The sequence below is a fragment of the Bradysia coprophila genome, unplaced genomic scaffold, assembly GCF_014529535.1.
Source record: "Bradysia coprophila strain Holo2 unplaced genomic scaffold, BU_Bcop_v1 contig_732, whole genome shotgun sequence".
NCBI lineage: Eukaryota > Metazoa > Arthropoda > Insecta > Diptera > Sciaridae > Bradysia > Bradysia coprophila.
The window spans coordinates 2,134,030-2,355,636 of record NW_023503972.1 but is presented as its reverse complement, the minus strand read 5'-3'; the positions used below and the strand labels follow the sequence as shown (position 1 = coordinate 2,355,636).

The 221,607-nt window shown below is 34.8% G+C and overlaps 10 protein-coding genes across 11 annotated transcripts; 4 read left to right on the top strand and 6 right to left on the bottom strand.

Annotated features, from left to right (window-relative positions):
• The first annotated feature begins 27,079 nt into the window (after positions 1-27,079).
• Positions 27,080-31,394, top strand: LOC119084009. Its single transcript, XM_037193822.1, has 8 exons — positions 27,080-27,239; positions 27,306-27,403; positions 27,601-27,733; positions 27,810-28,012; positions 28,080-28,178; positions 28,244-28,361; positions 29,125-29,215; positions 29,282-31,394. Exons 1-8 carry the CDS (start codon positions 27,203-27,205, stop codon positions 29,322-29,324), a joined length of 822 nt encoding a protein of 273 aa, XP_037049717.1. The 5' UTR covers positions 27,080-27,202; the 3' UTR covers positions 29,325-31,394.
• Positions 31,395-34,752: 3,358 nt separating this feature from the next.
• LOC119084008 (lysosomal aspartic protease) lies at positions 34,753-38,766 on the bottom strand. Its single transcript, XM_037193821.1, has 7 exons — positions 38,573-38,766; positions 36,167-36,293; positions 35,847-36,089; positions 35,455-35,776; positions 35,323-35,396; positions 35,089-35,256; positions 34,753-35,021 (listed from the first exon to the last, which is right to left on the bottom strand). The coding sequence occupies exons 1-7, from the start codon at positions 38,635-38,637 to the stop codon at positions 34,860-34,862; spliced, it is 1,161 nt and encodes a 386-aa protein (XP_037049716.1). The 5' UTR covers positions 38,638-38,766; the 3' UTR covers positions 34,753-34,859.
• A 1,815-nt stretch (positions 38,767-40,581) lies between these two features.
• On the bottom strand, positions 40,582-47,141 carry LOC119084007. The gene is made up of 13 exons (XM_037193819.1): positions 46,873-47,141; positions 46,751-46,820; positions 46,478-46,687; positions 44,647-44,760; positions 44,432-44,588; positions 44,267-44,364; positions 44,000-44,207; positions 41,742-41,857; positions 41,580-41,639; positions 41,408-41,511; positions 41,099-41,228; positions 40,893-41,043; positions 40,582-40,836 (listed from the first exon to the last, which is right to left on the bottom strand). The coding sequence occupies exons 1-13, from the start codon at positions 47,071-47,073 to the stop codon at positions 40,641-40,643; spliced, it is 1,815 nt and encodes a 604-aa protein (XP_037049714.1). The 5' UTR covers positions 47,074-47,141; the 3' UTR covers positions 40,582-40,640.
• Positions 47,142-48,105: 964 nt separating this feature from the next.
• Positions 48,106-52,646, top strand: LOC119084000. The gene is made up of 8 exons (XM_037193812.1): positions 48,106-48,245; positions 49,080-49,328; positions 49,386-49,529; positions 50,653-50,741; positions 50,803-50,917; positions 50,974-51,165; positions 51,230-51,373; positions 51,798-52,646. The coding sequence occupies exons 1-8, from the start codon at positions 48,149-48,151 to the stop codon at positions 52,616-52,618; spliced, it is 1,851 nt and encodes a 616-aa protein (XP_037049707.1). The 5' UTR covers positions 48,106-48,148; the 3' UTR covers positions 52,619-52,646.
• A 27-nt stretch (positions 52,647-52,673) lies between these two features.
• Positions 52,674-55,296, bottom strand: LOC119084001. Its single transcript, XM_037193813.1, has 6 exons — positions 54,876-55,296; positions 54,154-54,291; positions 53,904-54,089; positions 53,652-53,846; positions 53,463-53,594; positions 52,674-53,373 (listed from the first exon to the last, which is right to left on the bottom strand). Exons 1-6 carry the CDS (start codon positions 55,237-55,239, stop codon positions 52,691-52,693), a joined length of 1,698 nt encoding a protein of 565 aa, XP_037049708.1. The 5' UTR covers positions 55,240-55,296; the 3' UTR covers positions 52,674-52,690.
• Positions 55,297-57,487: 2,191 nt separating this feature from the next.
• Positions 57,488-60,884, top strand: LOC119084004 (odorant receptor 33b-like). Of its 2 annotated transcripts, XM_037193817.1 has the most exons (4): positions 57,488-58,337; positions 60,010-60,109; positions 60,258-60,521; positions 60,571-60,884. In XM_037193817.1, the coding sequence occupies exons 1-4, from the start codon at positions 57,586-57,588 to the stop codon at positions 60,622-60,624; spliced, it is 1,170 nt and encodes a 389-aa protein (XP_037049712.1). In that variant the 5' UTR covers positions 57,488-57,585; the 3' UTR covers positions 60,625-60,884. The 2 variants fall into 2 exon arrangements, with proteins under 2 accessions (XP_037049712.1, XP_037049711.1); XM_037193816.1 differs by having other exon boundaries at positions 60,258-60,884.
• Positions 60,885-62,321: 1,437 nt separating this feature from the next.
• Positions 62,322-64,051, top strand: LOC119084003 (probable ATP-dependent RNA helicase DDX47). The gene is made up of 3 exons (XM_037193815.1): positions 62,322-62,588; positions 62,652-62,910; positions 62,969-64,051. Exons 1-3 carry the CDS (start codon positions 62,454-62,456, stop codon positions 64,027-64,029), a joined length of 1,455 nt encoding a protein of 484 aa, XP_037049710.1. The 5' UTR covers positions 62,322-62,453; the 3' UTR covers positions 64,030-64,051.
• A 6,483-nt stretch (positions 64,052-70,534) lies between these two features.
• Positions 70,535-74,908, bottom strand: LOC119083999 (methylcrotonoyl-CoA carboxylase subunit alpha, mitochondrial). The gene is made up of 9 exons (XM_037193811.1): positions 74,612-74,908; positions 72,846-73,198; positions 72,599-72,786; positions 72,213-72,537; positions 71,871-72,084; positions 71,609-71,810; positions 71,242-71,542; positions 70,988-71,175; positions 70,535-70,920 (listed from the first exon to the last, which is right to left on the bottom strand). The coding sequence occupies exons 1-9, from the start codon at positions 74,638-74,640 to the stop codon at positions 70,624-70,626; spliced, it is 2,097 nt and encodes a 698-aa protein (XP_037049706.1). The 5' UTR covers positions 74,641-74,908; the 3' UTR covers positions 70,535-70,623.
• A 245-nt stretch (positions 74,909-75,153) lies between these two features.
• On the bottom strand, positions 75,154-76,016 carry LOC119084006 (NPC intracellular cholesterol transporter 2-like). Its single transcript, XM_037193818.1, has 5 exons — positions 75,862-76,016; positions 75,674-75,787; positions 75,560-75,608; positions 75,372-75,498; positions 75,154-75,299 (listed from the first exon to the last, which is right to left on the bottom strand). The coding sequence occupies exons 1-5, from the start codon at positions 75,959-75,961 to the stop codon at positions 75,213-75,215; spliced, it is 477 nt and encodes a 158-aa protein (XP_037049713.1). The 5' UTR covers positions 75,962-76,016; the 3' UTR covers positions 75,154-75,212.
• A 4,411-nt stretch (positions 76,017-80,427) lies between these two features.
• On the bottom strand, positions 80,428-221,178 carry LOC119084002 (probable WRKY transcription factor protein 1). Its single transcript, XM_037193814.1, has 8 exons — positions 220,719-221,178; positions 208,185-208,242; positions 95,705-95,922; positions 86,866-86,994; positions 86,287-86,592; positions 86,079-86,216; positions 85,511-86,012; positions 80,428-85,280 (listed from the first exon to the last, which is right to left on the bottom strand). Exons 3-8 carry the CDS (start codon positions 95,867-95,869, stop codon positions 85,027-85,029), a joined length of 1,494 nt encoding a protein of 497 aa, XP_037049709.1. The 5' UTR covers positions 95,870-95,922; positions 208,185-208,242; positions 220,719-221,178; the 3' UTR covers positions 80,428-85,026.
• Between the last annotated feature and the right edge of the window lie 429 nt (positions 221,179-221,607).

Sequence of the window (221,607 nt, the reverse complement as noted above, 5' to 3'; positions counted from 1 at the left end):
TTTTCGAGCCTCGGTTCGAGCGAACCCACAATCCATTCGGGTTTCGATTTATATGTTGTTGATTGTACCGGTTAAGATTGACTTCTGTTGAAAGGAGTCTTTCGCTTTGAGTTGCGATCGAGAAGGTTGATGGATCGATAATTTCTGACAATTCGGCTGAAAGTTTATTTCAAATGGTCACGTAGAAAGGTGAAATTGATTTCAAGTCAACTTGAGAGTTTGATTCGTGTTTGTGGATTAGATGAAGATGTTTAACAGGTGAAGAAGTAGATCTTTATAGATTAGGGGGCATAGTATAGGAAAGTAAAGATGAGGACAACGGCCGTTTTCATGTCGTTTGTTTGATAAGGAAATAGTACATTACTATAACAGTGAAGTAATTTGATATCTCGTATCCAGATATCGGGCTGAAGCCCTCGGATACTTTTACTCATCGTGATACGAGATATCAAATTATTTCACGTGTAAAGTATGGTGTTTTACTTTACGAGCGAGGGAAAGGGTCTTCACTAGTGAGGGAAAGGCCACATTACCTCACTAGTAAAATAATAGTATGTTGTGTTACAAGTATTGTAATGTTGATTTTTTCAGCACTAGACCCAAGTTTTCCTTACGAGCGGAGCGAGTAAGGAAAATTGGGTCGTGTGCTGAAAAAATCTCATTACAATACGTGTAACACATCATGCTTTGTGCCAACCGAGAATTGAAATAGACAAATGCACAAAAATTCAGAATTTTCATTGTAAACAATCACTCTTCGAATTTGATCGATCACGTTGCTTTGCATTTTTTTAAAACGAATGCTGTAATCACTCATACGAATTTCATTTCAACACTGGTTTGAGTGTTGTAATAAGCCATGAAAACGGGTGTTGTAATTTTGGACATTTCAATCTAGTTATCGATATTGAAATCCGTCGTATTTCAATTCTCGGTGGCACAAATACATTTTACCAAAGGGCTAGATAATCTTGTATTTCAAGAGCGGTAGAAGATAAAGTCATCAAAAGATATTCACTTTTACACGATTTTTGTTGATTTTCATGGTCTTCCTTTGGTTTTTAAGAATTTTCTTGAAGTTTAAAGACATTTTTGGGGATTTTCAACGAGTTTAAGAATTTTACTTATTTTCTATGTTCATATCAGCCCCTCACATTCTACTAATGTGTCATCGAATCAACGTTTCGTATCATATTTCTTGCAAGATATATTTGTAATTTCGTTCCTTGCCTACGCTCAGGCTTTGGCGTGACGACCTTTCAGAAACGATTAACTTTGGCTGGTCTCATGGCAAATTGTATTTTTAAACAAACGAAGTGAGAGATTTTACATCGAACAAAAGAAAACACAGATTCAATCATTATCGTGATACACTTGGCCCTTTCAGAAAGATTAGGAATCCTACAGCCCCCAACGTGAAACAATAATTTGGATTGGGTTTTCGAAGAAAACAATCGCTAAACCGAACTGGTGTGCATACGTTATTTTGCACCAGCTGGTCCCATTTGGAATTGTGTGTGACCAGCTGGTGCAAAATAACGTATGCACACCAGTTCGGTTTAGCGATTGTAGTGGAAAATTCCACAGAATGAAATCGGCGTAGAAAAATCATTGGCCTTACCCTATCATTTTTAGCTGTCGTCGGAGGTTTTACCAAGTATTCTCTAGTTTGGAAGAAAGCGTAAAGGCGAAAACATCTTAGCGGCTACACCCTCTGATTTTTGCTTGGTTTTACCATGGAAAATTTGGTTCTTCTTTCGATCATGTTTTATGTCGATTGAAAATAACTTGTCAAAGGTACACCATGGGAAAGGTATCATTTTGACCTGTTATTTTATCACATTTACTAAAATAACTCCTCACTCTCAATGGTGATTATCTATCCCCCTGGTTAATTGAATCTGTGTGTCGTTTTCTTCTTAGCAAACTTGAGGTAAATTCACTCAATTAAACCCTTTTTCACTTCATGCACAATCCGACCATAAAGTGCTTGGGCTATTTGTCCGTGTAAATAAGTGAAACGAGCTATTCACCATTCACGTTAATTTCAACAAAAGTATGCCTTACTTTGAACAAACCCTTACGCTTGCAGGCCTCATTAAACACTTTGTGCATTACACAATTACCGTGTGTGTTGTATGTGAACAAAATCCGACGCCACACACACAATACCTGATTATATTCAAATTTAACCATCGCATCCCATAATAGCATCCGAAACAATCACACACAACCAATTCCATCAGGTTTTTCACATTGGCTGTGGAAAAGAGTGTATATGGTAAATTCTATGCAGAAATTAGAGAGAAATAAATGCTTTGATCATCAACACATCGATGCTAATCATGAATGAATGAGCACGTCCTCCTTTTTAGATGAATAGCTGATACCAAAACGGTGAACGAAATTAGAATTTAAGTGTGCGATGTATAAAAAAGGGGAAAAAGGTCGAGTCTTTTCAGTGTAATGTTTTATTGGTTATTTTAAAACGAAAGGGTCACTTAATGGATCTAATTGACCGTGGACAATATTTTGCAGCTCACTGAACTGATTTAGCATTAGTTCGGTTGAAATGAGTTTTTTTTTTATTTTAAATACTTTTCATTAAACAAGGGAACTTACCCTCCGTGTGAAGCCACAACTGATGGTCCGCATGTTATAACACATATAACTGAAAACAGGTTAGTTTGTAGAAAAAAGTGGATTGAAGTGGCTACCATTACTGTGTCATTACTGTCTAGAGATGAGCGGGTTGAGGTTTGTTTTCAAAACCCGCTCGAACCCGACCCTAATGCTTAGTTCCCTCTTACCAAAAAAATACTCCCGGTGAGAGTCAAATTTGAATTTTTTCAATTTTTGCTTTGTTTATTTGACAGTTCGCTATCTCACTGAGTACTTTTTGTTGAGTGGAATGTGAACTTAAACCGTTGCATGTTATAGAAACCCGACAAACGGAAACCTGACAGATTTTTAACCAGCCCGAACTCGGTAAAACTCGTTACTTGTGTACTGGTCAAAAACAGCCTGCCTGGTAAAATGTTCCGAAAACAAAAATAAATTTCACAAATTGAATTGATAAGCGTGAAGGCTTACAGTACATAAGATGGCTACAGTGTCTGAATCATAACATACGCTGCCCGGGCTATAGTGTTCAAGTGTACTAATGATTTTATGTTAATGGAATGAAAGTTTGACAGAAAATGAATGGAACCGTTTACGGGTCAGCCCAAACAATCGGGCATCCCGTTCATCTCTAGTTGTGTTGGAAAAATAAGTACTTAAAACGCAACGTGCGGTAAAATTGAATTTACTTTACAGCTGACAACGTTTTCCTTTTACAATTTTTTTAGTAAATCTTAAAGTCACCTGTCGGTTAACGGTGATGTATATGAACTATCCGAAGGCATGTTAAGCAACGGATATTCGTTTGTGAACTAAAAAAAATCAAATATCTCTTAGGTGAAAATTGTCAACTGCAAAATACGTTACTGTTTGGAATACCTATTGGCAAATAGACGTTGTGATTTGTATAGCGATTTTGTTGCTGTCTGTACAAGAGAAATACATATTCCAAGGAAAAATTAGATTTTATATGATAATTCAAAGTAAATTTTATAACATTCAACTACAGATGCGAACAGCATATCTCATATAATACTGTCACTATTCGCAGGCAGGAAGAATAAAGTGGTAATGAATAGAAATCATTGAGGATTTTTGAAAACGTTTAAAAACGGCAAGCGTATAGCAACATCCACGGAATTTTTTTTTGAGAGTGTTAACTGTGCAGAACTATTTTACAAGACAGCTGAACATTACGTTCCGCATATATGTACATTCTATATACTGACCACACTAAGTGCAGATGTACTACTATGTTAACAATTGTACTTGTCCCGAATTTGTACAGTATGGCAGTACATTTTTCGTGGTAGTTGAAAAGTACTATTGTCTATTGAGCTATACTATGTACAAGATAGATGAGAATGATGCCCTGCTCAGCTGAATATTAATGCATTTTAGTTGTAAGTCTATTCTGCTACGTTACACATTTTACTTGTCCTGCTTCAAAAAAAATGTTCAGCTGTGCTGAATATAATTTTTTTGGTTGTTGAATCTGCTTGACTGTAAGTCAGGATATGCCGGAAAATACCCTAAAATGTTTGTCCCAAAGGTTGTATGAAATGTTATGAAAAACGGAATTGTTTGTCTAAATTTTTTGCTTTTAAACACGATAACTTGAGTAGTTATCAACCTGAGGTTAAGTTCGAAGATTGGCTATGTGGCATTAAGGATCTGGAAGTTATTTCAGAAAGACAGTATTTTAAACTGCTGTAAATTCAATCAATCAAAACGATTACTTTGATGAAATTTGATTTTGTCGGTTAGTTTTATCCAGCTATCACATATGATAGTCAGTCATCACTACGCATGATAGTCAACTATCACGGTAGCAGATAAGTAGCAGATTTGGCGCCATATCATATAAATGTACAAAATTTTATGAAAAACCAATTTCTGAATCGTTATTCAAATGTATGGAAGGACATTAAAGAACAATCAAACAGAAAACTTTAAGACTCGCTCGAAGGAAAAGTTTGCGAAGCGATGGCCGTAATTCCCACGAGTCGTAATATTTTATTCATGATTGGAGGTTTTGTGAATTTAGTAAGTATCGAGGGACTTCCTTTTGGTACATAAGTGTACTTTTTTATTTTGTACCAAATTGAAAGAGTCCTCTAGTCGTCCTACATTCGCATCACTTACTTCTGATTAACGTTAACAATGAGATGATGAAACAGAATAATAGATTAATAGACAACTCATACGAGTGGGAAGTTTGCGGCCAGAGCGGAGCGAGAGCCGTAATTCACACGAGTCGTTGTATTTAATTTATGATTTATGGTTAATTGAAATTGAGAATACAAAAAGTACTTTTCCAAAGAATCTGGACTCAGACGAAGGTTTTTGTGATGCTTCAGGGAATCAGGCACACAGTGCAAAAAGAACGCACTCTTGAACTCTTAAACTGACACGCGTAAGTTTAATGCGTTGTTTTTAGCACCGTGTGCCAGATTACGCCACGCCGTGAGAATACAAAAAGTACTTTTCCAAAGAATTTGGATTTCGGTGATTTGTGATGCTTCGGAAGTTTAACAACGAAAAATAAAATGAAATTGATTTAAAATATAATCATAAAATTGTCAGTCAAGGGACCTGACCCGCCCAAAAGGTGGGACCTAATATTGTTGAATGAAAGCGTTGGATATAATAGTACATTTCGTACCTAGGACGAAAAGTCTTTTTTAGAGTGTTATGGGTTTCCAGATAGAGCCGAAGGATGTCAAAATTACATAACTAGAAGAATAATTAAAAAAATACACTTAAGGTCTCTGTTGTTGTCTCGTTTTCGCTTATGTAATAAAATAGAGTACACACTTGTCACTATTAGTCTCGGCAAGTCTCGACTTCTTCGTGACAAGTGTGTAATAATATTACACTGTAATATCTATTACTTTATTTGTTTCGATCGGTATAAGAAAACTAAAGCCAGATGACTATCCCCAAGAAACAGAGAGAGGATATGGGGTTTTCGATAATGATGCTTAACCGCCATATCATCACTCTACCAAGAAATATTGATTTGAACGACATTATTCCAACTCTACGTGTGGTTCAACTGAACAAAATTGAAATGCTGTTTTCCTCATTTATTTTCGATCAGTTTAATGTTTTCCATGCCGGTAAATACTAAAATTTTAATGAGAGAGTCTTCGTTTGTTTGCTTGGAGCATAATCTTATTACAAATAATTGAATAAAACATTGAACATGCAGTGAGAAGTATATTTTAAACAAAATAATTGAATATAATAATTCCACCAAATAGCCTGGGAGGATGCTCATCGATTTAATGTTTTTATTCGTAGAGTTGTCGTTTACTATTTTCGTAAGACTTTTCTACCTATTTTTTTCATGCCTTGGCCATAAAATTCGGTTTCTCGCAATATAGGCCCTCAGCATAAAAAGTTGCATGTCTGTTGTAGACGGTTTATTTTAGTCACTTTCACTTCGTTCGGGCTACAACTCGCCTAAAAAATTGCCGGTAACTCCCTAAAATATACCGTCCAATACAGATACGTAAATAACTGATGGTATGAGTGTTGTGAATAGTATTCACTGAATACTGATTGCTTGTGAGCTGTAGATGGCAAGCGTATTGCCACATCACATTACTATCTGTTCAAAGTATCTCCTGGTGTTTAATACAAACACATGTTCCTAATACTAGGTAAAATATCGCGATTTAGTCGCATATTTTCGACGTCGTTTAGGAAAACTTATTCTGGAAGGCTTTTTTAGCGAATTCGATTCCAGAACACGCCTCCGGCTCGTGCTGGAAACCTCTAATTCGCTAAAACAGACTTTCAGTGTGCGTTCGGAAAATAACTGTTATTGCCTGCTTCAAGAGAAACATGATCATTACACCCCTTGTAAAAATGATTTCGTTCAACGCACTTCAAGCAAAAGTCTAAATATGGTAATGAAACTTGACAGTGCTCCATACAAAATCTTACACTGTAAAAAGAGTGGGGATAAAATTTCATACAAAATAGTACTCTATTTGGCAGCTGTCATTAATAGCACTTTTGCTTGAAGTGCGTTGTTTCGTTACATGTTTGGAATACTTTCAGTTTCAGTGAATTTCTTTGTGATTTTCTGATTTTCAACTTTCGTATTAATATCAATTTCAATTTCATTTATTTCCAAGAAAAAACTTCTAACATTAAACACACAGCGTAGCTCCAGTATGCGTTACAATTCTAAGGAGCTACAACAGTTTAACATAAAATCAAATTAATAAAGTTGATATAAATCTAGACAACAAGGACAGCTAGCAAGGCGAAAAGTACCATGAGGTGATGGTTGTATCTTAAATCTTCATATTAAATTCTTAAACAGATAGAAGTGATATTTGCTCTTTATTCGATCGTGATTTTCGTTTACAGCTGATTTAATTTAATTAGAATCGAGTCGCGTCAGTAAATACGCTTTCAACGAACGACAAAATTGATTGAGGGTAAGTGAATTTCTGATCGTTGGCGGAAGGCCATTAAATAGCGTCGGACCAGAATAAAGCAGGCAACGTTTACCATAGTTCGACGAAATCTTAGGTTTCTTCAGCAAGTATGAATACCTTGTTTGGTACCAATTAAGATTGTCCGAGAACTGCAGCGAGTGATGTTTCAGATCATTGATGCAACAAAAAACGAATTTGCAGACCGCATATTCGTACATTCGCTGTACCGTTAATACATTCGGAAATTGCTCGCTAAAAAGACGCTCAGTTGGGTACCTCAATGGCAATCGGTGGGTGGCTTTTAGCGCTCTCTTGTGCAAACCGTGAAGCCTTTCAATCAATGACTTTTTGGCAGAACCCCACACGCCAACACAATACGTCAAATGGCAATGAACAGTAGAAAAGTATATCAGGCGAAGGATCTTTTTAGGCAAGACGCGAAGACGCTTAAGTACTCCAATTCGCTTGGACACAATCGAACACAAATTGGAAATGTGATCGTCCCAACTCACAAACTGATCAAGAGTCAAGCCGAGACATTTGACCGAGGAAAAAACATTAATCTCAACGCCGTTAAAGGTTAAAACTGGCTGACCGTCAACCTTCACATGAGGCTTGCGAAAGTGAACCAGCTTCGTCTTATTCAGGTTGAGAGTAAGCTTGTTCAAACGGAAATACTCAGCAACAACCCGCAAGTCTTCGGATAGATCGAAAACGTTTTGAGCGACGACTGCAGAAGAGACGAACATATTCGTATCGTCGGCAAATCCGAAGGGAGTGGAATGGATCGGCAGCTTGAAAAAATCGTTAATGAACACTACAAAAAGCAAAGGTGACAGGACAGAACACCGATCGTCACATCAACCAACGGACTAGTGACTCCATTACACACCGTGCACTGCTTTCTATCGGTCAGATAGCTTCTGATCAAATCGTGTGCAACACCCCTCACCCCAGCACGCTCTAACTTGATGAGAAGCAGCTTGTGGACAACTGTGTCAAACGCTTTGGACAGGTCTATAAACAGTCCAGAGACCACCTTCTTATCATCAATGTCCTTATTAATCACATTGATCAGCTCAAACAAAGCAGTGTGCGTACCGCTCCCATCCCTAAATCCATACTGGCGTACATTGAAAAAGTTGCAACTCTTGAGGAAGCGAGTAAGAGCGCGTTGAATGACAATTTCTAAAAACTTATTAACCGCTGGTAGCAGCGAAATTGGTCGATAGTTTCCTACTTCATCTTCCAAACCCCTTTTATAAGCAGGCACGACCAAGGCAACCTTAAGCCCGTCAGGATACTTGCCATAGAATAAACAGAGATTGAATATATCGCACAAAAATGGTGCAATCGCGGACGAACAACACTTTAAGGAACCAACCGATATCCCATCGTGTCCTGGAGCCTTGTCTACTTCCATCTTGGCAATAATCGCCACGATTTCATCGTCAGTCACCGTCTCTATTTTGAAACCATCTGCTTAAGTTCCAATTTAACTGTCTGAAAGGGTTTCGTTGCATTTGGGTGTGTGATATAATAAAACTTCTCACAGAAATTGATTCGCGAAATAATTGATAAGAAAAACTTTGTTTATCGATTGAATATGTTTTCCAGCAAGGCCCTGAAATGTCTTTATGTTAATCTGTCACTACAAGAATTATATGGAAATATAGAAACTGTCTGTTTCATACCGATTAGTTTTTGGACGTTTTCCCACTTCCTGTGGCATTATCTCCGAATCTGAACGTCTGATTTTACCTTTTCTTTATCCGACTGTATGGTCGAACGTTTTTTTTAATGAATAATTTGAATGTAATTGGGTTCATTTAAAAGCTAAGTAGTTATGCCGGATACCGAATACTGGTTCTGGATCTTTAAATATACGCTCTTTTTACAGTACCTAAATGCTGGATCGATTTTACAATTATTGTTTTAATGAGAAAAGCGCGAAGTGTTCCATGACCGACTTTCTAAAATTAAATTACTGAAATCCTCATATAATATGAATGCAATTGGCAATTGTAGTGTCAATCTCATTTCAGCATACTTCGCCTGATTGTGATATACCTCGATGGTATGAAAGGATGATATTTGTGAAGTATTTGAAATTTTTATGAATTATTTTACTTCAAAATATATTACACAAAAACAAAAAATATCAAAAAATTTCTATTTCAGAATTAATTGGAATTTTCCTTGCGAGTAGAATGAGTTTGGGCAGCACGTGCAGAGCAAAGAAAAATCACTTCAAGGTTATATGAGGTATTGTTGAATAGCTGAGTTCAACCTCTTTCAGGCCAACCCATTTCTGAAACAAAAGCATTCACCTAGTGCGAAGGTAAGCTTTCGAAATTATATAAAGAGATTCGGATTTACGTTGCACTAGCTAGAGAGCTGCTTTAATAAAATGCATATTTTCTTGATATTCTCCCACCAAATTTCTTATGAAATTGTGACGTAAATAACGATTAATTTGACCCAGGTCATGATGCATCTTCTGTCTGAGATTTCACTTCAAAGTTGTGGAATTTCTAATTAAACAAATAACCTATTCCACACTGTAAATGTTTGATAAATTCATTATATATTAATAATGCTCTACTCAAAAATTGCTCGGGCGGTAAAACAAATTTAAATCGATCCACCCTTGTACTTCGGCGTGACCGCATTGTAAATATTTTTGTTAAAATTTCTGAAACTTTGACAATATTTGCGAAACTTTAAGCCTAGCGTACGTGAAGTGAGTCGAAATACAAAAGTTACCGTAAAAATCTTCAAACAATTTAGCTTCTTGTCAATTTTAATCAGATGCATAGAGTTATACCTGAGAGTTGGCAAGATGGCGCTTTTCTATGGAAATGCTAATTCTAAGAGGAAACCAGCATTTGGGTGCCGATGCTCCTTAAAACAGCATTCTGTGCGGTCAGTCGCCATTTTTCTTAGCAAATTTGTGTTGTCAGCTGATTTAATATTGTGTTTTGAGCATTCCTTAATTTTGTTTCTTATTTTGTGGCTTTTGTATTAGTGAAACTATCAGTGCTAATTGAAATCTGTACAAAGTGATAAAATTATGCAAAATAAGTGCGTATTGAGATCAAATTCGTGCCGAAAAATTGTTTGTTCTTAGTGGAATTTTGTCATTGAATTTCGCATACAGTGAACGACATCTCAATAAAAATTTGACAGTGAGACATTTGAGATGCCGTTCACTGTAAGAAGATTTGGAAATTTTTAAAGAAAATCTGATTTTATCAATGAATGCAACTTTTATTATGTTTATAAATGATCATTTTCACATTAATACGGTTGACCGGCGAGGACAAATTAATCAAAATTGATCCAACAGTTTACGGAAGTAATGTTCTAAATTTTTCCATTTTAAACGAATTTTAAGTTTTTCACTTGATTATTTTCACTTCTTTTGTTTACTCTCTTGTGTTTTACTTTGTTTTGTTTTAACATCTAAAAAATACGCTGCAATTTTTTCATTAAAAACATTTTTGTTGTGTGCCTCACATCAAAACAAAATATTTTCCATGACGTGTCAGGTATGACAATTTGACATACGAGTCAGTGTTACTAAATATTTCAAGAATAGGGTTGTCCATGTACATGCCACAAGGGTAGATGATAAAACGACAAACGCCATCTCGCCAACTCTCGAGCATAACTCTATGGATGGATGTTAAAATTCTATATTGGAATTCATGTGTCTTTGGCGCTCACTGACTGAATCATCAAAAACTCCATAAAACCATTCACTTAACCAATATTTAACAGCGACTGTATGATCAAATTGTTCAAGACTACCCATTATGACATAGTTCCATATGGTTTGAGGAGAAATGCCAGTACATAATGACAATGAGCTTTTGAAGTCATTATACAATCCTTCGAAAGTATTTTGTGAAATCTGTGAAACTTCGACAATTTGTGAAATGTTTGACAAATATTAGACTCTGGACGTGAGAGAAGGTTCTTGCATCCAATTCTGATGTAGTGATTCAATGCAAAAAACGTTTAAATGCCATTAATTAACTAACAATGAGGGATGTGACCCACCCCTAACTAAAGGTGTTATCGTAAAGTTCCTCAAAAGTGATTGCTTTCGCACTAATTTATATCACCGGAAACGTAAACACATTTAAACTATTTATTTTTTTCTACTGGGTCATCTCTTCTGCAGCTCACATCACACAAAGCGACAATATTGTTGGTTGTTTAAATTTTTCATAGTTTTGGTGGATTTGACGAATATTTTAAGTAAACCACAGAAGCACATTTGCACACAACACAAAATCTGAATTAAGTCACATCGAAATCTCCGAAATTATTACATTTATAATGGCAACTAACACTAAATTTTTGTTTTGGCATAGAATCTGAACCAAGCAGTAGAACAGATTTTCCGCGTATGCAACCCTACTATGTTGTCATTATAAAAGATCAGAGTTGCCGGTGTACTATATTTTGGACACACATGCTCTAGTTGTTGACAGTATTTTGGTTTCGATAAATAAATGTTTTATCTAATTGTTTATTTACAAATTTTCATGAAATATTTGACAATTATTTGTGCGAATTTCTTTAAAATTGCGGGAAATTACAAAAAGATGTCCGAAATTTTACGATGAACTCGTTAATACCAATTTTTTTTTTCATGCTCTTTCAGAATATACCAACCCCAAAATTTTCACTTTCGAAATAGGTTCACAAATCGTGCGTATGTCGTGGCAAGTTTTGTAACAAAAAACGTCACAAGATTACATGTGTAATGTCACAAGATAAAAAAATGCATCTTCGATTTGTGAAGCCATTAGGAAAGTGACAACTTTTTAATTGGTGAACTTTGAAAGAGCATAAAAAGTTCACTAAAGTTCATCTTTGAACTCGATAAAAAGTTGGTCCAAGGTCCTAGATTCGCTCCATGAACCTTGCGTTTTCGACATAATATTACGTTTTTCGCAAGGTTCAGTGAGCGAATCTAAGACCTTGGACTTACTTTTTTTCTGGTTCAAAGGTGAACTTTAGTGAAATTTTTATTTCGTTCAAAGTTCGCCAATTAAAAAGTTGTCACTTTCCTAATGGCTTCACAAATCGAACCCGCATTTTTGGTGTAGTGGAATTTTGTAACGTATTTGTAATTTTGTAATGTTTGCATAACAAAAATCACCAAAACGCACGCTCGATTTCTGAAGCCATTTCAAAACTTAAAATTTTGCGGCTGAAAGAGCTCCAAAAAGTGCATCAAAGTCCACCGATAAACCTGACAAAAAGTAGGGCCAAAGCATTAGGCACCCCCTATGAACTTGGGTATGCATGATGGTTTTTTCACAAATTTTGAAAAGTTGGTTAAGCGACTGGAACGAAATTTTTTGTCGGGTTTAAAGGTGTACTTTGGTGAACTTTTTAAGCTTTCGAATGACACCACTTTCAGCTATATAGCTTATCTAATGGCCTTAAAAACTGAAGACTTACTGTCAGTACAAAAGTATCATTGTGGCCATATTACACCTTTACGTGAAATTTTTGATTTTTGTTGAATTTTTCGATGTTTTTCAACGAAAATACTTTTTGTTTTCATTTGGTCTCCATAATTTGGAAATTCGTTGTTATTCTAGCTCCGTAATGATTACACAGCATTGATCGGCTCGTTCGTGTGGAGTACAAAATATAACGTATGTTACGATTCTAAATTCGACGATGGAAACGTTAGAGCTGGAAATGTTGGAATTTTTAATAATTTGAAAGTTCATCATAAAACGAAAAGGAAAAGGAATAATTTTATCTTAAAAATATTTGTTTAGAGTCATGACATCTTATTACAATTTCCCGCAACTTCCTGTTTGAAATGACCTACATGTCTACGTTTTAAAGTGAACTAATAGTATTTTTCATGTGTCGGGGCCGAAAATGAGGGAGTTTCGAGATTTTTCTCGGGTTTTCGACCCCTTACATGAAAATTTTTTTGAGTATCTGTTTTGGACAGATACACAAATAACTATTGCATAACAAGGGGCGAAAGTAAAAAAATTCAAACGTGTGAAGTTTGCAGCCCGCGCCGCAGGCAAGGGCGGCAATCACACGATTTGAATTTTTTTTTAACTTTTGCCCCGAGTGATGCATACTATTTTTTATGCCAAATACTGCGGAAGATTTGTATTTTCGGTCCGAAACAAAACATAATTTTAATTAAACTGTTGAGTTATCAGCAAAATTTGCTGTAGAAACACCAAAATGCCGAAAAGCGCGGGGGTCCAGGGGGCGGCAGCCCCCTGGTATAAAAATAAAAACAATTTAACAAATGAAATTACTGTAAACATACATTCACTTGCTCACAAAACATTTGGCTATCGTCAACACAACACTACACTCAATGCGTACTTTCAATCAAGTGAACATGTGTTTTCGAGACATATGAGGACCGAAAGTAAAATGATGACAGTGACATTTACTTTCGGCCCGCAAATACGCAAGCCCACGGGGCGAAAGTAAAATGATGACAGTGACATTTACTTTCGGCCCAAGGCCTGAATTTTTTTACTTTCGGTCACCATTTGAGGACCGAAAATACAAACTTTCGCAGTATTTGTCATAAAAATTTTTTAAATTTGTGCCACTTTAGAGGCTCTCATTAAATTTATACTTGTGGCGGTTCAAAAATGTTGTTTGTCACATACGCGCGGTGTTCGGATGTCAAAATTACTTAACTAGAAGAATAATTCAAAAATTACACTTCAGGTCTATGTTGTTGTCTCGCTTATGTGATAAAATAGAGTACACACTCGGCAAGCCTCGACTTCTTCGTGACAAGTGTGTAATATATATTATTTTGTAGCATATCATATTAGAGAGGCTAAATTTCCGTTGAAAAATCGGTTCTAGGGCTTGGTTCAGTGCTATGGTTCTGGCGATTTGACGCTTCAAAAACAATGCTGATGTCAGGATTAACGACTTTGACGACGATTTTCTTTGATAAACCATATTCGACTAAGTTCAAGGTGGATGTGATTTAAGTGGGATGTACGAGTTTCTTATTTTTCCTATTTCTACTGATATTTGAGAAACATCCGAGAAAAAAACCGATTAGTCCCTCCCTTGTTCATCGACACTTACGCAGATAGAAAGGCATACGTATGGAATAAATTATTATTTTTGGCATCCAGGCACGCTTTATAATTCATACTGGTCTAAAACGTTACTGTAAATTCAGCAGTAATTTAAAATAAACTGCCCGCTCTACGTGACGGTAAAATGTTGAGTATCACGGAAATAACTCTTGCAAAATTACAGGATATTCCTTTATAAGGTATAATAATGTTACCTACTGACATTTTTATGAAATTACGACAGTTTTTTTTATGCGAGGATTTGAATATAAACAATAAAAAGGCGGGTTATAAACCGGATCAAAGGGAGAAAAATTCAATCCCAACATCACATTATCGTTCCTAACGCCACATACACAGCACACGCTGCTAATGGTACACATATTTAGATATTTGCTACCGTTTTGTTTCTGCGATACTATGCTAATACACTCACTTTTATGTGTTTATTAGCACTTTATATCTTTATTCATGTGTGTTTTTCCACCCCGTTGGGTTTTCTATACCCAATTTTACAGGACATTTCTTTCCAATGAAAGCACAGTCGATAATTATTCAATACACCGGATAGATTTTAATTAGATTGCACAAACAAAATGAATCCGTCGAACGTATTTGATCATCGAAGGATACACACACGGTGATTAATATCCTTTTGATACAATGATGTGCTTCACATGGTTTCTATTCGAAAAGAACGAAAACTGTGCTATCAGCTCAATCAGTGACGATGAAGCTTTTGTGGTTCATATTTGTGGATTATTTATAGAGCTTTGCTCTTTTGTTCGATTAGCACTCGTGAAATACGAGTACACGAATCTTCCTGTTCAAATCAGTACCATTCTCAAATCGGAAACTAATCTTCTTTCACTTATCTGCAAGCGTAGAATGAGAATGCACCCAATGACAGAAAAGTGTCATCATCGGACCAAAAATTTTTTTTCAAAAAGTTTGATTGTTCACTCTAAACCCAAACCTTACGAGGGTAAATTTTTTATTGCCTGCCCCATGCGAAAATTGACTATTACACGGCTGTTTACCCCCTGCGAAAGTGATCCATTACAGTAGGGTTATTGGGGGTTTATTTCAAGTTGACAGTTCTTTCAAGTAAAATTTGCCTTGCTTTCATTTTATCTTTTTTTTGAATAAAAATATTGATCGATGAACACATTTATTTCAGAAAAACTTGTTACGCAAGTAATCTGGTTACAACATACTTTTAGAAGAATTCGCAACACAGAATTGTCGGCCATATTTATTGTAACAACAATTTTGATGTTCCGAAGTAACACTTTATGGCCACACATTTCGTTGTATTTTCCACTTGTAACACTAATTGCTTTTGCTTATAGTACAAACATTACACTTTGTTGCACATTTTTTTGAAAACATTAAAAAGGACTAACAAAATTGCACAAACAATGCGTCTTCATCGATAATAACTACGAAAAACTATTCAATGTCAACATGTCACCAACGCAATTGTAACTACTGTTGCGACAATACTAATGTAACATGAGTGCTGTTTTCGGGATCAATTTTTTAGGAGACGTGTAGCGTGTGAGCCGAATTCGTCAGTACACTAGATTTGTTTGTAAACGTTTTAAATATCGGAAGAACAGATTTATTTGTGTTTTGTTGGTGTTGGTTTATTGAGATACTGAATTTATGTGGAATTTCTGCAGAACAGCCGTGTAATAGTCAATTCTCGCATGAGCAGGCAATAAACCAGAATACGTTGGATGCTGCGACGTAATTCATTGCTCTCGGACACAATTTTGTAGAACTTGCAAACTCACTCGTGTTTTCAAGCAACAAGCTTCGGTAACTGTTTTCTCGACAAGTGTAGTTGCATACCTCGCCTTCGGCTCAGATATGCAAACCCTACACTTGCCTCGAAAACAGTTACCGAAGCTTGTTGCTCAAAAACTTACTCGTGAGTTTGCTCGTATCACAAAATTGTGTCCTTGTGTAATGAATTACTTTCGCAACATCCAACGTAATATACTATTCATTTTTTTTTTGCTTACTGCAAACTTTCTTGGGAGATCGAGAACTCGGGGCCGTAAAGATTGAGAAAAAATTTTAAAAAAAATTGTTAGAGAGTGAAATTACCGCAAGAATTTGCTTGAGCTATTTTTCAGCTTGTCAAATATTCCAAACTATTTATGTGTCTTTAAACGTGCGTGTAACACATTCAACTGTTTTGGTTGTATGTGAATCATCTGAAGAAAACAGCTGATTGATGCTGAAATTTCATTGCCTCCGACCATTTTTGCGGCGTAAAACATTTGGTATTTTTTTAAAAGTTGGAAAATAAAATGTCTTTTGAGGGCAATAAAGGTCAGTCTATACAATCTTAGACGAATTATACCTAGACTGGAAATTATGAATAAAATAACATAAAATATTGGGAGAAATTCTTGCCATAGGTGCGCTTCAGAATTTGAATTTTCAACGCATTCTTCTATGAAAATGAAGCGAGTTGACCAAATACAAGGCTGCCTTTGACTTCGTTGTTGTGCGTTTCATTTTGACTTATGAATACGAAATATTTGATAGTGCGAGAATTGATGGACAAATGAAATCCGAAATCGTTCCAACATTTGATTTTCACTTTGTACAATAACGAATTCCGTAATAAAATTGACACAGCTGGGAACGAAAAGTGACATCAATGCACAAAACTGACGTAACTGTGAACGAAAAAAAAAGAGTGAGAGAAAAAATTGTTGTTTTGGGTCTCTATCTGGTGAGAGAATGTGACGTTTTTGGTTAACATGATTAAAAAAAAAGACTTGAAAATTGAGATTTTTCCCATTCTGTTAATGCACCCACAAATAAAACGCGTCGGAATTCTATATTTTTACTCAATTGTCATTAAATCCCCGGGAAATGAGTTATTACATCATTTACATGTCTATGGACAGTCCCGTATAGTGGCAATTTGTCAAAGGCTAATAAATTCAAGGTAGATATAGTGTGGAGGTAAAGCCACTCAGACGCTCGATGTAGCACAGCAGATTTCTTTTAAAATTGTTGACTACGATTTACTAGTGTTTCATAAAATATTTTCACTATCTGCCAACAGATGGCCCGACTTTCTATTCCATTTTTTGTCATTAACAAAGGAATAGATGGCGTTTGTATCGAACTTTTGTGCCACCGCACATCTGATATTCGGCTTTATATGACGTTACCTCCACACGTATATTTAACTTGACTAAATTCAATACAATAAAATCAAACAACTTCCTTACAAAATTTGTAAAGGGATGAATTTAGTGGGATCTAACCAAATACCTTCTAAAGTTTGTATAAGGACTGGTGTTTGAGAGTTACATGAATATTTCCACATTTTCGTTGCTCTATAAATTTTCTGTATTTGAATTTTGATTTACGCCTTTGTTTATTAAGGGACAATTAGACATTATCAGTATGTTCTCTTGCACCGATTGCGAATGAAACTCTTAGAGTTCACAAGAAATTTATTCTAAATATATCTCACTAGCGACAATCAGTAGGTTGTACAGAACAGAGTCTAGTCTCTACTGCTTAACTAACTGACTAAATGCAATTTCCAACTTCTTTTTACTCTTTTATGACTTGAGCCCACTACATAATGTCATATGCAGTGAAAATACGACAGTTTCGATGGTAACGTACATTTATGTTATCAGGATTTTATTGTCATTATTTCTTAAACACCCACTAAATACCGTATACTTCCTGTTTATCGATGTGTTTATTTAATGTTAAATCATCTCTAATACTAAAATGTTCAACAAAATAAAAACAATTCCTAGAAAGTTTATTTCCGTAAATTGAAACAATGAAAACATTTCTCGAATAACTTGCAATTTATACACTCACAAATAATGTTAAATAAATAAAAAGTTAAGAATATCTCAGGAAATCTGCCGTACGTTTCATACATCCGGATAAAATAGCAATTTTATTTAAAAACAAAAATCCAAAGATTTAAAGTCGCCTAGAATTATGTTGTCGAGGTAAAGACTCGACTGACTGAATGAATTTAAATTACTTCAGGACACAGAGATGTAAATTTGAAGCTATAAACATATTTGATTTCGCTATGTTAAGGATTGGTATATAATATTCGAATAATGTATAGTACATTGAAAATCCTAAGTATAGTTGAGCTATGGGTATGTTAACGATGGGAATATAAAATTCGAATGTAAAAATCTACAGATCTACTTCAGGCTTGGATAATATTTCGAAATAAAATATGAAAGAAAAAAAAAACATAAAAGTTGACAAAAATGTAAAGGATTTCTACCTTATGCTATGGGTTTCCATGAACCGTTACAACTTTTAAGAATTTGACCGATTTAGTGACATGAAAGTCTTCCTCATGATGATGAGACTAATAAGTATTATATAAGGGTGTGTCTGAAACACGGAACTCGAAATTTGTTGCCTATTTTGGTGTACGTCTAGCGGTTCCTTTGCATCCGAAAAATAATGGATTTTTGATCAGAATTAGACAAATAGTGATGTAAGCAAATTTATGCTAATTTTAAACAGAAATAGTACTAAACTGATATACCCTGGTATTTCTGGTATTTCGAAACAGTGAATAGCTGTAATTTGCTGCATTAAAAATATTTTTTCATCAAATCTTTCCAGCGCATCATGTTTAGTTTCCTTTTATTTCCTCTTAAGTGCAAAATATTATCAACAAGACTTAATCGAAGTACACTCACGGAATTTTGAAAACCGACACATTTTCTGTTTCTGTGTTTTACTTGAGTTTCTGATTTCTCCATATAAAAAAACATGCAAAATTCACAAAAAACCAGTAAACCACGAAACAGAAAATGTGTCGGTTTTCAAAATTCCGTGAGTGTACAAGCTCTTCTTACATGAATCCATCATTAGTATTTTTCGTTACGGGTGATGAAAAGTTGAAGCCGAGTAGGACAAGCTTACTACGTGTCCTGAAAAATTGTGCTTTCATCCCGAGTTACGAACTACGTTTTTGTGCCTTAAGGATCATTATGAGACGAAACAAAGATATCACTCTACAAACTCTACACCACTTTGTATTTGCAATTTACATTGCGTCGGAAAAGGATAAATGAAATTCCATTATCGGCCGGAGAGAGCCTCCGATAAAGTTGCTCACTTTTGCTTGAAGTGCGTTGCTAAGGTACAAAAAATATGTGTGAACATATTGTATGAATTGGTATTAGGTATATGGCCATCAGCCATTGGCCATACCTACACTACATGAAGTTGTTGGAATATGCACTTGATGTAATTCTATCTAGTGATCCAATGAAGTCTAAATGAAATAGTAAGAACTTAGTGACCTTAGTTAAGTGTAAAATTGTGTTAACTCACTCTCCAATAAACAGCCGAAAGGTAAAGTCGCGTTTCATTGGAAGTCCGGATAAAGGACTTATCCGTAATATCCTGAAGCCAGTCCACACACTCCAACAGGTTATGGTGCCCAGGCTATACTGTTTGTTACAAATGAATTTTGTGAACAAAGTATAAATCGCTCGTAGTGGCTCAGGAGATGGAAATTCGTGGTAACGACGGTAACAGTTACGTCAGACATTGGTTTGTGCAAAGTGTAGATGCTGTTGGCACACAATGCTGCAGAGTGGTGACGGTAAACTTCGGGATAAAGGTGCAATCTGTCTGCGGAGGTAGTCACATCAGGATTCACTCTGAAGAATCAGCGATCTCTTTACTCACAAATCATTTGGTGAAGGTCAAGCCGAGAGTCGGTAGACGCATTGTGTGAATAGTCAAACCGAAAGTCGGTAGACAGAAGGATGCAATGGCCAAGCCAAAAGTCGGTAGGCAACAGTTCCAAAACTCAAGTCGGATGCCAAAATAGATTGGGAAAATGAACATGACGGAGAAGTCAATCGGCGATGTGGTCGATCGTTCATACAAGATCAATTGGGTTGGTGCAACGGTTGAATTGGTGCAAAAATTTCATTTAATTTGCGAATCTGGACGTGACGGTAAAGGCAATCGGCAATGTGTTCGATGGTTCATTTAAGTCAATTGGAATAGAAATGGAAACTGAGTGAGCAGTATATCTCACAGTGGCGGTAAATTCCGAGCATGGCGTGAATTTCGTCTGAGGAGCTAGTCACAATGGAAACTGGGTGAGCAGTTCAATCTCACAAATGGTTTATCATCTCGGCATAATCAGTGGTAAATGACAATGGTCGAGAGTAATGGCAGATGGCAAATAGTCATGTCGATGGTGCATAATGACAAATGGTCGATCAGCGTTAACCGGCGATGGTCATGGTCGAAGATGTTTTTGTATGCTTCAATTGAGTGGGAGAACGTCACATACAATTGAAGCGTCGGTCAAAATGGTTAGATGGCTCTGCTACATTCAGTCAAAGTTCAGTCGAAAAATGCATACGGACTGTAAACATCAAGGCAATAATTAAATTGGATCGATGTTAGCAACTTATCGATTGAGTGGGAGTGTTGCAGACGTTGTGGAGTATTGTGGGCTAAGAGGAAGTTTCGATAGATTTATATCAATTGAGTGGGAGTGTTGGAATATGCACTTGATGTAATTCTATCTAGTGATCCAATGAAGTCTAAATGAAATAGTAAGAACTTAGTGACCTTAGTTAAGTGTAAAATTGTGTTAAGTCACTCTCCAATAAACAGCCGAAAGGTAAAGTCGCGTTTCATTGGAAGTCCGGATAAAGGACTTATCCGTAATATCCTGAAGCCAGTCCACACACTCCAACAGAAGTAAAGGCCAAATTTATTTTATTTCGGTTGTAAATATCGTCAGCGACGACATAAATAAGCGACGAGCTCTGACAATTCAAGATTTTAAAATGTACACTTGCATTCTGACTGAATCGGTAAATTATGCTATTGGTTAACCGATTTCGTATTGATTGTATTGATGGCAATATTTCCTTTATTGACCACAGTCCTGTAAGACTATAAAATATTTTTGTTTTTGTAGTATCATGCATGAAAATTGTAGAAACAAAACAGAGGATCCAAAAATACCCACTTCACCCTTGTTCGAAAACAATGTGCATTCGTGCATTATTAATTCCACAAACTTTCTACTCAATTAGCCACTTTGGTGACCCAAAAACCAGAACCCGAAAACATTGGCATTCACATCCAACGCAACATTTTTATTAAAAAAAATATTTTTATCTCAATGAAATCGAAATTAGATTTTTATTTTTCCCATCACCTGAAGGTACATTTTGGGTAGCAAAAAAAACAACCTAATTTGAAGAGTTATCACTGGTGTGAAACAGCAACGAACTATACGTATTAAAATCATCTAATCGGGTTGTTTATTTACGAACGTGGATTTTACATCATTCCGCATGATTTAGTAAATTTTTAAATATTTGCGATGCATAACAAATTAACCTAAATCAGCTCGAAAAAAACAAACAAACTTTTTTAATAGTCGTGGTGGTGTAATATTTAGACCTAGTACTGAATCAATCCACATCAGAGGACATAATATAGGAATTTTCCGTTTCACAGATGGATGGGTTAAAAATACCGATTATATTTGGATGTTTTCCGACTTCCTGCGGTATTATCTATAGGAAACCTCTGTTGGCTTTTAGAGGCGCCACATTTTTTTTCAGTACTTCATTCTTCACGCTCAATTTTCTGGTGAAATAACTTCAGTCTGGTAAGAAAATTGAGCGCTGATCAAAATTCACTGAATGAATGAAATTTTCAAAAATCTATTACATTTGAGCTTTTCTATAGAAACCTCCACTTGCCTATAGAGAATTAACTTCACAAAAATTCTCTTAAGTTCTAGAAGATTCCTAATTTCTGCGGTTTTTCTTAAATCTTTTTAAATATCATCTAAATGTAATCGATTTAGCTCAAAAACATAACAAACAATTAAAAGGTACATCGAAAGGATCTATTGCTATTGTAGAGAAACAGATAAAACTTGACAGAAAAATTAGGGAATATAATTCCTTTGAAATAGGCCCTGCTGTACAGGCGCCACATTTTTTTTGTTTGACTGAAAGTCAGAGTCTTACGTCTACGAATCAATCACAAATGTTTGTCTCAAAATATATGAAATATATGATAATGTCTGTCTCATTTAGTCGATACCTTGATAACACGATAATCACCAAAGGATATGGAATTTCAAATTTTAATCTTTTAGGCTATATAAGTTTTGACATTTGACGTTCCTACTTTTCTGTGAATCTGAAATGAGTTGTTCATGTTAAACAGAAAATATTTTTCATACCTAGGACCCGAAAAGAGCGACTTCGTCGCACTTTTTCTCCGTCCAATATGAAAAATACTATTCGTACCACGGACTAAAAGTCTTTTTTAGCGTATTCGATTCCAGACTTCGCCTTCGGCTCTGCCTGGAAACTTCTCACACGCTAAAAAAAGAATTTTAGTCCTAGGTAGGAAATGTACTATTTTACCTGATTTGAAGCCGGGTCCTCTTTCGCCCAAGTCGACGATCTCACCACTGCTACAATTTGTTTTTAATCCCAAGGTAGCTTATTTTGAACCGTTCTTACCAAGAAAGTATTGCCTCGTGGGATTAAAAATAGGGTTATTCAAATTAATGCAAGGGCCACTGAAAACCCTGTGTCCAAAGTGAGGCCCGGAGCATGTTAAAGCGTTTTTCGTTAGAGTTTAGTACCCTGATGAAGAAAAGTTAGGGTGCCAGGCTGAGATCCTGGGCAATAACTTTTGACGGTGGCTCAAATCCGAAAATTCTTGTTTTTCACGCTTTTCAGTGAATATCACGAGAACACGCAAAGATAAAAAGTTAGTTTCTTTGGGAAAAATGTCGAGTTTTAAATTTTGAACAACATTTCCGAATACAAAAAGTTTTTGGAAAATACAGGATGGGCCGAAAAAATCATCAAAATCGAAATTTTTGAGTTATTGAAGAAACTGCTTAATTTTGGGCCAATTCCTTCTCATTTGAAGTGGTTTACGAATATATATTATTAATTGATTATTATGTGAATCTCTAAATTCTGAACATGAATGAAGAAAACAAAATGTTTTTGGAAAGTATAGGGTGGTCCGAAAAAATATCTTTTCGGGTTTTCCTGATATTCAATGAAAAGTGTGAAAAACACGGATTTTTGGGTTTGAGCCGCCGTTAAAAGTTATTGCCCAGGATCTCAGCCTGGCAACCTAACTTTTCTTCATCAGGGTACTAAACTCTACCGAAAAACGCTTTAACATACTCCGGACCTCACTTTGGACACAGGGTTTTCAGTGGCCCCTAGACTATTGTAAATCGCCAGATGGTAAGATCATCGTCAGTTGAAATCTCACTATTTTTTATGATTTTCATTTTTATGTTTTTCTCTAGTTTCCTTACTTTTTTTATTATAAAGTTTTAACCATTTAAATTCAAAAAATTTTGTTTTCTTTTAGTAATGTGGATAAGTTGACTGTTAAAATTGGTGTTCTTTCCAAATTTCAACCGTACAACGGAATAATAGTATGTTACATACCAAGGATCAAAAAGGTGTGTTTTAGACCCACCCGCTTCGCGTCGCTCCATCCCTGGACGTTTTCACCACCGTGGTCTAAAACACACCTTTTTGATCCGTGGTTTGTATACTATTTTTCTTCCTGGAGTACCAAAGTCACATTCCGAACAAAACATAACAACAAAACTGAACAACATACCGGTGCAAAAGCATTCCATATTATGCCGAAAGTAATCCGTATGAATGCCTAAAGAAGTCCGTTCAGTGTGCATGTATTCTCACAAATGTCGAAAAATAAGCAATCTGTAGGAATGCCGAAAGACATCCGAATGAATGCCGAAAGCAGTCCGTATGAATGCTGAAAGCAATCCTTATGAATGCATTGTCACAAAACACTAAAAACATTACATTCGCGTACATACAACAACTTGACACATTTGGGAAAGAATAAAGATAGGATCGAAAATGACATAAGCGGGAATGAAAATTGAGAGAAAATAGTAGGGGAGAATGTTGCTCTTTCGGTACTAAATTTGGTGAGTGAATGTGACGGTTTTGGTACTACAGGAAGAAAAAGTCTTTTTTATAGTCTTCTACGCCCTCACACGCTAAAAAAAAAGACTTTAAGTCTTAGGTCACAACCCTGCTACAGTGCTGTGCTTACGTACTATTGTAGTGAAATAATAAAAAAAAATATTTCTTGCCGTTCCCAAAAGGTCGTTAAACTTGCGTTCTAAAACTCTAAATCTACACTTGGGTTCACCTAAAGCTTCACTTTGACTGGCCTAGCTACACTTACGTTCACGTAGCTTCACTTAGAATACAAATTCCGATTCCTAAGGAATTCTGATTCCCCAGGAAATATGATTCACTCGGAATTACGATTCCGGAGGAATTACTTAAATCAAATAAAAGAGGTAAATCATGGTGTCAGTGTCAATGACATAATAGTCTTTGGTCTATTACCACTATTATGTCATTGGTCAGTGTGGTTAGATTACTAAGCTGTTAGTTACTAAGCTAATACAACAATTATAAATTAAGTGTGGTTAGAAGTGTGAAGTGTCAACATGATTATAATTCGTGGATATCCTAGGCAATTTAATCTGTGAAAGAACTGATGAAGGAAGGTCTAAGACCTATTTGAAGCAAAGAATAGGTATTGCTTTACAGCGCTCAAATGCAGCTTGTGTTATGGGAACGTTTAGGGAAAAAGAATTCGAACGGTTGGACGAGATTTTTTATATACTGTGATTGATTTGTTGATTAATTTGTTAGCCAGTTTCTCTTAGCTAAGTTTCTACTTAAGCCTTTCTCCTGTTTCTCCTGAATCAGGCCAGTTTCCATGGTTCTGGATAAATAGAATAGGGAGATTTTTTGTTAAGTATAGAAGCCAGCCACTCTATGGGTGGAATTTGTTTCATAATTTGATACAAATTTAGGATGTTGAAAAAAACAATAAAAAATGTTGATAACATCGTCAATATAATTTCTAATTTAGAAATGTCAGTGTGGTTGGATGTGTCAGTGGGGTTAGAAGGGTCATTTGAGTTTAATCAACGCACTTCAAGCAAACGCGCTTCGAGTGACAGCTGCCAAATAGAGTACCATTTTCCATTTAAAAAAATTACAGATTTTTTACAGTGCCAAAATTTGTACACTGTCCAGTTTAAGTACTCTATTTAGAGTACCACTCATGATTGAAGTGTGTTGGTTTAATGTGTCAATGTATCCCGGGTGACAGTGCTAGTGCATTATTATTTCCACAAAATTTCTACTCGATTAGCCACTGTGGTAACCCAAAAACCTGAAATCCGGAAACATTGGAATTCACATCCAACACAACATTTTTATAAAAAAATATTTTTATCTCAATGAAATCGAAATTAGATTTTTATTTTTTCCATCACCTGAAGGTACATTTTGGATATCAAAAAAAACAACCTTATTTGAAGAGTTATCACTGGTGTAAAACAGCAACATCATTTCGCATGCTTTAGTAAATTATTAAATATTTGCGTTGCATAACAAACTAACCTAAATCAGCTCGAATAAAAAACAAACTTTTTTAATAGTCGTGGTGGTGTAATATTTACGCTTCCTAATGAAACATTTTGTATTCATCGGTGAATGAAATTCCTGAGGTTAGGTTCGACAATAGGCTATAACGGACCTGTGATATCTTAAAGATATTCCCTAAAAAAAATTTGTCTCGTCGCTTGATAACACAATAATTCGAGTTATTTTTAACGAATGGATCCAGAGAAGGTTTCCTGACATGGGCGATTCAAATTTAATTTAAAAATGCTGTCACCGTTGTTTTGGATAAATCGATTTTTTTCAAACACAAAAATTATAAAAATTAATCTGCTAGTTTCCTCTACCACGTAAATCAGACGTTTTTGTCAAGTTATTTTTAATTGGTGTAAGCATGCACACATTTCTTATCGGTTTCTCTGAGCTTCGAATCGCTCATAAGAAAACTGCGAATACAACTTTACTTCTTATCCTACACCATTCTAAGATTATTTTTCTACCAATGCGAAAGTATGAGCATAACAAAGCTATTTGTCCCCTGCGAAAATGATCCATTACATGTAGAAAACAAATTCCGCATGAGGCAAGCGGTAAACCAGAATTTGTATGCTGAAGTACCACTTCGGAAACAACTTTGTGCTACTAACGAACTAACTAGTGTGGTTTTGAACAACTTTTGCTCCAACAACTGTTTTTCCACTAGTGTAGTTGTATACCTGCGGCTCGGATACAAACTATACACATGTCGAAAAGCTTGTTATGCAACAACACGATTGTGAGTTTCCTTTTATCACAAAATTGTTGACTCATGTAATGACTTACTTTCGCAACAACCGATGTAATCTATTGTGTACGACAATTTTTCTGCTCACTACCACCGATAACAGCCTTTTTAATATTTGTTTGAAATGTTTCTATAACGGTTGTCGGCGGTAGTGAACAGAAAAGTGAAAAACATATACTTTATCGCAGTTTTGCAACCGGTCCAGACAAATTTTAGGCGGCTTATTCAGGTCGTTCTTTGTACACACAATTACGTTCAGTAAAACATTTGTGCAGTTCAGGGGCATACCTTACAACAATCTTGTGCTTAGAATTGTGTGGTACACCGAAATCGTTTAGATACCGATGGTCTATCAAACTGTGCTAATAGGCCACTTTTGAAGTTGATTTATCATATGCGAAAACCCATTACACCCAAAAATTGGAAAAGCTTTTTTTGTCCCAAAAGTCGCAAAACTATGTGGAAAGCTCTTGTGACATAATATACCAGTGTTCATGTTCATCATCTAACAGTGTAAAAGAGAAACTGATATTGTAACAAATCCTTATTTGTCGTACATGCGCACCGCACATTTCTAACAGTATGATAATTGGTATCAGAACGTAATCATAGGAAAAATTTAGTTTTCTTGAACAATTTGAAAAGAAACCAAAATCTTACATTTTTTGACTGGAATTTGTGAATAGTTTTGCGATGACGAAAGCAATGCTAGCACACATCCTAATATTCAGTGAGTAGAACTGCAGTTGCAGTGAAACAAAAAAAAAGTTCGAATACTGAAAGAATTTCGTTTCAGCTGCGATAATAGGTGTAGCATTGACATTGCAACTTGAAGGATTGTCGACGAAAAAGCCCAGACTGACCAAATACACTATGAAACCAACGTTGGATTCGGTAAGAAACCGTATTCGGTCCATATTTTGGGCAATTTAAAAATATTGAAAACTCATAAAATTGAAATTGCGCAAAATTGGTTCGATGATTGACAAATCAATAAAGTCCCCTTGCATTTACGCAATACGTGTAAAAGTCCAGTGGGTACATAATGTACTGGAGCAACAATTTATGTAGTTTCCTTTTCACTTTTCAAGGGAACGTCCTTACCATCCACAGTATCAATGTATCGTATAAACAACACTAATGGTGCCACTTGTATATTGATTCGTACTGATGCCCTTCTCAGTGTATCTTATCGTGACAAATTAGGCGAAGACAAAGAGTTAGGTGGGCCTATGTTCCAAGAAAAAAAAATCTTTTTCTATTCAATGTGTCGACTGATGCAAATCATCTGAATTTTCAGATATTTATCTGCCCGACTATCCCGAACTATGGGGCACGTGTGAAGACGACCAGAGTAGTATCTCTTTGAAGACAAAGGACTTTGTTCTGGAAATAGATTTTAAGAAAACACCTGGCGGTGAACGATGGTATGTAAGCTACGTCGAAGTATCGTATTCATCGTCGAATCCGAAATTCGAGCATATCGATCGACCAGGCTTGAAGGTAAAGTCGAACTCGAGCGAGCAACAGTTTCTCCTCTGGTGAACTAAAGAAATCGAATTTTTTTTAGGTAAAATTGTCCACACCGCCGAATACGTTACTATTCGGAACACCTGTCGGTAAGTCGTATACGTGCGACCAGGAGAAAATTATCACAATGTTTTCGCAGGTTTGGTTTTCTTTTCTGTCCATCGAATCGTGAACGGATTTCTGAAGAGGAATTTTTCTTTGCAGGATGAAAACGACAAATCCGGTCATTTAGCTAAGTTATACCTAAGGGAGTTGAGAATGCAGAGCTTCATGTTCAAGGCAGCAAACACTTGGGGACCAACGTTTCAATGCAGTGCCACAGGTAAAATGCCTATTGATGACTAATATCGCTTTCCTAAATTTGCAGAAAACTTCCACAAGCTTTAGTTACTTTGACAAAATTAATGATCTACTTATATGCGTGCAAACGTATGTGTGGAGCGAGTATCAACCTATAAATGCAGATCGTTTTGACAGTGCTGCTGAAGGAAAATCATCTGTTGCTAGGATTGCCTATGTAGAATTCTAAAATCTCTATTTTCCTTCGGTGAAATGTTATTTTCATTTCATTTATGATTCGCCAGATGATCGCATGTAACACACATATAACTACCTTTAGAGATATATGGTGCCTTTGTTACTACGGGATGATTTTTGTCGTTTTTTTTAATGATTTTTCAAATTGCATTGTTGTCTCTTCTTCAGAAACAATGACAGAAACTGTTTGCAATGAAATACGGCTTGTTGATGTAGAAGTCCAAAAATCTCGTCCCCTTTCTAACCAAATTTATGGCCTTACATCACTCTCCTCCTCGTACTGCAGCCCACAAAAAACCAATAGATCCATTCAAATTGCGAAAATTCAATTTTACAAACCAAAGTTATTCGTTCAATGTGTGAAAAAAGATTGGAAATTGCTTTTTGAGGGGTACAAGTCCTTCCTTTCCAACAAAAGTTGAACAACGTTATTCACAACAAATTTTCAGCGGAGGGAAGAAAATCGCTATTTTCTCACCTGCGTTGTAAAAAGGATCCTGATGGCCCACAAAAACTAATTCTCATATTTTGTTTTAAAATTTTGTTAGGAACATATCGAGACGAGACTGCTCCCATTGCGGTCGGTTCCGCATTGGCCATTGTCACTTTATGTTCCGTTACAGCATATGGTATTTGGAGGTAATTTTAATTTAAAATCTTTTTCCTGATGACCACAAACAAACAAAAAATAAACTTTCACTTCAGGTACATGAAAATCAAAAATGTTCAGTATGGAGCAATGGAGTAAAGGATTGCTTGTGTGGCGTGGTAGCCAAACAAAAAACAACATTTCTTATTGTTAAGAATTTACTGTTGTCTATATCAGTATACATACCAGACATTTAATTAGTCGAAGTAAGGTAAAAATTTGTTGAAATTTTTTATTTTTAAACATATTGGCACGGATGTGTACTTTAAATCTGTCGGCTACGTTATTTGCATTTATTCTCAAATTTTATTCACAAATATTTTCCGTATAGAAATTATAAGAGTTATAAGGTGAATGATGGGTGAAGCTAAATTGTTGTAAATATATTAAAAGTCAACGATGATCGTGGGGAAAAACAACTGGATCAAATCGACTCCCAAACATAATCCAAACTCCTTTCATTTATCCGAAAGTCAATTGAATCGTAAAGTTGAATGCCAATTACCTTGCCCTTATTTACCTTCCGATTTTGTCAACTTAACTGAAGATTTGATCGAAGAGGAGAACTAAGCCTTCTATTTGAGGAAATGGGATCAAAATCTGATCCACTAGTTCCCCTAGTTGTTATCCCCTCGATGATGATGATGGGGTGAAACACTCCATCCACAATTTTGAAGGTACATATCACTGTAACGAACGTTTAGTGCTGTGCTTGTATCTCCAATTAACTTAAAGATTTGGTGATATTTCAATGTTACCGGTTAACAGCATCGTCATGCTCTGAATACAATACTCATAAGGCTTCCTATAACTTGAGAAAGTTGGTTTCGCCAGATTCGATAGTCAGAATCCACTGATTTTCACCCATTTTACGATTGAATTGAAGATAAACTGCATCAGGACGAAAATGGAAAAGATGTTGCTTGAGACTTCCGTTGTCATAAAATTTATATGATGAGAAGATGCGGTATAACATGCTAAACTTTGTTTTATATAATAAAGTGTCAGCTACGCTAATCTCTGTTGATATGATACAGCAGGACGAAACCAGTAATCGCCTAGAAATAAACTACCCTTGAAGAATGGTGTGGCATATTTAAATGAACTTAAATTCTTAAAATTCGGTAACTCTAGTTGCTCATTGGATCGCCAAAGAAAACTACTTCAAATTTGTCAAAAGTTAAACCGTACAAAAAAATGGAAAATTTGAAAAATGTCTCATTCGTGTTGCTATACGTGTACCTAGAGCAAAAACAGCTGACGAATCCACAGGTGTTTGTCGTATTAAAGATTCCGATTCCGAGAAGTGTTCTTTAATTACAGCAATTTCCACGAGTTTAAGTTCATTCAAATAGGTCTCAATGGTACCGAGCACTGCAGTAAATATTTGCGTACCTTCAATTTTGAATAAATTAATAAATTGGTAAAGCGACTAGGGTCTAAAAGTTCTAAAGCTCAATTGCTTATACATATCGCCTCGTGTGGTCTTTAAACCAAAATGATTTGGAGATCACATCCGGCAAATTAAAGAGCAAATTGAGCAAACATTTTAGTGTTAAGAGAGAAAATTTGAAATTTAATTATAGTTGAAAACTGATCCAAACCGAAAATCTAACAAAACAATTTAGACATATCAATGGACATCCTAATTTAAAATTAATTCCGAAAGAGAATATTGATAGAGAACGTATAGAGTAAAAGCATTCAACAAAATCGATCCATATCCTAAAATAGAGAGAGTTATGTGTATGAAGAAAAGAAATATTTAAAATTTAAAAAATTGATTGTTGTAATCAAAGAGATATTTTATAAAATATGAATTCAAGTCTTCCATTTTCATTTAAATGAACAATAGTCTATAAGGTAGCCAGAAATGATGAGTGTATAAATGTTGATTTACGTAGAGAAATGTGAAGAAAATGTAAACTCAAGATAATGTTTTTAATAATAATATGGTGGCCACTCTTGATTGATGGCCATCATTAAATTTTGCCGTATTAAGCTAAAACACCGTATCGCAATTGTGTCTTTGCTTTTAAAAAGCTTTCGAGAGCTTTAAGCTTTTTTATTTATTCCACCTAAATATTCAACTTTTTCGATTGAATCCAAAATGAGCTCAAAGCGTTTGAAAGCTCTTCAAAGCACACAAGCATAGCGATACTGTGTTTCAGCGTAACACGGCACCATTGAAGATATTTTATTGAAATTATGTAAAATTTGTTGAAAACTTTGCGATTGATTTTTGATTTGAAATATTTTGATTTCGTTGGACTAGAGAATATATTGCTATCTGTGTACCTCTGAATAACTTAAACTAAAATTCAAATAAAATATTAGTTCCAAGTCGCTGGTTTTGTTATCGAACAGATATTGACAGTGATGGGTCAAATGCATCCCCTCAAATTGGGGCAAGCTCAAACACTGGTCGCGAATGGAGATCCTTCTATATTTTTCTAGGTAGGACCCTTTTCATTGACATTGACGATGACAGAGACATTAAAATTGGTGATACTGTCATTGAACGAGTCGACAGTTATGTGTACCTAGGTCACAAATTGAATCTGGGTCAACCAAACTGCAGAAACAAAACGTAGAATTGGTCTTGCATGGGCAGCGTTTGGAAAACTCAGGCTAATTTTCAAAAACAAAATGAACAATAGTCTGAAACATAAAGTGTTCCATTTCCATACATGTGTCCTTCCTGTGCTCACATATGGAGCGGAAACGTTAACGTAAACAAAAGCTTCCGAAAATAAACTAAGAGTGGCACAAAGAGCCATGGAACGGAGTATGGTTGGAATTACGCTCAGAGATCGAATGACAAATCAATGCATTCGACAACAAACAAAAGTCGTTGATGCCATGGAAAGAATAGCATCTTTAAAGTGGAGCTGGGCGGGACATATTGCAAGAAGGACGGACGGACGTTGGACCAAAAAGATCATGAACCGGAGACCATCTAAAACAAGACCTAGAGGTAGACCACCAGAGAGATTGAATAATAGTATAAAGCGAATTACAGGCGCAAATTGGAAACAAGTGGCAACGGATCGTTCGGAATGGAAGAGAATTGGGGAGGCCTACGTCCAGCAGTAGATAGAAACAGGCTGAAAAAGAAGAGAAGAAGAAGGACCCTTTTCATAACGAGGGTAGGAAATGCAAATGACTCGAATGAAAATTTAAAATAGAATTTTAGTGGAAATGCCTGTTATGTCAGACGAGTTAAAAATCTGGTCTGGCCATGCCTGTCAATAAAATTTTTGTTCTTACATTTCATTTGTCATGTGGAACCATGATCAATGGTTTTCCTTTTACCACAATTCGGATAATGAGTGACAGCTGAGATATGCGCACCATACAGTATACGACAATAGTTACCGAAGGAAAAACTTTGGAAATTGCTTTTCGAGAGCGAAGCGAGAGCCACAAGTCATCTGAGAAAAAATAATTTCCAATTTTTTCCGCTACGCAACAAAGACTTTCAGCGGAGGGAGAAAGAGACTATTTTCTCGACTGCGTTGTGGCTTAGTAAGTAAAAAAATGTCCTCTTTGGAACTATGTATTTTGCGTTGTTCGAACTGCAAACGCCACTCTTGGCCCAATACAAGTGTTGGCTACTAGGATGTAATCTACTGTAGATTGTAGAATTTGCTCAATACTTTGCATTTTAGCCGCATTTTAGTACGTTTTAGTACAGCGACACCCTGCAACGCAAAGGGGCCTCACAAACCGTTTTTTTTTTTTTGGTGACAACCGGTTTGTAAGGTTTTTATGAGTTGTAGAGTAGATCGCTGCCGTCCACAGGTAATAAAAAAACTGGAGAAATTTCAGAGAATGGCATGTAAAGCGATAACAGGTTCGTGGAAATCGACACCAACAGCCGCTATGGAAGCTCCACTAAATCTCCCACCACTTCACATCTTTATTAAAACTGAAGCTATTAACGCATTACATAGAATAACGGGTCAAGCGGATCACAATCTCAGAGAAACAGACCACTCCAAAGTTTGGTTCAAGACAATCAAAGATATACCGGCCTTAGGAATGCCTTCAGACAAGATTTTACCCAAGTACAAATTTGACAGGAAATTCAATGTTCATATACCACCGAGAGAAGACTGGGTGACCGGCAAACTTCCACCAACGGGTCAGGTAGTCTACACGGACGGATCACTGATAGAAAATCTGGCTGGTGCGGGTGTTTATTGTTCCAACACAGAGATTGAAGTATTTCTCTCCCTAGGGGAGTGCTCTTCGATTTTCCTAGCAGAGATTAGAGCTATCATGGAGGGCTGCCGCCTTGATTGGGAGGGAATCGCTATGGATTATACTTTATCAATATGCACTGACAGCCAAGCAGCTTTAAAGGCCCTATCGTCATTCAAAATCAGCTCGAAACTTACTTTGGAATGCTGGGAAGAGCTAAACAAAGTAGCATATAACAGACAGGCTAACTTAATCTGGGTCCCAGGTCACAGTGGGATTAGCGGTAACGAAAGAGCGGACAAACTAGCCAGGACCGGCGCTAGTAGCAGACCGATTGGGCCGGAGCCAATCATGGGGAGTCCTCACTCGGCTACTAAACAGATAGTATATAAACTGAGAGACTATGCTTTCAAGAACTATTGGCACAAACTACCTAGTTGTCGTCAAGCAAAGTGCTGCGTTAGTATCAGCAAGAAAAATTCAAAATTCCTACTAAACATCAGCCGCACAAGACTGAAGATTTTCACTGGTGTTACTACAGGACACTACGGCTTTAATAAACACTTAACTACCATCGGAAAAAGAACGGATCCAGGCTGTGACTTTTGTGGATCTGACATTGACACAGCTGAACATTACCTCTGCACCTGCCCAGCTTTTATCAACAGCAGGCGAACACACTTGGGCGGATACACTGTCAGGTATGACCTGATAAGAAATTTGCATCCTAGGGACATCCTGAACTATATCTCTAGTACAGGTAGATTCCAATAAAATAAGATAAAGCGTTTCAAGCTAGCACAATGGGCCCACCGGAGGCCCCCGTGCGTGTTTCCTACTAAGGTAGAAACGGCTAACCATTAAAAAAAAAAAAAAAAAAAAAGATCGCTGCCGACAAGTCGGTCTGTATGAACACAAAATTTTATGTGAGTGTTTGTTACTCGGTCCGTAAATGTATGACTTATGTTGGTGCATATATCTACACAATCCACTCACTATTCATCAGTGCGACGTGAATGACCTTATTTTCTCTACTCAAATGCGGTGAGAAGATTGCGGATTGTTGACGATCCGTCTGATGACATTTCAGGTGAGAAAATCTCTATTTTCTCACCGCTCTCTTCTCATCTGTAAACCCAATAAATACTAACGTCGTATCGGGTTGTGGAATTATGTTATAATTGTGGCCTTATGAGACTACCTGTTGGTAACTATATAGAAGCAGTTCCCTTCTTTTGGATACAATCAATAATCGGATCAACATATTATGTTCTCACAGAGACGTGGTTCGTCATCGTCCTATTCAAATTCAAACTCAATGTTTATTTAACACAGAATCTCTATAATTTCCGTCATAAAAATTGAGAACATGAATCGAAACGACTAATTTATTTCTACAAAGTTCTTAGCGTAACTCTTCCTCATAACTTACACAGCCTGAGCAAAGCCAACACGGTTGTTGCCCATGTCGAATTCGGTGTAATATTTTCCAATGAAAACGTCACCCAGAATCCACAGCGGTCCATTCGGTGGTGGGATGTCGATTCCCATGAATCCAGACATGCAAATCGTTTTTCCCATTTGAGCGATCTACAATCGAAGAACAAACCAGAATTGAAACGTAATCATCAACACAACACACACGCATCGTACGCACCCTTAGAATGTAATCGACTCCCTCCAATTCAAAAACTTTTCCGCCTAAGGTGAACGATATTTTCGGCAGCTGAGGTATCAATTCACAGGACACCATGTACTGACCGTTCATAATCGGTGTGCCACCAATGGCTTGATTGATTTTAGTTGTTTCACTCAATGGTCCAGCCTAACAAAAGTTCATCAAAATTTGAAAACCAAAAGTTTAAATCGAATAATTCAATTATCAACTTACAATCAAACTAGTTCCAGTGTCAGCGATTGCCTCGCAACCATTCTCACAGAATTTTTGTCCATTGACATCAACACCTGCAAAGACTCCAATTAGTCCAATCTAATCAAACCTCTCCCATCATCATCATCATACCGTCCATTTTAAATTGCCAATAAGCCTTACGATCCACTGGCAAATACGTAAAATCGCCAGTGTAATGCTTCGAATCCGATCCACCGAAAATAATTTCACCGCCGTCCGAAGCGCTTGGGTCACGATTCAAATAAAATGAGAAAATTGGTTCCGATACCAGTCCCTGGTTGAACATATTGTAAAATGGAGGCACCACTCCATCGACGGAAATCGAACTGTAGCCCAATCCCAAAATTCCGTCAAATTTAGCAGCGACGAACACTAGACCCGGTTCGCTGATGGCTTCGGCAAAAGTTTGCTTGGGAATGTCCAAGCCACCGATCTGTTGTTGAGAGAATGCGATTGTTATCGAGACAGTTGAAACATTTACAAGAAACCATTCGATTACGTACATTCACCGTGTCAGTGGATAAGTAACCAGATAAGCTTCCCGAGCCATACTGTATAGCGAATGCAGTGCCATTCTTTTGGAACGTTGACGACTTCTTGGCATCGTATTTGTTGTGCATGAGACACGCAATGTTGGTGTACTTGCATTGCTTCGACGGTATCCATAGATTTGAGGATCCTGTGTCAAAAACCACCTTAAAGCTTTGTGGCGGCGTACCAATGGAAATAGCACCGAAATATTGAGCCTGACCGAAAGGAAACATATTTTGTTTGGTTAGAAGGAGGAATTCCACACCTCCCTCCATAAGTCAAATGTACTCACGTCCAAATAGTTTGATAATGGTTCCGGTGTCGGTCCGCCAACAGAGTACTTCAAACGGAGTTGTTTAATATCGGTTCCAACACTGTGGAAGTGGGCCCGAGCCGATTGTTCTTTGTAAATTGGAACTCTGAAAGTAATTGTGCTTATCATACCTTGCGCATCAAAGATACCGTCGATTTCATGTTGACCTTGGAGGAAAAGTTCATATTGCACCAGGCAAGATCAACACCACCCATGGAACAATTGAAGCACCCACAACTAAGATCACAAAATAACGGATGAATATGGAAAAGACGTAAGCCACAGTAGACAGTAGCTAGTATAAGTTGTACAACCCTTATGCTTAGTTTCCTCTTACCAAAAAAGTACGCCGTGTGATAGACAAAATTGATTTTTTTCAATTTTTTCTTTGTTTATTTGACAGTTTGCTCTCTCACGGAGTACTTTTTGTTGAGTGGAGTGGGCAGTTTACAGTGAAGACCGAATTGCGTGTTATAGAAATCAAAGGAGTCACGAGAAGATGATATGCGTTTTCGAGTTTGAGATATATTTAGAACCAACACATTGCACCCGTTTTTGCATTCACTCAATGAGACACTTTACCCTGCTGGCTTTTCTGTATTGAAACGAGCATTCCGCATCGGAGTAAACAAAATACGCTTTGTGCAAGTAAAAAAGCAAAGGCGGTGATTCATTGGGTCTGGTCGTAGACATTGATTGACTGGGTGCGAAATGGAGTCATTCAAATTATGGTAAACTGCGTGTGTACGTTCATTGAACGTTTTGTGACTCAAGTGGTGATTTTCATATGGAATGCCAGCTGTGTCAACTTCTTTTGAAAAAATTTTCAAATTTCTCGTTACTCATGAGGCATTTATCTGTAATTGCATATTGCACCATTTGGAAGCGGGAAACTTTTTTCTTGAAAAACAAAGTTAGGGCCGATTCGCAGTTACTCCGTGTTCGTCAAAATAACAGTAAAAGCTGTCCTCTCTTTCCGTTCTTTTAGCTTAAACCCTTAAACGATGAGTAAACGGAGTGTAGTGCGTACAGTGCTTCGAAATTGTAGCAATGAATGTGGGAAATATGTTGTTTTGTTGTTTTTGGCGGATTGAGAAATGATAAAATTCTCGAGCAATACTCCATGAAGCAAACAATCTCTCTGCCGTTTCCATTATTAATTTAGCCTCGGTGAATATCCGATTACAATGGAAAATGCAGCATAATTGTCGATCCACGCGTTTAGTGGTATGGTTTGTAGCGCTGCATAAAAAAGCGTTCGAATCTGATATTTTGAATTTTTTATAGGAATTCGCATTCAAACGTTGATATCTCCGTTGTTTTTAAAGAATAAGAGCCAGATTTTGCTAGGTTTGCATCTTTTATGGAGTTTTATCGATTGGTATGCAGCGCTACAAACCATACCACTAAACGCGTGGATTGCAATTCAAATTCTACAGATATTCAGAGTGGTAATTTTATATTAACTTCATACCAGATGATAAGTTTCGGTCGCATGCATTTCTCGTAACGTTGCAACCGGTGTTACCATGCATTACACCCATTACATGTCAGACTCTAACATTTGTTTATTATCAAGCGATTAACTATCTCGTTTATAAATCATTTCGACCTGATAGACTCTAGATTACCGCACGCCCTGTTTTTGTTGATTAATTTGTTTTTACATTTCAGCAAAATGCCAATGTTCCTAGAAGTAAAAGGATCTCCCATCTTTTTAGCTATTGTGCTTTAACACCTTGACTTGTTTATCATAATTTTGGCTTGAGTCCAATCGCACGTAACCCGTAACCGTGGCTTTTAAATCTGATGCCAATTCGAACAGTTAGTCCGATTACAAAGTACCTATCGCATACCAACAACCTCTTAAATTACCACTTGTGTGGATTGGTTGGATTTTTTTTGTGAGTTATAGAAGCCATAAAAGTTCAACAGACATCGGACGCCCATTTGTTTTTTCAATCTAGTGATAATGGTCAACTAAACAAAACGGATAGGTACCATGAGAACGCCGACAAGAGCGTAATGAAATACATTATAGTCACCGGTACCTTACCAAACAAAAACCATAGTGACTCTGACTCATATCCTCTTGTTATTATGCATAATGTTTTGAGGCTCAAGCTCGAATTCAACAGATAATTGCAACAAAATTATTTCTTTTTTTCTTTGTTCATAAATGTCTATTTTTGTAGCATCACAAAACAAATGTAGTGATAACAAGCCAACAACGACAACAGAATGACTCATATCATGGTGGGATATTGTGATTTATCAACCACTTCATAAAATGACCGATGCATAAGAAAAAAATTACATTGGACGTTAGGTTCAATTAACTGATTGAGTAAAATAAATAACACAAGAATGAAATAGTTAATTTACCGTACGAGTTTACTTCCATGAGCAATGGCACAGAAGGCCAGCAATACGAGGATAATTCCCTTCATATTGTACGCACTACAAAAATTACTTTTTCACTTTATGTTTTACTACTAAAGGCACAAATCTAACTGATGATTGCTTGCCAAAAAGTTTTCAAAATAAATGCGATGTCATTTCATTTTTCATCATACTGTTTATATGTCAAAGCCGGTACAAGAATGTACTAGATGAAATCGTATTTACATCATGAAAAATTATAGAATCAAGCTGGAAACTGTTCACTTACATTTTTTGTAGGTAAAATTTAAAATTTGTTTTCTCACTCTCCATCATAAGACCAAGGTTCTGAAAGAACAGGTTAAGACACTCACGAAGGCGGGAGACACAGAAATTTCGACAAATAGATACATTTTGTTGAACACACTCATTACAGATTGTTTGAAATGTCAACTTGAAGAAAAAAATAGTTCTTATCAAGTTGACATTTCAAACAATCTGCAATGAGTATGTGGCTTAAGAGAAGTGTCTTAACACATTGAAATTAATTGCGGCTTGCCAACTTTCGGCACCCTGGACTTTACTTAAATAGTCGAGGAATGCCTCCAAATAAATTTCTAAAAATGCAAAACTGAATTCTAGATTTTTAGAAATTTATTTTGAAGTATTCCACGACTATTTAAGTAAAGTCCAGGGTACAGAAAGTTGACAAGCCGCAATTATTTTGAATGTGTTAATCTGTTCTTTCATAAGACCACTTTCTGAAAAAAGTGAAAGTGTTTTTTCTCATACTTCATTTGGGTGACGTTTTAGGGTCTTTTCTTCATCGGTTAAGTGGTGGCTTTACTTTTCGTCACTAGTTGTGAAGATTAAACTACTTTTCATCACTAGTGACTAAAAGTACTGGTGCTAACGAGATGATTAATAGATTTATAAAATTTGGAATAAATTGGCCATTGAAGTTGTCAGTCAAGTCATGAAACAAGTGGAAAAATCACAAAATATGCAGCCATGCAGAATGTCTGCTAGAAAACTGACTACATATCTCACTACAGATGGCCCGAGTTTCTATTCCATTTTTTATTTTTAACGAAGGGAGTAGATGGCGTTTGTATCGAACTTTCGTAAAAAACAACTAATTTTTAACGAAATTCAGTGAATTACTACAGAATATTTCTATAATATTATTGAACCTTCCCAGTGCCCAAGGCTATTTTACTTGAGCGCCCTTTCAGGGTACATGCCAAACATTTTAATTTATTCAGAAATAGTCACTATCCCATTAGGGACAAAGTGACCTAAATAAATTAATCATTTAGATCACTTTATAGTACTGACTATTGAAGTAATGAGACTTTTCTGTCACAGGTGAAACTCCTCTACCTCGCTCGTAAAGTAAAATAGCATACGATATCAGTGAAGTAACTTGATAGCTCGTATCACGATGATTAAAAGAATCTCGGGCTGAAGCCCTTGGATACATTTGACAAGTAGCATGGGAATGGGAAACTCTGAGAAAATAAAAAAATAGCTCTAGTTTTACTTTCAACTATTATGTTTAGGCATCCCGCATAACCTAGATTTCATTTTCATTTTTAAAACACATTACGTTCCCATTCCACTTTTTCACATTTTATATGGAATTGCCCCATTGATACGAAATTTCTCATTACTTCACTGATATTGACTGATATTCACTGTTACTGTAAATCCGGTTTCATGATCCCCTGCCACTTCCACTTTGACTACATTCGATGACTGCCAATTTGTGAGACTAACACATATACTCATCTTAACCTAAACCAATTACATTTAATGGTGATGAACGACGAAGCAAGTAATTAGCCTCAGAAATGAAAGTGTCAGTGAGTAGGCTATAATGGACCGTACTCTTACATTAAAAGTTACTCAATTTCAATAGTATTTCGAATACTTTCTAAGAAATCAGAACGTAACAACTAACCAAACAACAAAGATTAAGAAAAGGAACTTGTTCATTTAGTCGAGGAACCTTCGCTGTGACCACATTTTTATTAAACAAAAATCTTCTTTCGTAAATGAGTTTGCCAGTTCACAAATCTGTTGAGTGTTCGTCCTCTTTCGACGCTGCTGGAGATAGCTGTTCCTTGTCGGTCCCATTTTTAATTTCAAAATTAACCGGTTGAATAAAACTCCATGGATTTCTTGTAATGTCTTCTGTAGTCTTCTTTGTGGGCAGGTGCTCTGATGCAAATTTTGCATAATTTTTACCGATTTTGTATAGAACCCTAAAATGTAAATTGAAACTATAAATGAAACCAACATTTTTATGAGTCATGTTTACCCCAAACCAATAAACTGTAGCACTGGCATTCCAAAAATCATCCACATCTCAATAATAAAATCAATATATCTTGGATTATTTTGATAATATACAAACTGAAACCCAACTTTCGCTAAATATGCAGTTGCTTGAACAATAAGGAAAATTCGAGCTGCAAAGTAAATTGCGTTGAGTTAAAAAATTCTCTAAAACATCGATTCAAGTACTTTCGTTTTTGTCGACATACGCAAGCAACAGCGAACAAGAAGCGATTCGTTTGAATGGAGTGTAAAAGTCGGTACCAGACGTATCCGATACATCTATATCAATGCTATCGAACATCATGTTCAAAATTACCTAAAAACAATTTATTGAGTGAATGTACAGTGAACGACATCTCAAATGTCTCACTGTCAAATTTTTCTGAGAATTTTATTGTGTCATTGCAAATTCACAATGACATTCTCTGAAAAAAATGACAGTGAGACATTTGAGATGTCGTTCACTGTAGAAGAATTTTTCATTTTAATGCTTACCATAAGTAGTCTCGCGAGTGTCGGAATTCCTATTACGAGTATAGCAATGGTAACGTCCGATATTTTGGATAGCAACATATTTAAGGAAATAATTAAGAAAATAACTGAAAATAATGAACCGATTGCATTAAAGTTTTTTTTTTTTTGCTGCATAAAGGTAAGCATAACATACCACCATCGACGTCGATAACATCAAATGAAAACCAAGGAATAGTCAACTTAAACCGTTCATCTTAAAAATCAAAACGTTAGAGAAGAATGCTGACACAACAATTCAACAATTGATTTTAAACATTTCATCAAATAATGCTTCTGTGATTATAGCAATACGCACCATATATGGATGTATTGCCTATGAATACGATTCCAAGGAAAAGGATGATTATAAGTCGACCAGTGTGAAAACGTTTCTTGAACACTATCAAAATGTAATCCCATATAACATCTAAGCTAAAATGAAAAATGCGCTAAAAGTTGTGATAATGCACGTGAAAATGAGTAGTAATAATTTGCATAACTACGATCGACTAAGGGTAAATGATAGGTAAATAAGTGTGTTGTCATCAATTCATAATTATAAGTGAAAATTACGATAACCATAATAGGGTAAGCGTACCAATCCTCGGACAAGAATGATTCCTCTGACACCTTTTCTTCTTTCCTTCATAAACTTTTTTTTATAAATGAGAGAACAGTAGGTGTCCGACGACACACTCTTGGATATTGATAAAATGAAATTTAAATAACGTTCATCTAGACAATTGCTCGTTAATCCGTATTTTATTGCAGTAGACAAACGTATCTAGTGTGTGCAATTTTCCTTGCATATCCGTTTTACATACTTGTACGGTAAGGTACACTGTACTTCACTGTTTGTGACAGTGACAGTGCACTTACCGTGCACAAGCATGTAGAATATCTTACTTAATTGCTTGTAAATTATTGTTTTGGCTTGTATGATTACCGCACTCGCCTTCGGCTCGTTCCGCAGAGGTAACACTTGTCCGAACAACAAACTTACAAACTCATACAACTGATTTTCAAAAACGAAAAAGAGTATCGGTGCTAAAGAGAGCATTGACGACACCGAAACTTACTGCACTCATAAATTACTAAGTCCACGGTGCGGTTGAACAACTTTTTTTCGAAAAGTTCGTAAACATGCGGTTTTCTTGTTAAAAATGATTGAAGTGATCCTAACGATTATTTTTCTCCTAAATTTAAAATGTTTTGACGAGGCCTTCTCGAGAAAAGTTGATTTATCTTAAAAAAATGAGTCAAAAATGGCCCTTTGTGAAATGTTTTCTACTAGGAAAGCTAGTTAATGTATTTTTTTTGGTTTTATAAGCATAATTTTACGAAGAAGAGACTCAAACCTTTACAACGGTACCTTACACACCCTATTCGAACCTTTGATATATGATTGGAATCCCGTTATTGACGAACTTTAAGGAAATTTCGATGGTTATGTGGGTTTTCCCGGTATTTTTTTTAGCTAATAGGTCCGAGCTATTTTTTTTTTCAATGGTTTCATAAAGATAACATCCATACCTTTCGATTGATACCAAACAAGACATATAAAGACTCGACTAAGGGAGCCGGAACTGATTTCCTCTCGAGAAATAACGATTGTTTATGAAATAATGGAACTCGGTAAAGTGTTTTACAGCAGGAAATCTCATTAATTCAATTTTTTAGGTTTCTTATTACTTTTGCAAGAGAACGAGACTCTAACCTTCACAACAGTACCCTACACACGCTATTTAAACTTTTGGACCAAATGGACTTTTGAACTTTTGGACTTTTGATACTAAATTTGTGTATAAAACCAACTTTTTTTTTATGCAACATGTTTGTAACTCCCTTAAAACTGCTCGAAGAAAGTGATCCTACTCCTGGTCCAAAAGTTTAAATAGCGTGTGTAGGGTACTGTTGTGAAGGTTAGAGTCTCTTTCTCTTGCAAAAGAAATAAGAAACCTAAAAAATTGAATAAATGAGATTTCCTGCTGTAAAACACTTTACCGAGTTCCATTATTTCATAAACAATCGTTATTTCTCTAGAGGAAATCAGTTCCGGCTCCCTTAGTCGAGTCTTTATATGTCTTGTTTGGTATCAATCGAAAGGTATGGATGTCATCTTTATAAAAAAAAATAGCTCGGACCTATTAGCTAAAAAAGTACCGGGAAAACCCACATAACCATCGAAATTTCTTTAAAGTTCGTCCAAAACGGGATTCCAATCATATATCAAAGGTTCGAATATGGTGTGTAAGGTACCGTTGTAAACGTTTAAGTCTCTACTTCATGAAATTATGCTTATAAAACCAAAAAAATACATTAACTAGCTTTCCTAGTAGAAAACATTTCACAAAGGGCCATTTTTGACTCACTTTTTTAAGATAAATCAACTTTTCTCGAGAAGGCCCCGGCAAAACATTTTAAATTTAGGAGAAAAATAATCGTTAGGATCACCCCAATCATTTTTAACAAGAAAACCCCATGTTTACGAACTTTTCGAAAAAAAAGTTGTTCAACCGCACCGTGAGTCACTTTCAAGTCCTTACATCTATTGTAGAGTTACAATTAACTTACGAAAAAGCTTTCGCCAATTTTTTTCTTTTAGTTTTTCGAGTTGTACTGCCTTTACCATTACTGATGCTGGGTGCAGGGTCATTATTTACTGATGCCAAAATTGATTCGTTGTCCGATTCGTTCATAACCTTATCCTTGGATTCATTTAGAATAACTTTCACATAAAATAAGCACACGATGTTGAGCGTTAAATTTAATGAAATGAGAACTGTGCATAAAATTGAAATGTTTAAAAATAACGAAATAAATAAAATATCAAAGCCATACTTATGTAGGAATCCTGATTATGATAGTATTGGTACACGGTGTCGTATACATAGGGGATGTAACGGTAGACTGTCAGAACACTACTTATAATTCCAAATCTGCAAGAAATAAGTTGTGCCAATCAATGTCGGTCGATCAAGAAAACTGAAATGTAGATCGTGTTACCTAAACAACAACTTTTGTCGAATCGCATCGTTAGTCATGTAACTAAAACAGCCGAATAAAAACAAAGACAATCCGCCCGACAGCGATTCAATATATCTTGTGGCATTATTGATCAGTTCAAAAGATAATGCATTACTTAGGGCACCATGCAAATTAACTGGAAGAACAGGTTATAGTCTGACAATAATCAATAATTAAAATTAAAAAGTCTTTACGGATGCTAATTATAAGTTGGCCGAGAATTGGCAGTATGAGGCAAATCTTTCGCTTGCTGTATTTGTCGCTCCATATTGATACAATCATAACGACGAGGAACTGCATTACGTAAGCTGAAAACATTATTTCAATAACTCTACTAGACACTTATTTACTGTGTCGTGATTTAAGTTTAAGCATAGCACAAAGCCAAGAACAAGAACAGATATTTTGCCAGAGGGACCGACGTACACAACCATACTATGCTGTCATTATAAAATATGAGCGCGAAGTTGACCTGTTTAGATATTTCTCTTTGAAGACGTCACGGAATGTGTAACAGAAAGCCAGAAGCTTCCTCTACAAATTATGCTACATTTGGATTCCATTCGATCTTTCTGCAAGGCTATAGTGCTTAGTTTGTCTGATCTGAAGTAGACTCGATCCGAGCCTAAGTCTATTAAGGTATTTCAGTCTAAAGATTTTGCGATTGCATAAAGAAAAGCCGTTTTAAATTAATTCAGGTCATCAGGTCAGGTTCAGTAGAGGTGGTCGATTTTGTGGGATAGGAAATGGACCCATCCAGAAACAATTGTAGTGGCTTATAGGTTCCAAAAAGCCACATACAAACGTTTCTCTTGATCATCTCCAGGTGGCGAAAAATCAAAACAACCACCAAGACCAGGTTGTAAATTTTTTTACATGCTACATGCATCGAAAACCGTACTTTTCATGTTTCAAGCACTACTTTCGACGCTCTCAGCATGTAAAATCCATTACGTAACTCGGGATAAAAATGAAGTCTCGTTTTCGTGTGTTTTCACACGAAAACTCTACTTTTCAGCTTTTTATCCCTAGTCATGTAATAGTACATTTTGTACCTAGGACTAAAGGTCTTTTTTAGCGTGTGAGAGGTTTCCAGACAGAGCCGAAGGCGAGGTCTGGAATCGAATACGCTAAAAAAGACGTTTAGTCCGTGGTACGAATAGTATTTTTCATATTGGAAGGAGAAAAATACTTTTCATGTTTCAAGAACTACTTTCGAAGCCCTCAGCATGTAAAATCCATTAAACCTTAAATAAGCATTTTATCGTTTTATGAGGTCTACTCTAACATATATAAAAGAAAGAAAAAGTTTGCTGGCCGAGTTTTTGTGAGTCATCAATTTTCGCCGAGGTCCGATTTTCCCGGATTTTCCATAATTTTCAATATGAAAAAATTGATCTTTTTGGCCGAAAATTTTCAAATTCTGATTTTTCGCCACCTGGAGATGATCAAGAATAACGTCTGTATGTGGCTTTTTGGTACCTATATAACAAATGAAATTTAGGGGATAATGCTCGAGCAGGCAGTTTAGGCACACCGGAAAGTGCTAAGGGGGTCGAGGAATACCTCCAAATAAATTTCTAAAAATCAAAAGTAAAATTTTTGATTTTTAGAAATTTATCTGGAGGTATTCCTCGACTCCCTTAGCACTTTCCGGTGTGCCTAAAGTTGACAGGTCACAATAACCGGCAACGTGTTATTTCGTATCTCAAAAGACCGACTCGAAGGCAGTGACGATAACAATTTCCACAATCTATTGTTTGTGCGAATTTCTAAAAATCTGTTCGAAATGAACTACGTGTCCACATCAGAGAGATGATAATTTGGCGCCTGCGACATCGCTTCGACAGAGAGACGAAAATTATATCACATATAAGTAAAATTTTTGCCAGTTTAGATGCTCTAATTAAATTTATACTTGCGGATGTTTATTTTGTGGCATATTGATCATGTTAGAGAGGCCAAATGTTCGTCAAAAAAAAAACTGATCTCGTCTTTGGTTCAGTGCTATGGTTTAAGCAATACCTGATGTACCAACCAGCGACTCAATACCAGTGTATGCATTGGTTGTAGTGTTTCCGATAATTTGACAAAACCTGTAATCTTCCGGTTTCACAAATACTGCTGTTGCGTTGTCCTCATACATGTCGATGATATCTTCACAGTCTACTTCTGCCGTATCGTTACCGAACCCTTTGCAATAAACTTTAAGGCGATAGAAGGATGCACATGGCTTTAAAACAATAAAATCGAATTAAATTCAATCAATTTCATTCTCTGAGCATATAAAAACCTTGTCAAACTCATTTTGACTGATGGTGATCACATCGCAAAAGTATGCATTCTCATCAGGAAGACTAAGGCACGCCTGTAAAGCGATATATTGTCAAATTGTATTATAACCTTTGTAGCACTTTAACCTTATGGAAAAGATACGGTTCAATTAATGATAGCAGAAATATTTGAAACATGTAGAAACAAATGAGCGGCTCCACGGTTACATATTGCGTTAAGTTATTTTTCACTTTAAAAGTCCATCGCTTTGCCTTCAATCTTTCAATTAGGGTTGGTTTCGCTGGCTCTGCCTCAACGTCGGTTTTAGGTTCTTCCGAATTTTCCATAGTCAACAGACACGACAATACGGTTCAGTTAAGTATCCGTTCATCACAGAATTTAGGAATAGACTGAAACATTTATGATATTAAGTATTAGCCTCTGCGTATATCAAACAAGTTCTTCATGGTTGTAAAAAGTGTAGGAGAAAGGAAGAAAAAATCAACAAGAAGCTCGTACGCCTGTCTCGATGTTAAAATGTTTGTTAATTTGACATTGTTACATGAATGAGAGTACAAAGAACGGCCACTCCTAAGCATGTTAACTGATAGTTACTCATAAAGATCATCTTTAAGCCCTTTGTAATGCCATCCACGTTAAGTACTACCATCTACGTTAAAATTATTTTTATTTGAACGAGAGATTCTGAACCGCCGCCTTTAGTACTCAAATGGCGGCTCTTTTTTGGCATAAAAATTTGTGTTAAATAAAACACAACGAAACTAATCTGAGGATAGGTTTGAAAGTACCGTAACTTGAAGATGATCTATATAAGTACGTGACAACTCCTTATTCGAGTATCAAAATAAAAAAGATCCTCGAATCGGTTCCTATTTGTTGGATCGATTTCATCGGCTCACAGTACTTTATTCGCTGTAGCTTATTTTCATGTGAAGCAACTTCACTTTGGTAAAACTTTTAAGTAAATGTAGTACACACAAGCCGCGCAACATTTGCAGTTTCATGGCGAAATATACTAAAATAACAATAGCAGAACTCTGTCACACCAGACATTGGTGAAGCCACGAATTGGTCCTCGTTCTGCTGTGTGTATTGAACATAACGTTTTTCAGTTAGCTTCCAAACATCTATTTCCTATTTACGTTTAAAATTTTAATACTGATCGTACGAGTCTACAAATTTGCCTTGCCTGGAAACTGGTCTTGAAATCATTTATGCATTTTTTTGTAGCCGATTTTATGTTGAATACGGAAAGACAGCAGACTATCAAAATGTTATTGTCTGCACGAGAGTCAAAATTATAATCTCGCATAAAAACCTGGTAAATGAGTCTCAGCATCTGTTTAGCATACCAGTCGTTCGGACACCGCTCTACTGTCTACAGATAATCTTGCGAAAAATATGAATCGTCGATTAGTTTTTGCTTTTATTTTTTTCGGAACGTTCGAGGCTGTATTTTCGGTTGAAAAGAAATCTGAGTGTGTGATAAGAAAATCAGGTTGGTTTCTTTTTACTTTCAAGGACGTTCAAAAATGAACGCCAAATAAATTGATCGAGTCTGCTTTTTGACAATTGAAATTCAATTGTCAAAAGCCAGACTCGATCATTTTATTTTGCTTTTACCTTATACTATGACAATTATTAATATTAAATTTTAAAAATGCGAAATAACGGAAATTGCCCGACCTTTGTGTTACCAATAAAAATTTTGTTTTAAAATTTATAAAATGTGTGCACTAAACCATGCATTATAACAGTTTTTTTTAACCGTAAATCAACTCCTGCTCTCATTTATTATATATTACACACTTGTCACGAAGAAGTCGAGGCTTGCCGAGACTGATAGTGAGAAGTGTGTACTCTATTTTATCACATAAGCGAAAACGAGACAACAACATAGACCTGAAGTGTAATTTTTGAATTATTCTTCTAGGTAAGTTATTTTGACATCCGAACACCGCGCGTATGTGATAAAAAAAAGTTTACTAATATGGTGTAATATGGTGTCTACCGAGGGGGAAACCACTATTTTGTGATTAACATAGTTAATCAGTTAATCTGTTGATGAGAAACATAAGTTTTGTGAATCCAAACGGTTATTTGTAGTTTTGCGACGGTTCCACCGGACAAATACTGGCTAATCACCAATTCGTCATAATGTTAATCACTGGTTAATCATGTTAATCACATCAATAAAAAAGAGTGGTATCTAATTACATTACATACCGATCGTTTCCCGCAGCTCCAAGACTGAGTAAACGTTTACACTTCTTCAGCCAATTATGTCGCTTCTCGCTCTTCGCAACTAAATTTTTCCTCATTATCATTTTAGGAGCCTGTAGAGTATTAAACATCACAGAAGATTTTGATGAATTCATTCCCTTGGACGATTTTAAGGATAAATCCTATACCAAGAAATTAATACGCATGTCCACAATTATCGAAATTGATTACTACAGAAACAAACTCAACTACAACCATAACCAAACTGAGAAGCAAAAGGAATTGGATATTGCCGACAATCCGGTGGTCGAGATACTCTTTTCAGAAGATGATAATCCGAGATACAGCTATCGTTTGGGTAATCTCGTAAGAGGCGTGTGTGTCTGCGGGATTAAAAATATTTTCGTTTAAACAGTACTTGGCGCAAAATTGAATCGTTTGGCCTACATAGAAACAGTTGAAGTAAAACGTGTCATAAAATATAACAACTACTCGCCCGATTTACCATCCTGGCCATTCGCCATTAATGTCACGGTAGATATGCGCACCTCCAATACATGTAAGTAATGATAGTAACTAAATACATAAAGCTACTGTAGTTAACATTTCGACGACGTTTGGTAACCTGTGCGATTTGAAAAGCATTGAAGGGTACGCCAACGTAGCCTTCATTTCAGAGGGCTTGAATTTCCTATTTGCACACTTTGAAAGTGCTTGGAAAAGGTCACCAAAGTACGCTATTGAACCCAAAAAAACAATAGTTCCAAGCATAGCACTGACAAGCACCGAAACTGACCGGTGCTAGTTTCGGTGCTATAGACAGTGCGTTGTTCCAAGTATACTACCGCTTGTTTCACGATTATAGCTAGATTAAGTGAATCAAATTTTTTTGCGCTCAATAGCGTACTTTGATGAACTTTCCAAGCTTTTTCAAAATACTCAAATCACAAAGTTGTTTCTTGCCTAACACAATAGCAAGGTAAACAGCCTTAGGTTCGCTCACTGAACCTGGCGAGATTCATGAATTTGTAATGACATCAAGGTTTGATGCGAGGGGTGACTCACTTCTAGATTAAATGGATTTAATGGATTAAATGGAAAAAAAAATGGATTAAATGGATTAAATTGGAAAAAAGTTCATTTTACCAAATACTGTAAAAGTCTTAAAAATTGTTGATTTTGATCGAACCACGTACTACAACTCATACTACAATGTTAAAAAGCGAAAAAATTCACTTTTAGGAGTTTTTGGTGTAAAGTGGATTAAATGGATTAAATAAATTTAATACCATTTTTAACAAAAAAAAATCCTATACCTCACGAGTACTTAAACGAGCTGGGGATCGTGCAAATCTATTTTTCGCAATTACTTTACAAATTTTTCAGGTGGGTAGCCTAATTATTTCTGTAAAACTAAAAATTTTTTTGGATTAAATGGATTTAATGGATTAAATGGAAGTGCGTCACCCCTCGGTTTGATGACTTACTCTTCTGACTCAAAACTTTTTTGGGTTTTGGATTTTTTGAACTTTTTTAAAGCATACAAATCTTAGTCTTATAGCACATGAACGGATAGTTCTCATACTCAACAATTAGCTCATTGTGTCCATACAAGCCAATAATCTTCTATAAAACCTTAAATACTCTTTCTCTCTCTCTCTCTCTCTCTCTCTCTTATTTAGATACATCCGATTTGAAAGTGTACACAAGAAATGGTGATGGATTTGATCGGAAGGAACCGTTCCTGAACGGAAGCTCTCATTGGATTGAGGTATACGATACGAATCGTTGTCTTCATTTCAACTGTACGGTTTTTATTTCTCTGGAAGTAGGTCAACTATATGTCTATCAGAAACCGCAACAAAAATTTTAAGCTCGTTGGTTTCTATGGCTGTTCAACGAAATACGGTCCGAAGTGCGGAACTGAAGTGACACAGACTATTAAGGGTAATGAATAAGAAACGAACTGAAATTGATATTCCAACGAAATGGTTCACTTTCAGATTGCAGGGCAAAATTTTCCCCAGTTGGCAATGGATTTTTCCAGAATTTTGTGAATATGTCCAAATTTAATGTATTAGAGAAAAAGGAAAACAATTATGACCAAATATTCGGTGTATACAGACGACGCAACGACAACATGCACCTACTTTTCACGAGTAGAAAATTTGAAACGGGAGCGTATATTCGAATAAGTACGAGCCAAGCGAATTCAAGCACACGAAGAGGTTGATTGTCCAACATACTTTTCTTTTATAGCAATAGGCGATGATGAAATCTCTATGCGCATACGAATGTACAATCCGACTAGTGGGAGATATCATGACAAAAAAGTAGTTAGAAAAGGCTGGACTCGACGGGAACCGTCCGAGCCTAATTTTATCAGAGTCATATTGAGTTCAGGTAAAGTAATGAAAATTCAATCGATTTCAAACTGCTAAGGGATGATGAAAATACACTTTTGGAATCTACCATAAAACCACAATAAGGAGCTTAACTCATCTTCACCTAGCTTCGGGAACTCCCGACAAAAAATGTGCTTCCACTAAATACTAGATTGTTGATTTTGTCTCGCACTCTGTGCTATTACTGAAACTTTTGCACACTAAGTTTACCAAGAATGGCTGCTTAGTCGAAAGACGTGCATTATTTCGTTGTATGTAAACGGATTCATATGACGGTCTTTTTAAGCGGAGTTTCAACTTTAATTCCCTTCAAATACATCCCTATCGTTGTCATATCATTTTACTTGAATTTTCTCGACACATCTTGTACTACGCGCTCCACTTTAATAAAAATCATAAATTAAACGACAAACTTTTTCCAGTGACAAAGAATATATCAATTCACGACCACTCGGACACCAGCATCGGTCCTCTAATCCTGACAATGAAGTTATGCAACTATTTCGACTTTGGAGAGTCCATCAAATTCATGTCAGTCACATCTGATGGTTTTAAAACCGTTGATCTATACTACGACTGTTGTGTGCCGTCTGAATCAGAATATTGTCATGTGTATGAGAAAGACAATAATCGAACTAACAGTAGTTCTGCTGCAAAAACGGACAGCCATGAAAACATACCAGATTCGTCGACCAAACGATTAGATGAAGAATACACCACATTCGAACCGACTCAAACAGACGCAACTACGGTGCTGATCGAAAATAATTCATCCTCAAAAATGGAATCAGCCACCAGGAGCCTTGAAAACATATCAGATTCAACGACTATACGACTAGACGAGGAAACAGAGGCAACAACGATGCTGAACGAAAATATTTCATCAACAACCGAAGCGGACAATTTTTTCGATTCTTTTTTTAATTTTCTATCTGGAAGGAGGGGACACGACGAAGTTGAACTGAATGAAATGGAAACTTTCGAAACAGGCAAAACAAAGACAAACACATTTTTAGATACGAGCCAATTCGAAGGGACCGGAAGTACACAGTACGAATATGAAGATGGAACAAGCCCCGAGGATTATTGTCCACATGAATTGTCAGATGTCACATTAATGCGAGTCACAACAGAGGCAATGGACGAAGTTGACGACGATGAAGATGATGTAAAACCTCTCAGTTACACAGGTAATAACCGTGGTGGATTGAATTCTGCGTTGTTGGCCAGATTAATCGGTTGAAGGGATATTTTACTCTGTCTTGATGCCTATTTTCAAATATTAAAAGATGAGTTTTTAGCGGTAGAACGTATTTTAATCATCGTCTTCAATGCCCAGTGTATTGACAAGATTTTTGTGAACAACATTGCTGACATTTTTTCTTAATTCCTTTGCTCGATCATCGTCCACATCCACATCTTTCATCAAATTTTTAACGCAATCCATTTGGAAAACTACTTTTAAAATTCCAATAAACAAACACGATCCGACACCAGCCGCCGCCTTTTTAATCATATCCGAAAAATTTGAACCGTCCCCTTTCGATGATGAATTGGTTCCGGCTTTATCTGAACTCCGTTTCGTTGAGTTTTCCGATGATTTTTTTTCCTTGTAATCGCTGTTGTCCTCAATTTGTACATCACTCCACTTATCATAGATAAGGAATGAGTCTTGGAATACATGCAGCACATCATGTTTTGTCGTGTTGAACCGTTTCGAGACGTATGACCATATCATCGGATATTTATCGGTACCATTGTCGTCCTTACTTGTCTCAGGTACATTATACATATTGGGTATTGTTAGCTCCTGCTTCCTAGCGAAGAATAGCAGGTCCGTACAATCGTGATAAAAGTCGTATCTGACGAAGTCTTCGTACGCTTTAACCATGATCATATATTTGACGTTCACTGCTTCCAAAGTTGGCTGGTCCCTTTGGTTAATATACTCAAGAAACGGATATTGTTCGTATGGTTGCCTTAGACTAACAATACCATCTTGATGGGTGATAAAATAATAAATTTTCCTGAATGGTCTCAACTGGTGATGGCATTCGAAGGTTAAAGAACAATTATTTTGAACTTACCCCTGGTAATTGTTATGTTAACAATGAATGGTGAAGTGTATTCTCGTTTCAAGGTCGCTCCAGCTGGCAATGTCTTAAGGAATTGTGCTTGTTTGTTGGAATAATGTAAGATTGTCGGGCTTTCGGACAGGCCTGCAGAAAATAGTTTTCCAAATCGAGCTGTAAAATTGTGTAGCACATTTTGCTTACCGATTTCGTAGCGATTCTTTTTGGATACGTCACTTTGTGAGAATATAATTTTTGCCCTGAAAGTTGGGTTGCCGTCGTGATGAACTAAGATAATTTGATTAAATACAAAATCATCCGTTCGATTCGTCGAGCTGTCATAGTTTATCAAGTGAGCCGTTTCCTTACTAGCTGTTCTAGCAGAGTATTTGGAGCATCCTGTTCATCCATTTCTGTTATGATCAAAGGTAACTGAATAAATTCCGTAAAACTCACCGCTGATACGGGTGTATATCCACGGAGTACATGCCTCACAACACTCGTAATGAGCATAAATGGGTGACGAATGCCTAAATTTAACGAAATATTCGTAATTTGATAAATTCCAATTTGAGCTCGAACTGAAACTGAACGACATGAATGGGTATGAGGCGCCGGTTCGCGCTTCATACACCGATATGTCTGTATTTGAATGGAAATTAGTTAGTTTTGAAATCAGATTTTCAAAAGAACAAATTTTTCTTACTGCCTCCTGTTATGGAAATGTTCACGTAGTAAGGGATCGTGGGCAATATTGGAATCGAGTGTTGGGTAGCGTTACCGATTTTGGTTTCATTTTCAAACACCTCCAGCTGAGCCATTGTATTTTTGTTAATGCCCAAGGCTATCAAATAGTTTTGAAAAATGGAATTAATTAATTTTCACTTCATCACAAAGGCCTATTCGATGATTGTGGGTCGTTGGAGTGCAATGAATTAAAATTAGGTGAATCAATTTTAAAAACTTAATCCAAAAGACAAGTATAGTGTCCAATAACCGGAGTTGCCTGATCATTGTTCCGGAAAAAAAGATTTTTTTATTTTATGGTTATGGTTTATGGTTATGGTTACGGTTTATGGTTACGGTTTATGGTTACGGTTTATGGTTACGATTATTTTTGGATAAGAATTAAAATTTTAAAAATCTGTTTAGTTCATTACAATTCATTACAGTTCAATCGAACAATACAGTCAATTGGTCTAAGCAAAGCACCTAGCAGGGTAATAGAAAAAAATAAAGTAGTACTTTAATCGAAGCATGCGAATATTTCCATACCTTTTTTTCATAATGTCATTGCCAAATTACCATTAAGGCTGCTAATGGCATTATTGGTATCAAAAAACTACTCTATATTTGACGTGTAAAAACCTCTATTACCCTGCTAGGTGCTTTGGTCTAAGCCAATCGATCGTTGAGTTAGACACTCACTGATATTAAATAACAAATCAGGCACATCTTCATCATCATCATCACTTTCTCCCCATTTGTCCTTTTCGGCTTTCATGTTCGGATTCGTATTCGAAATAATAAGCGAAACTTGGTCCAATGTGAAAATGGCAAATAAATAATCTTTAGATTTTGATAGTTTGAAAAAATCAGATTCATTTCTCGCAGTTTCATTCAGTTCAGTGTAATCAGCACCGCATCCATTAAGAAATAATTTCGCATGTGGTGACGCGTGAAGACGTTTTATTATTCGATTGTCATCTGCTTGGTATTTTTTTGTAAATTCATCTCGGCATGAAACAACAAATACCACCGACAACAAAATAGTGCACTGATTTAGCAACATTGTTTATACTTTGCAAAAACAATATAGTGGACACACAAGATCCGAGTTACGACTAACATCGATTAACTCGATACGCGACGGTGATAATATAAAGGAGAATCGTTGGAAATGTTAAAATACAAGTTTGGGAGGTTCAAGGTCGAATTGCGAATATCGGAAATTAAAATTATGGACGACTATCGTCTCTTCGAGATTTAGATACATAAGTGTTGTTTGCGAGCGAATGCATACACAGGTGTTTAAGTTTATATACATATATTGTTGGCTGTTTATGTTTTACGTAATGAATCTTTTCTGCTTTCATCAAATAATACCAACGGTTCTGTCCTTCAACTTCAATGTAATCTGCACGCAATTCAATTATTTGTAAATAAGTTATTACTGATACAGTTAAACGGAATTTTGACGAGCGCAAGAATATAACCACAGGAAGAGATTGTTATAAAAACCACACTCGTAGCCTGGGAGCTAGAAAATCTGTCTATTTTGGATAAGTTCTGGTTCACTAAAATTAGACAGATTTTGGATAAATTTTGGTGTGCCAAATTTAGTTCACTAAAAATGGACAGTTTTTCGAAAATCTCTATCTATTTGTTGTACGTAACCGAATCAACAGCAGCACGAAGGCTTCAGACAAAAGTTATCCTTTCTTTCCATAACTGATGCGTTTATGGGACAAAATCAACTGGTTCAATGCTATGAATAAATCCATGAGTTTGTGTGGCATAAATGAACATAAGGGAAATCACAGACAGCAAATTAAATCGGGGAACACTTTCACGGTGTTCTATCGTAACGTATGCACCTCTGTTAACAATGTGCTCCATTGGAAAACCGACTCGCAATAGAATTGAGTGTTAATCATTATATAGGTATTAGCAAGGCAGCTGACTTGGTATTAACCACGAAAATCATCAAAACGAACAGTTTTCTGCTTACCTGACTAAGCTATTGGAGGTAATAATTTGCAGGTTGCAAATGAAATTAACAATTTCCTTGCTCAGAAAATTGATTTCGTCAATGCAAATGTGCTTGCAGGAAAAACTATAAATAATGTCCAAGAAAGTTGATCAAAAATTAACGGTAATTTTCGAATACCTCGACTTAACCAATATGAACATTTTCTGTATTCAAATTGATCAATTTTCCAATTAAACTTTTGCAAGAATTATATTTGTTAGTGGGGTGGAGATATGTAATTTACCGAGTAAATAATTGAATGACGTCCGCCAGTATACACTAATAAAAGTTCAGGCTTGAATGATTCGAAAAATTGAATGAATTGAAGTGGGTGAGGTGAGGAATGCTAATAGTATTTTACATGACTGGGGATAAAACGATGAAAAGTAGAGTTTTCGTGAGAATATTGTTGATCCGAGGCGAAGCCTAGGTCAATAAACACACGAAAACGAGACTTTTCATTTTTATCCCGAGTTATGTAATGGATTTTACATGCTGAGAGCGTCGAAAGAAGTGCTTAAAACGGTGTTAAGGAATCTCGCGCCGCTTCATTCACAATAATTCACAAAGTGACATCTTCCTTATACAAAATATGTCAAAATGTGAATTATTTTGAATGACGCGGCGCGAGATTCCTAGCAACCGCTTAAAACATGAAAAGTACGGTTTTCGACGCATGTAGCATGTAAATGATTTTGGTGGGTCTTGTTTTTAAAGAGCTTTTGGGGGCTTTCAGCTTATTTTGTATTCCATTTTTCCAATGAAATCCAAAAGAATATCAAAACTGTCGAAAGCTCTCCAAAGCACACAAACGGTGCGATACGGTATTTCGGCTCAACATGACAGTTCCCTCACCTTCTACTAGCACGTTATAATTTCTTTGCTATTAACCATCACAATACAGAATAAACAATACAGCCATGCAGATCGTCAAACCCGTAAACTCAACTAAGAGCAGAGGTCTATTTTCTAGAAAAAGTTTCCTAAAATTTTATAAAACTTCTTCGGTTTGCTCCGAAAATGTTTCTCCTCTAGAGGTGTAAATTCATAGAAATCTAGAAATTGAGAAGGTAACAATAATTGAAGTGCGTTGTAGATGACGTTTTTTGTACCAAAGTGGAAAAATAGTAGATTTCCCAGCTCTTTTCGTACATATGTTTCTAATCCGAGCGGAGTGCTATCGCTAATTAAATAATCTTTCTACAAAAGCAAACTGCCTTCTTGATAAGATTAATCTGATAAAGATTCAAATTTAACCTAAGATTTCCATCTGTGTACATAAACAACTGACGTTCTCTCTTCAACACCATTAACTCTAAGACAAAACACGTATAAAAGTTGGAAGAATGCATTTGCATTCCATTAGTATTCACACCAGCTGCCAGAATGCACTCGGTTAATATTCACAAAGTCATAAGTCGATTGATTTCCGTCCTTTATCGGATTGGATTTTGGCACCATGGTGACAAGATTACTCGTACTAAGCTCGGGATGCAGACATTCTATTCCGTCTATTATTCTTTTTTCACTTACACATTGGCCCTTGGTGCATTTAAAAGTGAAAATGTAAGCGAATCCATATTCGCAGCAGAAGTATCAATTGCAGTGGGAGTTTTGGTCGTGAAATTGTGGGTTTTGATGAGGAACCAGAAGCAAATTTTGAATTTGCTAGATCGGATCTGTGTCTTTTCGATTCAATATGGCGATGACTTCAGATTTTTCAATCAAAAATTGGGAAAATTTATGACCTTTGCGACTGCATTTTTATGTGCTTCTACCATGGCATGTGTCATAGAAGTTATCGTTTTTCCGATTATTTATAGAAATGAGAGAACTCTAATTTACGACATTGAATTTCCACTGTTCGATTGGAGAAAAAACAAAATCGTGTACTGGATTGCCTATATTTTCCTTGGTACTGAACTTTTCATCACATTGATTGTTCTCGTATTTTCCGTTATGGTGTGGTACATTATACTTGTATGTTCGTTAAGATATCAAGTTCTAGCAAGAGAGATCAGAAAAATGGGCTCGACAATGGAAGAAAATGGAAGTTTAAAATTCTCGAAAATGGAAAAGTGCGACCATTTTGTCCTGGAGTTGGAAAAATCGATCCATGATCACATAAACTTGAGGAGGTATCAATCATTATGTTAATTATAGATCGAACAAAATGCTGTAAAATTGCATTGCACGAAATCAAATTCATGTTATTTCGCGAAAAACTTTTCACAAAATAATCACTTTTCCACCTCAGCTGAAACTTGGGGGTATTTGCTGTGAAAAAGGTTATGTTGACATCGGGAAAAAAGTAGGAAATTTATTTTTCTCGGGTTACTCGCTACACTCTGGTTACAAAAAACACCATCGAAATAAATTTCCAACTTTTTCCCAACGGTGAACAGATAACTAATTTCATGCGTGCGGTGTGATTAACCATATTTTCTTGTGGCGTGAAGGACATGAGAAAAATACTTTTGGTTGAAAATTGGTGTTTCACAACGCCCCGGGAAAAATTGGTTGAAATTTAATTTTCTCGGGTTAACTAGGTCACTAGGTTAACAAGCTTCTGTTTTATATAATGTATGTGGCGTGTGAATTACTGAACTAAACCAGGTATGGGCGCTTCATTTGACTAGCGACCTGAACAATCTAGTAGTTTTTGTGTTTTGCGAATACAATGGGTTGTGATTTTCGCCATTTTAAGAAGAAGGAGAATGACGTTTCAGGTCTATGACGCTCAGTAAATACACAATTTGTGAAACTATTTATGTTTCAGACATGTAGTATCCGTTGAACAAATTGGTCTATTGAGTCTATATCTCAATTTCAATAGATCATTGAAGTGAAAAATCAAAAAGAAAATGTTGACATTGGCGCTGGTTTTGACGGTCAAACCATGAACTTTTATCACAACCCATTTTTATTAGTGCATTAGGTCCCTTATTTGATGTTTAAAAAATGAACCGCTACTGCCTGGTTTATTTTACTCTGCCGTGACAAAATGGAATTATTGATAGTTATTATGTCTGATTTCTACTTTATCAGCATTTTCTCTTCCGTCCGTGGAGGGAAAATACTTTTTCCTAACTAATGTTGAAATATCGCGACTTTATCGCTCAGTTCCCACGTCATTGAGGAAAAACGTTGTTCTTAACTTATGCTGAAAGCACGACAGTCGACAGTGTAAAGTTAACCAGGCAGGAGCGCTAGTTTGACTAGGGACCTGAATAATCTAGTAGCCCTTGATATTTTGCGAATAAAATTTTTCACTTTATGTCAGTGTTCATTTGAGTTCATTTTCATCCCATGTATTAGGTCCCTTATTTGACGTTTCGAAAATGAGCCGCTCCTGCCTGGTTTATTTTACTCTGCCGTGCTGAAAGGCTTTTTTTTAGCAAATTAGGTTCCAGCTCTAGCCGGAGACGAGCATTTTAGCATGCGTTAGAAAAATAACTATTTCAGGCACACGATGTACATCAGGGACTACTTTTTGGAAACTAATTTCTTAGTTTCTTGAAATTTCTTGAATTTCTCGAAGTTTCTCGAATTTCTTGGATTTTCGGGAATTTCTTGAAATTTCTCGAACTCGAGAAATTCAAGAAACTTTGAGAAATTCAAGAAATATTTCTCGAAATTTCTTGAATTTCTCAAAGTTTCTTGAATTTCTCAAAGTTTCTTGAATTTCTCGATTTTCTCTAACAGTTTCTAAAAAGTAGGCCCTGATGTACATTGTCACAGTAGACCTAGTATTATGCAAATAACTATAACATAAATACATCATTTTCAAATAAAATTTCTATTTTGAAGACTCATCGAAAAACTGGCATCACTGACATCGAATTTATTTCTTATTCAATTTGCGACCAGTGGCCTCTGCATCTGTGGCTCAATTTATGGCTTGGCATTTGTATAAATCAATTCCGTTGCATGAGCCTATTTTTGAGACTGCACTAAAACAAATTCGACACAGTTGACGAATTTTCTTAAATGCAGACCCAAAAATAGACCAATGTTTTTTTTTGTGCCGGGCTTAGTATGTTCCATTCCATTTTCAGGATACAACCAACAATTTTGCGAAAACTATGGTCCATGTCTACACAATGTTTTACCACATTTCCGAATTGTTCATGATTACGTACTTGGGTAACGAGATTTTGGTATCTAGCGACCGTCTCACTTACAGCTTGTTTGAATCCAATTGGGTCGAGCAGCCGCAATCGACCAAGACGTGCATGCTTATTTTTGCCGAATATTCGAAGGAACCGCATCAATTGCTGGTCGCTAAATTGTATCCACTAACCTTGGAAACGTTTAGAAGGGTAAGCGGGGCGTTCGATCCGTCGGTTTCATCTAACATTTCCATTACAGATTTTAAAGTCAGCTTACAGCCTATTCAACATTTTGAAAAGCACTAACAATTAATATTTGGAGCAAGAAAAGAGGTTTTGAGCCAACTTCGTACTCCACTCAAGATAATTTACTTTTTGTGCTCACTATACTCGTGAAATACGACAGTCTTGGAACAATATTTTTATACATTAGGAATCCTTACTTTCTCTTCTTTTCATCCTTTATACTCTCAAATTGAATGTCCAAATTAATTCCCCTTGACATACAGTCAAAGGCAGTCAATTTTCAGCATAAATTAGCTTCAGCTGTTTTTCAGCTGATCCATATAAACAATCACAACCGTTTATACGTCTTTATAAGGTTTTATCACTATCATGCGCGTGCGTGTAGCAACTTCAACCGTATGAACAATGAAAACCAGTTTTGATTGTATGCGTGGATCAGCTGAAAAACAGCTGAAGCAAATTTATCCTGAAAATTGACTGCCTTTGACTGTAAGAACTATTACGAAAAAATACGAATCTTACTGTGGATTTACATAGCAACGTAAAAGTGACAGACGCAAAAATTTTCTCATACGGCAACTCGAAATTTCATTCATAATTTTAATTTTATGAATGAAATTTCGGGTTGCAGTATTTAAAAAACATTGCATCTGTCACTTTTACGTTGCTATGTAAATCCACGGTTACACCATCTAATTAAATACAATCTATATCTATAGAATTAAATACAATACAAAAATTTCACCAAATATGAATTAGTTTATAGTGATTTTGTGGTATGTGTCACCTGCGTAACCTAACGGTATGGTTTCCACTCACCAAAAAGTACTCCATGAGAGAGCTGTCAAGTAAACAAAGCAAAAATTGTGTCTCAAACTGAGTACTTTTTTGCTAAGTGGAAATCAAGCCTAATTCTGAATTTACAGTTGAATTGACACGCAGTAGTAGTTTTTGGCAAAATATGTCAAAATGTAATAGATCGTATTCTACTTTCCATAGTTCCGTTCAGTATAGGTTTGTTTAAATGGTTTCAATGTCATTACGAAAAGTCAAATTTCATACACAGAAGGCAACCTAACCTCAACTTTCAGGCTGACGAAAATTTTAACGAAAAATTTACAAAGAAATTTGTTGACGTTTAGGTTATGTTCATATATGTGGATGAAATCGTCGTCCTTCGTGCTGTCAAAATTCGGGTTTAGTTATTTGGAACAATTTATTTTGAATAAAGAATGATTAGGAACACTCCTAGAGAACAATGCCTTTCGGGTGATCGTTGGTCTACAGTTAGGTTTGGACATATGCACGCCACACGTTTGCAAATGCGGATCAATGGTGGACAGGAAGGCCCGTCATGGTCTTAAGTGTCGTAAGAGTGCAGGAAGGCATGCAAGACATTCGGAGCTCAACACAATTATCAAAAGGGCGTTAGTGTCAGCCGATGTATGTACCAGCAAAATTAGAACCAGTTGGCCTGTCTCGATCCGATGGCAAACGAGTAGACCCCCTGATACCATGGTCATGAGTGTACTAATTTAATTCAAATTGTTCGTGTAAATTCACCCAAAATTTGTAAAATTAGATGATATTAAGGCTGATTGTAACACAAGAAACTCACCAATCGTGATGTAGTGAAGGAATAATAAAGTATTTAACACACCTCTTTTAAATTTGATGCGCCCTTCACTTCAATCAACATTTTGGTGGAGCTGTTCAATTTTTTACTGTATCCAGTAAAACAATGATCTAGTACTACCTGCAAATAAAATTCATTTTTGACAGCGGTTGTCATGAAACTGTGCATGTCATAGGGTTATGTGTGACAAAACGTGTGTTCGAAAGTCAAAACATTTTTTTTGGACTGCTTCCCGGACATCGTGTATACAAAAGTAAATAATGTCTGAATCGGAAAGTGAAAACAATTCAGATCAAAACGAAATTGAATCATCCGGCGAAGACGAGGCATCAGACGTCGATGACACATTAAATCCCGTCAAAACCGAAGAGGAATCGGTTTCGTGGAAAGATTTGGTAAGAATGGGCGCTTGATTTGATGTCCGAACGAATCTCATCTGTTTTTCATTCCACATGCAGGGTCTAATAGACACGCTGTGCGAAGCATGCCTTGAATTGAAATGGAAAGTTCCCAGCAAAATCCAACGTGAAGCGATACCAGTTGCACTCAAAGGGAATGATATCATCGGTTTGGCTGAAACGGGATCTGGAAAAACGGGCGCATTCGCTCTGCCTATTCTACAAGCTCTGCTCGAAAGTCCGCAACGTTATTTTGCATTGATCTTGACACCAACACGAGAACTTGCCTTCCAAATTTCCGAACAGTTCGAGGCTCTGGGTACGTTTTTTGTCCAAAGGAAGATGCGGCACTGTGAACCTAACGTTTCTCTTTGTAGGAATATCGATTGGTGTAAAATGTACGGTCATTGTTGGTGGAATGGATATGGTGTCTCAAGCTCTGCAGCTCGCCAAAAAACCGCATATTTTGATCGCCACTCCCGGCCGCTTAGTTGATCATTTAGAGAATACCAAAGGCTTCAATCTCAAAGCCATCAAATATCTCGTTATGGACGAAGCGGATCGAATTTTGAACATGGACTTCGAAGTTGAATTGGACAAGATATTGCGAGTGATACCACGTGACCGTCGTACGTTTCTGTTCAGTGCCACAATGACGAAAAAAGTACGAAAACTTCAACGGGCCTCGCTCAAAGAACCGGTGAAAGTGGAAGTGTCGAATCGCTTCCAAACTGTCGACAAACTGCAGCAGTACTACGTCTTCATACCGGTCAAATTCAAGGACGTTTATCTGGTGCACATTCTGAACGAATTGGCCGGCAACAGTTTTATGATTTTCTGCAGTACGTGCAACAACACCGTTCGAACAGCATTGATGCTGCGAGCTCTGGGAATGGCTGCTGTTCCGCTGCACGGTCAGATGTCGCAGAATAAACGTTTGGCTGCACTGAATAAATTCAAATCGAAAACTCGATCCATTCTCATATCAACGGATGTGGCGTCACGTGGTCTCGACATTCCACACGTTGATGTTGTGCTAAATTTCGACATTCCCATGCACAGCAAAGACTACATCCATCGTGTCGGTCGAACAGCCCGTGCAGGTCGATCCGGTAAGGCTGTCACATTTGTCACTCAGTACGATGTCGAATTGTATCAGCGCATTGAACATTTGCTGGGTAAACAGTTGCCGAAATTCGAGTGCGAAGAGGACGAGGTGATGGCATTGCAGGAGCGTGTGAACGAAGCACAACGAACGGCCAAGTTGGAGCAGAAAGACATTGAAGATCGCAAGGGAATGAAGAGGAAGGGTGGTGGTGGAGATGAATTCGATGACACCGAACAATTTACAGGAGCACGAAAACGTATGAAGGGACCGCAAAAGGGCGGTGGTAATTTTAAGAAAGGTGGCAAGAAGGGTGGATTCAAGAAACGTTAATAAAGTTCTGTTTGTTTACAAGCTCGGTCGTCTTTGTTGAAGAAAACGATGTTGGAGGTTGGAGTTGATTGAATCGACGTAGGTGTTCGCGCGAGTCGTCTGAAATTTGGATTGTTGTATGGAAAGATGTTTCAGCCTGTTTGTATCGCAATCGGATAACCGAAATGGATGTAAATAATTATCCGATGCAAAAACGGGCGAGGGCTTCGATTTGTCCTCGAAAAAAGGTGCTCTAAGGTAAGATAAAACACGTCCTCACTAGTCTCATCGGTCCAACAATTGCGTGCAGTCGCTGATACAGTGCCAAATAACTGAGATTGAGTACTTACCGATCAATCTTCAATTGACTAAAGAGCTGTGCCAACTCTGTCGTTCATATTTTCTTGAGGTATTTTGACACCGTTCAATACACATTCGCTTATAAGTCTTTTCACTTCTTTATTTGTTCGTCCACCAACAACATTTTATCATTTTATGATTGAATAGTGGGAGTTTCACCTTCTCCCCCACTCATCATACACTGAATGGATTTTAATGAACCTTTTTTTCCTTACTTGTATTGTAATTGCAGACATTTTCCGTTTTATTATGCGGTAGGAGAGGATCTTCCGCAGATATTTACAAAAACACCTTCCAAAATGATCCGATCTCCGCAACCATTTGACCGATTATTCACACATTTGACATTAGGTTTACCATTTAGTGTACCCTTAAAAGAAAGTCGGACTGTATCATGTATCGGAATATTATCAGAATTTGTTCAAGTTAACCCATTCACAAATAAAATAACGAATTTAGTGCCTGAGCTCAAAAGAAACGATTGAATGAAACGAATCTTGAAACAAAATTTAGACTTCGAAATGTTCTGTTCCGTCGTAACAGCAAACTATAAGCCATTGGAAGAAGGGAAAACCTAATGATTCCATGTGAGAATGAATCTCTTATGAAAAGAAGTAAAATCTGATTCCCTATAACTGCTTCCGTATGGACGATTGCCAATCAAATGATACGTTCTGAATCGAAAACCATTCAAGTTGAATCATATTATGAATGAATTTAAAAAAATGTTCAATGGAGCAAAAGGTAGTCAAAACCTGCTTCGAAGCGATTTTTGAAATTATTTCTGATCCGTATTTAGATCTTAGTAAGTTTCATATTTTAGCATTTTTATTTTGAGTTACATATTCATTTTTGATAAATCAAATATAAGTTTTGTTTGACGATATTATGGGACGTCGCACCATTAAATCTTCGAAGCAACAGACCACCCGTCTAACAACCAATTGGATTCGGTTTATAAACAAATTCCAGTAAAATTGGGTCTAGCGAATTATAAGGGTAGGGCCGATTATTGTCAATAGATGGTGCTTGATGTAACTGAAAGCTCAAATCGAAGAGATTTCCACCAAGGAATAAATGTGAAGTGGACCTATTATACCGGATCCATACAATGTGAGGTGAATGTACGAAGTGAATTTTTTCATTTAATTTTTGTTTTATTAGCTTGACAAAATCTGACGATTTTTGTTAGAGAATCAACTCCATTTTGTTTTAAAAATGTTTGTTGCAAAAAGCGTTAGCGAAATTATAACGTAACAAACCCTAACTCTCACGAAACAACAACAAGAAAACAATTTTTTATACATACTACATGCGTCGAAAACCGTACTTTTCATGTTTCAAGCACTCCTTTCGACGCCCTCAGCATGTAAAATGCATTACATAACACTGGTTAAAAATGAAAAGTCTCGTTTTCGTGTGTTTATCATAAAATATCTAACAAACAAAAACTCTAACAACAAGTTATAAGACACGTTCGAAACGTCTATCGAGTTAAATGTCTATGGGATATTAGACAAATCCAAGGGCCCTCACTCCCATCAAGGGACTCTTTATGTCAAAAGTAAAGGGATCCACAACGTCAATAGAAGCATAGTTGACGTTTTCGGGTTAGTGGTGTGTGTGTGGACAAATCCGACGAGTGAGACGTTTCACACGAGTCTCGAAACTTTATTGAAATATTAGACAAGTGTGAAGTTTGCGGCCCAAGCAAAACGAGGGCCTCACTTCACATGAGTCGCGATATCTTATTAGAATATTAGATAACTCTGACGAGTAATAAAATTTCCAAAAGTATGTACGTGAATTGAGAATGAAAACTTCAAAAAACATAAAACGAAATTTGTTGAATGTTATACGTGTTATTCAAGAAATTATTTAAGCCAAATTATTGTCACGAAAAAAGGGATAGAAAATAAAGCTGTCAGTCGGATCTGACCCAACCAAAAGTTGGGACCTAGTCTCAATATTTGTCAGCCTGACTTCAGGGCGTGTTGATGACATTATAAGCTATCGATAGAGCCCTCACGCGTGACGATGAGTTCAGTTAATTTTTTATACTTATACTTGACTAACATTACCATAATGCGCATAACAAAGATTCTGTCGTTACGATAAACTTTAACATTTTTTTAAAACAAATTTGATTAGAATTTCTAATTATAAAATTGCCTACGATTAACTAATAGAATCATTTCTTATTTCAATTAGAACCAGAACACTGGTTTCGTGAATAATGTTAAAAGTTTTGGTTATCGCTGCTGTTTTTGGTAACACCCAATACCCTCTCTAGCAAACAAACTTCGTTTTGACGCTGTCAAAATACCACCTTATTCCTCTTGTTTGTGAATCATACACTAATTTCTAATTTTACTTGTAAAATGCTCGGTTCCATTTTTCGGTTAGGTTGCTAAAGAGGGTATTATAACAAGATAACGACACAGGGTTGTTTTTCTAAATTTTAATTGATTTTAATTTTAGCCGTTCCGATATTTAGTCATAGTCACAAAGATACAAAAAAGAGTATAATTGAAGCAGGAAGAGATTTTAGTGAAAAGTGTAGAACTGTTTCCGGTGCCGTTGGTGTAGACGTGGACTTTGAAAGTCTCTACGATGCATACAATGAATGTGCCAGAGGAGTTGGTGATTATGAACAGTTCGGAAATGACTTGTTGGAAGTGGTGATGAACATTTTGATGGTTCGTTCAGGTTCTACGCTGTATCTCTCAGATAATCAAAAAACAGGAATAATTGTTTTTTTTCAAAAGTTAGTAAACCAACAATATTTGTACCAGTAACCCGTAACTTTTTGTCGTTTGGTAGATATTGTCCCAAAGTGATTGCTTATATGAAGTGTGACGATGTAGTGTCACCTATTTATGAAAAATGTTATACTATTGCTGAAAGGACTAAAACTACAGTTGGAAAAGCATCTTGGTTGCATTTGATCGGAAACATATGTGAAAATAATGTTAATCGTTTGGTAAACATAGTCAACGCCAAAGGTTCAGAATGTGCTTTATCAAAGGGATACTCATGTTTTCGCAATTATGGCATTCCCTATGACCCATTTTCAAATCCAACACTAAGGGGTTTTTGCCGGTAAGTGTGAAACTGATAGGTCGTTTACTGAATATTGAAGGTCATAATTCAATTACAGCTTTCGTAATATGACCACTGATTGTTTGTATCCAGTTGTTAAAGAATGTGAATTGTCACAAACACCTGACACATTTATGGAATCATTCTTCACTAATATCAAAAGTGAAACGCTATGTGAAAATGTATTTCTAAACGAAGAGCAAGACGAAAAAGTCGAAAATTGTCCCAAATAAAAGCGTTCAATAAATCATCATTTTTTGAATTTAATTTTTGATGTTGAACTGTGGAAAACCAACGTGTAATTATCAACTGTTCGAAGTAAGACTTTGCATTCTCGTCCATCCACTGCGCTACTGTTTTAATCGTGACGCACCTTTGTAGGTCATTTACGAATTCATCAGTGGCTGCTTCCATGTTCGGAATGTTTTAACAACAACCCGAAATTTCTACGTTGAGGAGCGTCGTGCTAAGCCTCTTTCCTATTGAAAAAGTAAAAGAGCAATTCCGGAAACATCAAACGACAATTGACAGCGATGGGAAAAAGGCTTAGCACGTCGCTTCTCAACATAGAAATTTCGGGTTGTTGCCAAAACATTTCGAACGTCGAAGCAGCCACTGATGAATTAGAAAACGAGTAATTGACTGAAAAATTAAGAGTCTGATTCAAGAGCTAAGAAGATGTTATAACATTCAGTTACAGGATTTTAGTGTCGCTACCACACCGTTTGTATGCGTCTTGAGAACTGATTTCTCTCTTTAGGCTATATTTTAGTGTACTAGGCCCCATCTTTTGGATGGGTCAGATCCCTTGACTGACTGACTACTTTTCTCAAGAAGATTTTTGTAATCCGAGCAAAAAAAAAAATCACTCTAAAAGTACATAAAAGTATACCAGGGTATGCGTACCCTACTTTCGATACAAAATACGTATATGAGAAATTCCAGCTACTGGCTCATACGTATTTTCAGTACTTAAGAGACATCGATGATTTGCTGAAAAGTATACATTTGGGTGATTTTTAAATACTGTCTTTTGGTGATATATTTCCACCAGAATCATTTTTCAATTATGTAGGACCGCAATAACGACCACGAATGTGTTAGCTTTCAACATAAAATAGATTTGGTTGTAGCAGTTTGACCAACCCTGAGAAAACCAGAAAACTGAGCAGTTTATGAAAATTTCGGTACACTGGTCACTTTTTTCAGAACTGGTCAAGTGACTACAACCAAATCTACTTTCTGTTGAAAGCTAATTGCGGTCGTGTGTTTTGAAAAAAGGATTCTGATGAAAAGATACCATCAAAAAGGCAGCACGAGATACGCAAATGTAGGCTACAATTTTAGCTAAGCACCGATGTCTCTTAAGTTTTATTGTCTTCTAGCAGACCCTGGAAAGAGGCGAATTTCTTGCTTACATATTGAATAAAAATGAAACTCGTGTGATTACGGCCCTCGCTTCGCTCTGGCCGCAAAGTTCACACTCGTCCAAACTTTAATTTTTTTCTTATCATCGATATAAAGATATTACACACACAAAATTTTAGAATGAATCCTATTTTTCCAGTATATTCCATTAACGAGCTTAACCCAAAAATGTCTTTTTTAGTGGGATAATTGTCTTTTGTGGACCATTAAGAATTACTCAACTAATAACACGATAATATCACGGGACGATACAAAAATTCTTTTAGGAATATCTCTGAGATCCCCCGACCGTCATAGCTTAACTTTGAACTTATCATCGGGAATGGAATTCCCCGTCGAATAAAAAAAGTTTTTGAAATCCGTTGAGGATTACGTCAAGTTATCGTGTTATTAAGGAACGAGACAAAAATTCTTTTGGGAATATCTCTAAGATCACCAGCCCGTTACGACCCATCTTCAAACTTAGCCTCAGCAATTCAATTCCCCGTCGATTAAAAAAAAGTTTTTGGAAATCCGTCGAAAACTACTCGAGTTATCGTGGAATCAAGCGACCAGACAAAAATTCTCTTGAGAATATCTCTAAGATCACCCGTCTGTTATAGTCCATCTTCGAACTTAACCTGAGGAATTTAATTCCCCGTCAAATAAAGAAAAGTTTTTGGAAATCCACGCAGAATTACTCGAGTTATCTTGTCATCAAGAGACAAGACAAAAATTCTTTTGGGAATATCTCTAAGAACACCCCACCGTAATAGCCCATCTTCGAACTTAACCTCATTAATTTAATTCCCCGTCGATCAAAAAAAAGTTTTTGAAAATCCGTTGAAAATTACTCAAGTTATCGTGTTATCAACGAATCATCAAAGTGTGACAAACATTTTCTGTATTTAAGGTTTTTGGTCATACATTCATGCATTTTCAATCATAGTAGTGATCATTGTGTGACAAACATTTTAGGGTGTTTATCATCCGTAAGACCCATGACTTTCAGTCAAAGGAATTAGTAGGCACTTTGTCGCTGCAGATACACCTTCGGAAGTTAATAGCGAAAATGTTGTAAGTATTCCGGACGGCCACATAAATTTTCTGTCGTCGGGCGTCGGACCTTGCCCACCATCGAGCCATGTAAATAACTCATTTTACCAGAACTATTTTGTTAAAAGCGTTAAAACCGACTCATTTTGAAATTCTGTGCTTTCGAGAACAAAGTTCAAGAATCTGAGAGACGAATCCAATGAGGTATTTAATCGACGAACTGTAGTTTCGTATCAGTTTCTTATACCTACTTCCTTGAAAGTTTAATGTAACGTAAAATAACGTTTAATGTAAAATTTGACGGTTAAATTGAGCTCTTCGGTCAACTCAAAGGACACTTGACCCAAAAAATTACAATTCCTGAACCCACTAAACATATGGTTGGGCCTCAGTTCATTTATAACTACCATCGACTCATTCTATGTTTCCGTGTCGTGTAACTACTTCCTTAGCAGAGAATAATGAATTTTCGACTTGAAAAATTTACTGTCGGCTCCCTAACGAAGAACTTGATTCTCTCAAAAAAAATCAATTGATTTTAACGGTCTGTTTAAAAGTAAACTCGACTTTATTGTCGTCATTGTCTTGGACATCACCTGTATAATGGAAGACTTTTACGGAAATTTTCCTTACAAACTAATAAATGCATTCCTCTGGATAAACAAACCAAACCCAACGATAAAACAAAAATCATTTCTCCTCGACTTCAAACGTAACCACAGCAGCTCCTTTGGCCAGATTATCGCCCACTTTGCCACCAACCGATTTCACAACACCATTCCGTGGTGCCTTCAGCACATGTTCCATTTTCATTGCAATTATAACCGCAACCGGATCTCCTGCCTGTACTGTATCTCCCGGTTTGACATGAATTTTGTCCAAAACACCGGGCATTGGTGACACAACCCTCGAACCACCGACACCATCGTCACCACTTTGTTGGCTTAGGAATTTCGGTGGCACGATGGAAAGTTCAGTTTTACCATTCTGCAGAAGGAAATGAGAAATTTGGTTGTTTAAAGGTCATAAAATAAAGGGAGTGCTTTCGTCAAACCTCAGTGAAAATGGCAACTTGTTCTGGTGATATAACGGCACTGAATGAAGTAAATATGCCGTCGATGTTCGTTTTTATCGAAAATCGTTGTGGGTGATCCAATAATGACGGCTTCACCACCTTCCAATCGCCATTGTCGATTTTTACTTCAAAAGAATCGCCCAGATTTTTCACCGAGACAACGTATTCTGAAACGGTTTTATTGACAAAATTAGCTTGCTTAGGAAGGCGCTCCGTTGTATTGTCACAGTCACCTTTATCGTTAAATTTCAAGCTGACTTTCCGAACCGCCACATGATTCATGCGAAAACCACTTTCTACAACGAAAGGATCCCCGGAACGTCCCGATGAAGTGGCGCCGTATCGATTGAATTTCAATTCGTTGAGAACGATTGCAATGCCGGCCTGACACAGCACTGTTTCGGAAACGCTGAGCGGAGGAAATAGAGTATCGAAATGCTGTGGAATGAATCCGGTGTGAACATCTGCCGCTTTGAAAGACGGATGTCGCGCGAGGTCAATCAAGAAATTTACGTTCGTCTCCAGTCCTGTGATCTGAAGGATGAACAATTGATCTAAGGTAAGAATTCGTTGTTTGAAGGTCGAATATTTCACACTCACATGATAGTCATTGAGGCGAGCAATCAAGCTATCCAACGCTTGAGTACGATTTTTACCCCAAACGACGAGTTTTGCAATCATCGGATCGTAATGAATTGAAACTTCATCGCCTTGTCGAACTCCAGTTTCAACGCGAACATTTTCATTAGGAGTTGGAGTTGACAAGTGATGCAATGGTCCAGCGCCCGGCAGAAATCCACCTCTGGGAACAAAATTAATATTTTGGGTTACTCTGTCCCTATGGGAAAACCAGCAAAATTACCGTGGATCTTCCGCATAAATTCGAGCTTCGAATGCATGACCGTTTCGAATAATGTCCGACTGTTTGATCGGCAACGGTTCGCCAGAAGCAACTCGAATTTGCCATTCAACTAAATCCGTTCCAGTTATCATTTCCGTTATCGGATGTTCCACCTGCAGTCGTGTGTTCATTTCCATGAAATGGAAGGATAGGTCCTCTTTGTCCAAAATAAATTCTAAAGACGATTGAAGAGCGGTTGAATTAGAAACGTGACTATCCTGTCTCGGTACTGGTTCACGAATTCTTCGTGAGCAGTTTTCTGTGAAACTGCGGTCTCTTGTGCAAGTAAAATATTCATCTCACCTACTGTCCCTGCTCCAACATATCCAACTGCTTTCGCAGCACGAACAGCTGCCATGCCTAACTCCTTGCGCAGTTCTTCCGAAAGACCGGGTGCAGGTGCTTCTTCGATTACCTTCTGATGTCTACGTTGAACTGAACAATCTCTTTCGAACAGATAAACGGCGTCACCATAATGATCAGCGAATATCTGCACTTCGACATGACGCGGTGATCGTACATATCGTTCAAGTAACACCGAACTGTCTCCGAAAGCCTTTTCCGATTCGGTACGAGCCGATTCCAGGGCACTCAAAAAATCCTCTGGTTTTTCAGCTATCCTCATGCCCTAAAACATTCAATTGTTCGGTTCGTTTCTAAATTTCTGTTTTACAATTCAACGTAAATACCTTTCCTCCTCCGCCTCTAACGGCTTTTATCATTAAAGGGAATCCAATTTTCTGAGCTTCCCGTACCAGAGTCTCATTGGTTTGATCGTCTCCATGGTATCCATTTATGATTGGGACACCAGCAGCTGCCATAATTGCCTTACTCGTACTCTTTATGCCCATGTCTCGGATCGCAGATGCTGGCGGACCTGTTCCAATTGAAAAATTAATCGACCTGCCTTTCACTCTAAAGACTTTGAAATTTTACCCATGAAAATTACTCCTTCCTTCTGACATAATTCGGCGAATTCAACACTCTCCGATAGAAATCCATAGCCCGGATGGATGGCCTGACAGCCTGAATCTTTAGCTACCTGAATAATTTTATCGCCCCGTAAATAAGACAACTGTGATGAAGGCGGTCCGATGTGATATGCTTCATCGGCGGCAGCAACGTGTAACGACTTTGCATCAGCATCCGAGTAAACCGCGACCGTTCGTACACCGAGTCGCTGAGCTGTTTTAACCACACGACACGCAATTTCACCTCGATTTGCGATAAGCAATTTGTCGATGGGTTTCACCGACCGGTTCGGTTTCAGTTGATGCGAAGACAACCATCTGAAAGCATCGTTAACATGTATATTAAATGCAACAAAAATATCACCATCAGAACCAGCAAAATGGTAGTCGAACACACTTTAACGTATTTATTGAAACGATGCGAACTTTTGTGCGTGATTGCCTCTGTACGATATCGAACCGAGTCTAACCACTGAGTTCATTTTGCATTACTGCTTGACTTTGCATGACTGCATTAGACACAAGTACCTCAACGGGTATATTGTTATCCACTTGCCGGTACACGCACACACACACGCACGGCTAGGTCGTGTGTGTGTGTGTAATACGGCCGTGTATGCCCGCACTGTTGCGGGATACAGTGCTTTTTCCGAGATTCACCCGGCTTTTCTTCAGACGTAACAACGTCTTTACGGCATACGTAACTTGCGTTACGTATGCATTTTTCGTTGATAAATTTTCGGCTTTATCACACCGTCTATACGTCAAAGTAACAGACCACCGACGGTACATGTTCTGTGAAGACATATATACAAAACGTTGGTATTTATGGGACTAGTGAATTATAAGGAAAATGACGAAGTGGCGCCATCTACTAAATTGTGATATAAACTGGTAAGCTTTGTTGATTTACATGAAAAAATGAATATGTGTGCGGATGTGCTTATATATATGTGTGAATGAACACTGATGTGATGTGAATGTGTGGTAACTATAAGTCGCATATTATGACGGACAAAGAAAATGTTGATGTTTTGGTAATGAGTGGCCTTATCATTCGGTATCAATGTCGTATTCAAAAAACAGAGAAGAGACGCTGCTTCGTTCTAACAAATATCGAAATCATTTTAGAAGTAATGTTTGATTTACTAACACTTTTCGACTTATATCAGAAGTTTCTACAGTTCAATTCATATTGGTGCAATAGGGATTCCCCCGCTTTTTTTATCCAATCTCGTGGCAAAAGAGAGCAAAAGCAGCCTTGCAAAAAATCACATCGAAATAAATAAATAAAAAAAAAATTCACAGGCAAGATTCGAACTCGGGAAACCCAGGTCATAAAATGCCATCGAATTGCAGAGAAAAACGTACCATTGTTTGTACTTCAAAAGTTTCCAAAAGGTGGCGGTAGTAATTCATTTTTGAATAAAATTCACTAATCCAAGTAATACCTTGCAAAGTACTCAAACTTATATGACGAGCTCGGTTAGACGACCTGACGAACATAATTTAATTTATTTCCATTTTTTTTTTTCTTAAAATTTGGAATCCGCTTGCAGCTACTTCTAATAACATTTTCGGTTAGTTCAATTGGATTACATTTTATTACGTACGCCTCGACACTGACGATAGTACTATCAAAATCAGCGTATAGATTACATAAATATTTCGTTTTAATCACTTCGCTAGATATCAATGGAACATACGAAAAATAGTTGCTACCGTACATACCTTCTGATAAAACTCCTAGTGGTGTACATGATTTTGTAGTGAAGGCAATACACACTTCTTATTCAATAAGTTTTGAAAAAATGTGCGCTCAACATACGAACACTCGAGACACCTGTTGTACCCGAATTTCTCTTACCACCAACACAAAATCACTTTGTTTCTATGATTCAACAAACACTGAAGAGGTCGCAGAATCGCTTTTCACTATTGGAAAAACCACGACTGAAAGAGGGAACGATGTGTGAAAACACCGGACCATATGATGATGTTGACGATATGATTTCGATAAGAAAAGTCAAAATTGTTCCGATGTAACATTGTACGAACGTGAGGAATAAACTTTTTTTAGGTATATTCGGTCATCACAGATGGCGCCGCGGTGAAAGCTAACGAAGCTAAAACACACAAACACAAATGAAGCCGTTCTTATAATAGTGGTTAGTGATGGAAAACAGCTTCGTAGAGATTTTTCTTTCCCTCTAGGACATTTTCAACGTTTTTGGACGGTCAATATCTTAACATCTGAAGTAAAAATCGATATATTTCGGTGTTACGCTTTATTCTTTTAATCTAACTTTTTCGACATGTTTTTTTGGTCCTATCAGGCAGCAATAATAGCGAAAAATTGAGCGCAGATAATGACACTGTTGGATGCATCCTTCACGGAGATTTCAATGACAGAGTACCCCTGTAAAAGATATAAAAAATGTCGTGCAGGAAGCAGAAGATGAACGCTATCTATGCTATAATTATGTCATACTGTTGGTGTGTTTGATAAAACGTCGTAGGTGAGATCAGCGAGGTAGAGATTTCCATTGTTTATTGGACACGTTCCAAGAAGCAGAACGTCACAACCATCACCCTCAATAAACTTGTAACTACCCAATCTGCAATATCAATGCAAATCAATCCAAATGTTCAAAAATATTCACTTAAAAGATTGTTTACCCTGGGAATGCAGCCGTTACCGCGTAGGGAACTGAATTGGTGTTTACACCTAATGTTATTTGAGGAAAATTAGTAGAATTCAAATTGAGTTCCTTGAAGTCCTGTTCAATTTACCTGATCTGGCATATACTGTAAATGTGTACGATTGCCCTAAAAAGAATGTACATGGTGCTGTCGTACAATTAGTGACACCGATAGAAACACCAGTTGCAGGATTTGGTCCTGTTGCTGTACGTGCAAAATCGATTTTTAAGTAAGCAACGTCCTATGTTCCTTCGGATAAGTTAAAATATGGTACTTGCCACAACTGCTCCAACCAGGTAACGGCGATATCTGAGCACAGGAAAATCCAATGGACAGGAGCAACACAAAGGTTTGAGCTAATGATTTAATATTCAACATCTCAGCAATTCCTTTTCAGCAATTCTCAACTAGTGAATCAATTCAACATGTGCTAACCGTTAAGTACAATTTTCTTTATGGCTTTCTATTGTCATCAGATGGGTAATAATGATAATAGTTATCAGATTCTTTGAATCAAATTTCCGTTGAAATAAACTTCTTCGTCGCGATAATAACGCTTTATTGCAAAACTTTGTTATTCATTTACGCCGTAAGTGTGTTGCCAATAAAAATGCTTTTATGAGAGATAGATTAGTTAGATAACGTCCAACCATTTTCCTTTTAGTTGGTTTGCTAACAATTTATTGAAAATTTCCGAGAATTATATTTTCAAATGTTACTTCAATGTTAGTATTGATTCTACAAATCACCGCTTGTAGCTTTGATAGGAAAAAAATCATAGCACTGTTCCTAGCATTAGCATAGAAAATATTCGGAGGTTGCGATGGCGAAACCACAGTATTCTTTATTCTTCTTTTGTAAAGATAGACGACTTCTTTTCGTTGTATGAGTTAAAACATACAATCCTAAGCGGTAGCTCTTGTCGCTAAAGCTGTGTTTGACACTTGTCAATTCAGTGTTAATTCTAGGAGCAATGTTGTGGCTGCATACAAGCAATTTAAGCGGTTGCTCTCATAACGTAAGTCTCCAAATTTGACATTTGTTAATCCAGTGTAAATGTTGGGAGCATAAAAATGAATAAAATGATATGAACAGCTGTTGGCAGACGATTTAGTCTATTTTAGTTTCGGTTCACTTAGATCTGTGTCACACGATATAAGTAAAGTTCCACATAAAGCGTAGGTTCGTTTGAACCGCATAAGAACCGGTCATGGAAACTGCGCACATTTCCTGTTTCGATAGAATTTAGCTGAATCAATGGCATGTGACTGTGGCGCACCGGACCAAACTATGGATCATATAGTGAACGACTGTCCGATCAGAAAGTTTTTAGGTCTACAGGGGCTAAACCGTTTGGATGAGGGAGCTGTTGAATCTTGACCTTAATGTTTGAACATTTGACGATTCTTTTTGATGATTCAGTTTATTACAACATGTGATATGTTGATTGTAAACGCCATACGATAAATAAAATAAGAGTAGTGTATGATATGACAGATAAAATGTCAAGCACATACTATCTCGCTTGAGTACAAATTCTTTGGAAAAGTACTTTTTCTGTTCTCTATTTTCTTGTAAATTTGCGGCCAGATTTTTAATAAACAATAAATCATAAATAGACAAGGACTCGTGTGAATTACGGCCCTCGCTCCGCTCTGCCCGCAAACTTCCCACTCGTGTAAGTTGTCTATTCTTCAGTTTCATAGTCTTATTGCTAACGCTAATCAAAAGTAGAAGATGCGAATGTGGAACGATTAGAGGACTCTTTCACTTTGGTATAATATAAAATAGTAGACGTTCTTCCCTTACACTTATGTACAAAAAGGAATCCCCCCTGTTACTTACTACATTCACAAAACCTTGAATCATGAATAAAATAGCACAACTCGTGCGAATTAGGGCCCTCGCTTCGCTCTGGTCGCAAACTTCACACTCGTGGGAGTTTTAAAGTTTTCTGTTTGATTGTTTTTAGTGTCATTCAGAAAATGATTTTTCATAAATTTTTTAAAATATTTTATGTCATACCGTGAAATCTGCTACCTTTGCCCGTGATACCTGACTATCACCGTTATAGAAAACTATCATGGGTGATAACTGACTTTCACGTGACTATCCCTGACCATAGCCAACTATCACCGTGATAGCTGACTTTCACCTGACTATCACTGACTATAGTCAACTATCATGCGTGATAGCTGACTATCATTCGTGATAGCTGGATATAACTAATCGACAAAATCAAATTCCATCAAAGTAATCTTTTTCGATTGGTTGAATTTCCAACAGTGGAAAATACTGTTTTTCTGGAATAACTTCCAGATCCTTAATTCCACATAGCCCACCTTCGAACTTAACCTCAGGAATTCAATTCTGCGTCGATTTAAAAAAAAAAAATTAGTAATTAGTTGATAATTACTCAAGTTATTGTATTTACAAGAGACAAACAATCCCATTTTTCATAACATATCATAAAGCCTTTGGGACAATCATTTTAGGGTATTTTCCGGCATAAGACGCTGACTTACAGTCAAGGGAACAAACAAAAAATGATCTACGGTATGCCTCGCTTCGCCTTATCGCAGCTACAAGTGACACAAATCTTTCATACTTTCTGTCATGTCACTGCTTTCTATCTGTATCGTTGAAAGGTATATAAGACACATATTCTTTTTAATAAAAAATTTAATTTTCTTAGCAAATAAAAATGTTTGCATTCTCAATGCATTACAAAAAAAAACAATTTATATAAAAAATGTTACCCCACAATTGGAGCGAATAAATAATAGAAAATAAAATAAAAAATGTTTATCAGAACAAAAAATAAAATAAAAAAAAATAAAAATTGGCAACTCTTCGTGTTTTATAGTTATTTTATGTAATTAAAATTATTATTCACTAAAGAAAGGATATTTTGTTGTAAAATTAAAAACAAAAAATTAACGGAAAGAAAATGTCGTTTATGTATTATGTATAATATGCATGTATTCACACCACAAATGCGCCTGCCAATTCACATCGCTTTTGGCCATTGTGATATCATGTCATTGCGTTAAATATATTCTGAGAAATGATAGACAGAGCCTCACTGTTGTAGTAGAATGGGCATCTCGATGATACATACTTAACCAAAATTACATGAAAAATCTTAAGCTCGAAGTCGGTCCAATTTAAATCAAACAAGCTTCATCACTCTTCAATACTGAAGGCAAAAATATCCACATTAATCGTTCAGTCGTCTCTAGGCTCAGTAACTAAGTGACATTCGAGACTGATGAAATATTATCAGGTAGTAGGTTGCTTTTGAAATGTGACCTGAATAGTCTTCAGTTATGTGTGCTACCTGTAGTGGTCCGTGTAAAAATAATCAAAACGTAGCTAATGATACTAGGTGACGACTGTAATACTTTTATGTACCTTTTACTGTCACAAAAAAAAACCAAAAGCGTTTCCTTTTGACCCAAAAAAAAACCAATTGTAAGCTCTACTAAAATCTATGGAATCAGTGCGACATCGGCTTATGTCAAACTATAATAAAACTCATGGAATAAGATGTATACAGACTAAGAGACGGTCAATCAAACGTCACAATCGCCTTGACATATTATGCATTTCATAATGAGATTCACTATATTTTAACATTGACGTAAGCCGACGGCGCACTAGGAGCGTGGATTGAAAGAATTTTCTACAATAAAAAACATCTTCGCTCCGATGCGCATTCTAGTCGAGTGAGGTGCCGCATTAGAATATACTAGTTTACTGTAGGTTAAGCATTGTTGGATTTTTCGTTGCACTTACGGTGAGAATATGGAAGGCAACGTTCTAGAATCTATTTATAATTAAACTACGTTTTTGAGAGTACGAGTATTGTCTTGAATTGTTTTTTTTTTTAAATGAAGGAAGAAATTTCTCTTAAATGTCTAACTAAAAATTAAATCAATTTTATGTACACAAAATAGGGGGTCTGTTTTCTTTATTTAATTACTTTAAATCGAAATTAATTTTCATTTAAATAACAACAACACATCTCTTCAAACTTACAATTGTATATAATACTTACTTAGTATTGCATTTGATGCACAGTTAAATTTTAATCAGATTAAAGTTTGATAAGAAATTTACACACAAAAAAAAATCTTGAAAGCATTCGAAGACCATTGTCGATGTCTCAGAATTTTACCACACTGACTCGTTGACTTGTCTACTAGATGAAGCAAAGCGAAAAATCGTCTGAATTCCCTGCATTTCTATAGTTCTAGGATAGGATAGGACCATGAAAATGTCACTTATTTAAAGGAACTGATCTCTGGTGATTTCCAACTTGTTAAAAGTTAAAACAAGTTAACAAAGAAGTAGTAGGATTGTCAGGATTCGACATTAATTTGGATGATTTACTCCATTAATAGTCACAGACTTCATCGAGGAACAAGAAATCGAGGAATAAAATAGTTGTGCCAGACGATAAAGCTTTCGTAAAATTAATTGTAATTTTCATAGGAAAAATCGTCACTTTCCATAATCCTTGAACCGAAGTGAAGAAGAGGTTAGTAGTGACGAAATGTCTTTCCGAGAAACAATAGAACTCGCATTCCAAGTTATAGCTATGCATCGTTTATTGATCCAGAAAGAAACTTAAAAGATCTATGGACACGGTCGAATGACACCTCATTTATTAAAAATTGATTAAGAATGGCCAGGGAAAACGGTAGATAAATTTTCCGGGACACCTTTGTGGAAATCCTAATACCCACTCCTCCGAAAAAATTCTCCCGTGAACTATCGGTAATGAGTAATGCTTTCCAGAACAGAAGAAGTTGTTTAAAATGATATTTTATTTTCAGTGATATGGCGCATTCGCTCTAAAATTGGAGTGCGACATTAATTACGTCATAAGAAATATATGGCGCAATAATATTTGCGTAATTTTATTCGAGCGCAATTACTATATTTGACTTTAAAAGTTTTCAAATAGATGGCTTTTCTGGTTCGAAAAACAATTTTACATTTTCCGGAATTTTTTTTCGTTCCACATCTAATCGACATTAGGACCTGGACTGTAATATTGTAGCTAGACCTATAAGTGCATGCCTGAATTTTCTTTTAGTCATAAAAATCCCATTTCCTCAGTGATAGAATCGATTCGGTTGAATGTTTGCTAGATCTGCATTTTTCTAGAAAATTCAGTGCCAAAAATTTGACGGATTGTTTCAAAGACCGTGCTGACATCTAATCTCACAACCAAGTCATGTCAAAATTAATCAAAGACAAAGATGCAAAATTCATTGCTGGTTTCCTTGTGGAATGGATAAATTTACAATTAATATCGACAAAACTGTAATATGTGCCGATGCCTAGTCATTTAATTGGCAAGTTGTCGGCTGGTCATTTTAATTTTTATCTTTTAAAAATAATTTGTTTAAAAAAAATATCCTTCTGTGGTGTAGCGTAACGATTGGAATACAATTAATTAACGAGAGAAAAAGTAAGAAAAATATAAATGGCAAGAATGGACGGATTATAATTTCACACACGGCAGTGTAAAATACTTTACTCTGCCGTGATTTCACATCTTTGACGCCGCTGAGTGTGGCATCTTTTTGATATATTTTTAAGTCTTATTCTAAACTTCAACAATTTTCTCACATTTTTTTTTACATTAACTCTGCTTACATACCTAGGGAAATAATTATATTTATACTCGAAACAAAATATAGAAATAATTAAAAAAAAATAAAAAAAAAATTTACGTTACACGTCTAAAAATACATACAGTTTAAGTGTATAAATTCAATAAATAAATTTGTGTTAAGTGATCACAGCACTTTTTATTTTTCGTTAAAATAATCGAGTTTCTCCTTTTAAATGTCTTCTCTTTTCACATAAAACTTTTGTCTTATAAATATAAAAAAATATTCTAATTTTGATTCGCTAAGCGGCTAAAATTCGTTTCGATCGGGGAAGCATTACAATCACAGTTTCATTTACTACAGGACAATATATTGACAGGAGTATCTCTCCATTTTGCTCCGTATTTATATCGCATTCCTTCCGCCAATATATTACGAATATGGTACAAAAATCATAATTTCATTTTTCCAGTATCTATTTAATTGAGTACTGTTAATTAACGGTCCCAGATGGGTGCAAAAAGCATCAGAAGCCGTTTTGATTGCATCTATCTGATGAATGAGAAATCGTCTACCACCTAATATTTGCGTACAAGAACTTTCCATGAAAGAGAAACGAAAAGACCACAAAATCACACGTACAAATCAGTCCAAAGTCACCTATGGAAGCGAATGTTTTAAACCTATGCCACAGAATCTGTGGCACAGATTGTTACATTACCCAAATGAAAAAAGTTGCCTGAGGCTTGAGTTGCATGTCCTATTAGTGTATATCTCAGACGATGAGTCAAAATGAAGTTATTGTTGTCACACGAATTTTAAAAATTTCTTTTTTGTTGAAAGGTCTGTCGTTTTAAACAAGACAGGGTAAGATTAGCTGGTTTCGTAAAAAAATCACAAAAAAACCTGCTGATCGGTGACAACTCGCTTATGGAACGTTTAATGCGAGAACAATAGCTGGTTACATTGGATACATTATATACAACCAAACTTGTCGAAAAACAGTCACCGAAGCAAGTTGCTCAAAAATACACAAACAATGAACCGAAAAGAAATCGTATTGTAATGGATCACTTTTGCAAGGGGCAAATTGGTATGTAATGTTCAACTTTCGCATGGGGCGGGCAGTAAAATTTTCCTTACTTTTTTTTCGAAATTTTGAAACAAACTCGGTTTATTTATGACGTAACCAATTGGTTGTCGAGCCATGACCGCAATATTATGCTTGAGCGATGTTACAGTTTTAGCAGCTCAAACACAAAAGTTCCAGAAAAAACCCTTTGTCATCTTAGGTATCACAACATCGCGACATAGGAGACTAGTAGGCGCTGTGAAAATGGCTGGACGTGAAAATTTTTGCTCGTCGAATTTTTCTAAATTTTTTAAGTTATTTCTTGGTTTTTGTGGTTTGTTTTATTTCAAAGTTGTTTACGGTTGTTTACGGTTGTGTCCGATTGTTTTCGCGAGCGATTGCTGTTTCCCGAATGAAATTTACGACGGACGGAGACGTAGGCTCATGGGCGGTGAAACGGGACGGTTACCAGCATTTTCTGCTCAACAAGCTGTTCAATGGAATTCATGAATTTGAGGGAAATGGCAAGAAATAGGGGCCGAATACCAATGCGGAAACTAACACGAGGGATATCGAAATGAACTGTATCCAGGTGAAACAGTAAAACTCAATGATGAACGCAGGCTCTGATTCTGGTATCAATATGTTGCAAATACGGTTTGTACCGCATATATGATACTGAACTGATACGATCGGGACCCAGTGCAGCACGGTTCGGAGAAAACTCTGACTCCAGTTGAAGCAGATACGGTTTGTATATGGTAACGGTTTCGGTACGTATGCGATGTAACTTGATGTGTGAGTTGTTGATGCTTTCCAATTGCCATTCTTTGAATGCATCGTTTCTCACAATTTTTCTTTGTCATTTCTTATAAGCATTTACGCTTTTAGTTTGGATGTGCTGTTTTGCCAGCTTTGTCAATCAGATCCTTCACGGATAATCCGGTACGATTAGGAGCCTTAGTCTTTTTTATGCTGTGCATTCGTGAGCAAGTGCAAACAGTTTGCAATTATTTGTGATTATTTGTCTAGAGTTTTTTCTTTCCGTAATGTTGCGCGCTTCGAGTTTCAGTCTGTTTTGTTTTAGTTGTTGTCGACGTCTGTCAAGTCAACGAAAGTTGAAAAAACTTGCTAACCGCTGACTCGTTGTGTGACCCTGATCAGTGGAATGTGCAGACTGATGCACTGAAAGTTACGCAAAAGAGTGGAAGTGTTACGTAAAAGGGTGAATCTTCTGTTGAGTCCACGTGTGCCTTGGAAGTGGCAAATAGCGAAGAATTTTGCTTCGAAATTTTTAATGATTGTTTTAGCGGGCCTTAGTCGACCACTTGGTTGAAATCCCTGTGTCGTTTCTTGTGTGAGATTTTTGCTTTGGGTTGCCTTTCCTGAGGTATCTAGTTCGCTAGGACTAAGTAGAAATTCTCTAGGGTCGGGCCTTTGCGTTATGTTTCTTAAAAGAAGGAAATCTCTAGAGCCGATTTCTCTAGGACCGAAAGCGTCTTTGCGTTACCTTTCGTAGAAGGAGAAATTCTCTGGGACCGAAAAGAACGCCGGTTGACAGTAACCGACTTTCGTCCGCTTTTCTATACAGGATTACGTTAGTTGTCTTAGTCTTCGCTTTCATCCTTCAACTCTTGACTCGTCAACCGCTTTCTAAACCTTCGTTCACTCAGTGGAAGATATGAAGGTATATGCATCTAATTTAATATTATCTCCATCGTATGTACCTTGACCTAATGACTTCCTGGTGGACTCTGTTTCGATGGGCGCGAAGAACAAAAGAGTGATTATGAAATGTGGAATTAGGCCACTTAATGAAACAATATTATCTAAAGACTGAACGGAACAAACGGAATGGACAATGGTGAGATTAGTGAGAGTCTCCATAAGACAGGTAATTGTAAAGTTATAACAGGTGAGATTCGAACAACTAATTCGTTATCAGGTAATTGATTTCTCCTTGTGGCATTATATTGTGTCACATTGTATTGTATTATACCTCAATATTTTTCGAGCAATGAAAGAGCTCAGGTAGTCGGTTCATCTCCCCACTGCCGTGTAGTTAGTCCGAGTTAGTCCGTCGAGCGACGGTGATTGTTGTTAGATTAAGTTTCAACATACCTCGAGTAGCGATCCAGCGCTGTTCACGGTAAACGTGATTTGTTTAATATACAATGCACGCTTACTATGAACCGGAGAGTAAAAAGGGGGATCCAAGTGGATAAGTCCCACTATCAGCGGTTCAACGTTCAAACTCTACTGGTTATGTGCACAGGCACCAGCTCTTGATATGTCACGGTCACGGTCACGGTCACGGTCACAACATCGCGACATAGGTCGAGTATTTTCGCCTACAAAAAGCCGTACGCATGTAACAGTAAAAACATGATTTAAGGTGGAAAGGTGAAGGAATTTAATGTTTAGTCTCGTACGAAGTGGTAATGTTCCTCTATTAGAAACTCTCTTCAGGTTTTAGTGGCTACCGCTACAGCCGATAATAGGACGAATAGCACATTGATTGAGTATTAATTCAGAATCACGACCGAAGAGGTCTCTGATTGTCTAACGCAGTATAAACGCATAAATGCGAATGAATTTATTGCTTTTACTTTAACCGGTTTATTGTCATCTCTGGCAGTATGTGCATGAGTGGGATGATCTCAGATGCCAAGTTAAATGTATATTTGCTAATAGAATAAGTTTTTCGTTGGACAAGTGCAACTACCGCAACGATAGCACTTCTTTTATCTATTCGCCACAATTTGTCCGTTCGATGAAATCGATGTGATTTGTGGCAGTGGTGATAATTGTACTTGTTGAATAGATGGTAATGGCTGCGTAGGTGGTTGAGATTGCTGCTGTTGTTGCTGCTGCTGTTTATTTCCCTTCGTCACCGCTCCAGCATTCTTTTGAGCCAAATGTGTCTGGTAGTGCTTTGCTAGGTGAGCTTTTTGCCGAAAACTTTTGCCACACAGCGAGCAAGCGAATGGTTTTTCACCTGTTGTGAGAGAAGATATATGTGAGAGCATGTCAAACCAAGCAGGGTAAAAGAACACTGAAATAAATTTTTAGGGAGGATACAGCAACGTCGTGACAAGTGGTGAACTTTTGTGCAGCAGTTAAAAGCCATAGAATGAACTTTTGCATGCGACACGACGTTCCCATTTCCTCCTAAAGTGGTTTCTCCCGCATCTTTGAAAAAACAAATTTTCTAGCGAAAAGCCATACCTGTATGCGTCCGTATGTGTACGTTGACCGAGTATTTGTCCTTAAAGCCTTTGGAACATATCGAACAATAATGGAGAGATCGCTCTTTCCTCTGGCCGTTGCAGTGCGTCGGACTGTTATTGTTGTTGTTCAGATTGTTGTTGCTGCTATTGTTATTGTTGTTATTATTGTTAATATTGTTCGCCGCCGATTTCTTGTACTTTTTCCCCGGCTTCGTCGATGGCGTCGGATTCGTTGTTGTCACCTCAGAGGAAGCTGATTGTAGTGCTACGTCTGAAACGATTTCTTGATAGGAGTCCGTTGATATACAGAATTGTTGAACGTCGGATGCTATTCGCTTGATTTTGTCAAAATCATCGGTAAAGGCACTTGCATCGAGCGTTAGGAACATATCATCGACAACAACACCCGTTGTATGTACAGGTAGTGAATTTGGCGATTCGGCTAAATTATCATCGTATAACGGTGCGTTCAGCGTTGAATCGGCATATGATAGTGAGTCCTTTTGGGAATTCCCAAACAGAAAATTGAATTACATTTTCCCAGCGAAGCGAATTTATTTACTCACTTGGTCGGTGACGAATAAAGCCCTCCTCAGTTCGTCATCGTTTTTGGCAGGGATTACGGTGATACCATTCTGCAATTGCATCCCTTTCGAGTATCCCTTTCCCTGTAAGGCACTTCTTAGTAACGATTCGGGTGTTTCCTACAAAGCGAAACAATTCGTACAACGGACGTCAATCATTTCCCATTACGACAAATGTCTCGATACTCACCTCTTCAATATTGGCATTGTGATCTGCCATTTGCCAGTCGTTGTTGTTATTTTGAAAGGACATGTTTGTACTGTTGATACTATTGTTGGTAACTGTAATGGACTGTTGGTGTTGTGACTGGGCAATGAGTTCATCTTTGTTGTCGGTACCGAAACCGCTGTCATCGTAGGTGTATTCTGTTTTTACATAGCCTGGAAAATTATTTCCCAGCATGCTATCGAAATCCAGGGCAGGTGTCGGTTGATCGGGTGTATTGTCTATCCGTAGCCATGGTTCTGTGCCATTTAGTACGGTTAGGGTGTAAATCTGGCGAATTGGAGAATAATGCTTTTAAGAAAATTTTCTAAACGGCTAGTCATCTGTGTTGTCAACGAGGACGAGACGAGATATGGGTTAACAGGTTAGGACTGGACTTATTTTTAAAATTCTTAAAATTGTCAAAAAATAGGCGCTGGGTTCGGCCAGTGTTCTTTTATAAAATGTTAAACCTAACGAAGTAAAAGATTTTGACTAGCCGAGACTTTAAACGAAAGATGTAACAGACTTCACAATGAGCACGCAGTGCGATTCTTTACTTACCTGACCGTCAGTGTTGTTGGTCTGATTAGATATGCCATTGGAATTATTTTGCTGACTCCAACAGTATCGATTCAAATCTTCGAATATTGCTGACTCTAATCGGCTGGTATCTTTCTCGGCTCCCCAAAACTAGAACGAGAAAAAGAACGATTGTCATTGTTTCTGTCTTCGAAAGTTGGTTTAAGTGTTTTTAATGGTGGAACGGGCTAAAACGATTTAAAGCGAATTTACAGCTGAGAATCTTCATCATCATCTTCAAAAACATAAAATTTAATTGGCCTCCTTTTTGCCTGAAAAACCGTTCGGTTTTACACGATCAAAACGATCTGGCATCTCCTCTAATGAGGCAAATTTCATCGGTTGTAATGTAATGGAAACGTAATTCGATATGCAGCTTGTTCCAACGGAATCTTATACATCCATTTCATTGTACTTTAGCACAATATCGGAACATCGATAGGAACATCATCAATTTACTACTTTAAAGAAAAACAAAAATTCTCGCGATGTACCATCAATGCACAACTAATTATCTCACAAAATAACCAATCAAATTGACGCTGACGATATTGGCATATGGCATATATTATTCGATTAAAATTGAAATGCTAATAAAACAAACAATTTATTGAATTGATTACAATCTTAATGCTGTACGAACGTTTATTTAGGTATTCCAAACACATTACAATATTTATGTGCAGTTGGATTGATATGCTGTGTACTTGTAAATGGATATTATGCACTGCACATACTTACAAGTTTCTCTCTATTTAATTATTGAAGAAAGTGCAACTTAACAGCAGTGGTTCCACATGTACTACGTTTCAGCATATGAGTTGCCTACTTGACACCTGTTTCAGTGCCCTTAGTGAGTTTTAAAGTAAGAGGGGATCCAGAGAGAATTGTAAGCACCACAGATCTTTAACGATTTATCCGATGTAAAGAGTTCATTTTTCCATTTAGAAACGGCTAATCTGTTATCGGCATCAATGACAAAAGTAAGCGATGACCTTCGGGTAATGTGGTCTTATATAATGAAATTTATGTTAAATCAAATGAAGTAATAGATTTTGCAACAAACACTGTGATAATGTTTTGAACAACTGAAGTAACAGATTTAATGATTTAATTGCGAAACGCGTGTTATTTTAAAAATTTGAGTTGGAAATACTAGACGTAGACGCACCTGTAGTCAATTATATTAAGAAATTAATTGAATTTTCCACTCTCATTAAATATAGTCCTGCAGACCGTGAAAATCCTAAGAAACATAAATATCTCGACATCGCTTTTTTACAAGTACAAATTTTATCGATTTTGATTGCTTCCAATTGTATCTTCTATCCTAAGTTAAATCTGTGATAAAGGTCCTATGTATTCGATCGTTGTAGAACAAAATTTTGTTTAAGTGGAACCCCTGAAGCTGAAAATTAATAATTTTGTATTGCGATGCGGAGGTTCGTCATTTAGATAAACCATAGATAGAATAACAGGGCAAAGATCATGGTCTACCGGTGGCATGCATCCGAATAGCTGGATAAACGAGAAATACCAATGGGTATGAGGATATTTCATTGAAGAAACCGAGGAATGTAGTGGTATCAAACATTGTTCTTCTGAGGACGTTAATTCAGATTACGTTCTCATTTTCCATTCAGATTTTCCCAATCAGTTGTTCCATAATTTAATCCGCGTCTTTCAATCATGAATTACCGATTTTGTAATTGGAAAGCTACGAACTTTATTGATTCCACACAAACAATTTTTTCTCTCTGTCCGAATAAGGAAGCAATCGCTGAACTGAATCAGCTAATTTATCTGGGCAGTTATGATTGCCTCAACGTGATATCATATTAATCAGCTAATTGTGACGAATAAATCGATCCAACGTCACGTAGATCAACAACATATACTTAATGTAACTAGATCATAGATTCATAATTCTTTTTTTATTTGTGAAATTTATTATTTCAAAAAAGAAATCCATTCAGTCAAGTCTCAGCCGCGGATAAAAACAACCAGCCAACAACATAATAATAATTTCGCTTCGAAATGAATCTAATTTTATCTAAATTAAATAAAATCAATTAAGGTTGCTTGTTTGCGTGCTGGGCGTGATGTAGCGTGCCAGCATCTTTTAAATCAATCACAAAAATACCATCTCAGCTAAAATGGTACGGTACAGAGTGCAGAAAAACCAATTTCTTTCACCAAACATAATTTTGTTTTGCGATGGTTTTTTCTCTCTCTCTCTGCTTCGCATTATTTTGTTGCAAAATCCATTATTGTAATCCAATAGGTGAAGTCTGACCTTAGGAACAAATAAATTTAATAAATGATCAAAAAAAGCCCCAGCCAGATCATTATGAACAACGAAAAAAATCTCTCAATTTTCTTGGCTCGTAACACATTTAACGAATACCAATTCCGTGCCGAATTTTCACAAGCCGCTTTCTTCATTTTTGATTCATTTAGTACCATATTACAATGAATATTACAATGAGTTACAACGAGTTCATGCCTATGCACGTTTCACAACTAACTAACAGAAAATGCAGCTGATGGAACCATCCATCGACACAAACTTGGCATTCCTTAAGTGTAATAATTTCAAATTCAATTTGTCAATATTGCACATCGTGCGTTTTTATTATTGCTCGTAATCAATGCTAATCGCATGGGTTTTCGTGTTTTTTTTTCCCGACCACATCGATCATTTATATGGTGTGTGTGTTTTGTTGTTGGTATGCCATTATCAGAATTTGCAGTGACGATATTCGAATACCTCTATTGTGTGTGGCGAAGATCTTTTGTTGGGGACAACGGCAACGTGAGATTCCATAAGAAATTTTCTCGACTAATGCATTCGTTAGACCGTTAGCACAAACTGATATTGTTGTGTGTAAATTGCAGACATTTACTTAATTTCACATCATTTTCAACAGTGGAAATACAAACGCAAAAGTTTAATGGCTATGCAAGAGTGGTTGAGGGACTGGGATAAAAATGTAAATTCCTAGCCCTGGGCAAAACGACGTGAAGTTGGACAAATTGTAGATTACGGGATCAAGCGGTTTGGGAGTGATAGTTTTCAGATTTATCAATTTCGGACAATCGGGGTCATCTCGATACTATTGGTACATGATTCTTGTTGCAGACGAACATTCCTGCTTTAAGATCCGTGATGAATGTCAAATATGATTTGGGTGATATGACTAGATATCTGAAGGATCTTATAGTTTTCAATCTCCCATCATTTGGTGTAGTAACTCAACTATTCCCTTCACTATATTTTGCCTTGCAGACACGCAGAAACTTTCCCATATTTTCCTAAATCTACACTAAATTTTACAGTTAGATACAGTAAAATTTCAGTATGCATTTGCTTCAGCTGTTTTCAGTTGATCCACACTTACAATCAAAACTTTTTATCCGTCTTTATACGATTTTAGTTACCAAGCGCGTGCGTGTTGCAGCTTCAGCCGTATAAACAAGTACAAACCGTTTTCATTGCATGTGTGGATCAGCTGAATCGAATTCATGCCAAAATTTCACTGCCTCTGACTGTACATGAATTTTGCAGAAATTTTCCACATGATCCTGAAGTTAGCTCAAGATTTTCATCTCAAGATTCAAAAAACATTTTCCTTGTAAAAAATGTGACGAACGAGCATGAAAGAAATCACACCTAAAAAGATTATATTCAGCACTGCTGAACATTTTCTTTGAAGCGGGACAAGTACAAATGTGTAACGTAGCAGTATAGACTTACAACTAAAATGCATTAATATTCAGCTGAGCAGGGCAATAGTACTGTTCAACAAATTCGGAACAATTACAATTGTTAACATAGCAGTACAATGTACATCATAGCTGCACTTAGTGTGGTCAGTACGTAAAATGTGCATATATGCGGAACGTAATATTCATATTCAGCTGTCTTGTAAAATAGTTCTGCACAGTTAACACCAACAAAATTTTTTTTTCCGTGCATCGACAATAACCCGTCACATACGGCTATTCATCTGTTATCGTTAACAAAAATAATAACAAGCTCTGGGTGATATGGAACTTATAGTAAAATGCATGTTACGATCAATGAAAGTAATAGACCCGATAAATTGTTACAAGGAAGATTTGCTCGAGTAGCATTTTGTACGATGAAAATGTATTTTGAAATAATCTTGCGATGGAAATCTTGAGCTAATATCAGGGACATCCACAAATTCCCAAAAATATATTTTTTTTTAAATTAGTGAAAATATTGACAGAGCAGCATGATATTACAGTAAAATGTCGCGTTAAAACTAACTAAGTACCAGATTTTCTAATATATTATATAATCTTTTGAAAACTCTTACATCAAAAGAAGTAACCGACTCGATAATGATGTTTCAAGATGTGCTTGTCGCGTGGGACTTTAACACATTGAAATTAATTGCGGCTTGCCAACTTCCGGCACCCTGGACTTTACTTAAATAGTCGAGGAATACTTCCAAATAAATTTATAAAAATCCAAAACTGAATTCTAGATTTTTAGAAATTTGTTTGGAGGCATTCCACGACTATTTAAGTAAAGTCCAGGGTGCCGAAAGTTGACAAGACGCAATTAATTTCAATGTGTTAATGTTAACTTTAATTCAGTGTCCTTGACAATTATTTTCTCTTTCTAAATTGTGAATCTTCCCCAATCTCCAATTGTGAATCTTCTACGCCCAAGTCGATTTATTTAAATTCAAATCGCATTGCAATTGATCACTTAAGAGTGATATCGCCAAAACTTGAACAAATTTTGGTGAAACTGAATACCATGGTTCGGCGATCCGGGCAAGCTTTAGCTCGTTTGAATCGTCTTTCAATTCTGAGAAATAGGGATCTTTTACTTTTTCTGTTAGTTTCCCATTTTCGGAGTGAACTCGTGAAAGTAATAGCATGTCAATGGGTCGTGAAAACAGTTTTTCGGTGATAGCTCGAGATAGAAATCTTTCTAAAATGTGAAATGTTGTAGGAATATAGGCCTCTGGCAGACCTTCAAAACGAGTATAATCATCGGTAAGGATAGCCACCCGTTCTGGACTTATGACTCAAAAAATGGTGAATGTTTGGACAGTGCTGCTGGCTTGCAACAGAACTTTTCCGCTGAACTGACTATAGGGTGTTGTAGCTGGACTTACCCTCTTTCGTTCCACGTATAATACACCCCAGAAAAATTGTGTTGCAAGCCACAAAGTTAGTCGAAGTAAAATGTCGCTCCAGTAGACCCATATTTTTCAGTGTTTTCAACTTGTTTTTGGTCTTCAAACAGACTGGAGCGATGGGAATGAAATAAACTAAATCAAAATTACATGTTCAGCTCGAAATTGTCCTGAACCGAGTGATCATTGGCCTTGAAAATGTTGCTTTCCTCCTACTTCGTAGTAAGTGGAAAACCTCATTTCTTTGACTTCACAAAATGAACAGAAACTCAATTGTTTGCACCGAATATGGGCTTATTGTAAAGCAGAGATGCGCATCGTTCATTTACAGTCAATAAATGGTCACCCAAGATGTAATTTGTACTTCACAAGAGGTCACGACCGTTCCCAGCTATGGAAAATGTGTCAAAAATCCAGTTTTTTGACACAAAAAATTGTTTTAAGAATACATAGCTTAAGACCTTAACTAAAAGCAGTTAAAATCTCCACAGAAAAAAGTATGTTTGTGAAAAAACTGGATTTTTTACACATTTTCCATAGCTGGGAACGGTCGTGACCTCTTGTGAAGTACAAATTACATCTTGGGTGACCATTTATTGACTGTAAATGAACGATGCGCATCTCTGCTTTACAAAAAGCCCATATTCGGTGAAAGCAATTGAGTTCCTGATATTTTTATGAAGTCAAATAAATGATGTTTTCCACCTACTACGCAGTAGGAGGAAAGCAACATTTTCAAGGACAATGATCGCACGGTTCAGCACAATTTCGAGCTGAACATGTAATTTTGATTTAGTTTATTTCATTCCCATCGCTCCAGTCTGTTTGAAGACCAAAAACAAGTTGAAAACACTGAAAAATATGGGTCTACTGGAGCGACATTTTACTTCGACTAACTTTGTGGCTTGCAACACAATTTTTCTGGGGTGTATTATACGTGGAACGAAAGAGGGTAAGTCCAGCTACAACACCCTATAGTCAGTTCAGCGGAAAAGTTCTGTTGCAAGCCAGCAGCACTGTCCAAACATTCACCATTTTTTGAGTCATAAGTCCAGAACGGGTGGCTATCCTTACCGATGATTATACTCGTTTTGAAGGTCTGCCAGAGGCCTATATTCCTACAACATTTCACATTTTAGAAAGATTTCTATCTCGAGCTATCACCGAAAAACTGTTTTCACGACCCATTGACATGCTATTACTTTCACGAGTTCACTCCGAAAATGGGAAACTAACAGAAAAAGTAAAAGATCCCTATTTCTCAGAATTGAAAGACGATTCAAACGAGCTATAGCTTGCCCGGATCGCTGAGCCGTTGTTTTGAAATTGGTTCAAGTTTTGGCGATATCACTCTTAAGCACTCTCATTAAATCATTGCTTTTTTGTTCACAATTGAGCTAAGCATTTGCGCATCAAAACTGTTCGAAATCATACAAAACGAGAAACGGAAAAATTAAATCGTTTTGTAATTTCTATTTTCACTATTAATAAAATTAATGATTTTTCAATCATTTTTTTATGGGTATGTAATGTGAATCTCCCGCTTAGTCATTAAAATCGAATTGTTGGGCACGTTTTTGTTTAAAACCGAATGGACTGGTCAGTATCATGGACTTTATTATACAATTTTTTTTACTTCTTCTTAATGATTCACATCTAAAGAAATATATGATTGTTGCTCACTGAAGTGGCATTTTGCTTGCATCGCATTTTGTATCAAGATTTGATGAGACTGGCATTGGTAGCCGCCATCAAGAGACATGGAGTTGAACGAAAAAGAACGTGAAAAAAAAAAACGATTTGAAATCGCCGACAGAGGTGTCGATTATGCTAATAATAGAGTAATTCAACGGAATGTCAATCAGAAAACGTATACACAGTTCCATTAAATGCGAATATTGCGAACTGTTTTGTTGTGTTTTAATAAATGAAACATTGATGAGATGAACAGGTTATTACTTAGTGGCAATCATTTTGTACAAATGAAGAATCGAATTACATTCTCTAAATATGATTTTGAATCAAAACGGATGGCACAATGTTGCATTTATATAAGCAATCGAATTCGAAGAATGTTTGGTTGGTATGTGTGCTCTGTTGAATGTAATGTTATTTGGCAATTGGTTATTGTATAGTAAATCCAACGACACTAAATTTAAGTAATGTCCTTTGCCTTTACTGCCCCATTGACTTATTATCCACACTAAACAGAATCGTTGCTAGTGTAGCCTAGCCACAGAACAAAAGGAGAATAGAAGCGAATTTTCCAATCTGCGAGAGCCGAGAGGTGCGATCCACCACAACATCTGTGTGACTCTTTTTATTATACCGATGTCACAAAAAATCGTCCTCTGAACCCTCTAGATAAAAAAAATCGATAAAAAGAACGCAGCCAAGATATTTAACGGTTAGATGTTGAGCGTAGAAGTGCATTTTGAAAATTAGTGAATGAAATCTAGGATTAGGATTTGTTGAAAATGATAAGCTAGGAGGTATAATCCATTAAATAGATGAAGAAGAACAACAAATTAATTGGAGCAGGGCATAAAATTAGAAAACGTTTTTGCGGAATTATTAGGATTTAATGAAATGAACTTAGCGAAACTTAGAGAAATTTAGCAAAATTCAGTGAAATTCAGCGAAATTTAGTATAAAGAAAATTTTGTGAAATTGTTAAAAAATATGAGGAGCTGCATCGAGTAAAGAAATTTCACTTCTGTCCTAGCATAAATCGGTAAAAGTCGAACAATAACCAACAATACATCCAGTACACAGCCACAAATTTCCTTGCATTTACAAAACTAATTGATGTCTCTGCTTGCTGCAGAAGATATAAACAACAGAAACGAAATTCTTATTAGATTTGCGTCTCGCTGATGATGATTTGGATATATTGGTCATGATGATATTCAACCGAACAATCACTGATTCTCGATGAAAAGTGTTGAACAAAATAATTTTATTTTCTAAATAAACAAATTGTTGATTGCGCACTGTTCTCGGATTGATGTTCATTTAAATACCAAAATAACGAACGCAACAAAAAAAAAGCCCCAACAATAATATTTATTGCAAGCGCGTTCTTCTACATAAATTCAAAACAAAATATTATTTTTTCCATCTGATCGTTTGGTTTATAATCTTGGGTTTTGATTGATTAAATACAAAGTAATAACATTCGCTACCTATCTACGTTCAGCCAAACCAATCAATCATTGACTCGAGTATTATAAGTGTATAGAATTGGTAGAATATAAAATTCAATGATTTTTCTGTGTGAATAGCATAATGGACAGTAGATCTGTAGACACGTATTTCTCTATTGATTTATAATGAACATTAACATCAATACATTTATAACAACAACGTGTACAATTCTTTTACACGGCTCGTTCATTTATTAAATTGAAAAGAATGTCGACGAGATAAAAATGGAGAGAGAGAAGAAGAAAAAAAGTTTAAAGAACGTGGATAGGAATATATATAACCCAATTTCGAGAAATAAAATATTTCAACTATTTCAAACCAAAGACATTTGCAATAAATTTTCATCGGATGCTGAAATTGTTGAAATTCAATTTTTTCCTCCTCTCTCTCCTAATGTTTAATTCTTTTATTTGCTTGATCATCTAGTCGTTTACCTGATCATAACCCTGTAGCGGTTGATCGTTTGTGCCATTTACATCTGTTCCGGGTCGATCCACTCCGATACCGAGATCCGGTGCGGTAACGAAATCAAAAAAGTCCGTTTTCGATAGATCTTCCGGTCGGAATGTTTCCGTTATGTCCATGCTGGTCGAAGACATTTCATCCGATGTTAGAATTAAAATGTTTATTTGAGCATGCTTCGGATGATCATCTGGAATGAAAAGAAAAACGGTTTTTTTTAACAAGATTTTGGCACGTATAACGGGGAGTAAATGGCATGATCATAGATAAATCTGTCTCAGGGTTTCTATTCGATTATTGAATGACTCTTATCCTTCTAAAAACGTCACTAATATCGCGATGTAATCATCAAATCTGTTGCTTCTTTTATTTAAAGTATCCCTAGATGTTTGGTATTAACACATTCAAAATAATTGCGGCTTGTCAACTTTCGGCCCTCTGTCCTTTACTTAAATAGTCGTGGAATGCCTCCAAATAAATTTCTAAAAATCTAGAATTCAGTTTTGGATTTTTAGAAATTTATTTGGAGGCATTCCTCGACTATTTAAGTAAAGTCCACGGTGCCGAAAGTTGGCAAGCCGCAATTAATTTCAATGTGTTAATGAAACATCTTTTACTTCATTTGTTTGTCACATACATTTTCCGATATATAAGACCACATTGGTCAGTTTATCGCTTATTTTTGATGCCGTTGCTATCGATAGCAGATGATTAGCCGTATTAGAAAGTACTCCTTACGAATTTTCAAATTTAAGAGATGTAATGGTTTTCTATGCATGACTTGTACCATTTGGTTAAATATGCTTTTTTGTTCCACTAAAAATATATTGGACAATTCGGAAAATAATTTGCCAAAAATAGTCTCTGGACTATTCAGGCCCTGAACTCAGTCTTTATTTTAAAAGTGTGAACGGACAGAAATTGAGTGCTTTTTTCGTAAGTGGAAATCAAGACTACCTGCAATAGGATGGGATGGCTCCCAATACTCCCAATATTATTAATTTGAAAAATGGATGAGGTTTGTGTTAGGCTTCAGAATTCCGCAGAGAATTCTTTTTCGAGATTCCAAGAGTTTCCGATCTACGAAAAACTGTTTGAAAAGTGTTTCTTGACTTGTGGACTTGTTGTGGAACACTCTAAACTTGGTAGAAAAATATAGTTTCGAACTGGGCACACCTGCTAGTTTTATACCATGACAAACTCTAAAAGTAATCAACTAAAAATGTGGCTACTCGAACCTACTATACAAAACAGGGAGGGTAAAAGAAAAATCATTTTCGATTAAGTTGTGTGTCCGCCTTGCAATAATAACAACAAAGTGTCGTAACGTAGTTTAGCAATTTCTTTAAACTAATGGACCGTAAGTGTCTTTCGGATCAACCGCACGTCTGACTCATTTAAATTAATTAAATCGACATTTCGCAATTAGTCATCACAATTTTACGAAGAAATAAAAAAGCCGGCGCAATTTAATCGACGACTAGTTTCGTTCACATTATTTTATCGAGATTTGTGTTCCACACCTCGAAGCACGAATTGTGGCATATTATTGTGTGTGTGTACACCGCGTCAAATAAAACTTCAATTAAATATATACAAAAGCTAAACGCTTTTTAACGAAACAATATTTAGTACCACTTGAGAGTGCACCACCTGATAATAAAACGAAATCTAATTATCGAGCAAAATAATTATTGCAATTTGAAATTACAAAGAATTTTATTTGTTAAGACTTCAATTTCCAGGCCAATTGAATACGAACACATAAATTTTAACAATATCCATAAAACAAACTTGAGGTATTTACGAGAATGCATGTCCATAAAATCCTCCATAAATGGCAAGTTCTATAAATAAAATATTTATGCCATTTTTTCCCCACCGATTTTTCATGAATGTTATGATCATTGACTTGTTGTTGTTAAATGTGTATACGACGAGGAAACAAATCGACATTTTTGATGGACAGATTGCAAGGAGGGAATGGCTATTGTTTTTCAAAAACTTTTTTATGAAATGGATAAAGCGATGGAGTCAGACGAAAAAAAGAGTTTTTCCACAACTTTTTAACACAAAAGAAAATAAATTAGTACGTGAAAGTCGTAAACTGTTCATATTTCTTTTGGCTGTGTGTGCATGCAGCCGATTTTTTTTTTCTATCCGATCGCCTATCCGTGGACGTAAAAACCATTTAAACATTCGAGAAATCAGTCTTAGGTCCATAAATTTAACGTGGAAAAAATTATAATTTTAAAACGTTAACTCTTCATCATTAGTTATACCTGTCTTGAAAACTATCACTCATAATATGCTCGCCAACAATCGTAATTTTATTAGATGAATTCAATATCATGACATGAAAGACCATCATTACCTCCGATAATCTGATTTTAATTTTTTTTAATTTTTCTTACATCGACAGTACATTTGGTTTACTCAATTTATGATCCTAACCCTTTGCCATATTAATTTCACAGAGTGCATACCGTTATGAGTGCACTGAATCCACCCACTTTCCAAAAACATTTATCATAAAATGCAATTTTACTTCAAAACCGATCCGACTTTTTAGCAAAACACACACCCATGGAACACACAGTCGATATCGGTCGTCGTCGGCGTGATATACCATTATTTATTACATTTAAAATGTAAGTTCCAATTTCAAGTGCTTTACTCAATCAATCATGTTTAATAAGCGTATACACACGTATAAAATGTGTGTACACGGCTGATAACTTAATTATAATGAACAGCTGGACTCAAACTGTTTGGAAGTAATTTATGGTAACAATAACAAAAGGAACAAAAAAGCATTTTGGTTTTTGATAAATGAAATTAATTGGTTTCGAAACGAAATTTGATTTTTTTTTTCTTTTTAAATTCAATGTTCATTTTCAATCGCTTTCAATATTAACTAATTTTCCAATGTCGAACAAATTATTTGTTTGTTTCGGTTCGGCGCTACGGAAAGATTTAGCGATAACTAAAGCATGCAAGTACACACTATGCTAATACAGACAGACTGATGGAAAATGTAAACAAATTTCTTGTAGCAGTACGGAAATTAAGCCTTTAACGTTAATTAATTGAGCTACACATTCTAAGGATCTAGGATCATGTAATGGCACTGCCATAAATCATCAATCAATGATTGCTTTAACTTTATCAAAGCAATGTATCCCACATAACCTTCACTTTAACTCGCAACATGATTTGAGCGTTACCTTCTCGATTACCTTCTTGAGGCAGTACCTTCAGGCAGTACATCGTTAGGCGACAGACATTAATGTTTCTATCATTGGAAACGTAGGAGTTTACATATTGCTGTGCGACCAGACCAATGAGTCGGTCATTCATGAAATTTATTGAAAATTAAGAATAATTTCGCTGAAAATTCGCTGAGTATAGCGAGTTATAAAGAATTTTTGTCAATTTATTTTAGAAGACTGTAGATACCCACGGTCATATAGAAGCACTCCACGCAGGCCGTAATTCTTTCGTTCGAACAGTAACGCAAAATTCGTGTTTGCCAAATTGCACAAAACTTGTGTCTGTAATGTTACTCACATGACATTAATCAACATATAATACAGTTAATTACAGTAACAGTTTGGTGAAATTGGTGCCAGGAAAATGATAAGTTGGTAGCTACGCCGCGCCGTAGCTAAAATTGCGAAATGGAAGGAACCGAGTTAACTGATTAACATGATTAACCACTTGTAAATCAAGTGATTAACAACTCAATAGGCAAGTCAGTCGTCTGAAGTTAGTTTCTGATCATAATAAATCAACGTGAAATATCGATTTATCAAGTGTAATCAACAAAATTTCACTGATTAGACGAGATCCAATTTTTGCTTAATCCTTGTTGGACACAGTTTTTTGATTTGATTTTTTGATGACATTGAATCCAATGAAAGTGTAAAACAGGTATGGTCTATTGTCCGCCCGGAGGACATACAAAATTTTCGTACTTAAACGCACTCATTTTCATATTATTTTGACATATTATGTCAGTGCGTTTAAGACGAATTCGCCGATCGACCATACCTGTTCTAAACTTTCATTGATGGAATCAGGAAAACTTTCTTGTGATCTTTGGCCAAAGACACAAGCACATAACATGACAAAAGACACAAATAAATTGATAGCCAACACTGCACAAGACATATTTTTCAAGTTTTCACTATTTATTTACCTTTGAAATTAAATAAAACACAAAAAAATAAATTAAAACGAAAAAAAAAAACACAAAAATAAACGACCGAAAATACTTGACATGTGTGGTTATGTTTTTTGTTGTACCTACAGCTGGTGAGTGCGTTTCCTTCTATCTTCAGGTCACACAGGCGTACCAACTAACCAATTCTCTGCCTAACCCACATAAACGCTATTTCCAAACCAAATTCCTCCAGAAAAAACCCGTCACTTTTGTGTACAAAAGAAACTTCACTTTCCCGAGGGAAATTCACAGGCGCGGATCCACCTATGCGCGGTAATCGCGATCGCCCGGGTCAGAGGGTGATTTTTATATGGAATTTTTTCTAAAAAACAAAAACCGCCCGGGTCAGAAAATTGTTGTCTTCTAACCGCCCGAGTCAGAACAAAAGCTGGATCCGCCCCTGGAAATTCATGTCTATCGTGTATTATAATGTTCCCCGGTCAATTATTATTAACGTAAGATCCGATTTTGAAATAAACGTTCTCAGCATGGAAAGCCTTGCCTGAAGGGGTGAGCTAGTCTAGTCGGTTAGCATGGTAACGCATCTAGACTGTACATTCAATTATTTAAGATAATTAAAGTTAGATAACCAACAAATGTTAGAAAGAAACATTTCATTAACATTAATTGTTCATCAATAATGTGCATCGATTATTCATCAAATTGTGCATATGCATGAAATTCTTCGTTTTTTTCACTGAAAAAATTGCGAATGCATCAAACCGCATCAAAGAAAACCCATCATCAATAATAGTAGGTTACATTGGATGCTGCGAAAGAAAATCATTACATGAGGCAACCATTTTGTGATAAAAGCAAAATCAAAAGTGCGATTTTGAGCAACAAGCTTCGGTAGCAGTATTTTCGGCAAGTGCAGAGTCGAAGGCGACGTATACAACTACACTTGTCGAAAAACAGTTGCCGACGAAAATTGATCAGAAACACACGAGTGAGTTTGCGAGTATCACAAAATTGTTTCTGAAGTAATAAATTACGTAGCAGCATCCGATGTATTCTGCTTTACTGTCCTCCTCATTCCAAAGTTGATTTCCATATAGGGTTAAGGCTCGGAACGGGTCGGGTTCGGTCAGACCGGAACCCGAACTTGATTTAACCCGAACCTGAAAAATTATTTCGGGTTCAACCCGAACTTGACTCGAACATGAATTTTCGATTTCGGGTTTAACCCGAACCTGACCTGAACCCGAAATTGTTCAACCCGAATTTTACCTGAACCTGAATTTTCAATTTCGAGTTCGACCCGAACCTGAACTGAACCCGAAATTTTAAATTTAATCAGGTCGGGTTCGGGTAACCCGAAATTTTTGACTTTTTTTAGTGTAATAAACGCTCAAAATTTCGGGCTACCCGAACCCGACCTGATTAAATTTAAAATTTCGGGTTCAGTTCAGGTTCGGGTCGAACTCGAAATTGAAAATTCAGGTTCAGGTAAAATTCGGGTTGAACAATTTCGGGTTCAGGTCAGGTTCGGGTTAAACCCGAAATCGAAAATTCATGTTCGAGTCAAGTTCGGGTTGAGCCCGAAATAATTTTTCAGGTTCGGGTCATGAATCCGGTTCAGGTCAACCTGAACTAAAACATGTCAACCCGAACCCGTTCCGAGCCTTATATAGGGTTATGGAAAAATGAGCCAAAAAAAGTCCACATGTAATGGATCAGTTTCGCAGGGGGTGAATTGCTATGTAATGGTTATCTTTCGCATGGGGCAGGTAGTAAAACATTTATATTTGTGATGATGAGAATGGTTTTCCAGTTATTTACAAACAATTATTACTCTTTTATCAACCCATAAATCAATCAATTTAATGAAAATGTTTTCATGTCTCGAATCGTTTGAGAGAGAAAAAAAAAACAACAAAACCAACTACATGCAAGGTAATAGAAATTTCCTGTTGAATGGTTGCCTTTTTTGTGGTGAATATTTTGTTGTTTTTTTTCACTTCAAGTAACTTAACAACAACGATTGAAAAGCTATCATGACAGATAAGAATGGAACGAAGAAAAAAAAATGGAATTTTTGTACATATTAGTTAGGTTCGGTTACCCAATTCCTGCATATCAACCTAAATTGTTGGAATGGTAAAACATTAACAAGAAATTTTTAAACAGAGAGAGAGAAAATGAGTATTGTAAAAAAAAATTACATCTAAATTGCTGTTATTAAAAATTATCTCAGACCTCATATGACTGCCGATTTGTTTAATCTAATTTATTTTTACAAAACTGACAGCTCATGTCGTGCCGAAACTTCTTAAATATTAAATTACAATGGGTTTTATCCACAGGAGCACCGAAGAAAAAAAAAATCAAAATTTTTTTTATCTCATTTCGTAGAGCGCACTCAATTATGCCATTTCTTTCAGCAATTGTAATTTACTTTAATTTACATCTGATTTGGTTTTATGGTATGAATATGTTATTAATGTGCGATGGAAAAAAAGAGCTGAGACCGTGTTTTTATTGTGCACACAGCGTTCCATCATCATGGGTTTTTATGTTGAAATTTATGAGACACAAGAAAGTTTCGGTAGAGCTGACTGCGGAAATAATTCGTCTTATACTATCTCTGGTCAATGAACCACATATATTTTTACAATTAACCATTTTTAGAACAATGGAACATTCATTGATCGGTCTGTCATCTAAATTAGAACGCGAGAAACCCATCAGTTCAAGAAGAAAAACGATTTTTTATCTTCATCATGTCAACGCCAATGGATGATGGATTTCGAAAAGCTTACAATCATTTTGATTTCAAATTGGATTCGGTTGTCGGTTTCTGTGGTGAGACCTTCAATAGAGAAGTAGCACAAAACAGAACCTTTGTATGGTTATCTGGTACGAACTGGAGATTCAGCTTCTTCTATTTTAAACCTCGTTTCTATTTCTATAGGTAACATGCGACCTACAGGACTTATATCAAGACTGAAAGATTGAATAGCCCGAGCCAGTCATCTGTTACCCACAGCGATAAGGAAACAACACAATGAGCCCAAGATAGTGCTCTCTTATAAAGTTAAACGAGTTGTAAAACTGAAGAAGTAATAGATTTAGTCATCGAGCTTAGGACAATACTTGGAACAAAATTGGGGGTAGGGTAATCTCGCACACCACACAAATTCATGGTGTGCGAGATTCACCTCTAAGTGGTGAATCTCGCACAGTCATGACTTTTCGTTACATGTCGTAAAAGGACGCATACTATGATCGCGTGTGCGAGATTCCCCGACACCCAAAATTGGTAGCAGATTAACTTGTTACGTGACGATACGCTTGTCGTTCATAAAAGTAATGTTCGCAAGAATGAGTTCTCAGACATTTGTGCTGTCAGAAATCTAGGAACGTTCATATTTTACTTCTTTAATGATTATTACACTTAAATAGAGCCCACATCAAATCGAAAGTTTTCAAAGATTCGGGACAGTAAACTTTGTGTAGCAAAGGTGAAAGTCCATGGCAATTAATGAAAGCAACAAATATTTAACAATATGTCACTCGAGCATTCTCTAAGATTACCTTCTTAGAAATTGAAGACGAGATCAATAACATTTCACAGACTGCAAGCATTTTCCAGCATTGACTTTTTAAAATCTATTACTTCATTTGATCTAAGTATTTTCAAGAGATGGATTTCAAATCTATTACTTCATTTTTTTAACATGGTTTTTCGCCGTATAAGACCGCATTAGTCAAAGCTTGTCGTTTATTCATAAAGCCGTTTTTGATAACAGATGATAGCAATCATAAGTTTGGATTCTTAACAACCTAGAATTGCGCCAATAATCATTTCTTCATAAAAAATTCCTGATCCATCTCCCTATTCTAATTTTCAATTCTAAACTGCGCGCGGTGAAATTTGAACCATCATCTTAACATTCAAAGAGCATATACTTACTCAAATAAAGAAACGAAAATAAAAACAAAATTTCTGGTTTAAATGCACGTGGTATACACACAGCGCGCACACACATAGTTGATAGACCAAAAAGTAAAAATGGTTGTACATATATATACATATAGTTGCTGTAGGGGGTCCACAAGACCCACAAGGAGACCCGGAGGGCGTCACGTAGAGTCGAATCACGATTTCTGCTTCAAATGAACACCATGAACAAACGTCAACATCCATCGACCAGATAAATACTTACAATTCCAACAACAAAAATTTTATAATAAAATTTTATTCAAATTTTTCCGAACCGCATGTTCAACATAAAAGAGTACCTACCTATTTATAAAGTTATATAAATTGACCTAGATATTTGAATCAGCTCAGTGCATACCAGAGAATATTGTAATGTTTAATACATTTTGTGTTGAATATATTTATATATGTGAGATGAAATGTGTTTCATAGAGAAAACTTGATTTTTTCTTCTCCATTGGGACATACGATATTTTTACATGCAACAAGCATGCTAAGCTATGCATATATAGATAGCTGTATGATGTGTATATAACTTCGCGCATATTTAGAGGAGATTTGTTTTCTTTTTATATTTTATATTTTGATGTTATTATTATTCATTCAATGCTGTTTTTTGAATGCAAAGTTATTTTTGTGTTCGTGTGAAGTAGAAGAATGCTGAATGCTTATTATTTCTCATCATTGTTCGATATCGGAGATCCTGTCATATCTTGTAATATAACTGAAATGCATCCTCTCTTTTTGTTTGTTTGTTGGTATAATGGAATTCGAATGCAAAACCAAACTATTCAAACTCCTCTGCCTCTGAATTTTAAATGTTTAAATGTGGTTCACAACCGGCAAAGTTATCACCGGTATTTGCGGGGCTTTATTGTTCTTCATCGCGTATGGAGATTAGTGTAATATGGTTTGATTCTACAAAGTGAAAAACATTTGAGCAGTTATGTGCAGAAGTGGACGTGTCTGATTAGCGAATTATAAAAAAAGAAAATTTAATTCACTTAGCGAATTAGCGAAAGACATTTCATTTTTCTTATAACTCGCTAATGTCGCATGTCCCCTTTGATCATTTACTTTAATTTTAGGCACCGTGACGACCTTAACGAGTCTAGCCCTGGTGTATATGCCAACCGTTGCACACATCGTATAAATCCATATTGTTATCAAAATAAAGGTATTTGAGGGCAACACAGAATTTAGTTGAAAAATAAAACTTTTGTTGGAAGGTCTGGGTGTGCCTGACAAGACCAATTATCGAATTTTTAATTCCCAACAAAATTTTATTTTTCAATTACATTCATCGATTAGCTCCAATACTTTCATTTCGACATCAATTTGTATTTTCTACGATGTTCTCCGGCTGAGATATACACTACGACCACTATCGTTAGAGTCCTTCCAGCGCTTAAAATCTAAAGTCGCATAGAACCAATGTTTTTCACCAAACAAGATGTAACATTCTTACTCCAACCTCTAAGATTATGCATATATGGAGTCGGTTACTTCTTTTGATGGAAGCAATTTCATCAGACTAGTGGAATAGTTTCCTGTCGAGGTACGAACAACATTTTGTGCACAGGACAACTGAAATAGACAAAACACATCAATTTACTTGAAAAAATTCAATCATAGAAAAATGCATTTAAAACCGTTCTCACACGATAAATCGTTTATAACAAAAAATCACGGCAAAACATGTCGTATTTTAGTTGTCCGATGCATAAAACGTTGTTCGTAACTCGCTTCGCTCGTAAGGAAAACTTAGGACTGGTGCTGGAAAAATCGTCATTTCCTGGCTTGGTACGAAAAATACAATTTTGTAATTATAGTCGTCGTTTGGCTCCAATACCTTCATTTCTATTTGCTACAATATTCTACTGCTGAAATGTTCACATTGCATTATAGCGTACGAAAGTTAAAGTCGCAGAAAAAACGTTTTTCACCAAAGAAGATCTAAAACGCTTACTCGAATTTCTGGCTTTATATATGGAGTCTATTACTTCTTTTGATGTAAGCATCTTCAACAGACTGGTGCAAAATCTTGTACTTCAAAAGTTTCAACACACATTTCGATATAAAATTTGGCAGTACTCAGAAGTCATGGCTTATAAGTCGTCGCTGTTGATAACAAATGAACAATTTCTAATAGATTGTCAAAAATTGAAGCGCTTGTAGTTTTGTATTGAGTTTTTTTTTTCAACTGTCAGATTAGAGATTATTTTCCATGACAAACCAGTTCTAAGTTCACAGGAACTAAAAACACTATCAACAGCCTCCTCCAAAATATCGATGGTGTCGCTACATTTTTCTCCCCATTATCCATCACATATTTTCAATTATAAATCCGCTCCGCCAAAAAGAACTGAAAATTTCATCACTAATTCGATTTATCATATTATTTTGTTTTTTAATTGATTGCTCAAAACATCTGTAACAGAAGCGCAAACAAGTATCCTGCATAGTATGCGGTTCATTAGTAAGCGTAGCACGCAACGTGTACACGACACACACAAGAAATGATCAACGAAGAGAAGAAGGCAGAAAAAACACTCCAAAAATGGGGTACTCACATATTTTTGTTCATTTTAATTTTAATGATGTTTCCGAGGCCAAATAAATCGTTATAAAAATGCAAAAAAACATCGAAACGAAGAAGTACACAAAGAAAAAAAAAATCGAAAACCCAAAAAAAGAGTGAAAAAGCCGACAAAATAATGTACACGAAAATTTGCAATAATTGAGCTCGAAATGGTAGAAACACTCATTTGTTATAAATTCTCATTGGGATCACGTTTATGCTGTTGGTTTTTTTTGGGTATATAATACATACAGTCAGTGGTGGTTGTGGTACCACGTAACAAGATTAACCATATATACAACAGCAAGACAATGCATTTTAAATTCACCAACTTTTGGCTTAAACGAGCTCGTTAAAATGATCTTTATTTGGCACTAAAATTTAAAAAGACATATCGATGTGCAATCATATCAACGAAAACAATTTTTGTTTTTTGTTTCGAATTCTTTTTTCAATTTTTATTTTGATTACGGGTTATACATTTCATGTAATGTAATCCAGAAAAAATTTATGTTTATGGCTTTTAAATCAGAGGAACAACAACAAAATTATTATAAATTCAATCACATTGTCGTGAGATAACATCTATTTTTAAATGCTGACATAAAAATCATATGCAGAAACGATCGCAAAGATTAAATTCTTGTGAGTTGTGTGTAGTACAGATATATGTTTGATTTTGTAACGCTGGCTGTTTAAAATGAACCATAAAAAAAAGGTTCCTTGCTTTGTTTATGTCTTTTTTATTCAAATTTCGAAATCCGATAGAAAACGAAAACATATCGAACCAACGATACTGTTTAATGTGAGCGCAATTCGGTTATTTTGCCTCGGGTCATGTAACACGAATTTATTCAAATAAATTCGATAAAAATTTTATTTCCGGTAGAATATCTGCGATTAAAAAGGCAGATGGTCCTGCATGTAAAGAGTTTACTTAATGGATTCAATTTAGGGCATTATATGAAACGGTTGTTTAAAAAAGTTAATAAATTTTCTGCGTGAAGCAAAGGGCCTTGTACCAATATAAATGCTCTTTTACTTTACTCTTGCGGTGACAGTTAACCATTAAGACTCTTCTCACTATAAAAACCACATTGACTGCATTTTGCGGAATCTCAAAGATCGAGGTGACGTATAAATAAAGGACGCCTGCGGTTCAGTATTGCCAGACAGAGCTGCTCCTCAAAAAGTGTGCACTTTGGGAAGTTCATTTTATGCTCTGACCCTCAATAAGGGGTATGACCGCCACATACACTTCACACCTCAGAACTGCATATTTATGAAGTTATCAAGGATTTTAACCTTGTATGACAACACTGATTCGCGGAAGTTGCCATTAGCCATAAGCGTTTCCATTAGCTTTTTAAAAAGTAGAGTTTTCTGGAGCTGAGCCTCGCTCAACCTCGTGATATGAAGTCTGAGATATTATCAATATTTTCTTCCATTATCCGCTTCCGTAACAGCACGAGTTGCATGTGTTTTGTTTAATGCGAGTCTTAGAAATTGTTGTCGGGGTTATCCATACGTCTATGTGATTAAAGAAAAGGATATCTTGTATGGGATGGACAGTTTGGTGGACTTAAAACACGGGAAGAAAAAAAGAGGTTTATAGACTTGTGGACCTAGCTAGAGAGTGACTGATTAGAAATTATAATAGACCTAACACCAAATGAATCAAGAGAAAGGTAAGTTCGTTCCACTCACTTTGTAATCTAATAACTGCAATTTAGAATCAAAGCCTCGATCAACGTCAATCAAAGTGGATGAGATCGAATAATGAAAATGTTACCCGTATGTAATATCACTTAATCGGCCTTCTATCTACCATATGCAAACTTCTAAATCTTATTTATCTCTCATGATAACTATCATAATTTCCCCACCAGATGTACACCATACGACGTGCATCGATTTAGCCGACAAACTTAATGTACACACCACCTGCAATTGCAATAAACACATCATTTAAATGGGGAACAAAAAGAAACGGATGATTCAACGCTAGCGACTTACATTACATATATATACGTCGATAATTAGCTTTTGCACCTTTTACACCTATTTATTGTATACGATCTCGATCGGTATGATCAGAGCGAGCGGTATAATATCATAAAGATGACTTCGACAAAATTATACTTAAATTGAAGTTAAACGACGATTTGAAATTATTGGTTTGCTTTTTATTTTCGTATATTACAAGAAATTCGTTTGCGCAATCATTTCGGTTCATTATAATTTTTCGTTATTTCGCCACACATTAGTTCGTAGTTATTATGATTATTATTATGGATTAGATGCCTTTAAATTCAGCGCACAACTTGCACATACATTACATACGATCTAACATCACTTGATTGAATTATATTTCGAGTGAACCGAAACTTAGATGTATACCTAGGTAGAGAACACACCATACTCAATTTATAACCGTCGTATAGCGAGAGAGATATATGTATACGGCGGGAACCATATTATTATTACAACACTTTTTACATCTTAATGCTTTTGAAATGTCATAATACGAGTGAGAATATTGAATATAAGACGAGATTTTTGTGTGTATGCTTGAATGACTGGTAATATTGGCTTGAGGGGTAATAGTTAAGACGATCATGATCATTATCATGTAATAAAGAAATTTTTCGACAACACCTAAAAGTAAAACCTGGAAAGAGTATGTATTTAAGCGATGGCAAATTAGATTTGAATTGTCAAGCATTATGTGATTGCCATCGGCAATTTTTGCGTTACAATGGAAATATGGAAATTTTTGCGATGAAATGGCAAAAGCCAGAGTATATTCAGGGGATTGTCAAACAGTCGCAATACACTAAATTCGATGCGTTTCAACATACGAATGTATGAAAAGAATTGGTCTAAAGCTCGATAACGTCAAGCAATCTACAAACGACAAGCGTATCGCAATATAATCTGGTACTTCTGTTGTTGAAAATATTTTCAATAATTTAATTTAAAATCTTCTACTTCATTTGTTTTACCATACATTTTCAATATAAAATCACATTACCGATAGGACATCGGTTATCTATGTCTGTCTTACTAGTAACAGATGACTGAAATAGAATAGGGAAGGTTTTTCCAATGATTTCCTCACAAAAAGTATAAAATGACAACAAATCTATGAGTCTAATCGGTGACCCGCAAAATCGACCCGTCCAATATCGTACACATTGTACAATTTAGTCCCAGTCCAATTTCGTTCTGTATATTTTCGTCCAGACCAATATCGTTAACTGCTACAGTCCAATATCTTTTTGTCCAATATCGTCAACCGTCCAATATTGTTCTATCCAATATCTTTCTCTCCAATATCTTTCTGCACAACATCGTCAACCGTCCAATTTCATTCTGTCCATTATCTTTCTTTACAATATCTTTCTGTCCAATATCGCTCGCGGTCCAATTTCATTTTGTCCAATATCGTTCTGTCCAATATCGTACAGTCCAATATCGTCAACCGTCCAATTTCATTCTGTCCAATATCGTTCTGTCCAATATCTTCCAGTCCAATATCATTCTGTCCAATATCATTCTGTCCAATATCATTCTGTCCAATTTCATTCTGTCCAATATCATTCTGTCCAATATCTTTCTGTCCAATGTAATCGCTGTGTTCACTATTGAACAGAATGATATTGGACAGAAAGATATTGGACAAAATGAAATTGGACAGATATGCCGCACTGTAGTAAGGGGCCGTGACGCAAGTCCAGTACTACTGTCGTGAATTACAAAAGAACTGGAAAATTTTAACTCCAAAAATGTCATCCAAAAAATTTCATCACAGATGACAGATGTTGGGGAGAACATAAAATTGGATAGATTCTGTAATTCACTAATAGAGATATCTTCAGACAGAATCATCTGTTATCTGTGGTGCACTTTTTTGGATGACATTTTTGGAGTTAAAATTTTCCATTCCACGAAATTGTTTTGGGCCTAGATGATACAAAGAGCATATGAATAATAAATGACCGTTCTTAATTGATTCACCACTTGCATTTGCATTTGCATTTGCAACTGACTTACAATTTTTAAATTGGTTAATTACTGGTTGATAAGGTGACGGGAAAAATCTCCGAGTGTATTATCGTTGCAGCGGCGATAATATCGTTTCATGGACGATAATATCGTTGCTAGGACGATATTATTGTTTCAGAAAACGATATTATTGTCCGGAAAACGATATTATTGTCGTCTGATACGATAATATCGTATCAAAAACAATAATATCGTTTCACGGGTGATATTATCACTGCAGAAACGATAATATCGTTGCATAAAACGATATTATCGTCGCAAAAACAATAATATCGTTTCAATCGACGATAATATCGTTTCATAAGCGATAATATCGTTGCACGGACGATATTTTTGCCGATTAGCCTCGTCGATCAAACGTTCTAAAACTTAGGTGTTAATTTTTTTTCTCGTATTGTCTAATAATTAGTCTGTGTAATTCATTGCACATAAAAAGCGTTTTAACACGCCGAGCGATCCGGCCCATTGCCCCGGAGCGAAGCGGAGGGCCGCAATGCGAGCCGGGCGTCGGAACGGTGTTGGTAACTTAGGTGTTAATTTTTTTTCTCTCGCATCGTCTAATAATTAGTCTGTGTAATTCATTGCACATAAAAAGCGTTTTCACACGCCGAGCGATCCGGCCCATTGCCCCGGATTTATTTAAATTTACAGAAGCAAATTATAGACGGCAACTGAATTCACCCTTCAATTAGAAAGGTGTTTGGTTTGCCATAGAAAGATAAAAGATGGGTTCTGGAGATATTATAACTAGAAATGGAAATAACAAATCAATGAAATTTTCAATAATTTTTAGTGAATAATTTAACTGGACTACTGGACTACGTATAACGATAATATCGTTTCATGGGCGATAATTTCGTTGCAGGGACGATAATATTGTTACAGAAAACGATATTATTGTCTTCTAATATGATATTATCGTCGCCCGGACGATAATATTGTTTCACGGGTGATAATATAATATCAGAAATGATAATATTGTTTCTTGTACGATAATATCGCTTCCACACAAATAGCCAAAAGTATGTACAGACTTACTAACCTTAAGTCCAATATCTTCCTGTCCAATGTCTTTCTGTCCAATATCATTCTGTCCAATTTCATTCTCTCCAATATCTTACTGTCCAATATCTTTCAGTCCAATATCTTTTCGTTCAATATCATTCAGTCCAATATTATTCAGTCCAACAAAATGCGACTTGACGATGTTGGACTGAAAGAAATTGGACAGAACGAACTTGGACAGAAAGCTATTCGACAGAACGATATTGGACTGAATGAAATTGGACCGTGAACGATATTGGACAGAAAGATATTGGAAAGAAAGATAATGGACAGAATGAAATTGGATCGTGAACAATATTGGATAGAACGATGTTGGACAGAAAGATATTGGACAGAATGAAATTGGACGGTTGACGATATTGGACAGAAAGATATTGGACATAAAGATAATGGACAGAATGAAATTAGACCGTGAACAATATTGGACAGAACGATATTGGAAAGAACGATATTGGAAGAAATGATATTGGATTGGACGATTTTGTAACAGATGAAATTGTACGGGTCGATTTTTCATAGTGCCGACTAGATTAGACTATTCCACATCTAACGGTAAATCGCATTGGTCCGGCCGTAAACTTCACGCAAACTTCAAATTTGGATAATTGCAGTGTGTTTGGTGACAACAACGATGTACACACTTTCTGACTTTCCACAGAGAGTGTTTGTATACCCCCCAAGGCGTCGTTTAGAAATCATGTTAAGCCGTGCGGTGGTCCAGACAGAACTTATTGGCTGTAAAGGGCTGTTTTGTGAGACAAACAATCAAACAGTATAACTTTCAAGTCTTGCGTTAGAGAATAATTGCAGTATCTCTAGCATCTCCACATGATTACGGATCAAATAAAATTGTCAATTAATTTTGCAACATTATCTTCGGCTAAAATTAATTTACTGTTCAATTAATCGTTTAATGCGTGACTGTATCTGCAAAACTCTTGAACAGCAAATCCGATAAAGACTTCTTGACACTACAAAAATGTCGATAGTTCAATAAAAATTAATCAATTTGTGTAGAAATCCGAAACAATGGTCAAAAAGGCAATAAAAATATTTTGTTTGACCAGAATACCAGCAACTTTTTGCCAGCAAAATATTTTTTTCTTCTCTACACATAAATTATGTTCATTTTGCGTAAATATTTATTGGCCATTGTTGTTGTGTAAAATGATTTTCTCTCGCAAATATGTGGTCAGTGCTGTTTAGATTAGATATACTTAAATACTAAGACACCTTCTATCCATATTACTATACGATCTGTACGATTTTCAATGTAGAATTCCACTGTATTACATGAGCTTTACATATGAGTGAAGTACATAGAGACCATATAATGCAACTCTGTAGAATTATTATCTCCCACTGCATCTTGATTATTATCTACGGGTTCTTTGATTTCACAGATTATGATACAGCCGTACGGTCGTACATTAAACTGAATGCATATTGTGTACGTAATATATTTGTGCAACAATGATAAATCCGAAGAAACTTAAATGCCTGTTGATGGCTTGTATGCATTTCTTTTCGGTGGACCCAAAAAAGACCAGTCACATAAATAATTTTTAATTAACGTATTCCCATTTATCTGCACTTAATAAATTGTTTTTTATTCGAATTTATACCATTTGCATATAATGAAGATGTGTGACGATATAACCGCATGGGTTTCGAAAAAATAAATTATTGGTTTCCTCACGTTGTGCATACTACACACCAGCCACTCGTCGAATCGTAATAAATTTAAAGAGGAAAATTTTCGGAATTTTTTAAAAATTCATTATACATATCGGATCCGTCGACAGTCGATCGTGTGCTTTTGAAGAAAAATGGAATTTATGGGGTAAGCTTTTCTTTTTTTCGGTTGTGTGGCCAATGAAATTCCGATTATTTGATTAACAATTTCCCAACTTCATCAATAAAAGACTTCGTCTCATCACGCCATGGACCCAAACTTTCGAAATCTAATCCAACAAATAAGAAGTTTGACATTGATTCTTGTATAATGATCGTGTTTTAGTTTACAAGCGAGCGCAATATCCTAACAATCACTCGATATGGCAACTTTTCTCCCTATATTCCAAGTTACCCCTAAGGTTTCATATTGGAGGACGAAACAGTTATAACAACATCACAAAAAAGACGACCTGTTATCTGTTATCGATTGTGGCGGCTAAAATAAACTATGACATCGGGTTAACATTCTGTTTATATTGTGAAATGTATGTTAAAACAAATGAAGTAAAAGATTTTGTCTCAAATACTAGGCGACACTTTGCACAAAGGAAGTAACAGATTAAATAACTACGTCGTGATACCGCTTGCCGTTTCGAAGAGTTTAATCTTTTCTTGATACATGAACAGTCTGTACACGTATACACAGCCAAGTTTGAAGTTTGTCGTGAATAGTAACTCTACAATTATACTCTTACTATCTAGTGAAAGTGAGGATTTACTACACTGAAATCAATAAAAATCGTTTACAGAAATTGAGTTCACTACAATCAGTTTGGAATACGGTGAATACGGCCACACGTAAAACGTCTTCTTATATATGAATTGTTAAATGCAGAAATGGTACATGTCTCGCATTAGCGACTTATAAGAAAAATTGTAATTTCGTTCATTGACGATGTGAATAGCAAGTCTATTTGAAATTTTATTTTTCTTATAATTCGCTAATCGACACGTCAGCCTTTCTGCAGTTATAACTACTCATATATTCTTGGAAAAACGTCATATGAAGTGCAGAACGGTTCAATCAAAAAAAATATTTTCGTCGACTTTCGGTATTTTGCATTATTTGCCACGAGTTTGAAGGAATTTGATCACCACATTAAGTTATGCCAGCCACATCGAATTCGCATAATCGTTTTCACTATACAGTAAAGGTAGATGAAAAATATTAATTTCAGAGAACCGCATACCCGACCATTAATCAATAAATTAATTAAATCTTATATAGCAAACACAACAAATTTCGATGTAATTGATCGATAACGATTGTACGATTAATAACTTCATTTCAGGATATGTAGAGGGTATATGTACCACCGAAGCGAAGCATTTTACAATAGAAATAAATTGTAATTGCCGTCGATATAAATTTCAAACAACACGCGAACTTTCCTTACGTGTGATAAACTTGTGTGCATTTAATAATATCAAGAAAATTGGGCTAAAAGGTTGTGTCAAAGTGATTATTATTATTCTACGTGAGATTATCGTAAACAAAACTCATGTGCCAGAGAGCGAACTGTTTGTACAATTTTGATGGCAAAGAGATCTTTTTTCCCTTCTGCTTCGTTTTATAAAATTTAATTTTGTTAACACAAAATAAAATTTATGACTCGGCATGTCCTAATGTTTTATTATTGAGCAAAAATGTTATACATTTTGTAATATATCTCCCAATGAGGTTCTCCGCATGTGACAGACAATTGCACGATTTTGAAACTTTTTATAAAATCCGTGACTAGTTGCATGCTCACGCAATCTAAATATATGAGAAATTTTAATTTTTATTCCACATTTTGTGTATACCGTATAAAATACACAATGCCGTACGGTGGAGTCTTCAATTTTTATTCGAAAATCTAAAAATGCTTAAACGAAAAAAAAAGTTTTAAACAGTGCAAGAAGTGTGAGCCGGCGGTGAAAACGAAGCCGTGGCTGCTAAATCGTTCAGAGAACAAGCGTCAAAAGTATCACTTTCGAACAATTGAGATATCCCCTTCTGGACGACAATGCGACAATGTAAAATAATTTATCGCATACGCGGTGTGATTCCCCGAAAAAATTATTCACCTAGGATATATAAACAAACATTATACTTCTGTAAATTGTCAAAGTCTCATTCGCATATCTTGTTGTCTCGTTTTCGCTTATGCGATAAAAAAGAATATGCACGTATGACAAGCCGTCTCGGCAAGCCTCGACCGCTTCGTCATACGTGCATAATATTTATAATTGTTATTTAGTAGATCAGAGATGATACCGTAAGAAATTTCGTTGAGCTTTAAACATTAAAATCGAAATCTGTGCAACAGCGTTCACATGGCGTACCAAATTCACCTACAAATCTAGTACTTCGAAGCAAATTTTTTCAAAAGAAAATTCTGTTAACCATTTTTCGGCTACCATGGACTTTGCGAACTGACTGCATTTGTTTCAGACAATGATCACATAGACTCAACATGTAGGTCTACAACTAGCAATTTAATATAATGCAAATTTATACAAAATGAAATTGTCGATAAAAAGACTCCTCTATGTTGAATAAACGTAGTAGCAACTTCCAATCACAATTTAATTTATTTAGCGCGGACTCAGACTTAACAAGTCGAATTCGGTTTTCTAGCATCGAACTTCTTGATCCATTTCCAGTTAAAGGGCTTTTTGAAGGATACGAAAAGCGCACTTATCTCCGTCAACTTTTCGTGTTCCATAAAAAAATACTGAAACTGAGACACGTATATCACTGCGGCTAGTGACTGTGCCTAAAAATTTTGGTTGACGCACCATTCTATACATCGCGAACTGAACAGACCACATCGGTATTCTTCATAGAAAAATGAAGAAGACGAAGAAATCAAGAGAAGAAGAAAAAAGCGAAGTTAAATAAATAAACGATTAACAATTTCCTATTTACAAAATGGTTTGTTTTTTCGTTTTTATTTGTTTTTCTGTTTATTTTTTAATAAGCTTTTGTGTACCATAAACTAAACAGTATAACACACTCTTTTGCCACAGAGATATGGAAGCGTTTATTCTCTTCCACGATTTCCTTTTTGAACAAACACTTGTTAAATGCACTTTTCGCTACCGATGGTGTTGCAAGATAATTATATGTGTTGCCAAAGAACTTTTCAGATCATGAATTTCTTTTCGCATAGTCATAATATGCATAATATAATCATGCGCGCATGCATTTTCTGTGTTGTATGTTACAAACATTTTAACTATCGAAACAGTCCATAAATCTTCAACTTTAAGCGTTTTCTAATACAGATTTCCGATGATCTTTGCGATTAATTCAAACAGCATATAGGTATCTATTCATTAACGGTTCAATGCGATTAAGATTGAGCAGAGAAATGAGCAAAAAAAAACCAACAACGAACCAGAAGATAAACAACCTACAAACCGAACGAATATTTATACATTTTTCGTCTAAATTTATTACAATGCCCGCATTGATTATCATTGAAAAGAATTATAAATAAAAACACTCGGCTCTCGTAACACAGTGTTGGCATTTATGGTTTTATTATGTTTACGACCTTTTCATTTAGAACACATTCAATCAACCAGAATTTATACAAACTCAATATGCAAATTTGCAAATCTGCAAATCTTTTTGTCGTAAGAATTCTTTCAAAAAGTTTTAAAATTCTCCGTGATTGTATATCAATGTGGTAAGACTGTCCTTGAAATTATACATGAGGAGTAAGAATATTCTCGATATTTTGTTAACCTTTCACAGGCAGAGAGTATAATTTTATCGGGTGACCCGATTCGGGTCTACTACTTCTTTTGAGCAAACAATTTTCAACACAATAATCATTGATTTCATTTCTTTTAAAAGTTCGGTAAATTTTTGTAAGGGTGGGCTCCGGATGTGTACTAGCATTCCGACACCTATTGTTTTTTCATTGATAAACGTTTTTATGACTGGTACATGTCCGGAGACCGTTGACGCCACCATAAAATTCAGTAAATTTTGATTGATTTCAGTGTATTTATGAATAAAATTCCCGTAATAGACTCACAATTCGATTCCAATATGAGCCAGATGTGTCACCTGACAGAAAGACCGGGTGACGAAATTAAATCCATCAAAAATTCCGACCTATATCCGATGTTATGCCATTTCTTTTTCAATTATTCGCCATTCAGTCACTATGCAAAAGCTTCTGAAGATTCTGAAGAAATCAAAGGTGTGACAAATAAACAAAATTTAATTTCTGTATGTCTCTAACGAAACGTAACATTTGTATTTGTTGGATCGTGGATGGTCATTCACACGTTTTATTGAGCCCAGAATCGGAAAACAGTTTAGCAAATCTTGTACAAGACTCAACGAAACATTTTTTTCATTTGAATTTCTGAAAAATTGTCCTCGTTCCACCATCATTAAAGCAATATGTTAGCCTTTGAGAAATGGAAGGCCTGTGTATGTTTAGGTCGGCAAAGCGAATTTGAACACTAAGCACTTTTTACACGATGCAAAAAGAAAACGTTTTTAGCCCCGTACGAAGTACGAAGGGGCTTATAGGATTACGATGCCGTGTGTAATTGATGGAATTCGAAGCAGACGGTAAGGGCAAAGTGTTTGCCTATGTTTATAGATGACGAATCCGCAATAAAAATTTGGGCCGTCTGTCCGTCTGTCCGTCTGTCCGTCTGTCCGTCTGTCCGTCTGTCCGTCTGTCCGTCTGTCCGTCTGTCCGTCTGTCCGTCTGTCCGTCACGTCGATATCTTGAGTAAATCAAATCCGATTTCAAAAATTTTTTTTTTCCCTGAAAGATAGTCAAAATAGTGAGGCTAAGTTCGAAGATGGGCATATTCGGGTCGGCCCTTCGTGAGTTAGGGCCACCTAAGTGATTTAAGGTCTTTTGGTGATATTTATGGCAAAATAAACGATGGAAATGTAAATGACACGGCAAATGATAGGTATTGTCAATACCAATCCAGGAAAAAAAAGTTTTTTAAAATCGGGTGAGTGGACCGTGAGTTAGGGCCTTAGAAGTGAAAAGCTACTAGGGCCCTATGTGTATTTTACATAGAACTCAAGTAAATTTCATCCGTTTTTCGTAATTTTTGTTTCATTTGGAAGGTAATCAAAGGCCGAATAGAATGTTGTTGAAAAAAAATTAAATTTGGGTCCTTGGACTAAGGCCGCTACTAGGGCCCTATGAGTATTTTACATATAACTCGAGCAAATTTCATCCGTTTTTCGTAATTTTTGTTTCATTTGGAAGGTAATCAAAGGCCGAATAGAATGTTGTTGAAAAAAAATTAAATTTGGGTCCTCGGACTAAGGCCGCTACTAGGGCCCTATGTGTATTTTACATATAACTCGAGCAAATTTCATCCGTTTTTCGTAATTTTTGTTTCATTTGAAAGGTAATCAAAGGCCGAATAGAATGTTGTTGAAAAAAAATTAAATTTGGGTCCTCGGACTAAGGCCGCTACTAGGGCCCTATGTGTATTTTACATATAACTCGAGCAAATTTCATCCGTTTTTCGTAATTTTTGTTTCATTTGGAAGGTAATCAAAGGCCGAATAGAATGTTGTTGAAAAAAAATTAAATTTGGGTCCTCGGACTAAGGCCGCTACTAGGGCCCTATGCGTATTTTACATACAACTCGAGTAAATTTCATCCGTTTTTCGTAATTTTTGTTTCATTTGAAAGATAATCGAACACCGAATAGAATGTTGTTGAAAAAAAAAATTGGGTCCTTGGACTAAGGCCGCTACTAGGGCCCTATGTGTATTTTACATATAACTCGAGCAAATTTCATCCGTTTTTCGTATTTTTTGTTTCATTTGGAAGGTAATCAAAGGCCGAATAGAATGTTGTTGAAAAAAAATTAAATTTGGGTCCTCGGACTAAGGCCGCTACTAGGGCCCTATGTGTATTTTACATATAACTCGAGCAAATTTCATCCGTTTTTCGTAATTTTTGTTTCATTTGGAAGGTAATCAAAGGCCGAATAGAATGTTGTTGAAAAAAATTAAATTTGGGTCCTCGGACTAAGGCCGCTACTAGGGCCCTATGCGTATTTTACATACAACTCGAGTAAATTTCATCCGTTTTTCGTAATTTTTGTTTCATTTGAAAGATAATCGAACACCGAATAGAATGTTGTTGAAAAAAAAAATTGGGTCCTTGGACTAAGGCCGCTACTAGGGCCCTATGTGTATTTTACATATAACTCGAGCAAATTTCATCCGTTTTTCGTAATTTTTGTTTCATTTGGAAGGTAATCAAAGGCCGAATAGAATGTTGTTGAAAAAAAATTAAATTTGGGTCCTCGGACTAAGGCCGCTACTAGGGCCCTATGTGTATTTTACATATAACTCGAGCAAATTTCATCCGTTTTTCGTATTTTTTGTTTCATTTGGAAGGTAATCAAAGGCCGAATAGAATGTAGTTCAAAAAAAAAATTGGATCCTCGGTCTGAGGCCGATACTAGGCCCTATGTGTATTTATACTCAATAGGGATGGGAGGCGTTCAAAATTATCGATAATATCAATCGAAAGAAATTATCGATAATCGATTAATCATATCGTTATCGATAATTTAATAATTATCGATAATTATCAAAATATCGAAATTCGATAATTATCAAAATGTCGATATTTTGATATTTATCCGAAAATTCATGATAATATACCGATATATCGGAATATATCGATAAATATCGGATTTTTGGACCGAAATATCGATATATCGAATTATCGATATCTTGATAATTATCAAAATATCAATAATTATCGATTATCGATATTTTTTTGATAATTTTCGATAAAAAAAGTCGATAATTATCGATTATCGATAATTGACAATTATCGATAATCATTATCATTATCGCCCATGCCTAATACTCAATAAATTAAAATTTTAGGGCTATTTGAAATTTTTGTTTTATTTGAAAGGAACGTCGTACGGGGCTTCGTAATTGCGCTATGCGCAATTTCTAATATGTACACATTACATAATAATTTTACTTTAACTACTTTAACCGGCGCATAGGCTTACGGTCAAAGTAGGGTGACAGACGCACTAGGGTCACGTACGCAATAGATATACGGGTTTGTACGGGGCTCAGTCGCAGCAAACGCTCCGACTGTTCTGATGGCTCGTTTTTGTTTTGTCGCGACAAAAACACAGAAAATATTTCGACACAACTGAGACACTCCGCTATTATAAGTACTAGAATGAATGTTTGCTGTGTTCATTTCGGCGGTAATCGTACATTTCGTACCTAGGACTAAAAGTCTTTTTTAGCGTGTGAGAAGTTTCCAGACAGAGCCGAAGGCGAAGGAGGGTGACAAAGTCGCACTTTTCGGGTCCTAGGTATGAAAAATATCTTTATTCAAAAAAGTGCCCGACATTTCAACGAGGTAGACATTTAATAAAATTGTAGCCTCTCCCGCTTCTTTAGTAAGCTAAACAGACTTCGCTGAGTCTAATTATGCCACCTTTTTGAATAAAAATATCGGCTGAGGTCGAATAATTCTCCGCTGAGCTTTAACAAACCTCCGCTGAGCTTTAATAATTCTCCGCTAGGCTTCAGGAAGAGTCCGTCAGGCGTTATCACGTAGTAAGGGAATGAAGCTAAGCGAACACTCAATTAGCATCAGTGGATACCTAATACGTGTTCGCTATGATTTAATAAAACTCCACATGTGTTACAATTGTAATAAATGCTCTCAAATCGTTGAAAGAATGTCCGCTGAGCTCTCGTAACGCTTTGGAAAACTGTCGGTGAACATTATTAAATGTATACGCTACCTTTTGTCAACTGTTTGATGATTTTTATAAAATGTCCGACACTTTTTTGAATGAAGATATTTTACCGCCAAAGTGAACACAGCAATTATTCATTCTAGTACTTATAATAGCGGAGTTTCACAGTTGTGTCGAAATATTTTCTATGTTTTTGTCGCGACAATACAAAAGTTTTTGCATCGAGTAAAAAATGTCTTTTTGTTCAAATATGCCCGACCTATAAAGAGACTATGCCCGAATACAATGGAAAGCATACGAGGTGAGTTTCTTTGAATTTTTTCGGTGAATTTTTGATATAAAATTTGTCAGACATTTTCGGGAAACTGTCTTGTCATTTCCATATGACGGGCCTTAAGTGAGACCCAATTTAATTTTACACCAATTTTGGGCGCGTTACTTATATATGATGATTCGGAAATAAGTTTACAAGCAAAATCAATGGTTTTATAGGCAAATTATTGATAATAATAATTGCTTTCACGTTTTAGAAACGGGTCTAACGAAAGTCGAAAAAAAAAGAAATGAAGTAATAGATTTAATGAGAATGATGATGTGAAAAGAATACATCCTGACTCACGCCAAAAATACATCTTTTGTTAACAATAATTCTCCTCCCTTACTCTTACTAGTTTTCATCATTCTATAATCCCATTCCTATTTCCTTACAACCAATGGAACCAATTACTACTCGTCTTCTATGCACTAAAACCTTACGCATTTCAGTGATGACTTCTGACACACAAAAGCAATAAAAATATTAACTCATAACAACATTATTTTCCATTCACAAAGCCATAAAACACGGTCATATTTATGTTACGTACTCGGCATTTACTATACTTGTATACAAGTTGAACACACAACAAACCGAAAAAAGAGACATTTTTCCTCGGCAAAGGTTGCCCGCTTTGTTTTTGTCTTTCGTTGTTGCTTTTTTATTCGAATTTAATATGAACATTTTACATATTGTGCTTTGAATAAATAAATAGCTTTAAGGTAGCAACACTGTACAGTTCAGAGCAATATGGATATTACTATATAGTAAAGCGACATGATTAATGAGGACGTATTTTATAAGTTGGAGATTTATATCAATTCCATTGAATGAATTCTGCTCTAATTGTATACCTAAGCTATATAAAGCACAAAACCACAACAAACTCGATTTCTTAATGAGACTTTTCGTAATCATAAATGGATCTTTTTCAACTGTCTAAATAGTCAAAGTCTTCGAGACTCCTCACATATTTTCCACATAATAATTTAATGTGCGTCAACGGAATGAAACAGCAAAACCGTGAATCGTTTCGTTCAGTTTCAGAAACTAGATGAATCTCGTTGTGGATGCGATTTACTTTTGATTTTTTATTTTAATTTTAATTTATAAAACTTTAAAGCTGAAAATTGTGACTTTCATAACCGTTCGTCGTTTTATTTCATTTTATATTAGAATTTTGCAATATGCGTAGTGTATTTAACATGCACGACTTATGGCTCAATGTTGAACCATTCTGAACTCAATTTTATTTTATTCTCAAAATTGCATTTTATTGTACAAATCAGATGTGTCGCCTATTAACTAAAAGTTACGCTTGAACAGAATCACCGCACAATCGGCGATAGAAAATGGTATTGTACACAATGGAACGACTGCACCATATTTGTTTTTAAAATATAATTTGAAATTTGAATGTGCAGAGTCAGCGAATTTTTTCCATCCAAGGGACAGAAAAATTTGCACCGTGACTACGTGACAATTGGAAAAAAAATTATTTATTTCATGTCTTTTGACAAATTATTGTTCGACATACCCACTCCTTGAAGTGTTGAAGTGTATTATAAATTTTAAGTGATTAAGTACTTAGGCATTCATCATATATATGCTAAAAGCGAAAATTTATTTCGAAATCTTGAAATTGGAATAGCAAATGCTTACGAGTCTTTCAAGATCGAATTCGAAACAGCGCTATTGTGGAAATCGTTGATTTAAGGAAACAAATGCACTCTATAATATGCATTCAACGCAACAGATCGTTAATTATTCAGTTTCGCTTCCCATCATCTATTAACGACAGTATGACAGTATATTAATGTACCGTAAATGGACATTTAAATTGCACTAACAGTCTCTCCGATAAAATCGAAAGTAATTGAGCCATAAATTAATTAAAAATCCAATGCAAATACTTGTTGAAATGTCTATCACACTGATGAAAAAATACCGTCGTGAAGAACATTTACAACGGAATATTGTATTTGATGGTACACGGTGCTCGATTTACGTTCACTGCTTTACTGATGTTCTTACTAATGATGGACTTGAATCGGTAATTCTTGTATCGAATCTGTTACTTCAAATGTTAAATATGTTGGTTTATTGTTTACAGAAAAATCTGTTACTTTATATGATTTAGCTGTATAAGACTTCATTAGTCATAACTATTAATTTATTATTTTCGTCGTTGTCGATAACAGATGATTGATGATGTGTCAAGGCTTAGAATTTTCGTTTATAACGTTGCTCATTCTATAAGCGAAAACGTTAATTTCAAATTGACAATATCCTGCTTCGTCGAGACTATAGATAATAGTACATTTCATAGTCATAGATAACTAAATAACGTTTTAGCGTGTGAGAGGTTTCCAGACAGAGCCGAAAACTTTTAGTCCGTGGTACGAATAATATTTTTCATATTCGAGGAAGGGTTCTTGGTATGAAAACGTTTTTGCAGGCCAGCATTGGCAGCCTGGTGTTGAAATAGTTATTTTCCTAAATGCTTTTTTAGCGAATAAGAGGTTTCCAGCTCGAGCCTGATGCGAGTGCTGGAACCAAATTCCATAAACGATGGGGGAAGTGAGCGACGAAGGCGCAATATTTCAACACTAGTTAGGAGAATTAGTCTTCGTTAGGTTCCAGATGGACTCATTTTCTCCAATTTTCCTTGTTTACCCTAATATTCCAATTTTCCAATTTTGGGAAAATATGGAAAATTTACGAGAACAAAGCAAAAAAAAATCTAAAAAGTGTTTCCTCTGCTTTGACGAAATCATTTTTTGACATCAAGCTGTCTCTAAATTTCCAAACAACAAATATCAGGCACAACTTTACACAAACAAATCTTGTCTGATCCACTGTTTTTTGCCAGATTCTAGCTAAAATTGAGAAATCATGGAATCATAGAATTGACTCATCTACGCAGTCAACTTGTCTTTACCAAGGGAAACCTGAGAAAACGCGTGAGCTTACACTACCCACGGTGGGGTTTAACAAAACTTAAATAGTGTCGCGACACCACCTCTGATTTTTTTTCATGTTCATGTTTCATGTTTATTGATGGACTCGAGTACTATAAGGAACCACATTCAGTTCGCGGATCCATCCAGCCGTTTTGGAGAACCGGCACTCATGGCCGTGCGGGACCGACGAGTCAATTTGAATACAGATTGTTATAGCAACGCCTCTATCCGTTCAATCCGTTCGAACAATTCTAAGCTAATTCGAATATTGTACAATTCAGACAAATTTTGTAAAATTCATTCTCGGCGTTTAATAGAACAATTATGCTCTGTTTGTTTGTTCTGGTGTATTCGTTTGAGCTTGATTTTTTCTGCGTATTAGATAACATCACCCCTGGAATTAGTGTGTTTTCCAGGTAAAATAAAGTTTTGTGCCTTCGGAATATTGAATGGAATCCTCTACCAATACCGCCATTCAAAGAGTTACAAACTCTCTTCATCTTGGACACCATTTATAAATGTCGAAGTTTCGACTTTAGCTGGCTGTAGCTACGTGGTCAGGTTGTCGAGGGAAGCCATTTTAACACGAATTAGCTTAGAATTGGTCCCTCAAACCGTTGCTATAACAATCTATATTCAAATTGACTCGCACGGCGGTCTCGCACGGCCATGAGTGCCGGTTCTCCAAAACGGCTGGATGGATCCCCGAACTGAATGTGGTTCCTTATAGTACTCGAGTCCCTCAATAAGAACATGAAAAAAAATCAGAGGTGGTGTCGCGACTCTATTTAAGTTTTGTTCAACCCCACCGTGTACCCAGACCAAAATTTGTGTGATTACTTTTTGATTTCAGGTAAAAATGACGAAACATCTGAGAAAATGTAATTTTACTAGTTCGATAAATGAAAGCATTTCCTGAGCGATTAAATTTTTATTCGAAAGACAGATTCGGTTTCGTACTGTTAATCTCAAATAAATTTGAATGTAAGTCCAAATTTCTATCTAAAACAGAATTACCGAGAAAATTATGATTGGTTGATCACAGTCGTGTTTTCATTTTATGTAATCCATGCCTTACAATTTAGGATAAGTTACGTTCAAACGTGCCTTTTTCTGTCATTTAAACTAAATGTTAATTTACATCAAACTTACGAAATATCTGCTTAAGCTACAGTTGTATACGTTTCATTTCATTTGGTGAATTCATACCTGGAAACAAAAAAAACAAAAGAAATTAAGTAAACTAAACGAGCTAAGACTGTGACTAATTTAGACAGTCAAAAAATATGCAAATTTAATTGCCGACTTAATAGAAAAGGTGTAACGACCATATAATCCGTTTAAGAGTCATAGACTTTAGCGAAGACGATCTAGACGTGAAATAAATCAAACCAAATACTAAATGATTGACGTAATAGATGGGTTAACTGGAAGCTAAATCTACATTTTCATCTCGTTATGCGTTAATTGTTGACGGTACTGCTAAACGAAGTAGTTCATTCAGCTCATCTCAATAAATCATCGCAAATTTTCCGCAGCACCATCAATCTTCTCCGATAAAATGCAAGACATTGCAGTGTGTAACATAACCCGAATGATGAAATGGAAACAACATTAACTGAAACTCCGTTCAATTGCCGTCACTAATTTACGAATCCATTTAGCCTAACCATTTACAGAAAATCCATATATAAGTGAAACGACAAAATGCACACCACATCGCTTGTCTGACAATAAAACGTCCCATCAATAATGAAGTAATTAACCGAAGAAAATTAAACGAATACCTTCAGTCTAATTACTATTATCTAAAATCGTGCAATTTATTTATGATGCAATGCAAGGCCCATAAATGCGCTGGAAAAAACAAACATTTCAAACAGAGAGCCAACCTTCTCAAGTCAAATCCATATGAAATCCATTTATCTTATGCCATCAATTATTGTTTCGCACATATCAATTCTATTGTTTGACTAAAAATTATTTTATATACAATCTGAACCCATACAATATATGTACTGGAACGTTTGTCATGTCGAGAGGAATTAACTATTACATTCGTAGAGCTATATCGGCACTCTCGTAGATATCTAGATGGATGGGGTTTTTTTTCGTTCACCGAAAACAAAATAAAATTAAATTGCTTTTGTAGATCTAGCGTTGAACTAACAAAAAGTAATATACACTGAACCAGCAAACAAATACTTATAACACGAAATTACCTTTTAAACATGCCCACCATCCTCTATATATTCATCTCAAAATAATATTTATGGTATGTAGAGCTTGAGAACATTGTTTGTCTTTTTTTGTATAAATTGCTATGTTGAGACATATTTAGGTCTAAAACGCCCACACTCAATTAATTAGTGTACGTTTCTACAACGTATTTACTCGGTCATTTCTCGACATATCATTATGCCAGCACCATAATAACTATTATATTCACAGAATAGCAAAGCAAAAAAATAAGAAAATAAATAGCAGAGCTGCGAAGAGAGAAAATGGAGATAAAACAACAAACAATTTGGAATTTAGTTTCTTGGATTATTTCTTCGTTCATTTTATCTTATATATTGCGGCAAACGTTTAACAATTAACGTGAATTCAACAGAACATACTACACAGTGAGAAGACAATGAACGGAATTAAAATTTTCATTGCAACTGTACAATGAAAAAACACTGCTGGTCCAAGTACTTGTCGATTTCATACCAGATCAATTGCAAATGAAGAGACGAATTAGCTATAGTGCATAATTCGGTTTGCTCGTTTAGACACCTCACTAACAGACCTTTTACTGTAAATAACAAGTGCAGTCGGAACCACCACGCGACTTCTAAAGCACGCCTTGAATAATGCAAATACTCTATGGGGAAAGTTAGGCGCATAGCTGAAATCTCGTCTTTAAGTAGGCTAGCTATGCAAACAAATCAACAGCATTTGGCTTACTTCTTCATACAAATATGTACATCGTTGCAGCCACCAAACACACTATAACTAGCCAAATTACGAAGATTGAGTGAACTTTAGGACGTTACAATTGCAATAAATTCCGTAGAAAAATTCCATGTGGAATTGTCTGACACAGGAATCGAACCTGCATTATTTTGGTGGTAGGACAGTACGTAATCACTGAGCTATTCCGTCCGTAATCAACCAAATTAAAGTTACAAAAGCTTTCGTTTAACCTGGACATTATGATTAATCCACATGTGCACTCTAATTTTAGGATAGAATAGAACAATCGTCAAGTATCTGACAGAGCTTTTTCTCTTCCTTCTTCGTTTTTTACTTTGTTTTACGTTAAAAGTTAACCTGTCCCAGACGGCAAGCATATTAACAGTTTTACTATTTAAACCTTTACTTCATTTGATCGAAGATTTTCAGAAATTGATTTCACAAATCTTTTACTTCATTTGTTTTAAACATGTTATTTGCTATATAAGAACTCATTACTCAGAGCTTATCGTTTATTATTGCAGTCGCTGTCGATAACAAATGACATCCGTCTGTAACAGGTTAATTATGATAGATAAACTATCGAAATAGAGTAAATAGAGCCAATAAGTAGTAGCATATGAGGAAGCAGTGATAAACGTAAATTCATTTGCGAGTTCAATTTTTTATTGTAATGTAAGCAGAGTGCCAAGTTGGAGCAGTGTGGAATTGTTCATGCTCATGCACTCGTAAGTCTGCAGACATAATTATTGAGTGTTGGTAGCGCTAAAGAATAGGTCACTTCTGAACGATCGTAAGCCTTCAGGAAGTACTGTCAAAGACTAGAAGCTGTCGAGGATATTTAACCACTCTTTTTGGTTGCTGGAAGTCTTCGGTTCCGTAAGTGGAATAGTAGAGACAGATTCTTATAAAATTTCTTTATCTACGACTGACTTTACAAGAATGAAGTCATATTTTCTGAAAAGCCAACAACTCTGAAAAAATCGTCAGTCTAGAACAAGAACAGTGATAACTTTCGACAGGTTGTAGCTCCCAAGGAAAAGGGTTTTGGGGTAGCTTGGTATGAAAACTATGTCCATGACACCCGTATTAACTGTTGCAACTGTTCTTCGTAATACAAAATACCATCTGTGACAGGTAAATCAGATTACCTGGAGACTAAGTTACCTGCTACAGGAGAAATTTTCAAATCTTTTTTGTCAGTGCATCACTTGTTAAATTTTAACCAATGCGTCAAGAAGTTGTTAAGAGAACACTTCAAGATGCCATACTAATAATGAAACTAAATGCTTTAAAAGTTGCACCCAACATTTAGCATTGACGGTAATCAGATTTCATTGAACAGATCAAAGTCAGATCAATTTTAATCCCATCCGGTTTCATCGAAATAACTATTGCATGCCATCGTACAATTTATTTAAACATTTTTTTTTTGAAGTGATAAAAAAATTGTTTTAAATCTTCTTTTATGTTCACTTTGCATGCTTCATAATCAATCGATCATTGCTGCACAGCGAAATTACGTATATCGATACAAAAATGCACCGGTATTTAACATAGGAACGTTAAAAAAAACAGTGCCAGCCATAAAAACCGTTTCACATATGAAACACGGTCCATGGGAAAACAGAAAGATTATTTCCCATTTTTTATCACTTTAAAGGTATTAATGCATCTGCACACATTTTATATGCATTGCATACCTATGACCGATGCACTTCGTACGAACAACGTCAATACGAAACCATTGACCATTTCTATTTGAATTTATTTCCGACAATTTTTCGATATTTATATGAATAATAACATAATTCTGCATTTATTATAAAAAAAAAAACGTTCTCTCGCTTGTACACACCATTTTCCAAACAAACGAAAAATATCTCTCATCAAAGATTATGCATATAATTTAATGCAATGGACCGGTAACTGTATGTGTCTATACTTCGATAATTAATTGTTATTACCTAGTTGCGTATGCTGTGTATCTAGACGTTATATATGCTCAAATGCAAACAACAGAAGAGAGAGAGAGAGAGAGAAGAAAGAAAAAAAAATGGAAAAATTCTTGAGACCCATTCAACAGATTTCCTGTTGGAGGTAAAGTAGAAATAATTGTGGTTCGTAATATAAACAGGCAAAGTTTATGATTACAGCTTTGCAGCAAGTGAACTTAATTGGATAATAAGCAGTTTGTCTGATTTGTATTGATTACCATTTTCAATTATTAAATGAAAAATTTTATTTATGATTTTCGTCCATATATTTTCAGTGTTTTCAGTTTAATAAATAATTTATGTCAAATGTAACCGATTTCATACATATATATATATATGCATTGCGCGCCATCACATGGGAATATTGTTAGACCTGTTCGTTTAGTGTGTGTCCTCAATTGCATTTATATTTCCACTTAAATATGCGGTGTACGTCTATTTTTTTAGACAAATAATTCAAAAAAAATGATTATTTATTATCCTCAACCGATATTCCTTGTACGGAGCGAGAAGATGTTGCCGATAGTTTTCGAGTGCAAAAAAAGTGGTAAATTTGCGTAAATACAAATCTATCTCCACAGATTATCTAGCAATGATTTCACAATCAAAATGTATGGCAGAATGTAAATCATAATTGACCGGATGCATTAAATGCGGTATGCTAGTAATTTATAGCGTATGTGTACACGTTTTCTAAATGAGTATTTCGGAACGTGTTGTTAATGGCGGGAGAATGACAACGATCTACGGTGAATTTTAGATGTTTAAAAATGCACTTTTATTGGACGTTATTTCGTGTTGCTTAGGTCCTGAGGCATCACAGTTGGTTAGATTCCTATTTGACTTCTAAATATAAATATTGAAAACATCATTCTAAGGAGCTGAAGTGAATATCAACCTTTCGCGACCTATACAGCACAACACCAATGCAACGCTAGGCAACACAACTTGTGTTGCACAAGGTTTTTTTTCCAATTATGGTGCCATTGTGGGCTAGATAGGTCTGGGTTCCCTGAGTATGAATCACTATACTCCGTTTGTCACAATCACCCCTGGATTCCAATAAAGCCAAACGGTTTGTTTGTTTTAAGAGTAAATCATATCTGCTATCGACCACGACGAAAAAATGAGCAATGGTACATAGCTAGAGTGTTATCTTATAATAGCAAAATGAATGTTTCGACTAATCAAGTAACAGATTTCTTTGCATTTTTGTATACTTTAAACAATAGAAATAGTAGATTCTATGCTCAAACATGGCCACGCGCTTACGTATTCAAAAAGATTATTACAATTTATGCAAAGATTTGTTTCTAACTGACAAAATGAAAAGATAAATTCCATTGAAACTTCGTATCTCTCATCTAAAAAATCTATCGGTTTGCAACAAATGATGATTAATGGTTTCACCAACGGCACAGCATTTTCGGATACAATGCAAACATCAATTTTCGTTCTGAATTTAATTTCCTTGCAGCGTATATTGCTATAACGAACGCTTTGATGCATCTACACCACCACCATATAACTAAATCGGAAGATAAAACAAGAACAAATTGCTGATTGTCGAACTTGAAATACTGTAAGAAAAAGCGCTTGGCATAAAACGTTGCTTTGTACCGCGATTTTATTATTATTTGAATATGAAGTGATGTATGCACCGCATAAAATTATATTTTTTTTCTTCTTCCTTATAATAAACATTCGGTTGATCAAGCATTTTTTATTGTCGATATAGCATTATAATTATCCAATTTTCATGTCTGAAAGCATTAAAGGATATCCAACGAAATGAGTACATTAAAATCGTCTTCGGGTGCATCATCAAAACGAAAATGCATTTCTGACAACTTCATTTTTCTGATGGTTTTTTTATGCACGACACAAAGCAAAGAATGAACTCCTCTTTAATTAGCAATGTCTTTAATGGTTGGGTGATTTTTTTTTAAATTTTGTTGTTGTTGTGTGTTGTGTTTAAAAACCACTTTAGGGACCCGTTAAAACTTAAAGAAAATGTTTAATTAATCGTTTTATATTTTTCTTCTGTCAAAATAACCTTCGGCACATTGATTCTGTCCATACACAGCCACAGACAATATCACAGTAATCTAAAATATATTTCATTCAATTCATTCATACCGTGGAGTTCTTGTGGATGTGGATAGCTTGATTATGTTATTAAAAAATGATAAATTTTTGATTCGACATTTGGAATGATTATTTTGTTATTAAAGTGAAAAAGAAGAACAAAAGTACTCAGACTCACAACCAGAGCGAATGAATCCGTTGAATCTGTTACTACTGTTACTAATAGTGAAAGTATTATTTTTTTTAAATCTTTCACTTCGTTAGATGAAACGTCATAAGTTTTGCTATAAAACAGAAACTACTTAGCTGTGAGCATCGACCTATCAAGTGGTTTCTGTTTTATAACAAAATGTATGTTTCACCTAACGAAGTAAAAGATTAAAAAAAATACTTTCAACAACAGAAGTAGCAGATTCAATTATTATTCCTTAGCCATTGGTAGTAAAGAATATTCCATTATTTTCTCATATCTTCCCATGTTTTCTATATTTTGTCAAAATTTTCCAAAAATAATTGATTTGTTTTTTTTTTGAAAGTTTAGGAAAATTTGAGAAAATATTTTCCTAAAAATAGTCTGTGCAAGTTTCTGCTCGCTATTGTGGAATTATGGACTTTATTGTTTGTTGGCGTGTGATATCCTGAATTTGAAACACAATGACACTGAAGTCTGTCCTCTGAATTTCATTGCATATTTTACTGCCGTCTGATTTAGAAAATTTTTAAATTCAACGAGCGCATTCAGTAGTACTGATGGAGTTTAATACGCGGGATAATATATAAAAATTTTCATCGAAACTGCAAAACAAGGTACTTCTGAAAATAAAATTAAAAATAACAAGCCGACAGACCTCAAGACTCTTTTTAATTTTAGGTCTATTCAACCGTTAAAGTAGTTGACCATTATTACGTTTGCCTTAAATAAATTTTTGTGATTTTGTTTGTTGTTTATTTTTTGTTGTGCTTTGATTTAATTCTTTTTTTGTTTGTGTGGTGTGGCTTTGTGTTCGGTATTATTATTTATAGAAAAGAAATTCGTTTTTTTTTATTTAAACATCATTCATGATTCAAGATGGTTTCACGGTTCGATAAATTATTATACTTTTAGAAATCAAATTTTGTTTTTATTTTCGAACAAAAATATTATTTACGCGATCAAATATGAATTCATCCGATTTGGATGTTTTTCGTTTAATTAAAAAATGATTTTGTGAATTTTTCGTTTTTTCGTCGTCTTCATTCTTTCGACGGGGAATTTTTCGTTCATTTTTCTACGAAAATAAAACAAATTATATTTCGCATTGTGTTGATTATTTGCGAGATATTACTGAATGAATGGAATCGAGATTAGACATGTAATCCAAATTTTAACAAATTTTTTTCCGGGTCAATTGATATTTGATTGTATCTCGGGTCTGAAAATATGAAATTCGTTTAAGAGTCATGAAGTAGAAATTTTGAAGTGAATAAAAAAGATGGTAATTTCCTATAGGAGTCAGTGACCGTTGTCATGTCGAAAAGAGATGAGTTTAATATCATAACAGAGACAATGCCGACAAGAAAAATGCTGGTAGACTAAAATATATTCACCAATTCGCTAATGATGCAGATATACTGATAAATGTGCCAATCAAACCATTAACGGTTATCAAATTACCGCCTCGAAAAAATTGACTTCGTTTTCCAGTTGGGGAATGAGATCCAGTTTTTCGCCTGTGAGATTAATCAAGGATAGACATTTTGACAAGTTATTTTTAATCAGCGTAAAGAATTATTCTGAGAAAAGAATTGTTCTACCGTTTAACTCTAAAATGTACTGACTTTTTTAAAAACCTAATAGAAAAATTCAATTGGCCTCGGTGTCCTTTTTCTTGTAAATTCAATTGTAATTTGTAAGAGAAAACTCTTGAATAAAATCAATCAATCATTGTTACAACCGGCATCTTGCCCCGAAATATTGGCAACTGAATGCTATAATAATAGAATGACAAGTTAACGGAAAAAGCCAAATTTTTGATGTCGACATAAGTCTTTCCTTCGATTCAAAATTCGAACTCCAATCGACTTCTTATCCAAAATTTTCTTTCGTCAAAAACATGATTACCTGGTAAAACCTAGGTGGCATAGTTAAAGATCGCCTATGAAATCCGGAAAGTATTAACTTCCAACTTCCACCGATCAGCCATAGACCGGTCTTAGGAATAAAGTTTGTGGTGTGGTGTTTTTGGTTACGACAAGATCAACATTTTGCGATAAAATTCCATTTCACGTACCAACGTACACATTTGCATATTTATTCCAACTGAAATATATGCCACGATTTTTGCATTATTCCAAATACCTAATTCGATTTTCACGTGCATTTAAGCTTTAAAGTGAAAATAAAATTGGAGAAAGAAACAAAAAAATTCGTATTGATCACACATCACAACCGATAAAATAATATTTGTCTGAAGTTCAGCCTCTGAGCCGAGTGTGTGGTAAGCGTTGTTGTTGGAAGAGAGAAAAAAAATCTCTTTTTTTTTTCATTACATAAGAGGAGATATAATGCATTAGGCGAGTACTTTGTATGGATATAACGGTCAAGATATAAATTTAATTGCCTAAAAAAAATCAGTTCAACCAACAACAACAACAACAAAAATTGATCTCATTTACACAAAAAAGCATTGAACCAAATAAAGTTAAGTTAATGGACACAGCATATACGTACGGACGTAAATACATGAGATGATACACATACATATACTTTTCCGTGGATTTGATGTTCAACATCCGCCATGTGATATGCTAAAAACGAATTATAAATAAATTGCGTATGCAAAAAAAAGAATGAAAACCGAAACGGTGGTATCTTATTGTGTGCGGTGTTATGTATATGCTCTGGAAAAAAAAAAGATTTAAACTACAATGCACGGCTAATAAAAAAAACACTAAAAACCCGAGTCGTCAGACCAAACACTTATTTCCACAGCTTAAGTTGTATTGTGTTCTGTTCAGTTGTAATAATAAATGATAATATTGCCTTTGGCTTAAAAACTTTCTCTTGTAGTCTTGCCGCCTCTGGGCGAAAAACAATGAATACAAAAAATAAAGAAGTTCATCGCGGTGTACAACGTACACAACCAATAGTTTTGAATTGAATGTTTATGTTACCATTCAAATGGTGTTTTAGACCAGTTAGATGCGCATGATTTCCACAAAGGACGAATGGTATTTTGGGAGAGCTGTCTCCCAAGTTTTAAGAATATTGACTCTGTGTTTCACAAACGAAGATTATGGCACCTTTTCTACTGAATACGATATAGATAGACACTTAATTAAGTCTTTTCAATCAAGGTCTTTTCAATCACAAAAAAAAAATACTTTTCACAGATGCCAATTATATATCTTGGAATATGGAATCTGTTGCTGCTCTAGATCTGATTGTACTTTCAACAGACTGATGCACAAATCTATTACGCCTTTTGTTTACATTTTCCTTTGCTTATTTGTTTATTTTTTGTCGATTACCTTGTATTTTGTATCTTCAGTAGCTGTTTCTTCTACAGAGCCGAAGGCGAGGCGAGGACTCATGTCAAAAACAGTTACCAAAGTAAGTTGGTTGAATATTACAAAGGAATTATGTAATGCATCATTTTCGCTGGGGGTAAACTACAAGGTAATAGTCAACTTTCGCTTGGGGCAGGTAGTAATAGTAGATTGCATACTTATTTGAAATTTGTGAAATTTAGGAAATTTTTGGAAATTAAATTCCTTAAAATAGGCCCTGCTGGGAGGTGCATTAAAATGAAAATTTATTGTGATACAAAGTAGACAATTAGTGCAACATACAACATTATAACAAGTTAATGAGGTCCGGCTCTCTGGGACTGACAGATTCAGAAAAGTGAATTTCAAGTAAATGTCCTCCACAAAGACATGGTATCATTGCAAGAAAATCATGACCTGTAACAGATATAAATAAAAATCTTGATTCTTTGATAAAACGCGATACGTAAAAAAGTGAATTTAATTTCACTGAATAAAGGCAAAATAAAACACACAAAAAATCCGAAAAAAAAAACATTTACGTCTCATTAACGAAAATTTTATCTTTTGCGCTTCGGCATTCATTAACAATCATTTTAATTATCAAAATGAATATACGCCAGAGCTGTGCACATCAGTCCGAATAAGCGACCCACATGAAAAATGTTGTGTCCAACAATTTTAACGAGAATTCATGTGAGCCACATCGCATTTTATTAAAATAGGATCGAAAAATTCAGCTTTAATTGTTATGACATTTTTATGGTCCACGTTAATGAATTGTATAACGTTACAATTATTATTACCTGTTGCTGGCCGAACATTAAAAATGTAAGACGACAAACCAACGACCAAAAACAGAAGAAAAAAAACTGGGAAATATTTTTCATCTTTTTTTGCTGCATATTTTCAGACTTTGTTCGACAGTTATGTACATATTAAAATGCCTGTTAATAATTTTGTATCGAAAACAAGGTAAAATTGAAAAGAAAAATGCATTTAAACATGTAAGTAGTTGTGTATCGACATTATCGTTTCATTAAACATCATCACTAATGAATTGCGACAGTTTTCGGTACTTCTTTCGAAAAGTAAAAAAAATGTACAGGCGGCAATGGACCCGTATACGGGACAATGTGTTATACATGTACACACCCACTTCTTGTTCCAATTGTCCAATTTGCGTTAATGACTCATCGTGTCCATAAACATCTCATGGTCCTTATTCTAAGGAAATAATCTGTAAAACCATTACGACACCAATCTAGCGTTACGTTCAAACTAATGAAGTAATAGATTTTCCAAAATTTGAATATACTCAGCAACAAGACATTATTACCATTTCCAGGCTTAAAAAATATTTGCTCACTCATACCTTTCATGGTAGTCAGTCCGAACCTGATTCGACACTTTTTATTTTCCGTTCGACAATGCAGAATTTTCTACAAGATAGAACGGTAGAAGAACTGAACTAATAAGCATACCGTTGCTTCCTTGTTCTCCATTTCCATATGATTATAAACCTTTGAGTCCAGGCAGTCAAGTCAGTAAAGAGACAATTTGAAGATATGGAAGATATTCGCCCACTGTTTCGATTTGAGACAAAAATTAAATTGTTTTGGCGTTCGTTTTGCATCAATATGCAGTTTAAAAACACCATTCATTTCATCAGGCCACGGGGTCAGTGGTACTTGATAAAATTCTCTAAGAACACTATACCAATTTGCTCACGAAAAAGTCTAGCGAATCATAGTTGAAATGAATGGCTTCGTCGTCGTCATGGAACTGACGAATTATCCATGAAATTGAACTGGCTGTTTTTTCACACACGACGCACAAGGTCAACATTTAACAGATTGTCTCGTAGTCATAAATTTCATCTGTTAACTACCAAAAATTAGCGCAATCTCTTAATTAATAAATTTACGTCGCAATCACAAAGTACAGAGTACACGATATTATAAATTTCGATTATAATTGACTCAGAAATGAAAAAAACGCACAACATGACAAGTCCACTGACACAATAACCATGAGAAGAAAATTTATTGTAATCGTTTCAGTCCATTAAAATTTCAATACAGAAAAAACATTATATTTTTCAGCGGTCAAATTAGCGGAAATTCACTTTGTTGGGGGTTTAATATAAATATTACAGTTTAACATTTAATGTCAGATCAGCATCCATATCAAAAAAAAAGTCCCAAGTAGAACATAAATCTTGAGTGGCTTCATTGTTTCCGTTTAATTGAATTTTTTTATTCCATCAATTAAAGTGAAAGAAACTGAAATTGTTTTACACTCTTTCGATTCACTGTGTACAGTACACATTTATTGAAATTGATTACTTTATTGCAACCGTAATTAGCCGCACACAAACAACATTCCAACTCATCAGCATAGGAGAAAATGCAGAAAAACTTAAACGTTTTATTGAACAGATTTCTTAAATAAGTTTAATAAAACAAATCAAAGATGCAAGAAAATAAACAATCCATCCTCCTCGTCCGATAAATAACGACAATAAATTCTGCGTGCATGCAAGATCCATCTTTTCAATTACAAATGATCTTAGAACAGAATAAATCGTCAAGCAATTAGTTGTAAATAACATGGAAAACTGGAAATAATTCTGATATAATAAATGACTGTCACCGTTCGGATATCGCGCATGTTTTAACAATAAATTTTTTGATTGTCAAAGGATGTTCACACACACGGAGGGTTTAATCGTTTTTATGATTTTTATGGAGAAGAATTGAAAATCAGTAGTGAGGGTTAAAAAAATAATTCAACTGCTTTAAGGTGCTTTCAGTCTAAAAAAAATCATCCGTTTAGAAGAAAAATTCATCCGTTTACAATAAATGTTCATTGTTCATCCGTTTACGTAAACTCCGCCTACATTCTATTGTTTGAACATATCTGTCAAGTACACGAATGAACTAAACGGACGAATCTGAATTGGGCTTTATGGATTCTTGCATCTAATAGATAATGAATTAATTGGAACATTATATGGCGCATTCGCTCTAAAATTATAGTGTGATAATAATTGCGCCATAAGAAATATTTGGCGGAATTCATCATCATCATCTGACTTCTTACTCCTCGAGGGAGAGTCTACAAATTCGATGTTTGAAATCTTTCCTGGCCAGCGTATTCTCGGGATGCTTCTAAGGCATCCATTTACGAAGAATTGTATTTTGTCCTCGATTGTCGATGTCATTTTCCAAGTTTCGCAGCCATAGAGTAATACTGAGATGCAATTTGATTTGAAGAATTTCAGCTTCAAGTTTCTCGTTGGTTGTGTAGAATTCCAAAGCGCAATTACAATATTACACTGTAATATTATTACAGTTATATATAGCTTTTTCATCTGTTAACGACATTGCCGACCAAAATAGCCGAGAAACTGTAGTTAGTAGCCAAATGCATGTTGAAACCAATGAAGTAATAGATTTTGTATTAATATATAGACAATTTCTACACTAAAAGAAGTACCAGATGCGATAAACATACTGGTATTATTTATGCTTGACGTCTTCTACTACTTTTTAAACTTATGTATCCAATGCCTTCCCTAACTCTTTACATTTCTTCTTGTCTCGATCTCACTTCTTGTAATGATATATTTGTGATTCCAAGATGCACGAAAAGTTTAATATAGGGATGTGGTCTGCGACGTTTTGTTATAGGTATTTTAAAACTAAGTGGACGAGATCGAGATGGGGTTAAAATACTTAAACATTGAGTAGGAATGTTTAGAATTTGGGGGAAATGTTGGGAATTTCTGGAACTTCATGTGATCGCGACGGCTTGGTGCTAATATGTCCTTTTAACTTTATACTAGCTTCAGGTAGCATTTGGCTTACTACCTTCCTGCCTTGTCACATTTCGTCACGTTTTCAGGACTACTCTTTCCAGGTGGCACATCTTGCAAATTATTGTTATAGAAATATGTGGACTTAAAAATTATTTCATTTCATTCAATAGTATCATAACAAACCACCATAACTGCAAAGAGCATCCAAGTAACTTTGTCATTTTATGCACATCGTCATTGGGTATTGTTTTAGTTGTCTTGCGGGCAGTATGCATTTTCGCATATTTTAAATTGTACGTTATAAATAATGCAGATTCATTTGTAGAAAATGTGAATTATGAGAATTTTCTTATTTTAAATAATTTATTATAAATTACGATTTTACAACTTGCAGTTTAGTGAAAGCCTATCATTTTTCATTCATATTATGCACACATGGAATGCCTGTTTATGTGTCGTCTTCTTCTTGTTTTTTTTTTCTACTTCTTTCAGTTGTTTTTATTGTATGTTTTCATCATAAAACAAATCTTATCAGCAATCATTCAATGTGGCTAGATCGCGGTGATGAGTCTGCCATATAAATTAGAAATAAAACATTTACTTAGATAATGATGTTGTTTTGCAATATGACTGACTGCGCTGTGTAATTATAGTGTGGCTGGCAGAACATTCAAAGAAACATAACACAAACATGTATGATGAACACCGGGAAAATGGCAATGATGAGCAAAATGGAATCAACTGTTGGATCAATCCATTCAACTGTTTAAGTTTTTGATGGTGCAGAGTAAAAGTACAGTTAGTGTTGAAAGATGGACGCAAGGCAATTTCATTTTACCATTTTAAGCAGTTTATTAGGGTAAACAATCAATTTTCTATGTATTATGCTGTGTCGCAATTGGTAAAGGCGGAACGAAAACCGAATGTGACGACACAAGCAAGGAACAAGCCCTAAACAAAATGAATGTTAACACAAACGAAGTAATAGATTTTCTTTCAGTCTTGAAAGTTCTTGCAAACAAAGAAAAATGTTTTGTGACTTATGTGTGGATTAGGTATACTTTGCAGTTTGTTTAATGAAGGACTAGATTTTTATAAAAATTTACTCAATTATTGAGATTTGTGGAAGGATATGAATTACAATGCTTCCATTTATAAATTCATTTAGTGTCCTATTAATTTGAAGCAGATCAATTACGATCGAGTACACCTTCGGATTTCATGTTTCCCTAGGAAGAAATTCAAACGAAAAATAACAATGCTAAGAAATCTTATTTATAAAGATTAAAATTTAAATGAAAGGTTTAGAGTCGGCTCACAGTATCAGCCTCGAATACTAAATACTACTCTATAATTTTAGGTGATAAACAAATCAGCAAGAATGTAAGTGAATAATAAGCCGCACAGAAATTGCTCTAATTGATTCAATTATCGTAAAAATCAATTTTGCGTCACACTTATCCTCGCATTTATCGCTGGATTATTGCGTAAGGCATTCAGGTGTATTTCAGGTGCAATGAAAAATAAAATTCGAAATCGGTAAATTGAGACTCGGATAAAGATTATGTCTTGAACTGTGCTTGGGGTCTCTGTAATTGTAATTCTTGATCTAAACCGAATATACAAAATAGATTGTAGACAATATTAACGTAATTCTAAACCATTATTATGAGATATGCATCGACCATCCGAATGGCATTCTATGCATACGTCCATATCGTAAATCAGACTTTTATTAAAATAGCAAATTTACCGTGGCTAGGCTATTTGCATATTATGTGTACAGGCACTTAATACACCGTCATCGTCAGCAACAGCAATTTTAAGCCACCATTTAATTTGGCATTCTATGACAAATTTAAATATTTTGCCTTTTTCTTGACTTTATTTTGAACATAAATAACAATCAAAACTGCAAAATAAACATTTTCCATATTTATGGACAGGAGTTCGCATATCTCGATAATATAACAAAAAGAAAAAAAAAACATTATTTTCCGTTTCCACCAAGAGTCAAAGAGATATAATTCATTTCGTTTGTTTGAATTAAATCGTGTGTGCATTTAATAACAAAAAGCAAAGAAATCAAAGACGAAGTAAAATAAAAAAACAAAATATTTTGTGTCTCTCTCTCCATATTTATTAAGAATATATAACCTACCTCATTGGTACAGGTTCGATTAACATTAATGTCACAACAACAAAACCAACAAACAAAACTTCACGTTGTATTGCAGATTTGCAGATATATATCTCGCGATTACAATATAAATATATTTGACAAGATGACAGAATCTCATTGCACATTTTATGTTATGTTATGGTACGGTACATATTGTATTGGCTTATAAAATGGTTACATTCATACATATATATTGCATTATTGCCACGAAAAGAACAAATTTAACGGTAGAATATATTCAATTGACTGAAGAAGAAAAAAACAATTTATTTATTTAACTAAATTGCGAAATTCGCACAGACACAAGAACCCTCCTGCCGTTTATACGACAAATATGGCAATGGGTCATTAGTTTCACGAATTGTCCAGAATTTGTTTTTCTTTCCTTAAAATCGTTAAGCTTTGCCGTGTCAAGTCAACAGACGTGTGTTCTATCCATTTGTCCATTGCAATAATATGAGAATTTCTTAGAGAGAAAGTATTTATGTCGATGGTAATGATCAATACCGTAAAAGCATTAGTAAGGAACAATGAACGCGAATTTACGAGTAAGGGGCCATTCACAGAGTGCCCCAGCGAAAAAAGACAAATTATTAGATCTCCTACCCAATGACATAAAAACGAATTATTTTTCGGTAATTTCATCTGTTAACAATAGTGACAACAAAGATTATGCGATGAGCTGTGGGTTATTCCGTTTTTATATAGCAAAATGTATGTTAAAATCTATGAAGTAATAGATTTCTGTTAAAAATACTTATATCAATAGAAGTAACAGATTTGATCAGTAAATTGGTCAGATCTTATCTTCCGTGATATAACTTAACAGAAAAAAAAAGATTTTGTCACAGAGATGGTACTTAGAAAAAATCTTTTCTAGCACTTTCAGAATACTACCAATACTGATCCAAACTTATAGTCTGATAATAATCTTGTGAAAATAATAATACGATAATGAAAGCCCACAAAGACGAATTCGAATGGAGCTGGGCAATTAAAATTTCTTTAATTGTTGAAAAGACAATTCAAAAAAGATTTCCGAGATCTCGTGAGGTACTCGAATTTCAGGTGAGTTTGAAGTGACAAGGAATTATTTCCTTCAAAAATAGTTTTGCCCAGAATCACTATCCGTTACTTGGATAATGGATGGCTGAAGTGCTAACATTTGCAAAGTATGACACAATGATAGTCACTGCGTCTGTTCGAGTTTCGCGAGAGAGAAAATTACATTTTGTTGACGATTGGTCGAATGATATTTTCCGCGAGATGAAAATAGAACTTTTTTCACTTGAACTGAACTGTCACTTTGTTTGGTGGAGAAAAACCGGTAAATCAGACCCTCGCACTTATGAAATATGATCAACGGGGGAATAAAAGTTGGAAAATGAGAGCGCAGCGAGAGCTCCAAGTCACCCGAAGAAAATTTTCAACTTTTTTCCACAACGTTTTCCACAACAAATACCTTCAAGGTTTCAGCGGATGGTAGAAAATGGCTATTTTCTCGCCTGCGTTGTGATAAACATTGTGTTCCCTTTAGGGAAAAATAAGAAATTCCACCTTGAGACGCAAATATTTTTGTGATTTTTTGCCGTTTGTATCTGAATTGTATTTGAGTAACCGGCGTAGCCTGTAGCACTTAATTAAATGTGAAAATTCTTAAATAATTTTGCGAATGATGAACACACTAGTTCCATGTTCATAAAGTGTTGAAATTTCAGCTGAAATATGATCTCTAACTTATACACCCGAACCACCGACAGCCATTGAGGAACTTAATTCATATTCAACTTGAAGAAAAAAAAACTTTAACTTAAGAGATTCAAGCGATTAATTTTCGAGTAATTACAATTAAAAATGATGCCTGGCCTTAATTAGTTTAAAAAAAAGATTTAACATATTCAAGTCGGTAGAAAATGGCAACCGGTAAATTATTTTTCGATTAAGTATCTTAAATGCTGAAACATTCAGTATACTACGCATATATCTCACACATGATATGAGTGTTTCAGGCACGTTGTGCAACCATATCCGCATGTATCAGTATAAATGCATTGCAACAGATTTTTATTCATTTGCGTTCGATTTATAAGTCATTCCTTTACCATCCATGAATACGGAAAATATATACATGAAACCAGCTACACACAATGCGTATGCGTATTGAGATTGCTGTTACACACTGAGTAGCAGAAATATCTTCGACAATAAGGTAATACCATAAAGTCAGCAAAACGATTCCAATTTTTGTACATACAATTGAAAATTTTTGAGTCCATTAAAAATGTATAAATTTCGGTCAGACACAGACGTCACTTACATAAACTTGTACAATTGGGGGGCTTACATTATTTTATTTTAATTTTTTTTTTCTGCTTTGGTTTTCGGCTACTGGTTTTCGACTGGATGATCGCTGATGGTAATTATTTTATATCTGTCTCTTGGATCTGCATCATTAGCCGTAAAAATAAATGCCTTCAAGGTAAAGTGGAATAAACATTTTTTGATATTCAGTGTTGTTTATGGCACAGTGAAGTGGTTTTCGCGATTTATTTTTTTTATTATTATTTTTTCGTTGAACTTCATTTAATGTCGAATGATTGTATTGTATCATATACGAGGACCAATTATCGATACTGTCTCATTAAAAAAAAATCTTTTATGAGTACAAAATGGTGAATTAATGCAATCATTTCCCCACTTCGGCCATATGCATTCTCCTTGCACTTTTAAACAAAATGCTGATTATAACATTCGTTCGGACTTTTTTTGTACTAAACAAGTGAGTAGGAACGACATTATGGCAATATGCTCATTAAATGTTCATTAACGTTCAATAAAAACATGTCCTTACATGACCTGTTGTAATATTGAAATGAAAATGAAAGATGGGTGTTCACCATAACGAGAGATCAAAAAGAAATGGCCGCTGCATTTCGACATTCAGAAAACATCATTTAAAAACAAAAATTCTTTTGATCGGGGTCAGGACCGCATATTTAGAACAAAGCAAATTACTAGAGATGCTCCGAATTCCCGAAAATCGTAGGAAACTGACGGACAAATGGTATGTTACTGATATAACAAAGTATATATGAGACGTGTGCGCGCACGAGAACTTGCACGAGAAATTTTGATTTGTTTAAGGATCGACGAACAGACGGAAGCCCAAACATATTTCAATGAGAAAATACGAGTCTCTTATTATAAGTAAGTTATTTAAGCATCCTCATAGACATGTTGTGACGTCACAAGCAAGACAAATAGAAAATTATTAACAAGTGGTTGTTGTTGCCTCGTTAGAACTCTAGCGATATAATTTTTGCTTGCAAGTTCTTTATCCAAACACGAATAATTCATAACACCAATGCTCACATTCCGTATGCGATAAAGAACATTATCTGCCGCAGATAGTCCAAGTCGACTATTGTGGATAAATGTTTCAGCATTTTATACTCGAAATAAGTCATGAAATGTCAAGTGTTGAATATTTCAGTGACAACACCTTGGATTAGGTACTGTGATCTGAAGATATTCGGATCGAGTCCAGCAAGGGATTTAATTTTTTAAATTTGCAACATTACCAGTCAGAGGTAATCTTATAATGTAGGTAAATTATTGAAATAGCAGGTTACATTGGATGCTGTGAACGAAATTCATTACATGAGGTAACAATTTTGTGATAAAAGCAAACCCACAAGTGTGTTTTTGAGCAACAAATATCGGTTACTGTCTTTTCGAATTAATTGCATCCATGTCACTGGAGAGAGAAAAATGTGATTTGGAAAAACACGCTTTCAGAGACAACTTATCATCTGTTAGAGACAGCAACGACAATGATGAGCGATTGTCACCGGGTAATATGTTCTTATATAGAAAAACGTGAACTATAAACTAATGAAGTAAAAGACTTTATATGAAATATTCAAAAAAGAATCTCAAACAAATGAAGTAGCAGATTTTTAATTATAACGAGCTACGCCAGCTGATAAAGATTTAAGTGCAGTATCCATCTATAAAACCGAAATGATCAACTGAATATGCTGTTTAAGTTTTATAGAGCTTACATAACAGCATTGTACAATGTACATACGGAGCTGATGTAGAGGATTACGTTACATGAAATGCATTTAATGCAACTTAAAAATGATGAAATATACGGACGTCTACTTAAAGTTATTCCACATAAAATCTGCGATGTACTTCATATAAATCCAATGTGTAATGATGATTGAAATTTAGTTTCATTTCATACCATATTTGCATGCTTGCGTTAATGGTTCACATACAAAACGTTTTCGTTTACAATTTAAAATGCACCACTCTGTGTGGTAACGTCAGTGTCACACTGGTTCAGAATGAATATAAAATTGATTTATACGTGGAACATAAAACCCTATTATACGAAAAAAGCTTTATATTGCTCTCACCTACACACCAGTTATCATAATAAGACCGAGAAATGAAATAATATAAATAAAATGTCGGTCATGTGAACATAATAAAAACAACAAATCCAATTAAAATTATTATTTTTCGATGCATGTATGCCATCTCCCGACAGCTTATTATGTTGGTTCAATATAACGAACACCTTCACTGAAACGTTTTATGATCAAGTATTTATTGTATATGGTGCACAGTTCAGTTCATCTTCGAACTCAATCGTAAAATGATTTCTTCGCTGAGCAATCTATAAAATTTAGAAGATCAATTTGGACGAGTTCTAGTGAATCTACATGCTTCCTTCAGTGTAGCACTTGAGATTATACTTTTAGTGGTGGACTGTAAATTTTGTTATAAATACCAAAGTGTTGACGAAAATCTGTCTGTTGCTTTAAGGGTCTTCATTTTATTAGGGAATCAAGCTAAAAACTTCTTTTTTGAAAAACGACAAACTCTAATTAATGCGGTCATAGCCAAAAAAACATACTCAAAAAATTGAAGCAAAAGATTACAAATTTTAAATCTCTAGACAAGACTTACACCGAATGAAGTAATAGATCCGATAGTTAGACTGATACGTTTGTCGTCTGTGAAAGGTTTAGTTGACTTCGGCAAGAGTCAATATTTCAGCTATCACATTAAAGTTTTTTGTTGTTGTTGTTCGACCGTGACAAAGTCGCAAATTATTCAAAAAATCAGAATTCGATTTCTTTGCAACCAATGCCAATAACTCACTATGTAAAGTTTGTTGGGAAAGACATTTATATGCGAGTTAATTTATATGCGAGTTAAATGTAATACTGGCACAGCACATAGATGTGTCATTCCCAACCTATACAGTATTCATGGGAAATGTGCAAGACAATAAATCAACACGAAAAAAAGTAATTTTGAGGGTGTTAGCTGTGCAGAACTGTGACCACACTAAGTGCAGCTAAGATGTACATTGTACTGCTATGTTAACAATTGTACTTGTCCGGAATTTGTACAGTATAGCAGTACATTTTTCGTGATATTTGAACAGTACTATTGTACTGTTGAACCGTATTATTGTCTATTGAGCTATATGTACAAGATAGATGAGAATGATGCCCTGCTCAGCCGAATATAAATGTATTTTAGCTGTAAGTCTATACTACTACAGTCGCTTTGTGAATGCGCTGGGTTCGGAGACTCGTAATAATCATAATACAAATAATTGGTTAAGTGATTGGTCAGAAAGGCTTAAGTGCTGGGTTCGTTACTCCCATTGCAAACTAAACTAAATTAAAGTTTTGTGATCGCCAACACATTGATGTCGTCTCTAGTACTTTTCCAACTGCTAGGAAATCGCGTTCCGTATTAAAATCACACTAATTGTCAAATTTGGCAAATTTTTATCAATTTTTCTTTTTTCAAAAATAGGTCCTCCTGCCAGACTGATAACAATTCTTCAATATCAGTGAACGGTGTGTCAACAACGATTTTTAACGTTTAATCATCAGTAAAGTACTTAATCACTCAAAACGGTCGGTTTCACATTTAGAAAACATAAAGTTTTCCTAATCCAATGAAGTTGACGCACATTGTACCCGCTGAGAATATTTAACGATGAAACATTTTACGCTGCCAATGGCTATCTGTTACGCAGAATTGTGTTTCTTTCGCGATTGTTTGTGTCTGTCTCCGCAGTCCTTCTACATAACATTTGTTATGGGTTTCAACAGTCGAGTAATTATGAACGAATCGAAGAAATATTTTTTTTTGATTTTCTCTTCTCCTATTTCGACTGATTTATAAATTAGTTTTAATAAATTTATTATTCACAAAAGAAATTCTTCTTAGGTTACGTGCAGTATAGAGTTACATTAAAATCGTTTTTATTTGATGAAGAAATCATTATAATGGTAATTTAATTATAGTGCTTCTCAATGTTGGCTATTTTTAGAGAAACACAGAGAAATGAACAAATGAAAAGCGAAACGACCGAGAAATGTTGAATTTATCAAACTTATGCGAGTCTCTCAAAACCGCAGACAAGTTTCATGATCGAAGGAATTTTAACTCATCAAAATTATCGATTTATCCAATCGTTGCAATCCAATCTGACCATCTTCCGATTCGAAGTAGTAAAATTTTTTGCTTAAAACATTAAATTAGGAAAACTAACGAACTTTAGATACGTATGCGTGTAACGATTAAATATTTTCAACAAGAAAACACAGTGAGCGGCGGGAGACCACCTGAGGTGCGTTAGAGGCATTTAATGTTAACCCGGGAGCAATTTGGTGAATCTTTTCATTTGACATCTGTGTGTATTCATTAAAATGTTAATTTTGTTGCAGTTTTTCGTATAAAAATGGTTTTACGATTGGGAAATGAAATGAAATTTTTAATGAGAAAATGGAAATTACGATTCGTTACCGGTTTTGAAATCCAGAGTTTTTTTTCTGTACAAACATTTATTATGAAAATTATGATAAAATGTGATTTATGAGGTTTTCATTTTGTCATTTTATTTATCTTGCACTTCATTAAATATGGCCATATGATACAGAGAACCGAATATCTGTTGTAGCGAAAATTTAGAGGAACAATGTTGGAAGTTAACGAAGTGATTCGATTTAAAAACCGCTGTTAGTTAGCTATGAAATATTTGATTTAACGAAAAATAGAATGAAAGAGACTTTCATCCCTTGTCAGCCTTTGAACATAAACTTGACTATATAGTCTGTAATACAGACGGCTTCATCTGTCATCGATACAGTCGTAGGAATAAACAGAAAGCTTCTAATGAGGTCTAATATGCAACAAAAAAATGTTTAAAAAATTGAAGTAAAAGATTTGAAATCAATTCATTGAAAATACTTACACCAAATGATGTTATAGATCCGATAGTAAAACTACTGAAAATACTAGCAGTCTGTGAAAGGTTAAAAACAAATAATGTCAATTAATTCTTTGAAAATTTCTTCTGACCAATCCATAGTTTTAACCTCACAGAGCGTGTATGTTTCGAACTATTTCAAATTTAATTTTGATGACAGCACTGAAAAAGCGCTACGTAATTTATGAATGATCCTTAAGCCAAGTAAAGTGTATGTTAAGTTATCGAAACAAATCAATCTATAAAAAAAATCTTGAATGAAGAGAAGCAACAGATGCACCAGCATTTCGAGTTTCTTCAATGGTGCAATGTTGCACAGTTCTTTATTTCTGGCAGAACCAATCTTCATATTTTCTTTCCTTTTATTGCTCAAATGTCGCGACCCACTTTTCATTTCCTTTTTTTTCAAACTAGGATTTGGTCGGTTTTTATTACATTTTGTGTGCAACTTTCCTATCTAAGGTATTTATGGAGCATGTAATTAATATTGACATATATTTCAGTGTATTCGAGACCACCACACGTAATTGGTATGCATTTAAATTTATTGCAATTTAATGGTCAGAAACATATCAAAGTTTTTACTATCATGACATACGTGCTGTATATTTGATTTTCAGTTTCAATTGTGTTACATTATGCTTTTTCAGATTAGCAGACGTAATTTTTATTATTCGAGAGAAATATGTAAACCGATAAATTAAACATTTATTTAATTGCCACCACTAGTTCAGAAGAGATAGACGCAGAGATATCGAATTCAATTCTTGGCATTTTTGTTTGACACATTTTGCCATTTTAATCGTAAAGCAAAGCAAGACACAAAAAAATTGTTTAATTACAATGCTGATAAATTAATGCAATTAACGGTCGAATTAATGATATTTTTGGAATTCATTTATTTTTCGTTCATTGTACAATGAATTTTTCTCTGAAAGTTCAAAAGATAAATGTCCCTCCTTTTACTTGCAAATATTAATAATTGGCTGTAAAGCAACGGAAAGAAAAACCATTTTTTTGTATTCAACTCCACCGAAATGTCAACTGGGCGTTACCAATATTGTGACAGGCCCAAAAAATAATAAAGTTGTTGCAGTCCGAAATAATGATATATGACTACACGTAATGTACATAACTGATGATGAAAAAAAACAATCGTGCAACGACTATGTTTTCGCCAAAAACAAACGAGATTTTAATCAATACCAGAACCAGAACCAGTACAATGGAACATTCATTTTCTTTGCAAAAAAGAATTTAAAAAAAAAATTATCGAAAAAAACCTCAACACGCACATTTTTCTCTCCTCGTAAATTCGATTTTGTGCCAATGCCGAAGATAAATTCTTCAAACTGGAAATGGAAACATCGTGTGTGCACTCACAAACATTGCCTCCCAAAATAAAAGATTGTTGGTGTTAACGCAGAAAAACAAAGATACATTCGAAAGATGCGAAATATCAATTCATGTTTGCAATTCATTGCAGTTTAAATGAACGTGAATAATGATCGTCGCTTTGGGGCTTACAGTTCCTTTACTTTCCTTTCGTTTATTTATTTATTTTTTGATGATCTAGGGCTTGAATTCTATTCAGTGAACACGCTTTAGAACTGCCGATTGTTATCGGTCAATATTAAGCTTTGCAGTACTAAATTGATCCTTACAAAGCAGGGCGTATTTTTGAGAAATTAGTTTCTCTAAATTTCTGAAAATCGAGCAAAAGCGGAAAATCTGAGAAAATCAAGAATTTCGAGAAAATAAATTAAATTTTCCTTGAAATTCCATAAATTCAAATTTTCCTGATTTTTACTAAGACTTTCTCAACGGTAGGCCCTACTATATACAGAAAAGATCAGTGTCAAATAACGGTTTCGTCTCTCAAATAGCGTCAAATGAGTTGTCAATTTCGCAAAGCTAACCTCAAACAGCAGCGACAGCTCCATATAAATTTTTGTAACATTGTGGTTAGCTTTGTGAAAATGACAGCTCATTTGACATCTCAAAGGACATTGAAAATGGTCTATATAATCATCAGTACGACTAGTGGTAAGAACATCTATTTTACTTAAGTAGAATATGTCGCAAAAGCGTTTTTCTATCAAACGTAAATAGTGCACCTTCATATGAAGTGCACTTCAGGCTATGAATAAGTGAAACCGGTCTTAAATTCAGTGCAACGCTCATTTATTTCTAACAATCTTTGCACCACATTGAAGTAGTGTTGAGTTTTATAATATACCGGGACAAGCGACACCAGTTTTAAATTTTTTCAGTGTCTTATGAGTGGAAACTTACAGTTCAAAAAGGTAACATCGGTAACATATCTGTACAGATGTCAGCACTGAACGAGAGACCGGTGTCTTTTGCCAGCAGAGAATGAAATTTTGAACCATTGGCTACAATAACGATCCACCTACAATTTTGTATCATGTTAAAACTGTCGGTTGACTAATCTCTCATCATAGTTGGATCCACAAGCATCAGTATTAGATTGCGATAAATGAACGCTAAATTAGAATCTATTTATTGAAGACTTGATAAAATCAGAAATTATGTCCCAGATATGTATGAATCTTTCATAAGCATTAAGCAAAAACAGATTGATAGAAAAATTTTTGTATTTGTCGGCAAAAGATGACATAGCCATCCATAATATGCCAAATTATAGCCCATCATGATATGTTGATACAATTAAGATAAACATTTAAAAAAATTGTCGGTAGGATGACACCACAACAGTTATAAACGAAAAATATGTGAGGCTATTGGTGAACAATTTGTCCAATAAGATCTTTACAAAAAAAAGATTTTTTTTTCTGAATTAAATTCAAAATGTTACAAGTAATAAATTAACATAGCCAAGCCTACAACACCGATCCTATGTAATACCTAACAAAACGCACATTGAGAGATTTATTGATTTCATTCATTTTGTATACCAAAATCTATCGTCTCGTATGTTCGGAGTCTTAAAAAAAAGTGTTCAATTCAAAATTCAATTGTTTTTTTTTCTCTCGTCTGTCGGTGAAGTAAAATCTCTAAACATGATCTACCAGTCGGATGGAAAAGCATCATGTTTCACTCGTGTAATCCAATCCCACAATACTTGCGAATTGGTCTCTGCCTCCGCACTCTTCTCTATCTTGATTTCGCTACTTGAACTCAATTAAGATTATTTGCAAAACACATTCAATGGAACAAGTTTTCTTTACGGATCGATCGATTGAATATATATTGGAAACAGACAAATTTTGTTGTTGATTTTAATTGGGTCCCGGTTTTGTTCAAGCCTCATTCGAAGTGCGATCTGAGAACATTCCTTCAAACCAAAATCTCTTTTGGGCACGACCATGGCGAACATTTTGAATGTATGCCAATTGGAAAGATCCCTAACCTGCAGAGAAATGAAATCGTTTCTGCGAGTTAGAACGAGAGAATTCTCTGAAAATTCTTACAAACTAGGATAATTCCCTCACATGTAACCCAGCTGTCATTCGTTTTTCGCATTCTGCCTGATGTTCAATTATTGACTTTAGATATTCGACTGCACGCGGTTATTGCAGCTAAATAACTGACAGATCATGTGTTACCAACAACGACGACAAAAATAAGTAACGAGCTACGGAGACTATTAACTTGTATAGAGAGATGTTTGTGATATCAAATGAAGTAAGAGATTTTGCAGAAAATAGTTTCAACAACTGACGTCACAGAGTAACAGGCTTAAAACTATAAGGCACAACTAAAACAAGGGAAGCTGCGGGAATTTGCTCATAGATAGGCCTCACAGATAAATGGAATTTTTGGCTAATACTTAAAACATATAATTCCAGTCATTGAAAGTGTATTTAAAATTCCACGAATCAATGCTAACTTTTTGCATTATTGTTCTTTGAAGAACGAATTAAGTACAATGACGCTCTTAACGATAAATCGAAAAATTAGAACGAAGTTCTGTGAGATATGAAATCTCAATATTCCCATCTGCGTAACAAGCGCCTTTTGCAATCAAACCAAAAAATCCATTTTATTATACGAGCCTATCACGCAATTTTTTTCGTTTTAATAATTTAAAATTAAACCTACCAGCTACCAGTCTAAATAAAAAAGACAAAATTTCGATTCTGTGAACAATAATCATTCAAAATCAAAATTATACACAAAAATGTGCGCCAACAATGCGAATTGAATGATTAAAGTGTGCGCACTCCAAACGTTTCAGATGTATGCATTGCACAGTGCTTTCTACGGCAATAAGATAGCCGTGCCTTTTTGCCCACAAATGTTCTCAGTGATATTTTGACCAAAATATCCGATTAATCTTCACCAAACTTTAGAGAATGAAAGTTCCACACGACTTTTAGCGGTACTCCCCAAAAAAAGTTCAAAAAGTTTTGTTTTTGTTCCCGTACGGACTCTCTCAAAAGGGCATTTGAGGTGCTATATAGCACCCCAAATGCCCTTTTGAGAGAGTTCGTTTTCATAGTAAATATTAACTTTTTGATTTGTTTTTTTGGGAATATCGTTAAAAGTCGTGGGGAACTTTCATTCTCTAAAGTTTGGTGAAGATTAATCGGATATTTTGGTCAAAATATCACTGAGAACATTTGTGGGCAAAAAGGCACGGCTATCTTATTGCCGTAGAAAGCACTGTGCAATGCATACATCTGAAACGTTTGGAGTGCGCACACTTTAATCATTCAATTCGCATTGTTGGCGCACATTTTTGTGTATAATTTTGATTTTGAATGATTATTGTTCACAGAATCGAAATTTTGTCTTTTTTATTTAGACTGGTAGCTGGTAGGTTTAATTTTAAATTATTAAAACGAAAAAAATTGCGTGATAGGCTCGTATAATAAAATGGATTTTTTGGTTTGATTGCAAAAGGCGCTTGTTACGCAGATGGGAATATTGAGATTTCATATCTCACAGAACTTCGTTCTAATTTTTCGATTTATCGTTAAGAGCGTCATTGTACTTAATTCGTTCTTCAAAGAACAATAATGCAAAAAGTTAGCATTGATTCGTGGAATTTTAAATACACTTTCAATGACTGGAATTATATGTTTTAAGTATTAGCCAAAAATTCCATTTATCTGTGAGGCCTATCTATGAGCAAATTCCCGCAGCAATATAACATAACAAGTGGAATACGATTGCCTTTATCGTATCGGTAACGCCCTAACGTTCACTTAACTTTAGCCTACATTCAGGCGAGTCATTAGTTAAGCGACTAATTTTTTCTATCTAACTTTTCTCAGAGATTATTCGCATACTTTCAGACGTGGTTCGGACGTCACGTTATGCTAGTGGTCTAATTGAACTTGTTATTGGCAATGAAATACTGTTAGTGAAATGACTCATTCTGCTGTGTTAAGCGGAATCTTCACTAGGCAAATTTGTAGCCGATGTTTGGACAAACAAAATATTATATTTTTGATGATAATTTTGCACTCGCATCCTTCTTGAAAAAAGCAAAAACATCGTTTTGTGCTGAAATATGTTCGGTCTCAATAAAAAATTGAAATATTTGTGTTGATAACCATCACCACAAACACTTCTATCTTTCACAGCTAACACATTTCAACGCCAAACGATGATTTTACTTTTTCCAAAAATGATGCGAGTGCAAAATTATCATCAAAAATATAATATTTTGTTTGTCCAAATGTAGGCTACAAATTTGCCGAGTGAATACTCTTCTTAAGCCACAAGACTACATTTGTGTCTTTGCTTTCAAAGAGCTTTCGATAGTCTTAAGCTTCTTTTTATTCCACTCTTCTAATGGAATCCGAAGGAAGCTCAGAGCTTTCGTAATTTCACCAAAGCACGCGAACAATGTCAAACGGTGTATTGGTTTAACACGGCAGCGTTAGAATATGTCTCTCGAAAATAACGTGTTCCATATCCCCAGCCAACTATTCTGCGAGATCAGTAATATAAAATGATTTGGTGAAACTTTTTCTTGGTACAAAAGACATAAATATCCAAAAAATTAAGTAATTAAATGAAATCGCGAGGAGATTTCAAAATTAACCGTAACAACTGGCACAGTCGTGTATGTTTGTCCGTTGCACAAAAATGCATAAACATTAAAATTTAATGTCGTTGAATTGTGTTCAATTACTTTTTTTTCAACTTAATTAAATCCAAAGTCACATGATAAAGTTATCACTGACAGCCCGAACCAAAATTTAATCTCATTATTACGTAAAATCATCATCTTATTTTGCTATTTCGAAATAATTAAAAATAAAAAAACATAAAAATTAAGTAAAAAAATTATTAAAAGTCAAGCAATAAAAATTACAACGAAAGAAAAAGAATCGGTAAAGAGTTTCACATAGAGGTTTATTACAGCCACCTTTTCTTTTCCATCTTTTAAACTCGGTTACTACACTTTCTCAATCTCGAAAATGATAATTCGTGCTATGCAGAATTTGTGTTATACAAAACGTTATGTGTTAAAATTTATTGATCGACATACGAGTGCATTATATGTAATTAGTTACGCAACTCACTTTAGTATGAAAATTATTTTTTCTTACAAAAAAAATAAATAATTTTACATTAAAGAAGAGCTTACAGCATTTTATTACCAGCTATATACAACAACCATCTCTAAAAGTATACACATTTTGCATCGAACATAAAATTTCTCACATCAGTTACAGATGATGCTTAACATAACGATTTTATTTCTGTAATTTAATGAGTTTTTATCGATTGGAAGAAGATGAAAAAAAAAAAACGTCGCTGCACTGAGCATATATAATATTTAAAAGCGTTTAAGAGTTCTCACTGTTCTCGACATTCATAAACTTGCATTTATTAGTAGAGGAAATTGATTTTCTAATTCAATGCTACCCGCTTGTGTGAGTTGCAACTCAGTTAAATAGGATTATTTTGTCATGTCTTACGGCAGGTTAGTTAAATCCATAAAATATTGCAGTCTCGTTACCTTCGAGAACATTTTCTCAAAAACAGAAGAAGAAGGATGCTTGTAAGGATGACTCAACAAATTTTATTTCTTCATCTACAATTCAGCGGTAAAATGAACATGTTTTCCTGTTCATTTGGTAGGTTGTAAATTTACTCAGATGACAAAATTACATTTCATTTATAATACGTAATGTGCAATGTGTATGTGAATTAAACCACAAACCACATTAACCAGTTTACACATAAAGTATAGAGGTATGGAATTAGCATTAAAGACTTTGCCAAACCATTAGCGATAAGTTAATATCGATTTTTTTTTTGTCATAGCGTGTGAGAATTCAAGAAAAATGATTTTATTAGGTAAGTTGTATAGAAGAAGCTCTTTGGGCAATTGGATTTTCTAAAAGAGGAGAGGACTATAACTAGAGAAATTATCACATTTACGGGTGATTGTCGATAAATTATGAAAGATGAAGATTTGATACGTATTTGGAATTTTCAATTTATTCATCAACCAGACTGGCCCTGTTACAAATGTCCATCGATTCTTTCTAAAATGAGATGAGATGAAGGCAACAACGAACTATGAAGGCAACAACGACACGAAAAAATCTATGAGCTCTAGTCAGTATCTTCTTAAATACCTAAATGCTTGTTTATAACAAGTGAAGTAAAAGATTTTGTACTGACAAAACTTTAAACAAATGAATGGATAGATGTAATGACTAGTTGTCGATTAACTTATCATTCTATTCGGGTTAACAATAGATGGTTGGAGTTTGAAGATTGCTGAAGACTCTTTATAGAAAAGTATTGCTACAAGTTTCCTTGTTCATTTCTTTTGCAGAACGTTGTCATTTCACCTACGACTTTCGTCGAAAAACCAAAAAAAAAAGTTTTAGTTCAGATTCAGAAGCTAATAGATCCTTGATTGCGACACACAATCATCACATGGTTGATAATGCTCGCGACGAAGCCTATGAACTATCAATAAGTTAGTTGAGTTTGTGAAAGTTTTGCAAGGGCAAACCCAACGGTAATTTGAAAAATGTGTCGATCAGATTTTACACACACGTAGGGCAGTAATGCAATTCTCCAATTTCTCAGTTCCTATCCTCTGATGCCACCATCAGATCTTAATTTTTTTAATCTTGTAACTCAAAGTCAGATCTAGTACTTCAAAGTCTCAGAAATGTAACAGGTGAGTGTGGTTGGAAGTTGTAGAATTTATTAAGTAAGGAAAGAATTTGTCAGTACCTTGTAGCTAGCTACACAAATACCCAGATAACATAGATCGCTTGTATTAAACGAAAATATTGTCCCAATGCCAGGCACACACCCGAAATAAAATATCAGATGCCAACAATGGTGTCCTTTATTAGCAGCATTTTAAATTCGTTTAACATATTCAATTACCCACACACAAAATTTCTGCTGGCTTATCGAAAAGCCAAACACCAAAAAAAAATATTTAAATAGCATAATTCGCATCGTCAGCTTACTGCCAATTACTGTTGTAAAATCCCATTGACTTTCTTTCTCTTATATTCGAATTTTTGATTGACATAATCCGTGGAGATACACTCAAGTGCCAAAAAAAACGAGTTATTTTATATGCGGGATTTTATTCAATTAAATAAATTAAGAAATAGTTTAAAATAAAAATGAAAAAATTAAAAAAGAAACAAGGCAGAGAGGAAGAAATTTTTTTAAGTAAAAACATATCGTTGGTCGTTTCCCAACGGAGAACAAACAAAAAATGCAAGCACAAAAAATTGTTTTCTGATTGACCTACAAATTAAAACAAAAATGTATGCAAAATTATACGTTTGACTATTTAGCTAAATTCTGTTTTCGAAAAGATTTAGCGCTTTTTATTGCAATAAATCGGCTGTAAGAGAGTGAACGCATTTGAAACCTAATGATGAAAATTTTAATTCGATATTTATATTGACACTAATCTAAAGACGACACTTTTTAAATTGTATTTATGTCCTCTGCATATCTTCTGGTATATAAATTAAATCTAAATTCAGTTAACTCGACACAAAGATATATATGGTAAAATACAGGGACCAACCATCGATTTATATTCCGAGATCGTGAACAGTTAATCTGTTAGATTGTTATAGTGAGATACAAGTGGAATGCATCGTATTTTCAGAGAAACCATTTTTTTTCGGACAACCCAAATAACTTCAATGATTGAAATGTTGCGGAATTATAGCTAGATTCGCAAGACATTCATCTGGCTAAGAGTTATTGCTAATCATGAAATACTCCGGTGGTAGTCCGATTATGAAACATTTTTTTTTGTTCTAATTAATTTCATAAAATATGTGATAGAATTCTATATGTAGACATCGACACATTCCACACATGTGATAGGAGAAACCAAGGTTATAGACTATTAGGTCAAATGGATCACCATTTTATGGGATTTGTTTTAATATTCCACTTTTTATATAAAACAGAAAACCGACTCAATGCGATCCGCTAATATAAAAAAACGAATTTCTGAACAAACGAAGTAATAGATTTTGTATCGATCCGTGACAATTTATAACAAATAACAATCTAGCCCCTCCACCAAAATTATTCACTTTCTTTGCTGTGAGCTGCTAATCCAATTCTCTAGTTTTCCCTAGTGATGTAATAAACCACTTTCGACCCTAGAGAAATCAAAAGAGTGTTAAACTAATTGGTCGTTTAAATTGGAGTATAACAATACTCGTGTCCTAATTATCCATGTCCGATCTTTTGTGAATCTAGTAGCATGAGATCGAATTGTGTTATCTTTAAAGTGTAATGAGACTCACAGTCTTTCTCAATTTATCATCACTAACGCGTAAACCGACATAAAAACCATTCATCGTTCCATTACACACAATCATTTAATTCCAACCAACAAACCACCTTATCCATTCCAGCAATTCAAAATCAAATCGATGACACCAGCAGTAACGGTTTCCTCTAATCAGGAAAAGCATTCTACCAACCGCTTTACTTATCTACGTTCATTTATTTCATCAACATCTTGAAATATCAATGGACCTAAAACAGCAAACGATTCAGGTTTAACGTGCATATTCCCTCTATTTGAATCAGACAGCCAGCACAGCGGCGCATTCAATTTAGTTATATAAATTGCACATTGACCTTTTACAAGTGTGACTTGACAAATTATCGAAAATTTTATCAAATAAAATCAGTGGAGAGAGAGAGAAACAGAAGAAACAATTTCCTGTTATGCCTATTCCTATATATACGATTCAAGCTGGTGCACTAAACTGAAAAGCTCAGTCAACAGCAACCAATGCCGATCGCTTGAACTCTTCTAATCGTCTAACACCACCTTGGCTCTGGTGTTTATATTTTATCTATCTTCTTAAGCGTCTGGAAGTGATAGATAAATTGTAAATACGTATGAAGATGTTTTTTAGGTATAAATTTCCATGTCATTGTCGTTCGTTTAAGTGCTTACGGTCGGTTTTCGAGATGATAATCACCCAGCGATGATCATTATTTATTTATTTTTGAACGAGGAAGCCAATGGTGTGAAAATAATTTATGAATTCATTGAAATTATGAAGACATTTGTGATTAATAAAGAAATGTGTGAGCTTCGTTGTTTTCTCTGTTGGCTACATTCGGTTCCATCGTTTTCTCAATAATATTTTCTTCAGTTATCGACACAAAAGTCCCGTATGGTATTGAGATATGGCTGCGGTGTAACGCCAAAATAGTTAAACGAATGGAGTAAAAATCTATTAATCTGTTGCCTATTTTACACTTGACTTGGCTCGTTTCTGTGCGTGTCAAATCGCCATATGGTTTTATGAAAAATTGATTGAGCTGTACAGATTTACACGCAAAAACTTTTAACGATATTGTTTGTTTGATATGGTTAATGGTTCTTTTTATCTATCCACAATTGGTGAATCGGAATGATGGTTTTTCGTTTTCTTCTTCTGCTCATCGTTTTTTTTAAACTGAAGAATTCGTTTTTTTTAAAGAAATCTCTTTATTAACATCCATTCCGTACATTGAGATGTAAAACGTGACCATTGGTTTGGAGATTATTAATCATGGTATTGACAGAGACTTTTTTGTGGAAATTATTTTTGGTAAAAAAAAATTATTTGCTAAACATATACCGGCGAATTGTAGTAAAATTAGGTAAGCAGAGTGCTAGCGCAACCAATTCACATAGAAAAAAAATCGCGATGTAGGACATTACGACGGATGTATGCGATTATGTTGAAGTATGTTGCATTCGAGATCCATTTCTATCAAAAAAAAACTCTCCATAGCACTGATCCTAGCATTAACACTAAAACGCCAAAAAGCCTCCGAATTGCCTCGTGTCTTAATTACACTTCCAGATACAGTACTTTGCACATCGATTGCATAAATAACTATATCTGTTGACATCATAGATTATACCGACGCTACGTCGGGTTATTTCAACGACATCCTGATTGCAATATCGAAATAACGGTAGAATAGGAAAGAGTTTAGAATATAGAAAACTCGAGCTGTAATACCCCTCCTGTTATCATCACCCGACAAATATTTTCTATGTTAATGCTGGTAGCAGTGCTATGAACTCATCTCTGATATATCATTCTCGTTTTATCTAAGAACTGTATTGGATTGAAGCGAGAGAGAAATATGGGACAGTTCTCCTAAGGCTATCAGTTACACGTCTATTTTGCTCAAATACCTGTTATTCGTAATTCTCATTGCATGCACGTCGTACAAATGCATCGCCTTTAAATACATTTATGGAATTCCATGTCAGCACATATCCCACATATCCTAAACTTCCGAAGCTTTAAAAAACCGATTAACCGTAAACTGAGACATTAAGGAAGATACGAAGTAGAATTTTTCCGTATTTTCGTTATGATGCAAATTTTGGATTGTGAAGATGTAATCTGAAGTGCCAGGGTGCTCTTACAACTTGAGATACCCGTCATTTTGATCGCCTCTTTTTCTTTTGCAAAGTTTTTTGGGGTTTCGAAAGTTGCATCGCGTTTTTTTCTCTGATTTCCATTGTAAAATGGCAAATTTTTGTGTAAATCATTCAACACTCGTTCAGCTGAATGATGTACTGCTGTCTCAGGAAGAACTCAACGGAACCGACAGATGAAGGCTAGTTCACTCTAGTCTTTGTTAATGCCGTTAATGTTCGAGGTCGAAACAGTTCGTGTTTCTGTATACATTGCTTCACGCAACCCATGGGAGGGTAGCGAATTGATTTCTCTGTTTGTTTTTCTTGATTTATTTTTAGAATTTTATTTATAAGCATTTTAGCTTGTAGTTCTTCAGGAATACCAAACGTTTTGGATAAGGACGCAACGTTTGACAACATTACACAGGACCTTCAACTGAAAAAAAATTAACAGCAAATTCGTTTTATTGTCTCATAGTACAGCAGCCATGGAAGTGGGATGGGATGTCTTGGGTAATTTGGATAGCTCTTGGTACCCTGAAAAAGAAAAGTTCGGGTGCCAAACTGAAATCCTGTCAGTTTTCAGGAAAAGGAGGAAGGAAGTCTGGAGTGCACTATTTCAGTTTTCGACCATTTTCGAACACTCTGAACAAAATATTTGGTATTTTTATGGATGATATCGATAGAGAATTAAGCTTCCTAAGCCCTAGAAGTTTTTGAAATTTTTTAGGACAACAAAGAGTGATCCAAAAATGTGGTCAAAGTGAAGAAATATTTACTTTTTCACTGTTTTTAAACAATGATTTTTGGTTCAGATAATGTTCTACATTATTGTTGTCCGGACAAGTCAGTCTATCAGTGATGACGACAAGAATTAGCGATTGGTTCTTCCAGGTTTCATCATATATATAGGAACACGTACAGCAAAACTAAAGACGTACCAGATTTGGTATCGAATACCATAGGCATTCGTTAGAACAAATGAAGTAAAAGATTTAATCGATACACGCTTGACCTTTTATATTGTAGTTAATTTCAGCAATACCGCCTGCAATGCAAATTCATCATCAACAATACGATTTTGATTGGAACGTTCCCTACCTCGACGATGTATGAATAAAATTAGCAAAGAACGGCAATTGATTTAGTTGAATTGAATTTTTTTCTCGTCTTTTCTTCAAAAAAAAAGCGCAGTAAACTAATTAAATTTCAAGCACAAATTGCCCAATCAACGTATAACATCACAAATCTTTTGTTAGTTATAATAAACTGGCTCTTAATTAGTCATCTCATAAATTAAATTTATGATTTGAACAAAGAACTATCCAATAACCATTTCGATGTGCATTTATAATAATGTTTAACGTTTGCTCGAAACACACACACATTATTTAACGCTACGTACACGTAGAAACTTGGAGTTTTAAAGAGAGATATACCACAACTTACGGAAAAAAAAATTATTTGCTTACACTATGGATACGAAAACGTGCAATTTATTATTTTTAATGAGTAGTTATGTAAGTTGCATGATATATATGTTAGTTTTGTGTTTGGTTATATTAATGATTGATGAAATAAATCTATTTTTATGCTTCGCTTTATGAGAGAGAATAAATTTGAAGTAAACAACAACAACAACAAAAAACAATTTGAATAAAGAAAAGATATTTTAAGCAATTTCAACTTACATGTTTATCGAATGCACAGTGCCGTAACTACTGGACGAGTTGAGTCGGTCTTACAAATTAGCAAGTGTCCTTACTACCTCTAAAGTATCAGACTTTCATACAATGGATTTGAAAACGGTTTGAAACCTACGTCACAGAATGAAACATCGCGAAACGAAAATCATTTTGGCTTAACGGCTGTTATTTTTAAGGATTTTTAGGAATTAAATTCTTAGAAATTCCTAAGATTTAAGATTTTTACGAATTTTTGAGAATTTTATAGGAATTTAAGAATTGAAATTCCAAATCATCAGCTCTGCACGACTCGACAAATTGTAATTTTATTTCATTCATCATTTTTCACTTTTCCTTTCTCTCTCACTCTTTCATCCATTAAAACACATTTACAAGACACTACGGAATAATTTACCGGATATTCCACGTAAACATTCGATATTCCATAGTGGCATCCTTGTCTTGTATTAGAAGTTTAATGAATTTTTAATGAGAGAACAGAGAGACTATTGGAAAAGTGAAACTGTGGTTCGACGAAGACCAACATCTTCATTTTTACACCAATTTATAATTTTCTGCGATGTTTGATTGCTGACATATATATCCATTAGGATTTGTCGCTTTGAGGGCTTCTAGCTTTCACAAATAAAATTTGTAGAAGAAATGTTGTTCGTATCAGGTAGATTAGGTCACAGGGGCTATGACGAATCTATCATGATTCACGAAGAGACATTTTATGAGTTATTATGAATAACATCGGCGTGAGATTCCTAGCAGGCCTCACAGAGTAAACAAATAATGACCTACTGTCGGTGCATCTCATTATATAATATCAATAATATCAAATCGTATGCCAAAACTAATGATGGCAAAGATTTTGGGCCAAGCACGCGGCAATACTTTAAACAAACGAATAGATTCAATATAATTGTCTCGTGATACTTCTATGTCGTTTGTAAATAATTAAGCGAATTGGTGTAAAACGGAAATCAGATAAGGTTACAGATAATGAGCCAAATATTGCGAATAATAAAATAGCGAAAAATTAGCACTGTTGTTTAACAAGACGAATATTGAAGATACTATTACCGTTTCACTCATATTGAGACGATGCTCTCTCTAGCTACGGTCCTGCTTCACTGATAGTTTTCTTCAAAAATGTTTTTTCTATTCGTCATATTACATTTTGTGATGTACATACCTGAAAAACACAAAAATTATTTAATTAGCAAAATGTTACTGGTCTATGAGCTTTACAAATACAAAATATAAATTGTGAGGCAGAAGAAAATTAATGAAATAATAAATCTGGTATGCACTCCTCTATCATTATCACAGCCACATAAACAACAGCAGAGAGAAGAAAGTACATTGATGTGAAATTCATATCGATTCATAATACAAAGTTCTTGAACAAATTTCACTTATCTGTCTAGGTACAAACGAATTACGTGAGTGAAAAAAAACACCTAACAAAATTGGAATGACTCAACAACATTTTAATCTGTGTATTTGTTGCAAATCCCATTTCGTTTGTCTCACCATTATATTATTCTCGTTACTGACAACTCTTCTCTGAACTCAATAAAAATCGTAACTTCTCAATAATCTCCTTGAAATGAAATAATTAAAAAAAAATGCAAAACATGTTCCACTGTCACATTACTAGTTGACCCATGGTAACCCCCAGCTGAAAAATTGATTGATATCGAACGGTTATTTGTCAATGAGTGTCACACTCCTTCATTCTGCCAATAAATAATCGAAAAATAATAATAAAAAATTATTCAACGGAAGGTACAACTGGGTGGAATTGGAATCGTGATGCATATAAACTTGACAAATTAATAAAATGGTAAAATTAGCATCTGATTAATTATGGCAATTTTACATTGACTTTTGATTGGTTTTTTTTTGGTCAAAATTTGATTTAAATTGCAATTCGGAAAGCGTGTTTATCAAGTTTTAATAGCGCTTAATAAGTCTGTTAATACGGAAGCTTTGATTGATTTAATCGAATGAGTCGTAGTTTATTCTTAGACTTGATACTTCAGATTTTTACGTTGGTATACACACGCAAGAGAGGACACAAACATATTTATATTTAGCAATTGGACGACACTATTGCACAACGTATACGAGAAAATAGTCATTTTCTCCCCTCCGCTGAAACTTCGAAAACCTTTGTTGTGGAAAACGTTTACCTCAAAAAAATGAGTGGTCACTTCATTGACATTGAAACCCATTTCCCAGTAGCTTATGAAGTAAGCTACATAACGTGATTGTTTGAAAGTTTATTTTATGCCTCGTATGATTGCCTTTAGCTTGGGCTGTAACCCTTACACCTGGCAAAATTTCAAACTCAGATGGAGTTTAATAATATTAACATTACAGCAAATGCCATCAGCTTATCAACTCCTATTCTAGATGTGGGAAGACTAAAAGCTTACAACATCCCATATAGTGCCATATAGAAGTGTCAGAATATCAAGTATTTACTTATTTTGAGTCAGTCTTATGTTCTCACATCTATCCTTTTCAGTACCGCCTTTTCCATATGGGCCAAATGGGCAAATGCCCGTGGCGCCCGAAGTGAAGCTAAAGAAAATGGCGCCCGAGGTCCTTAAAAAAAATTTAGCTTTACTAAATTGGCGCCTATTTTTCCAATTGCCCGATGGCGCCCGAAAGCTGAAAGCGGCACTGATCCTTTCCTAAACACGTCCGACTCTAGCTAAGTTTTACGATATTGTATTAAAATGAGTGTTGTTTTAAGTTTAGAGTTTCCCATCTATTCTTAATTTGTTTAACTTGAATCGTATCTTCTTTCCAAATCATGTGCAAATGTCGAGAGAGCTGCTAATTGATTGCAATCGCTTAAGGGGATACAACAATTTTATTTCCTAGCAAATGACATTGAGCTCATTACTAGTACTATATTCCAATAAATTGTAAATGTCATGGGTAGATATTTTTACCAATACTAAATTGCAGGTTGGATAAAAATCAGTTGTTAGATCCTATTTTGCGTTTTACAGCCCTAAAACATTTTCATTTGCGCATGAACAATCATCACTTTTTATGTGAATAGGTAAATGCCTCAAGGTAACATGTCATATTAGCGAATTCTAAGAAAAATGGAATTGAATTGGTTTACGTTCGGTTTGAATAGACTGACGATGTTGTTCTTATTCAAAACTATTAAAAACTTCTAAACATAATGAAATTTCATTTTTCCTATGACTAATGTGACACGTCCCTTTTCTGCATTTAGCTATACATATATAGGTATGCAAACTGCCAGCTGTTTGCTAATTCTGCATACGAAAATTATTGTTGGACTGTATGAAAAGCTTTCAGGTTGTAAACGTTCGTTCGTTTGCATTGTTAAAACTTACGTTTTGTTTACATTTGCACACAGAATGGAAGAGAATATAATTCGCGCCCGAGGCGAAACAACGAGCTTTATTTTTTATACTCGACAACAGAACAACAACAACAAAAAAACTGTATTAATTGCCGTTTAAATTTATCCATAACAATCAGGTCAGAGCCAAAAATAATTGCTATTTATCTCACAGTGAAAAATTCGCATTCATTTGTTGAAATAAACAGAAGAGAAGAGGACGGAAAAAAAGAGCTGTAACTGAAACAAAATAAAATGTTTTTAATTGTATCTCATTGCCTTATCAATTTCAGTGAAAAGATTTTTATTTCAAGTAACGAATTTTCATTTCGACTAATTAAAAACAAAAAATTATTGAACCAACCAGTCCGACAAAAAATAAATAAATATTTTATTTGACATTGTGTATTATTTGGTGAGTTTATTGTCTTTCATTAAAATATATTTGTTTCATGTTGAGTCGAATATACAGCTCCATGTTATATCCACCCATAGCCGAAGTATATTTATCATCATTGTTGATGGTTAGTTAACATCTCGTTACAATTGATCTTTTTTTGTTGTTGCAAATGAAACAATAACGAAGAAAGAAGAATTAATATAAAAATCACAAAACTCTGAACGAATGAAACGATAAAAATCAGTTTTTCTCTTTCAATTTAATTATATTTCCCAACAGTGTGATGACAATAATACTTAATATACCCAACTGAACTGAAAAATGGTATAATATCATCAACGTTGGATTTGAGAATATGAAGACAATTAGAGCAAGTACTCTCATAATTATTCACGAATAAATAATTAATTTCCTTTTTGCATTTTTTTTTTCTACTTTTAATTGTTTTTCAGTTTCAGTTGGTTTATGATTGAATTTTTATTTTTTTCGTAGATGTTCCATGTGTGTATGTGGAGGAACAGATTTAATGTTTTGTGTTAGTTGGCTTATTTTTTCATTCATTCATTCAAATCCAGCGAAACCGATTTTGTTCACAATGAGTGTTGTGAATAAAGGTAAAGAGAAGATAAAAATAATACAAAGAATTCAATTGGATTTTTCTCGCATTTCTCACCGCATCTTTTGTTTATAATAAGAAAAAACACTTTAAATAACATTTATGAAACGAGACTCCAGATTAATATTCATTATCACCAACAATGACTTAATTGTAATTGTTACTCGATGTTATATTGCACTTTTAGGCGTAATGTAGGTATTCGGTTGTTGTATATACATTGTACACGGACACAATTTTTTCTTTTTACTTCTCTCGCAAAACAATCTTTAATGAATGGATATAGACCTTCGGCTGTGAATTTACAATTTTATTCCATTTTAATTCTTGGATTGTTGTCCATTGTCAAGGTATTAATTGAGAAATGAATCAGACGATGCATACGCGATGAGTTGGATAGGAAATAGATCGAGGTGCGGAGAAGAATTTGACTTTCGAAATGCTCTAATTAGTTTTGAAAATAATCTGATGGCAAATATTGCACTGCAGAAATGTGTGACGATCGTGAGGAAGAATCACAGAAAATGATTTTTTTAGAGAGATTTTGGGACTCTTTTCCCGAAATTTACAAAAAAAATCGAAATTTTCTCAGATTTTCCAAACCAAATTTTTGGAAAATTTCAGCAAAATGAAGGAATTTAAGCAAACTTTCGAAAACATAAAATACTCGCTGAATGTCTTTTCAATTTGGGATGGGAGGCGTTCAATCAATAGCAATCGAAAGAAATTATCGATAATCGATTAATCATATCGTTATCGATAATTTAATAATTATCGATAATTATCAAAATATCGAAATTAGATAATTATCAAAATGTCAAAATTTTGATATTTATCCGAAAATTCATGATAATATACCGATATATCGGAATATATCGATAAATATCGGATTTTCGGACCGAAATATCGATATATCGAATTATCGATATCTTGATAATTATCAAAATATCAATAATTATCGATTATCGATATTTTTTTTGATAATTTTCGATAAAAAAAGTCGATAATTATCGATTATCGATAATTGATAATTATCGATAATCATTATCATTATCGCCCATGCCTATTTTCAATGTCTTTCTCAGGATTCTCTGTGATTTTACGAAGATTTTCTTAATAACTTCGGCTGCATTTTTAATAATCTTCTTTTTACATTTTGAAGATTTCCTTCCACCGTTTTTTTAGTTTTCTGGGAATTTCCCGTTCAAATGATTTTTTAGCTCTAGTTTTAGTTTCTAGTTTATCCGCCCCTCTTTATTAGTTCCAATCCCAAAAGAACGATTTACAATGACCATCATAATCCCTGAACGAATTGCATTATATGAGGGGTCCTTCACTTAGTACGTACGTAGTTTGGGGGAAGAGGGATCAGTTAAAAGTGTATGCTCCAAATATTTGGAAGATTTTGTTTTCATGTATTTTTTCGTACAGGGGGATTGAGGTTGTATAATTCGTCATTCTTAGCGTACGTACTATGTAAAGACCCTTTTTCATAACAAACTATTCAGGCTTAAAATTCTGATTAAAAAAAAAAGAAAGTTCATATTAAAGAACTGGCTCCCGAATCTAAACAAAAGAAGTAGTAGAAGAGTAGTCATGATTAAAACGTGACACGCCTGCCGTTTGTTGAGTATTACCGATTATGATGAAGATTTAAGAATATCAGTAGAGTCGTGAATTTTGAACAACAAGACTCTTGTTACAAGAGTTTGTAAGTATTGTGTTGTATTCATCGACTCGACAAGGTAGTGTAGATTACACTATGTAGTCCATCTATTGATTGAAATCAAGTAATACGAAATCTAATTAAGTTACAAAATAATTGTGCAAGAGTAATCATAGATCAGTCAATCAAATTTTGGAGTATAGCGTCCTAGAGGTATTAAATCACCTTTTATTTCGACTGTTAAATCAATTGTTTGTATTCAACAGAGTTACGCCAAATACAGTTACCAATTCCTTTTAAAAATTGATTATTTAAACAAAACAACGAAAAAAAAATTGGAGAGAAACAAAGGCATATACGAAATTCCTCGAAATATTGTTGCAATTTCAAAATTTCAGTTAATGAAGAGAGATACTGGAGAGATACGAATTTAGATCAAAAACTAATTAAATCCATGATGGAGCACATTCTATGTGTATTTGAACAAAACAAAAAAAAAATTGAACAATTTCCTAGTTTCATTTCGAAATTCCTTTGTTATACCCAAAAAAGAACATGCAGAATGACTTGACAACAAATTCTTTGTGTACATATTTTGTAATTATTTTTCATGTATTGGCATATCAAATAACAACAAGATACAATTTTTTGTTATTAAAATCCATCCAGTCCACACCGTTGGAAAATATTGAATTTAAGAAAAAAGAAGAAGAAAAAAAAACCAACTGAAATTGTAATGTAATGTATCTTGTGAACGAACAAAAAAAAAAGTTGTGAAAAGAGAAGAAACCAGATGCAAATGCAACTAAAAATTGTTTAATTTCATCAGAGCATAGATTTAATAAGAAAAAGTCACACACATGCGGTGTCTGGTAACATGTTTACATACAGAAGCCTATTAACCGAGACGATAGACTAGGAGAACATATTACACTCATCTGAACTGTGAACACCTAGACTAACGGTATTTAAAACAGGGCCGTAACTACTAAGGGGCCAGAGTTGGATTGGCCATACAACGCAACACCAGAAGTGCTTTCAAGTAGCCAATCTGTCGTACGAGAATTGATCCATGACTCGTTCGGACGGACGAATAGTCTATTTCTATTTCTATTTCTAAATCACATTAGCGAATTATAAGAAACATGAAATTTGGTTGATTTGGCTTCGTGTAAACTCAAAAAAAACATTCTATTTATATCATCAGTCGGTTTGAAACGGATGGAAATCCAAAGGGATGAATCAATGAAATTCATTTTTCTAATAATTCGCCAATGTGACTGGTGTCGTTTCGGAATTTAACTATTTCGTTTTGATAATCTTCGTTACAACAATAGATGAAAAATGTCGATAATGAATGCCTCTTTAATGTGCTCATGTCGAGCTATATGGTTAAACATTACAAGAAAAATAATTTCTGATTTTCCCTCAACCTACAAAGTTTCTGGTTTCTGTTCTAGCTACAGCCTTGATTAGAGGTATGTACGTCCAACTCTTCATAATCAAATTTTAAATTGAAATTTTATGAATTTTAAATCTAAAAATTAAATTCGCAAAATTGCCCAGGAATTAATTTCGAAAGTGAGCACTCTGCTATCATCCGTAATTGCTTTTGAAACACTATGTATACACGCGGAATGTTAATATTTTACGAACGATCGAACAAACCATCAATCAATTTTATTCCTTTCGATCGATAAAATAAATTTAATAAAATTAATGAAAAGAAGATTTTTTTTCTGTTTACTCGATATTCGATATGGCTCATCGATCAGATATTGCAAAAATTTCTTGGTATTCATCAACAATAAACAAGCATATTGTGTTGCCTGATGTGATTAAAATAAATTTAATTTTTCGTTATCGCTGGCAATCGCAGTTGAAGACTTCTTGTATATTTTTTGGCATTAACGAGACCATTAATTGGATCGTTTTATTGCTTTTGTCATGTTTTAAGCAACAAATAAATCATCTCGAAATTAGCATCAAGATAATGGAGAAGTACAGCTACTTAACGTCCATTTAACAAATATTCACATTTCAAGCCAGAAAACGTAGCATCGAAACATTTAATCTTTGATTTATTTAAATTTCAAGATTTGATTAAAACAAAGAATCTAAAGTACGTCTATGCCATCTGTTACCGATACCAGCGACAATAATAAATGATTCGCAGTAGCTAATGTGACCTTATGTAGTAGAATTTATGACAAAACAAATGAAGTAAAAGATTTTCTATCAATCTGTTGAAATAATTAAATCGAACGAGACAATGCCGTACGAAGTGAAATCGAGAAATGAAAAGACAACTGATAAACCAGAAGTGAAGAACTTCTTCCTTACACTGACAAAAAAGATTCGAAAAACTTACCTGCTGCAGTTAACTTTGTCTCCAGGTAATCTACATTATCTGCCGCTGCTGAATTTTTTGTATGGGGCGCTACAGCTGTGGCAGCTATTGTAGATTACCTTGAGACAAAGTTACCTGCAGCAGGTGAGTTTTTCGAATTTTTTTTGTCAGTGTAGGTAAAAATTGGTGGTAAATTTATTGCATTTTGAAAAACTACATCTCACATTTACTTCGAAAGACATGTAGGTTTCGCCAAAATCTGGTACTTCAAGACCGAAAAAGTCATAATTGCTGGACAATATTCGCAGAAAGAAAGAAAGAGAAGCATGAATTTAATCAGAGGAAAGTTTCTGAGGTAGTTTGGTTAAATGTAAAGAAAATTACCAGACAGTTCTTCGCACATTCAATATCAAATGAAATTATTGGAATAAAGTTCTCTAAAAAAACATCAGGAGAACTGGGGTACCTAACAACAATTCCTTGACGAGGGCAATTAACGGCATTATCTACAAAAGTTATGAACGAATGATCGAATTGAAGCTGCTTCAGCAAAATTTTGTCTTAACCACAAGCCTCGTTCGAAAAAAATCTTATAAATATAATTGATGACAGAAAAATAATCTAACAAATTCAAAATCCATTCAACATTTGATTAATCTGATCCGTTTCGTTTCATTCCACCCATCATCATCAACGTTACAGTTATTGCAAAATCCACGCTCTAATTAGCCTCCAAACTAATGTTCAAACACGCACACTCACGCATGTTTTCACACCTTGTTACGATAAAGGTCATTTTGTTTTCTTCACTTTTTGTCCATTTTCCCCAAGTCAAGTCCACAATTTTGGTGATTTCACACAGAAAAAAGCACACACACACAAATTCCCAACAAAAAGGCGCACATTTTTATGCCAATATAGGTGAGTATATAATACGAAACAATTTACGAAAAACTATACGCGCTATTTTCTCACACTCATCATCAAAGTGCGGCATCCTCTACATTGTACGTATAAATTGTACAATAAAGATAATTGACACGGAGAAATTCACAAGAAAATTATTTATTGCTGTGTACATTTTTGACATTTTACGCGACGTTTAAAAACCATTACAAAACAAAATGCCATGCATTTCACAGATCGGCGGATTGTTATTATAATAATCGATGCATCAAATCACAGCGGTATAATATTTATATTTTATTTCAATTAGCAAATAATGTTTTCCATGTGTCGTGTATAATAATGCCTGCATGTGATCGGTGATCATTCTCTGCACTCTATTGCTCAGTGCTAAAAGAAACTTTTGATCGATTATGGTAATAGTCGCTTTCTTGACCAAACAAATCGATATCGACATTTTTGTATGTGAAAGAAACATTGATCCTAATTAGCACCTACGACATATTCAACAGAAAATAATGGCATAGTCATTACGCAGATTTTTCTCTCTCTCTCTCGATCCGTCGTGTTGAAATGAAGTATTTTCGTTACAACAAGATACATCAAGCAGAAGTGATCAAAGTTGACAACTGCCAAATAGAGTACTATTTTGTCCAGTTTCAGTAGCCTATTCAGAGTACCACTTATGCTTTATGTGCGTTGGTTACAATCAAAATTAAACAATCCAAGAAACATATGACAATATTCGTTTGAAACGAGTGATGGACATCAAACCGGAAAAAATCAGTTGGAAGTGTGTGAATAGTTCCCAAATAAATGCGAAAAAAAAGTTTGCAAAAATTGTTCATTTAGGACAACTTGTAAGAAATCTTTTTCGGTGTTGTATACGTCACGTTAACCTCTAAAAATTCCGAAACTTCTACGGTCGCCTCTGCTCCGTGATATCGCCCATTGAAAATCGTAATTTTTCGACTTTTGATGGCTACAGTTGCGGAACCAGTGCCATAATTCTGTTATACTAAACTTTTTAGAATTAGTCCCTCTACTGATCCCAATATAAGTCAGAAGTCTCTAGCGTTCTCAGGGCAGATTTTTTCCTGTGTGAAGTTCTTGTCCATTAAAAAAAATTATTGGTGGTCGGCCCTTATTTAATCTCGTTTCGAACGAACCGTGAAGGAGTCACCTATTCAGAGTTATTAATCCAACTTGTTTCACATTTGCCCATGTTACTATACATATAAATACATATGCATCCACTAACAATTTACCTCAATCTTCTCGACGTGAATTGTTCTACCTTAGGATTTTAAAAGATTAGTTAGAATGTCGGGTTCAGACACTTACAAAACCCAAAGTCACAAAATTAGAACGGTTTGGTGCGTTTTTTTTCATAAAAAATTTTTCGTGCACAAAACGTTCTCATCCAAGCTGAAAATTTTGTTGGCACCACCTCCTTCGTAATCAGTTAAACGGTATCCTAACCTGTTCCTTCTAAACCTAGATCAAAGACACGAACCCTTTGGACGAATCTTAAACAGGCTCATCTGTTATCGGCAGAGATGAGAAAAATAATGGATGTGTTCTACCTTATGTCAAGCCTTATGTGTGTCCGTTAAATACCAAACGGCATGTTACAACTTATGAAGTAACAGATTTTTTCGGCTCAAAACAATTAGATCATAAGAAGTAACAGAATGATAATGAAGATTTCTTTCCGACTGCAAGTGGGTGAAACAACTTTCAGTTTCTATCTAATTTTCTAGCCGATTCTAGCCGAGGGTTGATTCAAAACATTAACATATCAATCACAACTATCCATCGTACCAGTGACAAATCGATAAGACCATGCACTTTTCTAGATTCTTTTTGTTGGTTTCTTAAACTGCAAGATCATTTACATGTTTCGTTTTGATCATGAACATGAACATTGATCTTCGTTGAAAGTTCATCATTATTATACGTCTTATACGAAATAATAACGAGAATCCATCAACAAACATTTATCGACCGTAGAACACAATTATTTCTCTAGCAATCAATGAAATTGAAATTGATTTTTTTTTTCTTCGTTTTTGTACCTTAAATATAAAGCGCATCCAAAGATCATGAAAAATGAAATCGTATAAATAATAAGACGTTGCAAATAACTATAATTAAAGTTCGAATTGAAGGATAAAGATAAATGGCAAGAAAAGTGCATGAAAACTAATTCATGCTAATGGAGCAGTGCTGTAAGCAATGCTTTGTAATTTGAGTAATATAGCGTTAGAACACGGCGACGGTTGATAGAAAAAAAAATCATTTTAGTCAAACAATAAAACGGAACAAAATGTTATAATGGCACGACTATGAATTACGCTTATTATTTTCAATTGAATTCATCTTGCTATATGTTCTTCCATGAATTTATCAAAGTGAAGTTCTCTTTATATTTGAAACGGTTATGTGTTAGTACAGTTGCTCCTCGAAAGGTGTTGTGTCGGGAAGGAGGCATACATCCTACAGAACATCGGGTTCTGATCCTCAAATACATTTTATACATTTACAGTTCTAGCGAATAATAATTACGATTAGAATCAAAATGTCTGATTGATTTCTACATAGTCTGGCTCTGGTTTATATATTTTCACAACGCAAGCAAAAAAGAAATCATTTTCTCACTTCAGTTAAAGCTTCTGGAGCCTTTATTGTAAAAAACGTTGTGTTGACCTCGGGAAAAAAGTTGGGAGTTTAATTTTCTGTCGTGAATCCGAGTCACTGACTTGTAGCCAACGACACCCGCGAAATGAAATTTCCATCTTGTTTAACAAACAACTATTCCGATAAAATATACATTTATTTACCAACAAAGACTACATGGAGAGCTACAGCGAAGACTTAATTACCTTCCTCTAGGATCATTTCGAGGACACTTTCGTAGCTTCCACACTGAATAGTGTTGCTCGCTCTCTGACGAAAGTATAAGAAAAAGACCTAGGCTCTCCCGTGCTACTGCTCATTCTAATCCCCAATTCGAAGCCAAATTTCTGTGCATCCATTGACCAACCACCAAAACAATCGACATTTAAGTGAAATAGCACAAACAAACACTCCAACGCCTCCCACACAGTTTTTTTTTCACAATCACATTCTAAACACTTAATGCGAGAATGCATCAGCTATGAAAATAGATGTCGCCACTATAGAAATTAGGATGCAGGTTAGTCCAGACCCGATCTAAAAATTGAAATTGATTTTCAACAACATTCTTCGTTAAAAATTCAATATTTTACCGCACTGAATATGTGTAAGGGGCAAACATTTCGATGATGTCCCGTGATTCTAGTACAATCGCAGAGTCTGCTTAAGTTTATCGATTCGGAACCGCATTTTGTTCGAAGTTAATTCGAAAATGAAGACAATTCCACTGGCAATCCATCCACACCAAACAACAGTAAACACACTACCACCCGAATCGTCACCGTTACTTTGAAGTTGATGAGCAAGGTTGGCTTTCGTTATCTTTTTGATTTCTTTTTCACTGATTTCATCTATCCACTTGACAAGTATTCCAGAACTTTGTAAACTGTGAGAGATCGAGTTTACCAATTCGACGTATGGATAGTTGTAATGTACAGGAATCGTTACAAAGTATTCCGCCAAAAAAGTTTCGGTAATCAAATAAAAAGCTTTCAAGTTTAAACGTTTCTGCACAGCTAAACTAACTCGCGCGTATCTGGTTAATAGCGCATATGCTAGAGAATTGTTAAATGCAAATAACTCGTTCATATGCTGCAAAAGGCTTGTCGGATTAACTTTTTCGCGCCAACCATTATGCCCTGATATAAGTTCCAGTCTTCGAATGGTTTCATTTCTCCAGGCCAAATCAACAGCTAAGATAGGTAGTTGTGACTTGTACAGATCGTCGATTGTTTTGATTTGACGCTCATAAATCGGCACAGTCAGGTAACTCTTAAAGACAGACAAAATTCCGTTCGTCACGATTAGCCCGGCAAATGTCAAGGGCAGAACGATGTAAACGTCTGCGCGATGAAGTTTACTGTATTTTATGGCTGCGTTGTCATTTATGATGAGATTGATGACGTTAGCAACACATTGCAAAAATGAACTGTTTTTGGTCACGTGCAAATAACCAGAAACGGCTAATAATGATGATGCCATCATAATCACAACGAAAGCGTATGCAATGAGAGCACTCCACGTTGAGCTTTGTAAATATGCAACGAAGTCAGAATACGGCCTGGCATGAGGGACTAGCAACATAAGTCGTGTCGTTTGCTGTGGATACAATCTTAGAAGATTGTTATAGATCGTGTTGCACACAAAGGAGGCTACATCTGCTTTTACCGCTTTGAATCCATAATATTCGTAAATCTCTATGCCAGTGTATGTTATCGTCATCGTTGCATTGAAAATGTTAATAATGTTATTCCAAAATTTGAGTCCAAGCTCGGCCTCTATCATGTCATACAATCCCCAAACACGAAGCGGATGATGGTGATAATTAGGGATTTTGTCGGGGAAGTAATCCTGAAGCAATTCACTTCCTGTCAAATTTTGCAAAAATGACGCGCCGAACGGATCGAATCGGAATTGGTTGAACGAATCGGTTGATACAGCGTCGGGGCCAGCGTTTGAGTGAAATGCACAGAAAATGTACACAATCCCTTTGCTCCAACTCCACTGAAACAATTGTAATACGGTCTCCATTGAGCTGATGCTGTTCTCGAAAAAGATGCCAATTTTCACATCGCGCTTCTCATCTCGAATAGCTTCAACCTCATCCAATATTTGCGTGTCATTCGTAAATTTGAAGCCCTCCGCGACAACGACAATTATGAATGGATTTTTGCTGGTTACGGTTTGCCTCTTAAATTTGTTGCTATCGAAAATGTAAACCGTTTGTGGTGTATTGAAATCATCACTCTTATCGTTAACGCGTAGGAATCGATTGTGATCTTTTACGGACTCCAGTAAAAATACGTTGTGATCGAAGCGGAAAAAATCATTCAGTCGATGGATCAGATTCACTTCATGACTACACTGGCTCCGAACTATTGCCGATAGTAACTTCAAAAGTGTCGTTATTATCACGTACTTCATGTCGAACCGACGGAAACTGTTGCACTAATGTGGTCACTGAAATGTTACAGTGATTACAGCGATGCCCTTTTTATTGATTTAGGACATTAAATTGACTTGAACTTAGATCGAAATCTCTTCAGAGTTGTCACAGAGTCCGATTTCAACGAGCTAATAATTACCAATCAAGTTAATTTATCGTCTACACCAAACCACCATTGATGGATAAATATAAATATGTAAATAAAGTATCGATTTTCAACCAATAGTATCTACCCTTCCACGTTCGATATGGGACGTATGCAACTAGTACAGGGAGTTAAACAATTTAAGCTGTCAGCGGTATTTATGTGGAAGTTTTATTCGTAGGTCCCCTGACATTCGACACCAGTGCGCGTCCAAAAGTATTTCTCGTTCACACAGTTGCAATAATAATCTCAAATAATTTATTGTTTGTTAGAAAATGACGGAAACCAAAAATTCTGTATTTTGCAAGGTATTTTGTACGTAGTCCAGGAGTCCATTAACTGACCTTTCTTTGTACGGCACTTTTCGACAAATTCTAACGAATTTTTGTGATCTGGTTTGTATGGCGTTTTCAAGTGAAACGTCATAAGGTATTCTGGCACCACCCGTGGCGAATAGCATGTGCCACCGTGTTTTTGATTTAATCCGTTATTTCATTATTTGTTTTTGAGGTGATAATAATATAATTGTGATTAACGTCGTGATTCGTTCAAGGTCAAAATGGTTCGAACCTGGTTCAACGTGACCTGTCTTTTGATTTAATTGCTGTAAGTTATAATTGATACGTTAAAATAACGATGGCGTGGCTGTGGCTCATTTATTCCGATTCAACAGTTATTGTGGTTTCTATTAGTAATCCACAAAGCAGTCGTAATTTTCGTAAGAAACATGTGAGAAAGCAAGGCAGCCTTGGACAAAGACAATAGTCATTTGTGTACCTGATTTGCACGATTGATTTTGGGCAATTTCGCGAGTTGTAGGCCGAACGGAGTGAGTTTTCATGCAAAGGGCCGAAAAATCGAGATAAAATCAAAAATTTCCCTCATTTTCAGCCCGAAGCATGAAAAAAAATTCTTTTGCCTCGTTTTTGACACTTGTTTCTTACTGAAATTACAGCATATAAGTATTTTGCTCAGCAAATGAAAATCGAGATTCATATGTCAAAGACACAAAACATAAATCTAGTTCTTCATTTGATAAACATACTAAATGTGGAAATTATCTGCCTCTGTTGTCGAAATTAGATTTTTTATATTTGATTATTATTTGGAAACTAGGAACTAGGATCGGCAACAGTTTCTTACATACAAAAAAAACAAGGATGCATGCGAAAGTTTGACCGAAAGTAGTGAAAAGTGAGTAGGTTTTGTCGGAAAAAGTGAGTGAAATAGTGGGTTCATGATGAAAAAGATGCAAAATACTGAGTGGAAACAGAGAGTTTTTTAGATCAGACACTTCCATGTACTATTTTCAAGCAAAGTCTCATTGAGTTGCCCGACAGTCAACTGGGTCATTGGGTGGTGCTGATATAAGGAACTATATAAAAGTCTCGTTTTAATACTCACGCAAGAACTCGTACGCGTACGCGGCTCTTACTATTATTTTAAATTCTAAAAAAAGATACGGGTCCAATATTTAAGCCTTCCGGACCAGAAAAACACCTATTCAGCCCAATATCCCCCACTCCCCGGAGTCAGAGCAGGCCTAGGCTCTTATATACATTCTTATAGCAGTAATATACTATTTCTGAACAGAATTTTATCACAAATCTCATATTTATTTGATTTTAATTATTGGATTTGTTGGAATCTGGTAAGCAAAAAACCGATCTTATCTATTTTCGAAAAATCCCAATCAAAGGACTTTAAGATTCAGATCAATCAATACAGTGCAGGATGCAAATGCTCTTAGTAGTGCCTTAGGAAGATTATGTTAAATATTTTCATCCGTTACTGTGAATCAGCAAGCAATCATTTTTTCCATTAATTTCCTTTTTTTGGCTATCTTTAAGTTAACACATTTTTCCACACTAACCAGTTCATGAAAATAGACAAGAAATATCTTGGTTGTTGAGAGGTCTAATCTCCAAAACGAGATCTCCTTTCCATAACATACTTATTTTAGAAAACGCATCTCCTTGTCCTGTGCACCACCTGAAACTTCTATAGTGATATTCCAAAAATCATGTTTTTCACAGTAAAAAATTGACTCAATCGGATACGATTACTTTAGTTGCATTTAGCACTGTGACCAAAATAGAAGTAGTGTAAAATGACCCGGAACCTTGATCTGCTTGAAGGAGTAGTATTTAAAAGTTGTTGATAGTCAAACATCAAATATTTGAGTTAAGAATAGATAATCAGGCTAACTTCATAGTTAAATATACTCAATTTAAACTGAATTCATTAGGGATCATCCATGAAAATCTCGTACTCTTTAAAGGAGGGAGGGGGTATGATACGTGTGATACATTTCATTAATCGAACAGGAAAATTTTGAGAAAGTTGTAGTCGACGACGGTCAGTAGATATATTATACACACTGAAAATAATAGCGCCGCAAGCAGATTTTTTTTAACCCAAGTTGGCTTTTTAAGTGTTGACGGCGAAAAGTGAAAAAAGTAGCTAACTTTCGTCGTCATCAAAATTAGGTTCTAATAGTAACAAAAGTGTCCCACATCCATTTATTTACCAACAAAGAATACATGGCAAGCTACAAAGAAAGGTCAATCTGTCAATCATCATTATTCAGGGATCGTTTCGAGGACACTCGAGTAGCTTCCTCACTGAATAGTTTTGCTCCCTCTCTGACGAAAGTAAGAAAAAGACTTAGCCTTTCCCGTGCTACTGCTCATTCTTCTCCCAAATTCGAAGCAAAATATCTGTGCATCCATTGACCAACCAGCAAAACAATCAACATCCAAGTGAAAAAGCACAAACAGACACTCCACCCCTTCCACATATCTTCTTTACAGTCAGATTCAAACTTTTAGTGTGGGAAAGATAAGATGTCGCCACTGTTGAAGTGAGTATGCAGGTTAGTCCAGACCCAATCTAAAAATTGAAGTTAATTTTCAACATCATTCTTCGGTAAAAATGCAATTTATTACCGCGGTGTGTGGAAGCAAAGTGCCTGCTTCAGTTTATCGATTTGGAAATGTATTTTGTTCGAAATTAATTCGCAAATGAAGACAATTCCACTGGCAATCCATCCACACCAAATAACAGTAAACACACTACCAGCAGAACCGTCACCGTCACTTTGAAAGTGACGAGCCAGGTTGGCTTTCGTTAATTTTTTGATTTCTTTCTCATCGATGTCAGCTTTCCACTTATCAAGCAGTCCAGAACTTTGTAAACGGTGAGATATCGAGTTAACTATCTCGATGTATGGATAGTCGTAATGTATAGGAATTGTTACAAAGTATTCCGCCAAAGACTTCTCACTTATCAAATAAAAAGCTTTCAAGTTAAGACGTTTTTGCACAGCTAAACTAATTCGTGCGGATTTGCTTAATAGAGAATATGCCATAGAATTGTTGAATGTATTTATCTCGTTTAAATGGTGCAAAAGGGTTGCTGGAATTACTTTTTCGCGCCAGCCATTAAGCCTTGATATAGATTCTAGTCTACGAATGGTTTCATTTCTCCAGACTAAATCAATGGAAAAGATCGGTAGTTGTGACTTATATAGATCGTCGATTGTTTTGATTTGACGCTCATAAATCGGCACAGTCAGGTAACTCTTAAAGACAGACAAAATTCCGTTCGTCACTATTAGCCCGGCAAATGTTAAGGGCAGAACGATAAAAACGTCTGCGCGATGAAGTTTGCTATATTTGATGGCTGTGTTATCATTTATGATGAGATTGATGACGTTAGCAACACATTGAACAAATGAGTTTTTGCTCACGTGCAAATAACCAGAAACGGCTAATAAAACCGATGCTGTCGCAATCACAACGAAAGCGTATGCAATGAGAGTACTCCACGTTGAGCTTTGTAAATATGCCACAAAGTCAGAATACGGCCGAGCATGAGGGACTAACAACATTAGTCGTGACGTTTGCTGTGGGTACAATCTTAAAAGACTGTTATAGATTGTGTACGCAGAAAAGGCGGCTACATCTGCTTTTACCGCTTTAAATCCATAATATTCGTAAATCTTTGTACCAGTGTAAGTTATCGTCATCGTTGCATTGAAAACGTTAACAATGTTGCTCCAAAATGTGATTCCAAATTCGGCTGCTGGCGTGTCATAAAATCCCCAAACGCGAAGCGGATGATGGTGATAATTAGGGATTTTGTTGGAGAAGTAATCCTGAAGCAATTCATTTCCTGTCAAATTTTGCAAAAAGGACGTGCCGAACGGATCGAATCGAAATTGGTTGAATGAATCTGCGTTCGAGTAGAATGCACAGAAAATGTGCACAATTCCGTTGCTCCAACTCCACTTAAACAATTGCAATACGGTCTCCATTGAGCTGATCTTGTTTTCGAAGAAGATGGCAATTTTCACATCACGCTTCACATCTCGAATCGCTGCAACCTCATTCAATATTCGCGTGTCATTCCTAAATTTGAAGCCCTCAGCAACAACGACAATTATGAATGGATTTTTGCTGGTTACTTTTTGCTGTCTCTTGAAATTTTTGTGATCAAAAATGTAAACCGTTTGTGGTGTATTGAAATCATCACTCTTATCGTTAATGCGTAGGAATCGGTTGTGATCTTTTACGGACTCCAGGAAAAATACGTTGTGATCGAAGCGGAAAAAATCATTCAGTCGATGGATTAGATTCACTTCATGACTACACTGGCTCCGAACTATTGCCGATAGTAACTTTAAAAGTGTCGTTATTATCACGTACTTCATGTCGAACCGTCAGAGACTGTTGAGCCAATATGGTCACTAAAATATGAGTTGATTTGGGCTATTAACTTAATTTGAACTTAGATTGATATCTCTTCAGAGTGGTCACAGAGTCTGATTTCAATAAACTAGTAGTTGTCAATTAAAGTTAGTTGCCCATCTAGACGAAACCCCCATTGTTTGAACATATATTATGGAAATAAAGTATCGATTTTCAACAAATAGACATTAACCCCTTCCACGTTCGATTTGGTACATACATAACTAGTGTATGGCGTAAAACAATTAAAGTCGCCGGTATTTATGTGAAAGTTTTGTTCGTTGGCCGCTGATATTTGACACCGGTGTCAAATTGCATGCTCGTATGGCTATTCGACACCACTGGATGAGCTTACACATATAATGTAAAGTAAATAAACTCAGTAACTAATACGGTCCTTTATAGTGTCTTGATTACCACGTAGAACAAGTGTGTCCTTCAGATTAACTGACCTTTTCACTTTACCGAATTTTGGATCAATTTTAACGAACGTTCGCGACTTAGTAAAACGTTTTAAGGTTCGGCGACACCTGTGGCGGATAGCATGTACCGTGTAGTATGACTATTCAACACCGGCGTCGATTTAATCAATTCTATCATTTTTGTTTAGGTGACAATAATATAATGTTATTGCGAATAACGTCATAATAATCGACCGAGATGTTGATGGAATCTGGTTCAAACTTACCTGTATTAAGTTTTATTACTGTACGTTTTAATTGATACTTTATAAAAAACATATTTCAGTTGTTATGGCTTATATTATTGGTTATCCACATAACTACCCAGTGCCCAACTGCCGTAATTTTCAAAGGAAACGAGGGACAAAAATATGGCAAAAGCATTCTTTGGTTTCATTTTGACACTTGTTTCTAATGGAAATTAGGGCAGATAAGCAGATGCTTTGTTCAGCAAATGAAAATCCAGAATCCAGATACTTATGTTTTGGCATTCCGTACCAATTCGAATGTACGTATCCAAGGTAGAACATATTAATCTAGGTCTTCATTTGTTAAACTAATTACATGTGGAAATGCAGGAGGTTCAAAAGTAATGTGCACACATACCAAAAATGGATTACAATTTTGACTGTTAACCTGTCACAGACGTCAAGCATATTAACAGTTTTTCTATTCAAACTATTACTTGATTTGATAGAAGATTTTGAGAAATTGATTTCACAAATCTTTTACTTCATTTGCTTTGAACATGGTTTTTGCTATATAATGCCCTAATAGTCAGATCTTGTGATTAATTTTTGCTTTCGTTGTCGATAACAGCCGTGTGCAACAAGTTTTAACTGTGCCCAACCAATTATGTTCTTCCCAAATTATGAAATTTTGGCGCAAAACTTGAATGTGCAATAGAAAATTTCAAATGTATTGTTTGGAAATGTAATTTGGATCGGCAACAGTTTCGTATACAAAAAAGTAAAATTGACGGAAAATGCTTTGTCAAATTGGTATAAATCTGCAAGGCTGTATACTTTAAGGAGGTCACGCAGATGCAGATACGCGGGTTACACACCACGTTTCATACAAATAATTCACCACGCCATACAAATTCAATTTTGGTGAATTTGTTTGTATGGAAAAGGTGTGTTCCCGCGTATCTAATAAAATGGCGATCTGCGTGACCTCCCCAAATTATACAGCCTTGCAAATCTGTGCGACTTATTCGTAAACAAAAATGGTAGGTTGCTGAGATCGAAAATTGTGCTGCGTTTTCTATTGTAATTTGATTTGTAGTATTACTAAAAAAATGCGAATCTCGGTTGGTCTAAGTGTCAAATGCAAATACAAAATATCTCGGAATGAGTTTGTTCACTCGAATTCGGCGGAACACCACAAGCCACACCCATATACGTTAGTATCGAAAGACTTCAATGCGATGACACTGATGAAATTGATAACGAAACGGTTGCATTAAGAAGACCTTGACTCAGAGAGCAAAAAAACTATTGAAATTAAATCGTTCCGTTTACCTGATCGGAAAATTTAATTCTATTAATTCTAAGATTAATTTATAATTGGAAAGTTTCATTCTGTTCAACGATTCGTAATAACAGGGAAAACAATTCATATACCACAATACCACAACAACAACTCAAGAATTATCGTTGACTACCATTCGGACAACAAGACAAAAATATTAACTTTGCTTTTTTCTCAATCTTGATAAAATATTAAATAATTTATCTTCTCATATTTCGCGATATATCCGACCTAGGTATTATACATTATTACGTTAAGAGCTATAAGGTTTCTATTTTCAAAACGATAGAAGAAAAAAAAAGTTCATTTCAAAGAACCAAAATTAAAATAATAATTCGCCTTACAGTGCTAAAACGGAATAAATTGATTTGATAGCCGATAAACCGATATTAATATGAAAATGTTAATTTTAAATCCATTTAAATGAATGTTTTTGCTATTTTATTCATGAAAATTTAGGACATACACCTGCATAGAGCTAAACACTTTTCTTGTATTTATTACCATTCTCGAATACATATAGAGATACCGATAAAGACATTATCGTCAGCTATTTAATATAGTCGTGATTCTTACTATTATTATACGCCACAATATACAGTGTAATAAAAAAGGCTGCTATTTCTTTGGGAATGTTTTTTTTTAATGGTTGCACTGTAACAAATTAGGCTCTCTATCTCTATATATAAACTCTCTATATTACTCACACACCTAATGCATATAGCTGGTTCTTCTGGTAGTTAATACATAAATTAATAAAATACCATTATCGTGAATCGATGAGCTCAATTTCGGATGCGTGTTTTCAAGAATGGCTATCATCTAGCATCGCATTTGCCGTAATGACTTTTTAACAAAAATTATGATTTTTTCTTCATCTATGCCTAGCCTATGGATCTTCTGGTCAATTTTTCATTATTGTTTTTTCCTTCAGAATTAATTGTATATAATTAATTAAATTCATTTAGGTCATTCGTCGAAAATTGTGTAGAGCTTTTTAGATTCGATTTTAGATTTTATGTGAACATGTTGCGCTTGGAATTTTCGGTCTGTGTTTGGTGCGTGTACTTTTTTATCGAGATATCTAAAGGTTGCATTTTATAGCGATGGTGGATGAGATCTCATTTGTAATGTGACAAAATTATTTTACTTTGTTTCATTGGCTCAATCCAGAGATTCTGTTAGAATAGATCCAATCCATGCTGGAGAGTTTTTTTTTATCCTGCCAATTTTAACCTCCAGAAAGTAATTATAACAGCAAAAATTTCAATTCAATTCACACTAATAATCATTACGCATTCGACATTGGATCTGCTACTTCATTATTTAATCTATCAAAATTGAACTCGATTTAAGTATTCTCAAGAAATCCAGGGATTACATGCACTCACTTTTCTCACTTTTTCCAACTGTTTTTAACATCTGAAAAATAAAGGACCCTCCACTCACTTTTTTTGAAATCAATGGAAATAGATGAGAAATCACGTTCAAATTGCAAAATTTCGCCTGCGGCGCTTGAAACCTTCCTTTTTTCTACTGTTTAGTACCTTACAATAACATTATACCAGATAATGGATAACCAGAGCTTTCTCTAGAGTACACAGAAACTTTGAGTCGGTCCTAATCTATTGAATCTATTGAATGATGATCTGATCCCCTTCTTATGTTTGTACACTTTAGTAGATATATGAGATGAACGTACGTAAGTCCACTAAGAATTTGCACCCTTGGAAAATTGTTTATCAATAGCCTATTTTTAACAATGGTTTCGCCTTTTATGTTTTGAGTGGCTTTTACTTCAATTCGAAAAAAAGAAAATTTCAAGTCTGTATAGGTAGTTCTAGGAAAAAGAATCTGACCTCAAACCCGTCAGTTTCAGGTTACCTAAAAATCCATCAAATCTTCTAGGTCTTGTCAGACAGGATAAAGTTTGACAAAACTCAAATCAGTGTCGCGATATTAAATTAGGAGTTCAGGCACAAAATCCAGAGAGATGCTAATATGACGACTGGGTCGTTTCGACGGATCGAGGGAATATGTAGAAAGATTTTAAAATTGGTTGAGAGAAAATGTATTGAATTCTCTCTCAAAAACCCAACTGTCATTCTACATATTCCCTCTATCCGTCGAAACAACCCAGTCGTCATATTAGCATCTCTCTGACAAAATCAAGAGTTTAAAAAACTATTTGGATTAGTCATTTTAAAGTATTCTACGTTTCTAATGATTTGTGGCTTCAAACCCAAGAAACTTACTCATGGAATAACGTCTCACTTCACGTGAAGGAGACATTGTTCTACACGCGACACAGAGAGTTTAGTATAATGATAATTAAAATGAAGTATTAAATTAGATGTTTTAGGAGTTAATTTTTTCGTCATAATTCACGTAAAAGCAAAGAATAAGGGATTCAGGTAATTTGTACAATTGTGTCACATGTGTGCTCTGGGAGTGTGTAAACACAAAGTTGAAAATGCGTAATTTCAAAAGAAACTCAAAGCTTTAAAAGGTATTGAGCTATTAAGAGTAAAAGTTACGTTTTTACATGACATCAGTCTGAATTATCACAAAAACCGACCTCTTATATCGATCAAAAAATTGCTACGAGAAAAAATAAATTTCTGTATCAAAGTGAGGAAAATCATAAAATTTAAAAACTCATTAGCATCCATTTGAACAGCAACAACAGCAAAAAAAAATGTTGAAACAAAAAAGCGAAATCTGGTGGCCCTCTCTGGTTCTTCATTCTGCAATCAATTTTAACACACATCTTACTCAATTACATCAAATCTAACTTAAAATACGATTCGAATCCGCTTCTCTAATTTGACCGCAACTATAAATCGATTTCAATAGAACCACAATGTATCATAATAATAAACATACACGTCAAATAATTTCACAATTTATTTAAGATTTTTTTTTCATTTCTGTTTCTTTACACGCCTCGAGTGAACCTAAATGATCGCAACTGGATACTATCATTAGCAAATCAGAGAAGGAAAAAAAATTATATTCGTTTTCTAAGATTGATTGAATTAAAGATAATTATGTTTGTTTAACCTCAAAAGCCCGAAAATGTTTAAATCTACATTAAAGTAATAATTTCGAGTAAAAAGTGTTTTTTTGTTCGCTTCAACTTCGTCTAATTAAGAAGGTTAAACAAAACTTAACATTAGAAATTCAAGACAATAAATAAACGTAACATGGCTGATGATTTTATACTGTTTATAACGTTGAAAAAAAAAAGATGGGGAAAAATAGACCCATTACTCAAACTTTTTCGGTTTCGTAGTTTTTTACTCGTTTTTATGACAAATGTCGTTGATTTATGTAGCATTAGTACGTTTTGTGCCTTTTAATGACGGATACTTTATTCAAATTAGGAAATGTTATTTGTTACAATTAAAGTTAATTGCTAAATTAAAATAACATAAAATTCGGTGGATCCGTTACCGTTTGACTCTTTAGTCTTCGGTAAAAAAAAATTTTATGGTAAAAAAACCTAATTTGAATTTGTCCTAAAAATCGTGTTCAGATAAATTATTAATGTGATTCGGTTATTTTTATTGTTTCGATAAGCAGTAACACTCCGTCAATGTCAAGCAAAAAAAAAAAAAAAAAACAAAGTTCAATTCACCCATTCCTCGCATAGACTTCGAATTAGCGTTATTTATGTTTCCTAAAAGTTTATGTTTTTGTGCAGATCGATAAAATCTTTATGAAAATTAACATTTTTTACGCTCCAGAATATTTAAGTCCGAAAAAAGTATGTTCATCGCAAAAGATACGTTACTGTAGTCTGAGAGCCCATGTACACATATTTGTCCATGTTATCGGTTTCAAACCCAAAACATCTACGAACAATAAACGCCTAATATTGTGAAATATTTCACTAAATTTCACCAAATTTCATTTAAAAAATCATTAAAAAGTTTGAAGTTTGGTGAAATATTTCACAATATTATGAGCTCCTGAAACAATAGCTTTGTTGTGAATTTTGTTAATCCGAGGCAAAGCCGAGGTTAGCCAACACAAGCAGACCAGACTTTTCATTTTTATCCCGAGTTTGTAATGGATTTCACATGCCATCTTTTGTCTTAACTAATTTAATAAAATATTGTTGAAACGTTGACATACAAACGACAGATTAGCATGTCGGCTCTCAATCTAAATTGTACAATTTTAGCAATTTTAAGTCCGATTCAATTTTTAATGAGAACTTAAATCACGATTCCTTAAGCGTAAAATTTTAAAATTACGTGTTTATAAGGCTCGGAATCGGTCAAAAAAGTGTCTGACCTGAAATTTCAGGTCAGGTCAGGTTTTTATTTATGAAGAAACCTGACCTGACCTGAACCTGGATTTATGAAAACTGTCAGGTCAGGTTTCAGGTTGACCTGAATTTTTCATACAAATTTTCAGGTCAAACTGTCATGTTTCAGATCAGGTCAGACCTGATACTTCTAATCAGGTTTCAGGTAAAATCAGGTCAGGTCAAAGTTGATTGAATCAGGTTCAGGTCGAAACAGGTTCAGGTATTTTCAGGTCAGCTTCAGGTAAACCTGACCTGTTCCGAGCCTTAGAAAGCCAAAGATTTACGGTTATACGATATTTTGGTATGCCGAATCCATGGTCCATCAAATCCTTTCCCAAAATCATCTGTTGTCGACAACGATGACGGAAATATGTGATAAGTAAATGCTGGTATTCTCTTATTATAGCAGAAAGTACAGTCAAACTAAAGAGGTACATGATTTGACATCGAACAACAGGTGTTAAACAAAAGAAGTAACAGATTGAACTGTTCCATACCGCGGTACACCTGCCGTATTTTATATTTTTAATAGCTAATAAAATGTAGAATCACAAGAAAATAAAATTGAAAAAGTTGAGTTGAGAAATTGTTGCCTGCAATTATTTGAGTGAGTTATACAGGCCAACAAACTGATGTGAACATTACATTTTTCTTAATTTAAATATGGATGTCATTTGAAGTACAAGATTTTTGCCCTTATATATGACTCACGTGTTGACCGAAGCACTAACTCTAGCACTTCTTACTCAAAGTATTGATAGTTTCACAAAAAATGCGTTGAACCATTTCTTAGAAGAATAATGAATAAGTCTGCGGGACCGGAGTTATTCCAAGAAATTTCTTTTTGTAGATTAAAATCAATAAATTAGACACAAGAAATCGAATTACCGTAAACATTCAAAAAAAACCTCTGACATTTTCAGCACAGAGAGTAAGACCACCCTCAACGCCTCCAATGTTTTAAAATATAATTAATTTTACAGTAAGCAGTAGTCTACATCATTAACTAAATGACTTTACAAACTATTACAATTGACTGCAGCATCTATCCAATTCAAATTTCAATGTGATGGTCACTATTATGTGTATATGTTTATGTTACCTTAATCTTCATTTGAAAAGTAGACCATAATTTCCTGCATAATAAAATCTAACTCGAAATACTTATAAAAAAAATTATTTAATGTTGCTCCAACAGTGTGTCCGTTGTATACAAACAAACATCACCAGAGCGGTTTTGTTATACATTTTGACCTACTCGAAAAATCTTTAAAACGCAAAATGTTTTGTCATTTCAATTGGAATAAAGAAACTCACTCATGCATTCAATGTTTCCAGCGATTTGAACACACACAAAAAAAATATTTTTATTTTTTTTGATATTCCAATTGATTAATACAATCCAGCTATTCAGTTTCCTCGGTGTCCGTTGCCGGTTTTTTTTTTATTAACTGCAAAACATGTCTTAACGAGTAAATTAAACTGCGAACAGAGTGATTCACTCTTCGCATTCGAACACAAAAACGTCTGAGTAGTAAAATTTAATCGATTTCTGACAAACATTGATTCTGAGCTGTTTCAATCAAGCGTGTTTGTAATTTCTAAAGGTTACTTTGCAATGATCTTTCAGACAATTTTTTTTTCTTGCTTCTCATTATTCTTAAAAATCTATTGCTTACAACCGATATTATATGCTTGCTATTTTGCCACATAAATAATAAAGCGCATGATTGTTGGAAGTTCGATGCCAAAATGGTCAATGTCGTTGGTTCATAAAACATTTTTTTATTTTATTTTCAAATTACAAACGTTAAATTAGAATTATTGTATTCGGAAAAAAAAAATTGTTCAATATTTCATATCACCAGCCATCATTTGAACATAAAGAATTCGATATTTTGTGAACAAAGTCCTAAATTATTAGTATTTTTTTCTCAAACATTTTTTTACCTTGAATTAATTTACCAATTTATGTGGATTGGATTTTATGTTATATATATGCGGAATTGGGTCACGAAATATTTCTATGTAAACACATAACAGAGTGCTGATGTAGAGCACATGCAATAATACTTTTTTCACGAACGCAGGGGTCAATGCGAAAATAATTATTGATGTTCCGTCACGGTTGATTGGATGAAAATGTTATGTCATGAAATGAAAATGTTAAGTTTTGAAAAACGCTTCAGTCCATTTTATATAAATCTTTGTAAAATAAAACTTGATGTTGAGCTGGGCCAAATGATTTGTGAAATCGATTTCTAACTTAAAGAATTTTTTTGAAACTAAAGATATTTTGGTGAAACATTCTAGCTTATCGACCGTTTAACAAACAGAAACAGCGAGCATATCCACCTAGATATTATAGCTTAAGAAAGGTCTAGAAGAAAAAAATTACCAAAAATTCCGTAATTTTTCAAGCGTAAAATTTACTACTTCAGTTTTTAGTTTACTGTTTAATCCTTTACTTCATTGATATAAATATAGATTTTGTTTCGGATTTTGCTATATTTAAGAGAACACAGTAAATAACTGCCTATTTTAGTCGTCGTGTCGTTGCCAATAAGAGATGAGCAGCCGTTTCTAAAAAGTGGTTGTTCGATTTCGATCTTAATATTACACTATTTCAAGCGATGTATCGAATTCATTAAGAGTAATCAATTAAAGACAATTGCCCTACATTTAGGACGACAAATATTCGTTTTTTGATGATTACTCTGAACCAAAATCTTTTTTTTTTAAGTAAAGCCATTAAAGCACCCAAAAATGTGTACATTGAGAACCCTTGCATATTGTGTAAATTTTAGTAATGTTCACAGGTTTCTCCAAGTGGGTTAAGTTATGACTCACAAACGAATTTTTCCTTTAACAGTAACACATTTTTGAGAGGATAAAAGCTTTTACTTATTCAAAAATAGATTTTGGTTCAGAGAAATCATCGAAAAACGAATATTTTCCGCCTAAATGTAGGCTACAAATTTGCTATGAAGGAGGAGGGGCGATTTCAAGTAAAGTGTACTCATGTGGAAATAGTGCTTTCATTACATACAACTTACGATTGTTAAAAGGAGAGATAGTCCTGCAAAATGCTTATGCTTCCATACACGGAATTGATTGTAGTGTTCTTTGATTTTCTAATATTGTCTTGCACATTGTAGACAATAAACGTGCTATGCATTCAGTGGGGGATGTTGCTTTTAATTTTCTAGCTAAATTTTTCAACTCGTGCTTCAACCTGAGTTTTAAGAATATTTTAAAAGCCAAAGTAAAATTTAGAATTTTCTTGAAATTTTCGAAATTACTTCGTAGAGACTGCCGGAATCTGCAGGGCATCTATTATGTCATCATAAAGGTTGTTAGAATTTTCAAATGAAAACGTGAGATTCATGCACCGTAACCGCGTACGAAAAGCGAAAGAAACTGTTCTGGGTTCAAGTGGCAAGAGATAGAAATGTTATCCACATATTCCATTTTCAATTCCATCAACCGGTAACTGTCAATGAAATATTTTATTTCCAAGAAACGCCCCAGTGAATCGATTTTTTTTTCTTTTTCATTTTAAATAAAAATGAATAAAACGAAATTTAAACTTCACTTTTTCATAATTACTACTTTTACAAATTGAGTTATGGATGGGCGCAAAATTAACATGTAATTTATTTATCTGTTGATTGAAATGTGCGATTGACTTCAAAATTTGTTATTTACTTAGCGGCATACGATTGCATTTTACAAAAGAATAATTTACTTCGTGTCAAAACTGGTGATTTATGAAGACCAATGGACCGGTGTGATCAGAAGATTAATCATATTTCAGTACGAAGACGAAACGCAACAACAACAACATCAACAAAATGTTTATATTTGAATGATCAGCGGAATAATTTTTGTAAACGCGTTTTGATTTAAGTAATTCACGAGTTTGTGCCACATGTGCGTTGATATAGTAATGGCAGAATGTTGTGCAAATGGTCTTTAAATCGTTTTAAACGCAGATTCGAACGGACAACTTTAATTATTGATGGCGAAACGAACTCGATGTTCCGGTATCAATCATTTATCATAATTTACGAGAACAGAGAAAATATGAATTATAAAATCAGCTCACAACTGTCCGTCCAATTTTGAGCCACACGTCACTATTTTTCACCATTCACCATGTGAACAGGCCAAAGAATCAACTTTAAATTTTATTAATCAAGCTTCGCGACCTTAGGATTATGTTGAGAAGAAGTTCAACATTCGATGGACTTGACTTTCGAAATCATTAACAAGCTCAAGTTTGTCGGAACTTTTCAGTTTACAAAAAAAATGTCCTAAAATTTCTGCAATGGTTGACACAAAACAAAATAAAATGTTTGAGCACAGCCCATTGAATTGAGGCACACGATTCACTCTTCTTTGGAAGTAAAGCTTTTTTTAAGACTAAAGGTTGTGCGCTGACGCAGTGATTCGAGCGGTGCAAAATTGTCTACTCTGTGGTTGCGAAACTTTCGAATAAATTGAGACAAAAAATTTGTTTTGCTAAAGTCCTCCAACATTTTGATGTCAGCTGTAGCAAAACCCTGGAGACAGTTTGTAGAAGAAGAAACTATAGCCATTAGCTAGGGACTATTTTTGGTAAAACTTTTTCCCATATTTTCCTAAATTTTCACACGTTTTCCTGACTTTTTTCATTTTAAGGACAGGTTATGCCCGTTGACATTTGTTTGACGTAAACGAGCATACAACCTGGCCTTAAGGCGCTCCTGTGAAATGTAAGAGATGCCGCAAAAATGAACAAAATCCAACAAAAATCTTTATTGAAATGCGACAATATAGCAAATTCAAATAAAAACTACTAAACACTTGTCGTTTTCCAAGTCGCCTCATATGTCCAGGCCGGGCCTGTTTAAGGCTATGTTATTTAAATGTTCTAAGAGGTTGATGATATCGAAAATAGGATGCAAAACTTTTATACCAAAATGACATAAAAGTTAGTAAGCGCTCTTGACCAATTAAACAACCTACTTTCGGACTGTCGATCAAACCAAAAACAAAATAATTTTCTCACTGACAACTTATTCAATAGATGCAAGCTTAAAATTTTCTGTGATTTGTTGTCATCCTATAAAACATTTACCTCAATTGACCGTGTTTACATGCGGTCCGCACTGTAATTATCAAGACCTTATAATTAATTAGATATTTTATACTGAAGCAATTTGTGTATTTATTTGTAGGAGTAAACTAGGAACTAAAATATTTTAACCTCAACACATCAATCATCCAGTTCAGTGTGTAACAAATCACTTGTCATTTGACCATTTCACCTTAAGAAAAAAAAAACTTCTCGTTCGTTTATTTGTGTTGTTATTAAAGATTATTAATTCAGAAAATCAATTTACATAATTTTTATTTATAATTTCTTAAGCAAATGAAAATGTATACAGATCGTTCAAACGTAAAACAAATATTTTCTCTTTTCGGTGCACACAGGCTTTGACCGATGTTATACTTATAGATGTCTTTGGTGTTTGGATAGTTTGGATACGTTGATCGTTTGCATAAATTTAACTTTGGATTAATTTATTTCATTTTTTCTCTCTTGTTGTTTTTTCATATTTTTAATTTTTGTTTTTATTTATTCTACCGATCGATGGATTAGATTTTTTTCTTTCGAGTCGAAACTAACAATGGTTTCTCCTAGTCTACAAAAAAAAAGAAACACTCTTGAAACGATACCTCATCTCATATCTGAGAGCCGCCGTTGAAGTCATCAACCGAGAGTTTTCTAGGAGCATAATCACACGGTGAAAATTGGACTAAAGTTATGAGGAAGACATGTCTTCCTGTGACTATTTTTGATTTTTGCGAAAACATTCTTCCATATTTTCTGGAATTTCTCCACAGTTTCCTAGATTTTTCCAAATTTTGCTTAATCTTGGAAGGAAAAAAAATTAATCAAAAATGTAGGAAAAAGCGGAAAAATGTTTGAAAATTAGAAAAATTCTGGAAAAAATTACAAAAAAGTAATTGCTCAGGTGACTCGTAAGACACTACTTGTATTTTTTTTTTCCTTAAATCTTCCTCATTTTATGGGTAATAAACCTCCATTAGCCTTTAACTATGGTAATATATCCATGAAAGTGCTACAGCAGTGAAGTTGGTTCAGAAAAATAGAGCACTGACATCAGTAATTTTATGACGAAATGTAATAAAAGATACGAAAATATTGTATTTTTGTTACCTGCCGGCCAGCCGGCGCTTCTCCACCGACTCTCACGTCTAATACCAACACTTGCAATACAACATTTACAATTAATCCGTCACTGATGAGTTCAAAGACTTCAAAACTGTAATAATTTCAGTTTTGTTTTCTGTTTTTGTTCAATTTTTTTTTTTTAAATGCCATCAACGATTGAATCGAATTGAATTGGAAGAGATGGAAAATGATAATACTAAAACATTTACTCCACTTCTTCAAAATTGAAATTTGTGTTCAACATGAAACTGTGTGGGCGATTAATTGGTCAATTTGAATGCGATATGCATGTTCGTTGATCCGCAAAATAATGGAGGAAGAATGGAGAGAGAAAAATAATTAATAAAAAAAAGAGAAACAAAAAGAATTCAAAATGTTTAAAGAAAAAAATTAATTTCTTCGAATTATTGTTGATAAATTGTGGTCAATGATTTTTTTGTAGTTTTGAAAAGAAAAATAATTTTTTTGTTATCTAAAATCGGTCCGTATCGCGTAGACTCAGTCCATTAATGAATGCTATGAATATGGATAGACTACGTCCACACAGATTATTATTAATAAATTTTAAATTTTATGTCATAATTTTCAATAATAAAACGTTGCTTGTTGATCTGGCAATAATTATGATAATTAATAAAATGCGTCGACGTATTCAAACTCTGGTCCAACAAAAATAAATTATTCCAACTTAAAACGCCTAGCTGGCAACTTAGAAGTATTCGAACAGATTTTTACATTATAAACCTTATGTTGTACAAGAAGCTGCGAAAATTTATCGAACGCATCCATTATAAAACCATTAGTGGAAATGCATCTGTCAATCTGTCATATACCAAAATGAACGACAAACTTCTGTTTTGATTCTATACAATATAACGAAATGTCCCTCAAAACAATTGAAGTAAAAGTTTTTGATCGTACACTAGGCGATACTTTAAACAAACGGAGTAAGAGATTTAACAATTACTTAGTGGCCGCCATTTGCAAAAGGAAAATGGAAGACGAACAAGTATTTCAACTATACAACCAATTTAGGCAAAGTTGGAAAAACTATTCTCAAAATCTTCATACTAACACTAAAATTTCGTATTTTAGTCAATAATTATGATTGGGAAATGGGAAATGAATGACTTTAAAAAAGGAAAAGGAGAAAAAGTTCACTTCTTTCGCCACAAACGAATTACTTTTCTATACATGTGTAACTCAATAAATAGGTTTGCAAAATCTTTACTAACACCCTGTCGTGTGAAAACGTACTCTATTCGTATCAACCGTTTCTCTCACGGAAATGCATCTGTTACAACAACGACGACAAAAATAAGCGAAGACATCTAAGAAATGATGTCTTACATAGTGATATGTTTGTTAAAACGAATGAAGTAAAAGATTTCATAAAAAAAGGGCTCAGAAGATACATCGAAAGAAGTGAAAGATAATCAATAATCTGTCGTCTGTGAAAAGTTTTCAAAGTGAAAACAACAAACTGTGCAAGTTGTAAGGAGTCACTTCGTCATGGACATGGCAATGTATTTTCTATTTTTTTTATGTCTTTCTCTTGTTACTAAAGTTTAGTACTCAGGTCGGTGAAAATAAGTAGTTTACATGGGATGCTGCGAAAGTAATTCATTACATGAGGTAACCATTCTCTGAAACTCGCAAACTCACTAGTGTATTTTTTGAGCACTGTCCTTTCGACAAATATAGAGTTTGGCATACAAGTCGAAGCCGAGGTACACAACTAACAGTCGTGAAACAGTTACAGAAAATTACTCAAAAACACACTTGTGAGTTTACGAGTGTTAAAAAATTGTTTCCGAGTTATTGAATTACGTAGCAGCAGCAGACAATGCAAGTATGAGAAACGTTACCACAACCATTTTTCACGACCTGAGCTTTAAAGCTAAGGCGGAAAATACACGAACAATTTTGCATTTATGGGATCAGCATTTATGCTACGTTTTCCATTGTATTTCGATATTCACCACTGGCTCAACAATGGAAAACACAGCATAATTGCCGATCCCATCAACTCAAAATTGATCGTGTGCTTTCAGCCTGAAGTCTGTATTCACGACTACCGTCAAAATCTTCGGTGCACCCCATACTCAAACAAATCATTTTTATAATTAAAATCCCAAACTTTTTTCGCAAGCTTTTAATAAATGGTTTGCACTTAATTAAAACCATCAAAGTAACGACATGGAAAAATCCGATTCAAAAGTTTCGTTCAACTGATAATAAAATAAACGAACATGGAAATTATTCAAGCGTAGCATTTGAGTTCCTTTCCAGAACGATAGGAGAGAAGAAAAAAAGTGAAAAATAAAAGAAAAATGTAATCTCTCGCTGCGGCAGTGTATATAAAACAAGATGAAACGAAACCCACCTATTGGCACAATTTTCTTTACATGATTTTTCATTAAAATATAAAATACCATTTTTGCTGAATACAAAATATATGCATCCAATGATCCAATGACACATAAACAGGTATAATAATATTATTATGATCAAAATTGCTATTATTTCCAATAAATTTTTTGCCATTTAACATGGTATTGGATTATATACCAATTTAAATCAAATTTTCAAAATTGAAAATATACACAAACCACATACTCGCACATATGACGAGATTGAATAAAATATGTGTGCTATAATATACCGAGTGTGGTGTGTATAGTATGTATAGTATATGCAAAACTTAAAATCGTCTACAATTTAACATATGTACAAGATTTTTAGATCCGGTACAGCGGCTCTGCGGTTGTATTGAACTTAAAGAAGTCGTGACTTGCCATTCCGCTATTTTATATAAAATTGTATTCTTCAGCATAGTCTCTTTTATTCATTTTTATTCGTGTGGTGTTTGCATTATACCTAAAAGTTTTTCAAACAACAAGAACCTAATGTACATACGTACAAAAACCTAAACGGACAGATTTTGTACTGTTTGGTGTATATATTATTTCAGTTGGAAATAACATTTTTAAATCGCTGGAAATAGGTGAGCGGAACATGTAGTGCAACGGTGACGAACGTTTGGATCCCAAGGACGCTGCTCGCTAACGGTTACCTACGATAGGTGGCACACATAAAATTGCAACAAAAACGAAACGAAAAGAATGAAAAGAACACAGATAACATATATGAGGAACATACATAGAATGTGTGATACCTAAATGGTATAACATTTCGTTAAATGTTAAAATAGCCATTCAAGCCATTCAATGTCTGTTTTTTTTTGTATTTTTCTTCTTATTTTCATTCTTATTGCAAAATTGTTTTGTGCGCCTTTTTTCGGTATTTTTCTTTTTCTTCGTCATCTCTAAGTCTCTTTGTCCATTTGGTAAAAATAGGAAAAGAATTTATTAATGCGGAACATAAACATTGGTTGATATTATGATGATGGTTCTGGTTTTGTGAATTTTATGGCGTTTCGTTTTGTATTACATGCGAGCATTTTCTTACGGTTTGGAAAGGTCTTTTATGGAATATATATAGACAGACATGCCATTGTAAACGAAGAGAGAATTTTACAATCAATTCGCACATTGTTATATGGGATGAGGTTTTGTTATTAAATTAGTTATAAGCAGAAAAAGTGGTTGTTTTAAATGCGAGCGTGCCAAAGTAGATTTATGGCTGTGCGCAGGTAATTGCATTTGATTGGCGCGTGGTTTACATTGTTATCAGTGAATATATCGGAGGGAATCAATTAGTGGAGTTGCGACATTTCTTTTTTGTTGTGTGTGTCTATCGGTGCCTGAATTTCTTTGATGTTGTCATTGTAGTTAAATGCATTAGTAAGAGCTGTGTTGATTGCGGGTACAAAAAGCTTTGGGTGCCCTTTGTTAAAGTAACGAGATGCATTCGTCAGTGGAGACAATTCGATTCGGCTCTATTCTGTATCTGCTTTTGATCATTTGAAGAGTAAAATGCAGTAAGGGGCTATGTCACATTATAGCGAATTATAAGAAAAACACATTTTCGTTCATTTATTTAACAAATTTCATTTTTCTTAAATTCGCTATAATGTGACATGTCCTCTTACTGCATTTGAAGCTATTGGGAATGCGTTACTTTTAAAGGACGATTTCACAATATGCAAGAAGCGATATAAGCATTGTTACAACTGAACCTCAAAAGTTGTTATTTAACAAGATCTTAAGCTATCAACCGAATAAAATAATGGTTTGAGGCTCTAGGTTTCCACTTTTAGACATCATTTTTCATGTGATCATACTACGACATCATATTTTGTGAAAGGCATTAACAAATCTTTTACTTCATTAGTTAGACACGTATTTACTATTAATAAGAAACCACTTGCCCAGACCCATCGTTTATTTTACTATCGTTGTCGATAACACATGACTGTGGCAACAATAAGAAAATTATGATCTCGAGCCATTTCCGAAGTTTCGTTAGCCACAGGACAGGTCACAGATTGCATGATTGGACAACATAGTTATGTAACGTGTCGCATTATGTGCTGTACAAAAGGAGAAAATGTTGTACTCATGTTAGTAACATGGAATAAATAGAGATTGGCTAGCCGTTGTTGGAACGTATCTTGCCATCCAAGAATGTATTCTGTGAACATCGACGTTATGATGGTAACATTTTCCAAAATTTGGCCCCACAGAATTGAAGATCAAATTACTGAGTCACATCCACTATATGCAATCAATTGGAAAAGTGCATTCAAAAGGAGGAAACAAGCGATGTGACCTTAGCAACAACCTTCTAAAGGTCCATGAATCGTCCGATCAACCTAGCCATATATTAAGTGAGGTGCAAGAATACCACTCAGATGACCTCGATAATGTCAGTTCTTTTTGCGAAAACTTGTAAAATTTCTCGTTTCCGTAAGCATTTATAAATTCGTGTTTTACAAATGCCAAAATGTTATCAACCCTGAGACTTCATTGGAGATGAAGCAATATTTTTCACATGAACTCAAGTTTATCATCCATATCATCAACGACTCAATATCTTATCAGGTTCTCGAAAGCATATTAAAGAATGTATTTGGATGTCGCTGTCTACATCGACAGAAGCCGCGTCTGAAACCGGTTGAATGGAAAAGTTCCGTGTGCTATTTAACCTATTGACCATTAAGTCCCAGTCCCAATACGCATATCGACTACTTAATGATTATTACAAGAAAAAGCATGAAAATTATAGTAATTATCACTTGAAACGGTTACAGAGTAGGTAGACTTAAACTTTAAAATGGCAAAATCTCGTTTGACATAATCGACATCATCAATACATAAATACCATTGGAGTGACATGAATGACTACTGTTTTTCAGCTTTGCTGGTCGAAAATACCCATTCTCGACACACACAAAAAAAAACTTTTTATCAACTTTACGTTTCAATATTTATTACAGCCATATGCATTTCCTGCATGTACACAAAACAACAAAACTTAAATACAAATGCAGGCACAAAAAGTGTTTTCTCATAAATAAAATGCAAAAATGCCCTACACACCGATCGCCACATACAGCCATTCCAATCTTTTAGTGTCTTTGAACGAACGAATTCATAATATTAAAATGTTAAATTAAAAATGTTAAGAGAAAAAAAAACTAACTCGAAAACTGGTTGAACTAGTTTCATTTGATTATAAAAGTATTGCTATAAAATATAAATAATTAAGCTTACCGAATGAACCACGGTATGTGTCATATACAACACAGCAATGGATACAATGTATAATAATATCATACACTACGCATGGGTGTAAAAATATCGTGATTAAGGTTTTCCGTTGAAAAATTTTCAGCGAGATTTATTGTTCGAATCGATAGTGTTCACATCATGGGATTGCACTTTTTTTTTCATCTGACCGGTTCAAGTATAGTATGGGGTGTTGCATGTGTTTCTGTCATCGTTTGTGATTCATTTCTGAATTTTGAAAAATCTTGAGAAATTCAAATAATTACTTGTCCACTAAGTATTAACTAACGAATGAAAAACGTATCAATGAATGACCATCACGCTTTGAACACCACGATAACGTGGTATATTTCGATCGAAAGTAAATTATATTTTTCTAAAAGTGATGACTTGTTGTAAAACTTCTTCTCTAGTCTTTTCTTCTAATGATCACTTCTTCTAATGGCCACTCTAGGTGGTCATTTGCTACTGAAAGTGGTATTTTTTTTACTGAAGATGGTCATTTTCCTGAAAGTGGTCATTTTCTACTAAAAATTGTATTTTTCTACTGATAGTGACCGTTTGCTACTGAAAGTGATCATTCCCTACCTAAACTGGTCATTTTCGACTGAAAGTTGTCATTCTCGACTGAAAGTGGTCATTTCCTACTGAAAGTTGTCATTCTCTACTGACACTGGTCATTTTACTGAAAGTTCAATGGCCTTTTCATCCTAGTTTCCTCTAAGTGGCCTTCTAAGTACTTACTTCTACTTCTACCATTTGCAATTCGCAACAGTTTAAAGGACAAATGAAAATCTAAGTGAATTCTGCACTAAACCAAATTCAAAATTCAATTTAACACATTGATTGAGAGACATCAGAATTAATTCATTCGGGTCTCTTTCATCTCCCGTCGACAATTCGTTCTTTTTTCTATTATATTTTTGTTGATACAATCCAGCAGTGCTCGCACATGTATCCTATACGTTACATTATTGTCTGTATTTACTCACCAACGTTAAATGTTAAAGATCAATAAAGTATATCTCACAAGGAAAATAGCGCAAACATATTGATCAAATATCACACACAGATCATATAATTAATTGCCTGTTATATCTTGGTATATGTTGTGTTGTACGTTAATCAAATGTTACACACAAAATTAATGTCGGCTTTTCACGTTAATAAATTCAAGAATTTTTTTTTTACTTCATTCATTTTACCACTCGATGCTGAGTCAATGCGAGCGCGTACCGACCATTTCGTTGCATAGTTAAATGGCAGAAATATCGTGATCTAATTATTGGTTTTAGTTAAAATGTTTTTTTGTTGGTAATTCTTATGTGATTATGATGATTAAAAGTTGCAAGTGTACGGTGTACACACAGTTTGTTTCGCTAATGGGAAATCAGAAACAAGCTTGCTGTGTGTGCGTGCACACATAGCGCTAAAATTTATGTGAAATTAATAAAATTTCAACATTGCATGGGTTTAAGTGTAGATAGACACCGCGATTTGAAAGAGATTTACAACTGAAATTTTAGAAAATTATGGACAAATATCATCAATGAATTGTAGAATTTATGTATGATTTATGTTTAGTGTTTTTGCAACATTGTCGAACCAAGAAGACAACAATTACACTTACACATTTTATGCCTAACCCTCAGGTGTTAGATATAGAAAACGAACCTTTTGTAAATGTCTTTTACGCTTACCATCGAACTGATGATATCAATAAATCAATGTCAAGTAAGTAATACAAGTTAACTACTCGCTTCGCTCAACTGAAATACTGTAAATATATGGCACTGTAACATTTTGTTTAAATACTGCAAATCGATGTGACTCTAGTCACCAGTCTAGAAATCCAAGAAAATCCGGGAAAATTGAAAAGAAAAAAGAATTTTCTGAAAACTGAGAAAATCCAAGAAAATCTTTAAAATTCTGGAAAATCTAGGAAGTTTCAGACGATTTGAATGGTTTCCTCAAATTTTCTTGATTTTGAGAAAATTAACGAAAGTTCGAAACAATCAAGAAAACTTCTCTCAAAGATTAGCCAGCGGTTGGGCTCGTGCCTGTATCAGCACAGTTTCAGACACGGATCTTGTATAATTTGTCGACCACTTGTGTTTAACGTACCACGTACATACGAGTCAACATCTTTTTTATAGTTGTTTTGACGATCGCACCCAAAATATTTGATTAAAAAATTTTACGATCAAAACAACCGAAACAATTTTTGTCGACTCCCATATCTCATATAAAAATGTACCATTAAGATGGTCTTAAAAATTTTTTCTTTTATGATTATAAGCTCATAAAATGTTCAGAATAATTTACATCGATGCGATGGTTATGTTACGTTAATTTTACATCATCCAATAAGTCCTAAAACTATAAAAATACGCGATCCGATTACACATTACGCTACGAATTTCAGTTGAACCGAGAAATTATATTGCATTTTTACAATGTTGGGCTATTAACCTAAATTCAACCGAAAAATGATTAAATCATAATTAAGAAAAGTTTGCATTATGATCGGCAATGTCGAATATTTTAGATCCATAACTGGTGGGACATAGAAGTTCTTATTTAATTTAATCAAATAATAGACATCAGCACTCCAAAATATGTGCAGATCGCATATCCCGTGTACATTACAGTACAGTAAAGTCACTAATTATAAACGTTAAACCAATTGCCCACAAAGCTTCCAAAAGAACTGATATCAGTCAAAAAACCCTTAAAGGTTAAATGCGACTCAAGTCTGACAAATTTCTTCATTTTTTCAAGTTTCCTTGAAAGCTTTTTCGAATGAGCTTTTTCGATTGGTTTTCGACACAAACTCTCAGTATATCTTAAGGCCAGTTCATACTCACATACATTTTTGCGATATATGCGACCATGAACTGGCCTTAAGGCCAGTTCATACTCACATACATTTTTGCGATATATGCGACCATGAACTGGCCTTAAGGCCAGTTCATACTCACATACATTTTTGCGATATATGCGACCATGAACTGGCCTTAAGGCCAGTTCATACTCACATACATTTTTGCGATATATGCGACCATGAACTGGCCTTAAGGCCAGTTCATACTCACATACATTTTTGCGATATATGCGACCATGAACTGGCCTTAAGGCCAGTTCATACTCACATACATTTTTGCGATATATGCGACCATGAACTGGCCTTAAGGCCAGTTCATACTCACATACATTTTTGCGATATATGCGACCATGAACTGGCCTTAAGGCCAGTTCATACTCACATACATTTTTGCGATATATGCGACCATGAACTGGCCTTAAGGCCAGTTCATACTCACATACATTTTTGCGATATATGCGACCATGAACTGGCCTTAAGGCCAGTTCATACTCACATACATTTTTGCGATATATGCGACCATGAACTGGCCTTAAGGCCAGTTCATACTCACATACATTTTTGCGATATATGCGACCATGAACTGGCCTTAAGGCCAGTTCATACTCACATACATTTTTGCGATATATGCGACCATGAACTGGCCTTAAGGCCAGTTCATACTCACATACATTTTTGCGATATATGCGACCATGAACTGGCCTTAAGGCCAGTTCATACTCACATACATTTTTGCGATATATGCGACCATGAACTGGCCTTAAGGCCAGTTCATACTCACATACATTTTTGCGATATATGCGACCATGAACTGGCCTTAAGGCCAGTTCATACTCACATACATTTTTGCGATATATGCGACCATGAACTGGCCTTAAGGCCAGTTCATACTCACATACATTTTTGCGATATATGCGACCATGAACTGGCCTTAAGGCCAGTTCATACTCACATACATTTTTGCGATATATGCGACCATGAACTGGCCTTAAGGCCAGTTCATACTCACATACATTTTTGCGATATATGCGACCATGAACTGGCCTTAAGGCCAGTTCATACTCACATACATTTTTGCGATATATGCGACCATGAACTGGCCTTAAGGCCAGTTCATACTCACATACATTTTTGCGATATATGCGACCATGAACTGGCCTTAAGGCCAGTTCATACTCACATACATTTTTGCGATATATGCGACCATGAACTGGCCTTAAGGCCAGTTCATACTCACATACATTTTTGCGATATATGCGACCATGAACTGGCCTTAAGGCCAGTTCATACTCACATACATTTTTGCGATATATGCGACCATGAACTGGCCTTAAGGCCAGTTCATACTCACATACATTTTTGCGATATATGCGACCATGAACTGGCCTTAAGGCCAGTTCATACTCACATACATTTTTGCGATATATGCGACCATGAACTGGCCTTAAGGCCAGTTCATACTCACATACATTTTTGCGATATATGCGACCATGAACTGGCCTTAAGGCCAGTTCATACTCACATACATTTTTGCGATATATGCGACCATGAACTGGCCTTAAGGCCAGTTCATACTCACATACATTTTTGCGATATATGCGACCATGAACTGGCCTTAAGGCCAGTTCATACTCACATACATTTTTGCGATATATGCGACCATGAACTGGCCTTAAGGCCAGTTCATACTCACATACATTTTTGCGATATATGCGACCATGAACTGGCCTTAAGGCCAGTTCATACTCACATACATTTTTGCGATATATGCGACCATGAACTGGCCTTAAGGCCAGTTCATACTCACATACATTTTTGCGATATATGCGACCATGAACTGGCCTTAAGGCCAGTTCATACTCACATACATTTTTGCGATATATGCGACCATGAACTGGCCTTAAGGCCAGTTCATACTCACATACATTTTTGCGATATATGCGACCATGAACTGGCCTTAAGAGTCTTAGTAACATGTCTACTGGATTTTTCTGCAATTCAATAGGAAAACGAAGAATATCAATCGAATATGTAGTAAAAGTTCCGCGCAGCGGACTCGTATGTGAACTATTGAAGTAATAGATTTTCATGAATTTCAGTTTGTGATTCTCAAAAAAATATCAAAAGAATTACTAGATCCGACATTTAATTAAACTGGTCATAAGATTACAATCTGTGAAAGGTTGACAGTAGACATAGACTTCCATTTTTGTTGCTTTTACCAGCCATATTAAATTTAAGCATTGTAATCCTTTAGCCTTTAAAACATTTTATCTTCGTATATGAACACTTCGAGAACGCAATGAGTGTTAATAAGTGGAAGGTCACATACCATATAAAACATGGAGGTGATAAGATGCTGACACCAATAACATCGTTCAATAAATCAAGTTTCTGTCCTTTTTTCGAAAATTATATCTAAATCTTTGACGGTTGTTGTTTTTTCGGTCGCGGTCCATTTATTTTATCCGAACATACAGTAAAATGCACGAAAAATTATTTACATTGCATCGGTAATTTATTGCATCAAAATCGAGTGTATCTGAGCAAAAAATAAACACATTTATCAGAAAATCACATTTTTCGAAATATATTTTATGCCCCAAAATGCGAAATAAATTAAATCGGAGCCTTAACATACGAAATAATTAAAATAAAAAGAGTAGAACATAAAAACGCCATTAAATTATGTAAGAGTTTGGTGAGTGAGGGCAAAGAAGTGGTATATATGGGAAAAAAGAATTAATTGCAATCATTTACACGAAGGCGATAAAATATTCGTTTTTTTTGTCAAATAAAAAAAAAACCGAGAACAAGGCACAAAGTGTTTGCACACAAGGTTTTGTAGGTTGAACTCTGTGTGTTCCATAAAAAGCATTTTCAACCGTTCTGATCCACCATCATCCGATTCGCAAAGCAGATTAATAAATTTCTTTGCACAAATTTAATTGTGGGAAAAGAATTAAAATTGAAAAATGAGATCATAATAATGGACAAAAATTGAAAAATAATTTCAATTAAATTTTTTGTGTGTGGCTCAGTTCTCTGAAACAAAAGGTACAGGTCTTACGTAATAAACAAACAATTCTGAAGCTTTTTTTTAATCGAAAAATACAAAAAAAAACCGCTTGACCTAAATTCGAGTTCATTGTCAAAAAAAAAGAAGATCGAAGACCGCGCGAGAACTGAGAATGGAATTTTCAAGTTAAGGACGGGGAGATGTCTTATAAACCATAAAACCTTTTAATCTCCGAAATTAATCTCAGAACTTCAATTGTTTGTAATAAATCAAGAAAAAAAAATTAAATTTAAAATTAGAAATATGAAAATATTCTCTCGCCTACTTTTTCATGTTACAATAAGATTGGAATCTAATGTTTTTCGATTCGGATTTGGTTTTTATTTTACTTTTGAGTTTTAAATGTTTCGTTTTTAATATTGTAATACATTTTGAATAGTTCATTCTATCTCGGCGGCGCGGTGGGTTATTTATATTTTCGTAAATGATATTTAACAGACCGGAACAAATTTTTTAGGTTTTTTGGTTCATATGCCGATTTATGCAGTGTATACAAGAAATTGTTTCGTTCAAGAAGGCAACAAAAGAAAAACATTTTTGATTATTAATTCTCTCTCTATCTCTCTCGCCTAAATACATTTACAGGTTGTTCTCTAGGCGGCATTTTAAAGTGTAAAGCCTCCGTGTAAAGCTAAGATTTCACGCTGTTTACTTTAGTCATCATTAATGCAAACATAAATTAATTTTAACTTTTTTTTGAACGCTTAATTTTGAATTAATTATAAATACTTGAACCGAATTCGAGTACAAACGAAGCCATAGTTAACGAGTAATTTGAGTCAGTTAGCGAAAACATTTCTCCAAATTTGATTTTTTTTCGTACTTTTTACACCTTACAAATTTTAAGGCTAGTACACAGTGAAATATGTGAAAAATGTCTGAAAAATGACCGTTTAAAAAATTTGACAGATCGCTCATACATTCACTGTCAAAAATTTTCAATCGTTTTTCACTATTCTTAAAGCATTTTTCAGACGATTATCACGAATTGTGTACTCTTTACTGTGATCTTTGATGCGTTCATGACATCGTGAATAAAGCTGTAACAGTTCACGGGCAGAAATTTTACGGTAATTTAACTTCTGATTCGTATTCACCTACGCTGGTCGAGTTATATGCTGTTCTATAACTTTTTCCGTATAAAATTCTATTTTAAAGATTTGTTCTTATGCTTCTTACTCTACATATGGTTCAAACACAACTGCGGCACTTGCAGGAGCTCGAGAGGAAGAAAAGGAACAATTCGTGATCAATGACATCGCAAGGTCATTTATTATCAATTAATACAACTTTTGAGAAGATACATCATCGATCATCGATTATACCAAAATTGTACTATTACACTAAAGCCTCATCAATAGAAATCCGACATAATTTCTGTGACTGTGAACGGTATAGCCCGAAAGGCTTCAACAACACAATGACCGAAAACAGTACTTTACACGCTTTCGTTTTTTCCAGGGGCTGAAAGTGGCCTATTACCCTCCAAAAGTCTCGTTTTCGTGTGTTTTATTGGCTTCGTCTCGGATCAACAAAATTCAAACGAAAACTCTACTTTTCGACGTTTTATCGCTTGTTATGTAAATAATGCGATGACTCTGAAAAAAGTTTTATAAAATCGGCTCAGCAGCTCATTGGTTCAATAGCTTGCAGTAAAAAGAGCTAACAATTTCACCTACTTAACAATTAATTGCTAAAAAAAACTCAAGTCTCTGTTTAAGTTGAATGTCGCTAATGTTACAAAGTTTCGAAATGTGTGTCTTGAAAACAAATAGGTGAATTATAGATGTATCTCTATCATATCATGGCTGAGAATTTGGTCAATTTCGAAAGATGTCCGCTGACAAAAAACTGTTTACTTTGCACTTTTTTATTTGTAACACACAAAAATATGATTCGAAAAAAAGTTAATTTAAATTTTACGGCAAAAAAAAATTAATCAGAAAAACCTTCATCACAGAAGCTATACAATAGTAGCATGCACATATTATTTACCGTGTTAAATATATGTGATGTTAGCTCTGTGAGCACACACAAACACACACGCTTTATAATATAAAAATACAAAAATTGGAAACCTCTAAGCGGAAATAAATAATTTGGCAAATTCATTAAGCCTTAATAGCACATGAGAATTTCATTTCAAAACACCACAAAACATAACGAAAAAGATCTTCAAGCTAAATTAATTATCACGTCTAAAATGAAATAATAAAAAAAAGAGTTTTGTGATTTTCGTACTAAAAATAAAAATTATTCCAATCCAGTCTGAAGGCCAATGCAATGGTGAATATAAATGTGGTGAGATTTCTTTTCCCACTAAATAATAATACAAAAAAATCAGCAGCAGCAGCCACACACATTAACACAGCGAATTTTAACTCTTTTTCGTTTGTAAATATTTTTTTTTGTTTTGTTTTCAAGTTTATTAGCATAATAATCATAAATCATAATGAAGAAAAAAAAACTCTTAAAGCTTAAGATAAAAAGGGTTACGTCAATGAACTCTTAAATTTATATCTGTATGCAGATATTGTACCAGTAGGTATATATACCAAGTTATATACGCGAAACTATAGCACCAACGAGATTTGTGTAACAATTATAATATCAAATCAAAAATTCAAAATCAAAAATCAAACCGAAAAAAAACAACAAAATTTTCAAACAAAAATACCGTTTCATATCTTACATAATTAGGTCTCTTTATTGTATTAAACAATGAATTCCACTCAAAAAAATAGTGTTTCTCTTCTTACCTGCTATAACAGCCACTGCTGCTATACAAAAAATTGGACCGTATTATTGTCCGAACGACTGAAAATAGAAAATGATTGATGTGCATTAGTCAAAAGTTTGTGACTGTTAACCTATCATTATAATTGCCTCGAAAACTGTATATAAATTCGTCTCATTGTTTGGTGGCTATACGAATAATACGAACAAAAATCTTCAAATTATAAAGATTCGTTAATTACCAATTTTGTTCATTCATTAAGTGCTGGACCTATATGACCGGGACAATTGCTATGTTGGAGTTTTATTCGTTTTTCTTCTTCTTCTCTCTGCCGTTAATGAGCTTGTGAGCAGCATTTTAGCATCGCTAATTAGTCAATGTTTTTTTTTGTCTTTATTATATTATTGTTTCGAGAAACAATTCCAAATTTATAATCTTTCACATAAAATTATTTTGAATTGGACACCGACAACAATGCATTAGGATTCACATGATCATTGAACGAAAAGTATTGTTTTTGTGTCATATCGTTGTGATCCCAAAGATGAAAGATAGGCCACAACGGTTCAATAAAAAAGTCATGCAACTTCTCATCATAGCATAAATTACCGTAAATTAAGTACCACAAATGTTTGAGACTGTGAAGCCCAAACAAATTGATTGCACGACAAGTACTGGAGACTTCAAACTTGGCAGACTGACTCCTCGAAATTTGTTTTATTTGCATGCGTTATTTGACGCATCATTTCTTTTTTGTGAGTTTTTGAGTGGAAAATATTGAAATTCTTTCAAAATATAGTCGTCCCGAGCGAAGCCTGGGGTACTCTACTAAATAGAGAATCTTTTGCAAGCTTTGGGCTCTATGATTATCAATGTTTCCTACAGTGAACGACATCTCAAATGTCTCATTGACATTTTTTTCAGAGAATGTCATTGTGAATTTGCAATGACACAATAAAATTCTCAGAAAAATTTGACAGTGAGACATTTGAGATGTCGTTCACTGTAATTGATATTTTTCATTTAATATCCAAAAACATCAAATTTTTTAAAAACTAATAATAAAAAAAGTTGACATTAGGTTGTTCTGGCTCAACACAGCAGAAATTACCTTGAATCATTCAAATTTCATTGTTGTAACATCGACGGATTAACCATGGCTATTGCAACAAGATCACTCTGAACAACAGATGGTCTGAACATTGAATCGATGCACTAGATTACCGTAGATAACTATTTGCCCTAACATTTCATAAACAGTAATCGCCACATTTACGATTAAATCTGTTACTCCGTTTGTTCGCATCTTTTAATGTTTGGTGGAAAATCTTTTACTTCTTTCGTTGAATAATACATTTTCCAATATATAAGACAGCACTGACCAGAATTCATTTCTTATTTTCGTTGTCAATGCAGATAATAGATGACTAGTAGTTTCTAGCACGGCCTTATGAAAGTTTATGAGAAATAGTATCAGGAATGACGTAGGATCAGAACAGGGCTTACTTTAGAGAATTTTAATTCTGAAAATTCCGAAAATTCTGAAAAAATTCCGAAAAAGTTCCGAAAAATTCTGAAATAATTTTTCGGAATTTTTCAGAACTTTTTCGGAATTTTTTCAGAATTTTCGGAATTTTCAGAATTAAAATTCTCTAAAGTAAGCCCTGGATCAGAATGAATAAACTTAAACACTAAATGAAATTGGAAAAAAAAAATGAAAACTGAAATTATTTCGAGTATATTTAGAGCAATTTACTGTCTGCTCGATGTCTTAACATTTTAGTTTTACTTCTAATGAAATGCTAATGAAAAATTATCTCAATATTTAATTGCCATCTTCCTATAGCCATTCAGCCACTTTACATAACACCATAAAAAACGATTTCATTCTCAATTTCTCGTGTAGATGGTGTATGGCATGGCAGGCACTATTATCATTATTATTACACATTAAACTAAATGAAATTGCATTATTATAATTTTATTAGAAAACCTTTGACGTTTATGTGCTTTACTAGTTGAGTGTTGTATTTAATAAATTTTTTAACAAATTGTCGCGTGTTATTTTAAATGCTAAATGTATGCGCGCTATCACCGACAATTAAGGCGTGGGCGTACAAAGGCTATACGCATAAATTTTTCGCAAGAGTTTTATTATTGTAAATAAAATTTCTCGATAAAATAAAACGAACTTTAATTAAACGAATTCGATAATAATAATATTTTGCCGATGTTGGGCTGATATGCAAAAAATATTATAAAGATATTTATCCATCAGGCACCGCCTCAGTAAAACTAAATTAACTTATCTGTCTAGGGTGGGTCGAATTTTTATTTTCCTCGTTTTGTGTAAAAGAGCTCACAAAAGATTAATTAATTTTCATTCTGAATGTTGTATTGCTTTGGTGGTGTTTCGAACATTAGTTCCAAATTTCAATTTGATTAGTATTTTGTATAAGGAAAATGTCACTTTGTGGGTTATTGTGAATGACTCGGCGCGAAATTACTCAACACCTTCATGCACAACAATTAATGAATTCTTTTACAAAACGGTTAGTCATCTGTTATCGACAGTGATGATGTATAGATAAACGATATGAAATCTGGTTTGATTATGACTTATATAGCAAAATGTTGTATGTTAAAACAAAAGAAGTAAAAGATTATGTGTCGAAAACAACAACGACACATTAAACAAAAGAACTCGCTACGAGAGTAGTTAATAGTTATTATAGTGAGTAAAGACGACATTTGTAAAAATGCTCTACTGCTTATAAAATCGTCTTTCTAACTTGTAATAACTGGAACTTAACTGGAATTTTTCGCGTATGATGTGGAATGACAATTTTCGGTTGCCAGAATTCTGGCGCCAGCATGATTCACAATAATAAGGAAAATTACAAATTTTGTATAAGGAAAATGTCACTTTGTGATTCATTGTGAATGAAACCGGCGCGAAATTCCTCATTACCCAATTTTTACATTTTTTGTCCAATATTTCCATTAAGTCACGTGTTATGAAATAGATATTGTGAATACCATAGTACAGTGCTGATTTGACTAGGGATTTCTCTTGTATAGGAAACGGCTGGCCTGTAGAGACGCTAAAATTTGATTTCAATACTTCATTCTTTGCACTGTATTTTTAGGTTATATAACTTCACTCTGGTGAAATATCCATGAAATGTCATAGCTGTGAAGTTGGTTCACAAAAAACAAAAATTCTGTTACAATTGATCTTTAGTTTCCAAACAGCATTATCATATAACAAAACTTACGATAAAACTAAAGAAGTACTAGATTCGGTATCGATCAATATGCGATACTTTAAACAAAGAAAGTTAGAGATTTAATGATTTAGGAGGAAGACGAGGATTTAATGCCTTTAATCACTATTTTTCAACTTATTTGTGTGTCGAGTCTCACATTGAAGTATTTAGAAATTGACTAAAAATTGTAATCAGAAACAAAGAGAACGTTTTACTAAAGAGGCTGGAGTGGTCACTCCCATTTAGTTAACTTGTCCCTTGGATAAAAGGATATTTTTGGTAAAAGGGAACTTCTTAAATTTATCTCGGAAATTAACAAAAGATCACTGCCGATGGATAAACCGGCCAATGGTAAAGACATTATTTTTGGTTGAAAAAATCACTCTTTCCACCCACTCTATAAATCCTCTACAAGTCTACATACAACTATAAAATCTGATTTTTGGTACATTACGCGAGAGGTAAGGCAAATGTAAAAACTATTAACGAAATAAATTTTAAAGTTCACAATAATCACATTCATATCAAACACACCCACAATGCTACATACAATTTTGTCTTCTTTTTATTTTATCATTTTATAATAGCTCGTGTGTACTTGCATGGGATGCAGAATTTGCAGATGTTGAGTGGAATATAATACATTTTGAAATATTTATTTGCAATTAGTGAAACAATTTACGATTATAGCGAGCATAGTTTACGGTCAAAGGAGTCATTAACGAATGAAAAGAGTAAAATTTAAATTCGGGAGGTTGGATGGGCAATTTCGATGAGTAACATATCAATCTCACTGTAAAATTATGTCAGCTTTGTTTATAAAATGAAGCAATTTGCCAGGGACATTGATCTCTCGTGAGTAATGAAATTAGAATCGAGGAACAGATTTTTCTCTATCGCGAATATTGAAGCCCATTAGTAATTAAGAGACATTCAGTTGCACCTATTTTTGTGATTGACTGTCTTTCTGTTACTGTTGAAATCTGCAATCAACGCCATGTTTCATATGAATTTAATATTTCAAAGAATTTTTTTTTTGTTCAATGAACAACACACGAAAAATGTAATTGAATAATTCATTACATTGTGGTAATTGTGGTATTTTATTATGAGATTCGAACGAGGTCTTCGAAACATTTGAGCAAAATGCAATGTCAAGCTAATTCAGCGCGAAGGTGTTGCTTCATGCATAATTGAATGGTGGAATAATATCGTGGAAGAGCGGTATGTCGTTTCTCTATAGTCTTCATTTGAAATTCAGTTGAAAGAGACAAATCAACAGAATAATAAATTTTTGTTTGATGAATTGATGAAGAAGGTTAATTCCTGATTGTTTTTAAATTCTGTGTGTGGTGACTAATACAATTCGAAAAACGTGTAACTTCTGCCGATATGTTTAATTCATTTAATTAAAACTGATGTAATTGAATGAAGTGTGTCGTCGCTCACAGCACAAAAAGGAAACGGAACAATGCAATCAAAGAGACGTCACACAGAGTTTCATCAATACGATACTTGTTACTTGTTATGGTCTGTTCAGCGAATCAATTGTCAGAGTAACTGTACGATCACTTTTCGTTTGAAGATTTTTTATTTCTATTCTGTGCTAACGTGAATGAACTATTATTGAATGGTCAGCTTTTGAAGGTTCGGTCGGTTGAAGTAGGCTAATACTTTCATTGTTCATATCAAGAGTCCCCAAATCTGACGGAATTTTGACTGTTTCGATTTTCTCTTTTATTTTCATTTTAAAATAAACTTTCCACAGACCGCTAGAATATCGCAAGTGTATTTATCGAATCTGTTACTTCTTTTAATAGAAGTTTTTTCAAAGAGAGTTGAACGAAAATCTTGAGGTTATCGACGTCTTTACCATAGGGGTTAGCATAAGTAGCATAGAAGTTAGATCATTCTAGGGCTTGAAATTCTGCTAGTTCCATTTATCAGATTTTCAAAGCTCAAAATTTCCTAAACTGTTTTATAATAATTCCAACGGTTTTTCCAAAACTATTGGGTAGTAAATATGAGTCAAAAAAGGAAAGGGAACATGTGACGCAGATCTCTTTGTTTACTCCCAAAACATTGGTTTAGGTGACGACGTCTGCGCAGGTGGTAAATTTCTTTACCGAATTTACTAAAATTTACCTAATTTTGTTAAATTCCGGGGGGAGGTATTTGTAAATTTCTTTGGCAAATGAATTTCAAAAAGACGATTTTCAAGGGTTTTCCTTTAGTTTTCCAAGGATTTTTCTGAATCTGAATGGATTTTCAAACATTTTGCAGGTTCTTTTTTATGATTTTCTGTGAATTTTTTTATGAATTTGAGGATTTGGTTTCGTAAAATTTTGAAGGATTTTCTAAGAATTTTCTTTTGAATGACGAAGGATTTTCTATGAATATTTTCGTCTCAGTAAATTCTTTAAATAAATTTATTAACAATAAGCCCTGATTATGCGCCGAATACAGAGATTTGAACGACTGAAAAATATTCGTTTTTTGATGATTTCTCTGAACCAAAATCGTGTTTTGAAAAAGTAAAACCAATAAAGTACGCAAAAATGTGGTACACTTAATGGAAAAATTGGTTTGTAGGTGATAACTTATCCCACCTGGAGAAACCTTTGCAGATTCTGTAAATTCTTATAAATTATTTAGGCTGCAAATTTGCAAAGGGTCCATTGCTCTTAAAAATTGAGTCAAAAGCAACAGATAGAAACCTTTGAGAAAATTTAAAAAGTGTGGACAGAAATTACTTATAAGAAAAACATCGTTGAGGAAAAACGCCGAGTCGTCTGCCATTTGTGAAGTATTATTTTGTGTGAAAGGTCGTCGTTCAGGGACAGAATTCTTAAATTTTTTTTTTAATTTCCTCCTCGCTTAATTCTTCGTGCAAATCTGTTAACAATAATCGTATAAAACAGTACGTATTAAGTCGAGAACATAAAAATGTTAAATAAAGGAAATCGTGACCTAAGACAAGGATAACTGACCTCACCGATCACCGATACATTACACTCAATAATATTGAAAATATAATTTTTTTTTATTAATTTGAAAATCATAAATTGGTTTCACTTTTATTGTACTTTTAATATCCACCTTATGAAACGCCATGCAGTATAAAAAAAAGAATTGTAAATCATTTAATTATTGTGCAATTAACCTGCTCATGTAATTTTCTTTAATTTGAAAATGAAAAAAAAAATTGTGCATGGAACAAACACAAAACTCTGTAAATTTATGCGAATATTTATAGAGAAAATTTTTTTATTATTATTATTTTCGTATTTAATAAAATTGTAATTCATAAATTAAATTTTACACTTGGTAGACATAAGTTTATTATATAAAAAAATGGATTTTAATTATTTTTTTTATTTAATAAAAATATTGTTTTTTACCCAGACACGATAACTAAATACTTTTGCTTTTTTCGCTTCTCTTTATAATGAAAAATTTTAATTCAAAGACCAAACTTTTTTATGGTATTTTGTTTTGGATTTTCATTTTCTTTTATTTCGCTTTTCGAATTCGTTTAATTGAATTTTAATTGCATTAACGGATTGATGTGTTTATAATAATTGTCTGTACACGGTTATACTCCCAATGTTTATACATAAATTTACGTTTTCGTATCTAACGTTTTGCTTCGATTTAATAGTTATACCCGATAAAACAAAACAGCAGTTGTTAATTTTGATGAGAAAAAAAATGAGAAATAGGCGCAGTATAACTCAACTCATGTACTGATTATTATTTGATCGAGAAGGTGTGTCGTTCGTAATATAAGTTTTTTTCTTCTAACGTTTCATTTAGAATCTATTTTTATGTTAATTTGCATGTTGTATACATAATAACGTTTTATGTGTTGATTGTAATCAAAACAATAGCACAGGTTAAGTTATGAGTGCATTAAAATCGAATATGCCGCCTGAAATTAAGCATTCCATTTAAAAAACAGTTCGTGAAAATTATATTTCCTTTATTAGGGAAGGGATTGTGGTCTTTCCCTCCTTAGTAAAGAAAAGCGTTATACTACAATCGGGAAATATTTCTTATTACGATGAGTAAAAGCACGTTGGGCTGAAGCCATCGGATACTTTTACTCATCTGGATACGAAATATCAAATTCCTTCCATGTTATAGTAAAGTACTATTTCTAAAGGCTTCGTCGTTTTATCGCTAAACGACAGCAAAAATAAGCGACTAGCTCTGGTAATGTTGTCTTATCTATCTAAATCGTAAAACTTATGAAGTAATAGATTTTCAGAATATTTTCTCTTGAATTTCATCAAGAGTACTGACAGATTCGATAATTACACTAAATGTTAACATTCTCAGAAGTTGACAGCTCGCGAAGTGAGGTATTTGTTTAGAATTTTTTCAGTGTCACTTCACTTGAATAATAGTTTTTTTAGTGTACTATTTTTTAGCCGATACAAAAGTGACCAACTTAGCTATTGCTAAGTCACAGGATCAACCTTAAAACCGAAAAAAATAATTTCGTCAAATTCTTCGAATTAAACTTAAGCAAAAATTATGGTTAACTATCACACTGACGGTAGATTTAGGCATGTTCACTAAAAAATATCATCAATCGATGATAAAATTTCAAAATAATCGATACAATATCAATCGAATGTTTTATCGATAATCGATATTCGAAGACAATAATCGATTATCAACAATTAATTATCGATTGTCAATAAAACATTCGATTGATATTTGTCAATTACTGAAGCTCGGAACCATCCGTGTTTTAACAAAAATATTAGATTGACACCCAAACAAACTAATTTGGTTAGAAAACAACCTTAAAGAGCCAGTGGAGGTAAGCTTTGGCCGGCTTTAATTTACTAAGACAATTTCATCTTAATCCTTTTTATCGATACTTATCCGATTATCAACAATCAAATATCGATTATCGATAAAACGTTCGATTGATATTGACTTTTGAAAGATATCGATAATCGATTTCCAAGAAATAATCGATATTTTATCAATCGAATGAATTATCGAACATGCCTAGGTAGATTTATTACTTTAATAATAATTCTACAAACTGCGAATGCAAATATCACAATAAATTGCACTCAACACAATTAAAGGCTGTGAAATAGTAGACAAAGTGCGTTTAATGAGATCATCACAATGACTAACTCCCGTAATACTCCCGTTACGATGTCAAATGTCATAAGTCGGATCAATCAGATATAACAATTTTAATCGTGAGGGATGAACAAATTAAGCGAAACTCTGGATACTTTGATTTTATATAAAATGTTCTTTAATACTAATGAAGTAAAGTATTCCTCATCAATCTTCAAAAAAAATCTAACAAAAGAAGTAACAGATTCGATAATTATACTGGTAAATGCTTGCTTGCTGTGTGAAAGGTTTAAAGACTTGAATTTCTTTAATGTAAAGCTACTGGATTCAAAGACGGAAGACCTGGCGAAAAGTACAACCAAAACTTTCAAAAATAAACATTTTCAAAGTAACAGAAAATGTCAAAAATCCAACCAAAAAGTGGCTGATTTCAAACAGTGACTCTGGATAGACTCTGGATTTCGGATAGATTTTAAAATTTAGTTTTCTCTAAAATCGAGTAGTACAATAATTTACCGCTAAGCGACGCCCCATATGTTGCAAGTCGCCAATATAGACGATACCCAAAATTCAAATAATTTACTCAAAACCTAACCACAGAAATGCCGACAGTTCTTTGAAATAACGAAGCTAAAAGTCAATCAATTTGTAATCTTGTTGTATACGTTGAGATTGATGTCGATGAATCACATCTATGATGAACATTGTGTAATTGTTCAAATATTAGCTCAGTCTATATTTGAGCAATGGATTCATTAACACCAAACAGTTATTCACTCACTGCTTAGCTCAAGAAAAAAGAATTCACCACAACTCTATACCCGGAAAGGAAGCACAAAATCTATCGTCGAAGAACGTCTTCGATCAAACAAAAATTTTTATTTTAAATTTCCATTGTTTGGCTAAAAAATCATAAATCTATGCCACATAGAGCAAATGTTATATACACACAAACACAAGCTTTCCGTTAAAATGTGAATTTCGTATTCAATGTGAGCGGCTCTTTTACATTTGAATAAAATAACCAAAAAAAAGAGAATTTTGTAACCTTGACCTTATGGCGGTTTTTAGGCAGTCATCTCTTTTCATTGCAAGCTTTTTGTCACCTCAAAAGAAGCCACCGTGTGCCCAACAATAATTTATAAAAAATATTATGCTGGATATGACACACACCTGTTGCATCGCCGTTTTTTTTTGTTCTCTTCATCTTTCTTTACAAAAAAAACTTTTTTTTTGTTTTTTAATAAAAATATAATTTTGTTTCTCTGCTGGTAAGCAGCATGGTCATGGTGTGCCTTATTTAATGCGATTGTCTGTATTTAAGATGCGCTTCTCTTCTGTTGTGGTTCTGTGTGTCGTATACAAATAAATTAGTTTGGTTCTTCGTTGCTTTAATGGACACACACAAAAAAATGTTTTTGTTTTGTTAAATGCATTTTTTCCCGTCCGAAAAAAGGCAGTTTAATATTAAGCGCCGACATACCACACAACATAAAAATACTTAAATCACATTAATATTACATGGGAAAACACACAGTGTAAGGTTTGTGTTGTATTATATTTCTCTCTTCTTGGTTTTTATTTTAATAAATATATGGGAAGTGCAGCACTGAGTGTACACACAAAGGTGTCAATATTTGTTTAAGAAATTTACAATGCTACCTGAAAGGTATAATGACATGCTAAATAATTTATTATTTAATGTTATTATGGTCAATTAATAGGCATTTAAAGTTGAGTGTGATTTAAACGAACGGTGAATGTATATGGAATGGTTTCGGATGTAATGACGGTGCGAGATGTAGAAATTTTTACGTTTTTGTAGTTCAAGAGCAAGAAACCATAACTAACAGCCAACATTTCCGCATGGAATGCGGCCTGAAATCGGGCTTTGGATAGAGATGTTCAATCAGTTAGTTATACTGCGTTAAGCTCTTAGATCTTTCGGACTTTTGAGCGAATTATTTTATCGGTCCCAACCCGTCTTCACATAACTCATTGATACAAAGGAAAACTGGCGCATAGCAGTCTGCTATAACCCTTTGATAAATGTTGATAGTTCGCGTGATAGTTCATTCAAATACAAATATGACGACACCACATCGACAGATGGGAATTCAAATCGGCTTATACTTTTAAGATGTTTAGTAAAACAGGAAAAAATTGTCTATTCTTTTACTGACATCACGATTTGTTGCTACTGCGGTTTTTTGTTGCACACAATTCTGATCAACAATTTGAAGTTTAATCTTCGGATATTCTTGTGATCACTAAATAAGTTGAGGAAGATAAAGGTCATATCGTACAGGGAAATGACCTGAGTGGTGCAACTAAAGCAGAGAATGAAGCATCCTTATTTCGGACTGATATTCAAAATTTCATTTGTTTCCATTCTGATCAATTGTGTTGGTTATCACGACTATTCTCAAAGGTTTGTATTGTTCAAGTCGTCGGGAAAATATGAGATCGGATGATAAAATGTGCTCCGTAGGTATGCCAGTGCACAATAATATCTAAACAGATTGTTTGAAAATCAAGAGACAAATCTTTTTACAAATTTAAAATTTCTGAATATTGAGGAAATTAACGAAATGAAGGAAAATTAGGCCACGTCATCAGATTCAACATTTCGTTAATTTTATTAGAAAAACTTGGAAAATGTTAAATCATTACATGATCAGTCTAACGTCAACGAAAATGTTAAAATCAGTGACAGTAATACTTCTTCGTGACGGCGAGACCTGGACACTAGTATTATAATACGTCATCTGTTATTGACAATGACGACAAAAAATAACGATACCAGAGACTTATGGCGACTTATATAGCAAAAAATATGTTTCAAAACAAATGAAGTAAAAGATTTTAAATCTAGGAATATGTGAACGAATTAACAGATTTATACTTTTCCGACTCACGATCTTTCTAGATGAATACCCATTCAAAATTGCGATAAATATTTGTTTTGCAAGAAGAGCTTACAACGTACGCTTTCTTAAAAAATTAAAATTAAAATGAGGCACAAAACTTTGTAATCACCTCGTATTTTTCAGTACAGCATTGAGTTTAAAAAAAACCTTCAGAATTGTTTTTTGATCAATTTAATATCGTTACAAAAGCACGAGCTTTTTAGTTGCATTTGTGAAGAGTCAATTTTTAAAAAACCTTTACCAAGATAAAACTCCTCGAGGCTTCATAACTTTGTACCACAGAGCAGGTATGAAAATGCGATTGATGAAACTAATTTTTATTTCCTTCCCGTGAATTTTGTTTAGATTTTAATTGAAAAATCCGAGTAAGGATCTGCACTTTTAAGGCTAGTACACAGTTCATGGAAAATACTTGCAAAGTGGACACATGCAAAATATTGACAGAACACATATTCGAGGGCAACATTACTAAAGGACATACCTCCGACACATAGAGTTACACTCGAGAGGTGGCATGGTGGCGCTGTCGATCAAAGGAGACCACATAATTATATGGGAAACCAGACATGTTCAAATAATGACAGCGCCACCTTGGCACCTCTCGAGTATAACTCTATGCTCCGATATGTCAGAAACTACTGAACCGATTTTGATAAAAACAAAATTGCCTGAAAGGCTCACAATTCATATCTTTTTACTACCTTTCAGGGAGAAAAATGTATCTGAATCGGTTCAGTAGTTTCTGAGATATCGGAGATATATCCTTTAGTGATATTGCACGCGATAGGCGTTATCTGTCAAATATTTTGCAAGCATTTAACAACGGTCGATTTTGCATGCATTTTGAACGAACTGTGTACTCAACTTTAAAATTGAACAGTCTGATCTTTCTCTTCGGTTATTTCTTTTCTTCTGTAAAATGTTCGACTGTACAGTTAAGTACACAGTTTGTGGAACTATTCAGTAAAAATGTTTAAAATGTACGATCATAGTATGTTCACTTAAAATGTATGAGCCATACGTCAAATTGTTTTAATGCATGATGTAAACTCTCATTTGTAGGCATTTTCCGTGCTCTCATGAACTGTACACTATCCCTAATATTTTGAAAGAACAAGAATTTTCAAATCTACGTCAAATATCTCTGAAAATCAGCTAACGTTTTCAATCTAATCAGAAAGAAGCTTTGAAGAACTAACTCAAAATTTCGTATTCTCTTCTTATGCTAAGCCTAAAAGCTAAACTTACCAGGCAATAATGGTTATCCAAACAGCAATCGTATCCAAAACAAACAAAAAAAAATTGCCAAAGTGAAAAGCAAAACAACAAATTCAAAATTGTTCAAATTATGCCGAAAGAAATCAACACAATGTCACCTCAATTTGATAAATTAAATAAAAAAAAACAATGTGCCGCAAGTCGGTACCGATAATTAACAACTTAATTATATCTTCTAACAATTTTTTTTTATATTTTTATTTTTCCATCATCACACACAATGAGCTTTCACAACGTTTATGAAAATAAAAAAGTAAACAGAAAAAAAACGATTTTCTCGTCACAGAATTTTTTTTTTAAATATAAATACAAATCTGCGCGAGGTAATTAGAAAATATTTTACCCGAGTATTGGCAAAATGTAGTCATTAACCGGAAAATTTATTTAATTTTTTTTAGCGAAAACTTTTTTTTACAACAAGACATCAAGCTTGAACACGGTATGTACGGATATTTCGATTTTTTAATGTTTTAATGTTCAGTTCAGTTACCTAAAGTATATTGTTTTTCCAATGCAATAATTTTCTTTGCAAAATCATATTTTTATTCATTCATTCAACCAACAACAACACCGAGCATATTACATCGATTTTCACTTTAGTCACAAAAATTTCTATTTAAAACCAATGGGAATTTAACGATAGATATTTTGCCGATTATTAGCATCCACTATGTTAATTATAGAAATAAAATAACAAAAATGTCTATCGTTGAACGTTTAACCGAAATTATACACACAAAAAAATCTTGCGAAAAATTTCAGTTTTCTTTTCTATCGTATTTAATGTCGATAATTATTGAGGAACCGTTTATAGTTCAATCGGTTAATATTTTCGATCCACCAAACATAAAAAGCGAAC

What these genes read in the sequence shown, in the direction of transcription:
- LOC119084002 (XM_037193814.1), bottom strand. Translation starts at nt 95,869, where the DNA reads ATGTCTTCGACCAGCATGGACATAACGGAAACATTCCGACCGGAAGAT. An exon ending in CCAACAACACTGACGGTCAG is followed by an intron (nt 86,593 to 86,865) that starts GTAAGTAAAGAA and finishes CCAATTCGCCAG; the next exon opens with ATTTACACCCTAACCGTACT. An exon ending in ACACATACGGACGCATACAG is followed by an intron (nt 85,281 to 85,510) that starts GTATGGCTTTTC and finishes CTCTCACAACAG; the next exon opens with GTGAAAAACCATTCGCTTGC.
- LOC119084000 (XM_037193812.1), top strand. Translation starts at nt 48,149, where the DNA reads ATGAATCGTCGATTAGTTTTTGCTTTTATTTTTTTCGGAACGTTCGAG. An exon ending in GAAGCTCTCATTGGATTGAG is followed by an intron (nt 50,742 to 50,802) that starts GTATACGATACG and finishes CTCTGGAAGTAG; the next exon opens with GTCAACTATATGTCTATCAG. An exon ending in AGTGACACAGACTATTAAGG is followed by an intron (nt 50,918 to 50,973) that starts GTAATGAATAAG and finishes GTTCACTTTCAG; the next exon opens with ATTGCAGGGCAAAATTTTCC.
- LOC119084009 (XM_037193822.1), top strand. Translation starts at nt 27,203, where the DNA reads ATGACGAAAGCAATGCTAGCACACATCCTAATATTCA. An exon ending in AGGCGAAGACAAAGAGTTAG is followed by an intron (nt 27,734 to 27,809) that starts GTGGGCCTATGT and finishes CTGAATTTTCAG; the next exon opens with ATATTTATCTGCCCGACTAT. An exon ending in GTTTCAATGCAGTGCCACAG is followed by an intron (nt 28,362 to 29,124) that starts GTAAAATGCCTA and finishes AAATTTTGTTAG; the next exon opens with GAACATATCGAGACGAGACT.
- LOC119084001 (XM_037193813.1), bottom strand. Translation starts at nt 55,239, where the DNA reads ATGTTGCTAAATCAGTGCACTATTTTGTTGTCGGTGGTATTTGTTGTT. An exon ending in CATTTCCATAACAGGAGGCA is followed by an intron (nt 54,090 to 54,153) that starts GTAAGAAAAATT and finishes ATTCAAATACAG; the next exon opens with ACATATCGGTGTATGAAGCG. An exon ending in GATATACACCCGTATCAGCG is followed by an intron (nt 53,847 to 53,903) that starts GTGAGTTTTACG and finishes ATGGATGAACAG; the next exon opens with GATGCTCCAAATACTCTGCT.
- LOC119084006 (XM_037193818.1), bottom strand. Translation starts at nt 75,961, where the DNA reads ATGTTGAATATTAAATCATTAGCTCAAACCTTTGTGTTGCTCCTGTCC. An exon ending in ACCTGGTTGGAGCAGTTGTG is followed by an intron (nt 75,788 to 75,861) that starts GCAAGTACCATA and finishes TTGCACGTACAG; the next exon opens with CAACAGGACCAAATCCTGCA. An exon ending in GTAACGGCTGCATTCCCAGG is followed by an intron (nt 75,499 to 75,559) that starts GTAAACAATCTT and finishes TTGATATTGCAG; the next exon opens with ATTGGGTAGTTACAAGTTTA.
- LOC119084004 (XM_037193816.1), top strand. Translation starts at nt 57,586, where the DNA reads ATGCACTCGGTTAATATTCACAAAGTCATAAGTCGATTGATTTCCGTC. An exon ending in GATCACATAAACTTGAGGAG is followed by an intron (nt 58,338 to 60,009) that starts GTATCAATCATT and finishes TCTATTTTGAAG; the next exon opens with ACTCATCGAAAAACTGGCAT. An exon ending in CAATTTATGGCTTGGCATTT is followed by an intron (nt 60,110 to 60,257) that starts GTATAAATCAAT and finishes TTCCATTTTCAG; the next exon opens with GATACAACCAACAATTTTGC.
- LOC119084003 (XM_037193815.1), top strand. Translation starts at nt 62,454, where the DNA reads ATGTCTGAATCGGAAAGTGAAAACAATTCAGATCAAAACGAAATTGAA. An exon ending in CGGTTTCGTGGAAAGATTTG is followed by an intron (nt 62,589 to 62,651) that starts GTAAGAATGGGC and finishes TTCCACATGCAG; the next exon opens with GGTCTAATAGACACGCTGTG. An exon ending in CGAACAGTTCGAGGCTCTGG is followed by an intron (nt 62,911 to 62,968) that starts GTACGTTTTTTG and finishes TTCTCTTTGTAG; the next exon opens with GAATATCGATTGGTGTAAAA.
- LOC119084008 (XM_037193821.1), bottom strand. Translation starts at nt 38,637, where the DNA reads ATGAAGGGAATTATCCTCGTATTGCTGGCCTTCTGTGCCATTGCTCAT. An exon ending in CATTATCAAACTATTTGGAC is followed by an intron (nt 36,090 to 36,166) that starts GTGAGTACATTT and finishes CCTTTCGGTCAG; the next exon opens with GCTCAATATTTCGGTGCTAT. An exon ending in ACACTGGAACTAGTTTGATT is followed by an intron (nt 35,257 to 35,322) that starts GTAAGTTGATAA and finishes AACTTTTGTTAG; the next exon opens with GCTGGACCATTGAGTGAAAC.
- LOC119084007 (XM_037193819.1), bottom strand. Translation starts at nt 47,073, where the DNA reads ATGGAAAATTCGGAAGAACCTAAAACCGACGTTGAGGCAGAGCCAGCG. An exon ending in CGACAAAAGTTGTTGTTTAG is followed by an intron (nt 44,365 to 44,431) that starts GTAACACGATCT and finishes TATTTCTTGCAG; the next exon opens with ATTTGGAATTATAAGTAGTG. An exon ending in CTACAGTTTATTGGTTTGGG is followed by an intron (nt 40,837 to 40,892) that starts GTAAACATGACT and finishes TTTACATTTTAG; the next exon opens with GGTTCTATACAAAATCGGTA.
- LOC119083999 (XM_037193811.1), bottom strand. Translation starts at nt 74,640, where the DNA reads ATGTACACCACTAGGAGTTTTATCAGAAG. An exon ending in ACTAGGAGTTTTATCAGAAG is followed by an intron (nt 73,199 to 74,611) that starts GTATGTACGGTA and finishes CGATGCTTTCAG; the next exon opens with ATGGTTGTCTTCGCATCAAC. An exon ending in CTTGAAATTTAACGATAAAG is followed by an intron (nt 71,176 to 71,241) that starts GTGACTGTGACA and finishes AAACCGTTTCAG; the next exon opens with AATACGTTGTCTCGGTGAAA.